Source organism: Hippopotamus amphibius, chromosome 1 (assembly GCF_030028045.1).
Source record: "Hippopotamus amphibius kiboko isolate mHipAmp2 chromosome 1, mHipAmp2.hap2, whole genome shotgun sequence".
Classification (NCBI taxonomy): domain Eukaryota; kingdom Metazoa; phylum Chordata; class Mammalia; order Artiodactyla; family Hippopotamidae; genus Hippopotamus; species Hippopotamus amphibius.
In genome coordinates, this window is record NC_080186.1 from 102,092,969 (window position 1) to 102,381,326 (window position 288,358).

The 288,358-nt window shown below is 46.7% G+C and overlaps 3 protein-coding genes and 1 long non-coding RNA gene across 6 annotated transcripts; 2 read left to right on the forward strand and 2 right to left on the reverse strand.

The window, feature by feature from the left end:
* Positions 1-35,358: 35,358 nt before the first annotated feature.
* Positions 35,359-81,214, reverse strand: CD58 (CD58 molecule). Its single transcript, XM_057720088.1, has 4 exons — positions 81,062-81,214; positions 59,827-60,123; positions 52,514-52,783; positions 35,359-36,784 (listed from the first exon to the last, which is right to left on the reverse strand). Exons 1-4 carry the CDS (start codon positions 81,129-81,131, stop codon positions 36,768-36,770), a joined length of 654 nt encoding a protein of 217 aa, XP_057576071.1. The 5' UTR covers positions 81,132-81,214; the 3' UTR covers positions 35,359-36,767.
* Positions 81,213-84,417, forward strand: LOC130844074 (uncharacterized). Its single transcript, XR_009051169.1, has 4 exons — positions 81,213-82,318; positions 82,754-82,773; positions 82,859-82,991; positions 83,990-84,417. It is a non-coding gene; the product is annotated as an uncharacterized LOC130844074 (long non-coding RNA).
* Positions 84,418-84,622: 205 nt separating this feature from the next.
* IGSF3 (immunoglobulin superfamily member 3) lies at positions 84,623-182,957 on the reverse strand. Of its 3 annotated transcripts, XM_057720119.1 has the most exons (12): positions 182,832-182,957; positions 181,512-182,170; positions 125,130-125,507; positions 122,531-122,941; positions 117,100-117,489; positions 115,672-115,731; positions 112,568-112,969; positions 109,533-109,937; positions 97,546-97,956; positions 93,959-94,366; positions 89,633-90,109; positions 84,623-87,826 (listed from the first exon to the last, which is right to left on the reverse strand). In XM_057720119.1, the coding sequence occupies exons 2-12, from the start codon at positions 181,552-181,554 to the stop codon at positions 87,576-87,578; spliced, it is 3,636 nt and encodes a 1,211-aa protein (XP_057576102.1). In that variant the 5' UTR covers positions 181,555-182,170; positions 182,832-182,957; the 3' UTR covers positions 84,623-87,575. The 3 variants fall into 3 exon arrangements, with proteins under 3 accessions (XP_057576102.1, XP_057576107.1, XP_057576117.1); XM_057720124.1 differs by lacking the exon at positions 182,832-182,957 and having other exon boundaries at positions 115,672-115,728; positions 181,512-182,154; XM_057720134.1 differs by lacking the exons at positions 115,672-115,731; positions 182,832-182,957 and having other exon boundaries at positions 181,512-182,154.
* A 67,527-nt stretch (positions 182,958-250,484) lies between these two features.
* CD2 (CD2 molecule) lies at positions 250,485-263,584 on the forward strand. The gene is given in 7 exon segments (XM_057745891.1): positions 250,485-250,573; positions 250,712-251,023; positions 254,738-254,971; positions 258,442-258,546; positions 258,723-258,845; positions 262,806-263,077; positions 263,079-263,584. Coding segments are annotated over 7 exon segments (1,146 nt in total). The 5' UTR covers positions 250,485-250,512; the 3' UTR covers positions 263,118-263,584.
* The last annotated feature ends 24,774 nt before the right edge of the window (positions 263,585-288,358 follow it).

Below are 288,358 nucleotides of genomic sequence, written 5' to 3' on the forward strand. Positions count from 1 at the left end.
TCCGGGGGCTCACTAAACCCTTAACCTTCATGAAAGGCCAAAACAAAACAGCCCTGCACCTAGCTGATGGCGTTTCAGCCGCGGGGATGGTCACATCTCTTAGCACCCCTCTGCAATGGGGGGGCCTTCTGGAAACAGGTTTGGGAAGGTGACAGCAGCATCAGTCGTGTGCTTTCTTTCTGCCAAGCCTCTGCCTTGCCCTACAAGAGCACGACTCCCTCCTCCCACCCTTCAGCCCACTGCTGATGCAAACCCCCAGGGGGCCGTACTCGCTGGGTCCCCTCGCCCACTCCAGGCTGTCCAGATGCCCCCACAGCAAGTGGTGTCCACCCTGTGCATGTCCGTGCGCTCGGTCCCTGAGACCAGCACGCAGATGGGCTGAGGGATGGTGGCCAAACCGCCAATGGGAAAGATATTTGCAACGCAAATAAGTCCTCCAGAGCCAAGCCCTCGCCTCTCCTGCTGATTACTTTTATCAGGATGTATTATAATAATTTCATCTTCTGTATAATCAAGAGCTGGCTCTATGTAAACACCATCGCCTGTATTGAAATCACCTGTCAGTTTCAACCGGTATCTGAATTCTCTTTCCTGTTCCTTAATCTACTCCTATAAATCACATCATGTGGCAGGTGATTCAAGTCTACGGAACCCCATGTTCTGTCCTGTGGACCTGCTTCCCTAAAAGCAGAGGGGAGAAAATAAGGTTCTGGATGCCCCGTAGTGGGTAAATTATCTCTGTGACTGGAAAATGGTACAAAGCTCCACTACAAACACTGGTTTACATACCCAGCAGAGGAAAGAATTAGCTAATTCGCAAATTTTACTTCTGATTATATTTTTACACCTAATATTTTTTTTACACCTAATATTAATTACCTATTCAGTTCTTTGTCCGTATTAAGACCATTGCTAAGTAGACTTGACTCCAACACGGCCATTATAGGAGTGGCCATCCCAGGGGCCCACCAGTGCCTCCTGAGTCCCCACATACCCACCAGCCCAGGGACCATTGTGTGGGCCCCAGACTGTTTCCTTAAAGAAAGAGGTCCTGCAGGGCGAGCTGTCCAGCCTGCCGACCTTCACCTGTGGGTGCCCAAGTGGACAGGCAAGATGATACAACGGGAATACCATCAGTCAACAGAGAAGGCAAGGTCTCAACAACCCCTCTTCCCCATCCCACGTACCTGCGTGGCATCAGGGGAAGAGGCAGAGCTGGGACTCCTCTGAGGAGGAAGGTGACCATTGTTTTAAGATACTCTGTTTCCAGTTCTCAGAAGGGAGTTTTTATGTTTCCACCACCCCTGTGGCACATCCACAACAGCCGTTAGCTGTTTCCTTGACGGCGGACCCCAGTAGAGCACACACTCCCAGTTCCTGTGCCTAGCACAGCGCTTGGCACCCACTGGCCCTCCATAAATGCACTGTAGGTGGTAGTGGTACCCAAGCAGAGGGGACAAGTTGGGGAGTTTACAAAGGATTGCCAAGTGTGGCGAGCAAGGTGTCATTTCATTCAAAAACCCTGTCACCTCAGCTCTTTGACAACAGGTGGGAGCCAGGGTTCATCAGGGAGGAATCAAACAGTCCCTTTCGTTTTCCTCCTCACTTCCAGCTCTGACGGCCCTCCTCCCTCCACGCCCACCAGCTGCCTCCCAAGACTCTGGGACAGAACTCCGTGTTCTGGGCAGGGTGGGGCTTCTTCTTACAGAAAAGCCAGTGGCAGGGGAGGTGAAAAGGGCAGGCTGGGTGGGGTGCTGGTGGAGCTGAGGCCATCCGGGGACTCTTCAGGCACAGACAAGAAGGAGCAGGGTTAAGACTGCCCGAGGGGGTGGGCGGAACTAACACAGGACGGAGGAGTCTTTTCCTCCATTTTCCCCTCCCTGCAGCCATACCTTCACTTTCCAGCCTTTGACTCCCCACCTGGGGCAACCTGGAAAGTCTACACTTTTAGACAATAGATGGAGGCAAAGAGCAGTCATGATCCAACGTCCTTGAAACTGCCTAGAGACCCCAGACATTGGACCTCTTCCCCAAAGCTGAGCTTCCCCCTCTGAGGAGGATAAGGGGAATGTAGCTGGAGCTAGCCTGGAAAAGAAGAAGTTGTAGACACTGGCTCTTTGAAAAGAATAAACGCCATTTAAACCCAAGGGATCAGCCCACCCCCAGGATCCCAAGGGTGACTGCTTCATAGATACACAAGGCGCACCAATTTCCATGGGAATTGTTTTATGGCTCAAAAAAGCATCAGTAAGGAGCTGGCATGGGCATCTCCTCTGTGCCTGCATCCCTTCCAGGTATTCGTCATGTACCTTATATTGGGTTCAGCTGCTATGGCCTCTGTGGAAGAGTTAAGATTGCTGTAGCCCTGGAGATGAAACGGAGGCCCTTCTTTGACACCCATAAAGGCTCCCACTACCCCCTCAAAGCTTTGGAGATTTGGAGACGTCCAGGCCTTAATAACCAGAGTTGCCGTGGGCTGTCTCTAGGATTTGGCTTACCTGGCAAACTCCGTGTCACAAACCTAGCATTTCTTCAATAAACCCCATATTCGTTTACCATTATCTTGTAGCTAAAAATAACTCAAACTCCTGCACTTTGTTCTTTAAAGTGAAAGATTGTGCCTATTAATAGCAACCACCAAGTCCTGAGAGTCCGTCTGGAGACCCTGGGGTTAATTCAGGCTCCAGCAAATCCAAGTATTGGCCAGGAGGCAGGAGGCAGCGGGATTTCACCTGTGTAGCCAATTTTTATCTAGAACAGGGCTATGCCTGCTTTAATTTGTCACTAGTGAAATATAAATATGAACTTACCGAGAACAATAGATTTTGACATGAGGAGTGGTGGGTTATTCAGAAATTTGGAAACAAAAAATCCATGAGAAGTCTGTATTTCTCAGCACCAAGGGGACACAAGAGCTGATACCTGCCACGTTGAACGTGTCCTCACGTCTCTCCCTGTTCTCCACTTTGACAATGTGCTCCCTTTTCATCCTTCTCATCAAAGCTTCAATTTCACCCACTCACAGTGGCTTCTAGGACCACCCCATCTAAGCCAGATCCCACCTGCTATTCTTATCCAGACAGAGGGAACGGCCTGAGTGAAGACTCTGAGGCAGGACAGAGCGGGGCATTTCTAGGGACTGACAGATGGCCAGGGTGACTGCCACTGTGAGTGCTGGGGAAAGCCGCATGAGATAAGGTTGGAGAATTGACAAGGACCAACCTGTGCAGAACTTGGAGGCCACCGTGAGAGTTCGCCCTTTATCTCAAAGTCCAGAGCAAGGAAGAAGAATGTGCACATTTCTTACATTGGTTTAAGCAAAGCTTTCTGCCCTCATTCAAGCCGTAGTGCAGGTGCGTGTGTGTGGAGCCTGACTCCCCTGAGCAAGCCACTTGGAGTAGAAATGAACCATCTAGAGCAGGGGTCCCCAAGCCCCAGGCCTCAAACTGCTAGTGGTCCCAGGTCTGTTAGGAGCCAGGCCGCACAGCAGGAGGTGAGCAAAGCTTCATCTGCGGCTCCCCACGTTCCCCATGGCTCTCATTACCGCCCGAACCATCCCCCCAACCCCGCCCGTGGAAAAATGATCTTCCACCAAACTGGTCCCTGGTGCCAGAAGGGTTGGGGACCACTGATCTAGAGGATTCAGTGGAGACACAGCAGATAAGCCACATCACAACGGGACCAGCCATGGGAGGAGAGAGGAATGTCTATGGCCCTGCCTGGAGTTGAGGGGACCCGCTGAGGGCTCCAGGGAACCTCAGGCTCCTTTGGGCAGGTTTCACCCCTCCCTCCATCTCTAGGGTGGAAGAGCCTCTGCCTGCCCACTTCACCACCCCAGCCGCCTACCCCAGAAGTGACCCCACCCTCCCCTGGAACATGGAGTTCTCTGCTGCGGACTCTGGGAGGGCCCTGGACCAGGTGCAAGATGCAAGATGTGCTGCCGGGGTGGGGAGGGGGAAGGAAGGAAACTGGGAGGGAGGTCAAAGATGGAAGGGGAGAGGGGAGAAGAAAGGGACTGTTCTGGAGTTTCCCCTTCGCACATTCCAGCCCTTTCCCTTGATAAAAAGCAAACAGAGTAGGTTTTTTAAATGAAATGAAATCAAACTCTGTCTGTGGGATTTGGTCGGACCCTGTGATCCCACTGGACTTCTGCTTTGCCCCTCTCTTTCAGGACCACCAGCCACAGTGGCAACCACAACATAAAGTGCCTACTGTGTGCCAGGCAGGCACTCTGCACAGACTGGGCCCAGGAGTTCAGGTGGCCAACCATTGTATTTGCTGGGATGGGGGGGCTTCCCAGGACATGAGATTTTTAGTGCTAAACCCAGGAAAGTTCTAGGCAAACTGGGACAGCTGGTCACCTAAGTAAGATCTGACCATCCTGTAGAGTCAATGATCAAATAGATAATTACACAGCACAGTGACAGGTAGGAATAAAAAGTTTCCCCCTTGGAAGTGGAAACACCTTCTTGGCCCCTAGCTCCCTTCCTGAAAGGACCCCAGTGCCTGTTTCCATGATCCCACCCCAGGCCAAGCCTAGGCCCCTAGGTTGGGCAGGCAGCGGTGGTGGGCTGTGTCTGTCGTTTGCTAAGGTGGCTCTTATATGAAGCTGCGGGAGCCTGTCCACTGGCTCTGTAGGCAAAGGCCAGCTAAGGACGGCAATTAGCTTGCCCCTTTGGGCCTTTGTCTTGGTGACACCGCCTCTGGTTCAGAACAGAGGCTCTGCATTTTGCTCGGGCACCGAGTGTTGGATGTGAGAGTGCTGCCACCTGCTGGCCACAGGGGCTGTTTTCAGGAGGGGAGCGGAAGCCTTCAGAGGAAGGCTGACCCGGGAGCCCAGCAAGGCCTCCCAGAGTGTCCAGGGCCAGACCTCTAGGCAGAAGCAGCAGGGACCCCCTCAGACGTACACCTGGAAGAGCCCTGGAAGCTCCCCCAGTGCCTGCACCCTCTCAGTCCAGCTGTGGATTCTGAGAACTCCCAGCTAGCATGGGTGCTCTTTTAGCTACAACAGAATCGTCTGGGCCCCAGGGGTGTGCTGGAGTGGGCTGCGCCAGAGCCCATGATTAAACAGTCGGGAATTTTACATGCCGCCCTAGGTGGCGGGAACACTTACACCATGCAAATTAGCAAATGCTAAGAATCAGAGCTTTCCCACACCCCCCCTTCCAGGGTATCGGTCCACACGCCACTGCAAAGTGCCTGTCAAGCTTCAAATGGTGTCACCTGGGAGAGGGAACATATCAGCCTGTTAGCAGGAGTTTTCTCAGATAAGTCACCAAATATGGAATCAGGATAGGGAGGTTGTTAGGAAGACATTTTTTTAAAAACTCCCTAAGAACAACTACTTAATAGTTAATGGCCCTGGCATCAGAAACACCAGGATTCAAGTGACAGCTCTTCTACTTGCGAACTGTAGGACAATGAGCAAATGGTTTCACCTCTTTAGCTCCCAGTTTCTCTATCTCAAGTGGGGGTAATTTTAGCAGCTTCCTCAAATGGTACTTGTGAGGTGTTGCAGTTAAATGCTTAGAACATTGCCGGGCACAGAGTAAGTGCTCAATACGTGTCAAATACGATAAGTTATTGATTAGGATCACAATTCAGCAGGCTTGGAACGGATCGTGCCATCTCCCTACTAAAACCGGTTTCACCTCTAGGTGTCCCTCACAGGGTTGGCAGGGGGGAGGTTGGTTCCTCCATCTTCCCCAGCAGCTAAATTTTGACATCAGCCTCCCTTTTGGCTATTTGTTTGTGCGTGTCCTCTGCAGGTAGTACATAGAACACGGTATCCCATAGAGCATAGAAAGGGGTGATAAGGTAGCACCCTGAATGTGAAAGCATTAAAGATGCAAACAGTGGACACACCAGGGGAAGTGCAGAAGATTTTCTGTAAATGGATTCCTGGCCAGTTAAGGTGTCCAGTATGTAAGTTCAGAAAGGGCAGGATTCAAATCTGATTGTAACTACAAGACCCAAATCCCCCTAAATCGCATTGCCTCCTAGCCAGGGGGAAACCAAAAGCCTGACACTTACGATTAGAAATCAACTGGCCAGATGTCGTCATGTGACCACACCTAGATGCGAGAAAGGTGGAAATGGTCTTTGTTCAAAGCTGGGGCAGGAGGCGTGTGTCTAACTAAAAATTAGGGGTCCTGTTTTCAGGAAAGGAAGAACAGATACTGGAGGTGTAACCCACAGGCTCTACCACAGTAGGTCAATTTCTCTAAGCCTGCTCACTTCTTGACCTCAGGGCACTTCTTCAGGACAGCCCCCAGGATCAGCTGCCGTGAGCCCAGACCAGGCAGGTAGCTGGAGTCCCTCTGGAATGTTCTCTCTGCCTCAGTGTGACCACAGCCCCTACATCCCATTAGGCACAGAGCTCCACTCTGCTGCCTCTACAGCTCCTTTCCGAAGTTTTCCTCCTTTCCGGTCCTGGTCTCCCTGCTGACGTTCCGGCCTCCATGACCACCAGTCTGGGCCATTGTAATAATCCCGCATCGTTCTGCGCCTCTTGCTCTCCTTCCAGCCCTGCAGCCGACAGATCACAGTTTCTAAAGTACAAGTCCCACCATGACACATCCCTGCTCAAGAGTGTCCCAGAAGTTTGCCAGTTCCTTCCCCAAAGTCCAAATTCCTCAGAATTCTGAAGACTTTCTATGAATAGGCTTTTGTCTGAATTTCCCTCACACATTTGGAGCTCCAGCAAGAAAGGGCTGCTCACCCCACCCCGGGAAACGACTGTGCCCGTCTGCCCCTCTGCCTGGGCCCCGCTATTCCCCCTGTTGGCATCTCTTCCCTCCTCAGCCTAAATCTTACCTCTCTCTCAAAACTCAGGTCAACGTCTTCTTCTTCCATGAAGCCTTATCCGAGCTAGAGCTACTCCCACCCTCCCAAGCTGTCATAGGGTTTCATGCTTCTATTAGGCTTGGACTGCAGGTATTTCTGCCTTCCCTACCAGAGCGTAAGCTTCCACAGGGCTGGGGCCGTGCTTGCTGGTATCTGCCAACCATGTTGGTGACTCAGAATAAATGTTTGTAGAATGGATTTGCAGAGTAGGGCTAGTGCTCCTTGGAAGTAGGGTGTGAATGTGAACAGCTCACACAATGACCTGTGAGCCTGCTGGAAGCCAGAAAGCCGGTGTGACTATTTACACCACTCGGGGAGCAAACATTTGGCCTCCATCTGAATGTACACATGTAGGTACAGACCTTCCACAAAAGGGGAGCCACTTCCAGGCTTGTGTCTGAGGGGTCGCGTGAGGGAATGGAATGTAACTGGTGAGGATAGCTGTCATCTCTCCCTTTTTTTAAATTTTTTTAAAGGATCAAAGTGTGAGTAGCCGTGAACATCAAAGCTTTTGGCGGGGGGGGGGGGGCGGGGGCAGGGGGCAGGACGAGGCGTTGACAGGAAACTTTAAATTATCTAGACAAACCTTTCATTTCTCAGCGGAGGAACCTCAGGCCCACAGCAGCAAGGTGGCTTGCCCGAGATCACATGGCCAGAGTGTCAGGTGGCACTTAGGCTGTCCCAGTTCCCTGGCTACTATTTTTCTGCTCCAGCACACGAGCTGTCCAGGTTAAAGCACTGCCAATTTCCAAGGAAAATCTCAAGTTTTGGGAAATACAAGGTTGTGGAGGTTACACATAGATTTGTGTGTTTATTTTCAGACTGGCCATCATAAAATTATTTTATGCTTATACAACCAAAGAAGGAAGCCATGCAGTTAATTTTCGAAGCTTAAATTCTATAAATCTTTCCACCTGCTGTTTAGATTTTCCCCTTCTCTGTTTATTGTCACCTTTTTTTCCTTGGGAGAGTATCAAAATGGCTTTTCCTTACAAACTACTATATATAAAATAAACAACAAGGTCCTACTGTAGAGAACAGGGAACTATATTCGATATCCTGTAATAAACCGTAATGGAAAATAATATGAAAATGAATGTATATATGCATATGTAACTGAATCACTTTGCTGTATGGGAGAAACTAATGCAACATTGTAAGTCAACTATACTTCAACTTAGAAAGAAACTTTTTTAATTGGGGCTTTTTCTGTTGGGGCTGAGAAATCTCACTAGGAGCACCCGTTCTCTCTCCGGTTTGTAATTGGCTAGATTTTAGTGCAATAGATAAGACTTGGGACCACTGGCTCCTGAAAGGCCCTTTGTTTGTGGATTACAAGAGGGTCACTCAGTTTATCTCATTCATTATGCGACCGGACTTCTTTGAGTTGCAAGGTTGAGGCCTGGGGCAAAATGTTGATGGAAGGGAACATTAAACACAAATTGTTCTGTGTTTGTGTTCATTGCAACCCACTTTCACCTCCCTTAGCCGGTGAAGGTTATGACTACAGCCCAATTCTCTAGTGACTCACTCCAGGAAAAGGACATGTGACGAGAACCTGCTTCTCATGGGCCTGCTTGTCAGCAGTGCCAAGACAGAGATGGCATTGTTCAGGGAAGCCTCAGGAAGTCACACATCCGGAGACAAGTGTGCATGGTCAACTCACCCTGCAGGCTGCAAGAGAACGTATTTTTCCCCACTGGTAAATCTGTGTATTTACCTCTGCAAGGGCACTCAGAGAACTTCCGGAATGTTTATTCCCTTGGGTCTCAAATGTAGCTTCTCGGTGGGCCAGGAAAGGAAGGGACCAGCGTTCCTGGAGGCTTGCTAACTGCAGGGGGCTTTACCTGTTGTCACATTTAGTTCCATCCCCCAGCAGCCCTTTGAAATAAACGTTATTGCCATGCCCGTTTCACAGATGAGGAAATTTAGGAGCACGGACCATGAGGAGATGGGCCAGGCCCAGCCAGCTTCTAAATGACAGACCCAGGAACTGAACCTGGTTCTAGGTGGACACTCAAGGGTATTTCCTGTGCCAGAACACGGGCTCCTTTCCATGCCGGTGCCCAGCCTTCTGACAGAAGAAATTTTCATATATTGAGATACAGGGAAGTCATTCTGGCTCACACATGAATTAACTTGAACTTGATGCTAACTACAATAGCCCGTTGGTGGTCTACCAAACCTACATTTTGTGTCTGCTTTAATTGCTAAAGAAAAGGGCACACTGACCAGAAGTAAAGAATGTCCATGGTAAAGATTAAATGCCCCTCTTCCTTTGATGATAAGACTCCCTTCCCAAGTACCAAGGCCACGCTGTAGGTGCTGTACATATACGTGGTCTGCTTTTTTTTGAAACCTTGAGGAAATATATCCCTGACTTGTTTAACATTCTTTTGGCTGACAAGATATAAAACTGTGCTGAAAACGCTGCTTCTCTGGAGCAGTTTCTCAGGACAACCTGGAAAACGGGCTCCCGCGCTTGGCCTCAGTTTGGCTCAAATAAAACTTTTCTATTCTTATTATTGATTGTTTACTGATTATTTTCGTCCACACTTCCTCCGAGCCGAGTGGTAGCAGCCACTGACCAGATGCTTCTGGAAGCTTTGTCTCTCCACTGCCTCCCAAACACAGCTTTGTTCTGACTTCTTTCTCTCCATCTCTTCACCCTCCGAGACCCTTGCAAATGCCACTTTCCCCATGCACAGTTCCTGAGCACACAGTTCCAAGAGCTTTCTCCCTCTTTCTCTTGACCCTCTGACCCTTTCTCCCTCTGACCCTCTCAGCCTATGCTCCACACTCAGCCCTCAAAGGAACTATAGCTCAGCTCATTTAAACTCGCACGTGCATTTGAAAACTCCCAGGTGTGCTCTAAACTCCTCAAGGGCATGGATACGGGCCTTGCGGCGCCCTGAGAAGGCTTCCCTTAACAAAAAATAACAGGTACTGAATCATTACCTGGTTAATTTTTATGAGAGAGGATGGGAGTCCCTGTGATTCTTTTAAGTAGTGAAGCACGGAAAACTCAGACAGGTGGTTGCTATCTCTGGTGCTTTAGCCAAGATTCACCTTCACACCAGTCTGTAATCCTCTCCCCAACTTTCTGAAGGTCTCAGAAGAGACGGCCATTGCCCTCCACGAAGGCCATGCCTTCAACCATCTGCCAGTCCTGGGTGGGGGGTACGGGGTGGTGGGGAGCACCCTGCCCCTGGGCCCAGGGGGCTCAGCGGGGCAGCCCAAGCTTTCTGGCAGCCTTGCCTGTTCCTGCAGTCTTTTCCCAAGTCTCGGTGCTCACGCCCAGCCTCTCTCCAGGGACTCTGTGATGATGGCCCAACCACACGGGCTGCCAACAACGCCTCGCATCTCCTCTGGTGACACATCCGCCAGCAAAACCCCCAGATCTCATTTTCTTCCCTGCTGGGATTCTGCCTGTTTTCTTTCCCCTTAACGTTCGCCTTTCCTCTCTGAGCAGCCCGTTTACCTCCAGCTCTGTGAGAAGAAAACTGAGCTCTGGGTACTGACCGATGCCCACCCGGCGTGTCTGCTCCCACCGTCCCCCCTCCCACTGCCCCCAGGTCCCTGGGTCCTTTGGGGTCAGCACCAGCCCTCCACGCAGCTCGCTTCCTCTCCTCCATGCTGCCTCCCGCCTCTCCTTCCAGCCAGGCTTGGGGCAGGGAGAGTACTGCAGCCGCACCCAAAGGTGTCCTACCCTGGGCCCCCATGTGCCCATCCACACGCAGAGGCCAGCCCTGCCCCTGGGTCTGAGCACGCACCTGCCTGTCTCCCCCGCTCAGCTGGGAGGACCCCAAAGGCACCGCCACCTCTTACCTTGGCTCCTGATGCCTGGCCCTGTGACCACCAAAGAGGGTGCTCAATCAATGTTAGCTGAAGGCAGAAATGAACGGCAAATGAATAAATGGTCTCGGTTCTGCTCTATGAGAGCACTCAATGCAGCAGATCAATCTTACATTCACAGTTCGGTCCCTGCCAGGAGGTCCCTGCGCTAGACAGGACTTGGAAGCATGGACTAGCACAAGTCCTGCGTCTGGTTAAGTCTACCAGATGAGAACCCAGAGAGGGAAGTGACTTGCCCGAGGTCATACAGGGAGTCGCAGATCAGACCGGACCAGGCTCTGATTCCATGACAAAGGCACCCCCTCCGTCATGCCTTCAGAGCAGTAATAGACTTGCTTTGCTCCTAAAGGATCTTGTAATTCAGACTTTTCCCCCAGTGATTTCTGATTAGTGAGGTTTGTGCTTGGGCTGCGAACCCTGGCTAACACTGATGAATCCTCCTAAGGAAGAACGCACGCGCGCGGGCAGGCAGGCAGGGGTGCTGGGATCCTGGCAAGTCCTGCTGGATTCACAGCTGCAGCTGTGCTGCTTTCCCAGCAAAAGCACTAGGAATGTGTGCAAGATTGAGACAACAGACCCAAGGCGTTCCCCTCTGCCTCCCAGACCTGGCATTGTGCATCCCTGGCCCTGCAGCCACCCTTAATCTGCAGCTCGATGGAGACTGTTCTGGCTTCCATCCCACCCCACCCCCCACCCCTCACTACCGACATCGTTCTTGTTGAACCTATCAGGTAGTTATTGTTGTTTGCAGCAAACAGCTGATGCCTCCTGGACCACTCAGCATTCGCTCATCCTTATTCCCTTTATCTCGTGGTTTGTATGTTTCCTCTTCTTTATTAGCAGGGGCACTTACTGGAAAACTAGATCTCTGTCACTTAGCGGTTTCATATGTTCCTTCTGTTCCGAATCCACCTGGAGTCAGAATCGTGTCTCTGTGACAGAACAGTTGGTTGCTATGGAAATGTCTGTACCACCCCGGCACAGGGCTGCCTGCAGAGAAGCCGAGCACTGCACACAGGGGGTGGGGGTGGGGGAGGGAGGAAATGTCGCAGGATCCCGGGTGTGACCTGTTAGACCAGTGACCGATTTCTTTGGTGAATGTGGTCCCTCTGCTCCTTTTGCTCCCCAAAACTGTGTGTGTGTGACTTCACTTATCCACATCTGTCCCCTCTCCCACCGCTCCCCCAGCTAACCACTCCACCCCAATATGAAAACCCTCCCCTACCTTCTCTCTTCCACAGCCAAGTCCAGGCTAGAGCTCGCTTCCTCACTCTGTGGTTAACCACACCTGGCCAATCCCTTCTCCAATCAAAACCTCCCAATTCTAATGAATTTGCATTTAATTTACTTGAATGGAATTACTTGCTTGGATTTTCATTATGCTCTTTTTTTTTTCCCCTTCTTATCAAGCTCCTATACTTTCTCTTCCCAATGGTATTTTGGCCCTATGAGAGCACACACGGGCCAGTTGGGTACATCCTTCCACAGATCCCAGGAAGGACTCTGCTGACCACAGGTCCTTGATAGATGCTGCTCCCTGACTCCCACAGAGGTGACAGACTCCACCCCCAAGCCTACCTAATTAAATCTACTCCGTCTTATTTCTTGAGGATCAATAAGCCTGCAGAGATAGGCAAATTGTATAGCTCTGGATATCATTTTGAACATTTGATAACCGAATGAGAGGGGAAAACGTCAGTTGCCTGAAATACTCTCAGCTGATAAAGAATGAAAAAGCAGTGCTTTGTTCTTTAGAAGTGTTTTGTTTTTGTGGGTATTAAACCGGTTTCCTGTTTCAAGTTTTTCTTTAGTCTCATTTGCCTGTCACCTGGGACAAACCTGGGGAAACGTTTATCCCCAAGGCCCCTTAGGTTAATGCAGCCAGAGACCTGCTTCTGCATTTTCACGTGAAAGGCTACACATGACCGCCCAACCTAAAGGCAGCTCCTCGTGCCTGGGAAAGCCTGGAGCTCTTCTAGAGCCCTCTTTAGGGCAAGGTGAAGCTTACAAACATGAGGTGTAGACTTGGGGCCTTCCCTTTGTCAAACGGGCCACGTCCCTCTATCCAGAGCCTGGGCGCGCAAGGTCAGTGACGCCCCCTCTTGCTGTGTGTGGCTGTAGCCAAGCCGAGCTGTGCGGGGGCCACAGGGCAAAGGAGGCAATGTTGGTCTGGAGGCCCCAACCTCCTTTTTCTGGAACCTGCCCTCCGTTCCCCTGAGGTGGAAGTAAACTAGTAGAAGTATCACACTCAGGTAAGAAAGGGGCAGAAGTCAGGGTGCCTCCAGGTATGGATCAACCTTGGAGCTGGACGCCACTTCCTGGGGACCGTCTGGACGAACCCCCGGGCGTGCAGGCTGGAGCTGCCCAGGGAGGGCACCCCGGGCCCAGGAGCAGAGGGCGGCCGCCCCAGCACCCAGTCCGGGGCTGGTCTGCGCAAGGAAAGAGGCCCTGTCCCTGCAAAGCCTGACACACCAGCGAAGCGGTTCTGGTGTGGGGGCAGTGTGGTGGGCCCTGTGTGGGCCCAGCTGGGAGAGAGGACCCAGATGTGCAAGAGGCCTGCCTTTCTTCCACCCTCATGGCTGTTTTCATTTGGGGGGGGGTGCCCTGAGCCCTGAGGGGGTGCTGGCCAGGTGTCCTCACCAGGCAAAAGCCCAAAACAAACACCAAACCTGGATCCCCCTCACGACGGGGCCGTGGAAGAGCTGGCTTTGGTCCCTGGTGGCTGGGAGAAGGGCCTCCGCTGGGGACACCCCCTCGCCCCCGCCTTGGCAGCCCAGGGCCCTGCTGGGATGCTTGCCCTGCCCTTCCCAGAGTGGGTGCGGTGAAGCCGCCTCGCCAGTCTCAGTCCCTGCGCAGCCCCAGCGTGAGGCAAGGCCTCTGTTCCCACGAAATGAGGATTTGGGTAGTGATGTTGAGGTCCCTTCTAGCCCTGCCCTGACTCTAAAAGAGAAGCAGAAGTGCCCCGTGGCATCCCCCAAGAGACAAAAGACCTTCCCCCAGCCCTCACGGCTCACATTTACTGCAATTAGGCAAGGAGTCAAGGGCCCTGTCCACAACGAACCCACTGCTCAAAGGAGAGGCCAGAATTCAAACTCAGGCTGCGTGGCTGGCCACAGAGGGCTACTTTTGCGTTGGCTGCTCCGGAGACAGAACCACAGGCTAGCTTTAGAGCCCGGGGCCCTCACCCCTCACAGGGCACAAGGGGCAACCCGAGACAGCCAGCTCCCAAATGTTCCTCCAGCAGCCAGGTGAGGTGCTTCGTCTTTTCCAAAGAAATAATCTCCATGAGTTCTTCCCAGGAGAGAGGAAAAACACAGCTCAAATACTGGAGCCACAGAAAGAGCCCGAGGCTGATCAGCCCTGACTGGCCGGTAGCTGCGGTCTCCGACTGACAGCCTCGTCTACTCACAGCCTCGTCTACTCACAGCCTCGCCTACTCACAGCCTCGTCTGAAATAATAGAGGAGCCATCACAGGTCCTGCTTGCAAAATATGCTCCTTAATCTCTGTTAGCCCGGAACTAGGAGTCAGACACCACTCCAGATGGCTGCTTCCCCCAAGAGGAAGCGAGGGAGGGAGGGAGGGAGGGAGGAGGAGAGGGAGGAAGGAAGGAAGAAGGGAGGGAAGAAAAGAAGGAAGGAAGGGAGGGAAGGAAGGAAGGAAGGGAAGAGAGCAAGAGAAAGAAAGAGAAAAAGAAGGAAAGAAAGAAGGAGAAAGAGAAGAGAGAAGGAGAGAGAGAGAAGGAGAAAGAAAAAGAAAGAAAGAAGGAAAGAAAGAAAGGAAGGAAGGAAGAAAGGAAGGAAGGAAGAAAGGGCACAGAGGCTGGTGGAAAGGGGGACACACAGGCCAGAGAGGAAAAGGATGGAGCCGACAGCAGCACCTGGACCAGGTCTGGCTGGAGTTGGAGGTAACTGCATTATAGGAAAGATGGAAAGGTGAATACGAAACCAGCCGATGCTAAAAGAGTACAATTAGGAAGGTTAAGGGGCTTAATATTAGATTAATGGCTACTGAAGGATAAAGTTCACAGCTTCCAGGGAAGAAGTTTGACTCAGAGAAAGCTTTTTTTGTCGATGGCTCTTGGTTTGGTTTAGCTGATATATTTTTTTCTTCCCAGTAATCGACAGAGAAGGACCATTCATTCACGTGCAGTTCATTCTCCCCTTCCTTCCCCCACTTTCCCATTTCTTCTCTCCTCCTGTTTGGGAATGTCTGATTTTCCTCAGGTTCTGGAATGCATTTAAGGGTCCCACCTGTTCGACATGCCGTCCGCCACCTGTAAAGGTTCCCCTCAGTAAGATTCGTGTTGCTCTATAAAAATATTGTCTGCAGTGTTGGCTGTATTCTGGGGACATTTCAGGCCAGTGAGTGGTTTCACAGATCAACAGCTCAGCCCAGGAGAGATGTTCTGAGATAAGATAGTAGTTAACCCACGTATGGCTGGGGAGACAGGCGCAGGGGGTTCCCAGGCTTCCCCAGCCCAACAGCAACTTGCTTCACCCCAGGGAGCTTTTAACATACAGACTCCGCCCCCCCATCCCCCCACCCTCGGGAAAAGTGAATTAGAATCCCTGGAGGGGCCCTCTGGGAGTCTGTATAAAGTTCCCCAGGTGAGCTCAAGACCAGCCCAGTTTGGGAACCACTGTCCCATGGGCACAAAGAAGAAAATCAAGGGAAGGGGCCCAGAGACCCTTTACAGTGTGCTTAGGTCATTTGTATGACTTCCTAGCTCCCACCCCAGCTGGTGAGTTTCTTGAAGCAGACACTTTGTTTTACTCTTCTCTATAATCCCTGCACAGGGCTGGCCACATCCAGTTCTCGAGTTCACATTTTCAGAAGCCTGCATGGTAGAGACCCCGCCTGCACAAGGACACAGGAGCCCAGAGACGGAAGGGCCCTTAGAGACTCTCCAGTCCAGTGGTTTGCAAACTGTGCTCCTAGGCACCCTGGGGTTCCACAGGGAAGGGGCTTCAGGGTCCCCTCCACCTCCCCCCTTCACCCAGGGCAGCCCCCTCCACTTGTACAGCTTTGTGTTACCATTAAAGAGGAGCAGAATATATCACCCCCAAATATGCCACCTTGACCTATTGGTCGTTTTGAATTAAAGGGACTTGGGCTTCCCAGGTGGTGCAGTGGTTAAGAATCCACCTGCCAATGTAGGGGACATGGGTTCGAGCCCTGGGAGGGGAAGATCCCACATGCCATGTAGCAACTAAACCCGTGTGCCACAACTACTGAGTCTGCACTCTAGAGTCAGCGAGCCACAACTATTGAGTCCATGTGCCACAACTACTGAAGACTGCGCGCCTAGAGACTGTGCCCCGCAACAAGAGAAACCACTGCAATGAGAAGCCCACGCACCACAACGAAGACCCAATGCAGCAAATTAATTACTTAATTACTTTTAAAAAGGGACTAATGAAATAGCCAGTATAAAAAAGGCACTCTGACCCTCCTTTGTCCTCCTGTAAGCGGGAGATAAATCTCCCACGGAAAGGACCCTGCTTGTACTGGGAGGAAGGAAGGCGGCCTTATCACCAGAGACAGGAAATTCAGGGCCCAGAAGGCAGTGTAAACAAACCCTGTTACCTCTCCACATTTACTCCCTTATCATGTCAATTCTCCACAAATGTACTGTTTCTTTGTCTAAAAGGTATAGAAGCTTCCTGCTCTGGTCACTTTTTCGGGCCTTCATTCTCCTATGAAGACTTCCATGTGCACGTACACAGTCAATGAGATGCATATGCTTTTCTCTCATTGAGCTGTCTTTGTCAGCTTAATTTTCAGACCCAGCCAGGGACCCTACGAGGGTTAAGGAAAACTTTCCCCTCCCGACACCACTGCAATCCCCTAACTGGCTTCCCAGTTTCCACCCTTGCCAAACCCCAGCCCCAGCTCCTGGCTATTTTCCATCCAGTGTCCAGAATGATTATTGCAAAACATAATGCCGGTTGGATGGCTCTTTTATTCAAGAGCCTACGCTGGATTTCCATTTCACTCACCCACAGTCCAAGTCCTTACCATGGTCTGTGCGTCCCCACAAGTCCTTGCCTGGCTGCCCCCTTGCTCATCAGCTCCAGCCACACTTCCTCCTTCACGCCCTGAACACACCAGGCAGGCTCCTGCCACACGTCCGTGGCTTCTGCCTGGCACGCTCTTCCCCAGATGCCCGCCTAGCTGCTTCCTCTTATCCTGACTACCTATCCAAGATGGTACCCCATTCCATCGGCCTCTAGTCCATTCCCCTGCTCTGCTGAGTGTCTCCTCTACTAGAATATACACTCCAGGAGGAAAGGCACTTTCTTTTGCTCACGCAGCACTGAGAACAGCACCTGGCACCTGGTGGGTGCTTCATTAAATAATTGTCTCCTGAATTAATCAGGTTTTCCATCTAAAAGCATTCTGTACCTTTTCTTCTTTACACATGTCTATATTTTCCAAATTTTCTGCAATAACTGTATATCACTTATAGTCACAAAAAACCATAAATGAAGTCTTCTCCAGGACCATTCTCTGGGAGACCCTCTGGGGCTGAGTGGCACCAGGTCTGTCCTGAGCTCTTTGGAACCGTAAGGATACTGGGAGGAGCCAGTGGTTCCTGGTGGTGGATGGGGAATTCAGTGGTACCAAGCAGACCCTGTTGAGCTAACAGCCTCTGGTCCTGGGATCAGTGAGGGGGAGAGCTGAGGAGGGGAGAGAGAAGTGAAAACAGCTGTGACCTACACCCCGCTCTCCTCTGCGCAGTACACACGCAGTACACACCCTTCCAAGGATCCGGACCCCCAGGTCTCCTCCAGAGAAGGCCCTGCTGCTGTGGGCCACGCTTTCCCTGGCACAACCTGCTTTCCTCCCTCAGGTTTTTGCTCTTTTCTTTGGGGACTGTCTCTGGGCCTGGTATCTCCTGCCTCTGCTCAGGTGAGTGACTGAGTCTGAAACAAAGAAGCGGCATCATGGCTTCTGGCGCAGGCCTGACGGAGCCCCTCATCTAGTCTCTGTGTCTGAGCCCCTGTCTCCCCAAGTGGACGGAAATTCCAGGCTCTCCCATGACTCAGAGTTCCTGTTCACAAGAGCTCAATGGTTCTAGGTGACAGCACAGCCTCACACACTAGACGATTCAGGGAACGAAAACCCCTTGTTCTTGATCTTTTCTGAAGGAAACTTTTCTGATCCTCTTTCATAAAAGCCCATCTAAAATAGACATCGGAAAAGAGAACTAGGAGGACTCGTTTCCCCTTCCTCCTCCAGCCCCAGAGCTTCCCTCATGAGGGTGACGTGGAGTCCCAGGCCCTGGCTCCTGCCTGTCTCATTATGACATACCAGCCAGGTCCCACCACCCCCACAGACAGAGCTGCTATCTCCTGGACTAAGACAAGCCTGAGACACTCAAGAGCAGGGGTTGGCTAACTTCTGTAAAGAGCCAGATGGTAAACACTTTTTAGTCTTTCTGAGCCATCTACGGTCTGGTCTCTGTCACCTAGTTTTTGTCTGTTTCCTACAACCTTTTAGAAATGTAAAAACCTTTCTTAGCTCACAGGCCTTACCAAAAACAAACTGTACAGGTGGGCAAGGTACAGCCTGTGGGCCAAATCCAGCCCACTGCCTGTTTTTGTAAAATGAAGTTGTGTGGGAACACAGCCACCCTAGTCTATGTGCTGTCTGTGGCTGCTTTCAGGCTGTAATAGCAGAACTGAGCACTTGCAATGGAGACTACAGGGTTGACAAAGCCTGAAAGAGTTTACTATCTGGACTTTTACAGAAAACATTTGTCAAGCCCTGCTTCAAAGTACTAATATAAATGACTCACAGGCATTCCAGCTTTTAAAGGGCTTCACACACATTCCTATTTCATACTGGAAACAGTTTTGGAGATTAGTATTTGTCCCATTTTACAGATGAGGAAACTGAGGACCAGAAGGTTAAGGCTTACCCAAGGTCACACAGCTAACAGGGACTTTGGACCAGGCAAAGCTGCTCTAGAAAGGGCAGTCCCTGAAGTCTGGAGTCTACCTCTTGTTGAGCCCCTCCAGGGAAGGAGGCAGAAAGCAGGTCCCTTAGTGCAGCATCAGAGAGAGCCACCGGGCATGGAAAGCAACCAGGCTGACCTGTACAGACACTCCTAAGATTCCCATGAAATCCTTGTGTGCAGAGAATGTTTCCAAGGGCTTTCTGTGCACAGGAAAGGCTACTGGCTGCCTGGCTGGCAGGAAAACGGTCCTTTCGGATCCATGTTCAGCTTCTGTAAAGATTGAACAGGTAGTGCCATCACTGTGAAGGGCAGGGAGCCACAGCGGTTCTCCCACGGAGTCCTGGAGGGCCTTGCATCCCGCAGGCTCCCAGGCCTGCCTTTTCCTGTGGAGCTGAGGACGGCAATGCCACCACCACTGGTGTGAGAGAGACCCCCAGTGGACGCTGGTGGTATCACAGCTCCTAAGAGTCATTCCAGAAACACCCTCAGGCGCCCAGGAGCTCACTTCCTGGAACTAGGAGTGCAAAAGGCTGGTGTCATCTTTGAGTAATTGTCCCAGTGCGTGAAACAAAATGAGTGTTGTCCTCCTCAAAACCCTCCCTGAGGGAGCCTGGCGTCTGCGTGCTCTCACAATGCGGCCATTTCACAGAACGTGTTAGAGTGCTTCCTTCGGGCCTGCCTTCGTGGCCTTTCCCATACTTTTGGAGTCTTATCTGTGGGTCACATCTGACTCCTGAGAACAGCTGGCCTTTGTGAAGCTTTGCTTACACTTTCTTCAGTCTAACTTTGCTCCAGGACCTGTTTAGGGTGTCTCATGAGGTTGTTAGTTTTGGATGTTGCTCTTGTTTGTGGGTTTTTTTTTTTTTTTAATTGGAATTAAATACCACAATTATACATTAGGATTCCCAGCATTTCTGGAATGCTGGGAACCCGTCAGACAACACTGGTTCTAAGTGTTGAAGCCAGTGCTTGAAGCCGAGGAGCTGCCGCCCCCTTGGAAAGAGTCTCCAGTTTGCCACAGTCCGCACCACTCCCTATTACCTCTTATTGCCCACCCTGCTGTTGATTACATTGCCTTCCTGGTCTCTGTGGAAGCTTAATAGTTACATCCCATCCATGCAATAACCGCTGTGATCACAATTGCTGCCCCAGGAGCAGACGCCATGCTAAGCGTGGCACACACATTCTCTCACTTAACCCAGTGAACTAGGTATCATATGCTCAACTCACAGAGGCAGAAACTGGGCTTCACCACCTCTAAGTGACTTGCCCAGGATCAAATAGCAAGTATCGTCTGCACGCAATTAACTGCTGTGGTCAGGCAAGCAGGCAGACCTGGATTTGATTCCATGAGATAGTGGAAAGTTAGGTTAAATAGATATAGAATATCTTTATGAGCCAGAGGGTTGAACTGAATTTCAGTTATGGACACACGCATTTTAGCTTGTCAGATAACAGCTCCTCCCATTGGTTTAGGGGGTGTGACTGGCTCAGTAAAGACCCCAAACAATCACTAGGTTTTCCTCTTTCTCTCTCCATAATGTATTCAAGAATGGCTAGCCTTGATTCCAAATATGAAGCAGGCTAAGTATCTCTGGCGTTAAAGACGCTGAACTCTTCCCCCTCTCTGCCTCAGAACACCTGTCTTGCCCCTCTTCTGATGCCATGAGCCCAGTGCCCTGAGCTCCTGACAAAGGGCCTGGGGAGCCTGCTATAACACAGTGTGAGGCCTGTACTCTGAGACATCACCTCACCTTCCAGATTTTCCCTATGTCCTTTGTCTAGCAAAATATCCTCTAACAAAAGGTCCTTCGCTGTGTCCCAAATTTTCAAGCTCTTGCCAAGCGACCAACTCAATCTGATAAACAAATAGGGAGATACGGTGCTAATGGACTTAGTTATTCTTCCAACAACTACTTATCAAGTGTCCATCTCCTCCTTTTAAAACCACCCCAGGGCACCCCATTGCCCTTAGGAGACGGAAGACAAAATGCTCAGCCAGGCCCAAAAGGCCCTTCTGTTCCCCACCCCGCACCTCCCCCACCCCACTCTCTACCAGCATTCCCACTGTTTTCTAGTTCCTCCCCCACTCCTTGTCCCCCACTAATGTTGGGTCTTTACACGGATCCTGTTCTCTGCCTGGAAATCAATTCCAGCCCCTTTGGGCCAGCGGCTGCCTCCTTGTCCTTCAGATCTCCATTCAGCCATGACCTCATCAGAAAGCATCTCCTGACCTCCCCAGCTAGGTCAGTCCCACCATTAGACTCATGCAGGTACCATGACCTTCTCCTGCAGAGCACGCCTTCCTCAGGGACTGAATTCAGCACGTATGGATTTAACATGCGTGTGCCTCATGGCACGATGAGTTCAATGATGCCATCGTGGAGGTATTTTATCTATGTCTATTCATTTTTATATCCCTGGTGCCTAGATACCTAATTCATATTTGTTGAAGGAAAGTGGCGGCCTGGGAAGAGGGAAGGTGTTGGAGGAATCGGTAGAGGGAGGCAGGACAGCGAGGCTTATGATGCAGGAAGCAATGTTTACTGTACCGGTACAGGCCCAGTGGATTCACATCCAAAGACCGAGCCCCGAACCAAAGGAGAGCTTCTCCTTTTATAGACCAGTTCCCGCCCTTTGGGGAGTCTATAGCTATGTTAATCCATGCAGAAGCAACGTACAGAAGCCAGAGTCCATACATTAGTTTTCTCTTATCTCGTTGACCCAGATGTTTGCGCTGCCCCTGGCAGGGTCTTGGGAAAGAGGCCATCAGTTATTATTCCCTGGGGCTTGCATTTTCCTATGTTTGCCTTGTCCTTCCCTGTTTTCGTTATTAACCTGCCTCAAAGGGAAGAATTACTAATGATTTTCTACAGTTGAAACAGAGAGAACTGAAATGACTTACTCAAATTCACAGAGCTAGCTAGTGACGCAGCAGAAAGTTGGACCCAAGTTTCCAAAGCACATTTCTTTTCCACTCTGTCATTCTTTGCTCTGGGGCCTCTGCAGGCCTCTTCGGGCTGTGATGGATAATTACACCCTGAAAATTACGGCTTTGGAGGCATGCCTGGCCTGGCTCCAGACAGAGCTGGTGCAGTAGAATCGGGCTGCAGCTGGGCCCCTTTGTCACGTGCAGGGGCAGAGCAGACCTCTGGGCCTCCTCCAGGTGGGCTCCTGGGGCACTACAGCTGCATTTAGCAGGCAGGTAAGACTCGGGATAATCAACCTGCTGGAAGAAGAAAAGTGACTGTTTAGAATGTGCAAAACCTGGTAAGGGACACTATTTGGTTGATTCTGATATGAGACCGGCCAAAGACATGTTATTCTCTCCATTTACAGATGAAGAAACAGTTCCGGAGACTGAGCTTGCAAAGGTCACACAGCTAGTCAGTGCAAGAATGGTTTTTTAGACTCAACGTGTGAGATTCCCGAGCAAATTCTTACACCACGATGCAGCACAGCCTTGAAGAAGAACAGACCTTATTCGTGTTCAGAATATGAGAAATCGATGTAAGAAGAGTAAGGAGAGAGCAGGGCATAGGACCCTAGGAGGAAGGGCCGGTTGAGGGACAGGAAGCACAGAATGCAGGAGTGGGGGAGGAACTGGGGCTGGGCAGAGAAGGACTGAGACGATGAGCCTGGAGCCCCATGTGCTATCCTACTCCTCCAGGCTGTGCCCTGCCTTTACCCCCCAGACTTCTTAGCAAAATTATTATTATTTTTTTTAATTTCCACTCTCCACTAATTCCCCAGCAATCAGATGTCCTAGATCTGGAAGAAGACAGTGGTCGTCCAGTGGCCTGGCGGTCCAGTTCAAAGGAAAATGCAGTGATGCGTCCCTGTGCTCAGTGTTGAGTCTCTGACCCCTGCTTCAGAGAAAGGGGCACAGGGAGGGGAGGGAGGAGAAGCCCTGTGCACCCCAGGGAGGCGGGGCCCATGGAAGGGCACGGGCCGGCCCTCAGGAGCTCAGGCCTCCCACTGGGTGACTTTGGGCTCTTGTTCTGGAATTCAGTTTCCTCCATCTAGAGGGAGGGACTGGATGGGATGGCCTCTTATACTCTGTGGTTTTATGCTCTTCCAGCCTTGGCCTGGGGCGCAGGTGAGTGAGATAAGAACAAGCACAGTGGTGTCAAGAGTCATCCAAGAGATCATTTAACCGGTGGCCAGCAGAGCCATTGAATAGATGGAGATGGGGTCTGAAACTTATCTCATTGGCCTTTGTTTTGAACCTTGAGATTTTCTCATTGTCAGTGAGAAAAAACGATTGTAGATTTGAATAGATTGTGGGTGCTGTGTTATCTAAATGGCACAGGTTCGGGTGTCAGGCCCAGGTTCAAATGGTGGGGGCTTGGGTAGCCAGCCGACCCTCTCTGAGCCGCAGAGGCCTCGTTTGTGAAAGATGCACACCTCACAGGGTGGCCGAGAGCTTAGTTGAGTTTCCACAGAGAGAGCAACTAGCAGGGGACATGGTAGAATTCCTACACATCATCCGTCCTCCTCCCACTCACCCTTCTCCTCCTCCCACTGCGGATGGAAAAAACCAAAGTGAAGAATGGAGTTAAACTGTGAATTCAGATTCATCAAGTGTTTATTGAGCTCCAAATGTGTTTTGCCTACTCTTCTATACATTCATTAGTATCGTTAGTCCTAGAGTGCTACTCTAATACTGTACAGAAGAAGACACTGATGGCCAGGGAGGGCTTCAGCTCATAAACAGAACTGAGATCTGAATGTTTATCTGCTGGATCCAACCCCAAAGAGTCTTTTCACAGATTCCCAGGGACACCTCCAGGACAGATGCTCTGGGGGACAAGTCCACCGGGAGGGGATTTAGCCGGGGGGTTGCTCTGGGAAGCCCCGCTGTTATCTAGTTGTGTTTAACATCCTCGTACTCTTGGTGGTGGGAGGATGGGCTGGAGCAAGGGCCCGCTCCCCCTTGGTTCTGGAACAGCCTCACGTCCCCCAGGGGCGAGGGGATCTCTCAACTGCTTCCTACAGTTAGTCAAGGCTTTTCGTAAACAATTTTAACATAGTGCCATGATGTTTTACAGTGATTTCACTCACCCGCTGTGACGTGGGGGGAGAGTACTATTAATCCTTATTTTTCAGGTGGGACCAGGCTCAGGATCTTCCCTGACTTGCTGGAGGCCACTCCCCTGCGCCAACCGCTGAGAATCCTTCCCCGCATCTGAGCATTCTGCGTCTTGCTAAGGTGGCTCCTCTGGCCTTCTAGTCTTTTGTCCTAAGGGCTAAGGGGTTCTTGTCACCCAGAGGCAGAGATAAGGGGAGGGCCTACTGTCAAAGCATTTGTGAATTCGGTGGTAACAAGGCCATTCATTCTTTCCAGGGACTGAGTCAGTAATAGTTCCTTAAACGTGCACATCCACTTTGCCAGTAATTACAGTGCCGTGGGTGTGGCATGACACCCCGGGTGGGTGAGTCACTTCATCCGGTTGGTACTGACATCCGGGGCAGTGTTCTGTGGCTCTTGCCAGCCCTGCCTGCCCCAGCTCAGGGCCCCAGTGAGTCTCAAAGGGCTGAAACCTCTCCACAACACTGCTCTGACCACACCAGTTCCTCAGGAAACTACCCCACCAGGCTTCAGCTTTTTGACTTTGCCCCACTTATGGGGCCTGCCTGGCCCAACTCGAAACCCCAGTGTAGGCCCAAACTCCTAGATGCTGGCTTTGTCCGCACTGTTTGCTCCTGGATAATTCTCAGGCCCTGTCATCTATCAGCTAAGGTCTTGGGGTCAGGCAGACCTGGGTTCAAATCCTGGTTCTACCACTTACTAGCAATGCAACCTTGACCATGTTGCTAAACTTCTATAAACCCCTCTTTTTCCATCCGTGTAATGGGAATAATAGTACTACCTACCTCCCAGTAAGGGGTGAGATGCAGCAGGCAATACATTTAGCACAGTGACTGGCTCATAGCAAATGTTCAATGAATGACTGTGTGTGTGTGTGTGTGTGTGTGTGTGTGTGTGTGTGTGAGTGTGTATCTCCCCTGAGCACTCGACTTTTCTTTACTGTGGTTTTTTTTCACCACATACCAATTTGAGCACCACCTGGCTAATCATTTCTATCTTCTCAAGCATCCTCGTATCTTATTTCATCCCTCCTTTTGCCTTTGGTTCTAACCTCTTCTATACCATTTTTTTCTCATAACCTTTTGCAGCTTTCGTATCCTCTGTCCATTTTTAAAGGTTTATAATAGCAACGTATCAACATTTGTAACACTTTTTCACAGTCTTATCCAACAGGACAGGGAATGGAAACTGATGGACTAGCTGCAAAAAATAATTGAAGCAATGAGTTATTTTTTTAAAAAGAAGAATGAAACTTTGCAAAGGTTGCAATAGGCAATTCACAGAAGAACAAGTCTGGATGATCAAAAAACATATGTAAAGGTTTCAGACTCTAGTAAACAGGGAAATGTAAATGTAAGTAGCAGTGAGCTGCTTCTTTACTTCTATCAGAATGATCAAAATTTTTAAAGACTGAAAATACCTGTTGCTGGTGGGAAGGCAGGGGAAAAGTTTACTTTAATCATTGCTCTTGGATTCCATAGCCTTTTGGAAAGCAATCTGGCAACATCTATTAAAATTAAAATTAAAAATACATATACCTTTTGACCTAGCACTTCCACTCCTGAAAACTACCCCATAGAAATAAAAATACCAGAATCTATGGCTCTGTGCACAACAAAATAGAAGGAATTGTTTATGGTGGAAAGCAAACAAAACCTAGAAACAGAGAAAATGTCCTTCAAAAGGGGTATTGTTGAATGTATTACGACGTGCCAGGGAATATTCTGCAGCCATTAAAAAAGAATAAATTGGAGCTAAATCAGGTGACTCAGGGATTGCCATGAATAATTGATGAGAAAAAGCAAAGTGCATGAAATTGCTTATAAAATTTTAAATCATTCCATTTTAAAGAAGAAATAATGCCACCCTCCCCACCTCCCACCCCTCCCCCACCCCCAGTCCCCATTGTGCATGTGAGCCAACGTGCCTGAGCATGGAGAAGAACACGGCAGCCTCCCAACCCCGTGCTCATCATGTGGCAGGAGAGGGGTGGGAGAAAGGGAGGGAGGACCTAATCGGAAGAAAAAGGAAAAGAAAAAAACTGCATTGAAAGGTATGCATATGTATAATATATATACTTATATATTAATATATGTATACTATAATATATAGTTTATATATTATACAGATATATGTATAACATGTGTATATGTATAATATATGTATAATAGATATGTATAGTATATGTTATATATATTATATATAATATATATTTATGTATTAACATGAACGTATCTGTGTAAGTAGATGTAAGAAGAAAATTCTGTTATATATACATATCTTAAACATTTTTGTTAACCTAAAGCATCCAAATGTACATTTCTTCACCAATAGTTCGACAGACAGCCAAGATCTTTTCACTGAGAATAAGTCTGTTTTGGGGGCGGAGGTTCTGCCCCACTCTGCCTTTTATACAGAAATCTCACCCTTAATGCTTTATCTGCAATTTCTAATTTTAGCTTCTGTAGAGTGGAGGGAGAACTTAGACACTTCGAAAACAAGTTGAAACAGGAATCTTTTAGATCTTGTGCTCCCCGCTCAACCCGCCACCCCTCGGCATCTATTCAGTGGTCTTGCCTACACCCAATTCAACAATAATCTTATTTTAGGATCTCTCCTTTACTGTCTTTCCAGAACTGTCAGCTTGGTTCTTACAGAAACAATAATTCTCTGTCTCTTACATTCACATTTCCTCAGTTTATGTGACATCTGCTAAGATACAACTGGCATAAAATAGGCTTGGGAATGAATACATCTCAGTGCGGGTGACATTCATGTCAACAGGTAGATGCCATTGTCTATGGCATCCGGGAAGGTGCAGGCACCCTCTGGAGCCACATTCAGTGCCCCCCACCCCCCGCAAGGGAGCAGCAGTCTGTATGTTTCACAGAGAGAATGCGCGGGGTCATTGATCCTGGCCACTCGGTCACAAGAGGTAGAACTTCATTGAAAACCCTTACGTGCTGTGAATTGGTAACCCCTGTTGGATTACATCTAGCTCGCTGATCATGTGACTCTATTGATTATTCTATGACTGAAATGTCTAAGGTTGCAAGGGTGTGGGAGTCAGGAGGCAGAGGATTACAGCCTTCTTTTTCAATACATCACGTAGCATTTTTGCTAATACGGCGAAAAGTCTGGGGCAAGTGACCTGGCTGAGGAGGGCAGACCTCATGCTTATAATCCTGTCTCAGGACAGGTGATCCAGGGCTGGTTTGGACTCTGGCCCAGCTTCAAATCCCCTAACCTCCTGTGTAACTTTGGGCACATCATCTTACATCACTACATCCGTTCCCTGTCTGCAAAATGGGGTGACACTGTCTAATTCGCAGACTTGTTTTGAAGCTCACATGAGATACATGTTCTTAAAAGTATACTCCACAATGACAGGACCGACAGGTTATTTTCATATGTGTATACCCTATACAACATTTGCAACAATGGGATGGGGTGAGGAATGCCATCTCTACAACAAGCAGCAAGGTTTACAATCTACACTTTGGAGGCAGATTGATGAGATTTGGATGCACTTTCACCAGGAATTCACTGCACATCCTTGGGCAAGTCACTTTATCTCTCTGAACATCAGCTTTGTCATCTGAGAAATGGGGAACAGGAGTGGGAAAACCACATCTAGCTTGAGCAGTTTCAGCGAGAATTAAATAGAGGTTAGAGTCCAAAGACATCTGGAACATAGGAGAGGCCAGGTAGATGTCATTCTCATGGATGCGACTCTTAGTCCACAAGCCAAGATCTGAAAGAAATGTCATGTCCTCTAGTTTCTATAACTCAACTTATTTCTGACTCTGAGTTCTTATTTCTCTTTTTTGGTGGGAAATCTTCAACCCCAGCCCTTCCTGGAGAGCACCCCCACTCTGGCGCTGTGGACTGTAATTTGATGTGAGGGACCTGGGGGTGGAGGGTGCTTGACCTTGATCTTTCACCTACATAGGTTGGGCTGGATGTCCTTTGCCCTGTCCATCTGTCCTGTGGCTGTCTATTGCTTCCAGGACGTAGCTAGAGCACATAATTATCCTTGCGGCTTGGTGCACAGAGCCAGGAAACAAATGAGTGCAAGACAATGGGGAAGAGTAGCGCCTGGGGATAAAGCTATGCTTGTCTAAAAGCATCCAAATCCCAAACAAATGTTTAACACTGTGGAGGCCAAACAAAACACACCTGTGGGCAAATGGACCTCTTTACTGCTCTGTGGCCACAATGGGCATTCCCTCACCTCAGCCTCTGCTGGGACTGCTCACTCCTAGAGACCCATTTTTCACCTTCTCAGGACTCTACCAGCAAGGCCGTTCCTTCCCACTTTGAATGTTCCCTACCCCTTCGTTGTTTTATTCTTCTCTAGAACCCTTAGTGCTGTACTTTCTTTGTTTATCCCGCTTAGTGTCTATTTCCGCCCAGCAGAATGCAGGTCTGTGAAGGCAGGTCTTAATCTGTTTTGTTTATTGTTATATCCCAAGCACCCAGAACAGTGCCTGGCACATAGTAGGCACTCAATAAATGTGTTGAATGAAAAAGTGGATGGGTGGGTGAATGGATGGATGGATGGATGGATGGTTGGATGGATGGATGGATGACTGAGTGACTTCATTGTTGTATGGATGAATTGGTTTCCTTTCTCCTCTAATCCTTGTGCTTTCAGAAGATTCTCATCTGGGCTGCAGCTAGAGTGAGATCAGTGAGGCACTCACCTTGGGTGCAAAATTTAAGGGGGCACCAAGAAAACTCAATAATCAGGATAAAAGGTATGTAAAGCAATAGTTTAAAAAATCAAAATTAATGCCAAAAAAAACTGTGATGAACAAAATCTCAAATTTTTAAATGAAGACATGTTCTGAAAAAAATTATAGTGAGCTAAAGTTAATTGAAAATTCTTTAAGATTGTCACGTGGTCAAGAGAAATTCTCAAACATGGCAATGTTCTGAGTTGAAAATAAGGTAAGCAAAGAAACAGACTTTGAAACTTTATTAATGAGTTTCCTCTCCTATTTGATAGGTTGTTTTTTTATTTTGTTAATGATTTCCTTTGCTGTGCAGAAGCTGTTTAGTTTGATGTAGTCCCGTTTGTTTGTTTGTTTGTTTTTTGGCTGCATTGGGTCTTTGTTGTTGTGTGCGGGCTTTCTCTAGTTGTGGTGAGTTGGGGCTATCCTTGTTGCGCAGTGCATGGGCTTCTCATTGTGGTGGCTTCTCTTGTTGCAGAGCATGGGCTCTAGGCTCACGGGCTTCAGCAGTTGCAGCACATGGGCTCAGTAGTTGTGGCACATGGGCTTAGTTTCTCCTCGGCATGTGGGATCTTCCTCGACTAGGGACTGAACCCAAATCCCTTGCACTGGCAGGTGGATTCTTAACCACTGTGCCACCAGGGAAGTCCCAGTCCCATTCATTTATGATCCAGCTCTCCCACTTCTGGGTATTCATTCAAAGAATCTGAAAACACTAATTTGAAAAGATATATGCACCCTTATATTCATCATAGCATTATTTACAATAGGCAAGATATTAAAAACATCCTAAGTGCCCTTCACTGGATGAATGGACACAGAAGTTATATCAGGTTGAATGAAATTTTTGGCCAACCCAACATATATACAATGGAAAAAGATGAAATCTTGCCATTTGCAACAGCATGGATGGACCGTGGGGTAATTATGTTAAGTGAAAAAAGTCAGACAGAGAAAGAGAATAACATAATTCCACTCCTATGTGGAATATAAAAAACAAAACAAACAAAAAACAAAATAAATGAACAAACCAAACTGAACCAAACACGGAGGTACAGAGAACAGAGCAATGGTTACCAGAGAGGAAAGAGTTGGGGGGAGGGGGAGGAGCAAAACAGGTCAAGGGGATCAACTGTACAGTGACAGGTGGAAATGAAATTTTTGGTGGCGCGCATGCTGTCGGGTTTATAGAAGTAAAAATATAATGTACTCATGAAATTTATATAATATGATAAACTGATGTTACCTCAATAAAAAACATATTTAAAAAAATAAATATGAAAAAGACAAAGGAGTAAGAGGTGAGAGGATTTCAGGAGGCTGGTGAGGGAGGCAGTCTTGATGGGGGCACTTTTCAATGACTCCCAAATCAAGACACACAGGCTTACTACTCTGATCACTAGCTCTCCCTTTGCAGGAAAGGATCTTGAAAAAGGAATCATGAGGAAGAAAAAGAGATCAAGAAGAGGAAGAGCCTGGCAAAAGAGGAAGGGCTTTCTTATTCCCCAGGCCTCAGGCATGAACACAGGCAGCCCCGGCAACCCACACACTTGCTCACTTTGCTTTCACTTCTGCCACCATCCACGCCTTCCATTCTGACCCAGAGGAACGGACACCTCCCGAGATGGCTCGGGCCACAGTGCCTCCCCGGGTGCTGAGCGGAGCCGGGCCTCCCACTGCATAGTCCCAATAGCCAGTGCCTTGCTTCTCGGGCTGGTGTACAAATCTGACACTTGTTGGCGGGTTAGGACCGAAAAGGCTCTATTATTGAAAAGTCCCGAGGTTCTGAATCAAAGTGAGTGTCTTTAATCAACACTCACACACGACGCGCTGTGCTGGTTGAGGCCAAAGGTCAATGTTGCCACACTGTTTCTGAAGGGAGGGGAGTGCCGGCCAGTCCATCCCGGGTTATAAGAAGCCCCTCAGACGCATACATTTCTTAGATGCGCAAAGACAGGCTTTGGTACTGAAACTGAAGACCTCACGTACTCAAGAATCTTTGCAGCTTCTATTGGACATATTTTCTTTTTAGGAATGAAGGAAAATTCTCCCATTTTTGAGTCATTCTTTTAATTCTACAAAATTGCATGTAACTTTATAAATATTTTTAAAAGATATGGTTTTGTAAATATTTAATATTCTGCTAATTTGATATTGAATTATAAATGTCAAGTATTTTGTTTTGGGGGTTTTTATGTTTTATTATACTTTGTTAAAAAGGAAAAAATCGTACATTTTTAGAATGTTCCTATGAGTAAATTTAATGTACTGAAAATAAATATTTTAAAAAAAAACAAAATGGAGGGTGCATGTTGGAGGCACCCTGGTGTCACAGAAAAGCATTGGCGCCAAGGCCAAGATTTTAGGGCTCCTGCTTCTGGCACCTTTACTGGACTAGCTGCAAGTGCTTGGTCCAGGTCCCTTTCCTCTCTAAGCCCCAGTCTCATCATCTGTCTAAGGAGACCTCTGAGGACCCCTCCAGTTTGGAGTCTAGAAGGTAGAACTCAGCATAATATTTGGTGCCTTTGATCCCTGGTCAACACAAGTGGTTAAAAGCAAGTCCCCTCTCTACAGAACACTAAATTTTTTTTTCAGAATACTAGATTAAGGATAAACTTTTCCTTTGAGTAAACATAAAAATAAAACTTGGAAAACTATTTCCGAGGACTCCCAACTCTATGTGGAAAATAGACCACACACATCTATCTTATCACAGTGTGGCTTGGTGGTCGAGAAGCCTCTGCAGTCACACTTACTGGGTTTGAATCTTAGTTCTTCCACTTATAACTGACTGACCTTGGACACGTGCACGTCCTTTTTCTCACCTGTGAAACAAGGAGAGCGATAGTACCTGCTTGTCCCTTGGAGAGGGCTGCCAGTGGAGACAGAGATTTTTCCAGAGAAGGGCCAGGGGATGCAGACATGGGTGTGAGTAAAACACAAGGCTGCAGGCTGAGGCTGTAGGGTAGACTGTTGACAGTGGAAAGGAGGTTCCCATGACTTTGCAGGAGGACACCTCCAGAAAGAGGAGAGGGGCAGGAAGCATGGGGCAGTGTAGAAATGGGAGTGCAGAAGAAGGCAGGTGACCGGGGAACGTGTACATTGGGCAGAGCCTGGCTAAGGGGAGAGGGGGAGAAACAAAATGTAACCATCTGTCTCAAGATTCTAAATTAAACTCTGGTTTAAGGGGCTTCCTAGACTCATTAGCCAGTGTCTGAAGCTAGTTCTTTGCTCAAACTTCCAAACAGAAGGTTGCTTTTTTTTAAAAAAATAAATTTATTTATTTATTTATTTTATTGGCTGTGTTGGGTCTTTTTTGCTGTGTGCGGGCTTTCTCTAGTTGCGGTGAGTGGGGGCTACTCTTCGTTGTGGTGTGCGGGCTCCTTGTTGACGTGGCTTATCTTGTTGCGGAGCATGGGATCTAGGTGCATGGGCTTCAGTCGTTGCAGCACATGGGCTCAATAGTTGTGGCTCACGGGCTCTAAAGCGCAGGCTCAGTTGTTGTGGCGCACGGGCTTAGTTGCTCCACGGCATGTGGGATCTTCCTGGAGCACGGATCCAACCCGTGTTCCCTGCATTGGCAGGCGGATTCTTAACCACTGCGCCACCTAGGAAGCCCCAGCAGGTTGCTTTTTGACCCGGTGACCTTTGGCACTGAGTAGAGTAGAGAAATGGGGTCAGAGTCCTAAGGGGAAGGAAGTTGCATACACAGCTTTTCAGCTTCCAAAGAGCTGAGCCCAGGCTGAGAAGCTGATGGGGAATGCCTGCTTCAGGATGGGAGTCCAGCCCCCTCCTATCATTCAAATACGCCCTTGCGGGATCTTTTTGTTCCCGATGAGGGATTGAATCTGTGCCCCCTGCAGTGGAAGCATGGAGTCTTAACCACTGGACCACCAGGGAAGTCCCAATTCCTTAATTTTTTTTTTAGTAATAACAGTTGTATTAGGACAACCCACATATTATACAATTCACCCATTTAAAGTGTACAATTCAATACTTTTGGTCGATTCAGAGCTGTGCAATCACTGCAATCAATTCTAGAACATTTTCATCATCAGCCCAAAGAAACCTTGTACTCATGAGCAGTCACCTCCTTCCCCACCCAACATCCTCCTCCCAGTCCTATTCTGGAAATTTTGTATAAATAAAATTGTATCATATGTGGTCTTTTTGATTGGCTTCTTTCACTTAGCAAGGTTCATCCATCTAGTAGCATGAGTCAGACCTTCATGACTTTTTTTTTTAGTTTTAAAAAACATTTTTTAATATTATACAAACACACCATAGAGTATGTTCTCTTGTAAACACCGTGTGGGCCAAGAAATAACGTCAACTCCCCTGAAGCTTTCATGCCGCTTCACACTCAGTATTCCCTTCTCGCCCCTCATTTAGAGTAAGAATGACTTTTTCTTCACCATGTATCATCAAACAATATAGTCTGCATCACTGAAGACCTTCATTACTTTCTATACTGAATATTATTCCATCGTATGGATAGACCACATTTTATTGATTTGTTCATCAGTGGATGTGTATTTGGATTATTTTCATTATTTGGCTGTTGTGAATAATGATCTATGAACAACCACATAGAAGTTTCTGTGTGGACATGTGTGTATTTCTCTTAACTATATATCAAAGGGTGGAATTGCTGGGTCATATGGTTACACTTCTTGTTCTTTGCATACATTTCCATTTTAGGATGTGGTATATTCCCCACAAGTACTCACAGGTCTGCTTGCTCTGTCATGCTGTGAGCTTCCTTCATCTCAAATACGCCATGGAAACTAGCACCTGCAAAGCACTAAACAAATATGTGGGGGGCCTCCACTGCTTCAGATGATGCTTACAGGCAGAGTAAGACCAGGCCTGAGAGCTGTCCATCAGATCTTACCACAAGGAGGTCATTGGTAAGCTTGGCAAAGAGTGGGGGCGAAAGCCTGATTGAAGCGTGTTCAAGAAAGAATGGGGGGGGGTCTTCCCTGGTGACCCAGTGGGTAAGACTCCACACTTCCAATGCAGGGGTCCCGGGTTCGATCCTTGGTGGGGGAATTAGATCTCACAATGCATGCCACAACTAAGAGTCCACATGCCACAACTAAGAAGTCCACGTGCTGCAACTAAAGATCCCGCATGCGGCAATGAAGACCTGGCACAGCCTAAATAAATAATAAATATATATATATATTTTAATAGAAAGAAACAATGGGGAGAGAGGAGTCAGAAAAGGAAGTACAGATCATTCTTTTGAGGAACTTCTCATAAAAGAGAGCAGAAAAATGAGACAAGGGCTAGATGGGAAAGTGTGGTTAAGGCTATTTTGGTTTTTGAAGATGTGAGAAATGACAGTATGCTTGTATGATGTTGTAGAAAGGTAAAAGCTGATGATGGAGACAGGTGGATAAAGGCAAGAACGATGCCCTCAAGCAGATGAGGGGAGATGGGATCCTGTGCATAAACAGTGGGAATGATTCCTCCCCTAAAATTCATATGTTGAAACCCTAACCTCCCCTGTGTCTGTATTTGGAGATAAGGCCTGTGAGGAAGTGATAAAGGTTAAATGAGGTCATACGAGGAAGTCCCCAATCCAATAGAGCTGGTGCCCTTCTAAGAGGAAGGGACACCTGAGCCCTTCTCCCTGCCATGTGAGGACACAGCCAGACAGGAGCCCTCACCAGGAACCACCCTGGCTGGCACCTGATCTGGGACTTCCCAGCCTCTAGAGCTGGGACAAATAAATTTCTGTGTTTTAAGCAACCCAGTCTATGGTATTTTGTTCTGGCAACCCGAGCAGACTAAGACAAGTAGAGAGACTGGTTTTAGGAGCGAGGAGATTTCATCCACAGTAACAGGAGGCAAAACACATGGGTACCCATGCAGCTGGGTGAGATGTATGGTGGGAGGGTGGGAGGTGGGAGAAGGGTTCTCCTCAATGTTTTTGTTTTCAGTGATACGGGAAGCAAAGTGAGCAGTTGAGAGTTACAGGGTTGTGGGTCTAAGAAGAGTGATGAGGAGGCAGTGAAAGGACTCAGCAACGCAATGAGGACATCTGAGAAACACTGTGAATCCCTTTGACATTTGCGGTCATTGAAGTGAAACTCATCAGCTGGGTGGTGTGTTTCTCTCCAGGATGTTCGGCGGTTTGGACGCAGGGAGGGAACTAGTAGAGGTGACTATAGCCACAGCTGGGATTTGGCCCAAGGAGGGGGTAAAGAGTGATGGTAGAGGAGCGATTACACTGAGGAACACTGGAGACCCCAAACAGTGAGGAGAATGGGGACTCAGAGCAGCTGAGGGCCAGGGAAGAGGCAGGATGGCTAGCTTGTGGGTCCCGGTGGGGCTGCGGGAGTTTTGGACTCAGGGTCCTGAAGGGCGTGGTATGGAAGACGGCAAGCAGAGACGTAGCTGGGATGGCGAGGAGCTGTGGGCATCACTAATGAAGAGGTCAGGAGCAGGGCCAGGGCGGTGCTGGGGAAGGAAGACGAGACCCCTGGGGGAGACCACGGCAGGGAATTGGACCTGTAGGTTTTGAAGACACTCAGCTTCTGAAAGGAGCAGCATCAAGCGGGAATGGTTTCCACCTGGTGCTCTTCACAGCACAAGGGATAACAAGGATAACACAGAAGAGGGCTCCCAGGTGGTGGTGACCTGCTGGTGGGAGCACCCAAGCTGGGAAGGAGCGATGGTCCGAAGGCCAGGAGGAGGACCCCTCCCTCTGGGCCCAGCGTACAAGGCCCACATGAGAGGAGAGCTTCCCCTTGAGAGGACTCCGGGAAGCAGCAACCTCCGGAAGAGCCAGGGCTCATGAGAACAGAAAGGGGACACGAACATTCTTCGTTAGAGGACACTAGGAATTTTACTGTGGACGGATGGGGTCCGAAAGGGCCAGAGACAGCATGTGGAGATAAAAGTCAGAAGATAAAGGATGTTCTGAGAGTCCTGGGCTCCCTGCAAGGGCCTGGAATAAAGGTTTTGACGAGATCAGTTGAAGACACACTTTGTTAGGAAGCTAAGCCACCTAGAGGTGGAGGAGCAGTCTTCCACGAGTCTGCAGGGCTCCCAGGTCCCTGCCTCCCTCTGCTGAGAGCTGTGGGGAGCAGGATTGAGCTGTGTCACTGGGCCCCTTTTCCAACACCCACCTTGGAAGGAAGAAACATCTCCTCTTTTGGGCTGAAGACTCTCACGTGACGGGAATTCCAGGGAGAGTGCAGGCTCAGGAGTGAAGGCCTTTGCACATTGACTCTGGGATCTCGGGTTTCTACAGTGGCTGCCCAGGAGAGAGCTGGGGCAAGTCACCTCTTTATCCAGGAGAGGCTGCTGTTCTGTATATACCTTTACAGTTTCTTTTTTTTCCTTTTGATCATAAAATTTACTGATCAGGATACAGATTTTAACCCCCCAAAGTATTTTATAACTTTTCGCTCTTTTGCCACTTTAAGGTATTGATTTCTCACTTAAAACTGATTATAGATAGGAAAGAAGAAAAAAAATAGATGAATTTTTTCAGGTTAGTATTTTCTATTGAGAGGTGACATTGCAATTACTATTGAAGAGTTATTTCAAACATATACAATAGTACATATAGTGGTTTCTTAAAATTTAGGCATTTGGGAAAAACATGAAATTGTTACTTATATTCTCATATTTTACAAATAATGCACATTTTACAACAGAAATGTGTTTTTCTAATGATAAACTTATGCTTCTGAAACAAATTCTCTAAATATACAATTAAATGTTTAATTTTCTTTTTTTAAATTAACTTTTATTGGAATATAGTTGCTTTAAGAGTTCTCTGCTGTTTACCTGCCAACGTGACAGCCAACTAACATGATAAACTACTGTTACTGACCCTTCAATGAACTGTTTTTCCTTTAAAACAAAAGAGAAGTGGATTATAGATTGCAGTAAATCTTCACCTCCTGACGCATTTTGTTTTTCTACCCTAACAAGAAAAAAGGGAATCACTTAGTCACATATATACATACTTACATTATTTACAATTTACATTTCTCCAAAAACACAACTTATAATAAACAACTCAGCGCCATGATAGTATCTGGTGATATTCAGTGTTGGTGACAGAGGAGAAACTAATGCCTGTTGTTTATTAGTCCTGTTTCTTCTACAAAACATTGCTTCTTATAAAATGTCCATTCAGGTTAGGCTTCCAACGTTTCCTTAAGGATGAGGTAATAGTCAAATGGTAAATACTATCCCTTCTCAAGGCCTTTGAAATCACTTAATTACCGTGCGTTTTGTTTCATCTTCTGTTACCAAACAACAGGTGCTATAAAAGAAATGTCTCATATTAGTATAAAATGCAGTCAATCTGTATTGCAGTCTATGAGTCTAAATTACCCTCCTATTCTAATGCAGGTAGCCCTTTTGTAATAAACCCATCAAAAGCAAGGTTGCTAGGCAGCAGAAATGGAGGGAGATTGGTCTCGGGCCCTCATGGGATGGTAGCTAGAGATCCACCGAAGTGCTACCCTCAGTGCACAGCTCTAATTGACAGTCCCATCTTCTGAAACCAGCTCAGCCTCTGAGCATAACTGAAAGTCTCCAATAACAGGGCTGAGCCCATAAGACCCATATGTAAATTGTCACCCCTCCTAACAGTCATCTCCTTCTTTGCCACAGGAAGCTCCTGGGCGTGGTTTTCCTCTTTCAGCTTTTCTTCCTGATTATTCACCTCCATGGTGACGACAGAATACCCCTGGGTAACTCGGAGGAAATCAGCCCAAACACCCAGCTACAGCCTTGCCTGAGCAAGTCCCTTCGAACTGAGATTCTATTTCATGGCCATTTTTGTCTTCCCCACAGTCTGTATTTCCATAGACCAGGTCAGACCAGAGTTCCCAAAATATCTGCATTCCTTTGGTAACAGGAGTTGGTAAAAAAAAATGAGTGCTGGGGTCGCAGGGGTTAGGTAAAGGTAATAGGAGTTTTCCTTACTAAGAACCTTGTAGAACGTGATCTGAAATTTTGAGGAGGATAAAGTGCGTAGCACTTCTCCATCTAGTCCCGGCAGACATGGGCTCCCCTGCAGGGATCTGCACCCCTCTCTCCCCTCCCTGTCCGCAGGGGTCTCTCACCCACCACAGCCAGCTTCATCAACTGCCCAAGAACCTGGCCTGCATCTCCAGCTCCGCTGCAGGCTGAGATACCACCTGCAAATCTTTCTTCCCAGAGAAACGGGGGACTCTGCTCCCTTTTTAACTTGGTTGACTCTGATATCTGTTTTCCGGACATTTACCAAAAATGAAGCATACCAGCCCTCCCAGAAACTGTCTACATTGAACCGTCTTGGTGAGAAGTGTAACATCACACCCATCTTTCCTCCGATATCGGATCGTACTTGGTTGCCCTCCGATATTTCTAATTGGGTTTCGCTCTTCCTGACACTGTTCTCACAGGGATGTGACAATTTTGCCTTTCCTCCTGGTTATGCTTGCCCCTCTCCCCAACTCCTCCCCCTCCATCACATCTGTAACCCTTTAACAACTGAGTTCAGGGAACTTCCCCTCTGCAGCCACAGTGGGCTCTTTGAATCTAAAAGGTATTATTAAATGGGCAGGAAACATACAAAGTATGGTACAAAATTTGAATAGCAAACAAAAATACACTGAGGCAAGTAAGCCCCTTGCCCACACCCAGACCCACCCTACCCAGGTTTCTCCTTGGGATGTTACCCTAAGATGTCAGTTTTACCTTCCCAGCTCATCGTTCCAAAGCAACGTTTTTCATGCAAAACTCTCCTTGTCCAGAACCTACACGGACCCCCTATTCTCATATCACTCGATTTTAATGCCCTCGACTTCCAAAAACTTTCTTGCAAATATTGTCTCTTTTGCCATCTCTTCAACTTAATGTTAAGCAGGTTGACATCTTTGTCAAATAACCATGACTGGTTTCGCTCCCCTGCAGGTCTCTGCTGCTTCTCTCAGCTGGAACACCTTTTCCACTCTGCTTTTGCTTTGCAGCTCTAGCTCACATGGTACTCCTTTCAAAGTCTTCACAATTATTCTGGACTCTTCACCTCCCCCTTGCTTCTTGCCCAGCCCTGACCATCCATTTCCACCCATCGCCATGTGCTTCTCGCCTAAGTCTTTCCAATTCTTACATACTCGTCCATCTCCCCAGCATGACCATTAGCCTCTCAGGGGTAGGAACCTTAATATACGCTTCCTCTGAATCCCACACAACATCTAGCCTCACTGGGTATGTATATTGATCTCAAGCCATCAGATAACACAATGCCGGACATCTAGTCATCTCCATAAAGGTTTGTTGAATGAATAAAGGAGCAGGTGAAGGAATGAATTCTGGGATACCCCATCACATTTCCTGGTGGCCCTGCATGACAGCCCTCTCCTGAACAACATTCCCCATCACTATTTGTGATGGCCACGCCTCCACTGTGACTAACTGGATATCAGCAGAGGCCCTCCTCGGATCTCGCCCTCACCTGCCCTCACGCACGTTGCTTCAAGCCTGAAACGCCCCATCTCTGACCACAGCCCCTGAGTCTTCTACCTCTCCCCCCACACTGCTAGCATGCCTACCCCTCACCTCATCCACGGCTGCCCGACTCCTCTCCACCTCCCTGTCCACGGGGCCTCCTGGCCCGCCAACCCCTCGCGGACTCACTACCCCTGCCCAGCCCGCACCCCGCAGCTGGCTGAGCTAACCCCTAGAATCCCTTGCCCCAGGCCTTCGGCTGCAGCTGATGCCTCCGGTGACCTGGTCACTGTCCTGGCCAGCAGCTGGGGAGAAAGGAAGCCCCCAGCCCATCCGTTGGTCCCACTGCTCCCAGGCCCTTGCTACCGTGAGCCATCTTTCCACTCCAACCACTCACACAGTGGCTTTCATGAAAGTCGGCAAATCGCTCAACCAAGCCAAAGGCCTTGACCACCGCCCTCTTCTTTTGCCTCCCAGCAGCTCTAACACATGACCTCCTCCCTCGGATCCCTAACGGGGTGCCACCTGGCTCTCCTCTTGGACTCCTCCCCTCCTGGCTCCTTCGCCTCACCCACCACTCGAGGGCCTCCAGCTCCTCTTTTGTGGTGACCTCAGATGCTCAAGGCATCCATTAACTGTCTTGGCGAAGATGCTCCCCAACCTGTAACCCCAGCCCCAGCCCCTAAAACCGCTTCTCCAATTATATGCTGGATGTCCCTACCCACGGGACGTGCCCGCACCCAAACTCAGCCTGTCAGAGCACAAATTCTCCTTCCCAAACAAGGGCCCCATCTGGCTCCTCCGTTATGCCTGGCAGGGCCACCAAGGGTCAGAACTCCTGTTGCTTTTGGCTCCTTTTTTGAAGAAGAATCACAACCATAACAGCTCACATTTATTGAGCACTGTTATGTACCAGTCACTCTTCTAAGCTTTTCGCTTATACTAACTTGTACCTCAATGTTATTATTTCTATGCTATTATTACCTACACTATCATTGTTATTTCTATACTATTGTTATGCCCACCTTCCACAGAAGAAAACTGAGGTGCAGAGAGTTTCTTTGACTTGTCCGAGGCCTGTGAGAGGTGGAGCTGCCACTGAACCCCAGGAAGTCTGGCACCAGGCTGCACTCTCCACTGAGACGTTGTTTGTACAATATCCATACTTTCTCTGAAACCTAGCCCTCTTTTACTTCTGCCACAATCACCCTGATGCAGCCTCTGCTCTGCTTGGCTCGATTATGTTATTTATCCACCAACCAGTGTCCCCATCTCCGGCCTCTTGTCTATGAATTCACCCTATGCTTTACCAGCAGAGCGATCTTCCCAAAGCATAGCTCTGCTCAAAAATCTTCAGTGGTTTCCCAGATAAAAATCACCCAACCTCTTGGCAACTCTCTCTCAATATTTTGGCCTGGCTCAACCTCTAACCCACCAACATATGCTGCCCCAAAAGCGATGACTTGCCACCCCTACCCTGCCCTTTACAGCCCTGGGCCTTCACCCTTCCCCTCATCCTTCAAAGCCCAGCTCACGGGCCCCTGCCTCCTGACCACGGGGACTCTGCCAGGACGGGGCCTTCTGGAGCCTCCTTAGGGCGACTTACTTCACCCACAGCCGCCGTTCATTGTGTTTGGATCCTACCTTTTGCTCATCACACGGGCCCAGCTCTGACCCTGGCTCCTGAAATGAACCCTACCCTTGGCTCAGTCTTCCCGGGATGGGAGAAGGAGGGAGTAGACTGTGCTGGTTAACAGGATAACCCGTGGAGTCTGAAGACCTAGATCTGAATCCCAGCTCTACCATTTACGAGCGATGTGACTTGACGTCTCCGAGTCTCACATTTGCTGTCTCTAAACAAGCTGTAAAGATACCCCCGTGCAAGGCTCACTGAGAGGGTTCGCTGAGATGTTATGTGGAAAGTGGCTAGTTGGTGTTTAATGAACTGTGGTGAGTATATCTGCTGATGTTACTTGTTACTGTTCAAGGCAACTAACTGACAGATAAGCAGAACCTGGCTTCCCAAGGAATAGGCCCTCGATCGCAGGGCTGCTCTGCTTCTAGTACACGATACACAATGTACCCACTGAGCAGTCTACAGAATACTCACTTAGTTCCCTGTGTGACGACGTGCCAGAAAACCTACAAAAGAAGACAGTTTCATCTCAATTAAAGATCTGAAAAGAAAAGCTGAAATCTGGAGGTGCTGGCTAGAGGCCTGAACTGGGAAAACTCTAAATAAAGCAGAGCCCTGTTGAACCGGTATTTCCTACTCTCCTAAATGCTTACATCAAATTGGCTACAGAGTTGGGCCAAAGAGTTGTTCAAAAATTGTTCATCAGATGACAGAGAAACAAAAACTGTTGACAAACGTTCTTTTCTACAGCAGCTTGTGCAGGAAGGAGGAAAGGCTGGAATGTCCTGGACCAGTGCTGCCTGATAGGGATAGAATGTGAGACACGTAAGTAATTTAAAGTGCTCAGTAGCCACATGACACGGTGAAAAGAAATGGATGAAATTAATTTTCACGATATAGTTTATTGACTAGCCCAACATATCAAAAATATTATTTTAATGTGTAATCAGTAGAAATACTATTAATGAGATATTTGACATTCCTTTTTTTATAAGAAGTCTTACAAATTTGGTATCTGTTTTAGACTGATGGCACATCTCAATTTAGGCTCTCATGTTTCAAGGGCTCATCAGCTACACGTGGCTCATGCTACCATCTTGGACAGCACTGGTTTGGACGTTAAGATATGGTCCCACATGTATGCATCAGTTTCCTCCCCATCAAAGGCATCAGCTAGCCTGGAGCCATGCTAATGGTCCAGCAGCCAAGTCCACAGGCTTGACTGAGCTTGTGTAAGTGTCAACTGCACCTAGCCGATGGAGCTGTTTATGTTCAACTCTCTCCCCTCTGAAGGCTCCATGCCAAATGCCTCACCTTCCCAATTTTTGGCTTTAGGGTTGGGATGCTTGGTGAAGTAATTATATTTTAGGACAAATTTTTTTGAGGTTATATGGTGCTATCAGTACTGACCACTGGAGTAAGTTTCCCTCCACTGGATAAACTTAAAAAAAAAACAACTTAAATCAGCCAGGTGTTTTGGGGTTATACAGGTACTCAGTGCTACTTTTCTTTGGTTCAGGAGTTCTGGTGATAGACTCCCCGAAGAAAAACACCTGAGTGGGAAATTATTTTGGTTTCTGGGGACCCATCTGTTAAGGAGATGATTAACTATACTACTGCTATTTGGGGATTAAAAATAACTTTTTAAAAAGAACACGTGAGCTCCCCAGATGTTTTACTTATTGGGTAATGATGACTTAAAACTTTCTTCAGCTGATTTTTTTGTAACTTGTTTGGAGGAGATTCAGTTGACCAATAATTTATCACATTGGGAGTTTTGTGGTATTTGAGACCTATAATATAGAAATGGTATCTTTGGGAAATAATATCCTAATGCCAAAATCCCAAAACAGTCTAGGTCAGCACTGACCAATAGAATTTTCTGTAATGATGGAATTGTTCTCTATTTGGTGTAACATGGTAGCTGCTAGGTATCTGTGGTACCGAGCACTTAAAATGTGGCTAGTACAACTGAGGAACTAAATTTTAAATTTTACTTAACCTTCATTAATTAAATTTATATTTAAATCACCGCACATGGCTAGTACCCACTGTATGGAACAGTGCAGATGTAGGGAAACTGAAATCTAGTTTGTGAACTTAATTCAAGACAGGAGTGTGAAATGACATGAACCCCAGATGCCATCACCTTGTAGAAGGCTTATTCTTCAACATTCCCCATGCGAATGACAAATCAGTCTTGTAAATTTCCTTTTGGTGAAGGCTGAGATGGAAAATGTTAGGGCTTCAAGAACCACTACTCTGAAATTTATAGCGTGGTCAACATCCTCTGAGACTTAAGGATGGGTTTCTTATCACCAGGAAAGAACAGGCTGGGACCAGGCTACCAGGTCTCCAGGGGATACAGGTTGCTTTCTGGGTTGGCCCAAGATCTCAGGAGACGGAGGAAGGCTCAGGAAGGCAATACAGGTGATACCAGGGATTTTTACCCACTGCATGTCACCTGACTCAACAAAAGTTCCTTCCTACCCGGACCTCCTTCTGGGCTATAAGTCATGAAAACTATTACCATGGCAGCCAAGAGTAAGAGGACTTATGCAAAATCTGGCTTGGAGACCAGAAATACATGTTGAGGTGGACCACAGATAGGAGGCTGTGGAACAATCCCAAGTATGTTTGACTGTGTTCCCACTCCTGTAAAGCTCTCTATGGCCCAAGGATTCATTCTACCCCAAGATAATGTAGAATCTTGGAGAACCCAACACAGTCAGTAACTCCAGACAAGTACAATAAAAAAAGTTTTGTTTCTTTTGAAACAGCTAAAATGTCAAACTGTTTTCATCTTCAAATTAATCATTTTCTGGTCTTTGAAAAACCAATTCCAGTTTGAAAACTTTTTTTTTTTTTTTAAAAAGAAAGCATACATACATTTCAAAAACACCAAACCACATATTATTGCTGGTAGTATGGCGAAAAGTGCAAATCTGTGCCTTGTAATGTCTGAAAAAAAGAAAGAAATACAATTAGCTGAACTGACGAAAACAGAGATACAGTGGCTCCTCTTCATTTGTATATTCTGTATTTGCAATGTATCTACTTGCTAAAATTTCTTTGCATTCCCCAAACCAATACCTGCAGCATTTTCACGGTCATGCGCTGACATGAGCGGAAGAACGGTGAAAACTGTGTTGCCTGATGTACACATTCCCACGCTCAGGTTCAAGGCAATGCTCTGCCCTTGTGTTTTGGCTCTTCTACTGTAGACATGGGCCCTATCTGTAGTCTATTTAGTGCCATGTGTTGCACATTTTTGTGCTTTCGTGTTGGCTGTTTCACTGTCTGCAATAGCCCCCAAGCACAGTGTTGAAATGCTGTCTCGTGTTCCCAAGCATAGGAAGGCTGCATGTGCCTTACGGAGAAGATACACGTGTTAGATGAGCTTCGTTTAGGCATCAGTTATGGTGCTGCTGGCTGTGAATTCACTGCTCATGCACCAACCACATGTATCCAATAAGGTGTCTTTAAACAGAAACACACAAAAAGCAAGGTTACGTATTGATTCTTTGCCAAAAATGTTGTGACCAGAGGCTTACAGGAACCTCACCCTGTATTTCCCCGGGACCGATGGTTCAATATTCACTAATTCTGTGTTTACAGTGACTTAATAAAACACAACTCCTGTGAATAAAGAGAATCAGCTGTGTTTCTGAATAAACTTATATGCACAAGGCTGATGCATATCAGGCCCAGTGCTTTTTATTAAAAGCAGTAAATATGCCACTTTTCAGCCATCCCGTCCTGCCCGTGGAAGCACAACTTGGCGTCGTCTGCTCGGCAGGGCAGTGTGGCAGCCATGCACAGCAAGTCTCAGAAATGTGCAGCATACGGCAGCTGACACTGTGCTGAATGATGTGCCTACAGTCTCACTGAATTGTTGTGGCAACACTGGATTCGTGCTCTAACCTCTCAGTGCTTCAGTTTCACTATAAATGGAACTCATAAATATGCCTCCTGGGGCTATTGTGCGCATTAGCTGAGTCAGTACACTTAAGATCCGCTATTAGCTATTACCATTATCCTAGAGAGTAGATGCTATTGGAATCTCTACTAATGTCCTTTGATCCTGCAATTGCATTTCTAAGACGTTAACCTACAGAAACGATCAGTTATGTGCCCCCTTCTCCTTCCAAAAAAAGCACAAAGATATCTACCACAATCTTATAATATCAAAAAGCTAAAACAACCGAAGGGTTCGCGACAGAAAAGAATGATGGGGGCTTCCCTGGTGGCGCAGCAGTTAAGAATCCGCCTGCCAATGCAGGGAACACGGGTTCAATCCCTGGGCCGGGAAGATCCCACATGCCGTGGAACAGCTAAGCCTGTGTGCCACCATACTGAGCCCACACTCTAGAGTCCACGAGCCACAACTACTGAGCCCATGCGCCGCAACTACTGAAGCCTGCGTGCCTAGAGCCCATGCTCCGCACCAAGAGAAACCACCACAATGAGAAACCCACGTACCACAACAAAGAGTAGCCCCCACTCTCCGCAACTAGAGAAAGCTCGCACACAGCAATGAAGACTCAATGTGGCCAAAAATAAAACAAACAAATAAATAATAAAACAAATCTTGAAAGAAAAGAATGATATGTTCATGAGGTGGACTCCATCCACCTACTAAAAATCTAAGGGCAGAACACTGAGGATATGGTAAAATGATCACCACACACTGCTAAGGCAGAGGGTGGGGTCACCCACAGCAAGTACAACATGGATAAGACAGGGGGGAGAGGAGGAGAGCAGAGGGGAGGGGAGGAGAGGGAAGGGGAGAGAGAACACGAATGAATGAATGAGAATATGAACACACACCCTTTCCTCTTAGTAGGAACACAGGTGGGTTAGAGAAAGTTGGCAGTAATCCACCGGTATGATGTGAGAGGTCTTGGGCCAGAAACTGCTAGTTGCTCCCCCGCACCTATTCTCCCCTCTTTAGTAAAAGAATTCAGATTTTCAGCTGAGCATACCACCACTCCCCTAAAAGATTCGTTTCTCAGCCTTTCTTGCAGCAAGGTGTAACCATGTGATAAGTTTTGGGCTGTGAGATGCCAGAAAGGTTGTGTGATATTTCTCAAAAGTCTTCCTGAAAGGGGTAAGACACACCATTTCCCCCTCCCTGGGTCCTGCTGTCTGAGTCTGAGATAGCGGGGAGGTGGCAGGAGGTGAATCACACCTGAGGCTCTGACAGCTGCATAAAGCAGCAATGTGCCCAAGGCTGCCTACCTCCAATTATTATTAATTTTTTTTTAGTTGAGGAAAGTTAATCATTTATCTTTTTTTTAAATTAAAGCATAGTTGATTTACAATGTTGTGTTAGTTTCAGGTGTATAGCACAGTGATTCAGGTGTGTATATACATGTGTGTGTGTACATATATATTCTTGTATATATATATTATTTTTCAGATTCTTTTCCATTATAGGTTATTATAAGATATTGACTATAGTTCCTGTGCTATACAGTAGGTCCTTGTTAATCTACTTTATATATAGTAGTGTATATATGTCAATCCCAAACTCCTAACGTATCCCTTCCTCCCCAATATTTTTTTCTTACCATGAAAGAAGTAATCTACATTTTTAAGTCACTGATAATTTTTTTTAAATTTTAAACAGCTGAATCTAATGCTACTTGATACAGGCCCCTGTAAAATCCTTTCTCTCACGGGATGATGCCAGAAGCTGTCATCACTTTGGGACAGCAGATAAGGGAGATGAAACAACAATGATGCAAGTTCTTAATTATGTTCTTCCTTCTTGACCTGGCCATTGCATTGACAGTTGCTCACTCCCTCTTCACTTCGTTTTGGAGATACCATGTTCTTGGGGTTTTCTGCCTGTCTCCCTAGTGATTCTGTTCAGTCTCCTTTGCTGGATCCTCTGCCCTTAACAGCCCCTAGATGCTGGAGTCAGGACTCAGTCCCAGAGCCCCTCTCTCTGACAACTGCTCCCTCCACATGATCTCTTCTAGTCCCAAGGCTTTAAACGCCTCCTTTACTCTGATTATGCCCAAATCTCTATCTCCAGCCCTAACCATTCACAAGACACCTAGACTCATAAATCAAAGCACCTTATTTGACGTCTCCATTTGAAATCTAACAGGAATCTCAAACAACACCTCCCAACCCAAATGCTATAAGCATTTCAGTATGTATTTCCAAAAGATAAGGATCCTTTGTAACACATAACCATGCCATTATCAGACTCTATTTCCTCCACACATCTGCCTTTCCCCTGCTTTCCAGTCTCAACAAATAGCAACACGATTCATTCTGTTGCTTGGGCCAGAAATCTAGGGGTCATTTGAGTATTTCTTATTAGACACCCTTTTTCCCCACTCAAACCATTAGAAAATCCTCGTTTCTATTTTCAAAAGATATCCTAACTGGAACCACTTCTCCCAACTCTACTGCCCTTGCACTAGTCCATGACACCATCCTCTCTCGCTTAGACCAAGAGTTTCCAAATTAGGCACATACGCCCCAGGGAGCACATAAGATGACCAATGAGGTGCAAAAAAGTTAGAACCTCTATTTACTTTTACTACTTACGTCATTCTTTAAGTTTTTTAGATTTTGTATATGTTTTAAAATTGTACAAGTTTTACTTATTTTGTAGTACATTGTGGTAGAAGCATCTGTTGTTCCCCAATAACCAATCTCTCCTTTTCACTCTGGTAACGGAGCCCCTGTTTTAACTGGGGACGTGGCCAGCCAGCTAAAGATGGCACTTCCCAGCCCGCCTCACCCAGATGTGGCCATGAACTCAGGCTGGTCAAGGGGGTGTGAATGGAAGTTACGCATGCCATACTTGATCTTTAAAGGGGAGGACCAGGCTCTATCCCTCTCCTATGAAGCAGAGATGCAAGCCCCTGTTTGACTCCAGAGAGCACCATTTTTAAGCTATAAGCATTTCAGTATGTATTTCCAAAAGATAAGGATTCTTTGTAACACATAACCATGCCATTATCATTCTTAAAAAATTGTGTTCAACATCATCAAACATGCAGTTGCTGTTTAAATTGCTCCTATTTTTCACTCTCTTCTGTTTGAATCAGGACCAAATAAGGTCCATACATTGCAATTAATTGATATGTTTCTTAAATTTCTTTAAACTGTAAGTCCCCCATCACCTCTCTTTTTCTTCCCCTTAAAATTTACTTATTGAAGAAACTTCAGTCCTATAAAATCTTCCAGTCTGTACTATCATTTAACATGGTATGGTTCTCACTAGCCAATTCCTATGAATCAGCCCCCCAATTTTTTAAAATTTGATTTATTTTGAGATATATACTATAAAGAGTCAGGATGGTGTCATGGAAAAAAACTCTGGAAATTGGAAGACTTAAATTTCAATTTTATTTCCATTACTTAAGTGACCTTGGAGAAGTCACCCCACCTGGCTGAACCTGTCTCCCCAGTCTTAAAAAGTAAACAACTCCTATCCAGCCAGTCTACAATGGTGGCAGTGAGGAACAAATGAGACGGTTATTTGGAAGGGTTGCCAAAGCACAGCAAGCTAGTCAATGGAGTTACTATGTTTCACTGATAAAGCGTTAGCAAGTCTGGAAAAAAATCAACACTTGAAATAAGAGGCAGTATTTACCTGTTACTCCTTCATGGATTTATATCTGTTAGGAGGCATGCAGCGGAAAAGCAGTCAAAAGTCAACACGGGAAAAAAAGAGGCCCTAGACTTAATTAGTGAAAAAAAATTAAGATTATTAAATTCAGGCTCAAGATTTACATAAAAGAAAAAAGTACTCTCACATTTGGTTAGTGGAGACCAAGGACAGGACCCCAGATTCATGTTTCATGTGTCCACATGACACCAGGATTTACATGACTTAAGAACTATCTAAGAAATATTTCTCAAACTTTCAAAATCTACAATGTAATGTAAACTATCAATTTGGGGAAAAATGTTAAAGACAGATGAATCATAATTATTTAATAAGAAAAAGGGTCTGTCGGACTTCCCTGGTGGCGCAGTGGTTAAGAATCCGCCTGCCAGTGCAGAGGACACGGGTTCGAGCCCTGCTCTGGGAAGATTCTACATGCTGCAGAGCAACTAAGCCCATGCGCAAAAACTATTGAGCCTGTGTTCTAGAGTTCATGAGCCACGACTATTGAGCCCATGTGCCGCAACTATTGAAGCTCAAGCACCTAGAGCCAGTGTTCTGCAACAAGAGAAGCCACTACAAAGAGGAGCCTGCGCACCACAATAAAGAGTAGTCCCGCTTGCAGCAACTAGAGAAAGCCTGTATGTAGTAATGAAGACCCAACGCAGCCAATAAATTTAATTAATTAATTAATTAATTAATTAAAAAAAAAGTATCCACCTGCCAATGCAGCCGACATGGGTTTGAGCCCTGGTCCAGGAAGATCCCACATGCCCCGGAGCAACTAAGCCCATGCGCCACAACTACTGAGCCCATGTGCTGCAATTACTGAGCACACATGCTGCAACTACTTTAGTAGTTGCCTGAGCACCTAGAGCCCATGCTCTGCAACAAAAGAAGCTACCACAATGAGAAGCCCATGCACCACAACAAAGAGTAATGCCCCCCACTCGCCACAACTAGAGAAAGTCTGAGCACAGCAACGAAGACCCAACACAGCCAAAAAAAAAAAGTTTGTCTTCAAATTACTAATACTTATTTCATATCAATGAAGGGATGCTATCATGGCAATCGTTTCTCAAGGTATCAACAGGAAAAAGCATCTTACTTGAGCATTCAATTCTAAGGGCAAAAGTTAAATGAAAACTGTGCGAGGGCAAAATGCTTGAAAATCTTAAAATATTCCACATAATCCTATGGAGGATCTTATTGAGAAATTATTTCCTTCAAGTATGTTGACTCTTTGAACACCTGAAGCTTCTCAAGATTTCAACTTGCTTGTTTGTTTTATAGACAGTCAACTTCTTTCTCCTTGTCGGTTATATGCACTGCGCACATGTCAAAGCTAAAAGCACATGGTTTTGTTTCTTGTTCTCACTGTAAAGCATACAAATTGCATTTCCACACTGTATACCCTGGGTATTATACAAAACCCAGTAAGTGGAATTATGAAGGAATGTTTGCTCCAAGCATAATAACTGCCATAATCCCTGCAGCCGGTTTTTTATCCTCTTGGCAATTTTGTGACTTGTGCAAATTCTCTGAGTGACACCTCTGTAGGCCTGGTCTTTTCTCTGTTTTTAGGGATCCAATCTATTAGTTATGAATTGGAAGCCATTTTGTACTTTTTCTGGAAATATTTGTTTGTTTTACCCAAGAAGTCACGTGCTTTGTCTGTAAATGATATCATAACCTTAATGGCTTTATGTCATTATTTGAAAAGTTTTTAAAAGTATAATACATGGGAGACTTAGGGAAAATGGATCAGGAATCAAATAAAATTCAAGTTTTTTAATATTTATTTGTTGAAAAAGATCATTAAAAGGATGTGACTGTAAGCGGACTAGAGAACTGGACGCAGGTGATCGCTCCTCACTGCTTCTTGTGCTTAAAATGTATGTGCTCCAAGCCGGTCCCACCGTGGGAAATGTTTTCAAGGATGCAGCCTGGAGAGAACTTCAAGGATTGAGACCATCCAGATGGTCCATGTGACTGAACCCATGAAGATCTCTACATAAATTCTAAGATTTGGCGAGCAGACACAGAGATCTACTCCTCTTGCAGTCACCCGAGACAAGCCTCCTATGTAAGCTTCCTTGCTTATTAAACCTGCCACCTACTAATCTGGAGTGGCTGCCTCCTTCTTCAGTCTCTCCTTGCCCCCCAGATACAGGGGCCAATTTACAAACCAACATCATTATGTCTACTAATTGCCCTTTTCTGTTTCAGTTGTTCAGAAAAAAATTTATTTGGGACTTCCCTGGTGGTCCAGTGGTTAAGGCTCCACCTTCTCAATGCAGACGGTCTGGGTTTGATCCCTGGTCAGGGAACTAGATACTGCATGCATGCTGCAACTAAAGATCCCACATGCCTGCAACTAAAGGTCCCGCGTGCTGCAACTAAAAAGATCCCACATGCTCCAATGAAGATCCCGCATGTGGCAACAAAGACTCGGTGCAGCCAAATAAATAAATAAATATTAAAAAAAAGAAAAAAAGAAAAAAAATTTATTGACAGAATCACCCTATCCCAGCCCAAGGAGACTCACATTCTCCATCTACCCTAGAATCCTGTTCACACTTCACAATTGTGATATTATCCTGAAATATAGTACTTACTATTTTCATCTCTTATGCTTTAATGAACCACTTTTAAATTACTGATTCTTCTGTTTATATACGGGGGATATAATGTATAAAGCAGATAAGAAGAATTGTAAATTACAAACATACATGATGGGACTTCCCTAGTGGCACAGTGGTTAAGAATCACCTGCCAATGCAAGGGACATGGGTTCAAGCCCTGGTCCAGGAAGATCTCACATGACTCAGAGTGACTAAGCCCATGTGTCACAACTACTGAGCCTGTGTGCTGTAACTACTGAAACCCATGGGCCTAGAACCTGTGCTCTGCAACAAGAGAAGCCACTGCAATGAGAAGCCCTCTCAGCAAAACCAAGAGTAGCCCCCGCTCACTGCCACTAAAGAAAAGCCTGCACAGGAATGAAGACCCGACACGGCCAAAAAAAAAAAAAAAAAAAACATAAAAGCAAACAAACAAACAAACAAATACACTTAAGCAACATAAAAAGACCATAGCCGAGACACATTGTTACGCTATTAACCAAGTGTTAGCCTAGACAAATGTACTCGATGCACTTTAAAAAAAAAAATTATTTGTTTGGCTGTACTGGGTCTTAGTTGTGGCACATGGGGTCTTCGTTGCCACATGCGGGATGTTTAGTTGCAGCATGAGGGATCTTTAGTTGCGGCATGCAGGATCTAGTTCCCTGACAAGGGATTGAACCTGGACTCCCTGCACTAGGAGCCCAGAGGCTTAACAACGGGGCAACCAGGGAAGTCCCTGAACGCCCTTTCTTGTGGCACGTGTGCAACTCTGAAGAACACAATGGTAGTGAAGCATATTAGGAAGCAGTATTGTAAATAATTAAGCGCACGAGCTCTGAAGCTAGATGGCCTGTTTCAAAACCGGGCTCTACCACTTACTGGCTGTTAACCTTGCACAAGCAAATTAAACTCCCAACTGTGTCTTGGTTTCTCCTCATAAAATAATGACAAGTACTAAATTGCATGGGGAAGACTCCAAGTTAGATCTGTTGGTTTTACATTAACCTTTGTATTCTATTGCTTTTGCTACAAGTTTAGAATGTTGCTTTATAGCCTGAAATGTACAGGAGAGCCCATTCTGGAACCTCTGACCTTTAAAGGTATAACACTTTTCCATTCATTAAAGTTGTAGAACAGAGAATCACATTTGCCTTGTTGGAGGTTTACAGGAACGTCGTGACCTGACCTACGTGGACAGCTGCAAAGAATAAAGGATTCTGGCACCAGGAAGTCTACAACAACCAACACCACCCCCTTCCCTTTTCAGTATAAAAGCAGCCTGAATCCTAACTCAGGCAAGAAGGTTTTTTGACAGACACGAGTCTGCCATCTTCTCGGTCTGCAGGCTTTCCGAATAACGTCGTATTCCTTGCCTCAACACCTCCTCTCGGATTCAGTGGCCTGTCATGTGGAGAGCAGAGTGAGCTTGGACTCGGTAACAGAAGTAATTAACATGTGTATGAGAATGGTGCTTGACACAGAAAGCACTAAAAAATATTAGCTTTATACCTATAATAAAGCGTCTGTGAAAACTGTAACTCAGTTTATGTTTCCAATTTGTGACGTGTATGTTAGCCACTGCATCTGTGGTGTGAGGTGCATGAACCACCAGCGTATACAGGATCTCCACCGTGACACATGCAGTCACTTACTCACCTTGTGGGACACAGGTTGACAAAGTGACTGATGCTATTCTTTTGAATAACGGATTGCTAACGGTACAATGCACTTCCTGTGAAAGATCACTTTCCCTCGAAACGTACACTTCGGATGATACTGAGCCACCCTGACACTGTATTGTTGGAGGACAGTCCCAGGAGTACTGTACGAGGTCCTCGTGTCTGTCGGGATCCTCCATGAGCGTGCATGACATCGTAATGTTCCCTCCATTCAATGTGCAAGATAACACCAGCTCCTTAAGAGGCTCTTGGGGAAAAAAGAAAGTAATGTTTAGTCCAGAAAAGAGTAATATTTCGACTCCCCATCTGCAGATTCAGAAAGAGCTCCCATCTTCCTCATGAGCTTGAAAAGAGGAGCCGACCACGCCCTTGAGCACCAAGGGGAGAGAATTTTCTTCTGGGTCAGATCTATCTGCTCAAATTCAGCATAGATACAGGCCCCAAAACCTTTATCCTCAACTCTGAAATCCAAAGAGTTCTGAAAGCCAAAAGGTTTTTCACCAGTATTTATTATCTTGTTTTACTAAAACTATTTACATGCTTGAGTAAGCTGCTCTCCATAACTAAGTGAAGTGCTTCTTCACACACACAGAGGAAATAGTTTATATCGCCTTTCTAAAAACCTGAAAAAGACTGAATTCCAAAAGACACCTGACTCAAAGGATCTTGTAAAAGGTTCGGAGGAGCTGCACTGAGGGCTGGCCCTGCTCAGAGGTAGAAGTGTGGCACATGTTACACCCCGGTCAGCCTAGAGGCCTGACCCCCAGATGTCTTCTAGAAGCACCTCCTACTGGCTAAGGCAGCCGGACCTGCGAGGATGGGTATGACATGCCATTACTGCCCTCTAAAACCTCAAAGCGAATCAGCTCATCCCATTAGTCAGGGTTTATTTATTAATTCATATGCCTTCTTGCATCTCTCCTTTCCACCAAAAACTAATCATAAGAGATTTGAGAAGACATGTAAAACATACTGAATATACAAAAATTGGTCACGGTACCCTTTGTATAATAAAATTTCAATACCTTGTCAACATCTACTAAGAAGCGAATTGATGTAAATTAAAGTTCATCAAGATGATGTGATACGATGCTGTCATTTAAAATATTTCCTGGTGGGATGAATTGGGAGATTGGGATTGCCATATATATATCACTAATAAGAACAAAAAAATCAAATTGTACACTTTAAATACAAGCAAAAAAAAAAAAACCCACAGGAAATTCTTCCTAAAATTGAGGTTTAGTTTTAATTCCTATGATATTTAAACATGTGTGTTCAATAAAATTATTAACCAGAAAAAATAAAATAAAATAAAGTAAAATGTTTCCTAAGACTAAAGAACACAAGCTCCAATTAATAATCTAAAAAATTAACAGGTTCAACTCATCTTGCTCCCCTCTTCTCTTCCTGAATTCTTCCTGGCTCAGTTACATAACACATTCAGCCTGTCTTGTTAGACCTGAGACACACAAGACTTCCCTTTCTGTTGGGGTTTCCTCAAGTTTTAGGTTTAATTTAGCTCATGTAATTCATCACATGCTGCCTTAAAGTTTTTTTCTTCAGTTAAAAGAATTCTTAGACACATACACACACACACATGTGTATTCATTGCAGATCACCTGCTATTAGTAAGCAGGGTGATGAGTGGGGAGTCATGGCAGAGACAATACCAATAAAGCTTGTGTTCAAGGGAAAAGGGATGACAAAGGTGAGGGGGCGCTTGGAAGGCCCAGAAGCCATGCTTCATGATTTGGCCAAGAACAGGTCCTGACCAGAAATGACAGCGGAACCCCGTGCTCAAGTAGCAACTTGGAGCCTCTTCTAGTAATCACTTTGGATTCCCATGGTCTACTGGAAAACCACAGATCACCCTAACTGTGATCATTCACTATCACTCAGCCTTAAAAGAAAGGAGATTCAGACACATGCTGCAACATGGATGAACCCTGAAGACGTTATGCTAAGTGGAATAAGCCAGTTATGAAATAAATCTTGTACGATTCCACTGACAGAGGGTTCTTAGAGCAGCCAGATTCTTAGAGCCAGAAAATAGAATGGTTGTTGCCAGGGAACTGGGGGCGGTGGGGATGGGGAGTTAGTGTTTAATGGGTACAGAGTTTCAGTTTGGAAGATGAAAAATTCACCACTTCTATTACAGATTCTAGTTTTTTGATCTAGTTCAGCCAATGTCCCATTGGACTTACCGCAGCTATAATCTAAGTACTAGCTACATCTGTGCCTTAAGCAACTGACAAGAAATGTGCCTATCGCATCCCTAAGACAACTTGGTCAATTTATAATTAATGAATTCAGCTCACTGCTCTGTAAGAAATGAGAATGTCTTATACATATCTGATGACATTTGTATATTTCCATAAACTTTAATAAAAAGCCATATGTCAGACCTTTTAAGGATAAAGCAGTTAATTCTACTTACATGAACATCACCAGCTCCCATGCAATAAAAGTTGTAAGAAGGTGGGGAAGAACTATTAAATGTTGATGGTGGAAATTTTAAGGGGACTTTGAGGGAAGGAGGAAAGCCAGATGTTCACCTATACAGAAGGACAGAGATGCCCTGAACTTAGGAGGTGCCAGGAAATCCCCCTGTCTAAAATATCTTTCTGAAAGGGTCTGGTGTCTCTGGATTATTGAGTCGTATTATTTTAGTCTTAACACACCCTCATGGAAGTATGACTTCCTCATTTCTAAAAAAAAAAAAAAGGATGACTAATTGCTTTGACATTCAAACATGTATTTTTATAACCAAAATCTCAACCTTATTAACTCCTTCTTGGAAGTGTCTTCTGATTTTGTCTTTTCCAAACATCTATTACCAACACCTCTGTCCACCTGGATGATCACAATAGCTTCTCACCTGGCATCTCCTCTTTCTAATCCACCGTAAATACCTACCATCTGATTAACCTTCCAAAAATATATTTCATCAAGGTACGTCTCTGCTCCAGTATCAGATACAGTGGCTCTCCACTCCCACAGGCTAAAACCCAGAATCCCAAACCCGAACTTGAAGTCAACACATTAATAGCCAATATCACTCGTGGCCTCCTGACGGGAACTCACCTCCCCTGCACCTCGCTCCTCTGCAGGCCTTTGCTGAGCTTCCTGAGGAGTATCCAGTTGGTCTAACTACCAAAATCAAGCACCTTTGTTGAGTTACCATGGCATTGTTAAAATTAAACTATTTTAAAATTATTATTTTTAAACTTTTCATCAAGTTTTAAAAAGAGAAGTTTTAAATGTTTTGAACTCAGTTTTGCAAACTCTACAAAGGGCCTCGTAAAATGTATTCTATTGTAATTTAAATTTTGAGTCAATCTTTTTGTTTGCTTGTCCTATAAAGTGCCAGATCCCCAGCTTGCAGGTTTTAAAGATTCTGTGTTTTCAAAGGCATCGATTGGTTCTTCTAAAGCCTGCACACCTTAACAAGCTTCACTTACCTAAAAGGAATTCATAATCTCCTGGACAAAGCAGTCACCCAATGTGAGAACCCCATTACTGTCAATTGTGCATCCCATCTCCCAATCACCCAGATCAATTGCTTCCATATCTGTTGAGGGCCCATTACCTATTCAAGTCCTTTGCTAGGCTCTGGGGCTACAATGATGAACAAGAGAGAAATTCTCTCTTCCTCTCAATGTCTCCAATACTGGGTAGTTGAACTGGTGAGTGACAGCTATTCATCCAGCTATATCCTGTTCCACTGAGACCACTTCAAACAGTTCAGACTTGAACTGCTATACTGCACTTTCTCTGCCTCTTCTCCAACCCCTAGAAACCAACTTACACACTTTGTCACCAGCTGGATCTTCCTAAAACACCCTTTAACATAGAGGAAGGAGGCCTAGGACTATATCCACATCTTGGAAAAAACAAGTGAAACTGTGACGCAGCAGAGGTGGGTACAGGTTGAGTTGTGCTGCGTGACAGCACAGAAAAGGCAGCTATGAGACAAAAGCATTACTAGGACACCTGAGAACAGCAAGGGGAGGTCACAGGGGCCAGATCTCACAGCCTTGTAGGCCACTGGAAAGATTTTAGCTTTAACTCAGAGTCAGATGGGGCCACTAGAAAGTTCTAAGCAGTTGAGTGACGTGATCTGACTTCTGTTTAAGAAGACCACTCTGGCTTCTGTGTTTAAAGTTAAACTGTAGGGGTGCAAGGGTGGAAGCTGGGAGACCAATTAGGAGGTGAGTGCAATCTTCCAGATGAGAAGGAAGCAGTCCTGGAGCAGACCAGAGGACGTGATGAGAGGTGGTCAGATTCTGGTTATATTTTGAAGGCAGAACCAACAAACTTTTCTGGTGGAGTGAATACTGTGTTCAAGAGAAAGAGAGGTGTCAAGGATGACATCAAGGTTTCCGCTTGAGCAACTGCAGGGATGGAGCTGCCGTTAACCAAGAGGGGGAGGATTTGGGGAGGAACAGGTTTTGAGGGAAAGATCATGAACTCACTCGTGAGATTTGAGAGGCCAATTAGATATCTGATGGGAGACAGAGTAGACAGTCAGTTAAACACATAAGGAGTTCAGTGTAGCTAGAGCTCTAAATCTGTACACTATCAGCATTGAATGCTATTTGAAGGCTTGACATGTGATAAGCCCACCCACTTGGGTGTGAATGCAGGCAGAGGAGGGAGGAGGTCCAAGGCTTAAGCCTTGAAGTCACCAATGTTAAGAGGTTGGGGGAGGCAAGAGGATGAGGGAACAAGCAAAGGAAACTGAGAAGGAACGGTTGGTGAGTTAAAAGGAAACTAGAATTGGGTGGTGTCTGGATGCTAGGTAAAGGAGATCCTTCACAAAGGAGGGAGTGATTAGCTGTTCTGAAAGCTGCTAAGAGAAAGATGTGGATGGAGAACGAGTCACTGGATTTATTGATGGAGGTCATGAGGAGTTTGGGTATAGTACTGGGATGAAAGCGTGCCAGGAATGGGTTAAAAGTGGATAGGAGAAAAGGGGTTATAAAGAGCAAATATACACAGCTCTTCAAGGAGATTCTCTATAAACTGAAGGCAGAAAGTGAGTGGTAGATGGAGGAGTAGAGGGGCCAGGAGAGGGCTTGCAATGATGGAACAGATCATCGCTTATTTGTATGCTGATGGAAATGAGCCGTCAGCTCGTGGAGGAAATTACTGTAAGGAGAGAGCGGGTAGAATTATAGAAGTGACATCCCTGAGTATAATGAGAGGAGGTGGGGTCCAGGGCACAAGGAGAGGGTCTGGCTCCAGGTGAGAACTCAGCAAGGTGAAAATAAGAACTGCCAAACATGAATGGAAGAGAACAGGATACATAGGGTCAGGCACAGGTAAGCAGACAGGCTGGGGGTGAGAGCTTGTAGAATTTCTCTTCTGGTTGCTTGTTTTCCTCAGTGAAACAAGAACCAAAGCCTTCAGCTGAGGCGTGGGTCTGGAGAAGGAGGTATTCAAGGTTTTAGGAGAGGATAGGTAACTGCTGGGACTGGGTGAGTGAAGACACTAGGAACATACTGGGTTTAGTTGCAGTAAATGATCAGAAATTTAAAGTGTGGGACTCTGCAAGGTGATGTGCTTTTCTGCAGCTACAAGGTGTGAGCATAGAACACTGGATTGAATCTGGTTGGACGGGGCTCCTCCAATCAGAGTTCAATCATTGAGCGTAACCAATCAGAAAAGAAGCAAAGCAGCCATGTGTGTCTGCAACAGAGCCCAGGGAGTGAGCACGGCACTGGGGCTGCAGAAGGAGGGAAGGGAGGACATGGGTGGGGGAAGGACGGTCAGAGTCGGCAGAGCAGAGGAAGTGAGCTTCCAGTAGACGAAGTGGAATGCCTGATGCTGAGATGATGGAGGGAATGGAATCACTGGAAATGACAAGTTCTAGATCATATCCATGGGGAGAGGTAAGAGAGAGTGAAGGAGAATATCATTACAGGAGAGGAGAGCAAGGGCTAAGAAGTCAGGACATTAGAAAGAACTTTTATTTAAATATTGCAAGCACCAAGAATTATGAGAGCAGAAACATCACAAACAGTGAAAAGGAACCAGGCACTAAAATAAACAGGAAATACTGGAGTGATGTTCTCAGCAGCACTATTTACAACAGCCAAGACACGGAAACAATCTAAGTGTCCATCAACAGATGAAAGGATAAAGAAGAGGTGGTACATATAAATGGACTATTATTTAGCCATAAAAAAAATGAGAAAATCCTACCATTCGTGACAACGCAGACAGACCGTGAAGGCATTTTGCTAAGTGAAATAAATCAGACTGAGAATGACAAATACTGTATGATCTCCCTTATATGTGGAATCTAAAAAGAAAAAAAAAAACAAACTCATAGAAAAAGAGATCAGATGTGTGGTTACCAGAGGCGGAGGGTGGGAAGAAGGGGATTTGGAGGAAAGTGGTTAAAAGGTATAAACTTCCAGTTATAAAATGTGTAAAAACCAGGGATACACTGTACCACATGAAGAGTACAGCTAACACTGCTGTATGGTATGTAGGAAAGCTGTTAAGAGAGAAGGTACTAAGAGTTCTCATCGCAGGAAAAACACTTTTTTCCTTTTTTTTTTCTTTTTTTCTTTCTTTTCTTTTTATGGCATCTATATGAGAAGATGGATGTTAGCTGAACCTATTGTGGTAACCATTTCACAATGCATGTAAATCAAACCATCATGCTGTTTGCCTTAAACTTGCAGTGATGGATGCCAATTATTTCTCAATAAAACTGGGGGAAGAAAGGAACACTAAGGTGTACCCATCAGCCTCTGGATGACTGCAACAAGGAAAGCACTTCAGAGATGAGGGAAGGAGAATAACCTGGATGCATCAGTGAGAAGCACAGAGAAACCTGTATCCTAACCAGTTCCAGTTTAAAGTGATGAAGGAGGGGGAAAGAAATCCCACCTCCTGTGTGGGCTGCATGGGGAAGCAGGAACTCTAATTTATAGAGCACCAACTATCCATGGAGTTCAAAGAGTTCTGAGTTCATTGCTGCCACTACATGCCTTTCCAGAACATTCCCAGCAAGACAAGTGATGCTGTGGCCAGCAGCTCGGCCCAACGTGTGCTGTTCTGCCAACCTCTGTCACATCCTCTCCTCACTGAGAGGATGACAAGGGAGCTGAAAGTGGCTCCTGTGTACCAGAAAGAGAGGAAAACCCTGACAACAGATGATAACTAATTTTTTATTTATTTACCTCATAAACCATAGATTAGTATTAGTCTCTTAAAATAGTTGGAAGAGTTGGAAATTTGCCATTTGAACAAACCAGTTTACGGAATACTCACCAATCACTTTGAGGGTGAACATGCTATTATTTCTCACACTTGGGGATTCAATGCTGTACATATCTTCGTCTGATGCTGTTAAGTGGAAGATGGTGAGGTTACCAGAATCCGTGTCTAAATGAACTCTATCTTTGAAAGATAGAAAAGCTTTGACATCAGATTTGTCATCCCACTCCACAACTTTATCCTTTCCTCTTTTCCACACGATCTCCTTAAAGGGTTTTTCTTTTAATACATGTAAAGTTACATTATTGCCCACAGCGCCATAGATTACTTGGGGATCACAGCTAATGAAATCTAGGAGAAAAAAAGAAATGGGTTAGGAAAAATAACACAACTTGATCAAAAACAAAACATTATCTTCCAAGATACCTTGTGGGGGAAAATGATTAAATTTAGTGGTAAAAATTGTTCATCAGCTACTTTTTGGGCTAAGTTGATAAATGGAAGGTAAAAAGTAGAGGAAGTAGAACGTGCTTGACCCTGTAGCGTTTATTCTTTAATAGAGGACTGGGGCCCACATAAGTCCATGCATCCAACACTTATGGAGCATCAACTATGTGCCAGGTAAGTGGGCAATGCTGGGAATGTGGCGGCAAGCAAGACGGGTACCACTCCAGGCCCTCAAGGGAGGAGACCCTGAGCAGGCAAGGAGAGCCACCCTGTCAAGGGCCCTTCCGAGGAAATCACGCTGAAACTGACTCAGGACAACAAGTCACTGGAAGACAAGAGGGGTCCGCGAGCTGACGGCTGGGTAAGGAGGCGGAGGAGAGATGGTCGCACAGGGGAAACAGCATCTCTGAGGAGGCAGGCCCTGAATCAGGACGGCGCTCGGGGTGTTTGAGGAAATAAAAGCAATTCCAAATGGCTAGAAGGAAGAGAGCAAGGGCGGAATGGGTGGGGAGTGAAGCTGGAGAGGCAGGGAGGGGCCAGACAGCCGTGTCTGTGAGTGGGGGGCTGGGCGGAGTCAGGTAAGATATGCTCAGGGTTTGGAATTTATCCTAATGGCAAGGGAAAGTCAGGGAAAGGTTTTAAACAGAAGACCAGCATGACATAACTTGTTTCAGTAGGTTGACTATGTCTGCAGGGTGGACGCTGGTCGATGGGGCAAGTAAGGAGGCAGAAAACCCAGAACAGGGGTCCGTGCGGTAGCAATGAAAGAAGGGTGGACCGGGGGACCAGACCAGGGTGCCGGCGATGAGGACGGACAAGTGGGGATGGACAGACTCGACAACTGAGAGAGCAATGAACAGGATTTAGTGACTGGATGAGAGGAGTTCATGGTGACTGTCAGGCCTCTTTCTGGACGGACTGAGAGGTACCATGAATTGAAATCAGAATGACCAAGAAGGGAGCCGGGGTCGTGATGAAGATTAAGGTCTCAAGGACTGGGTGCAGTGCCGTGTTGGAGCCAATTGTTAGCTGGACTCTGCTGGACTCCACTGAAGCCGGGTTGATAGCTGGAAATCACCACAGTGGGAGTATCTATAGCAAAGAAACTTCCGTGTGCTTCCCATCAGAGCCTCCCACCTCCTCCACACCAATCCAGCTGTTAAACATTTACCATCACTGCTAGATTGGGATGCTCTTGACACCCCCAAGTGGGCTTCACTGCACCTTGCTCCCGACTTGACTTTCTTGTCCAGACAGAAGAGCAGTTGTTAAGGGGAAAATATTAAAGAGAAATTAAAATGAAGTTTTTGCCTCATAGCAATCAGGGTAATTGAAAGAGCACAGGAAAAATAAAAAATTTTAAATAGACCAATTGCAGACAATTGTGTCCAGTAATTTCAAATAAGAAGCAAATACGCCCCATGTATCTATGCGCAAGGATTTTTAGAACCCACCTCCCTTAATTAAGGAAGACTGTCCACAACACACCAGCCTCCCTCCGCGGCCTTCCTGATCACGCACTATTTCTCCCACTCACCAGAGCCCATAAAAAGGAGCAAGATTTGAGGGGTGAGAGTCTATCCACACACAATAGTGGCGGCTCGAAATGTCTTGTAAATGAATAAATGAATGAACGGATGAGAGTAAGCACGGTGGTGGAGGAAGAGAAGAGGTCTGAGTTGAACTGCCCCTCCCTGGCTGCATAAAGCTGGCTTCCGTCTTTCCCAGGGGGAGGTGATGTTTCCTGGGCTTGAGAACAGGAGGAAGAAAAGTCAGGAATGGAGCTAATGGTGGAAGAGGGAGGAGACAAGCTTGGAAAAAATCATAGTCATTTTGAGCTGGAAGAAATTCCAACAACTAGTCAAATTACCCCCATTTCACAGGCGAAATGACAGAGCGCCAAGAAAAATGAAAGGAGATGTTACCGAATGCTTACCCTCTGCCAGTTATGTGTTCATGTACTCTTGTGTCCCTTTTGAATCCTCTCCACATCCCTGTGCGGTGGTGTTGCTAATTCCATTCCACAGATGAGGAAACAGGCCCAGGGAGATGGATCAATTGCTCAATGTCACTCAGCGAGTTTACAGTAGCTGAGGGACCAGAACAGACCTGACATGGCCCAGCCCCTCACTCACAGACGCTGCGATCTGGCCCTTGCCTGCCTCTCCAGCCTCATCCCCACCCATTCCCCCTCACTCTCTTCCTTCAGGCCATTTGAAACTGCTTTTATTTCCTCAAACATGCCAAGTGTCTTCCTGATTCAGGGCCTGCCTTCTTGGAGGTGCTGCTTGCTCTACCTGCTTGACCCTCTCTCCTCCCCTCCTTACCCAGCCGTCAGCTGACTGATGGATGCTAAGTACAAGTGGCCTGTAAGACATCCATGTGGAGCTGTCCAGGAGGCTGCTGGGTCCACAGGTCTGGGGTCCTCAGGGGAAGATACAGATTTGGGATTCATCACATTTGCGGAGGCGATGTCTACCATTTCCGTCCTACAGTAAAGTCTTTTCTGTCGCACCTCCAAGACTGAGCCTAAAGTAAGTTACTAATATGACTGTTTCCAATGAAAAAGAATAGGAGAAAGGAGAGTGAGTTCTTTCTCAAGGTCACACACCTTAAACGAACAAATGAATGAATGAATGAGTGAGCAAACAAATAGCAGCTAAGGAAAGGAGTCATCTGTGAGTTGGTTGCTTTGCTGATAACAGTGAGTGGTCAGAAAAGGGACCACAGGGATGCTACCTTACCACACTGGAGGGCAGAATGAAAAGTGCCCCAACTTTCAAGACAGATGGGCCCAGGGTGAACATTCAAAAGTTCCCACCACACTAGGTTTCCTCAGCCTAAAATACAAATCATAATGCCTACCACAAAAGATTGTCTTGAGGTCTGAATAAGACTGAGAGTCTTTACACAATGGCTGAAATGCAGTAGGCTTTCAACAGGATTTTCCCTCTTTTTCTTTCAATGATTCAGGCCACCATCAATGCATTCACTGTAGGTGACCCTGACTGTGTGAGAACTGGGCACAGGGTGAGTTTTTGCTGTTTCAAAGTAGAGAGAAATAAAGGGAGGTGAAAAGTGTATCAGTGACTGCCTAAACAGATATTCTATGCTAGACAGAATTTTTTTTTAACTGTTGGAGGTTTATTCATTTTGAAGAATATTGAATGATCTCTTCTTTTTAAAGATATGAGGGTAACTAATATCTATATGTACAGTGATCATTTCCAATTTCAAAGACTCTTGCAGTCTTACAAAACATCATCATTATACCCAGTTTTGATAGTTCTCATAGGGCTTGAAGTCCAAAGTAGAACTCAAATATTTTGCAAAGTGACCTGAATTTTTAAATTAATTAATTAATTAATTAATTTTATTGGCTGTTGTTGGGTCTTTTTTGTTGTGCACAGGCTTTTTTAGTTGTGGTGAGTGGGGGCTACTCTTCGTTGTGGTGCGCGGGCTCCTCACTGCCGTGGCTTCTCATTGAGGAGCACGGCTCTAGGCGCGTAGGCTTCAGCAGTTGCAGCACATGGGCTCAATAGTTGTGGCTCACAGGCTCTAAAGCACAGGCTCAGTAGTTGTGGTGCATGGGCTTAGTTGCTCCGCGGCATGTGGAATCTTCCTGGAGCAGGGATCGAACCTGTGTCCCCTGCATTGGCAGGTGCATTCTCAACCACTGTGCCACCTAGGAAGCCTGACCTGATTTTTGATTTAGAAAATATGGTCACCATAACTATTGGGTTAATGAAATGCCCCCCCCCACCAAACAAAAATTCCTCTGCACACTTTTACTTGGGTCCTGGGATTATTATTATTTTTTTTTTAGTATTTATTTATTTATTTGGCTGCACTGGGTCTTAGTTGCAGCATGTGGGTCTTTTGTTGCAGTGCGTGGGCTCAGTAGTTGTGGCGCATGGGCTCTAGAGCATGCGGGCTTACTTGCCCCAAAGCATGTGGGATCTTAGTTCCCTGACCAGGGATAGAACCCACGTGCCCTGCATTGGAAAGCAGATTCTTAACCACTGGACCACCAGGGAAGTCCTGGGTCCTGAGATTTAGATTGACTGCTATTTTTAGTGTATTTAATCAAACACTTATATAGCACTTACTATCTGCCAGGCAGTTGGAAGAGCTCTACAAATATGTATTCAGTGAATCCTCTTAAAAACCACATCAAGTAGGTGTTGTTTTTAACCCTCTTTGGCTGATGAGGAAACTGAGACACACAAAGGTTAACTGGCTAGCTAATTAAGTAGTGAAACTGGATTTGAACCCAGACAGTCTGACTCTTAACCATTGCTTCTTACTTGGCTAGCTATGTGGTATGTGGCTTTTAAAGACAGTGACATGATACAGGCTGTCTCAGAATGACATTTCTAGAATGTATTGGAATAGCAGATGTTGGGAATGAGAAAATCAAACCATTCTAGTTGGGAGTCAAACACACCTCTGAAACCTACAGGTAAGGCATAAGCTCAGTGGTCCCTAAATCACTGAATGTCAGGGCTGGACAAGTCCTCAGAAGACCATGCCTCACCCCACACCCATCCTCATATACATGAGGAAATTGAGAAGGTTTGGTTGAGCAAGATAGTGATAAACCCAAATCTCCGAAACGTGACATGGGAACCCAAATTCAAACCAAAGTTTCGTAATGCTGTTGTTTTTTTAAATAATTTTAGATGTTCAATGGGAAATAAGACAGGGTTTCATAATTGAAGACCAAGAGAAACTAAGTTGAAAGTAAGGTCTAAGAGTTTGCACTTCTCATGTGTGATGGCAAGTAATATGTGACATGTGAAAACATAAGAGGGGAAAGGGGACAAGAGAGACTCGAATTCAGGAAAGAATAAAGGCTGGAGGTGGGTGTGTGGGGAGAAAACAAGGGGCAAACAAAGCAGCTATAAGGACACAAAATCAGAGGAACCACCGAGAAGCCTAGGAGAACTAGCAAATGAAGCCCTGAAATAGAGATCAGCAATTCAACCAACAGACAAGCCACAGACGGGCCAGGTGTGACACAAAAGGGAGTGGTGGAGACTGCAGCCCAGTGAGCCTGGCTCATCTAGAGAGAGGCTCCTCAACTCCTACCCACATGGACATAGGAAACTGCCAGATCTTCTAAGTTTCCAAGAAATGCTGGATGCTCCAATTTTTCGTGAACATAAAAATCAACTTTTATGGAATTAGTTGGCAACTAATTCCAATCTGAGTGGAGGGGTATCGCCCCGCCAGGCTAGCTCCATGAGGACAAAGACAGGGTCATTCTCTATCTTTGTTGCATCCCCACTGCCTGGCACATGAAGGACATTCAATAAATATGTGTCGAGTGAATGAACTAAACTAATTTAAATACAACTTAAATGTAGCCCCAAAGGCAGGGCTTCCTGACACAATTGCAATATGTGATAGTCACCCCAAACCCTGAGCTTTGCAAAACCCCAAATTGCTGTGGAAACTGGTCAAAGAACCATGACTCAGCAAGGAAAGGTGGAGACGTTTAACTGAAGCTGCAGAATAAATGGCCTGGGACCCCTCATATGCAGTCAGAAGAGACCTCTTTCCTCCCCACTGCCTGCCTCCAGCACCAAAACAAGACTGGAGGGTCTGCCAGCTCCCCACTCCCCATCCCCTTCAAGTTTAGCTGGGTTTCACCTTCCATATGTTGTGGGCTTCAGGGTACTGCACCAGATAAGCTTAAACCCACTCAGGATATCAGCCCTTAATCAACGTTCATACCCTGTTTGAGGTTTGAGGAGATGCAATTTTTTCACTGATGCTATTCCTTAGAGACGAGCTAACCACTCTTCTGGGATTTGGAGGAAAGGTTTTTCTGGAGTTTTTTCTTAGAAACGAACAATGTGATTTTAAAACACTTCCTCCTCTTCTAAAGTTTCTTCAACGTTCCACATGGCTGCAGTTTTAACAGTTAAGGCAAAAATTCATTTGATGAAAAGAAAAAAAAAAATCCCCTGAAAGTTTTCAGTACTCAAACACATAAATCTTAGTAATTCCCCTGTGTGTATGACATCATAATGATAATTCGGTTAAAGACTCATTCAAGCTGGGAGATAGGAGGGCCTTGGGTATTTCTGTACCCAAGAGAGCAGCTGGATTTCTTCTGCAGACAGGGGCTTGTAACCGTGACCTTGCTCCTCTCACTTCAGCATCACAGCACACTTTCAGTTGACACCCACTTGGGGTACTGGAGCAGTGGCAGTCTGGGAAACTAAGTCTCTGGAGACACAAGCACACATGCTCACAGTACAGAGAGTGGCCACTGTCCTCAAATGTCTAGGTCAATGCTGACGTTGAATAATCTGTCCTATTAAGTCCACAAACATTCTCTTTGTCAGCCCCCATGTTCCAATTTTGGCATACGAAATATGCTCACTAGGTACATGGATAATCAAAAGAAGGACACAGTCTTTTTACTCAAGGAAGTTTAGTGCAGCTCATTTCTTTAACTTAGCTCTTAATAAATCTAATCCAAATGAGCCCTAGGCCAGCTCAGCCTCAATAATAATATTTAACCACAGCAACAGCAGCAGCACATTTACTGAAGGCTCACTATGTACCAGGCACTTGTTCAAGAGACAGATAGATGAAAGGATACACAGAAGGATGGATAGGCTCATTTAATCCTCAACTTGACTCTGTGCGGTAGGTCTTATTATTCATTTACTCACTCACCAGATATTCAGTGAGTCCCTCCAATGTCCCAGGCAGTGTACTAAGCAGTTAAGATACAACACTTAACAAATCAGATAGAATCCTACCTTCTTGGAGTTTATGTTATTGGCAGGGGACGGTGGTAAGGGGGAGAGGGAAGGAACACATTAAATGGAAAAGTAAGTCTCATAGGTGATGTTAAGTGCTATTGAGAAAAATGAAGCAAGTGTATGGGGGAGGATGATTAATAATGAGAAGGGAGATTGCTGTTATATGTGAGGGTATCACAGCTGGCATGTGAGCAGTGCCCAGAAAAGCGACGAGTGAGCTTGAGCATATGGGGAAGCACATTCAAATAGTGAGAACCACTAAGCTACAGTTGGGGAAACCTGGGCTCAGAGAGGTTCAGAAGCTGACTGTGGTCACCCAGCTGTCCAGGACAGAACTGGTGTCCAGACAAAAAAAAAAAAAAAAAAAAAAGGCGGCCAGTTCCAGAGCCTGCACTGTTAGCTACAATGTGAGATGCCTTGGTCTTTCCTTGTGAATTCCACCTGCATCCAGTCTCAGTCAGTGATGTCTCTGCATCCATGAGTGCTAAAGGCAGAAATCTATTGGTCTCAGCTATACCACCATGGCTTCCCTGTCTTCATCTATTTCAGACTGAAACTGCAGCCCCCTGACTCCCAACAGACAATAAACCCCCTGGTTCCCCCAGTCCCAGAAACTCCACAGAACTCGTCTCACATATGCTCTCAGTTGTCAAGCTATTCCTTGTCTCCCAGATGAGCTCATCCAGAATTAAGATATTTGTTCTTTAAAGCAACTTCCTTTTCAGCTTTCCTGTCTCCTGTCTTGCTAAAATACTCTTTTTATTCCTAATTCTTGCACTTAAAAATCCTTCTTTCCCAAGATGTTTCCCTCTCAATCTGTGCAGTCTGAATCAGTAGCCACTAGCCAATGTGGCTTGTGAGCCCATGATATGTGGTTAGTCCAAATTGAGATGTCATGAGTATAAGATACACACCAGACTTTAAAGAGTAAGTATGAAAAGAGGAATGTAAAATCTCTCATTAACATGTTTTATATCAACTACATGTTGAAATGAAAATACTGTGGGTATATTAGGTTAAATAAAATATGTTATGAAAATTAATTTTACCTCTTTCATATTATATTTCTATTGAACAGCACTACTCTGGCCTGTTCTTTCAAGATACCCACATCATATCATGCTCAAAAGCTGCATTTGCCTTTGACTGTTTTTGTCTTAGATAGGATATACCTGAGACTTACAGCATGCTTTGGAGAATAAGGTTTTTTCTAGAGCTATTTAAGAGTCTGCGAGTCTTTTTAAATTTATTCTCCAAAGTCTGATTAAAGGTATTTCAATATGCTATTGATCATTTCATTAAAAATTTCTTTATAATCCCTATTATTTTCCAGTTACTCAGTTCACAGTAGAGAAACTCTATTACAACTAATTTATGATGACACAGCCTTACTTATTAATATGAATTTCTTATTATTTTCTGAATGTATATATTAAACTTCATTTTTTTCCCTAGTTTTTAATTGTTACATGGGAAAAACATTCAGAAACCACAGACCAGAGAGGCTGATGGAAATTCAGACACTGATCTCAACAGACATTCAGGGGAACATTATGAAAAGTGAAGGTCACTAGGAATCAAAATGGGTTCGTTTCCTCAGCACAAGCCTATCAAAATAATTCGGTACTCTGAGAGATACTTGCTTAATAGAATAGATCAAAGTCACAAAGGGTAGAACTCTGAACTAACAGCTTCCAACTGGGGGCAGAGAGCAGACATGACAGTGATTCTGGGCAAGAGGTCCCCTCACTTTTACTGGTTTCATTTTGAGCCCCAGAGTCCTTGGGCTAAGAGCTCATCAGCACAGGCCTGAGCAGCATTGAGAAGGAGGAAGCCAGTGAGCACAAGGAAAAGGGATTGAAAACAAAGAGGCCAAAGGAGAGAATCCCATGCCCATAAAGTGGCTAAAAGACATTTTCCTTTGAGGCTGGTAGATGGACACTGAAAGCTATCTCCAAAGAGGAACTGCTAAAATGTTTTCCAGCACTTTTCCGGGGACAGTATCACTATTTTAGTCACCCTTCATATTCAAACTTATCTGTACAAATGGAAGAGGCTGCATCCTGGTTTCACCTCAATCCTGAGATGGAAGCTTTTACCTGTGACTTCAGAATCTAAGGTGCTGTGTGGCCTTGAGTAAAAACTTCAAAAAGCCTTCTGTAGTCAAGAGAAAACAACATGAGAAGAAATCAAAAGAGAGAAAACTCAGGCAAACAAGGACAGATGTATGCAGGCAAACTTTCTGCTTTTAAACAGAGAGAGCAATACCTACCCTTAAAGCCTGTATTAATTGAAATACATTAGAGTCAGACATGCTGGGACCCAGCCCCACCCCCCAACAGGCCAGCAGCTTCCACACCAGGCAGGGCCTAGTAGCCAATGGAGTCAGGGGAGTCAGTGGAGTCAGCTGCCCACAGGACTTGGCTCTGCCACAGCGGAAAGGTGCACACAGCCCAGACAGAGGGCACCCCTATAGCATATAGCTCTAGTTACCAAAGGGGAAGGGGAGAGTGCTGCTGGGCCCCACAGGACATCTCCTACATAAGGCCACTTCTACAAGACCAGGGAACATAACCGACCTACCTCCTACATAGAAATAAAAATAGAGAATTAGGCAAAATGAGGAGACAGAAATATATAACAAACAAAGGAACAAGACAAACCCCCAAAGAATAACTAAGTGAGTGGAGATAAGCAATCTACCTGAAAAAGATTTCAAGGTAATGATCAAAAAAGATGTTCAATGAACTCAAGAGAAGAATGAATGAACACTGAGAAGTTCAACAAAGAGTTAGAAAATACAAAGAAGACTCAAACAGAGCTGAAGAAAATGATAACTGAAATTTTAAAAATACACCAGAAGAAATCAACAGTAGATTAGATGACGCAGAGGAACGCATCAGCGAACTGGAAGACTGAGTAGTGAAATTCACTCAAGCTGAACCGCAAAAAAAAAAAAAAAAAAAGAACTTTAAAAGTGAGGATAGTTTAAGATATCTCTGAGACAACAACAGGAATACTAACATCCACATTATAGTGGTCCCAGAAGGCGAAGAGAGAGAGAAAAGGACAGAAAACTTATTGGAAGTGATAACAGCTAAAAACTTCCCTACCCTGAGAAAGGAAACAGACATCCAAGTTTAGGCAGCACAGAAAGTCCCAAACAAGATGAACCCAAAGAGGTCACACCAAGACACACTGCAATTAAAACAGCAAAAATTAAAGATAAAAAGAGACTCAAAAACAGTAAGGGAAAAGCAACCAGTGCATACAAAGGAACGCACATAAGACTTTCAGCTGACTTTTCAGCAGAATCTTTGCAGGCCAGAGGGGAGTATCATAACATACTTAAAGTGATGAAAGGAAAAAACTTACGACCAAGAATATTCTACCCAGAAAGGCTACCATTCAGATATGAAGGAGACAAGAAAAAGTTAAGAGTTCAGTATCACTAAACCAGCTTTACAAGGAACGTTAAAGGGACTTCTCTAAGCAGAAAAGAAAAGACCACAACTAGAACTATGAAAACTAAAAAAGGAAAAATTTCACTGGTAAAGGCAAACATACAGTAAAGGTCAACCACATATAAAGCTAGTAGGAAGGTTAAAAGACAAAAGTGATAAAATCATCTATATCTATAATAAATAAGGAATACACAAAACAAAAAGATGTAAAATATAATATCAGAAACATTAAATGTGGGGATGGGAGTAGGGAGCAAAAATGCAGGGTTGTTATAATGTGTTCAAAGTTAAGAGATCATCAGCTTAAAAGAATCTCATAAACTGACTCAATATAGAGTTGTATATGAACCTCATGGGAACCAAAAACCTATAATAGATACATAGACAAAAAAGAAAAGAATTCAAACATAACCCTAAAGATAGTCATCAAATCACAAGAAAAGAAAGCAAAAGAAGAAAAAAGGAACAAAAAAGAATCATAAAGACAACCAGAAAGCAATTAACAAAATGGCAATAAGTACACACCTATCAACAATTACTTTAAATGTAAATGGACTAAATATTCCAACCAAAAGACATAGAGTGGTTGAATGGATTTTAAAAAAAAGATCCATCTATATGCTGCCTATAAGAGACTCACTTCATATCTAAAGACATAAATGGACTAAAAGTGAGTGGATGGAAAAAAGTATTCATGCAAATAGAAATAAAAAGAAAGGACTTCCCAGATGGCACAGTGGTTAAGAATCCACCTGCCAAGGCAGAGGACATGGGTTCGATCCCTGCTCCAGGAAGATTCCACATGCTGTGAAGCAAATCAGCCCATGTGCCACAACTATTGAGCCTGCACTCTAGAGCCCACGAGTCACAACTATTGAGCCTGTGTGCTGCAACTACTGAAGCCCACGTGCCTAGAGCCTGTGCTCCACAACAAGAGAAGCCACTGCAGTGAGGAGCCTGCACACCACAATGAAGAGTAGCTCTCGCTCACCACAACTAGAGAAAGTCCATGTGCAGCACTGAACACCCAATGCAGCCAATAAATAAATAAATAAATAAATTTTAAAAAAAGAAATAAAAAGAAAGCTGGGGTAGCAATACTTAGACAAAATAGACTATGAACAAAGACTGTAACAAGAGACAAAGAAAGAAATTACATAATGATAAAGGGATCAATCCAACAAGAAGATAAAACAATTGTAAATCTATATACACCCAACAGAGGAGCACTTAAATACATAATGCAAATTTTAACAAACATAATGGGAGAAATTGACAGTAACACAATAATATTAGGGGACTTTAATGCCCCACTTACATCAATGGACAGATCATGCAGAAAGAAAAGCAGTAAGGAAACATTGGCCTTAAATGATACATGAGACCCGATGACCTTAATAGATATATATAGAACATTCCATCCAAAAGCAGTAGAATGCACATTCTTTTCAAGCACACATAGAACATTCTCTGGGACAGATAACATGCTAGGCCACAAAACAAGTCTCAATAAATTTAAGAAGACAAAATCATAGCATGCATCTTTTCCAACCACAGCATCTTAGTAATATTTTTTTGGATGTGCCTCCTTAGGCAAGGGAAACAAAAGCAAAAATAAACAAATGGGACTACATCAAACTAAAAAGCTTTTGCACAGGGAAGGAAACTGTCAACAAAATGAAACAGCAGTCTACCGAATGTGAGAAGATATTTGCAAATGATATATCTGATAAGGGGTTAACATCCAAAATATACAAAGAACTCATACAACTCAACAGCAAAAACAACAACAACAAAAACCTAATTGGAAAATAGGCAGGAGACGTGAAACATATTGTCCAAAGAAGACATATAGATGGTCAACAGACACATGAAAAGATGCTCAGCATTACTAATTATCAAGGAAATGCAAATCAAAACCATAATGAAATGCTGCCTCACACTTGTCAGAATGGCTATCATCAAAAAAGACAACAAATAACAAGTGTTGACGAGGATGTGGAGAAAAGGGAACCTTCATGCATTGTTGCTGGGAACATAAATTGTTGCAGCCACTATGGAAAACAGTATGGCAGTTCCTCAAAAAATTAATAGAAATTGCCATATGATCCAGCAGTTTCACTTCTGTGTATTTACCTGAAGAAAATAAAAATACTAATTGGGAAAAACATATGCACACCAATATTCATTGCAGCATTATTTATAATAGCCAAGATATGGAAGCAATCTATGTGTCTATTGATAGATGAATGAATAAAGAAGATGTGGTATTTATATACAATGGAATATTACTCATCCATGAAGAATGAATCTTGCCTTTTACGACCACATGGATTGATATAGAAGGTATTGTACTAAGTAAAATCAGTGAGACAGAGAAAGACCAATACCATGTGGTTTTGGGACTTCCCTGGTGGCACAGTGGTTAAGAATCTGCCTGCCAATGCAGGGTACATGGGTTCGATCCCTGGTCCAGGAAGATCTCACATGCTGCGGAGCAACTAAGCCCGTCCACCGCAACTACTGAAGCCCATGCGCCTACAGCCCATGCTCCGCAACAAGAGAAGCCACTGCAATGAGAAGTCCGCACACCGCAACAAAGAGTAGCCCCTACTCACTGCAACTAGAGAAAGCCTGCACACAGCAAAAGACCCAATGCAGCCAATAAATAAATAAATAAATTTATTTTTAAAAAATACGATATGATTTCACTTATATTATATGTGGAAACCAAAAAACTAAACAAGCAAACGAACAAACATTCAAAACAGAAACAGACTCATCGATACAGAGAATAAACTGGTGGTTACCAGAGGGAAGGTGGGTACGGGGTGAGTGAAATAGGTGAGGGAGATTAAGAGGTACAAACTTCCAGTTACAAAATAAATGAGTCATGGGGATGTAATGTATAGCATAGGGACTACAGTCAGCAATATTGTAATAACTTTCTATGGTGACAGGTGGTAACTAGACTTACTGTGATCATTTTGCAATGTAAAAAAATATTGAATCACTATGTTTACACCTGAAACGAATGTATTGATGACATTGTTCATCAATGAAGAAAGGGAAAAAACAAATAACAACAATAAAGTATACAATTCAATTTTTAAAAGTTACAGTAAAAAGAGAGCAATAAAACACATTCCTAGAGCTAGTTGTTTAAAAGTAATTGTAAGTCTTTTTCAAAATTCCTGAGAGAGACCTGTCAAAAATAACAAAAACAGCAACAAATGCGAAAATGTGAAATTTCATCAGATGCTGGTATTTTAAAAAAGAAATTCTTGTGACAATTGGAGGAATCTGAATAAGAGCAGAAGTTAAGTGATATGATGAGATTACTGTAAATTTTTGTAAATATGTGTGGGAAGACATTCAGGAGCCTTTCTGAAACCTTGAAAATGTTAAAGTATGTGGGCCGAGTGATGGGATTCAGAATGTCCTGCTTGAGCAGTGGAGGAGCTAAGGGTGCGGGGCACGGAGACTAATATCACCCTGTTTGGCCCTGAAGGATGGCTGGTTAGCCAAAGACGGGTAAGATTCCTCAGAGGAGGAACAACCTAAGACAGGCACAGCCGCAGAGGGGCCAACAGGGGTGGTGCATAGAGCCTTCCTTATATCACCCTGTTTGGCCCTGGAGGATGACTGGTTAGCCAGAGACAGATAAGATTCCTCAAGGGAGGAACAACCTAAGACAGGCACAGTGGCAGAGGGGCCAACAGGGGTGGGGCACAGACCCCTAATATCTGAGAGAGGTCTCCTGCCCCCAGGGCTGTTTTGCTCTCCAGGCCCAGGTCAAATCCACACCTGCTCAACTCCGACCCAGGAAGCAAACAAAGATAATTGCCTCAGTCATGTGAGGCCTTTGATTGTTTATGAGTGTAACCTGAGAATGTTAGCTGACGAACTCAATAAAAGCAACCTGGGATGAGTCAGCAGGGCTCTTGATCCGAGAGGTCTTGAGCCCCCCGGTCCCACTTTTCTCTTCAGTCTGTGTCTGTGTCTTCTTCAAGCTTGCGGCACCCGTCACTCACCTCGAGTTGCTGAGCTGGTCTCGGCAAATATGTTATTGGGATTATGCCAAAGCATTTAGAAGTGAAGTGTGGGTATGTAAAGAGAATATAATCATGACTAAATGTTAATAAATGAATATATAAATAAACCCCCAACCTGAATTCTATGCCCCAAGGAAAGTTCCCCTACCCCTCAATATTGTAGTTTACAATATTGAATATAATCTACATGATTGGTAATTTGCTATCTCATACAATTTCACATGCTTTGCAAAATTACATTGGACGATACATACGTGTTAGATACAAGAAATTAACTATGGCTGTACCAATTGTCAAAGAGTAGCTTATCTATTCTTTGGCTGGGAATACCTGGACTTTGAGTCACATAGACCTAAGTGCTAGCAGGTTCTACCACTCATTTGCTGTGTGAACTTGGACAAGGTACTTAACTTACCTAAACTTTGTTCTCCTCCTTACCAGTCTCTACCTCATAAAATTGGCATGACAATTAAGTGGAAACAAAAATCTAAAACTCTAAGCACAGCACTTGGCACACAGCATGTGCTTCATTCATGGCAACTATCATATACACCCCATTATAATACTGGATCTAGTTTTTTGATACGTAAACACAACACTATGTTGATTTGGAATTTCTTTCCTGAATAAAAGCACACAGACGCTCTGAATCTTAACTCAAGCAAAGCATATGAGAGAGCATATTAATATGAGATAACACAATAATTTAAAATGGAGAAATGTCTGACCAATACTTTATCATCTAACGTCCAGATTTAACAATACGTATTGTTAGAAGTATTAAAATAAATCAATGAAAGAAACTTTTTATGAAGTAGTACATGACTTGTTTCCTGCGTTCAAGGATCTAAAATCTAGTTGGAGAGACAACTGGCAAGATAAAGGATTCATAAAAGGTCAACAGCAGCACAATAAGGCAGGCTCTGTTACTGAGTGCTCACTAATACAATAGTTCCTATTTCTGAACTTTCTACTTGCCTAGCACTGCCTAGGTCAAGTCCACATGTTACCCCACTGATGCAATCCAGGGCTGAATCCTGCCCGCCCTCCCTTCAAAACACACCCTGCTATCTCCATTCCTCACCCCACCCCCAGTCATTGTTCCCGCAGCCTGCTAACGGGTTTCCCTGCTTCCCCTTTTTCATCAGCAAGGACTATTCTCCACCCAGCATCCAGAGTAATTCACTGAAACACTAAAGTCATCACAATTTCACTCCTGTTCAAAACTCTCTGAGACTTCCTCTTTCACTGGGAATACAAAACGTTAGTCTTTAAAAGGGCCCACAAAACTTTATCTCTAGGATCCAGCCGTGACGACTTGTAAAACTTCAGTTCCTATTCATTCTCCAGCACAGTGGTCTCCTCAAAGTTCCTTAAATGCTTGAAGCCTACCTCAGCGTTTTTGCTGCTGTCCTCTCTGTCTGGAATACTACTCTCCCAGACAGTCACCTGGCCTGCTCCATCACTTCCTTTTAAGCCTACACTCAACTGTTTCCCTTTTAAAGAGACCTTTCCCCGGCCACACTACATAAAATACTAACCACCAGAGAGTGAGTGAATGAAAGATCATACCTCCACCCGAGGGAGCACTATGAAGCTGTTTAAAAAAAAAAGAGGATGATCTCTATGAACTGATATGGAATGATTTTCCAGACATATGGTTAATTGACAAAAACAAGATACAAAAGAGTACATAGAGTCTGTTACCTATTGTTTAAAAAAGGGAGTTAGAAATAAACATATGTATCTGTTTATATCTGCAAAAAGAAACAGGAAAGATAAAACTGAAACAGATTATATGTTATGGGGGAAGGGGAAGGGAGGGAATAGAATTTCTGAGTATATTCTTTTATGGTCATCCCTCAGTATCCACAGGGAACTGGTTCTAGGACCCCAGTGGATACCAAAATCCAAGGATGCTTAAGTCCTTTATATAAAATGACAGTATTTGCACATAACCTATGCACATGCTCTCATATATTTTAAATCATCTCCAGATTACTTATAATACCTAATACAATTTAAATGTTATTTAAATAGCTGTAAATGCTACTTAAATAATTGTCAGTATGGCAAATTCAAGTTTTGCTTTCTGGGACTTTCTGGAATTTTTTTTTTCTGAATATTTTTAATTTGTGGTTGGCTGAATCTGCAAATATGGAAGGCCAGCTGTATATGCTTTTGATTTGAACCATGTTAATAGTTTACATATTTAAAAATTAAATCAAGGTGGGGGATACCCTAAAATTGAATAGAAACAGAAACAAATTAATGCAACTATGTATCAATTTGATAACATAACTGCAGAAGAAAAATTAAGAATTCAAGCAACTTGAAAATACAGTGTTCTGTACATATTTAGTGAGAGATATGAAAAAATAAAAAGAACTTCCATGAAATGAACTATATTTAGTGAAGTTTGTGCTTGGGAGTAGTACTGGCATAGCAACTATGGAACTAGTTTGTGTTTAATGTAGATTAGGAAAATATACTAATGCTACTAAGAATAGAATTCTCGCCATGGGGAAGGGAGATACTAATAGGGAATGGAGAGAAAGGAAGAACTGAATTGCTGGATTAGCCTTTGCAGTAACAAGATGAATGCATGACTTTGTGAAAACTGTTTCCTAGCTCTGAAAATTGACAGGGCCCAGAAGCTATGACTCCAGGAGCCTTGAGCATACCTAGCACCCAGATCTTAATTTCTAAATACCATCCCCCACTAATAGGAAAAGGGAATCTAATGATTTCAAGGCTGAGGCAGGAAAGGTACAAAATGAGTCCAGAACACCTTTCTATGCCAGAAAGTAAGGAAGTGCTCAGAACTAAGGGAAACATGGCAAAAGGACACGGATGCTGGGAGGGGTTCCCACTTGCCAAATTCAGAATCACTGAGCATCAAAACGGATAATGACAGGAATGCCATCTTAAATAATACACAAGTCCTTACTACTACTTAAAAAAAAATTTTAAAGGGAGGTGCAAAAGCTCTTTGTTACTGAAGGATGTCAGTAAAGTATGAAGAAAAATAGGGATAGAAGATGTCTGCACATATACAAACATTTTAGTGATAATGGACTCGGGGAAGAATCGCCACTGAGTGCTAAAACATTGGGTGAAAGATCATTGGAAAACATGATACTCACACAACCTCAAAGTGTTAATGAATCATGTATTACAGACATACCTCCTTTTACTGTGCTTTGCTTTATTGCGCTTCATAGATACTGTGATTGTTGCAAATTGAAGTTTTGTGACAACTCTGCCTTGTCAGATGGTAGTCAGCATTTTTTTAGCAATTATAAGGTACTTTTTAATTAAGGTATGTACCTTTTTTTAGACATAATGCTGTGGTACACTTAATAGATTACATTGTAGTGTAAACATCACTGTTAAATGCACTAGGAAATCAAAAACCTTGTATGACTGGCTTTATTGCAATATTTGTTTTATCACAGTGGTTAGGAACCAAGCCCACAAAATCTCATCTATCTTACATGCTTGCATTTTCTCCTCTACAATGGAGAAAGCTGGTGGACCTCACCTTAACCAAACAATGGACAATAATGTCTCCAATAACAAGACAAATGGACTGCATCTGCACCCTGATGAGATGCACACCTGTGAGAATTCCTACCCAGGAACGTTTACACCAGAATCTAAGCATGCACTTCAACATCGAGGGACGTTTTTATAAAACAACTAGTCCAGACCCCTTCAAAAATGGCAATGTCATAAAGTAGAAAAGAGAGAGGGAGAGAGAGAGAGAAGCTGGCAGCAGCTTAGATTTTTAGTATTAAAGAGGATTAAAGAGGAATGACTACCAAATCGGGTGTGCCATCCAAGTTTGGCTTCTGGGCCCTATTTGAAAACAGTATTGTATCAATGCTATATTTCCTGACTGTGATAATGGTGTCAGGGTTTAACTGGAGACATTATTTTTAGAAGACGTGTTGAAATATTTAGGGTTAAGGTGTCATAAGAACTGCAGTTCTCAAATGATTTAGCACAAAAGAAGAAGCAGGAGGAGGAGGAGAAGGAGGAGGAGAAGGAAAAGGAGAAGAGGAAGAGGAAGAGGAAGAGGAAGAGGAAGAGGAAGAGGAAGAAGAAGAAGAAGTTAACTGGGTGGGTGTGGGTATGTGTATATAGAGATGTACACCAAATGTGATAAAATGTTAATAAGTGGTGATTCGAGGAGAAAGGTGTGTAAGCGTTCACTGTACTATTTTTGCAACTATCCTAAAGATTTAGTGTTCCAGAATTTTAAAAAATTAAAAAGAACTATTAACCACTTCCATTTCCCTTGCCTCTGTACTAATAACCTCTATGTTAGTAAGTGTTCACTACCGCCCAACAACTGCATATTGAATGCTTTATTTCCTTACTGTTTCTCCCCCACTACAACCTAAGCTTCCCTGTGCTGACACAGCTGACAGTCAATAAGTTCGCGTTGAATGACTGCTGCTCACAACCATTCTATGAAGCAGATATCATCATTATCCTTCCATGTGAGTGGCGCTCTCTCTTCAAAGGCAAAGATGGGGAGGCACACAGAAGTGGGGTAACTTACAGAAGTTTTAACTGTGAGGGGTGAGGCCAGGTCCATCTTACCGCAGAGCTAAGGGATACTGTTAATCACGGTTAGGCAGCTTTCCCTAGTGAGGTGGGCTTGGGCCCCAAAGGGTTCACTGCAGAGCCTATTCAGAGAAGACGATGCTCATGCTTGTGGAACGAAATGACCTCTGAATAAATAAATGAATTAGGTGGGAAAAACCACCTAGTTCAGAGAATCTTGCTAGAGGAGGTGTGGCTTGACGGGTAAACTGGGTTTTCAGTTGAAGAGAGAGCATAGTACAGGCAGTGATGACCAAAGGTGCATTCTGGGTCCAGGGAGACCCGCCCCTCTGGAGGAGTTATCTCATCCATTCAGCCTCTGCATACGCCTCCCCTTCCTGCCCATGCCACCAGCATACGAAACCCTCACAGCTCTTTGGGGCCTGAGATGGTAGCTACCCTGGCCCCCCTACCTCCAATTCCTCTCAACTACAATCCTTTCTCTTTACTGCCGCCAGATTAGCCTTCCTAAGTGGATGGCTCTGACCCTGTCAGGCCCAGAAAGAGGTCTCCTTTGCCTGCACAAGAGGATCCCAACTCCCAAAGAGACATCCAAGGCTCCCCCATGGGGCCTCGAGCTCCGGAGGGCACACCAACTCTCCCGTGACACTGATGACACCCTACTGCCCAAGTTCATCCTCCACACCTGCTCTCCTGTCTTTCTTTCCTGGTCTCCTCCCCTGGGAATCTTTTCCCACATCGTGGCATGTTCACATACCACCTGTCCTCAGAGGCCAGGTTCAAACACCCTCCCTTCCAGAAAGTTTTTGCTTCACAAAAGATACCTGATTTCACAGAAGATGTTGCTGTCTTCCCTCCGCACGCCCACGCACCTTCCTTTTACCTCTCTTACAACATTTCTGTGCCTTACACTGCAGGTAGTTTTGCATATATCTCAACCCCGCATTCGCCAGGCTGTACTCCGTAGATGCACGCACCCACAGACACTCAATAAACGCTGAACGCAGGGTGGAGAGGGAAGGCGAATCAGGCGTGTGTGCGCTACGAGGCCGGCAGTGGACAATCCCAAGGAAAGAAGTACTAGTTAAACGGGTTGTTACTATGCTTCAGGGGTTTGGTTATGACTTAACTAGGGGCCTATGTGGGGAGCGGTTGATAAGGGTGGGGAGGTAAAGATGGAGACAAAGATACTTATTTCATGGCGCTGTCGGGACGATTTAGCTGAAGAAGTGTGAAAGGGATGAACACAGTCCTAGACACTCACGCGTTAGTCCTTTTATGTTCCGGAAGGCAGGGAGAAGGGGCACCGGCCGCCACTACTTAGGAATTCCCAACTGAGGCCCTTGCCTTCCCGCTGCAGGGCAATTCTGAACCGCCGCCCTCCGCCGGGGCGCGGGCGCGAGCGCTGGTGGACTTGGCTTTGGCCGCAGCGCGCCCGCCGCAGCCGGGAGGCCGACAGGAGCGCACACCGCGCGGTCTGTGGCGAGCGGAGGCCCGGCCCGGACGAGCCCGCGGGCTGCGGAAGCGGTGTAAAAAGTCCCGCCCAAGTTCTGGGCGACGGCGTCTCGGGCGGGAAGTAGTAACTTAGGCACTTGAGTCGCACAGAAAACGCACCCCTTCCGGAGGAACGCGGGGTGGAAGACGAGCGGAGATCGGGGGTCGTGGGGGTTAAGAAGGATCCCCAGCGGGAGGCGAGCGCGCAGGGGATGCGAACGAGACGGAGTCCCGTCCCTCTTCTAACCAAACAAGCCTCGGAGCCTGCGGGCCAAGTTTCTTGCGGACCGCCCTAGGGAGACTTGTGGATGACACGACCAGGTCCCGCGCGCGGGCCGCCCCCCGGCCACCCCCATCACCCCAACTTGCAGCCGCCTCGGGCCGCGCCCGTCGACCCGGCCCCGGAGCCCTGGGGCCACTGACACCCCGCGCTGCCGGTCTCCGCGGGCTGCCGCGGGAGGCCTCCACTCACCAGACAGGAGCAGCAGGCAGACGACGCCGAGGGCCCCCACGGCCCACCCCGGGGCGCTCCCCGCGGCCATGGCGGACGGGCCAGTTTCTGCGAGAGGGACCCAGAGGGCGTCGCCTAGGCCTGCCCGGGAGAGCCCGCCCCGCGGTGCGCCCCGCCCCGCGCGCCCCGCCCCGCGCGTCCAGCTCGCAGGATGACGTCTGGGAGCGCGTCCTTTCGCCCTTCCCGAAATCGCGGTCTGGGCCCAAGTCCTGCCATTCCGTCGCCTCCCGCTATAATCTGTGGAAAGCTCTCCCCCCAAAGTGGCTTGCATTTTTACAACCCGGTTTATCCCCGTTCCTCCCGCACCTCCCGCACTTTTCCTTGGCACTTGGAACGTGATGGAGGCGCCCCCCATAGCTGGGGGTATCGGACTGTCGCTCCCCGAAAATCACGCCCCACTAGGCTGGAGGTGACAGCGAAACTCTGCTGGGACAGGGGAGGTTCTGAAGCGCTTTATGCCTTTAGCGCTTTCCAGCAGCTGTAGCAGCGCAGAGTCTTGCTTTTCCTGCCAGTTACTTTGCTATTAAGACGCTGGACGGGACGGCTCCCCTGAACCACTCTTTCCTCAAATATTAAAACAAAAGGAAACGGGGCAGCATTCTGGACAACTGCTAGAACTTGTGGGGTTCCCTGGTGCGGTCCCAACACTACCCCCCCACCACCCCCCTTAAGTGCCTGTCTCTCCTCATTCTCCTTTTCCTTAAGACTGGCCCCCACCCCAACACTTCCTTACCTGGAGCCGGGATTTCCAGCCTTGGGTTTTTCCATTCTCCGTTTCCTCTTTGTTTCACTCTTCCTCCTACTCTACCATGGACTTGCCCTCAGGCTGGGGAGTCAGGCTGTTTACTCCTTCACTGCTTGACCTCCCCAAATCTCTCTCCTTCAAGCTGCGGCGGGCACTTGGAACTCCCCATCTTATTGGCTAGTCCCCCTCAAATCCATCTGATCCCAGACTCAATTACTACTGTATTCCCAGAACCAGCTCCTGGCGTCAGCCTCCCCATCAGCCCCCTTTCTTTCAGTCAGAAGCACCAGAATGACCACTGCTCAGCCATTGCAGTCCAGGGAATTCTTCCTTACCCTGTGAGCAGGAAACTCCTCCCATGAACTGGACCCGTAAGCGGGACTCTCTGTTGTCCTAACAAACACCAACATATCTGCCAGTTGTGAAGCGGTGGAAGGGTACTTGACTGTTGCTGTCATCACCATCATGCTCAGGTGGGGACCCCCAAATCACTCAAGACCCTTGAACTACACTAAGAATTCATAAATTAATTCTTAAGTTAGCCATGGGACTGTAAAAGGTGTCTATATCCCGTGAAATTTCTGGGACTGCTGTTCTATACCACAAAGCCAGCTACCCTTAGACATCCTCCATCACCTGAAGATATTAGATACATAAGGCAGGTAGAGTATATAGCACAAAATGTGAGAAGATCAAGTTTCTCCTCTGCTCTGGGCTGGTAAGAACTCGGGCTAACTTGGAAATATAAGACGGGATCAGACCTTGAAACACTGGAGAGCCCCTTAAAGTTTTTGAGCTGGGAAGTGATATGACAGCAAACATCTGTTGAGCACTTACTATGAGCCAAGCCCTGTGTTAAGTGCATTACCTGCATTAATTTCATCTTATTGCTGTCCTCCTTTTTACAGATTACTGAGGCTCAGAGAAGGTAAGTGACTTGCACACAGTAAGGCACAGAACTGGAAGTCCAACGAAGACTAAGTCCAAAGTACCACTCTTACCCTTTCTTACAGGATGGGCAGCCATACTACTGCTTGGACTGGCCAGCAAAATCTGTCAACCCCCTCAAGAGCAGGGCCGAGGAAAGGACTGCCCAGTTACCTGGGGCTGGGAAGTATTCCTCAGGTCATGGTCACCAGGTATCAGGTAAGGAATGGTTCATTAGGTCTTCCTTAGTTGGCCGCTTCTCTGGCCAATGAAGGGTGCCAGCTCTTTCATTAAGAGAAATGCTGTGCTTCCAACATACGTTGTTAGAAGCACTTATATGCCTGGTCAGACTTCATTAATCAAAAGTGGCTCAGAAAGGCTGGACCTGCAATGCATTAGGCAGATAGCCAAAAAGGCCCTATCCATATACTGAGGACTGGCCACCAAAAGGAGGGCTGGATGTATTTTACATCCTGTGACCAGTGTTGAGAGGTGAACTTTATCTGCTCGTCCGCTGTAAAGAATCATGGACTAGAAGGGAAGAAAGGAGTGCTCGTTCAGCCCGCTCATGTGGCATGGATGGGCTGCCGCTCTTCCCAGCATGTCACTCTGATTCTCTGGCTCTAGTTCTTGCCAAGCTTGGAACGACACCCAGGAAGCTTAGGAATCCTAGAAAGACGGAGCAAATCACTGCTTCTAATCCTGAATACGTGAAAATCGCCCTTGCCCCGTGCGGAAGTGTATATTCACTTCATTTATACAAACACTGGGCAGATTTGCACCAAGGGCGTGGAGGGGTGGTGGTGGTAATCTTTAGTCCATAATGCTGTTTCCCTTTTTAAATTGTTCCCTGGAAGAAAGAGAGCATTTGGAAAAAAATCAGGCAAAAATAATACACAAGACTTAACATGGAACCATTCTGGGGACCCAAGAGATAAATCGTCACATTTCAACTCCTGACCAAGCCAGCAGCTGCAAGAAGTTGATAAGGATGCAGCAGATGGGGCTGGGGAGCAGAGGAAGGCACGTATTAAAGCCTTTGAAAGGCTTGAGTTTTAAAAAGAAGAAAAAGAAAAGGAAGTACCTCCTTCTGCCTTTTACCTCCATCTAGTTCCTTTCACGTATTCTGTGAATTTTAAAGAATTACAGATGGGTTCTGACTAATTACGTGGCGCTGCTGTAGCTTTAATCATTGTACCATTCTTCTCAATTTGCAGATGTGGTGAACTTCCCCCAAAACCTCCCAGCGCCTGAGTTATACAGGGAACAGAAATGGGTGTGCTGTGTGGGCTCACTGCACAGGAATGAGCAGCTCCTGCGCTCTCCTCCATCCTGGAAAAGCCTTGCTGAGCGGTTCACGGTCAGGACGATACTACAGAGTTTGAGGAAGATGGTGTGGTCTTGCTGCCAAGACCAGGGAGAACGCTGTTCCATGTTCCTGCTCTCCTGCTCTATCGGTCTCCTCTTACTACATCCTATCTCCCCACCCCCACCCAAAAAAAAGCTAGATTCTGAACTGGCCTATCAGGCCTCCAGGCCTGTGTGTTGAGCAGTGCAAAACTCTGGCCTTGACAGTCAGGGTAGATGTGTATGTATGTATGCATATGTGATATATATACATTTGCAGCAGCTGATAGTAAAGTGTCTTGAGAAAGGAGTGTTTTTTGTTACTTGTACAAAGGCGCCACTTGGTGGGGGGGGGGGGGGGGGGGGTGATAATAAAGGCCGAAACTCACAAATCCCGAGCTTAGGAAGCCAAAATCAGGGGCAGAACTCCAGGCCCCCAGGGCACAGTTCTGTAGACAAGAGTAGCTGAGTAAGTGACGAGAAAGAAGCACAGTGGACTGCAGTCAGTGTAAACAGCCATATTTTCAACATAATTTACTACAAGTCTCTGAAGTGTATATAAAACATTTTAGTGCAACATCTTACAAATAGTTTTCCTTTAAAAAAAAACAAAAACAAATCAACAGCTCTCTACATCATGCATGGGTAGTTTGCCTACCCTACCGCTTTTTTTTTTTTTTTCTTCAACAGTTAATGCAGAGAAACCATTGTTTGCAAAGAATATGAAAACTTGCTACAGAAACGCCCTGGGGAAAGAGGGTGTGGTCATATCCACGTCCCGGAATGGGCCTAGCACACTGTTGTTTTTCATTAATGCTACAACTACAACGTAGATGTTGGTAAGTCGAGAGAGCAGTTGGCAGTTTTCCTCTCCAGGTCTCTCCTGCAGGTAACTTGCAATGAAGTCTCCCAGCCACTGGAGGCCACCATTACCACTCATGTGACACCACATTTCCATAGAAATGGCCAAAGAAAGAAGGTCCTGGGGATTTTCACAGAAAGCTGAAAAGCTCACCCTTTGACAGCATCCCCCAGCCCAACAGAAAATACACAGAAAAAAACAAACAAACCAAAAAAACAGTTATTAAAATACTGGCTTCGGTTTCTTTTTTTCCTTTCAAATCTCCTGCAAGTGCATCACTTATTTCTGTGCAGCACTGGCTTCTCTTCTTTCTGTGAACCAAACTCAAATCTTCATTATGCATCCCAGTTCCAGCCAACCCTCAGGCATCTTCGCGTTCACACAAGGGGAAAGGACATCATCTTCCTGCACTGACCCAGTCTATGAATTAGGGCCAGCAATTTCCCTTTGAAAGCCCACACCCTGAAATGAAGAAACAGGGCCAAAGACCACCTTATTTCCTCATCACTGTGCCCGTTCTGTACCACTACAGCGATGCAGCACAAGAAATGGGGATGACCACATGAGGCCTTGGTGGGATTCAGGTGGCGGTGCCTACACAGTCTCACAGGAGAGGACTGGTGTATCTGGGAGGCAGAGAAGGCAGCCTGCGTAAGCCCCTCAGAAAATGGTTGGGCAACCGTCTTGCTTCCCCTTGGCTGTGACAACATCAAAGCACCTGCGGAGCACCAAGGCCCCCTGCACGTGCCCAGACCCCAGTAAGGATCAGCACCCACGTGGCCTGGGAATCCTACAGCCTCCCCTGGAGCCTGTTCAGTCTCAGAACAGGGTTTCACACTAATCTCTCTGGTTAGACTTAGTTCCAGAATCCCTGGAGGCTTTTTTTTCCAAAGTGGGAACTCCCTTGGGATTCAAGCTGTACGTTCATAAGGAAGGGAGATGGCACTTTGGGCCAGTAAAATATGAGAGAGCCAGGGCAGAAAAACATCTTCGTGGAACGAGCAAAAGGAAACACCTGGAACCGATGATGCCCTGGAGCCCAGCATCCTGCCCAACAAGTGTAAAATACCAGGTGACAATGGCCTTCACTGGGCTTTAAGGGGCATTCAAATAAAAAGGTGCCATGACAATGAACAACCAAATCACCTAAAGCCACAAACAAGATCTAAGAAAGGGAAGGGTGAAAAATCCACAAAGGCATGTGATCACTTTCTGCTGAGATGAGGTAATCCGCAAGGATTACAAAGGGCTGCGGCCGGGTCTCCCCTGGGCACGTGTTCTTATGGCAGTGAGGTGCAGGTCAAATGGCCCAGAAGAAAGACATCAACATCTTTGAGAAAAACCTAATTGGAAGGAAGAAGGAAAATCTAGTATTCATACCTCTGGGGAGGCAGTTATTCCTCCCTGTTCTCCAACGCCAGGCTCTGGAAAGCCCCCTCCCACTGCTGGCTGACTGTCCCCGTGTCCGTGAACCTTAGTTGTCAGCCGGCCCCAGTGCCCCCCAACAGTGCATGTGGGGGCTGCTTGGGCCCTGTGTGTTCAGCTCAGCCCTGGCCCCTTTCCAGGCTCACTGGCCACTTTCCCTTAAGGGATTGGCAAAGCACCTGAAAACAGAAGCCCACCTGCTCACAGTTATCAGTTGGAAACTGCCCTTGCAGAACAGACCATGCCGACAACCAGACTTATTTCCTTCTTTCACTAACCGCCGACTTTGAGCAATCTGAAAGTCAGTAGCTGCTAAAAGCAGCCCTCTGCCCACATTAGCTTGCAAAGTGTGTGCTGTCTGGAGCGTCTCACTTGTTCTCCAACAAAGTCTGCTTACTTTTTGGCAAGGCTGGGGTGAAGCCTACTGCCTCCCCGACAGAGAGGCTAGGCTGGGCGCTATCTACTCCTAGTGGGGTTATGCAGGGTTTATCTTGTACATACAGTTCTTTGAAGCAAAATTCAATGCTTTCATCTTGACTGCAAAGTGGTTCCAACAACTCCAGCTGAGGGAAAAGATAACATACAAATTGGGCCCACACTACACAGAATTTTCAAGTCTCATTAAGGAAGTAAAAAGTGTTTGGGTATATTTTGATCCATGGGTGGCATTTTCAAGTGTGCAAAAACAAAAAAACGTCTTGGAAAAGATTCCTTTGCGCTATAAAGTTCATCCTTCCTTTCGCCATCAGCTGTATTTAAGAATAATTCGTCCACAACATTACAGAATCCAAAAAGGGTAAACCAAAGGGATTGAAAAAAGAGTCCCTTACAAAGAATAAGAACCCCCTGTAACATCTATATTTGAGAATACTATATAAATCAGCGAGTAGACGTGGCACCGGGAGCTACTCACCACATTACCAAAAACAAAAAACAAGAAACCTAATTCGGCAGGATGGTGCCTCTGCTTGAAAATAGCTAACCAACCAACACTGCCACCTAGAGGCAGTCCGCCTCTGACTGATCGGCGACCCGGAACACTTCTCAAGTCCGACCGTGTTCTGTGAGAGCACCCCAGAGGCCGGGTGCTGTCCGCTGTCTGACTGTGGACCAAGAGGCAGCGGGGAGAGCCTCAGCTCCTCCATGGCTCATGACCATCAGGGGTCCCCTTAGTCTATGGCTCCTGGGTGGATACTGAGCACAGGGGGCTCCAGGCAAGTGGGGGAGTAGTTGAGGTGTGGTTCCTTGATCCACAACAGGGGCACCCCATTCTTCCCGTCGGAGTTCTTGCTGGAGTTCCGGCTCTTGAAGCGCACCAGCAGGATGGTAATGATAAGGATGCCAAAGATGGGGAAAGGGTAGAAGAAGACGAAGTAGAAGAGTGCATCGTTGGAGCAGATGATGGACTGCAGGCTGGAACCTGAAAAGGACCAAGAGGGAGACAAGACAATGAGGGCTGAGAATCTGGACTATCGCTCGCTCCCAAACACCCCACCCAACTCCACGGAAGCACTCACCCTGTCTTTCCGCTCCTGCTACTAATGGAGGGCAGACAACCCTTGTATTCTTGTTCTCACAATCGCATCTCTTCCAATTCACAGCTGGAAGTTCAAACAATGCCATACCTCCATTTCCCACTGTGAGTCAGTATTATTGCTTGGAAAGCCACATAAGAAAGTGTAATTTATTGATTGTGAACTCAACTGTATCTGGGATGGTGACGACACTGGCTCCACTTCAGCCTGAACCTCCTTCCTGATTGTACTTTACCTGTCCCTTTGCACTTAGTTCTGCTGCCAATGTCCTTCTTTGGGATAGAACACAGTCTCTACCCTCCAGCTTCTGAGAGCAGTTTTACCAGAAATGATGCCCATTTGATTAATGTTATCAATTAAAAAGTCATTATGGACCACTTACAAATGTCTGCAGTGTACTGTGGTTGCACAGAACGCAGTGTTAGTGATTCCTGGATACAGAGGGGAATGAAACCTCGCACCCCTGACCTCATCGAGGACTGCTCTGTGACAGAAGCCTGGGCTCTGGGAGGCTGCATTTTCTCTGTAAAATAAGGCTGCTGGAAGATCTCTGTATTCTATGAAGTTTACTATGTTTGGACAGCTACAATGGGCAGGTAAAATGTGGTCTAAACACCTTCCCTTGTACTTTATGACAGTGGGTTATTCAGCAGATTGTTACGGGGTCTAAGCACAATTTAGGGTTTTTGTTTTTTTGTTTGTTTTCCTTTCTATTGCATAGCTGTTGCTCATCAGTATTATTAAGAAAATTTAACACACACACTTATTACACATATACCTAGATTTCCAAAGTGTATGAGATTGGTGATATCAACCACTTTCGACCAACAAAACCTCAATTTCATAAGGTTCTTGCTAATAAACAGGAGTTATCAAAGAACAAGCTGACCAAAACTCAGAATTATCTGATAAAATGTCATGATTGAAAAGAAGTTGAAATTTTTCAGTCAGTTTTTAATTTCTGCATCATAGGCTAATTCGACTATAACAAACACACCACTTTCCGTCTGATAAATTCCACATTTTGACAGAAGGCCAACCAAAAGAGTTCCTTGTTAGAACTAATAATTGAGGTCAGCAAGTATTTACTCCAGTCTCCGTTCATGAGTGCCTCGGTATGATGAAAACACTGGGTTCTGGACCATTCTGTAGCAACAGCTGCTGGCTACGTAGAGCTGCTGCTAAGCTCTTTCCTGATGCCCTGTAACGTCATTGCCCTTCTAGGCTGGTCCTCCCAACTGACCATGCAAGATCCACCTAGTCCTGCAAGCTACCCTCCAAAATAAAAATGACCCAGGAACTTGAGAAAAAGCGAGAATGACAGTGAGGTACTCAGACTTCATGTTTTCTCCCTCTTATGTTGCTGATGTGCTAAAAAGAGACTAAGTTATTCTAACGAGTAACAAGGTAACATCTAACAATATACTTCTATAATGAAATCTAACTAAAATTGAATCTGCTGGAGCATCAAGCTTACTATAAAGATTAGAGGGTATATTATCACTTTAATTCCCATCCCTATTTCTCACAAGGGCAATCAAGGGTCAGTTATATGAACGGGTATGCCAAATCCTAAATGCCCGTAACAGGCAAGAAAACTGCTTAGCGGCCCACCATCAAGCTCTGATTTTATCTTCCTGATAGTTGGAATCAACAGTGACATCCTTCCCCTGAAAACTGGAAAAACTCACTTGTGTCCAGAACACGGATGCCAATGGGGGCTGACTCCTCCTCCGTCAGCCTGTACCATTCCTTCTGAGGGCTGGGCAGCCACTCCTCTACACGGCAGGAGTAGTTGCCCGTGTCCTCGGGGCTTGCCTGCAGCACTGTGAGCCGGTAGAGTAGTGGGGAGAGCCTCTGGAAGCGAAGCCTGCCCTCCCAGGGGCTGCCCTCTGGGCCAAAGACAGCATCTGGGCCCACGCTTAGCAGGGCCATCCGCTCTGTGGGGTCCTCTTCCTCTTCCTCCTCCACTTCCTCCTCCTCCTCCTCCCCATCTTCCAAGCCAGGGCTGTCCCTTTTCCCTCCAGCTTTAGTCCTCAGGGAGTACCAGGCCACAGCAAAGCGGGAGTCCTGGCTGGAGCGAGACACGATGCTACAGTCCAGCTGGAAAGCTGCCTTCTCGGACACCGTGGCGTTGGGGACCACCGTGTCCACCTGCAGGGCGGCATCTGGGGGGAGATGAGGCTGTTTTAATTTCTGCTCAAAACAACCTAAATGTCCACCACGAAATACGTTTTAGTAATATAGTAATATACAAGAGAATTCTATGCATCTATTGAAAGGAACGAGGGGGCGTTGTGTGCAGAGAGGCGGAAGGAGATTCAAGAAAAACTGCTATACTACAGCACACCGTGTACTCTACATATCATCGAGCAGAAGAAAATAAAAAATAAGTTTTCTGACATATGATCTGTTTACATTTGCGTGAATATCTGTGAAGAATGCACGAGGAGCTGGTAACACAGATGCTAGCTTGGGGAGGGAGGGACACTTATTTTCACTGTAACCCCTTGTAGTGGTTGAACAGTGTCCCCCCAGATTCATGTCCACCTGGACCCTCTGAATTTCCTTAATTGGTAATAGGGTCTTTGCAGATGTAATTAATTAAGATGCGCTTATACTTCTGGGCAGGTCAAAATATAAGAAAAGAAGAGGGCACAGAGAGACACAGGAAGGCAGAGGCAGGGAATGGAGTGATGCAGCCACAAGCCAGGATACACGGGGCCAGAAGAAGCTGGAAGAGGCAAGGAAGGACTCCCCCCTAGAACCTTCGGGGGAGCAGGACCCTGATGACACCTTGATTTCACACTTCTGGCCTCCAGAACTGTAAGAGAACAGATTTCTGTTGTTTGAAGTTAGTTACAAAATTTGTGCTAATCTGTTATGGCAGCCCTTGGAAACGAATTCACCCCATCAGCAGCTTTTGAAGTTAAACCGTGTGCATGTAGATTGTTGCCTACACCATAGGGAACCCAAGGGGGTAAATATTCTCCAAGGATTGAAGCCAAACAACAGACTATAAATCTGAAAGGGCCCCTCACCCTGAGCACAGACCCCCAGGAGGATAACACGGACAGTGTCTTCCTGACAGAGGTGGGAGATGCAGACGGGCCACAGAGAGATAGATACCTGAGCAGGTAAATCATATCCCAGACACCACCAGACGGTGTATCTGTTTCTTTCTTTTGCGGGTTTTGGCTCACTGGGGTAGGTTCTAAATAAGTAATTCACTCCCTGCCTCCTTTTAGGCCTCCCTTTGGCTCTGTTTATGAAATGCTCATGAAAGATGCCAATGTAGCATCAACAAGAGTAGAGAGACCAAATCGGATTCTACTTGGATGATGACCAAATAGGAGCATTTCCCAAGTATTGTCCTGGGCTTTCAATGAATTGGCCGAATTGGCTTGCAGGTGAACGCAAAGCTGTTTCCCACCGCTTCCGTGGGGTTTTCCCAAGCCCCTCCACACACCCCCGGCACACCTGAAACCTCACGTGCACGGCTGGACACGCAAGCTGAGGCAGCAGCTATAGGTGGCGGGGCGGTACATCAGCCCAGCTATCACCGGGGGTGGGATAAGGGGGTGAGGGGAGATGCTGGAGGGTGGAACTCAGCAGGACAGGAAATCAGTTCACAGGCAATTCAAGCTCCCTCGCTCATCGGCTTATCCCTCCGGGCAGCATGGCTACTGTGCCAACAGAAAGAAAGGCTGCAGCGGCCAGAGTGAGGCAATGGACCCCTCATGGCAAGGTGGTCACGGACCGTGGGACATGCAGTACCCCAGAGGGGCCTCTTCCTACCTACTCTCCCTTTGCTGTCTTCTCGTCTAAAGCTCATAATTTTTCAGGGCCCCTTCACGTGCCCTGTCTCTGTTACTGACTCAGTTTTTTGCATAAAGTTAATTTCCACCTTCCTACAAGCCCCCTCCCCTTAACACACCTCTCTACCAACTTGGTTTCCCGTGTCTGTTCCCTTCTAGAAGAGGCCGAACCATCTCCCTGGTCAGCCTTTAACACTCTTCCCTTCCTTTTCTATGGGTACGCCACAAGAAAAAAGCCCATCCCTGTGCCTCCCAGAGGTCACACTGATGCTCCCATACTGTGACCCTGACCAGCGACTCTGGCCTGTGGGTGAGGAATGCGGTTCTCTCTCTTCCCCAGTGAGCCAAACACAACTACTAATCTACTCAGCTACAATCTCACCCAGGATAGTCCTTCACTTCGTATATTTCATGCTATGGTCTCCCCTAAGCAATGCAAGGTGATTCTTAACCCAACTTTTAGAGCTCTTCTATTTCAAGTCTTCTATATGTTCAACTTCAATCTCAGTAAAAAAGCTCTGAGGTACATCTACATAATGAATGTTATGCTATCAGTAAAAACGGTGGACATGAAATGCTTTCAGTGACATGGGGAAAGGCTCATGGAAGAATGCTGGGGAAAAAAAAATCACATAAAACAGTAAGATCCTGACCTCGTTTAGAGAGAGAGAGACAGAGGGAACCTGAAGATATGCAGGTAGTGAGATTACAGAGAACTTTTCTTTTCAAAACTATATGTTTCTGTTTTCCAAATGCTTGATTATTAGCATGATCACCTTATATAATCAGGAAAGGAAAGGAGGAAGGGAGGGAGAGAGGGAGGAGGGCTGGTTGATTCAGGCTGCTGGACTGGCTGATCCAGGTGGACCAGAGGTTACAGATTTAGCGCCACGTTGTAAGCACACAGTGTGGTAGGAGGGAAACCTGGGCAACCACCCAGTCTGCTTGACGCACTGGCTGTGCAGCACGCTTCTCTTCAGGCTTCAGTTCCCTCGAAAGTAAAACCTACGCCTCGGGGTTGCTGTGAAGACTGAACATAAACTGCCTCAGTGGGGCTGGGATGCAGCTGGCTGCCTCCTCCCACACTGCCTGGGGCCTCAGTGTGGGGATCTGCAAAATGGGTGGGAGGTGGAGGAGGAGGAAGTTCAGCTGCAGTATCTACCGTTTACCTTTGGAAAAAGACACGCGGTAGCGTGTAATCAAGGGCGAAAGCAGAAGAAAGCTCAAATTTCCCCTCCAGCTTAGGCAAGACAAGGAAGAGAGAGATAATGTCCCTCGCCTGTAACAAAGGCCGCATACACTCCCCAAAGTGTGTTCTGTGACATGTGGGGCGGGGATAACCATGAAGCTCCAGGATTCCACCAACAGAAAGAGCTACTCTACTTAGATGTGAAAACATTATGAAAGCTTCCAACGACCACAAACAGAACCCCTCCTCCCCACCACCGCGGGATGCTTGGAACACAAGACAAAGCATTCCCCTGGATGGAGGTCACAGTGCATTTCCGCTGCATGTCCTTCAGGGGAATCACTGACTTCGTGCTCTGATTTGAATGAATGAAGATGTGATGTTTCGGAGGACACAGGAATCCTGAACATCTCTGCTTTAATTATGTGTTTGAATGTGGAACACTTCTACCCAGTAATTATGTGCATTTGGGTACTTTAGAAGCAACAATAAAGAAAAGCATAAGGCCACACAGAATAGTCATTAGTACCAATAAAATTATTAGGAAGTGAGAGTCTAAAGGCTGCAGCTACTTCATTTTCTATTTAGACCATGTGAATCAATTCTTTTCCACTACAAATCCACAAGCTGAGTTTTCTGAGCCACATGGCTACCGTTTCAAGATGTTTTTCCCCCTGTCTGAATCTGAATGTATTCTTTAAAAAGAAAATATTCTAGGCTCTGTAATAAGTAACTGACAGATGCTATTCCGGTTAAGAAATAGAACCACCTTAGGCCAAAGCCAGATGTGCAACTTTCCATTCACAAGGGGAAAAAAATCTCAGACAATTGTGAATACAAGTGTAAAACGTAAATGCTCATATACTTAACTGCAAGTAACTAATTAACTGTATTAATTTAATTAACAATTAGTTCATTTTGAAATGAACTAATTTTATGCAGCACATAAAATATCATACTTAGAAGGGAACCACCGAAGGGAGCAGAGGCCTGGGACCATTAACTCTCACCTGGTCGCATGACTCGAACAGCCATCTGGCCAGCGGTGTCTTCTGCTCGTTTGTACCACGTGCCGCCAGGGCTGGGCAGCCACTCCTCGACGCGGCAGCTGTAGGTCCCGCTGTCCTGCACTGCCACGTTCTGGATGAAGAGCCGGTACACGCCCAGGGAAGGGCTCTCCAAGTGCAGCCGGCCCTTCAGGTTGTTCTTGGCCGCCTGCTCTCCGTAGTGGAAGGTTGCATCGCGACTCAGGCGGGCCACGGTCTCCTGCTCCGGGTGGTTGGGCTTCCACACGAACCATTCCACCAGCAGCTGTGAGGCCGCGCTCGTGCGGTTCAGGACCACACACTCCAGCTGCACCTGCCGCGTCTCCAGAACCGACAGGTTGCCCTGCGCCTGGCTGAGCTTCAGGCGGCTGTCTGCAAAGGCAAGAAAAGAGATGTCACTGACAAGAAAACAGCGAGCCGCTTGCACGCGCCCTTTCCCAGTGGACGTGAGTGGGTGCCTTCCAAACGCAGGAGGACGGCGCATCCTGAACATGCCGAGTTCTTGATTGTTGAGTCTGAGTGCCTGAATTTCGAGGAGTTCGATGTTACGGTAACAGCTGCCCCCTAACTTATAACTGTCATCAGTTCAGATGCTTAGGAGAGGACAAGCAGGCACAGATGACTCCACGTCCAAGTGACAGCAGACCACAGGGTATGGCCAAGGGGAGGGGGTGGCTGGGAAGGGCATGGTGAGAACCCTGCTGGAAGAGCAAAGTTTTAAAACTGACTACATGATGACTTGAATATGCTAGGCTGTCAACCTCAAAAGAACTGCAGGGGAAAGCCAGTTTAATATGTTCACCAGTTGGCCCTAAGAATTGTGTTTTTTACTTTACCAAAAAAAAACCTCACACGGTTCCCTCTCAAGGTGGGAACAGAACTGATCTGACATCAGTAAAGAAAAGACTGGTATTGATGGTGGTTTGAAATCTCAGCCAATCAGATTCTCCTCCAGAGAAAAAGTGTCATTAAACATGGTACACTCTGATCACATACTCGCAATTTCATAAAGGGCCCAAAAAAGCCTCTCTGGACCAGAGGGGTTAAAAAGCTATGAAACTGTAAACGCACAGCAGCCCCTAAGAAGGACACCTCCTGAGTGATATCTGAGGAGGAGGAGGAGGAGGTACTTTCACTTTTCCAATCCAATACTGTCAGAATGTTTTATAATGCACGTTTATTTCACTTTTGTCATAAGAGGTCAAAAAAATTAAAAAACAACAGAGAATATATTTTAAATAACCAGTCTCCGAAAACATATACTTGGGAAGATATCAACTCTGGTTGTCTCTGGGTTGAAACGTTATTTTTTTCCTTTATGCTTTTTTATTATTTTCCAAAAGCTCTACAAGTGTATGCTTTCTTATTAAAAATAAGGGGGGGTGCTGCTAGAAGAAGCGGGGTGGTGGGGGGAGAAAAATACACAAACTAAAAATCTCAGCTGAAACGGGGGAATGCGTTCTTTTAAATGTGTCCTGTGAATTTTCTGTTGACAGTGTTAATATTCCCCATAAAGAGAGACTTTGCTGACTGTTTTGACAAGGACCCTTAGAGCCCTGTGCACTGCCCCCGTTACCTCACTATGAGTCTGTAATCTCCAACAGGGAAATTCCCTTGATAAATTTAGGATCTACCAAGAACCTCTTAGTTTCAGCACAAATGAGAAAAGGGAAAGGCAGAATGATGACTAAGAGGAAACAGGGTGGGGGAGGGGTGACCATGAGCTCCCAATGGGGAAAACGGTCAGAATTGAAAACACATAGGAAGAACAGAAACCTGAGAGAACATCTGTGGGCCTAATGGCAACCTTCAGTTCTCAAAATCCCCAGGGACTGGCTTGAAGGCAGGACATAGGTCACTGGAAATACCAACAGGAATCACTTAGACCAGAGCTTCCTATTTTTTCCACTAGAAGGGCCAGCACGAAATGTCACCATGAGGCTGACCTGAATCCATGGATTGGGGCAGCATGAGAAACACAATATCTTGAGGAAAGGACATGGGCCAGGCCGCATCTGGACTTCTGCATCTGGTTCCATTTGCTTACAGAATAAACTTTTATTGAGGCCTCCTTGGAGACAAGCCGTGAAAATAGTGTAGTGAAGAAAACAGGACCTGTGCTCATTCATGGGGCTTCCTGTCTAGTGAATCTAAATATATAATGACTAAGTAACACACAATAAGTGATGATAAATGAATTGCCACAAGTATGCAGGTAGTTCATAATTACTTATATATGAATAGGTACCCCAGGTGGTAACATGTGCTGTGAAGGGGCTGGGGAAAGGCGATACAGAGTGACTAGGGTGCCATTTTAGTTAAAATGAGCTAGGAATGCCTCTCTGAGGAAGAATGAGATAGATGGACATCTGTGGTCAACACGTTCCAGGCTAAGAGAACACCAAGTACAAAGGCCCTGGGGTGTCAAGGAAAGCAACCATCCATTCCTTATTCAACCAATATTTATTAAGGATGGAGAAAACAAAGACACAGCACCGTCCTCAAAGCACTTACAGTATAGTGGAGAAGAAACAAAAACAATTATTACAGTATGTGTTTTATATGGAACCCCTGGTGATATAGGAGAAATCAGGGAAGGCTTCTTGGAGGTGGTGCTGAGTAAAGTCAGGAATGGGGTGAAGACAGGGGAGAAGCAGCAGGAGAGGTGCACTCCAGGAGGAGAGGATAGCATAAGCAAAGGCATGGATATGGGACTCAGGGTGGCAACACAGCATCCCACAGCCCATCAGGAAGCACAGGCAGTGATAACAACAAACTTTAGGGCACACAGGAATGAGGGATGGAGAGAAGAACTAGCTTTTAAACAAGGATAAGGGGAGACGAACAGGTACTCCCTTCACATATTTGACAGGATATGACTCAGACTAATCTTGAGTTGTGCTGGGGCAGACCTAAAACCCGAGAGGGAAATTACAGAGAGGGGGAACTTTTCAACAACTGGGACTGCCCAAAAGTGGAACTGTGGCCTGCGGAGGCAGTCAGCTCTCCATCGCGAGCGGTGCTCTGGCAGAGGTCAGATGCCATCTGTCAGGGAGCTGAATATAAATGGAATAAAGGCTCCACTCACAGGGTCTAAGAGGGGGCCAAGGGGTGGTTCAGTTCAGAGACAGGAAGGGCTCATCCCTGGGCTGGAGTTGGGTGGTAAGCAAGAAGGGGGAAGCAGAAAATGCCTTCCAGACAGGAATCTTGGGTATGGAGCTGGTACCAGCCTGAGATCCAAGGTGCAAAATGCAAACCCAGAAATAGATCAAGGTGCTGCCAGCGATCCTGCCTTGCCGCACCCTGTGACCCCCCAGCTGCCCCTTGGGCTTCTCGCTGGTGAAGATGCTGTGTGTAACAGCAGCATCGAGGATGCTGAGTTCGCCATCAGCACCAGGACCCACTGGGTAAAGTGGGTGGACGCCTGGTGCACTAGGACGACGCTCTGTACCACACCCACATCCAGCGTGGACCCCGCAGAGCTCTGCCACCGCCAGGCAGTCTCTGCCCTCAGCCCACCGGCCTGGGCTGGCTGCACCCCCTGTCCTTACCTGGCTGCTTCACGGTGACTTCCGTGCGTCCCGAAACCTCTTCTGCCAGCTTGTACCAGGCATAGTTGGGACTTAGCAGCCACTCTTCCACGTGGCAGTAGTAGCTGCCGCTGTCGCGGACCTCGGCTCTCTGGACAGTGAGGCTGAACAGACCCCCAGACACGTGCCTCTCAAACTGCAGCCTGGCTCTCAGGCCTTCCTCCTCGGCATAGGTGCCATACTCAAAGGCGGAGTTGTGGGTGGTTTTGAGGATGAGCTTGCCGTCGGCATCCGAGGGCTTGTGGACGTACCAGAGCACGGCAAAGTGGGAGTTCTGGCTGGTCTGGGACTTGACTGAGCAGTTCAGCTGGATGGGCCTGTTTTCCACCAGGGTGAGGGTTCTCTTTGATTTGCTTACCTGCAGCTTTGTCACTGCAAAGGAAAAGGGGGCATTTCAGCAGAATCACCACACACTCCGGGAAGTGTGGCCCATCCCAAGGCCCACCTCCAGGCTCCCCACCTGGTTTTGTCCAGTGCGGCTCCTAGGGGACCAGACACTGATTGACTTCCCCCAAAGCGCCTCGGTGTGAGGACAGCAGCGCGGAGCCAATCTCGCCCCAAACAGCTCCCCCCCCCCCGCCCCCCCAGCCGGCTCAGGTCTTCACCCTCTCTCCTGGTCTCCTGCCGGCTCTCCCTGCCATCACACGGCTGCCATGGTGATCTGGCAAAAGCACATACCTGCCCATATCATTTCCCCGCTTAAGAAGTTTAATGGCTCCCAACTGCTTACAGACTGTAAAGAAAAAAATTCCTTTCACAGTACAAAGTCCCTCCAGGATCTGGCCCTCACCCAACTGTCCTCACTCACCTCCACGGCTCCCCCATCACACCCACACCACACCTCCCCGTGCTGCTTCTCCCTGAGCTCGGTCTCTGCTCAGCTGTCCTCTCTGCCCGTTTCCTACCATCTCCCCTCTGACCCTTCTCTCTGAGTATTGTCTAGTCCTCCTCTCCCTCACTCCCATCCCTCTGGATTAGATGCCCCTCCTCTGTGCTTTCATCAGCACCCTTACGCTTCCTCAGGTTGTTTTTCCTCACATCTCTCTCCCACTCTAGTCTGTGAGCTCCCCAAGAGCAGAGATCAAGCTTTCTCCACTAATTCTGCAAATACTTAGAGTGTGCCCCTCATGAGGCTAAGTGCTGAGGGTGCTCTGAAGAATAAGACGGTCATGCCTGGAGATGTTCTCATCACTGCACCCCCAGATTCAGGCTTTGGAAAGCACTCACTCACTCAGTGTTCGCTAGGCTACGTGAATTAGTGAGTGAGTGGGTGGGTGAGTGAACGAGAGTGAGCTGGAAAAATACAGTACAGCCGGCGGTGGGAGGATGCTGGGGTGCTCTTCCTGGGGGAGAGGGAGGGAGAAGGCGGAGAAGAAAATGACAAACAATGGGACAGAACAGAGCCAACTTCGGCCGCCCCTTCTGCTCACTCTCCTGCTCCAAAACCAGAAGGGAGGGCAGACTCCAGAGGGCCACCCTACCCGCTAACTAATGACCATGCTCTCCTCTAAGGTGGCAAGAAGCCACGGTCTAATGAAATATATCTCATGAAGGTAACCTGAGATCTTACCCACTCCATTATTATTATACTTGGCTCTGCTTCCCCTACCCACCACCCTCCCCCTACTGAAAAAGAGAAAAAAGGAAAAAAAATCACAATTCCAAGTTCCTCTTAGGGAGCTAACAGTAAAAGCATCATTCCACCCTCACCCTTCTCTTTACACTTTGCTTGTCGAGGACCAAATCACTCATCGGCTGAGAAAGAAAGGCACAGACCCCGACAGGGAGAGCGAGCTGGGCTCCCTCCAATGAACCTGCCCTGAGGGGTGGCCAGGGCAGGTTGGCCTGGGCCCACCTCCAGCACCCCTGCCGGTCAGTCTCTTGCTCCAGACACAGGAGTGAGCCCACTGGTTGTGCCTGGGTCTCTTCTGCCAGCTCTGGCTGACTGGATCACTTACAGCTTAGTGTGCAAAGACAGGATTAAGGTCTGAGTTCCATGTACCAAGGCCATTGGAACTCCTGAAAGCCCCAGACTGTCACCTGGACACTGGGGTAACCCACGGACAAAGGTTTTGACCGAGTGGCTGAGAGGATGCAGTGAGTTAAGAACGGCAGAATCCGATACCCAATACCATGACTACAAAAACAACTCTGAGCCTGCATTTCCCGGTGCTAAATCAGGTGACATTCTTCACAAAGGGAGCTGAATTCATGTACATACAGACCTTCTCAAGCCATCAAGAACACACATGGCACCCATCTGAGAGAAATCCCCTGGCCCAGGACCCTGCCCTTCCGGTTTCATCTTTTTTGGGGAACAAGCCCAGTCTCCTGCCTTCTCCCTTCTTCAAACCCACAAAGTCCTCCAGGGCACGGGAATCCAGGGCAGGCTTTACCAGCAAGCACCCGAGCTCTGGAAACTAGATTCACATTAGCTTGCCAGTCGACTTTTCAGATCCAATGCCGCTAATACTTGAAACAACCAGCTCCCTTTTCATTCTTTTCCAACCCGATTCACCGCATGCAAATTATATCTATATCAGAGCAAATGACACCACCTGAATTATCTGGTTCTCAGCCAAAAAAAACTGGGTTGTTCAGTGTAGAGCAGAAAGAGCTTTAAAATGTATTATTAATTGGGGCCAGATTATTTTTGCAACTGTTACTAAGGAAACCTTCATTGCTATAGTAACTGCATATGTTAAACTGGATTCCTATGACTAAACTTCAACTTAGTCACATGGTCTGAGAACAAGAATCCAAAGGAAGAGAAATGTTTCAAAGCATTTCCATGTTTTTTTTCTCCTTCCCACGTCAAAATATTGTGAAGTGTTGAAAAGCTTGAAAGAGAGACATTTTTGAAATCTGGCATATGTCTGACAGGTGGACAAGGGGTCAGTTCCTCGTCTACGCTCTGAAATTCCTCCCGCATCTCAAGGACAGGGAGGACCTTTCCTAAAGCTCAGGGGAGACAGAAGCGTGTACGACTAACTAGGAAGCAGTCACGCATCCTGCCCGGCAGTGCCCTGGACGGTGTGCAGCCTGCCAGCACCACGTTCCTCCGTGGGGTTAGGAGAGCCCAGCCCCCTTAAGAACCATAGGCATTTTCATCTGCAAGATGAGAACAATCACAGCATTGCCCTCAGAGGAGTGTTGCGCACCTTAAAAGCAATATTCTACAAAAAGAGTTTAGCACAGAGCTTGGTATATAACAGACACGCAGTACATTTTCACGATGCCCCTTTCTTTTTGGTTTCTGGGCTCCGTCCCATATTCAAAGCCCCATGCGAGATCAAGAGCTGCCAAATATAAGTGGCAAACGTGCTACTGAAAGTATGAAGTATTGTCCACGAACTGGCAGCATCTGTGTCGCCTGGGAGCTTGTTAGCAATGCAGACGCTTGGGCCCCACCCAGACCTTCTGAACCAGATTCTGCCTTTCAACAAGATCCCCAAGTGACTCAAATGCCCCTGAAAGCCTGAGAAACCTTGGACTTGGCTGTGTGAGTGAACGGACTCAGGCCATAAACACAAAGCTGAAAGAAAAGATGCTGAGGACTTGGTTCATCCCCAACAGTGAGTCAGCAGGAGGAAGAGGCAGGGAGAAGGGTGAGAGGCTGTGGGCCAGGCCCCACCTTCCAGCGCTCCACCTGAGAGTGCAGACTCCAGCGCAGCCGGCAGCTGCCTTCCCAGACACCTCACGGCTCCCGGAGCTGGGCTGCACCCTGCTGGAGGGAAGGGCCCTTTCCTCCTGTATCTCGAGAGTTTCCTCCTGAGGCCTCTGATCACCGGTGGACCTGCAGCCTCAGCAGGCGGAGACAGGGACTCACAAACGCCGTGGGCGGGGCCCAGCGACCTGCGGGTGCATGGGCCCTCCAGGTGATCCTGGTGCGCTAAGTCTGAGAAGCCGCAGGTGTGGCAGTGACGTGGCCGGAGGTAACTCTGGAGATCGCAGTTTCTGTGCAGCGGTGCGAGCAGCAGCCAGAGGATAGCATACGGGCAGTGAGGGAGCAGAGGGAGAGAAGCGAAACTCTGCTCTTTATTACAGACCCGTGACCGTAATCAGTCGTGTTAGCAGCAGAGGGGGCCAGAGGCTGGACAGCAGAGATTTTTCAAATCGAGGGACGCAAGGCAGCCAACAGACTGTGAGAGAATGAAGGAAGGACTCTGGGGGAAGAGCGTGTGTGTGTACCCGTACACGCATTCGTGTGTCGCATCTGTCTTCAGAGAAGGAGGGGCAAAGGCACCCGCCAGCCGAGCAGTTACGACACCTTGGAGACCCTACAGCCGTCACACCGCCCTTAGCCCCCCGTTCCCCCTCCCCGTGCTCCTGCCCTATTTGAGCCCCTAATCATCTCTTTCTCAGACCTCACGCTTTCAGTCTTCCTGCCTCCGGCCTCAGCCCCACCAGGGAGAGCTTCCTGGGCTGCAGGCAGGAGCTCGCTGCTCCCAGCTTGGAGCCTGCCTTCGGCTTCCCACAGAGCAGTTCTCAACGGGGCAGCCACGTCCCCAGGGACACCACGGACAGCGGCGGGGCTGGGGGTGGGGAGGGGGAGGTATGTACAGGACTAGAGCCAGCGATAACGCAAACCCAACCTGGGATGACTCCGTGCCGCAGCTCTCTGCCTTGCGTCCCACGTGACTCTCAAATGGCATTCACAGAAGTGAACTCCGTCTCTGCACCTAGAACCTACTTTCCAATTTTATTATCGACACACGACTTCTCGTTTTTTTGCACAGTTGAAACATATGCCAGGGAAATCAAGGGAGGGGGTTCCTCTGCTTCGTTCAGCACTGTCGCAAGCGTTGCTCCGCATCTTGGAAACCGGTCCAGACAGCGGCGCTGCTCGGGCTGGCGGGGCTGACCCACGCGGGCGGAGCTGCAGGCGCGGGGTAGCGGGGCCTCTGCCCAGCGGCCGCAGCACCGAGGCACTGGGCCTCCCACAGGAGCCGCCCCTGAGCCCTGGCATGTAAGGACTCACTATTGTATTACAAACTGCTTCTCAAAAACGTTCTCCTTTTCCGCCACAATTACGGCATTTTAACAATTTTTAAAGACTGCGTGAGTAGGAATGTCATATGGTCTACGTATTTATTGAAGAGTCGTAAAGGGACTACTACAAATTGGGATAAAAAAGGGAGAACATAGTCTGTGTGATCTCAAGTCCTAACTGCTCAGCTTAGAATATTCTCACTTCACACACGTACGCAATCCTCTCTATGTGCGGAGCACTATTCTAAGCCCTTTATAAATATGAACTATCTGGTCCTCCCCAGACCTATGTGATAAATATCATCATCCCCAATTCTATAAACACACTTACCCAAGGTCACACGGCCAGTAGGCGGCAGAGCCAGGATTCACACCCAGGCTGTCCGGTCTGTCCTTGCTTCTGACCTTCAGGAGCGGGGGCCCTCCATGCCGCCGTGCAGAAGCGGGGCTCCCCTGGCGCTTGCCAACCCATGCGGGGACCAACCTCCCCCCAATCCCACGCCGCAGTCATCTCAAAACAAGCCCGCTGCTGCCTCCCTCGTGATGTTCTTTCTTCACACTGAGCCTGAATGTCCCACTGCTCCTTCCTGCCCCCCACCCCATGCAAACCGATTCCCTGCTCAGGCCTGTGGCCCATACCCTGGACTGGCCTCCGGACAGCCTGAGGGGCAGGAGCTGTGACACACCCATTGCTGCAGCCACCCACCTTGGAAACTGGCACCCAGCAGGTGCTCAGCCATGCTTGCAGGAGGCATTGGGAGGGAGAAGCAAGGAGAAAGCCGCAAAAGTTAGGAGGCGGAAACAGCTAATTAAGAGTAACCCAGACAGGCCCTGTCTGCCTTACCTGTCTGCAGACAGAGCAGTGGCCCTTGCTCATGGACTCCAAACAGGTGCACCTGGTGTCACCATGACAACGAGGCCTGAGGCGCGGGGGGAGGGCTGGGCACTCCTCTAGGGCTCTTGCTCTCACGCTCACTCTATCTTTGAATACCCAGTAGGCAGAAGCCACATGCACGCAGGATGGAAGGAGAACCCCAGGTTCTCCTGTAAGAAAGGAGGGGCCAAATCCCTCTGAAGGACAGGGCAGCCTGTCACCTACTAGACTGTGACAAGGAGAGCCACTGTCACAAGCCGCGGACTCATGGAAGTCAAAGAAAAAGCCCTCAGCTTTGCCAATCTGCCAGGTCAGCAGTAAGAAACTGGAGAAAACGGATTTGGCAGCATCCAGAGGGTATTAAATATTCATCCTGACTGCCCATCAGTAAAATCCCAGCAGAATACACCCACCGACAAGTCGGCTTTCTACATTGGAGGCTGTCCTCCTGCAAGCTTGTTTATTGCTTTGTCAATTTTCATGTGCAATATTTAATAGCCAGACCAAGATATGGTTGTAAATATTTAGAAAGCGAGTGCTGACATTTCCCTTATTGCTTCTGTATATTTAGGGAGATGTAATTGGAGGGTGTTTCGGGTGCTAAAGCAAATCAGAAGGAAGCAAAGCAATGCTTCAACATTAAAAAAGAAAAGAATTGATTAAGAGCTAAGAATCGAATATGTTGAACTGGCTTAAAGGCTTGCCTAAATGCCCCTTGTGGGGTCACACGCTGTCATCAACGGTAGTAAGGCTAAGCTATATCAACAACAAAACAGGAGGGCTGGCATTCCTTCAAGATTACCTTAGGGATGTGCATTTGGAACAGGAAGTCTAGAATGGTCAATAATAGATCCACAACACGTTCATCAGGCCATCCGGCCAGAGATTTTAAAGAAACAAATACACGTGATGTGGTCAGGTCAGCAGGTGGCTCTGGCAAGGACTGGTCTGGGGCACAGACCACACAGCCTTCTTGGGAGCTGATGACATCAGCTGCGTAGGGGTGAAAAATGAACTGGCATGAGAGAGCAAATAGTCCCTGGGTTTCTACTTCATGCTCTTGGAATAAGAATATTCGACAAAATCTGCTAAAAGAGCAGGGGGCGGGGCCATGATGTTCCTATGGAAAACACCAGAGCAGGGAAAAGAGTCCACGCTTTGAGAGGCAAGATATGGAAGGAGAGGAGAAAGAAGAGAAGCCAGCACTGGGCTGAGCTCCGATGTCCCCAAGCCTTAGAGCCATCTGGTGGCAGAAGTTAGAAGAAACAGAGACACAACTTAAACTCCTACACCATTAGCAAACTGTGTCCTGAGGAACCTCTACAGGCACATTGTGACCCCAACTTAAAAAAAACACATTTAAGTATTTGCTAAAGGGGCTCAGGGATGATAAATCAGAGAGAGGGAGGATTAAATCAAAGTATATGGTACCAAAGAGAATTCCTAAGGGGGAAAGAAAAGCAACCATAATAAAATAAAAATTAAGAGCCTGGACTCTGGAGCCAGACTGCCTGTCTGGACTTGAACATTGCCCCTGCCACTTATTACAAATCACTGGATAATTTATCCTCTGTGTCAATGTCATCACCTATGAAACGGGTGAAACTAGCACCCCCTCATGGCACTGCATGGGTTCAGAGCCAGGAAAGTTACTGCATATAAAGCATTCAGGGTGGTGATGGGCACACTAGAGAAGACGCTCGATAAAGATTAGCTGCTGCCGTTGCTGTTGTTACCTCTGCCGCCACCAGCGCTGAGACGCCTCCGCACAGCACTCTACAAAGGGAAGCTGCTTCTGTAAATGAGACTATTAACTGAACGCAGAAAGGATAATTTCTTCCTTTTTTTTTTTTCTTTCTTTTTTTGGCTGCACCGTGCAGCAGGCAGGATCTTAGCTCCCCAACCAGGGATCGAACCCGTGCCCCTTGCAATGGAAGTGTGGAGTCTTAACCACTGGACCACCAGGGAAGTCCTGGAAAGAATAATTTTTGATTATATGGCCTTACTAAAGGCCAAAGTCTCCCTTTCATCCACCCCAATTGCTTTTTAATAAAGTTCATACCTCGGTTCACATCCCCACTTCTCACTCTCTATTTCTTGACTCCAGCAAGTCCCCACCTCTCTGAGCCTCGGTTACTCCATTTATAAAATGGGAAAGCAGTACCTCCTTCCCAGGGCTGCAGCGAAGGGGACTGAGGTCATGTGCACCAAGTGTCCAGTATACTCTCCGGCACACGGTCAGCCCTCTGGTATTTTTCCACTTCTACTTCCCCCAAATAAAAGCACCAGTACCAATCAGGGTGTGCGGGGGAAAGAGTAAAAATGAACACGAAGCCTTTTGGAAAATATTAAGTGCTAAATGCATAAATATTTAATAAGGAGAGATCGTAACACTTAAGGGGGATGCACTCTCCCTGGTGCCGCAGCCCCTCCCAGGAGCTGCGTGCTCGCAGCCTCAGCGCCCACCTTACTCTCTGCGGCCCCCAGAGGGCCAGCCAAGTGCATTACGTGCACCTCTGAGTAGAGGCCAAGCACCCTGGTGCTCGAACTGGCTCCCATCTCCCATGCCAGCCACGGCTCGTTCTCACTTCACAGGGACATCACAGACCGACTCAGTGTAAGCCACGTGAGACAAGAAGACAGTCCTCAGAGCAGATCCTGGGCCCCCTAACTCTCCAGGGGGCAATAAAGTGATGTGACGGAAAATGGAGACATATGGACATCAGAGCAACCTAGGCTCCGATCTCGCTCCAATCTGTTTTCCATTTGACGAGCTGGTTTGCCTCCATCGAGGCTCCTAAACACTAGGAGTCTGCATTTCCTCATTAGCAAAATGGGCATAAAAACATCTATATTATTTCATCGTTGGATGAGTTTAAAAAGAAAACAGAAGAATGAAATTAGAACACTCCTTAACACCATACACAAAAATAAACTCAAAATGGATTAAGACCTAAATGTAAGGCTAGACATTAAAACTCCTAGAGGAAAACAGAGGAAGAACACTCTTCGACATAAATCACAGCAAGATTTTTTTTGATCCACCCCCTAGAGTAATGGAAATAAAAACAAAAATAAATAAGTGGGACCTAATGAAACTGCAAAGCTTCTGCACAGCAAAGGAAACTATAAGCAAGACGAAAAGACAGCCCTCAGAATGGGAGAAAATATTTGCAAACGAATCAACAGACAAAGGATTAATCTCCAAAATATATAAACAGTTCATCCAGCTTGATATCAAAAAAACAAACAACCCAATCAAAAAATGGGCAGAAAACCTAAATAGGCATTTCTCCAAAGAAGACATACAGATGGCCAAGAGGCACATGAAAAGCTGCTCAACGTCACTAATTATTAGAGAAATGCAAATAAAAACTACAATGAGGTATCACCTCACACCGGTTAGAATGGGCATCATCAGAAAATCTACAAACAGTAAATGCTGGAGAGGGTGTGGAGAAAAGGGAACGCTCTTGCACTGTTGGTGGGAATGTAAATTGATACAGCCACTATGGAGAACAGTATGGTAGTTCCTTGGAAAACTAAAAATAGAGTTACCATATGACCCAGCAATCCCACTGCTGGGCATATACCCAGAGAACACCATAATTCAAAAAGACACATGCACTCCAATGTTCACTGCAGCACTATTTACAATAGCCAGGACATGAAAGCAACCTAAATGTCCATCAACAGATGAATGGATAAAAAAGATGTGGTACATATGTACAATGGAATATTACTCAGCTGTAAAAAGGAATGAAAATGGGACATTTGTAGAGACACGGATGGACCTAGAGATGGTCATACAGAGTGAAGTGAGTTAGAAAGAGAAAAACAAATATCATATATTAACACATATATGTGGAATACAGAAAAATGGTACAAATCAACCAGTTTGCAAGACAGAAATAGAGACACAGATGTAGAGAACAGACATATGGACACCAAGTGGGGAAAGCAGGGAAGGTTGGGGGGGAATGAATTGGGAGACGGATACCAAATTGTACACTCTAAATATATGCAGTTTATTGTATGTTAACTGTATCTCAATAAAAGTTGTTTAAAAAAAAGGAAAGAAAGAAAACAGAGGTACTAAGCACAGAGTCTGGCACCCAAGAGGTATTTAATACATTTTTGTCCCTTTTCCCCTTTAGCAGCACCATGAATTAATCCGAATCTAAATAACTAGAACCTTCAATGAACTCATTTCTTTTTCTTCCCTTAGGCACTCCAGTCTTAGATTCTATTCAGTGAGACAAACAGCCAAATATTAGGGATTTATTCAAAAAGGCAAGGCCAGGAAAGGTCCTGGGGTCCGCACTTCCTCTACTTCTGCAGCTGGAACCATGTGACAGGCACCGAGGCGGCTCACAGCCCGACCGTGATGCCAGTGGAGACCACAGAGGGTGCGATTACTCACCCTCTTGTGTGCGAGGCACGCAAGCGGGTCCCTCGGCATTTTCCACAACAAGTGTTCACACAAGATGGGGTCTCTGCTTAACCTTCCATTAACCTGAGAATCCACTTCAGCAGAACAGCCTCTTCCCTGGCATCTTGTTGTCCAAGTTTAGGCTTTAATTGGCCAAGGAACCATCCCATCATTTATACAATTCGCTTGTTCCAAACTGGTTCAATACAGGACTCTGCTATAGGGTTAGAAGAGGCAAGGATGAGCCCGGACACTGCCATTATGTAACCTCACGCTGCTGAAAATAACAAGCCTTGTGACCATCTGCGGTGGTGGAGCAGGCTGGGTTGGGCACACACCATGACTCTGAGCAGGCAGAAAAATCCTTGCGAGGTGTGCAAACCATCTTTGCAAAGTGGGTGGGGCAGAAAGTCAGAAAAAAGCCTTTGCAAAGTCACCTCCCGTCCAGCCCCCAGCCCCAGCTTCGTTGCATGGGTGCCTGCGCTCTCCTGCTCCGGGCCAGGGCAACGGAGAGAAGCAGGGGCCAGGGTCGGGCTCCACCCTCCATCTGCTTGCACCCTAACTGGAGACGGGTACAGACATGAAGGAAACCGTAAGAGCAGCAGGAACTTACACTCTTCCCCATGTTAGGAGAAGGGCCTGATGAAGGTGAGTGTTTGCAGAATGCCCCCTGACTAAGGCTCCCCGAGCGAGTGTGTCCTTATCACCTGCTGTGAGAGATACTCCGCCTGCCCGGGAGAGGGGTGCTCTCGTGGACTCAAATCCAGGGCACAAGGACAGGGTCTGGGTCAAGGAAACAGTGTGGGGGGAAAGACGGACAAGGATTCAAACCTTGGCTCCATCCACTGGCTACGTGACTCTGGGCTGTCAGTTAATCTTTCCTGTGGCTGTTGTGCAATTCTCATAAGATAACCAACCCTAAACACCTAGCACAAAGCAAACACTCAGTAAGGACCTGTTAATTCCCCCTTCTCCTCCAATGTTCCTTGTCTGCAAACAGGGGACAATGGTACCTGTTCACATCATTACTGCAAGGATTATAGGAGATGACATTAAGAGACGGAGCTTTCTGCAAAACAGTCAGGTTGGCCTGCACACTTCACAAATATCAGCGTCTTCCCACAGACACATACATGCGTGCACATGTGTGCATGCACACCCACACACATGGCTAGGGAACTGTTCTGGATTAAAGGAGTCTAACGATGTGTGACATCTGACTGGATCTTGGTTTGGAAAAAAAAAACCACTATAAGGGGCATTTTTGGGACAACTGGGGAAATGCTAGTACCATCCTCTAACCATGTTAAATTCCCAGAGTCTGATAATGCTGTGTGGTCGGTTGGGACAAAGTCCTGATCGTCAGAGATACACACTGAAGCACGGAGGAGGACGTGTTTTGACACTGGCAACTCACCTTCAAATGGTCCAAAAACGTACACACAGAGGGAGAAACAAACGTGGTAAGATAACAACTGGTCATCATGAAAATGGAATACGTATCTCACCACTTCCTTCACATCTGAAATTTCTCAAACTAGAAAGTTGGGAAATAAGAGCAGCGAGGCGGAGGGCTCGGCGTGCGACACTTCCCGCCTCCCCACGTGTCGCATCAGCCGGAGCCGGCACACAGGAGCCCGGGACCCTCACCTGGCTGCAGCACCCTGATCTCCAGCAGGTTGGATGTCCGCTCAGCCAGCCGCGTCCAGCTGTTGTCGTAGTTCCTCCGCCACAGCTCCGCCACACACTGGTACTTGCCCGCCTCCGTGTCGCTGGCCCGGCTGATGCTCAGCCGGACGTTGTTGCTGGACTCAGCCTTCTCGATGGCCGTTCGAGTCCGGAAGCTGGAGGACCTGTCCCCCCACTGCACTCCTCCATCCCGGGTGAAGGTCACCAGGTCGTGGAACTCGACGGTGCCCACCGGCTGGAACCGCCACGTCACTGACACGGGGACCCGGGCGGGGTAATGGGGTTTGATGATGCACTGCAGGTCAAAGGAGTCACTGTAGGTCACACCTGGCGTGCGGGAGATGGCAGTGACCGCGAAGCCCGTTTCTGGAGAGAGAGCAGAGAGACTCAGGCCAGGAGTCACTTGGTTTTCTCAGGGCAGTGTGACGCAGTGACAGGGCTCCCGGCAAAAGCTAGCAGAAGAGAGCAAAGGCTCACACAGCGGTCTCTTGTAATGCCCGGGCAGTATTACTTTTGCTAGTGTGTTGACACACAAACCCAGCAGTTCGCAGGACCCCATGGAAAGAGGCAATTCTCCTTAAGCAGCACTAGCAAACCCTTCCCAATGAAACCCTCACGTGGATTTGCACTGCATCAGTCCCACTCACAGGGACTGAGTACGTGTAGGCAGGACCATCCCTAGATATCTTGGGATCATGCACTGAAACAGGAGAAAAGAGCCCCAGTGCCAATTTCCTTCATCACACTCAGGTGGATGCACCCCTGCTCCCACCCTCGATGGCTGCTGTGCCGGCCCACCAGTGCCACGGTGTTGGAGCAGGGGGAGGCAGGAGGAGCAGGTGCCCGTGCACCCCGGGCTGGGCAGCATGGGCTTGCTCTCTAGTCCCTCTTTCACCTCCTCATGGAATCCAGGGAAAAGAGGCAGTGAGGAGCCCACAGCAGCAGGCATTCATCTCCAGCAAGTGGGACCCAGGGTGAGGTGGGGCCCTACAGGTCAGTCTCTCCATATCCCAGCATCACTCATCCCCAGCAGTGACTCCTCAGGAGGCGTGATCAGAGTCACTTCAGCCTTGAAATAGACTAATTGTCAGCACATTGGTTACGATCATAAAACTGAGAGTAGCCAGTGTTTCCTGAGGACTAATCTATGTGCCATGCTCTACTTTCACTACATTTCACTGAATCCACCACCCCTTTCTTACAGATGAGGAAACAGGCCCAGAGAGGGTAAATAAATTGCCTACTATCAAGCTGCAGGTAAACGGCAGTCAGGCTATAAACGTGTGTCGCTGATTAGGTTGCTTCAGTCCTGAGAAGCATAAAGCAGTGGTTAAAGGCACAGACCCTGGCGCCTGACACTTTCTAGCTGTGTGATGTTGACACTTAACTTCTCTCTGCCTCTATTTCCCCACCTGTAAAATGGGTCTTTGTGAAGATTAGGTGAATTAGCATTTGTAAAATACTTGGAACCATACCTGGCACACAGTATACACTGTATTTTGTTAAATATGTAGTTTGTTTAAAAAAAAAAAAGACATAAAGGAAAGTAATTTAAACTCCACAGGTAACAGACAAGGCACAAAATGAATCTTTGGCAGAGCCAGGCCAGAGCCCCTTTGGTAAGCCCTGGCTCTGGGAACCACAGACATATGGTGAATATGAAAAAATTCAGAGGACAACCTGATGCTGTGAAGTTACTTCTAACTCTAACCACCCCTCACACATTCCTAGCCTCACAGGATGAGAAAGACTCCCTCTGCTGGACACCCAGGACTTTCCTCTCAGGTCCAATTTCCACACAGCCACAGAGGGTGCTGAGCAGATACAAAGGATTGAGCTGACCAGGAAACTCCACCACTGGATGAGATTTCCAGAGACAGAAATCTGAGCTGCATGATGAGTGCAGAAAGCAGGTCAACCTTTGGGATTAAGCTTTCAGAAAGTAAAAGAAATTCTAATCTGGGGCAAGTGATGATAAAGGACTTTGACGAGGGCAAAACCACTTGATGCTGCCATCTTTACTGGGGTGTGTCCAAAGCATTTCCAGCCCTACCTATCAGGAAGGGGGCAGCATGGTCCCAGGGGTGGGATGCAAAGTCGCTGAGGATAACTGATGTCATAGCCTCTCAACAAACAGAAACACCTAACATGACAAGTTACCTTCCCAACAAAGTAGCAGACTGGTCTTTTAAAATGTAATATCCTGATTCTATTAGGCAGATAAATGTTGATAGAAGCCTCTTTACCCCATGAGAAGCAAATTTAATATTCTTTGGTTTTAGCAAATCTCAAGGTATCTTTTAATTTCATGCTAATCAGGAAATGGCTTTCTTTAGGAAGAGCCTTAAAGAGGAAAAGATAAAAACACAGGCTTTGAAAAAAAAATTAAGACAGATTGTTGGTTTCCTGGGTTCAGATTGTGGGTCTGTCATTTAAAAGCTATAGCCTTGGGCAAATTAGCCAACCTGTCTCACTAGTCTCCTCGTAAAATCAGTGTCTACCTGTAGGCTAGGTGAGGATTCCAAGGGACAATTAAGCTTAAGTGCTTATACTCAGCTAGGAAGGGTAGTAAGTGCTAAATAAATGGGGAAGGGTGATTTTCTTCCCTTCTCTGCCCTGCTCTGAATTTTCAGGGGGGTTAAGCCCTTGGACATGAGGTCCTGGGGTACAGGAGGGAGAGGATTCGCTCCCACTCTTCCAGGTTAATTTTGGCAGTGGAATATATTCCTCTACCTGGGGCCATCACTCCCCTGGCCAGAATCCTTACAATTTCATTCCTACCACCCCAGATCCAGGAACAGTAACAGCACCCAGCTGTCGCCCATCCCCAGGGCCTACCACCGTGGACCACTGTTGGTTCCTTGAACCCTACTCACACTTCCGTATATATGTTCTTCAATCAAACCCTTTGAGAGGTGCCGTCTGTTTCTGACAAGGGTCTTGACGTGGGAGCATCTCCCCAACGGTCCCACCAAAAGACTGCCCAGCTTACTTACCGAGAGCCGTGATGGAGACGAGGGTGCTGGCCCGGCGCTCCCCCACGACCTGCCACTCGCCGTCCACTGCCCGCACCCATTCAGTCACGTGGCATTCGTACTGGCCCTCGTCCTCCTTCCTGCTGTTGAAGATGCCCAGGCTGAAGGAGTTGGGCTGCACCTGCTCCATCTGGACGCCCCCGAAGCTGCTGCGCTCCCAGTAGGATGCGCCAGGCTGCACGGTGCCGTCCCGGTCCAGCCACATGATGTTGCTGCGGCGGTTCTGCCTGTCCACCAGCTGCCAGATGACGGAGAAGCGGCCCAGCGGCCGGCCCGCCGTGCGGATGCTGCAGGAGAGGTGCAGAGTCTCACCCTCCAGAACGACGCTGGCATTGCTGGCCACCTCCACCGAGATGCTGCTCTCTGGGGAGAAGGAGAGAGTGCCACACTGGGGCTTTCTGGGCTCCAAGGTGCCCTCCCCACTGACGTCAAAGGAGGAGGGGTACAAATGTCACTCTATTCAGGTACAGGGGACCCTGGAGGATGCAAGCACTCTGACGCTTGCTGCTGCAAGCCCTGGCTGGTTCTGGGCTTTGCTCCTTGTGATTTTAGATCTGATAACCTAGGAGGCCCTTTATTGGGTGCAAAGATAATGTGTGGGATAATGAGCGTCTAAGACCTGAGACTGAATCAGAACCTAAGAAATACAACACAAAGACATGATCCTTAAGGCATAAAACAATTCATCAGGTACAGCGAGCCCTCCATATCTACTGGTTCTACATCCATGGATTCAACCAACCATGGATAGAAAATATTCCAAAAAAAAAAAAATTCCAAAAAGCAAAACTTGAATTTGCTGTGCACTGGCAACTCTTTACATAGCATTTACATTGGATTAGGTATAAGTAATCTAGAGATGATGTGTGTAGGTTATGTGCAAATCCAATGCCATTTTATACAAGGGACTTGCGCATCCGCAGATCGGGGGCGGTCCTGGCACCCATGCCCCTTGGAGTCTGAGGGATGACTGTCATGGTTCAGCAGGGCTCGAGAATCTTTGACTTGGATTTTCAGAAAGGTGAATAATGTGGAAATTCTGCTTCACCTAATCTTCCCATCATTTAGGGCTACAGCAGTCAAATAAAAGCTGAACATCCACGCATGCCATTTGAGTCCTTCGAGGCAATATTAGGAAGTAGAAAAAAAAAAAGTGACAGGAAGCATTTGGAGGACAACGTGTGCTTGCTTGGGTGTGGGCAACAATGGAGCACAGATGGCCTCGTTTCACAGAGTGCGCGGGGAGTAAGCTTTCATACTTCCATTAACACAGAGGAATAGGCCAAAGCTGGTGGCTCACCTTTCCGCTGCTATCCACCTTCAGCCCTGGGGTTCTGCTGCTCTTGACCTTGACTTTCTGCCAATCAAACTCTGGGATAAGGATTCCTCTCTCCTTTATTCCTCTGCTACTCACTTAGCTATATGAACTCCCTCAATGGAATTATTTAAAGCTCTACATGCCTTCTTCTATGAGATAGGGAGAGTGTTACTTACACCATACAGTTTTTTAAAGATTAAAAAGTGAATGAGACAATGTCTATAACTACCCTAATACACAGGTTTTCAAAAATTGGTCACCATGATCATAATTAATTTTACTATTCTCATTAACTCTTTGTTTTTAAAAGAGTGTGGATATTTTAATCCATCTTAATTATGCACAGATTATTTGGTATAATTATCTATAGAGCTCCAAAAGCCCTTAAATATTAAAAAGCAAAAAACCAGACTAATTTGGCTCCAGTTTTCTGGGCACCATCCACATGAAACACATACAACAATTTTTAATCAATCAGTAAATCAAATCCCAGATTAAGAGGCATACCCAAGTACTGAGGGGAAAAGCATACCCATGACCATGCATTTGAATCAATCTTTTCTCCCCTGTGCTTCCCCCACAGGCAGAAACAGGCAAAGATGAGCACTGAGCCTGGGTGTGGAGCTCTTGCTACGGTGAACACATCTGCCACCCCTTCTGGATTGGCTTGTTTCATGTGAAAAAAGGTCTGGACGGACAGGGTGGGGAATAGGAATTTTCCCAGGAGCCATACCAAGATGATTCATGGAGATGACGGGGCTCCTGAGTAGCTACATCTTCAGCATGAGTGGCTAAAAACAGGGATTTGGAGGCAGGCAGACCAGGCTCCAGGCCCAGGTCTACTGCTCCCTAACTCTGCAATCTTGGGGCTCTTACTTAACCTACCCAAGCTTGCATTTCTTATGTGCAAAATGAAGATACCAATAGTCCTACTTCTTAGGGTCATGATGCTGAGAGTATTAGAAGGGTAATTATTTTTCATCATCATCATTAATAATAACAACATTCATCTTTAAAGACTCATTAATGACTCACTTCCAGTGTTACCAATTCAAAGAAGGGTAACTTCAGCATCAGTGGAAAAGAAAATCCCTTTGCTTGCCTTAAGCAGAAGAATAACTTGCAGGGCATCACTCTCACCCTCTACTGTCATAAGCCCTGGCTTGTTTGTCATTAGGGCTGCTGTCTGGGGCTCTGTTGCTTTAGCATGCCTGGAGAAACCATGCAGTTAGATGTGAACTACAAGAAGAAAAACCATTCCGCAGCCCAGGCAAAGGCAAATACAGATACAGTGCTGACTGCCCATTAAGACTATTTACAGCTTCTCAGGCCTGAGAAAAGGCAGCCAACAATGCAAAACTTTCTGGATTAAATGAAAACTAGGACAGACCTAATGAGAATCTAAGTGCGTGTTCACAAACGAAATTTTAAATCAGGAGGCTGATGAGGGAGCACAGGCTAAGCGCAGAGCAGTGGATCTGGAGTTAGAAGCAAATGTTTCTAATGCGATGCAAGCTCGACCACTACGGGAACCGGCTCAGCCACTTCCCAGTACGCTGCTCTGGCCTCTTCATTCATAGGATGGACAGAATACTGGCCTCTCCAGGGACTGGAGGGGTGGGAGCAGAGAAGGAGATGATATACGCAGAAGCACTTTGGGCTCTTGGGAGGAAAAGCGCCATTAAAATCCAAGTTTTTATTATCACCATTACCGATGTGATCACTGTTGTTCTTTGGTTAGACTTACCCAAGTGGCCTTGGGGCAGGATCTGGTGGTGCTGGGGGACTTTAACTACCCAGTTATCTGCTGGAAAAGCAATATAGCAGGCCACAGATCATCAAACAAGTTCTTGGAAGGGGATGGGGAAATCTCTTGGTACAAAAAATAGGGAAGTACACAGCGTGGCTGCCCTTCACTGGATCCTTACAGAACAACGAGGAATTAGTTGCAGATTTTAAAGTAGAGAGCCCGTGGTTACGGCAAGCACAGACCGACAGGAAAATACTAGAGAGAGGGGGCATCCACTTAAATTCCATCCTACAAATATTCAGCAAGCACCTATCCTATGCAAAGCACCATGCTAGGCACTGCAGGGGGAAAAGTCTAAGAAAGAAAAGAATTTCAAGATAGTAAGATGTATGTGAGAGAGAGAATTTTTTTTTTTAAAGTAAGCATGAAAGAAAGTCATCCTGTTGGTGAGAAAAGAAAAGAGTGGCAAGACCCCCGTTGTCTGTTTTTTTTTCCTTCACATTTGAAACTATATTAAAAATGTAAAAGTGTAAATTAAAATGTAAAGGAAATCATTACAGGGCTAAGAGAAAGAACAGCTTGAGCAGTGGAGGAAAAGGTTAAAGGTTAGTTTAAAAACTTCACCATCTTGTTTAAAATCAGGGCATTCTAAGCTTTCTCATTTTACTAAAAACAAAACTATGAGAGAAATGAGGTATTAATGAGAACATCCTGATACTACGTATAATCAAACCCAACATAAAAGCAAACCCCCAAGTCCCCCAGTCCTGACTGATACCCACTCAGACAACGCCAGCCACGAGGAGGCAGGGAATCTGCCTAAGCAGCCTTGGAAATAAGCTAAGCTTTAAAAGCCTATGCTGCAGGACGATGTGAAAGGTCCCATCCACTGACTTTCAAAAACTCAATTCTAATAGAGGAGAGACATTTAGGGAAATGCCAATCCCTATACCCCCCAAAACCCAGAGAGCAAATCTCTCTTCATAATGCACTTTATAGGATTTAAAATCCTCCCATAAAAGACCAACCGTCTGAAAGTGAGATTTCAAGACAGGCCTCCACCCACTTCTTCTGGGACTTGATTCCCACACAGGAGCAAACAGCTGTCCCGCATTCCTGGTTGGCCTCCAAGCTGAGCTGGCACTGCTAGCGCGTACACAGAGCCGTGAGCGCTGGGATCTGCCAGGCCCCCTGCAGCCTGCACACACACACCTGGCGCTCTGCCTACCAGGAGGGGGTGGCGGTTGTTGCTAAGTGTGGGCAGGTGAGCTGGAGAAAGGAGAGGGCGTGACCAGTTTTCCCTGCCAGCTCTGCCTGAGCCTAGCCCGCCCCGCCCTGCCCTGCCCACAGCTCTCTCAGGTGATGCTAGAGACCGGACCAGCCCAGCGGGAGGAGGGGAAGGAAGCGGCACACCCCTCCACTTACTGATGGGGAGGACCATGATGGGGATGTTCTTGGGACGCTTGCTCTCCTTGTCGATGAATTCCCCGGTGACTGTTTTCTCTCTCTCTGTCACACGACAGTTGTATTTCCCGCTGTCCTCCTGGCGGAGGTGGTAGATCTTCAGCACAAAGATGCTGTCGCTCTCCTTGGCCACTTTGAGCTGGCCCCTGGCCTCCCGATGGGTGAACTCACTGTTGAGGACTGGCACGGCGTTCGGCCCCACGCTGGCAATGAGCGAGCTGTTGAAGGCCCAGGAGACGGCAAAGTAACGGTCGGGAATGTTCTGCGCCTCCAGGATGCATCTGAACTCCACGGGCTCGCCCACCGTGTACAGCCGCTTCTCCGTCTCCAGCCGAACGCTGAACTCTTTGTCTGAGAGGACAGATAACAAAACGGATGCATCCTGCGTGACCGAGGGCCTTAGCTCTCCAAACTGCACCAGCAAACTCCCATCACCCACGCCTTCTCACCAAGCTGACTGCTGGGAAGGCACCTCCACACTTGTCTTGAGAGAAAAACTCTCGCGTATCACAGAGGGAACTCAAAGGTAGCCAGACCCGGAGAATCTAAAGCGCTTGTTATCCCAGTCAAGATGACAGGGTTCTGTCTGCAGCGTCTAATGCCCTAGATTAGGCTCCAAAATCAGCGAGGAATGTCACTCCTAATTTCACTTGCACGGCAGACTGCAAAGGTCCCGCCTTGATCTATACGCCCAGAACTCCATTAAAGCATCAGGATTACAAGTATTTTCAGTAGATATTGTAGACATCACCCTGTGGAGACTTGTGAGAAAAAATTACCCAGTGGCCCAGGTGTTGACCCCAATCCTAATAAATATTCTATCTCTATCTATCTATCTACCTATCTACCTACCTACCTACAAGGGTGAGTCAAAAATTATCCACACTCCAGTTATATTAAAACTTCTGTATATTCTACAGCCAGCATGCAGATAATTTTTGACTCACCCTCGTATCTAGCTGGAGAGAGAAAGAGAGAGAAAGATGTCCTCAGCCCACATGTGAATACTGGAAATAAGACACAGGTAAGACAATCCCTAACAAAACTGCATAGGAAGACTAATGTCTTTTGACTCATCTATCACCCGTCAGATCAAATCTCTAGAGAGATGGAGTGAGAAAATACCTACTTCCACTGACAGCCAGATGACCTCTGAAATGGTCAATGAACCCAAGCACCCTTCAAAGAGCCGGGAGTTGAACCAGGCATGGGACAGAGGATCAAAGAAGGGCTCATCGCCACTAGCTGTCCCACACACCACGTAACATGTACCGGTGCACGGTGACTGCCAATGCCATGAGACAATGATCATATCTCACAGGCACCCGTGGCAGAAGACAAAGGAGTGAAGGGTTGGAGAAGCTTTTCTTCCGGAAAGCAGTGTCACAGAGCCTTGAGTGCGGGAGGCTGCAGCTGTAACTACTGCCCAAGTCCTTCTGCTCCCAGTTCCAGCTCTGCTCCTCTAAAGAGTACATTGAAGGGAGGATGGCATTAAAGGGAAATTCGAATCCCTTGTAGATCCATTAACTCCAATCTCAACTGTCTTCCTCACACCGGCATTCCCAAGCCTTTACCACTATCTTTAAGCCCCTTGCCCCATTCTCATCCCCTATCCCATGCATTCTTCAAGCAGACGAGAATCTTATTTCCCTAAAAACGCAGCAGCAATCACAGGAGCGCTGCTTCCACATTCCTCTTCTCCAGCCCAAGTTTGGCTTTGCACCCACCTGGTCCTCAGGCTCTCCATCTCCATCTCCTCCCCTCCCACATGAGCCAGGGTCTTGCCCCAAATACCCCTTTTCTCCAGTGAATCAGCTTCTCCCTTTATTACCCAAAGCAAATTACACTCAACGACTCCAGGGGCTCACTTCTAAAGTAACAGTAGCTTCCCTTCCCAAAGACCAACCTGAGAGACAGGGGTTTCACTCTGCCAGCCTCTGCCTCGATGCATACACCCACGTGGGATGGAGCCCATGTCATCTGCCAGAGAGTGGCTTAGTGGTCAAGCAGATTATAGTAATTTACACATCAAGGTCGGGGATTTAAAAAAAAAATTTAAAAATTAAAAAAAAAAGCATCCCTTCCACAGAAATGCCACTGAAGACCTGCAAACAGGTGCCCTAGACCTCAGGCTTCCCGCTTCCTCAGAGCTAGGCTGGCTGCAGCTGTGGCTGTCTTCTGATCTCATGGGAATCCCCCCATGGCGTGGTGATGCCTTCACATTCCCAGGCTGAAGACGAGGTTCAGCCACCCTCCTTTCTGCAGAGCAGTTTGCCCTTCTCACACCCAGTCAATGAAACCTCCAGAAATTGATTCACGCTTTCTCCAATACCCCCTCGCTCCTCAGCTCACTGAAATGTGGCTCCTGGCCTTCTGCGCACTTCACCAACCCAGCAAGTGTCCCCAGTGACACCCCCACCCCCCATCACAATCCAAGGTTTTCCTCAAGTGCACTTTAGCCTCTGGACCAGCTCTCCCCCCTTGGGTCCATGACACCACCCCTCCCGCTGGCCTGGTCACCCTGCTTCTCTCTCTGCCACTGGGACCGGCTCCCCTGACCACCTCTTACTGCTGCAATTCTCCTGGGCCCCTTCGCATTGTCACCCCACGGGCTGCTCCTAGGCCCTCATCACTCCCAAGTTCAACCTCTAGCTGAGCTCCGTGTCTGGCGACATGCGGGGTGCTTCACAGGCTGAGCGGCTCTACGAGAGTCTGCGTGCAGGGTGCACTCCTTGACCAAAATTTACAAGAACAAAAGCAAAGAGAACCACGAAAGGGGAAGCAGAGGCTTTCAAGCAGGACTCGGCACATGACCGCATCCTTCCTTATCACAGTTCAAGGAACCACCCTGAGCCCCAGCCTCCATTCCTCCTTCCTCAGTGCTCTCCATTCTGTTGCCTCGAGCACCCACTCCCCTCCTCTGAGGTCACTGCCACTGACCTAGCCCTGGCCTTGTTAGCCCTTCCCTACCTGGTCGGTCTCCTGACGTCAGACCCACCCTGCGCAGTCAACACCAGGTGGCTGCCATGGTCTCCCCTTCTAAAACCCAGGTCTGTCTGTGTCACTCTCTGCCTAAAAATCTCTATTCCCTCCTCCACGTGTCTGCAGCAGTGGTTTCAAACGATGCTCAGGTGGGGTGGGAAGGGGAGGGGGACCTTCCTTTCCTCATACAACGTCATTTGCTGCCCAACGCAGAAAACATTTGGTTGAGGCAAGGGGGGGAAGACTGTGGCCCCCAAAAGCCTTCCTTAAGCACCCCATGGCATGCACTCAAACACATGGACATGTACGTGTGCCCACCCACAAGCGACCACTCAGGCACCTCTACGGGGCTCCTAAGATTCCGAAGAGAGCAGCCTGAAGAGCTCGGACCACAGAATCAAAGCCAAGCTCACATTCCAGCATGTGGGGCTTCAGCCTACCTTTCCCATCTCCTCCCACCGCTCACATCCGGAACTCAACATCTCCTCACCCTTGACGTCTCTGTGCTCGCCAAACACGTCAAACAATTCTGCTTTTCCTCCTGATGTCTGCTCAAGCTTTAAGACTCACCTCAAGTCACCACATGTGCTGGTTTTCCTGAATGTGCCTTAACACCCACCCCACCATCGGGAAAAATATTGCTACAAGAATACTTTACATTCAGAGGACAGACATATGGACATCAAGTGGGGAAAGCGGGGAGGGTTGGGGGGGAATGAATTGGGAGATTGGGATACCAAATAGTACACACTCTAAATATATGCAGTTTATTGTATGTTAACTGTATCTCAATAAAAGTTCTTAAAAAAAAAAGAATTAAAAGCAGGGACTCAAACGAATATTTGAATATTTGTACACCCATATCTACTGCAGTATTATTCGTTAACAGCCAAAAGGTGGAAACAACCCAAGTGTCCACTGACAGATGAATGGATAAGCAAAATGTAGTATACACAATGAAATATTATTCAGCCCTAAAAAAGAAAGTTCTGAGAAATGCAACAACATGGATGACCCTCAAGGATTTAATTCTAAGTCAGTCACAAAGGATAACTGTATAATCCACCTATATGAGATATTGTTTTATTGTGATTTATATTTTATATATATATATATAAAAAAGAATACTTTACATTCACCACGTTCCCAGAGCACCCTCCACTCAGCCACCGGCTTTCGTATCTGCAGTTCCCTGAGTGCAGGGACTAACAAGCATTTTTCATCTCTGAATCCCGGATGCCTATCGCCACACCTGCAGTGTTGCCGGGACTTACTAAATGCTGACTGAAATGAACTAAGAGAGGGACAAAACCAGGGCTACAACCACTGAACAGGAACAGCACAGACACAGAGTGAAGTCATCGACTTTTTTTTCCACCTAGTTTTCCCTTTGCTGGTTTAGTCTGGATCCCTTTGTGGGGCAAATTCAAAAAAAGCCTCATTCCAATTGGTAAGATTAAAATAAAGACGATTAACTGATGCAACCTAATTTAAGAGCATCAAGTCTCAAAATTTGGCCCAGACTTTTGAAGCTGCTCTTAAAACCATCCAGGAAGGGAAGGGATAAACATGAAATAAAGTGCCTTCTGCAGATCTCTTAGTACCGGAAGTTCCAGAAGCTGCTAAATGCTCTGGGTCCTACAGAGCAGATAAAGTGCTCCCAGTCCAGGAGTCCAACCCTTCTCATAAAAGCCCTCACACCCATGAGATGTCCAGAAAATCGCTTCTGCCCTTTGACCTCCAGAGCTGTGCTTGACAAAGCGTAGACAGTGGAGGTGTACTGAAAATCCAGCTTTCCAGGTCCCACCCCAGAAGCCTGATTCAGGAACCCGTACTGCCCGAGCCCGGGAACCTGTGCTATTAGGTAAGTCTGAGGCACAGCCCTAGAATGGCAGAAGAACAAGCGGCAGGACAGCTATGCAAAGGCCAAGACCACCACCACCCTCCGACTGGAGCAAATGGGCCGGGCGCGGGGGTGGGGGCCAAGACACAGGTCCTGAAGAGGGGCGCCCTACCTGTAGCGCAGACACCCCAGCTCATCTCCCACAAACCACACCTCTGCTCCTCAAGACAACGGCGGCCCCTCATTCACGGCCAGCAGCAACCCAAGGAAAGGCCCTCGGGCACTTACGGCACCTCCGTGACGGCCACCACCCTCCAACCAAAACCAGGGGGCTGAAGGCCCCTGGAAAACCTGCCCCCAGCCCAGCCGAGGCAGCCAAGCAATGGTTTCTGGCTCTGGCTGGAGCCCGGCTGGACTCAGGGGCCGGGAAGGCCCTGTCTGAGAAGGTCAGGGCTTGGGATGCCCGGGCCCTATGCACCCCGAGTACTTAAAGAGTGGCCAGCGGAGTCTGCACAGCCTGTCTGACCACCCTCCCCGCCACACAGGGAGTGGGGACGAGAGACTGACCGGTGGGCTGCACGTTGACCACAGTCCCCTCCGAACGCTTTCGGGTCATGGGGTACCACGAGCCGTCCGGGTCCTGGATCCACTCGCTGGCCTCGCAGTAGAACTCGCCCTGGTCGGAGGGCTGCAGGTGGAAGATGGTGAGGCGGAAGGTGCTGCTCCCCAGCTTGTCCAGGCGCACCTCCCCCAGGCTCTGCCTCTGCGCGTAGTCGCTGCTCGACTGCAGCACGAAATCCCGGCTCAGGGCAATGACCTCCACCGGCGTCTCGCCGCCCCGCTGCCGGAGCCAGGCCACGGACAGGTGGCTGTGCTGCAGCGTCTCCGTGGCCACCTCACACGTGAGCTCCAGGGGGTCCTGCTCCACCTTGTGCAGCGTCTGGGGCGCGGCCGTGGCCTGCAGGGAGTCCGGGATCACTGCAACACAGGAGCGGCCACGGGGCACGGTCACAAAGCCGCAGATCTGACACGCGTGGGGCTGAGCTCCCACCCACCCAGCCCTGACAGTCCCTGTGGGGCCATGGAGGACCCCAGATGGCACGGAAACAGAACGGGTTTCCTGTCTGGATCTGGACTGCAGTCTTTGGGCACTTACACTTACTTGTTTGATATTTCAATAACACTCAGATGAAAAATGGGTTGGGGGCAGAGGCATAAATTGGGAATTTGGGATTAACAGATACACACTACTATACGTAAAACAGAAAACAACAAGGACTTATATAGCACAGAGAACTATATTCAACATCTTGTAATAATCTAGAATGGAAAGCAATCTGAAAAAGAATACATATGTGTATAACTGAATCACTCTGGTATATACCTGAAACATTGTAAATCAACTATACTTCAATAAAAAAATAAATAAAATGTTTGTAGACTTAAGAAAAAAAATGGGTCGTATTTCATTTTACATAATAAATGAACTCCCTGAAAATAACATGTAAAAGGAATTTTGTATCAGGTCAAATAAGATTTTATTGTTTGCGGTGGGTATTGTTTCCAGACACTTTAACTTGGCTTCTGACTGATCTTCAAAGAAAAAGAGTTCCTGGAACTTGCAGTTTCACATTTTCTATACAACTTGCTCATTTTCTCCCTTCTAGCCACCCCTCCCCCATGTCTCCCCAACTTGCGTCAGCAATGCAGGGCTATAAGAAGGCTATTTCTTATCTTGAAAAACAAAAAGAAACAGGTTGTGGTAGAGAGAAACAGCAGCATCCTCAATTTTTTAGTAGGTTTAATTTTCATCAAATTCATGTGTCGTGTCTGTGGGCTGGAAGGAAGCCACGGTATGGGCATGAGTCAGGCAAGCAATGAGGTTCCCCCACGGTCACCTGGTCAGCATTTTCCTCTGGAGACTAAACACCCTTCTCTGATGTCAAGGGTTGAAATCCTAATTTCCAGTGTTTATTATCACAATTAAGCCTGGAAGTTATGACTTGGACAGAAAAACAGAACAGCCTTGATATCTCTGACCCTTCACATGGGCAAACATTGTGGCCCAGAGCCGTCCACACTGAAATCCCTCTCCCTCCTCCCCCAGCTCCCTCTGTCATCCAGGGAGCACAGGGGCCAAGGGAGATGGCTGGTGCACCATTCCCTACTCTGGAGCCGAAGGACACACAGACCCACCCCAGGTCTGAGCAAGGTCCTGCAGCTGCATTTGCTTCCTGACTCAGCAGCGCCCCAGGAGGCTCAGAGCCACTCTCTAAAGCCCATCATTTCCTTGATGTTGGGCCTCTCTTTCAGCTGATGTCACCTGCTCCATCTTCCTCGTCAGTTCTTCAGCTTGTCAACCACAAACATCCTTGCCTTATATTTTTATATCCCCTTTCACCAGCTAGAGGGTCAGTTAACCTTCTCTGAAATTTTTAACATCTGCATTAGATCTCTAAGTTTCAGCTTCAACCTTCTACTATTTACAAGGGAACACACAAACCTGGTTCACTTATGCTACCTACTGACCTCTAAAATACTTGGGGAGCTTTGGATTCTTATTTTAAAGTCAAAGAAACCTGAACTATAAAAGAGCTGACCCAATGTTATGGACTGCACGTTTATGTCCCCCCCAAAAAACTCCTAATCCCCAGTGTGATGGTATCTGGAGATGAGGCTTTAGGGAGGTGATTAGGTCATGAGGGTGGAGCCCTCATGAATGGGATTAGTGCCCTTTCTTCCTTTTTTTTTTTGGCCATGCCATGCGGCATGTGGGATCCTAATTCCCAGACCAGGGATTTAACCCATGCCAGCTATAGTGGAAGCGTGCAGTCTTAACCACTGGACCGCCAGGGAAATCCCAGGGATTAGTGCCCTTATAAGTGGATCCCAGACAGCTCTCTTGTTCCCTACCTGCCATGTAAGGAGACAACCAGAAGTCAGTACTCTGCAACCCTGAAGAGGGCTCTCACCAGTACCAACCACACCAGCACCCTGATCTCGGACTTCCCGCCTCCAGAACTGGGAAATAAATGCTTGTTGTTTAAGCACTCAGTGCTTGCTCTTTACGCACTCAGTTCAGTCTATGGTAATTTATTATAGCAGCCCAACCTGACTATGACACTCAGGCAGGACGCCGGCCATGTGAACACAGTTATCTCCTTACCCACGAGGTTCATCTTGGCACTGTAACTCCCAAAGTACTGTGTTTCCGTGTTGGGCGTGTGGCATTCGTACTCCCCGGCATCCCGGGCCTGGAGATCGGTGATGTGCAGTAAGGCCGCGTTCCCCAGGACCCTCTCCACATAGATCTTCCCGCTGCGGACACGCTGGGTGTAGATGGCGTAAGGGAAGGACGAGTCCGTGGTGCTGACGATCTGGACCTCGCGCTCAGGGGCGGAGGGCAGGTAAATGGACCACTGGAAATTCTGCTCGGAAGTCTCCCCGTAGCCACTCACGTTGCACCAGATGGTGATATGGGAGCCCTCTGTGCGGTACAAGGGTCCTTCCTGGACGGCGACTTGCCGCTGTGCTGACACTACACCTGCGGGGGAGATACACACAACAGGCTCACTTACTTCTCAGAGCAAAATGCAAAGCAGGCAGCAGTCTTCAAAGGGTTTGTTACTTGTGTGACATGATAATAATATAAATAGCTTACTGGCCCTTTCTGAGGCACTGTGTGATTTATAAATATTAATTAAAACACTCTGTGGTAAAGCACCGTCCCTAATTTGCATATATGGGAGTTTGATCACGCAAGGACATGGTTCTGTTACTTATTCAATGGCTGACCCTTGGGAATTTCATTTAGTCCCTCTGTCATTTATGCAGTTTTATATCTATTTATTAATGCTCTTTATAAAGTTTTTAATAAAATGAGCAGGAAAAGTTGAATCCTTGGCACAAATTCAGAGGAAAACAAAAGCAACCGCCTTGCAATCTGGCTGAAATTAAACACTCCCTTCCGGATTAGAGGGCTGGTAGGAGGGAGTCCTGGGGCCTCTTCTTTGGTGTTGCACCCTTATTTGCAAAAGTAGCTACTCCCAGGCCACCATGCAGAGCATTCCTTACACCCTCTTCCCTCCACGCGCGCGGAGGCAGAGCTGAGCCCCTGCAGGCTGCTGTGCGTACACAGGAATGGGAAGGGCTGACGCACATCCCTGCCGCCCAGATGCCCACACACCGCCGATGGGAGCGACTGCCAGTGCCGCCCCGTAACGAGGAAGTCAGGCTGCCCTGGAGACTGTGCTCTGATGCACCACCGGCCGGCCCGCCTTCTGGCTGGGATACGCTCCTCCGTGTGGCCTCTGCCTGCCTCCTCCATGTTTCCAAAATGGTCTCCCCCCACAGACCCGGGGGCAGTAAAGATAGTGAGTTTGCTTTCTCATTCCACGCCAGCGCAAGGGATTCTGCCTGAGCTCCGGAGAAGGTGGGAGACGGCACACCCCTGTGGCCTTCCCCTCCGCAGCTGCGGGGCACCGCACTGTGGCCGGAGGAGCAGGGGAGGGCTAGTCACAGCTCTGCCAGGAATTGGAGCAGGCTGTGCCACCCTGGACAAGCTCCTTTTCCTCTCTGGACCTTGATCTCTTCATCCACAGAATGATTTCTAAGCAGGCTTTGGCGTGGACTAGCATGTGTGCCAATGCTGGCTTTGTCACTTACTAACTGTGACCTTGCGTTTTACCTCTCCAAGCCAGTTTCCTAAGAAAGATGGGGATAATCATGTATGCCTCACAGAAAGACTGAATAAGATAAGATCTGTAAAGCCCCCAGCATAGGGCTTAGCCCATGAGTCCTTAAGAAAGAGCTGCTAGCTAGGGCCTCTCCTGGCTGGAACATTCTGCAACTCTGGATCCACCGGGGACAGGGTTTTGGCCAGTGATCCCTCAAGGACACGCCAATGGCCTCTTGCTGATGACACCAACTCTGGGCCACCCACCTCCATCCACAGCTGCAGCCCACTCTCACTCCCATGAAAGCTTCTCCCACTCCCCCTCCGAAATGCAGGCACAGTTGCTCCAGTGTAAGCTTATCTCAAGTGGATCCAGCTGAGGAACAGCTGGGACAGCTCAAAGCCTAGTGAGATGCAGCTCTAAGCCCGGCCTGGGGGATGCTTGAGCCTCAAAGCAAGCTGATCTAACCTGAAACAGACCCTGTAAGGAAAGGCCTGTGGCTTATAAACTTTCATTCACGCAGAATCTTTTCTCCCAAACAAAATCTTACACAGAACCCCGTGTCGGCTTAAGCCACAGAAGCAAGGAAAGTGATAAGAGGGGTGGGGGGAGGTGGCGAGTCAACACATCCAAGGATTTACTTGACATATTCTGGTTGACAGCATTCACGACTATACTGAAGGTCCCTTGAGAAGACAGTTCATTAGTTATCTTCGGTATGCTAAAATTTAGTGCATAACATTTTACTATGTGTACTCTTTCTATGACAATTAAAAAAAAAATATATATATATATAGTGACACCTGAACCAAATGTTTGCCGTACTCCAGAAATGCAGAACTTTAAAATCAATATAACTATATTCATAACATTTAGGTCTCCCTGCATTTCAATGGTCTGTGACAAAACAGCCACAACCACTGCCCACCCGCTGCAAAGAAGGCTGGAGGCAGGTCAGGAAGAGCCCGCATCTTTCTTTAGGGCACTGCTTCTCAACCTTAGACCCACACTGGAATCACCTGGAGAGCTTTAAAAACTAACAGGGCCTGGACCCCACCCCACGGAACTGGTCTGCTGTGCAGAAGCCTGGGCGGTAGGAGTTTTTAAAAACTCTAATGCAGAGCAGTGTCAAGATGTCTTTATCTCCAGCGTGCCAGCCAGCTGCCCAAATTAAAGACCAGGTCCTGACTTAAGGCTCTCAATAGCTTTGAGCTCTTCCCTTTGAGGATTTGGGTCAAGAAAGTTTTATTCTCCTCTAGTGAATGGGCAGAAGACGGCAGCTGAGGCCCATCAGATACTGGCTATGATGACGCAATACTGAGCTCATCCAGAGTGGGTTCTATTTACAGGCCTTACAGAAGCACTAGATCAGGGGATCATATACAATAGTCCCCTGAAAGGTAAACAGTGTTAAGTGGCCTGAACGAGCCAGGGCATCAGGGTCAAAACAACTTGTCCAAGTCGGAAGCCGATTATAAACAGTCCTGACAAATAAATAAACAGATACTAGAGTGTACTCTCACCACACACATTCAGCTGCACTTGCTTATTAAATATCTTCTGAATTTCCTTCCCACTCCATAAAGAGCCTTTGACCCCTGAGAATAATGCTGTTCTTAGGAAGTGGATCTTAACATAGAAATAGAAATTAACTTTTTCTTCTCAGAAGTTTGATTCCCCTTCCATACCCCACCTTCCCCATTTCCTTCTCCTGGCACTGCGCTTGCTGTCCAACCTCATTTTCGTAGATGCTGCTACCTTCAAAAAGACCCAGGTCCCCAGCCCTGGCCAAGGTATCCCCTGACCCCACTGCCCCTTCCATCTTCCCTCTCAGCCTACAACAGAAGGTCCATCTTCCCTCTCAGCCTACAACAGAGCCAGAATCAGAAATAACATTTTTTACTTTAGACATTTCTGTACTCTTTGAATTACTTTACCATAAGCAAGTATCGCTTCTACAAATTGAAACGATCCAAGTATTATATATAACTGTATAAAAAGGACTAGACACAAACGACAAAAAAAAAAGAGTGGAAGACAAAAATAGGAACAAAAAACTAGGGCAACAAAAAATAATAATGATTATGGTAGATATTAATCCAACTCTATCAATAATCACTTTGAATGTCAATGGTCTGAAGGTACCAATTAAAAGACAGAGATTGTCAGAGTGGATTAAAAACATGACCCAACTATATACTGTCTACAATAAACCCACTTTAAGCCTAAAGACAAACAGATTAAAAGTAAATGGATGGAGGGGCTTCCTAGGTGGCCCAGTGATTGAGAATCCATCTGCCAATGCAGGGGACAGATCCCTGTTCCAGGAAGATCCCACATGCCGCGGAGCAACGAAGCCCATGCGCCACAACTACTGAGCCTGAGCTTTAGAGCCTGTGAGCCACAACTATTGAGCCCATGTGCCGCAACTACTGAAGCCCACACGCCTAGAGCCCGTACTCCGCAATAAGAGAAGCCACGGCAATGAGGAGCCCGCGCACCACAACGAAGAGTAGCCCCCGCTCGCCGCAACTAAAAAGAAAGCCCGCGCACAGCAAAAAAGGCCCAACACAGCCAATAAAATAAATAAATAAATTTATTTAAAAAAAAAAAAGTAAACGGAGAAAAATATACCATATTAACACCGGTCAAAAAAGTGGCTATATTAATTTTAGACAGACTTCAAAGTAAGGAAAATAATCAGGAATGAAGAAGGACATTACATAATGATGAAAGGAGTCAATTCTGCAAGAAGACATAACTCACTGTGTATGCATACAACAGCAGAGCATCAAACTACATGAGGCAAACTGACAGAGCTACAAGGAGAAACAGATGAATCCGCTATCATAGGTGATGACTGCAACACTCCTCTCTCAGAAGTGGACAGAACCAGCAAGCAGAAAATCCATAAGGACTGGGGACTTCCCTGGTGGCGCAGTGGTTAAGAAACCCCCTGTCAATGCAGGGGACAGAGGATCCATCCCTGGTCCGGGAGGATCCCACATGCCACAGAGTGATTAAGCCCGCATGACATAACTACTGAGCCTGCACTCTAGAGCCCGCAGGCCACAACTACTGAGCCCATGCGCCAAAACTACCAAAGCCCGCGTGCCTAGCGCCCATGCCCCACAACAAGAGAAGCCACCGCAATGAGAAGCCCATGCACCATAACAAAGAGTAGCCATAACTAGAGAAAGCCCGTGCGTAGCAATGAAGACCCAATGCAGCCATAAATAAATAAATAAACAAACAAACAAACAAATAAATAAATAAAATGGTTGAAAAAATTTTTAAAAAAGCAAGCAAGAAAGAAAATCCATAAGGACATAGCTGAACTCAACAACACCATCAATCAACTGGATACAATAGACATCTACAGACCACTTCACCCAGCAACAGCAGAACACACATTCTTCTCATGCTCACATGGAACATTCATCAACACAGACTACATTCTGGGCCATAAAACACCCCTTAACAAATTTTAAAAAATAGAAATCACATAATATCTGCTGGCAGACCAAAATAAACTAGAAATCAATAATAGAAAGATAACTGGAAAATACCAAAATATGTGGAGATTAAATAACACACCTCTAAATAACACAGGGGTCACAGGAAAAATTCTCAAGAGAAATAAAAAAAAGTTTTAAACTATCAATAAATGAAAATTAAAATATGACATCAAAAGCTATGATATGCAGGGAAAGCAGTGCTTAGAGGAAAATTTACAGCACTGAATTAGAAAAGAAGAAAAATCTTAAGTCAGTAATCTACATTTCCACCTTAGGAAACTAGGAAAGGAAGAGTAAAGTAAATCCAAAGTAAGCAGAAGCAGCAAGAATTAGGGTAGAAATCAATGAAATTAAAAAAAGAAAATCAATAGAGAAAGTCAATGAAACCAAAAGCTGGTTTTTTTTTTTGAAAAGATCAATAAAATCAATAAGCCTCCAGCCACGTTAACAAATTTAAAAAGAGGATACAGGTTATTAATACCCAAAATGAAAGAGAGGAAATTAAAAGATTCCCTGGAATTTAAAAGAATAATAAAGAAATCCTATGAACAACTCTATGACCACAAATTTGATAACCTAGGTGAACTGGACCAATTCCTTGAAATATACAATCTGCCAAAACTCACACAAGAAACAAAGATGATCTGAATAGGTCTATATCTATTAAAGACACTGAATCAATATAACCTTCCAAAACAGAGAGCACCAGGCCCAGATGAGGTCACTGGCGATTTCTACCAAACATTTCAGGAAGAAATTATACCAATTCTCTACAATCTCTTTCATAGGATACAAACAGAGGGAATACCCCCACTTAACTCATTCTATCAGGCCAGCATTACCCTAATACCAAAACCAGCAAAGGCGTTATAAAAAAACTACAGACCAATATTTCTCATGAACATACGTGCAAAAATTCTCAACAAAATATTAGCAAATTAAATCCAAAACATATAAAAAGAATTATATACCAGAATCAAATGAGATTCAGGTATACTTGTTCAATATTCAAAAATCAATTAATGTATTATATCACATCAAAACTAAAAAAGAAAAACCACATGATCATATCAACAAATGCAGAAAAAACATTTGACAAATTCAACACCCACTCATTATGAAAACTCACAAGAAATTAGAAATAGAGGAGAACTTTCTCAACTTGATAAAGACTGTCTACAAAAATCTATAGCTAACAGCACACTTAACGGTGTGAAACTCAAAGCTTTCCCACTAAGATCAGGAACAATGCAACGATGTCCTTTCTCACCATTCCTTTTCAATAAGGCAAGACAAAGAATTAAAAGGTATACATATTGGGAAGGAAGACATAAAACTATCTTTGTGTGCAGGTGACATGACTGCCTATGTAAAAATAAAAAAGTTTTTATTGACAAAAAACTCTTGAACTAATAAGCGATTATAGCAAGATTACAGGATACTAGAGTCAACTGCTTTCCTATATACCAATAATGAACAAATGGAATTTCAAATTAAAAGTACAATACCATTTACATTAGTACCATAAATATAGTCAACTGATCTCTAACACAGGGCAAAGGAAAAACAATGGAGTAAAGATAGTCTCTCCAACAAATGGTGTTCAAACAACTAGACACATACAAAGAAAAAAAAAAGGATCTAGATACAGATCTTACACCTTTCACAAAAATTAACTCAAAATAGATCACAAGGGGCTTCCCTGGTGGCACAGTGGTTAAGAATCTGCCTGCCAATGCAGGGGACATGGGTTCGATCCCTGGCCCGGGAAGATCCCACACGCCGCAGAGCAACTAAGCCCATGAGCCACAACTACTGAGCCCACACACTGCAACTACTGAAGCCCGCACACCTATAGCCCGTGCTCCACAACAAGAGAAGCCACTGCACTGAGAAGCCTGCGCACCACAACAAAGAAGAGTAGCCCCAGCTTGCCACAACTAGAGAAAGCCTACATGCAGCAACGAAGACCCAACACAGACAAAAAAATAAATAAATAAAATTAAAAAAAAAAATAGATCACAAACCTAACTGTAAAGTGCAAAACTATAAAACTCCTAGAAGATAACCTAAGAGAATACCCAGGTGACCTTGGGTCTGGTGATGTCTTTTTAGCCACAACACCAAAGGCATGATGCATGAAAGAAATAATTGATAAGCTGGCCTTCATTAAAACTTAAAACTTCTCTGTGAAAGCCAACGTCAAGAGAATTAGAAGACAAGCCACAGACTGGGAGAAAATACCTGTAAAAGACACATCTGATAAAGAACTGTTATGCAGAATATAAAATGAACTCTTAAAACAGTAAGAGAAAAAAAAAAAAACCTTATTAAAACATGGGCCAGAGACCTTAACAGACACCTCACCAAAAAAGATATACAGATGGCAAGTAAGCATATGAAAGGATGCTCCACATCACACGTCAACAGGGAAATACAAATCAAAACAAAAATGAGATATGATGACACACCGATTAGAATGGCCAAAATTCTGAACACTGACAACACCAAATGCTGGTGAGGATGTGGAGCAAGAGGGCTGCTCATTCATTGCTAGTGGAAATACAAAATGGTTCTGATGCTCTGGAAGACAGTTTTGTGGTATCTTGTAAAACTGACTAAATTCTTACAATTCAGCAATTGCACTCCTTGGTAGTTACACAAAGAAACTGAAAACTTCTGTCTACACAAATGCCTACACTTGGATATTTACAGCAGCTCTCTTCATATTTGCCAAAACTTGGAAACAAATGAGATGTCCTTCTGTAGGAGAATGGGTAAATAAACTGTGATACATCCAGACAATGGAACATTATTCAGCAATAAAAAGAATTGGGCTAGCAAGCCATGAAAAGACACAGAGGAACTTGAAAATACATACTGTTATGTGAAAGAAGCCAATCAGAAAATGCTACACACTGTCTGAGTCTAAGGAAATGACATTCTGAAAAAAGCAGAACCATGGAGGCAGATGAGCCTCCATAAAGATGGGTGACTGTGGAGGGCAGGGACATGAACAGGCAGAGCACAAAGCATCTTTAGGGCAGTGAAAATTCTCTGTGTGGTACTATCAACACAACGATGGATACATGTCGTTATACATTTATCCAAACCCACAGAATGTATAACACCAACAGTGAACCCTGAAGTAAACAATGGACTTTGGTGACTATGATGTTTTAATATAGGTTCATTCTTGGTTAAAAAATGTACCACTCTCATGAGTGATGCGGGTAATGGGGCAAGTTATGCAAGTGTGGGGACTAAGGGTATACAGAAAATCTCTGTATCTTCCTCTCAATCTTACTGTAAAGCCAAAACTGCTCTAAAGAAAATAAAGTCCTTATAAAGAACTCATATAACTCAATAGCAAAGAAACAATCTGATTAAAAAATGGGCAGAAGATCTGAATAGACGTTTTTTTTCCAAAGACACACAGATGGCCAATAGACACATGAAAAGATGCTCGACATCACTAATTATCAGGGAAATGCAAATTAAAATCACAGTGAGGCATCATCTCACATCTATTAGAATGATAACTATCAAAAAGACAAGAAATAACAAGTGTTGGCGAGGATGTGGAGCAAAGGGAATCTTTGTGCACTGTTGGTGGGAATATAAATTTATGCAGCCACTAATGGAAAATAATATGGAAGTTTCTCAAAAAAATCAAAAACAGTGCTACCATATGACCCAGCAATTCCACTTCCGGGTAGGAAACAAAAATACTAACTCAAAAACATACACGCACATCCACGTTTACTGCAGCATTACTTCTAATAGCCAAACCATGGAAGTAACCTAAGTGTCCATCAATTGATGAAGGAATAAAGAAAATATGGTGTATATGTACAATGGAATATGATTCAATCCTAAAAAAGGAGGAACTCCTCCCATTTTCAACAACATGGATAGACTCTGGAGGCACTATGCTAAGGCAGGGGGTGGAGAAGTGGGACATGGGTGAAGGTGGGCAAAAGGTATCAACTTTCAGTTATAAAATAAACTAGTCCTGGGGATATCATATATAGCACAGTGACTATAGTTAACAATACTGTGTTGTATATTTGACAGTTGCTCGAAGAATAAATCTTTAAAGTTCTCATCCTAAGAAAAATAAACCGTAACTAAGTGTGGCGATGGATGTTAACTAGACTGGTGGCGGTAAGCATTGTGAAGTTGAGCAAGTTCCTGTGGGGCCTTCCCGGGTACACAAGTCCCTCTGTGCCCCCTGTTTCTTGATTATAGGAAGAGGCTTTAGTCTCCTAAGGTCTTCCCCCAAGTTCCAAAGAGCAGACTCAAGCAGGAACTAATCAGAGAAGTGAGGGAATGCGGAAACAAAGGGAAAGCAGTTGAGCAAGAGAAGTGAGGAGAGTTTAAACAACCGTTCAGAGATAAGGCAGAGACCACTGGACTCCTATTTTCTCCTCAAGGGATACACACAGGAATCTGACGCATATCTCTGAGTTGTTCTGCAGGGACTAAGACCCCCACCCAGGTGGAGGAAGGTGACCACCGACACTAGACCCCACACTGGCTGGAACCAGAAGGCTGATGATTTATGAGGTTCCCCAAACATCACCCTGTTACCTTACCACCAACCGGTCAGAAGAAAGTCCATGAGCTGATTACACACCCTGCAACCCTCAGCCCTAAGGTTGCCTTTAAAACCTCTTCCCTGAAAGCCATCGGGAAGTTGGGGTCTTTTGAGCATCAGCGGCCTTGCTTGGTGCCTGCAATAAACGCTGCACTTCCCTTCACCACAACCCAGTGTCAGGAGATTGGCTTTGCTGCGTGCCTCAGGCAAAGCAGACTTTGGTTCGGTAACAATTTCACAATATATACAACATCGAATCATTATGCTGTCCATTTGAAACTAATATAATGTTATATGTCAATTATATCGCAATGAAAAATAAATTTGCTTTAAAAAGAAAAGAAACTTAAAAAAACAAAGAAAGAAAAGGACTAGAAAGAGAGTACTGGGTGATAGAATGGCAAGCAATTTTTTTCTTTATTTTCACTCCTTCCCTCAGTCCTCTGCAAAGAGTATAATCAGGAAAAAACATTCAACCAAAAATAAGAATAATGCATGATTGCTGTATAAAATTTCTTCTGTATTGACTAATGTGGTATAATAACGAAAGAGAGCAGGACCCTATGGGGCCCACCTGGATACAAATCCTTTCCGTATGTCCTGTTTCTTGTGCATAAGAAATAGGTTTCATTCAGCCTCCTTGACCTTCCCCGAATTCCCAAGGTCAAATTCAAAGAGTTGCTAATCAGGGAAAGGAAGGAATGCAGAAACTGAGGAGGAGCAGCGACGGGGCAGGGTCCTAGTTCCTCCTTAAGGAATGTACATGAACAATACCTGTGAGTTCTTCTGCAGGTACTAAGGCCCCAACCCAGGTGGAGGCTGGTAACTTCAGGCTGAGCACAAGGTTCCTGGAGCACCGCCCTATTACCTCACCACCAGCCAATCAGAAGAAAGTCTGCACACAGTGAAAGATAAAGAAGACTCTGATCTCCACCCCCACCCCTGCCACAAATGATTCTCCCTTTCATGGTCCAGCAGCATCTTTGGAGTTGGGTTTTGTGCATGAGTGTGTCATCTCCCCAGGTTGCTGGCCTCCTGAATAGAGCAACCTTTGCTTTCCAACCAACACTTGCCTCTTGTATTGCCTTTTAAGCAGCAAGCAGCCAAACCTGAGTTCGGTAAGAAGAAAAACTATAAACCTGGTCTTTGTCCCTGGTTCCTGGCCCAGAGCTCCTACAATTCTTGGAATTTTCTTAGTTATAGAGTCTTCTGTCACTCACAAGGAGCCTCTTTGGCCACACAGAAGTTGATGCTGATGAGGTAATTGAAGGTGGGCCCTTAGAGAGTTTCAAGAGGGACTGGTCTTGCTTCAAGGGTTGGAATGTTCAGCCCCACCCCATGAAGTCCAGGGAGGAGAAAGGGGTTGGAAGTTGAGTTTAATCACCAATGGCCAATGATTTAATCAATCATGCCTAAGTAATAACCCCACCCCTCCCACCCCCCTCCCTCCTGCCAAGATAAAAACCCTAAATGACAGGATTAGGAGAACTTCCAGGTCAATGTGCTGGGATGGTGGCACACCTGGAGAGGGCCTGGAAGCTACTCCCCCATAGCTTGCCCTGTGCACTGAATAGAGCTGACCTGTGTGACTAGCAAATGCAGAAATGATGTGAGTATGAGCTCCAAAGCTAGGTCATAAACAGACATGGGGGTTTCCGCCTTGCTCTCTGGGATCACATACCCTGAGGAAAACAAAATGCCATGTCATGAGGACATCAAAGCAGCCCTATGACCAGGTCCACATGAAGCCTAGCGCCAATGACCAGCATGTAACTAAGCCACTGTGGCCAAGCCTTCAAATGACTGTAGCCCCAGATGACATCTTGATTGTACCCCTCTGGGAGCCCCAGAGTCGGAGCTTCACAGTGATTTCCTGACCCACAGACACTGTGTGAGATAATAAATGTTTATTGTTTTTTTAGTTTGGGTGTTTTTTTTTGTTTGTTTTGTTTATTGTCTTTTTATGCTTTATGAATTGTATTCACAATTGCAGTAACTATTGGTTTAGCAGGACACAGTTTCTCCAATCAAGATTTTTATTTTAGGATGAATTTTTAGAGGAGTTTTATGTTTACAATAAAATTGATAAGAATTTACTGTTCTTTTAAGTCTTAAGTTTTGGAGTAATTTGTTTTGTACCAATATATGACTCATATAGACACCTGGGGTCCTGAGATTGAATGAAAAATTATATTGCATGCACTTGTGTGTGTTCTTCTAGAAAAAGCCTCCAAAAACTTCAAAAGATTCTCAAAGAGATTCAAGACCCAGAAAAAAAAAGATTAAGAATCATTTCTTTAGGGACTTCCCCGGTGGCGCAGTGATTAAGAATCCGCCTGCTAATGCAGGGACACAGGTTCAATCCCTGGTCCGGGAAGATCCCACATGCTGCGGAGCAACTAAGCCCATGTGCCACAACTTCTCAGCCTGCACTCTAGAGCCCGTGAGCCACGACTAATGAGCCCACATGCTGCGACTACTGAAGCCCATGGGCCTAGAGCCCGTGCTCCACAACAAGAGAAGCCACCCCAATAAGCCAGCATACCACAATAAAGAGTAGCCCCCACTTGCCACAACTAGAGAAAGCCCGCATGCAGCAATGAAGACCCAACACAGCCAAAAATAATTATTTAATTAATTAAAAAGAAGAATCATTGCTTTAGACAATAAATGGTGAGTGGGAAAGGTTATGCCCTTTCAGATTCATTCGGATGGTCTCTAGTCACATAAACCAGCGGCTCATAGCTCAGGCCTGGAGTCATGAAGGCTCGTCCCCGCACTTGGCTGGCTGGTGGGGATCGTGAGCTCTTCTAGGGCTCTGGACTGGAGCGCCCTCCCCATGACTCTCCACGTGTCTTGGACTCCCTCACAGCATGGCAGCCTCAGGACTTCTTCCATGGTGGCATCAAGTTGCAGAGCGGAAGCTGCATTGCTTTCCATGGCCTAGCCTTGAAAGTCACCCCGTGTCATAAACCTGCCCAGAGTCAGAGGGAAGGGTATAAACTCCATTTCTCCGTCACAATGCAAAAGAGCACGTGGGACAGGAGATGTTGTTACTGCCATGCTTGGAAAATACAACCTGCCGTGGTTGGTGTGTGGGAGAGATTAGTTCTACAGCTAGAGCCAATATCACTTACTACTACTGCTTCAACTACAGTTTCTGGCTTACTGCATATTGAGCACTCATGGTGGGCCAGGTCCTAATAAGGGTTTTAAGTGTAGTAACTCATTTAATCCTTCAGCAGTGCTATGAAGATTATATTACTTTACAGATAAGGATGCTGAGACACAGAGAGGTTAAGTAACCAGCCAGGTCTCACAGCTACTGCCTGTGCTGTGAGAAGTCAGAAAGGGAGAAGAGTCCAGAATTAGCTCCATCCTTCAGGCCTGCTGCTGTGTTGTGCCACTGCACCTATCACCTGGGTGTTGATGGCTGTCTCCAGGGATGCTTTTGATGGAAGTAAGGACCTGGATGCAGGTCTTTGTGCTGGTGGTCTGGGGAAGCTGAGTGTGAGCTGTCCTGGTTCTGTGGCTCCCCTGTGTGTGTGGACCTTGGTCAGGCTGCCTCTGGAGGGCAGTGACTTTGACCTAATGGGGCCTTCCTTGTTAAGGTGTTTTCCATAGTGTGGGTGTCTCCAGCCTGGCTTCATTGACCACTCCACACACACAGACACACACACACACACACACACACACACACACACACACACACGCACACTCTCCTTGCCGCAGGTTCTCATTCTGTACAGTGAGTCACTAGGAGTATGTACCTCATAGGGTTGCTGTGAGCATTAAAATCAGTGAATACACATAACTTACTGTCCCTGATTAGGGCCCAGCAAGTGTTGGCTGTTGTTGGTAAGGGCCAAGCTCTGTGTCTTTCTGTCCCCTGACCCAGAAAGGGATCAAATGAGGGTTCTTTTTAACTCATGCCCCTTCTGGTCCTCCCTTGGCTGAAGGCTAAAACATGAAAATCCCCAACCTTGTCACTGGAGTGGCCTTCCTGACTGCTCTCTTGGGAGCCTTTTCCGGTCCGTGAGGCCCTGGGGTGGCCTGATTTCCACCCCATGGCAGATCTGTTTAGCATTTTTTTCTTTTTAAATAAATAAATATATTTATTTTTTTGCTGGCTGCATTGGGTCTTCGTTGCTGTGCACGGGCTTTCTCTAGTTGCAGCAAGTGGGGGCTACTCTTCATTGCGGTGCGTGGGCTTCTCATTGTGGTGCGTGGGCTTCTCATTGTGGTGGCTTCTCTTGCTGCCAGAGCACAGGCTCCCGGCACGTGGGCTTCAGTAGTTGTGGCACGTGGGCTCGCAGGCTCTAGAGCGCAGGCTCAATAGTTGTGGTGCACGGGCTTAGTTGCTCCGCGGCATGTGGGATCTTCCCGGGCCAGGGATCGAACCCGTGTCCCCTGCATTGGCAGGTGGATTCTAAACCACTGCACCACCGGGGAAGCCCCCTGTTTGGCATTTTTAACATGAGATCTTGCAGATTCCCCATCATAGTCTTTAGGACCAAGTTGGCAAGGAAACCCAGTGGGTGGTTGGTCATCACTTATCACTGCTATTCACTGGGCACATTCAGTATGAGCCACAGACTAAGAAAACGATTAGCCATGTTCTTTGTTAGGGAGAAGGAGACTTAACCTGAAAGACCATTTCCTCATCTGGTAAATGTGGCCCTAATGAAATCAACCTCATTTAGTTATAAGGATGAAATGAGATGATGTGTGCAGAGCAGTTAGGATGCTGCCTGACACACTAACGTGCTCATCATTATCCTCATTTACCTTCATTTAAAAACACACTTGCTGGGGCTTCCCTGGCGGTGCAGTGGTTAAGAATCCGCCTGCCAATGCAGGGGACACGGGTTCCATCCCTGCTCCAGGAGGATCCCAGATGCCACAGGGCAACTAAGCCCGTATGCCACAATTATTGAGCCCATGTGCCGCAACTACTGAAGCTCACGCGCCTAGAGCCCGTGCTCCGCAACAAGAGAAGACATGACAATGGCAACAAGAGAAGACATGACAATGGGGAGCCCGTGCACCACAACAAAGAGTGGTGGCCCCCGCTCGCCGCAACTAGAGAAAGCCCGCGTGCAGCAACGAAGACCCAACACAGCCAATAAAAATAAATAAATAAAATAAAAATAAAATAAATTTATAAAAAAACAAAAAAACACATACTTGCTTATTTTCTTAAATGGTAAAACAGAGGAAAGGAAAAGAGAGGCGGGAAAATCATTCACCGGTCAGATTCAGCCCAGTATCATTAATGTTTTGTTTGGTTATTTTTAACATAAATTTACTGTGTGTGCAGTTTTGCATTTTTAACGGAAATTCGAACATTAATCCTCTCTCTAATGCTTTTATGCTTACAAAGATTTGTCCTGTTTTTGAATTAGTATCTCACGTTGGTAGAAACAAGATGAAATTTTACAGTTTTCATTTGGTGACTTGCACAGTATTATTTGATCTCCAGGATTACCTCTGAGATTAATACATGGTGCATTACATTATTCCCATTTTACAAATAAAGAGATATACTAATGTGGCCAAGTCACATGCAGAATTTGTAACCACTGTATGCTGATTGAGCTCTGGGGATTGTAGAGGCCCCAACTGGAACAGGAGATATGGAATGGTGAGCTAGATCCTTCTGACACTTTGACATGCTCACTTATGCATCTTGAACTTAGAAATTGGATCCTGTGCTTAGAGAGATGTGTCTCTGAGCCCAGGCATGTTCCAGAAATGCATGGGAAGCTGCCTTTCACAGGCGCAGCCACCCCTCCCTGCTCACTAACTCCTGAATCATATTGCCCCGAGCCAGGTTGTCTAGGACTCAGCACAAAGCAAAAAGGGGAGCACACTTGGACAAGCAATATCTTGAAAAACTAGTTAAGCTATGAGCCACCTCCCAGCCTTGGGATCCTCTCAGGCAAGGCCCCCAACATTGTAGAGCAGAGAGAAGCCGCCCCTGCTGTGCCTGCCCAAATTTCCAACCCACAGCTTCTGTGAGCCTAATAAAATGGTTAAGTCATGGAGTCTGTTTTTTGTTTCAATAAATCTATTTCTTTATTTGTTGGCTGTGTTGGGTCTTCACTGCTGTGTGCGGGCTTTCTCTAGCTGCAAAGAGCAGGGGCTACTCTTCGTTGTGGTGTGCAGGTTTCTCATTGTGGTGGCTTCTCTTGTTGCAGAGCATGGGCTCTAAGGCTTGTGGGCTTCAGCAGTTGTGGCACATGGGCTCAACCGTTGTGTCTTGCAGGTTCTAGAGCACAGGCTCAATAGTTGTGGTGCACAGGCTTAATTGCTCTGCGGCATGTGGGATCTTCCTGGCCTAGGGATGGAAGCCGTGTCCCCTGCATTGGCAGGTGGATTCTTAACTACTCTGCCACCAGGGAAGCCCCAGTCACTGAGTTTTGAAACAATTTGTTACATAGCAAAGGTAACTAGAGCATGTGCTAAACTTTCAGTCAACATTTTTGGAATATCTATTATATGAAAGGGACCAGCACAGAAACCAGGAAGGAGAGATGAATAAGACATAGTTTTATTCTAAGTTAACAATCCCAAAAGAAATACACGTAACTAATTAACACTATACAACAGGACAAGGTGGCAGTGAGGTGCAAAGTGCAAGGTTAAATAAGATCTCTCAAAAGGAGAAAGTAAGGCCAAATAGGCTTCACAGAAGTAGTAACATCTGAACTGGGTCTTGAAGGAAGCAAAGTGAGGTACATGCCATGTGAAAACATTGTAATATGTCCCAGGATTAGCACGAAGTTTGCCAAGGTCTCTTTGTCACGTGACTGGAGGGCACATCAGTGCCAGGTGGGAAAGGGCACTGAAAGACACGCTAATAAAGTCAAACCCTTCCTCTGGGACCAGGGAAGCTGAGAAGAGGCAAGCAGGAGACAGATCAGATTTGTGTTTCTGAATCATCACTCGAGTGGCAGGTGGAGGACAGAGCAGAGGGCAGGACTGGAAGCAGGGAGACCAAATGAACAGTCAGGTGAGACGAGATGAGGGCCTGACCTGGTTTTAAGTTCAAGGACAAAAACATCACTCATTTTTTCCTTCATTCTTTTTTTAGTTTAAATCCCCCGTGGTACCTAAAAGAGATGTTCTGCAGACAATGATGAATGAATGTTACATTATTGATGCCACTTCTAAAGTGTGACTACCGGCTCCAGAACCAGCAAAGAGGGCGGCAGACACAATGAACCCTTCATCCCAAATGATTTTGATCCCTGTGACATCCACACACCTGAGTCACTAGGCGCCTCACTGTCCCAGGACATGTAGCTACCGAGCCTCTCGGCTGGGTCCCTGCTTCTGAGCTGTTGTCTGATTCACTCATTACTAAATGCTGAAGCGGCCACCTTGGAGGACTGCTAAACTATGACTTCAAAAGTTTTTTAAACATTCTAATACTTACTTGATTTAGACAAAATTTTTAAATTTTTTAGTTAAAATATTACAAGCCTTTAATCTCCTCTGACTACCAGCTCTAATCCTGCTTCCCCTTCCTTTCCCCAGAGACTGGTAGTGCTAAGACTTAGAGATGAATCACTCCTGACTTAAAAAAAGAAAAAAAAAAAAAATACATGGCCTTGAAAATATAAGACTACTATTGATCAGCATTTTTCTTACATAAACATCATCATTCCATACAGAAATGTTCCTTAGTTTTCCTCCTCAACATTTTTGAGACTGAATATAATTCTAGGTCTTTCCTTTTATACAGCTGTATGGTATTCCATAATACTAGGGACTACCCCACATTTTATTTATTCCCATCTTGGTGGATATTTAGGTTTCCTTTTTGTCTCATTTGGGGGTGGGGTGGCTATAAGCAACAAGCCCTTCTTCTTTCACGTGCCTTCAATTTCTTGTCCTTTCCTCACCTGAATTTATGACATCCTCCAGCTCCTCTTTCCTTGACTATTTAAACCACAGGGAAGACCTGGGCACTTCCAGGATGTTCATGGCTCTTTCATCCCATGACATGCTTGCCACGAGGACCAGCCCAAAGACCACACCTCCCTGCTCTTCCACCTCAGCCCATCCTCTCCTGTCACTCACCTCTTGCCACTACCCTCCAACTCCTTTCCCTGAAAAGGCAGTGATAACACTCCAGGATCCTACCCACCCCATAATATTCCTCACCTGTATCCCCCTCACCCCCAACCTAAGGATGGCACAGAAGCAACATCCGGAAGGACAGGCAGCCAAGAGGGAGCTCTGCAGCCCTGCCAACCACGCCCATGACTACGAGACAGACCCTTCTCCCAGCTCCACCAGGACTCAAGGCAGCAAATCCAATGGAAAATGGCTATGACTGAATATAAGCACCAGTATTTGCCTTCTGTTTTCCGGAGGGGAAAAAAATTAAAAGATGGAATCATATTACTTGCCTGTAAATGCTCTCCCTGTAATTACCCTAGATCTACTGACCACTTTGTCCTTCCATCCGGTCTCAAAGATAACAGAAATGGACTGAGTGTCAGGCTGATTCTTTTTAATAAGAGGGCAGCCTCATGGCACAGCAGTCCCTGTCAAGTCCAGGGGCCTAGGAACCACAAGCGTATAGTGAGTTCTAATAACAGGACCATCACTCAGAGCTAGCAAATGACTTGGTCCTTCTCACAAACATATATTTCAGGACTGTTGCCACTGCGGCCAGTTTAGGCTGCATTTCTGGACCTAGGATGTTTCAGTTGCTCCAGATTCTGAGTCAGACCAAGAGGGGTCTGCTGGGCTTTACAACAGTCTCTTTACCATCGGCCGCACCCTCCCCACACATGGGGCAGAACAACACCTCCTCAGCTGCCTTCACACTCAGTCCTCCTGTTCTTCTTCCTGGAAGCTGGCTGGTCCCATTAGGAAGAGAACCACCAAGCCCAGGTCCTTCCTGAACAATCTCAAAGGGCTTCTCTGGGCAGCACCAGGATGCCAGCTCGCCAGGGCAGCAGAGGGAAGCAGAAGATCTTCTGGGGCGTCCCCAGTGGTAACAGGAACAAGACCTGATGTGAAGGGGTGGTCAATGTGCCATGTTCCTTGACATAAGCCCATCCTTCTGCCTCCCAGTGCCCAGGCTGTGGAGATACAGAGCTAGAAAGTGGGGGCTGCCTTGCTGCCAAGGGGTGCGCAGGTCTGGACAGGTGGTCTGCAGGGGGCCTCAGAGCGGTTTCCCACTCCGGGTGCAGCCCCTCCAGCTCCACCCCAGGAAGCCTCCTCATGCAAAGCACGAATGCTTTTCTCAACTCCACCCAAGGCCGCTGCCCAGAGCCTTCTCCTCCGGCAGGTCCCCTGGCCATACTGCAACTCTCGGGGCTGGAGTCACTAAACAATGAGCGACTCTATCACTCTCTGTGCGGCCCTGGGTAGAGCTCAGCACGGGGCTCATGAGAGACTTCAGCAAACATCACTGATGGATGAGGCAGTGAGTCGATGACTCCAGCAGGGCACTGGCTCCACGTGTCCACTTCTCCGAGGTTAAAAAAAGCTCTCAATGCTCGCATTTGGTTCCAGAGGTTCAGAGCCAGCTTCCTGTGGGAGAGGGCCAGTGGCTCAGGGAGCTGGACCTGGCTGTGCAGGAAGGTAAGGGCTGCAGCTGGGCAGGCAGCAGAGATGGCCATCCTCCTGGACTACAATCATCTCCAACACACACGGGCCAGCCTGTTAGGATAATCACAGGAAGCTGAGCCCATTCAACTAGCTCAAGTGTGAGGGGGGAGGAGACTGGGGGAGGCGGGGCAATGCAGAGTGGAGGTTCAGAGCAACCTGAGAGTACCATCACAGCCCAGCTAAGCCTTGGAAGGCCCAGAACTGGAAAACTTGCGTGCCCTAGGGTCCCTCCTCCGGACAGCTCCCCTCCACTCTTCAGGGATGTGCTTCCTATCCGTGGCCTCAGTTTCTGGCTCCAAAAACGCAGCCTCCACATGCCTACTGTTGCCTCTGCACTCACCTGCTACCCCCTACTATGCCTCTCCGTGCAAATTCCCCACACAGCAAGCTCAATGGCTGAGCAGCTCTTAACCAGCCCTCCCAAGTTGTAGACTTGGGGCCAATCAGAAGGCACACTTCCATCCCACCCAGCTCCAGCCAGACTTGACCAGATGGGCATCTGTACGCCATGACCTGGCACACAACCACTTAGGGCAGCAGGGACCATGCAGCGAGGGGGCCACCCTTTGCTTTGAGTGTAAGCAGTCAGGCATCCTGAACTGTGTCTAGCGCAGTAATAAAGCACCAATGTTTACACTCAACTAAAACTTCATAGTCAAGCGCACTGGGACGTCACTGATGGCGTGGTGGTTAAGAATCCCCACGGGTTCGATCCCTGGCCCGGGAAGATCCCACACGCCGTGGAGCAACTAAGCCTGTGCGCCACAACTACTGAGCCTGCGCTCTAGAGCCTGTGAGCCACAACTACTGAGCCCATGTGCTGCAACTATTGAAGCTCGCGCCTAGAGCCCTTGTTCCTCAACAAGAGAAGCCACTGCAATGAGGAGCCCGCGCACCACAACAAAGAGCAGCCCCCTCTCGCTGCAACTAGAGAAAGCCCGCGTGCAGCAACGAAGACCCAACGCAGCCAATAAAATTAACTAATTAATTTTAAAAAACAGTCAAGCGCATGGACACAGCCGGGGATTTTGACATTGACCTGGGGATTTTCCCAGGCACCTGTGACTCAGAACAACAATCCATGGCCCTTCCTCCTCTCTCAGCTCTGACTCTCCTTGTTGGTGGTTCAGTCTCTTGCTCTTTGCCCTCCTCTGTGGGCAGCCCTGAGGCTGCATCTTTTCCCCCATTCAATTAGAGGAACGTGCTTCGAGCATGACTGTGAACAGGTGGTGGGCAGCCGGCCCTGCTTGTTCTCACGGGGGGGCACAGGCACATAAGACAGAACCACGGCGGCAGAGATTAGCTCTGCAGCAACTCTGAGCAGAGACCTGAGGAAGAGGAGTCTGCACACAGTACTGGAAGGAGGAGGGCTGTGCTCTCACAGAGCGGAGGAGCCTTGCGGAGGGAGGTAGGAGAAGCAGCAACACACTCTTGGGGCATTCCCAGAAGCAAGGAGAGGGCCAGGCAGAGACTCGCTTATGTAAATTACAGTGCTTCCCCGGGTGGTGAAATATTATGCAGCCGTTAAAAAAAATCACAGAGAAAAATATTGATGAACACCAACACTGCTGAAAGCTCATTACTAAGCTAAAGGAGGTAAAGGCTCTAAAAGGGCTTGAAAGTGTTTTTGTAAGGGAAACCCCCCCACACACACCCACACACGCGGGTGGGGAAAGTTCTGAGCTAACTGCACAGAAAAACCTTAAAAGGCAACAGGGTAAGAAGTGACTGTTTTCTCTGCACTTCGTATTTTCCAACCGCGCTGCACTCTGCCTGGGTAACGCCTGTCACGAGGACAGACCGGCCTAAGTTATTTCTCAGACCACCTTCCCCTCACCTCCCAAAAAAAGGAGTCCAGAGGGGTGACCATTTTGGTGCAGATGAGTCAGAGGTTGCGTAAGTGGCGCAGGGGGGTGATGTGAAATAGAGAAGGGGCTGAGAGAGAAACTGATGCCAAAATGAGCTGCGGCCACACTGGCCACGTGGCCCGGTAAGTGTGTGACGAGTCACGTGGTTCATCAGGTGCCTTCTGTTTGGGCTCCATCCTGCTCAAGGGCCTGGCTGAACAGGTTTGACCTCACCTCCCTTCTTTTAAAGCTGTTTAGTCACGTCCCTAAAACTCCTTATCTTCCAAGTTATTACACTTTCAATTCCAGGTTGATCTCTCTAACGCATCTCTTCTGCTTCTTCCAACAGGATGCCTCTGCACGGCATTAACAGACACCATGAGCCTCGATGAAAATCATCCTTCCAGGGTGCAGCAAAGAAGGCACCTGAGTGACAGATGGTTGGCGAAATCCTGAGAAAGCATAAGTTCAGGTATTAACATGCAGGCTGCCGCTGACTTGCTCAGGGCCAAGGACACGACACCCCGCGCAGGGCTAAATCCCTCCTGAGAGCCAGGCGGGTGTGCCGTCCAAGGCCCTGGAGAAACTTGGACAAACAGGATTTGGATTCTGAACGTTTGCCGAGGCCCCCACAAAGCTGGGAGGGTTCACATGCCTCTGCCCCCTGGTGGCAAGCCCAGCCCTCCTTCTGTAAGGCACCCTCCAGGCACACCTTCTGAAATAGGGGCGAGATGAGAAGCCCTCTCTGAGAGGAGTCAGAAGCACAGGCAGTGATAGGACTTATCATCCTGAAATTGAGGCTTCCTCCCCGGCTGTCAGCTGAAGTGGGAAATAAGGACCAAGCTCCAGACACTAGCCAAATCTGCACCATACCCACCTTTTCCCAGGTGTCTTTTCATTTTAGTTTTATAGCCATCTCGTAAGAAAAGGGTACTGTCCCCATTTCACAGATGAGCAAACTGAGGCTCAGAGTAATTCAGTGTCCCCATAGATGCGGAGCCAGCACCACAACACACAATTTCTAACCCGAAGCTCCTTTCTCATTCATTCCACAAATACCGATGGTGCTCTTCTTTGTCAGGCACTGTGCAGACCCAAAGCCCCACAGTCTAGGAGGGAGAGACAGATGTGTAAACAGAGGCTTCAACGTGCTCGCAGCGCTGTCAAGGAGGCTTGGAGGACATGGGGCAAGGGTCCCTTCTAACCAAGGGAAGTCAGGACAGGCTTCAGAGAAGGAGCTTCCTTGAGCCAGGTTTTAATTAAGAGGAGTGAGCATCCCTGCCGGGTGAGGGCAGGAGGACATATCGCACACTCTCAGCACAGAGCAGCCCACGTGTGTGCTGAGCTACAGGAGAGAGCCAGAGGGGCCAGAGCGCTGTAGCAGTTTTGCCATTGACAGGTGAGGGGAAAACCGAGGGGTAAAGGAAGACCAAGAGGAAGCAGAAGGGGTAGGTCAGCGTATGGCTTGGATGCCATGCTAAAGAGGTTTTGGCCCATGGACCACAGGCGATGGGGAGCCACCGAGGGGTGTAAATAAGGGAAAATGAATCTATCTATCAATCTGTCTTCTGAATCATGTCTTGGGAGGATGGTTTAGCCAGGAATGATGGGAAGGTTCCTGCAGTGATTCAGATGAGAGCTGCTGAGGCCCCAACTAGAGCAGAGCCCAGGGAGTGGAGGCGGGTGGTCTGGCAGGAGAGATACTACGGAAATGACAACAGGAGTCAAGAGCGCACGGGGTGGGGGTGTTTAGGGAGTTGTCTAGAACAATCCCCAAGTCTTAGGCGACTGGGTGGGCGTGCAGAACGGAGAGAGAGGAGGGGTAGGCTTGGGGGGGAAGATGATGTCATCTTTGGATTGAGAATTTATTCCCTGGGCCTATCCAGCCCTCTAGACCAGCCCATCACGGGCAGCTAGAGAGCATCTCCTCCAGCCAGCCCTTGGCAGGACAGAAGGAGCACAGAACAGTCACCCAGCTGATGGATGGCAAGCATTCAGACGGGAGGGGCCTCAAAGGTCATAATAAACCATCGATCTATTTGAGAAAGTTGCCAGAAGACAGTTAATTCCAGGCTGCTCCCAAATACTTGGCATTTGGTCCTCAAAGTCTCCATCAGCTGCAGATCCCGCAGTTCCCAAATGGGTATCGTCACCACAAAAGTCAAGACATAGCACAAGTCCATAAGGGCAGAGCCCATCCCTGGAAAGCAGTCAAGGACTCCACGCTCGCGCAACCTGACCAAGGAAGGCTTGACTGAGGAAAGAGAGGAAAGACAAGCGAGACATTCGAAATAGAAAATGATCCCAGGAATGAGGCCTCTGATGATACAGCTGTGAAGGTTATCACTTGGCTAGAGCGGCACATTGAAAATACCAGAAAACGCTGACCATCCCCAAAGCTCTCCAGCCCACCGACGGCCGATCATTGGAGTTATCAGTTGCCTTTCGTGTTGGCCACATGAGATGCGGATCCGGTGTGGCGGTGGGCAGGGGCTGTCAGCATCTCTCAGCACAGCAGACTGTCAGCGCATGGGGACATATCCTCCGGGATGGAAACAGCATCTCAGGAACCACTTTCAAGATCACTGCGGAATAACTCCCCACACAACACGCTGAGTGAAGAGCCCTTGGAGGCTGGAAGGAAAGCAAACCTGGAAGGTAACAAATGGGCACATGGATGCTGAAGGATCCGTTTTTAATCCTGCCCGGCAATCCTTTTTTCGGCCATATATTTCTGTCTCCCCAAAGTTAGGAAGGACTTTAAAGAAATCCATGCTCCAGGGTGGGTAAAGAGAGATTGTACTCAACTCAAAGCTGCCCCTGTCTGACAGGATTAACTCACCAGACCTGTAGGGCCAAGAGAACAGGCCTCAGTGCATGGGCGGGAGGCGGGGGGAGATTTTCGGGGGCAAAAGCTGCTGTTTAAATCCCTTTTATAGAACCTCCAGCCAAATCCAGAAAAATAAAGAGCTGCAGTGAGGAACTGGTGAGGCAACAGATAGAAAGGGGCTTTGAAAAAGTTCTAATTCCCCTTGGGTAGGGACCGTGACATTAGTGTGTTTACAGACTACTTGATTCACTTGCTAAGGCAAAATTTCAGAAGTATGAGGCCCTGGGACTGGAGTGGAGTATTTTTTCACTGCAGCTATCCCTGACAGGCTCATTGTAGAGTAATGAATTTTGTGGACACTCAGAGAGAAAAAACAGCCTCAAACGCTACGGATCGATGCTGCGCACTGCAGAGACACAGCCTTGGGTTTCTGCGAGCTGCATTTGGGCCTTGCGCAGAATTCAGCTGCAATCTGTCCCTCTGAAAGCCAGCTAAGGAGAAGTCAGCCCCAGGCCTGGACACGGCACCAAACATCCCCACCCTCGAATCATCTAGATTATCCCAAGTTCAAGCATTCCTGTCCAGAGCTGGGCCAGGTACTTTCCACCACCTGCTCCAGGGAACTGGGAGGTCTCAGCAGGTCACCGTCCACCCCAGGAAGGACAGTAGAGCTGGTTTGGGATTTTGGGTTTTTTTTTTTAAAGTTTTAAACCAAAACCAAAAAAAAAAAAAAACAAAAAACAAAAAACCACAAAAGGGAAAACACTTAGGCAAGCCTTAAAGTCCCTTTTCAAATTGTGTGATTTTGTGATACCAAAATTCAGAGCCCCAGGACTCCCCTAATTATACATATTTTCCTCTTGCAAGAAATTTTACATGTAAATGATAGCACGAAACCAAATATCAGAATCACAATCCTGGGAGCAAAATAACACTTAGAAACCATACAAAGCAGAAAGGAAGAACCGCCATGGAAGGAATCTGGCTTGAATTAAGAAGCAACATTTAAAATTACAGGTTCAGGAAAGCTAGCAGGGCCGAGGTTAGCCCTGAGTCCACAGGCCCTGCCTTCTCTGAGGTGGGTGGATTGGGCTGGAGAGAAGTGCCGGCTAGGGAAACGCCACCCCACCCCACCCCTCCACCCCTGGAGTGGGGTGGAGACGGAAACGCAGGCCAGAGAACAGGAGCCCACAGGCAGCACCACAGCAGCACCACAGAGAGAGAATACTTTCTGGAGGATACGTGTGAAACCGGGAACGTGGGTGACCTCTGGGGGGTACGGGGTGAGAAGCAGACAATTTTCACCGTCTACCTCCCAAGCTGTCCTTTTTAATTAAACAGGTGCATGCGTTACCTATTCAAAATTAAATGAATAAAAACACACGCCACGCCAAAATGAAATAGGAAAACAAAACAAAAGACAAAGATAGTTTAAAACGTCTCCTAGTGAATGTCATTTCAAAATCTAAGGGGAAAATGGGGTGAGGCGAGGGCATGCAGAGGGCTCAAGCTAGTGAAGAAAACAACTTGATAAACAAAGAGCCATGCATCCTGGCCAAACCCACCGCTCTCCTGTCCTCACTGTTCACGTCTGCCTCGGAGCTCCCACAGCAAGCCCAGCTCAGTGCCCAGAACATCTGGTTCTCCTCCTCCATCCCCGCCCACATCTCTTCAGTCACTGGCTGCATCCCCTCCTGCCTCCTGCCCAGAGACTCAGGTTGCCCACCGAACCACAGGAGGTGCCCTCCACTCTCCTCCGCTGTACTCATACTAGGAGGGAGTTCATCTGTTCATGTGAGGTCCCCCCCCCCGAGCCCAGGTGTAGTTCCCAAAGTTGCTGGCAACACGATCTCCCATCCCACCAGCTCTGCCTACGTGACTTTGACACTGTTCCCATCAAAAGATGGGATCTGTGTTTCTTCCCCTTGAATCTGGGTGGGCTTATGCCTGTGGCAGCAGTGACCCCCTGTGACTTCGGTTGGCACTCTGAGAGCCACGTGAGCAGCCTGACTGCTCTGAGCGCCCCATACGGAGGAACCCAAACCAGCGCCCAGGAGTGACCCCGTGAAGGCCATGAGATGGCGGCCCCACTGTTCCAGTTCGCGAGTGGTCCAGCCCCAGCCACCAGCGGACTGCCACCTCGTGAAAGACACTGAGACACAGCCACCAGCCAAACCCTTCCTGGAGTCCCGAGCTCCAGGGAATTCCTGAAAGACAATAAAATAATTTTTAAGACACTGAGATTTGGGATGATTGCTCACAAAGCACTAGATAACTGACAACCTGCCTCTAAACAGCAGAAGCCCACAGCTCCATCTCAAACCCACGTTAGGTTCCCACTTCTTACTGGTTGTAAGGCACTGTGCTTGACCAAGCCCTCGAGCTACCAGTTCCAGAAAGTTGTTTACATAAATTCACTGTGTCTGCCCATAATGCCTATTCCTCCAAAACTGTCCCACTGGTGTCTGCCTTCCTCAGTTCTCTTCCTGGCATAGGGGAGCCCGCTCTCCTCCTCTCCTTGCTTAATCTCACCCCCACTCATGGAACTGTCCCTAAACTCTGCGTCTTCATAGGAACTCTCAGCCCCAATCTTTTCTCACCTTCCTGCACTCACATCTCCAGCCATTTCCCCAGGCCTCTGCACCTGGGGCTGTATCAGCCACCCCCCTGCCCCTCATCCTTTCCAACTCCCCACACACAGAGCAGGAAGGACCACTTCATTTGTTTGTTTTACACCCATGATCTTCCCGAAAAGACTTGAGGCAGCTTAAGCACCAAGAATTCTAATCCTCAGACTTCCGAGGTGCAGTGGCACAGTGGATAAGAATCCACCTGCCAATGCAGGGGACACGGGTTCGATCCCTGCCCCAGGAAGATACCACACGCCGCAGAGCAACTAAGCCTGTGCGCCACAACTATTGAGCCTGCGCTCTAGAGCCCGTGAGCCACAACTATTGAGCCCATGTACCGCAACTACCGAAGCCTACACGCCTAGAGCCCATGCTCTGCAGCAAGAGAGGCCACCGCAATGAGAAGCCCGCGCACAACAAAAGAGTAGCCCCTGCTTGCTGCAACTAGAGAAAGCCCGTGTGCAGCAATGAAGACCCAACACAGCCAATAAAATAAATAAATAAATTTATTAAAAAAAAAAATTCTAATCCTCAAACATGGTGATGACCCGCCCCTTTTGGGGGCCTGAAGTAGTATACCCCCCCGCGTTCCAAGAATCAAATAAACAACATGTGGTTATGAGGTCTCTGGCCTCCACCCACAACACGAAGGTAAACTCGGAGAGATTCCAGGGCTCCTCCCTGGAAGGGCCTTTTCTCTACCCCACACCCAACCAACTCCTGGTCGTACTCTGAGGCCCGCTCATTTGTCATCTCTGCTGGGAAGCCTTCCTTGCCCTGCTGGGCTGTCAGTCACTCTCTCCCTGTGCGCTGGGCCTGCCCGGCACTGCCATTTTTCTCACCCACCTCGCAGACTCGGGGCACCTTCAGTCAGAGCCTCACCTTAATTCACCTCTGTGCGCCCTCCGCACTTCGGACGGTAGGTGACCAGTGAGCGCTCCTGGGTTGAATCAATAGGTTCCTCTCCAGAAACCCCCTTTCCGTGCACCTCCCCTCCTCACAGGGGCTAATATCACCCCCCCCAACCCCACTTTAAGGCCTCCCGCAGCCTCTCCTTGAACAAAGCGGGACTCCTCGTCCTACTGAGAGCTCCACTCCACAGCCATCTTTCCTGGGAAGAACGCCCCACCCCAGGTTTACAATTCCTTCCGTGCTCAAAGGTGCCTCTAGAAGCATCTGTTCAGCTATTCAAGCCTTCATGGCTTGATCGTCATGTACTTCTGAGTCAGCCCTAGCTCCCCTTTAGGCTTCAAGCACTTCAGCAGGAAGGCTGGTGACAGCTCTCCCCAGCTCTGAACAGCTTTCCCGCATACGGCTCTTACGCCTGGAGGAAACGCTGCACTCCAGTAGCATTAGCGAAATAAATGGAGGTGCGCTTAGTATCCTAGGTCTTAGACTAGAAAAAGCATTAGTACTGCTGAATTCCCAGCTTGGAGAATGGTGCCTGGCACTTAATAGCAGCTCAAAAATACTAGCTGAATTAATGAAAGAATGAACAGTCATCTGGTTCAGCAGAAGCTGAGGTCTGCCGGGCCCCTTCACACCGGGTGCCGAAGCCTGAGAGGTTCTGCGATGCCCCCAAGGTCACGAGCAAGGCAGCGAGGGAAACTGGAACCCCCGTCTCTTGCCTCCCAGCGCATGGCCCTCCTCCTGCCCAAGCGGGTAGCCTTCTCACCACCCACCCCTTCCACATTCCAGAGACAGCATCTCCATGAGACGTTCTGGACAGCATCCAGGAGTATTTTTCTTCCTGGCTTTAAAACAAATTGTGACAAATGGCTCTGCAGATCTACTGGGCCATGAAGCTGAGCAGATGGGACTGCAATTCACACTATTAACTTAAATTCTACTCCACGCTATTTCAAATTAGGGCATTTTATCTAGAAATTATAAAAAGCGCTGTTTGGAGGTGCGGGTGTGCACTTGTAAGTAAATTTGTCAGCAGATTCATTTACAAATCTACTTGCTCCTGGCCACGCTCAGTGATCACAGATTTTTTATTCACTCCCCCTTCCTTTCCTCCACCAGAAAGTCCTGACTCATGTAAACCATGATAGATTCTTGGGGCCCACTGGTCTAACCACCACCTAAACCTGACTCCTTGGGCCTGTCGACATTCTCCCGGGAGAGGCACATCGCCCGCTAATGGCAGCCCAGGCGGGGAAGCTCTAGAGGAAATTCTTCACTTTGCACTGAAATTGGGCTCCAGGGTCCTGGACAAGCCCAGTCTCTCATTGATCCATTCAACGGGCAATAACTGAGCACATTCTAGGCACCGGACAACGAAGCAGACACGGAGGCTACAAAGAGACGCACAGGACAATCCTGACCCTCAAGGAGCTGGCCATCCAGACGCTCTGAAGCTCCTCGGCCCCAGGCTGAACAGCTGGAGACCTTTCATGGCTGTGCATGACGTGGATTCAGTCGCTTTCCCTGTTTTTTTTACAAACAGGCTCCAGTTTGCCTCTGTCCCACCAAGCGTGCTGCCCAGAACTTTGGGCTATTCCCCACGCGTGGTCCGGCCAACACGGAGCAAGCAGACCACCACCCCCTGGTCCTAGACACCACATTTCCTTCAGTGCGGACAAGACAGCTTTGTTTGGTGGTCACATCACATGGTTGATGCCTACCAGCTTAAACCTTCCATCCTTCCCGCAGCCTCCCCCTCCCACACGTCGCAGCTGGATTCAGAACCCTGCACTTATCCCGGTCCATCCGACAGGATCCAGACCGTCAGCCCATCTCTCTCCCTTATCAAGCCACATACTTGTGGCCGCTTCTTGTTTCAGTCATGTAAATAACTTTAAATGATTATGACCTCTACCTTTAACTAAACAGACTAGAAGAATGCAGAAGGGTCGAGGACTGAGGTCGAGGACTGAATCCTACAACACCTGACCCAGCCAGAGAACTCTGATGACAATGATGCTTGGGCGCCTTATTTCCCTGCTCTTGTCCTGCCCGTAAGTGTATGAGATTGTGGTGCCTCTTGCAGGCATCCACAGCAGGTATGCTCAATAAATACACCAATTTGATGCCAAATCCTAAGCCATTCCACACATATTAAAAATAAAATTAAAAAAAAAAGTTATCTCTGCTATCTTCCCTCTTTCTGTGGCTTCTGCAGCCTAACTGGTGAGAAATCTCGTGCCAGGCTGCATGCACTATGCCTCCTCTACTGCTTCACCCGGGCCTGCTCCTTCCTCACCAGAACCTCTCCTCTTCCTCCGCCACCACCACCAGCCCTATCCAGCTGTCTTCTCTTTGATCTTAAAGGTCTTTAGGATGTTTGTTTGTTTTTTTTTATCTTTAGCGTATTTTAAAACTTGTCTCCTTACTGCCACTCTCTCCTTCCACCCCAGCCAGTCCACCCACTAAGTTACTGCCACCTATGTCCCCCATGGCAGTTTCCTGCCACACGTACGATGGCCCAGGGACTCCACTTTGACAATCCCTTCAAGTTCAAACTCCTCCACTTGGTATTCGAGGCTCCCAAATTCTGGCCTCACCCCGCCTTCCATCTAATCTGACTCCCACCCGTCCTTCCACAATTTGCCTTTTCCCCTCAAGCCCGCCATTGGTCATTCATACCTATAGGTTTTGCTTCCACTGTCTTCCACCTTCCAGTGTTGAAGAGCTAAATAAGAAGGAAAAAAGAAAGAAGAAGGAGAGAAGGAAGAAGAGAAAGAGTGGAAAGAAAGAGAGGAAGGGAAGAAAACGGAAAAATGATGATAGCAGAACCACTCTCACAGCACAATTCTGCCAGGCCCTGCTCTAAATGCCTTAGAGACATGACAACATCTAACCCTGACAACAACAGGAGGCAGGTGCCATCCTTATCCTCATTTGCAGATGAGAGCAGCACCGAGAGGTTAAGTCATCTGCCCAGGGCACACTTGGTGTCTGTGCTCTGAACCACTCCACTTGCGTGACAGGTAGGGAGATGAGAGTGGCACTAAGCACCACCCACACACAAGCAGCCCACCGTACAGGTACAGGGGGAGGCGGAGTCAGCCTGGGGAGTCAGGGAGGGCATCACAAGGAGGGCACCTTGATCTGAGTCTTAGAAGCAGGAGTCGGGCAGGCAGCCCAGGAGCAGGCACTCATGCCACGTGAGAAGACTGGGCACATGCAGAGCCAGAGGGCAGAGGACAGAGGGTGAGTTCACTCACAGGGCTGGTGTGGGCTCTGGCTGGAAGCGGGGCGTGAATGGAGGTGAGCAGCGAGCAGAGGTGAAGATGGGGCGCAGGGACCGGGTTTTGAGGGGTTTGTCACTATAGATGGGGCCTGAATCCTATGACACCTCAGGTCAATCACTTCTCTTAATCTAAACCCTCCCTTTTCTAAGGCCCTTCCACCCTACGCCAGGACAAACCTCAGGTGTGGAGACAGGTGTTAATCAACTGCAGATGAAAGGGGAGAAGCTGTATCTGTGACCAAACCACATACAGGCAAGGCAGGGTGCCCTCCTCAGCCTCCCCCATTCACACTGTCCTCACCTTCCCCAACGGGAAAAAGAAAATACCATGCAATGGCTTCTTCTGCAAGCTTGTTAAGTCAAATCCTTAGGGCTTCATTACTCGGCTTTTTCTAACTATCAACATAAGGGTCTGGAAAAATAGGTGGAGTCATGGAATCCATTAAATTTAGGGGGAACCTGAGATCTAATGTCCTTAGATGACAAAGAAAAGAAGCATTTTCTCAGGACTGGACAAGTTTTTTAGCTTCGATTTAGATGCTGACAACATCACGCGACACAGTGATGATCTCAAGCTCATCAGAAGACGAAGAACAATTATACATTTCTTAAATTTAATTCTTGAACGAGGAAGTATTTAAAACATACAGAAAAGTACAGAGAATAATAAATACCCGTACACATCCAAGACTGTCAAATCCTGAAATTCTGCCACATTTACTTTAGATTTTTTTTTTTTTTCAAGAAAGAAAACATTTGAGACCCGGATCAAGTCCCTATTTCACTTCCTCCCTATTTATTACCCCACCCACCTCGGGAATAACTTCCTGAACTTGGTAATTATCACTCCCATGCATTTTTACGCTTTTATGCACGTATGTATCCAAAACCATAGTTCTGGCATGGATTTAAAACTTTTTAAAATGGCTTCACACCGTATGCACTCTTCTGCATTTCCTTACTTGAGAAAACATTTTTGAGAGTAATCCTTGTTGACATATGTCACTCTAGCGAATTCATGCTGATTGCTGCATGTGACAGTTCATTGTAGGAATAGTCACCATACAGATCACAAAGTTTAAATTCACTTTCCTGTCGATGAACTTTTCAGGGGTTTCCAACATTTCACTGCAATAAATATTCTTGTAAATGTCTGTCTATAGGGGTATCACATGAGACTTCGCCCAAGTGGCTATGTGACACTGATGCACCACTTTTACATTCCCAAGGTCAGTGTTTAAGCCGTCTTTATCTTCCTCAGCTCCTGGTATTGTTCGAACTATTACACTGTCACCAATCTGACGGGGATGAAACGTTATCTCCCTGTTATTCTGAAAATTATTTTTAAATGAGAAAATACATTACTAGCAAATGCAAGAGTTAGTGGGCAAGAGTTCTCAACCACACGTGGGAATAGAAGAAGTGTTTCTTGGATCTTCTGGAAAATAATACAGGAAGGACAGGGAAGTGAGCGAGGGTGCCGATAACACAAGACTGGCCATGAGCTGATAATTGTTAGAACAGGGTGACGGGTGCGTGAGGGTTCATTATCCTATTTTCTCCACTTTAGTCTATATTTGAAATTTTCCACAATAAAAAAATTAAAATCAGGAGAAGCAGTAGCAGCATCCAGAGCAAAGAACATTCGACGAAGAGGAGCCCCTGTAACAGTGGGAGGAAGGCAGCCCTCAGAAAGGGCACAGCCTGGAGCCGCAGGCAGCAGAGGACAAAAGGAAGCTGGCGGGGACTTTCAAATGGTGTTGTGATGTAAGTCAGGAGAGTTAGGAACATTAGCTATCAAATCAGTGTTTCTGATGACCCTTTACAACACTGCAGCACCTAATAAAACGTTTTCAGATTTTAAACATACGATGGATAGAATGATCACCATTCAAACTCACTCAGGGTTTGTTCCATGAAATTTTACTGCGGATTTTAGAACATTTGTTTTCATACTCCCAAAGTTGTTGTTTAATACGTACAAGAATTACCTGTTACATCATTTTAAAAAAAAAAAAACACCTTTTTAGTGAAAAAAAAATTAGTCTTTAGGCTTTTAAGTCTGGAATGATTTCAGTAAGGGTAAGAGGTCACACTGCATGCTTCTGAGTGAAACCGTGATCATGAAGAACCATCTCAGAACTGTGGATGCCTCCAAGCAGGGAGGACCCGAGTCCCCGTGCTTAACGGGCAGGGGTCCAGGCAATGGAGTTGGTCAGGATGCCAGGGATGCAAAAGATAAGCCCCAAAGAAACACAGAGTGGGATTCTAGATGGAGCATAATTTGACCTGAGAGAGAGAGAGAGCTACAAATTCCTGTCACACAGCTAGGAGGAGGCAGATTAGCTCAACTGGATTAAGAAAATGTGGAAAAGGAAAACCTCAACCAGAATTACAGCAAGTGATTGAGAACTGGGACTCAGGGGGTCTGAAGCATCCTGAATGGCAGGGCGTGGCAGCGGCAGGCGCAGGGCAGAAGCTCCGCCACAGTGTCATCAATCACCGCTCCGACCGGGCCTTGGGAGCTCAGGGTGGCAGATGTCAGCAGGGGGCCACCAGAGCCACCTGCCAGCCAGCCCGCCGGCAAAAACCGCTTGGCTAGTCTTTTCAAGTTCCTCCGCCTATTGTTGCCTGAAATCATCTCACCTGGGTGGAACCTGTGTGTTCCACACATCGTCACTCTCCCACCCCTGCCCCTGAAGCAATTATTCATTAACCACAGGCATTTACCAGCCAGTAACAAAGGCTGCAGGTCTGGAAAGCATGCTGTGCACAGTGAGAGGGGCTGGGGCTGCGGCGCCAGCTCCTCTGAGGAGGCAATACACTCCGGAGTCCATCATCCGGTCCCATCCCCTCATTTATAGAAGAGGAAGCTGAGGTCAACCTGTCCAAGGTTACACGACCAGTTCCTGACAAAGGGGCTTAGAGAGGCCAGGTCTCCAGCTTCCTAGGTCAGTGCTCTCGTCCCACCCACAGCACCATGCGGGATCTTGGTTCCCCGACCAGGGATCGAACCCGTGCCCCCTGCAGTGGAAGCATGGAGTCTTAACCACTGGACCGCCAGGGAAGTCCCACACCTCCTTCCTCTAAAGCATCCTCCTTGTGCTGGAATCCTGGTGATGGTTCTGTTCATGCTCCTGGGTCACTGAGATCTCATTTGGATGGACACTCGTGGCAGGACCTTCAGGGGCCTTGACTCGTTCCTCTGTAGTCCTTTGTGTCCTAGGCTCTGGGCCACTCATCAGCAGCTCTATCCTCTTTTGTGCATTTATTCCTGCCAGTCTACGGGAGCAAGCAGGAAGTTTCCAGGCTGGGTGCTCGGAGGCTGACCAGTCTTAGCAGATGTCGCCTGGTGCTGGCCTGCCCCAGGGGCATCCATCCATGCTTGGCCCTCCTGGGGGCGCCGGGCAGTGATCAGATCTGGGGGAGAGGAAGGGGAAGGGAGCCCAGGCCAGGTCACAGTTGTAAGAAGGGCCTTCACGCACTCAGGAGGCTTCCCCATGGGCATGGCGGCTGGTGTCCAAATCCCTGGGCAATGGGGATGTTGTTCCCACTCCACAGTGAGGAAGCTAAGGGCCAGGGGCTCAGTGATTCACCCAAGGTCATCAAGACAGTAGGAATCAGGGAAAGAGCAGCAGTCAGGGCATCCCACTCCGAGAGCAGGGCTCCTTCTGGCCCCACAGGCCAGTTCACCAGTGTGCTCTGACCTCCCCAAACCCGTGGCCCAGATTTAGAGAGGCCCCTCCACGGTCCACGCGCTACAGGACAAACAGCTGCTCGCCCTCCCTCCGGACATCACTCCTTTAGAAAGGACGACCCGTGCTTCCTTCCATCTGGACCCGTACTAAGAACATCACTCAGGAAGTGTTGCCACAAATAAAGATAAAAGTACACCCAACCACAGGTCCTCAAACTCCTCCTCTCTATTTCCCCCGGAGGCCACACCAGGGCAGACTGCACCCGCCTCTACCATGTATGGGCTCTGTCAAAACCTTCACACAAAACAGGAAAACAATCCAGGACGCTGCAGCCGTCAGCGCCTCTGCAGGGGCCTCCTGAGGGAGCTCCAGCCCTGAGATGCCAGTGGAACCACGGCCGCCACACGGCCGCCCGGGGCCCCAGCAAACCGCCCACCAGCGCCCGGCCTGCCCACGGCTCCCCGTGGCTCCTGGTCCTGTGTCGCTGGGGAGAGCGCGTCTCCAACTCCAGCTCCGGCCTGGAGCCATCCTCACGGGGCAGTGACGGCCGGGGAAGGGAGCATCACCGGTGGGTGTGGAATGTTTCAGTGTCCACACTGCAAGAGGGCCCCGGTTACAGCAGCACAAGTCCATAGGGGACTGAACTGTGAACCACAGTGATGGCCGAGGGGAAAGCCAGGAAAGGAGGAGGTCCATGGAGCACGTGGCCGTCGGAGGAGAAGGCTACCCTGACTGGCTGGAGGGCACCTCAAGAGAACCTCCCCAGCATCAACGGGCTCCTAACACGGGAACTTCTCCAAAAACACCCCCTCTTAGAAGGGCAGGCTTGGGACTTGCTAACGTAACTATCAGCCACTAAAGCCTCACCAGGGAGTGACACGACAGTAGGACCAGAAAGGCCTGAGATCAGAAGTCAAACGTACCAGGTCCTTTTCATACTCTGCGGGTGGGAAGGTGGGATGTGCATCACTTTGGAAAACAACCTGGCAGTTTCTTATAAAGTTAAACACACACTAAGCACATGGCCCAGCAATCCCACTGCTGGTGTTTACCCAAGAGCAGTGAACACCTATGTCCACACAGAGACTCACACGCAGAAGAGCAGCTGTATTCATAACAGCCCCAAACTAGAAACAGACCAAATGTCCATCAGCTGGCGAGTGGAGAAACAAGTGGTGATACATCCATACAATGGAATACTGCTCAGCAATAAAAAGGAATGAACCATGGGACGTCCCTGGTGGCGTAGTGGTTAAGAATCCTCCTGCCAATGCAGGGGACAGGGGTTCAATCCCTGCTCCAGGAAGATCCTACATGCCGCAGAGCAACTAAGCCCATGTGCCACAATTACTGAGTCTGTGCTCTAGAGCCCGCAAGCACAACTACTGAGCCCGTGTGCCACAACTACTGAAGCCCACATGCCTAGAGCCCTGCTCCACAACAAGAGAAGCCACCACAATGAGAAGCCTGAGCACCACAATGAAGAGTAGCCCCCGCTTGCCATGACTACAGAAAGCCTGTGTACAGCAATGAAGACCCAATGCAGCCAATTAATTAATTAATTTTAGAAAAGAAAAGGAATGAATCAGGCACATACAAGCAATACAACACTGGTTATATGAACCAGATTTATACAACCGATAATGAATCTCAAAAGCATTTTTGAGATGCGTGAGAGAAGCCAGATTGAAAAGGCTTCAGACTGCAGGATTCCATGTGGATGACATTCCGGACAGGGCAGAACTGTAGTTACAGAAATCAGATCAGTGGTCGCTGGACCTGGAGGTGTGGGGAGGGAACTTCTGGGCTTGATGCGAGCCTTCTATACTTGACTGTGACGCTGGTTTCCACGACTGTTTACCCTTGGCAAGCACTCAACGAATTACACACTTAAAATTGGTGAATTTTGTTGTATGTAAATTACACCACAATAAAGCGAATTAAAACAATACTAGGTTCCTTTTCCTTAACTAGAGTTCAAAGAAGTGGCCCGTGATGGCTGTGACTTGGAGAAATCTCATAACCTTGCTGTGCCTCAACTGTGCCACCTGTACCGGGGCTGCGTCACGGTCCCCTGGCTCGAAACTATAAGGATGACGTCAGAGGACGTGAGTGATTGCACAGACCTGCTCCCCGCCGCACCCCCCGCTCGTGTAAGTGAGCGACTCTACTGACCCGTAAGCTTTCAACCAGCCCAGGTCAGGGATGAGCCCGAGGACCCGGCGAGGAACTGAAACACTGAGGAGGGTGAGGGACAAAGGCCGCGGCCTGGGTGGGGTGCAGGGGGTGCGGGGAGCTCCTGGATGGGGCTGCTGGGGGCCGGGCCCAGGCTGGGGACAGCACAGAGGCGGGTGGAAAAGCCCAGCGCTTGACCATTTTGCTCAAGTGGCCAGCCTGGCTGTGGCCTCCAGGCCTCTCATTTCCTCTACTTTAACGAGGGGTCACAGAAGCACTTTCCCACAACTGCATCATCTTCCTATTCAGTCGTCCGCTTAAACACAGAGCCGAGCTGGGGCAGGACAAAGTCTCCTTTATGACACACTGTGGTTCGTTCCCACCCGTTTGAACCCTTGGGCTCTGCGACACGGAACACAAGCGCCAGCCGCTCCCTGTCACTTCCCACAGGCGCCAGGACACAGCATTCCTTTGCTGGGCTTCTGGTTAAATACCATGGTCATTATCTTTAGAAGGGAGCAAGGGACTTGGGGGTGGAGGCGGGGTGGGAGGGTGTCAAAAAGAGAGAATGGGTCCAAAGGACTTCTAGGAACTTTAAAAGGCTTGGAAATTCATGGTGCCAGTTCTTTACTATGTCTAATTTTACTTCAAAAGTTCCTCTTAGCACAATACACTTTCCAGCCAAGACAGGGTTAGTTTTGGCTCATAAATAACAAAGGCAAGAATTTCCTCAATTCTCTGAAGAGAGCTGCAATGAGGCAGAAAGTGGCCGCAGAAGAGCATCCACAGGAAACTAAGATAGCCAGAGGCAGAATCAAGTGAGCTGTCGGCGTGAAACAGAGAGAGGGTAGACAGCTAAGCTGGGCAACAAAGGAAACTGGGAACGAGACTATGGGTCCCTCGGGAAAGCCTGGTAGATGCCTCTGTTTCAGGTGACACCACGTCAGGTAAGGCCGCTATCTCCCCAAACCCTCCCTTTCTCCACCCAGTGATAAACCACTCCCTTTCCCTGAGTGCTCTCCAGGACACTCTAATTACATCCTCTTTGCCTGACACCCACAGGGCCAGCGCAGGTTCTCTAGAGTAAAGCTCAGCACAGTACACAGAGGACGTCAACACTGCTCCCTAAAGCACCAGGAGAGAACGCAAAACGAAGGAGACGCTGCAGAACAGGCAAGAGACAGCAGTGCCGGCAGGAACAGGTGCCAGAGGCGATGGGGAAGACCAGAGAGAACAATGGTTGACACGCTGGGGGACAGGGACATCGGAGGTGGAGGCGTGGCAGGTGGCAAAAGAGGTAACTGCTGCAGGGCCGGGGAGACCCAGGCAGCACCGCCCAGACAATGAGGGGAGGACCCTCGGGGAGCCACCGGATGCTCTCCACAGGAGAGCACACCAAAGCTGGGGACGCCTGGGGGCATCTGGTCAAAGGCTCGGAGATTTCCGCTCCAATGGCCTCGCCAAGACTGAAACAAGAACAGCAAGGTATCCCGAGGGAGGTGACAACGTGGTCCAAAGGCCGTGCCTTTATGGCCCAGCACTGTGTACTGTGGCCTAAATCCAACCTCCAAATGTGTCTAACTCAGGCAACCCGCAGCTGTCAGCTGACAAGGGCGGCACCCTGGTTCTGGACGACGACAACGGCCACTTACGGAGCATTTCCTACGCTAAGACTCTCCCCGATAGTTCCATCTAATTCGCACGATAACTCAAATGAGTAGCTCCTGCTATTTTCAGTTAAGGAAATGGGTGCTAAGCAGAGTTAAGTAACTTGCTCCAAATCATACTGCTGGCTAAATAACCAATGCTTGGACTTCCCAGGTGGTCCAGTGGTTAAGAATCCTCCTGCCAATGCAGGAGACATGGGTTTGAGCCATGGTCTGGGAGGATCCCACATGCTGTGGAGCAACTAAGCCTGCGTGCCACAACTACTGAGCCCATGTGCCACAACTACTGAAGCCTGAGGGCTCCAAGGGCCCAAGCTCAGCAACAAGAGAAGCCACCGCGCTGAGAAGCCCGCGCATCTCAACAAAGAGTAGCCCGTGCTCAACGCAACTAGAGAAAGCCCGTTTGCAGCAACAAAGACCCAACACAGCCAATAAATCAATAAATAAAAGAAACTGTCAATAAATAACCAATGCTTATCAAATGGTGGTCAGGTGGACAGATGGATGGATGACTGAATGGCCAGATGCACAAAGGAAAGGCCAAGCTGACAGACAGCTCCTCCTGTAGCTAGACTTGGTCCTTCTGGGCCCATCAGAGGAAACAGGGAGAGCGGTGGGTACACAGAGCCTGTGAACAGGATGGCATCCAAAAACACGTCTGACAGCCCTATTTTAATGAAAGTAGAGGAAAAATAAAAACACCAACTCTCTATGTGACAGAGAAAGAGTCCCTCCCTGTCGTTAAAATTTCAAATCATCAAGAAAAGCTCCAGTGCCCCTGCCGCCCATCCCCGGGTCTGAAGGGTTTTCTTCTGAGTATTTGTAGAGTCAAAGTTTTCAGTGAGAGGAGACACAGGACACAGCAGAGATCACATCGGAGCAGGAGAGGTGCCGCACAAAGGCCCTTCCTTTGTGTCTAACTCTGCTTTGTTTAAAGCAAGATCAGATTCAGCATCTGCACTTTTACTCGCTGCCTGACAAAAACCAGATGCCAAATGCCTGCCAGCACTGTGTCGGGGCCCTTGCCCTTAGGAAAACAACTTGAGTCAGCCAGGCCAAATGCACATGGCACTGAACAAAGCGCACCCGTGCTCCAAGGGCTGGGCTCTGCACTCTTGAGCCTTTAAGAAAAGGCACATTTGGAATCTTTTCAGACTAGGAAGGGTGAAAGAGATGGGCTTCATACCTCATTCTTAGTCTAGTCTGGAGGTCTGGAAGTTCCACCTTTAGCCAGATGACTGAGATACTCAAGCTGGTCACCAGCGGATACCAGTTACCAAAACATCCCCCTCTGTAAGCTACTGACATTCTGGTGACTGGGAGAGAGCAGCCATCTCGCTGGCTTGGCTCACGGACAAGGATCCCCCTCCCTGGAAAGCCAAAGGGCCCTGGCGGTGGGGAAAGGGGGGAGAAGTAAACTCACTCTCCAAAAATACCAAGCCCGGAGAGAGAATAAAAGTCAGCCAGCAAGCTCCAGCCCCTTCAACACAGATCTCTGAGCAAAGCAAGCCAGAAGTAGGCGGAAAAGTGTAACCCGAAGACGACTTATCACCTGGATCACACAAAGAGCAGTCAGCAGTGCCACCCTGTTCCAGCTCCAGACCTGGCTTCCACAAGGATTCCGCGGCTACAGGTGGAGCAATGCAAGTCTGGAGCTGGAAGCACAGCCCTCCTCCCCTTGTGGCCACACCCCCAGCCCCTGGCCCCTGGCCGCAAGGATGCTGTGGCATGGGAGGGAAAAATGAAGGAATATAGGCTCTTAGCTGCCTCAGCCAGGAAAGGTCACCTGCCACTTCTTCACACATTTCATTGGCCCACATCAGTCGCACAGCCTCAACAGATCTGCAAAAATTTGGAAGAGTGGGTGCATATCTGGTGAGCTGCTGTCTCTGCCACATCATCTCACATCCCGACCTCTCATTCCCAAGGTCAAACCCCTATCTTCAAATGAATTTAAGCTCTAATTCATTACTCAGAGCTTGCATCATTACCTCAAAACCCCAGTGGCAAAAAACAGACAGCATCTTCCTAAATGCGGTCCCCTCTTCCACATTTCCATGTTATGTCAAGTCATCACACTCCACCTCTTACAGTCATCTTCTACATGCAAGATTCAATCATCCCTTCATTCAATCCTGCCTTCTTTTAACAGTTATTTTCCTTCACAATTTTCTTTTGATTTTCCCCCATTTCCTACTGCTTTCAACTCAGATCTCACCACCAACTGAATTATCCCAGGAGCTTAAACTGGTCACTCAACTTTTATTTTCTTTCCTTCCCATCGACCTGGTACACGGCTGCCTAATCCTCCCTTCCAAGGTCCACTTTCTTACTTTCTCCCCTGCTCAGGGCCCACAATCCTCCCCACTGTATAAATCAAGGGTCACCTTCTAAGCCTACAATTTGCAGTGCTCTAGAATCTGCCTGTGGAATTAGGCAGGACATAATCTCCCTGTTCCCTGCCACAGCCATATCCACTCCCATCTCCACAGGTCTGTTCATGCCACCCGCTCCCGCTCTTCCTACGCAAATCCTGATCCTACCTCAGGATCCACTCCAAATACGATCTCCTCACCAACAGATTTAACCTCTCTCCCTTCTGGTTTACCACTGGGCTAAGCACTGGCTCTAAACAGTGTGCCTTCTGATGAGAATCTACATTGTACTGTTTTATAAGAATAAATCCTATTTCTTGCACCCTTGAGGGAGTGCCTCGTATAGATTGCCCTTCAACTGTAAGTAGTGGAAAACATCAATTCTGTTACCCGAAAAACTGGGTTTGCCTCTTGGTGGGCATTGAGCCAAGAAAGACACAATCAAGCCAAAGATCAGAAGGAAAGATTTATTACTTGCAGCAACTAAAGAGAACACTGGGGGACTTTCCCAAAGCAGTGTCACCCCAAACAGCAAAATTAGGATAGTTTTAAGCTCAGGGTACATGCATATTCGTGGGCTTGGGTGGTTGTGAGTCTAAGCTTTCGTTGACTGAAGTCAGGAGGGTCAGAAAAGGTCAACATTATCATCCCTTAGGTTCCAGTTGATCTGGTGGTTGAGCACTTCAGGCTAATCTTTACCACTGAAAGAGAACTGGGAATCTTTACAACTGATATACTATCTTTGCTACTTCTCTTGCCTGGTAACAGTTCTTGCATTCTTTTGTTCCCTTAATATCATTCACTACTGAGACCTGTTCAAGGACAAGCACTGTGCTCCGATCCCAAAGTAACTTAGGCCCCAAATGGCTTCTCTTATGTCAAGAAAGCCATGCCTGCTTCTCTTTCTCTGGAGACCCCCTACTCTATGGGCTTACCGTTCCTCTGGCCGAAACAGCGACGACAGAAAGTATGAAGTCAGCCTGTTCAGTCTTCAGCGCCTCTGTCAACAAGGACCCTGGTTCTTCCCATCTTTTCCCCTCTGGCAACCTCAACAGATTTGCTTTCCCCATGGTGACAAAACGGCTGCCTCATGTCCAAGAATCTAGTAGAAAGAGCTGTCCCTTCTGTCTCCTTTCAAGAGAGATGATGTCTTTCCCAGAATCTACTCCCCGCCCTCGCCAGCGTACTTCTCTTATCTCACTGGCCAAAACGACGTCCCACACCCATACCTAGACTATGGGCCTCCACGACTGGCCTCAATCAATCAGCTTTTACCCTGGAGCTGGAAGCAGAGTCACCTTTCCTTGGGCGGTGGGGGTAGGTGTGACATTCAAACCAAATCAGGGCTCTGCCAACAAGAAATGAAAAAAAAAATAGCTGTTGCGTAGGTTACCAACAGTGTCTGCCACAGGCAGGGCCCGGCGTCACGCATCTTTGTGTTTTCCCTCCCTCACCACCCCCATCCTGTGCTGGCACACACGGATGCTCAACAAATAGTGGTGGGACGGAGCCGAACTAGGAATTATCCTGGGGGTGTGAGAAAACAGTGAGCATTACGACAGAGCGGCACAATTGGACATTTGTGGATAGAAACTGGAAAGAGCTCCATGAAATCCAAACAGATGCAAAAAAAAGTACTTAGCAGAGGAGGCTGGGAAGCTCTGGTCCAAACCCTAGGTTGGGCCTGACTCCCAGTTCCACAGCCAGGGAGTGGGCCCCAGGCCAGAGTGCTGGGCCTCTCCCAGCAGGGCCCAGCTGGGCCTTCTCCTCAGTTCAACCCTTGCCTCCGCTGGGCCAGGGGTCTTCCATCCAGCCCACAGCCGGTCAGACACAAAGGAGGCTCCCAGTGAGGCCTGCCAGCTCCTAGCCGGTCCCTGCACATCGTGGCACCACAAATTTGTGGACCGTGAATGCCTGAGCACAGGCGGTCTGGGCCGTGAAAACAAGTGCTCCCTTCACTCAGGATCAGAGACGGCTCCTTCGGCCGGGCTCATACGTCTCTCCACCCTCTTTCCTCTTCAGGCCACCCTGCTCCTATCCCTGCCTTCCAGCTCGGCTTTCCAGCCCACTCTCCCAGATTCTTCGGGCTAGGACAGCACTCCAGACCCCGAGGCACGTGCATCCACCCTTGGCTGGAAAATGCACCAAGAACTGCATAGAAAACATACTCAACACAAGGCTCTGAGGTCTCATAGATGCCCTACATCTATATCACAGGTCCATGAGTTTCCAGCTATTGGAAGTTTTGGAGCTCCTTTTCAAATACTGTAGCTGGGATTTCACTGGCTAAAGAACACTGTGTTAAAGCCACTCTAGGAACTCATCAATTATGACACGTATTCAACATTCAATACACACAGACGGAGCAATATGAGGTTGAACTGCATGACGCTGCTGATACCTGACCATTCTGACTTACAAACTGTGGGACAGCAACGTCACACAGTTCAACCTCATAGGTACTCTATGCCAGGCGATGGGCTTGGGACACCGTGACCAACCACACAGCCATACTCCCTGTCCTGATGGAACTGACAGTCTCGTGCATTAAACCATTAACTAAAACGTCACCTCGGTTTTTATACAAAAGAAAAAAAAAGGGAATACACAGTTTGGCTGCACTATGATAATTAATTGTAGTGTTTTTATGTGTTTACTGCTTGACTTCTCTGCTCGCCTATAAACCACACGAGGAGGGCTGTGTCTCCCCATGTAACACACAGCCACACATGTAGCAGAACGCGCTGGGTGTCTGCTAAACGTATTAATCCACGTTACAGCAGACAAGTGCAGGTACTGTGGAAGCACTTGGCAAAGGGACCTAACTCATTTGGGGACGTAAGTGTCAGGGACTTCACCAACTTGGAATTTCTGATATTGTTGACAAGGCTGAATTAGGTCCTCGAAAAAGAGGTCCACACATAAACTGCCAGGAGCATGTGTACCTGGGGTTTCATGGGGACGATTTAAAATACTTAAGAGAGCAAATTGTTTACAAGCACAATCTAGCATTTCGGAAACGCCATTTACATAAACAATTGGTACTTAATTGCAAATCATTCTTATTTCTCTCCTAAAGCAGGATCCCCCAAGGATCTTTATTAGGTGTTCTATCAGCCTAGTTTGAGTTACAGTATTTACTTAAAAGTACTAACAGTGAAGTCCTTGAGAAATATTTGGTACCTCAGACATTTTTCTAATTCAAACTAATCTTCCTCATTCGTCTGTGTTGTTAGGGGTTTTACCATCCTATTAAGAGAAAGTATCAAAGGCTGCCCTTAAGAGTAATATTCACCAAATTCTTTTGCAGGACACTTCTGGTAGTGAGAACCACAGCTAACATCAGAAAGTGGATGGGGGAAAAAAACGACAATTTGAAGAACAGCTGTAATCCAATTCAGTCTAATACGTGACACCTATATGAAGTCACATTCGAATTCTAAGCACAGCACATGAAAACTTTAGACCTCGCAGCCCTGACTTTTTGATCGACCTGATGTAATTTAATAAAAAATGTCGGTGAACACCACTAACCAGCAGCCATTCTATCTATTTTGCAGCATTTCCATGAGAGCCAGCCCTGGACATGCTGCATAGCCATCAATGAGCTTGGGCAGTATCTTCACGTGGGTCCAGCCTGTCATTGTTCGCTGTACCAGCACAGAGATTTGGTAAAACACTGGTTACATTCATGGAATGTCTTGAACTCTCTTGACACAGCAAACAATCAGCAGGCCTTGTCCCCATGCCAAAGGCAAACAAAAACCTGTCGCCAGCAGGGAGGACACCCGGTCTCTCTGAAGGATGCCAAAGTGCCTGTCCTGCCTCCTTTGCAGAACCTCGCCAATCTCTGGGATGCAGGCAGGATGATCGGGGCTAGCGTAGATTATGCTCTGAATGTCTTAAGAGATTAGTTACTTAAAATCCTCCACATGACTTCAGTCACTCCCCGTTACAGATGACAGAGGAAAAGCCTACTTGATTAAAGCTGAAAGTCTACACATTTGAAAAAGGGAAAATATGCAGAAGAAAACAAGCGTCAGGTCACCGATGGGCAGAACACCAGCTCCAGGACATCAGGGGCTGCTGAATAAATTATGACAAGGAAGCACATACATTAACCATAGATTCGCCATAAATACCTCACCCTCCCGGCTCTCACAGTTACTTACTTTCCCCCAAAGCATAGATTGAATCTGGCCTTGTCCTCAAATGTGGCCTGGCTCTCCCTAGATTCCAAACATGGGAAATTACAGCTCTTCTGTGGTGGGGCAAGAGTGGGAAGGCAAATGTTTGTGTTGTGTAACGTCTTAACTAAAACAAAGACGACGTACCCAGAGCCTCCTTCTCTTCTGCTGGGAGAGTTTTCCAGGCCTCCTTCCACTCTCTCCCAGGCAATCGCATCAGTCTTTTCCTCACCTCCAGAATAATTCCCCTTTTTAAAATAAGGGGATTATGCATAAAATCTGCAAAGTCTTCTAAAATAAATTCAAATCTAGAGACACATTTGTTTTTGATCTGCTTTCAACCTTCTTAGAAATCCATCCTTGAGGGGGGCATGGATGGACCTGGATTCGGGTAAGAGTGTGAGAGAGAAGGGGGCTATGGATGCTGCTCTTCCCAGAGGCGCAGGGACATCCAGCTGAAAGTCATCCCCATCCTGAAGGAGGGAAGGAGAAAGGCCTGGGCTGGTGCTCTGAATGCAAGCTTGCTTTTTTGTAATGCAATACCAGCAGACAGATTGCAAAACTCTTCAGCAAGCTATCCTACTGTACTGAAACATCAGAAGACATTAAGAAGCTGCTCAGCAAATCATCTCTAAACAGTGTCACGGAGGGCTGTCTAGCTTGGGGGCGAGCCAAGAACAAATCTATCTGCACAATCACTCCCCTAATGAACTAACAGACGTGTCCATCTGTGAAGCAGAATCCCCAACAGACCATCCACCTCCAAACCAACACAAAACCACCGCGGAACAAAACCACTGAGGAAAACCAGAAAGGCCTCTGAGAAGGGCTGCTCGTGGAGAGAAGGCTGGCCCTGCGCACAGACACCCAGGAGCAGCACTGCCTGCTCTGGGACTCAAGCCATCGCCACCAGGCACAGCTCACAACCTGCCTGGGACCTGCAGACTTAGGGCATGCGGGGGAGCGAGGAGAAACGCCAGGGACAAGGGAGAGAAGCGCAGATCAGTGCTTCTCAGGGTTCACCCCAGGTCAAGGGAGGGCCCCTGGGAAGGTGCAGACCTGGAAGAGTCCGTCCGTCCCCTCCCCCCACCTCCCCCACTAAGCTGACCCAGCAGCTTCCGGAAAACAGCAGTGGTGAGAGGCCGGGGCTCCAGAAAGGAGTCAGGGGAGGCCCCAGGTAAGGGCAACCAAGCTTACTGACCACCACATGTCCAACACCAGGGTCCTCAGGAGAAAGCTTGGTATGGATACTGTCTCCTATCTGATGGGAAAGTATGTGACTGTGCTAGTTCTTTTGTTCTGACTTCCTAGAAACTCAGAGCTAAGTATGCAATTCCCAATTCCAATATAATATCCCAGGCAGTCAATAAGGCACTCCACATATCCACGACTCAGGATATTTGCGTATCTTCAAAGCAGAGAATGTGCCCTTAACTCTCCCCACCCCCAATCTCCCGCCATCATTGGTACGCATCTCTTACTCCTAAAGGGCCCTTCACCGGGCCTGCCCAGGGCATGTGTAATTAATTCACGGCTGCTCAAGAAGAGCGGAGAACAAAACGAGAAGAAAAGATTTAAGAACTAGTAAGCAAAAAAGACAACCTTAAGGATAGAGTGTTTTAATCAATCTTTCTATTTATTAAAGATTAAAAATACATATCAGGTGACTACTTAAAATGTTCATCATGATTTTAGCTTTCAGTTCTTGGTATTTGAGATAACAGAACAATGAGCACTTGTAGCAGGTACTCAAATATTTGTTGAAGGAACAGATGAAAGTCTTTTCAGGAAAGCACTGTAAGGCGATTCAAACGCAACTGTGGTCTCTGGATGGGCGGTAGCAGGTCAAACCCTGACGTTTAAGAAGGGCTGGCTGGGATATGTGAATCCAACAACCATCCCTCCAAAATAGCGGCTATTTTAAAAATCAGGTCTAAAGGTGAACCATCCAAGAAACCTGCTTTTGCTCCCGGGATTTTAAAGAAAGTCATACCAGTGAACCTGAGAAGTAACCCAACACTTTGAAATGATAATCTTTTTTACAGCAATAGCTGCTCCTGCAGGGCTAAAGAAAAATTTCTCTTCCTTTGGGTTAAGGTCTTGAATGTCTGGTAGCCAGCAACCTTAAAGGTGACTCCAGTCCAGTTCACTCTAAATGGAAGAATCATTTGGGAGTTGAAAATGCAGGAAAACGTCTCCATTGTTTACTAGTCTCTGAACAAATAAGAACAGTTGACTGAATTGGACACAAAATCCAGTACTTACAATTGTCCTCTTAACAAGTTTTAAATAGGCTTTTGTGAATTCAAGATTATAACTAAGACAGTCAATAAAATACATGTGCTTAATTTGTTAAATGTATGTGTTTCTAGAGGAAATATTCGGAATAAATAATTATTTCTCTTAAGTACATTAAAACTTAAGGGTAGTGTTTTTATTATGACTTTTGCTCTTGATACAGCAAGGCAAAATGATTCCGTTACATAGCTATTGAATAAGGCTCACTACTCCCCAATGATTTCAGCAATTACAGCTTCTACTAGCTATAAAATAACCAAATCAGTTCTGACATGGCCATAAAATTAAGACTGAAAAAATAGTGGAATTAATCACCTCTTTAAAATCAAGTTGTTGAACAATATGTTCTGTATGAGTCCATTTATGTCAAAACAATCTACATTTGTGTGGGTATATGAATAGAAATTATACAAAAAAATCCTGGGAGAAAATAGTGTATCGAACTGTAAAGAATATATTTCAGACTCAACAAGGGGCACAGGGCAGAGATAGGAACTTTCACTTTTTACTTTCTGTCTGTACTATTTGGACTTTAACAACAGAATTATATTCACATGTCACTCTATCCAAAAATTAAAAGTCAAAGAAATAAAGCAAGCAAATATAAGCTGTCTTATGAAACTGCAACCAAGAGCTCATCACCTTTCTTTTATATAACATTTTACCCTGAAGCACTTTGTTGTTTTAAATTACGACTTAAACCTTCCGTGAAAATCAAGATTTCCTTCCTGATGGGGATGTTATGTTGTGAAATTTCATTCTCTGAAAGTCCTTAGAAGAAGGGGGTGGAGTGGGGGGGCGGGGGGGGAGGCTGCACCTGGCCAGGACAGGGAAGGTGTCGTTTGCCCTGCAGCAACGGATAGTTACTCACACACAGGTCTCCTGTTCCTCCTCCTCCTAAAAGCTCTTCCTAGCAAAGTCAAATCAAGGTTGCCAATGCAACCAATTGATGGGCAAACACCTCCTAGCTACGTTACCCAAGCTCCTTACCACTCTCAAAGTAACACTTGGGGCAGAGAAGCTGGCCACCTTACGGGTTTCAAAAACACCTAACCATGATACCACTTCCTCTAAGCTGCAGACACAGGGCTAAGGTACCGAACGGGTCCAGGCTATATGTGTCCTTCGGTCACCAGCAACCCAGAGCACCAGACTAATGTTGCTTTAAAACTGGACTACTGGGACTTCCCTGGTGGTGCACTGGTTAAGAATCCACCTGCCAATGCAGGGGACACAGGTTCAAGCCCTGGTCTGGGAAGATCCCACATGCCGTGGAGCAACTAAGCCCATGCGCCACAACTACTGAGCCTGCTCTCCACAACTACTGAAGCCCAAGCACCTAGAGCCCATGCTCTGCAACAAGAGAAGCCACCGCAATGAGAAGCCCTCGCTCGCCACAAGTAGAGAAAGCCCACGCATAGCAACGAAGACCCAATGTGGCCAAAAATAATTTAAAAATTAAAAGAAACAAAAAACTGGACTACTGTACCAAATGTGAGGGATCACACTGGTTATCATGCAGAAAAAAAGATTAATACTACTTAAAAAATGCTGCCTGTCTGGGAAACATAAGATTTCATATTTATGGGGCTCTTGGGGGAAGGGGAGTTAATAACAGGGGTCCCTGAGAAGGAAGTAGGCAGCCCATCTCATGACATGGCTCCGTTACCAACATAACACAAGCAGGATCCAGTGCCCAGCTGAGAGCTGAGAAGGTGTTTGCAGAGGTCGCCACGGAAAAGGAGGAACAGACCGTACCCCAGGGTAGCGGGAAATGGGTGTTACAAACAAAAACAGAATCAAATACATGAAATACCAACTTAAGGCAATCCTGAACATACTCCACTATATCAAAGAATCATAATGGGAAAGAACACAAAGCTGGTATCAGATTTCTTCCCTCTATTTTAATAAAGGGAAGGTCTGGGGACCTGTAAGTTGATGGGAAGAGGTCCCCACGAGAAGACTGGACGTCAGTCTCTTTGAGTTCACAGTGTTGTTAGAATGTCTTTGCTCTGATGATGTTCTGATGGACACACAAAAGCTCTTCCTTCGGTACAGAAACAGGTCCCCTTAACTTACTCTGGACCCTCCACCTCCCGTAATGCTCCCTAACCTCCCTGCCACTTCTCCCAGTGTTCCTCCAGGACAACCACCTCCAGCTCTCTGGTAACTGCCATCTGTCTGTGACCCAAATATCTAGACCTCACACCAACCAATTGCTCCAGTTCTTCCCACCAGCACCTTTAGGGTCCAGGCTCACTCATGCTCAGGCTTCTCCACCCCTTTAGAAGTTTTCTTAAAGCAGCCCCTTGTGTCCTGGTGTCCTCCATCCTACAATTCTGCCAGGACCTCACTCTCCTATTACTTAAAAAAAGGCCTACAATTCCAGCCCATCCAGAAAGCCCTTCCAGATCAACCACTCGAGAGCTACTCTAGCTGCATCCCTTTCCTGGACAAAGCATTCCCTTCACTCCTTCTGCTAAGCTGAAAGCAAGAACAAACTTGCCTCACCGCTCCGTCCCCAACAGACAACCATCCTTGGAGAGCACGTGGTATATCACTGTCTCCTTGTCCACTTGCAAAGTGATTTTACCACTCATTTTACCCCGGGCTTTAGATTATCATCTCCTAGAGGGCAGGAACATGGCTGTGTTGCAGTAAAGCCTGGATCACCTGGACGAAGGGAAATAGGGTATTCGGGTGAATTTCATTAGAGGTTTAATAAAGAGTTGGGCAGAAACTTTGCTTCAACTCGCATTACCATAAAGCCTATTATGAAGCTTTTTAAGGTACATCTGACCACTTCCCAGCCTAAGTAGAGTTAATATAATTTAATCTTTGAGTCAGAATCTTTCAGTGCCCCCGGGCTCATCATTCTCTTCTGTACTATAATTATAGATGCGGAAGATGTAGACACTGGGCTGACAGGGGCCTGGAAGCCAATTTCTAGAATCAATCCCTGCTACTATATCCTGTGATTTTTCACCTTCCTGAAAGTGGAGCTAAAAAAATAAAAACAAAATCCCACTTCCCTGGGATTCCAGTTAAGGGAGGTCCACTGCCATGGTCTTTGTTAAGTGCCTGCCACTGTGGCCCACAATTAGTCACTTAATAAAAGGGTCTTGATGAGGGAATTTGGCAACATGTGATTTCCTACAAATATAAGCTTGATTTTGATGCAACCACTCATTTCTTTGAAAATCAGGGGCATTCACACACAGGTGTCCTAAATTTCCTTAAATTAAAATCCAACCCTTAACAAGGAAGAGCTGTGCTCACGTTGAAGCAGCAAAGAAGCAGGTGTCCAATCACGGTGAATGAGGAACTCCTAAAGGAACCTACAAATGATAATCAAGGAGCCATAATTCAGGATGCACAAGGCCAGGGACCATAGGAGGCCAGTAACTGGAGCCACTTCATCCAGCTACCAGGCCAGGGCTCAGTGGAAGTGGTCTGCCTGGGCTCCAGCAACCCAGTCTAAGCCCAAATCCCAAACTCATTACAATGCGAACTAATTCTCTACGTCTGGCATTACCCGACATGAACTGGTCCCTAAAACCACTGACAGTCATTTCTTCAATCCCTAAAGGGCCACTCGGCCATCACTGTCACTGCTGACTCCTCTGCATTAGCAGGACTCTACTGGGAAGAGAATGCCCTCCCCATTCAAAGCCCACCCATATATGAAAGCCCAGCCTGAGTCCTCTTCCATGGGGTCTTTCCCAACAACCACTGACTACACTGACCTTTACTTTGAACTTCACAAGGGTCTGTGGACAGAACTCAGGAGGTATGTGAACTTGAATGGGAAAAAAAATTACATCCTTATTTTCACTAACCTCTAAGTGAATGTTAACTGTTCCTTAATTATGAATGTAGGCAAGCATCACGGTAACGTTTCCAGGACCTGTGACTGTCACAATACAAATCACACATACTTTTCATATCACATCACAGTGGATGTAGATACCTCAAAATATCATTGTCACCCTTCACTACACCAAAATTACATAATTGTCAGGTCTGCTGTTAGATCTTGTTATTTAATGTGTTATTAAAGATTCATACTGCTATATAGTAAAATTTTTTACATATTTTGATGCTGGTATTTCAATATAATTGATTTTCTCTGTTTTCCTCTGCTTTTATTTACTCATTTGAGAATGTTATCCTAGGAAGGGGTCCATAGGCTTCACCAGACAGCCAAAAGGATCCATGGCACATAAAAGGCTAAGAACCCCTTGTTTGGTGGAGTAAAAGCACAAGCTCTATAACCATCCAAAGCTGGATTCGAATCTAAGCTCTGCCAATGTCCAGCTCTTTCCCTTTGAGCAAAATGATTTAAACTCTCTGAGCCTTGAATTTCCTCATCTTGATCGAGGGAGCCAATATGGAAACAACGCCTACCCTATGAAACCATTCATTCACCAAAAAATCAAGTGAACACCTACTTTGTGCCAGGCACACGGTTGAGTTCCGGGGCTACAGTAATGAACATGGCAGAGACGGTCCCTAAGCTCTTCATACAGAAGGTCATGCTATATAAAGTGTTCGGCAGTGACCGGCACATAAGCATTCTATAAACACTACAGTACTGCAGCTGAAACCACAACATCGAGTGTCCAATTACATGCTGATTTGTGTTGCTTCCTTTGTAACAACTGCAGGTTCACCTAGCTCATGTCTTCCCAATAAGGCTTCTTAGAGGCCAGGGTCGGGGCCTCATACTCAGAGGGACAACTTGTTAGATGAAAGAACACAGGATTTGAACCAAATGCTCCTGGTTTCAAAACCCTGTTCTGCCACTTCCTAGCTTTGTAACTGTGCCAGAGACCAGCAGCTGTCCCCTCAAAATCTGCTCTCTCCTTCCCCTACAATAAAAAAAAAAAAAAAACCCAGCTTTTGGCTGGACATTTAGAATTAAGGATATTTCCCAGCCTCCCTTGCAGGAAAGTATGGTTATGTGATCAAGTTCTAATCAATGGGGATATAAGCAGAAATGATGGGTACACTTCCAGGAAGTGCCCTTAAATTAAGAGGGCGTGCCCTTCACCAACCCTTTTCCTCCTTCCTGATGTTGGGGCTAGCACAGCCATCTTGGACCATGAGATGATCTTGGGAATGGAGGCATGCACTTGGAACAAGATAGAAAGGTCCCTACCCTTGTGGAGCACCATTTCAAGCTGGTACAATTATCTACCTCAGGCAAGTTCCTTAACCTCCCTGGACCTCAATATCACCACCTACAAAAGGATGATAATATAAGGTATTTACCTGGCAAGATTGTTTGAGGACTTAAAGACACAGGACTTGCTTCACTGTAAGGTCTAGGGTTAGGAGAGTTCTCTTTTTGTTTATTTTTTATTTCTACCACTTTATTATTTTTTTTAAGTGTACAATTTGGTTTTTTTTTTTCTTATTAGTAATGTATATATGGAAATCCCAATCTCCCAATTCATCACCCCCCTCTTCCCCACTTGGTGTCCATATGTTTGTCCTAGGAGAGTTCTCTTGCTGCAGTGACAAATGTAGGGGATTGGGACATCTTAACACAGCTCTGGGTGCCCGGGGGGGAGCTCAATGATTCACACCGTTGCAAGTCACCTTAGCTAGCCTAGTCCTGACAAGAAGTCCCTTCTCTGGCCCCCTCATCAAATGGTCCCCAGAAAAGGAAAGGGCACCGCCTCTGGGACAATTGTTGGGACAGTGGTGTTTGTTCTTCCTTTAATCACGATCCCCACCCACTTTCTGCAGAACCCTTCCCCCGACTGCCCCAAGCCATGTGGCTGCTCTCCACTGCCTCCCCCTTCTCTGCTTTTGATCACCCCAGTCCTGCCTTTGAGCTCACTCCCACCAGAACATCAAAGTTCCTTTCAATCTCTTTTGGAAGCACCCTCTGGCCTCTCCCCTAAGAAGCCTTCCTAACTAACTGGGAAGGTAGTGATCACTTCCTCAGTCCCCTCCTATTCAAACAAGAGGCTTTTCAAACTTGACGAATGAAACTCTCTCCCACTGGAGAAGAACACAAATGACCATCAGCCAGCTACAAGGTCTCTGTGTTGATCCAGGGACGCCCCAATCCCTTACATTTTTCATTGCTAACACTTTCAAAGCTATTTCCTCCTGTTTGCGACATCAGCACTGGTCTGGAAGGCATAACTCTTCATGGTTATGCAAAATCGAAATTTGCTTTCTGTGCCTAAAGCTTATAGCCATCTTTCCTGATTAGTCCCATCCTGCTCTTGCAGACACAAATCCTATTCTGTCTCCCCCACACTGTTGTCACCTTTCCATGTCTCTGTCACTCACACAGGCTGCCCCCAGGCACAGGCACAGCCACAACCACCCACTCCTTTCCTCATTCCCACTTTCACACTCAAGCCACATCCCTACCAGCCCCTATTCTCTCTCACCTTCTGACCCCTGGCTCCATCCGTTCTGGGTAGTGGAGACTTTTCTATCCTCATGGCTCAACCAGGCCCATGGTTAAGATGGCTTTAGAACTGGAGTATGGGTGGCCATGGCAGCCAATGGTTCCCTAGTCGAGTAGGACACCCAGCGCAGCAACAGGAAGAAACAAGACACAGTGGTCAAGAGGGCAGGAATCGGTACCCAGGCAGGCAGAAAAGGAGGAACCTGATCCAAATCCTAGACATCGGCAAAGGAAGGGAGCGGAACCCATGGCTCTGATGACGTCGAGGGAGTCACAGACATCTCAGATTTACTCCGTGTACCCCTCACATATTGCCACAGGGTTTTCTAGCTCAAATTGCCACTCTGGGGGGTGGCAGCACCTGAATCAGTCTCACTTTGCAGAGCACTTAACCTCATCCTACTTTTTACAAACAAAATTTTATTCCGAGTGTGTGACCTACCTGGACACAACACCTTGAGAGTCTTTGCTATTTTCAATTCACGTTACACATGAATTTTCATGACACAGCAAGAATGCTGACACATGAATCAGACCACGCCAGATGGCAAGCGGGAAATAAGACCCCAACCTGGGTTTTGTTCCCTCCACAAAGACCTCCTGGTCTCCAAGGTTATCAAAGTCCTCCTCCCTGCCATGCTGCCAGTCATTGAGCAATGAGAAAAAGTGAGATTTCACCAGAGCGGATCAAGAAACCAGGTATGTCCACAGTTCTAAACCTCCCCTCTCTCACCCAGGTGTGGTCTTCTGTCACCGTTCCCCTTCAACACCACCCTGACACTCATTTTCCTCCATGGCACCTGTTTACACTTGAGGCTGGGAGTGGAGGAAAGATATTAGCACCCAGTGCCAGGGCTCCACTCCACAGAGTGGCCCAGAGGGGGAACAGCAGGGGCACCAGCCGGGCAAGACTTATATTTCTGGAGCAGCCAGGAGAACAACAAAAGGCACAAATGTCACATTTCCTTGTTTTCCCATCGGTGGTTCCTCTCCTGCCCTGGGCCCCACCCTTCCACTCAGCCCTCTTTCCTGCCTTAGCTACACCATCCACCCCACGCCCAAGCCTCCTGAAAGGCTTTCCCTGTTTGTCCTCTTGAATCCACATGAATCACTAATTACTGATTTAAACCCAGACACGAAGTGAATGAGAAATACCAGTGCAATATTTAGGATTGGTGAACAGAGAGCTACCTGTCTTCCTGACTCTGCCTGAGCATACAGGAGACAAGGAGACACTGTAACCTGACCCACAATCTGAGCAGAAGGCTGACAAAACTAGCCGCCAGACTAGATGTCCGTGTGAGTGTTGGGGAGGGGAGGGCAGAGCTGAATTCACACGCTGGTTCTCTAACTCTGAAATTGTCTAGGAGAGCTAAAACACTCATGCCTGGGTCACCTTTCCAGAGAATCTGGTTTAATTGGTCTGGGGTTGCTGCCTGGACATCAGGATTTTTTTTAAATTCCCCCAGTGATTCTAACGGGCCCCCAAGTTTGAGAACCTCTGATTGAACATACTTATGTGCTCCAGACATTTTTCAAAGCAGTCAGGACCTTTAGAACACCTTCTAGCCTTTAACTGTCAAGACAGCCCTCGGCAGTATCACCCATTTTACTGAGATTGAGATGTCAGTCTGGGTCGGGCTGAGATCTGAACTCAGGTTCTCCAACTCCAAAGTCCACCCTCTTTCCATTTTCTGTGAACTCTTGCAAAGGTGTACACAATGCATGAAAGCCATCTCCACTGCAAGCAGGTCACAAATAAGTCCCATAAATGCAAGACACTTAAGATGTGGAGAGGCAAACACCACAAGCAGCAGTGAAGACCTCTTCTGAATGCAGGGGACTGAGCTGCACCCAGCGGGCAGGGGGTGTGCTCAGGTGTGAGGTCTAAGGTGATGCAAGGAGAGAATGCAACAGATCCCGGCCAGAGAGCTTATCCTAGACCCCAGGTGTGTCCTAAGATACCGCACTTAAGATTAAGACAGCATTCAATGGCATGGAAAGCACTGTTGAATCATGCCAGGCAAAGGTGGGGGGAGGGGTGAGCTTTTCAATGGGAGGGAATCCTTAAGAGAGGTGTAAAGGGTTTGCCTCTCAGGCCAGTTTCTCCATCTTGATCTAAGCATCCTGACCTTCTGTAGGGGCACAAAACCCAATCCTAGCAGAGCACCTACCAGACACCATTCCTCCAGTCTCTCTTCCTCCCAGAACTTCCTTGGTGAGGGGACATATGACTAGACCCTCAGAACATTTTTTAGTCTACAGATCACTTAGGTAGGGAAAAGCATCCCTTCAACCCCTCTTCCTACCCATGCTTACTTCCCCCTGAAAAAAAAAAAAACCACCATCATGATCACCAAACCAACTTTCCTGAGAGTGGGAATAATGTTTCCACTTCAGATTAGGAACTGATGTATTGATGTAGACTGACAGAGACCTGAAGAGGCTGAAGCACCATGTTTATAAAATATACGAAACCAATCCACGATCCACATGTAGTCCCTAAAGCACTGGCATAGATGGGGGACCCCATCGTGAGGCCCCGGACAGACACTAAGGACAGCAAATGTTCCTTCTTAAAGACAACAAACAATGTGCCAACATTCCTCCTGGGTCAGAAATGGGGCTCTGGGTACTCCATTCCAACCTGGGACACACCGCGCTGCCTCCTGGGGTCCCCCAAAGCCGAGTGTTGATGGGAAAGAACCACAAGGAATTACAGGAACTAAGGGCAGGTTAAACTTTCACATCCATCACGCTGACAGGCAGCAGCCACTTACCCAGCACAGCCAGACAGTTCAGCACTGGGAAAAAGCACTTCATGTTGGCAGCCGAGAGGAGACACGACCCAGGGCACTTCCTCTTCTCCCAGCACTTAATCTCTCATTTCTGGCAATCCACTTATAGCTCCAGAAGACAGTCTGGGAAGCAGAACTTAACTCAGGGAATGAGCACAGGTTAAAGAGCTCAGCAGGAGGGAGTGGGGGGAGGGGGGGCGGGTGGCAAATGTTCAACTCCCCTATGCTACAGGAAGGGTCCAGAACAATTCGGAAGATGCTCCAGGCTCCTGTCACATCCTGTGTCTTGTGGTTTCCACTGGAATTGTAGACTGCGGTGAATTAATCCTCAAGGAAACAAAAAAAAAAGAGTCTGAAAAATCCTTTCATCCACTGATTATACAGAAATGTCCTTGGCTTCCCAGTGAAGGTGTCTGTAATCTCCCTCATTCGGATTCCCCAAAGGGAACAGGGCAGGTTTTGTCAAAACCTCTGACAGCCAAATCGCCCTGGCTGGCATCGACTGCTCTGGGTTTCTTCATCAGAAAGTCCGTCCCCGTGCATGATCATGGGGCTGCCACCTGCCCCAGACCTGCCTGCCATACACGAAGCAAGTTGGCGTCCGTCCAGCCCTGAAGGGATCCCACAGTGCCAGCAGATTTCTAAAACAAACATAACAGAGATTTATCAAAGGCAAGCACGGCCACCGCAACACCGAGAGGGGCTGAGCGTCGATCTGGTCCGAACACCTGGGTCCCGGTCCCGGACCAGGACGGTCAACCTTCGCGGTCTGACCTTGGCCAAGTCGCTACCTTACCCTCCGCCTCAGTTTCCCCGCCCAGAGCAGGGCAATTGTGGGAAGCCCGATTGTGCCTGCAATACTTTCACCAAATGCTTCACTCCAGGGAATTTCCTCCGCCTCCCACCGAGCCCCGGCGCCGCGGGTAGCCCCACCCTCCTCGGGGGCAAATCGGGAAGGGGCTCCGAGGCCGGGCCGCCACTCCCGGTTCCACCCCCGGCCCCCGCCCCAAACCTGGGAGCTCGGCGCGCGTCGCGTCCCAGGTGGCCCCGCTATTGTTTTACCTTCCCGGGTGCTTATTTTTCGCTGATTGGAAAAGAAAAGAGAGGGAGGGAGAAGGGAGCCCGGGGCTCCGCTTTCGCTGCCGGGGCGCGCCCGACCAGCCCGGGGAGGGGTCGCCGGCCGACCCCCGAGCCGAGCCGCCGCCGGGCCCGCCGCCGCCCCTCCCGCCGCCCTCCTGCAGGCGCCCGCTCCCCTCGCTGCCGCCCCTCCCCGCGCCGCCTGCGCGCCCACCGGATACCCACCCCGCCGCCGGCCCTCTCCCTCCGCGCGTCGGTCCGTCCGTCCGTCCGTCCCGGCGCAAGCCTCTGGGGACGCGCCGCCTCCTCCCTCGGCTCCCGCAGCGGCAGCAGCAGCCGCGCTCCGGCCCCTCCCCAGTCTCCGCCTCCTCCACCCGGCCCGCTGCACCCGGGCCCGCCGAGCGCGGGGCGAGGGCGGCGGCCTCGGCGAGAGGCACCGCCCCCGGGCCCGCCCCTTCCCCCACCCCCGGCGCCGGGCGGGGGCTCCGGGTGCGGCGGGTGGCGCCCCGCCCGCACCTGCGGGTGGCAAGGGCCACCGGAGGACCTGGGCGCAGCTGGCGTTGGGGGCCGGGCAGCGCCGAAAGTTAATCAGGGGGCTTACGCGCAGACTACCCGGCCACCGGCGGGATGCGCAGGCCCTTCCCAAAGCCCAGCGAGGACCCCGGAGCCTGGAAGAGGGCGGCCCGGGAGCGCGTCCCCTCCCTGGGAAACAAAAACAAAGCCCTTTGCAGGAGGCTTGAATCTCTTCACACAGTAGAACCCCACATTGCACTTCACTCTGAGATAGAATTTCCTAGACGTTAAGACCGAAGTGGGCTCTGGAAACAGTCTGGGTTCTAACCCCAGCTCCTCCACTTACACTCTGCGGACCTTGGCTGAGTTACTTAATAGCCCTGTGCCTCAGTTTCCCCACCTGTCATGTGAGGAAATGGCCTATGCTTAAAAGGGTTATATGAGATGTCCATGACACACTTGTAAAACACTTAGGATGGTGCCTGCTACATTTTAAGTACTCAGTAAATGTAAGCTATAATTATTTTATGAGGAACATTCATATCCAAGCAAGTGTGTTTTCATTCATTCAGTACTAGTCCAACACACACATGTACTGGGTAAGCATAGACTCAAGGTAACCAAGGTAGAATAGGACAGTCCTGCCCTCCTGGAGCTTGCAGTCTAGCAAAGAAACCATAAAACAAGTATGGCAAGGAAAGAACAGTGGGTTTTTGTTTTGTTTTAGTATTCATTATTTATTTATTTATTTATTTATTTATTTATTTATTTATTTATTTATTTATTATGTTTTGGATGCATTGGGTCTTTGTTGCTGTGCAAGGGCTTTTCTCTCTAGTTGTGGCGAGCAGGGGCTACTCTTTGTTGTGGTGTGCCCGCTTCTCAGTGCAGTGGCTTCTCTTGTTACAGAGCTCGGGCTCTATGCAGTGGCCTCAGTAGTTGTGGTGCACGGGCTTTGTTGCTCCGCGGCATGTGGAATCTTCCGGGACCAGGGATCAAACCCCTGTCCCCTGCTTTGGCAGGCGGATTCTTAACCACTGCGCTGCCAGGGAAGTCCCAAAAGAACAGTGTTGAGGAAGCACGTGGAAGGCCTCCAACCGTGTGTTGAGGGGTCAGGGCATAAGGATGAGGAGGATTTGATCAGGTCAAGTCAGGTGTCAGGAAGGCTTCTCAGAGGAAATGAAAACTAGGTAGAATCCAAAGGAGCAGAAGGAGGCACCAGGGGAAGAGAGAGGAGGGAGGGGAGGACCCGCAGGCCCTGGAATCAGCATCTTTCAAGGCCTGGAGGGGAGAGAGAGAGAGTGGCCCAGTTAGGGGATCAGAAATCTCTGCTGGGCCCAGACTAGTCTGTAAGAAAGAAGCAGCAAGAAACGAGCAGAGAAGAAGTCAGGTGTCAGAACCTGAAGGGCTGTGTATGATGTGTTAAGGGGTTTGGATTTTAGCCCAGAGCCATAGCAAAGCCCCTGCAGATTTTGAATAAGGCAGTATTGTTATCAGATGTACATTCTAGAAAGACCACTCTGGCCTAGGTGCGGAGGATGGATGGGAGGGGCGTTCTACAGGAGGCTAGACATCTCCAGACGAGAGATGATGGTGACCAGGACCACCGAAGTAGCAACAGGGAGGGAGAGGAATGAGCGGGTCAGGAGCTAGGCTCTGTGGAGTGCCAGGATGAGGGTGAGGAATGGGGCGGAAAAACCAGTGCAACCTCAGCAACTGTGATCAGAATATACAGGATCAGGTTGGTTGTACTGAGTCTGAGATGCTCCAGAGGCATGCAAATGAAGATGTCCAAAAAGTAACTGGGGTGGGCGTGAGGGTAGAATGGAGTTCAGAAGTCAGAAAGGGGCTATGGGGACTTCCTAGGTGGCGCAGTGGGTAAGAATCTGCCTGCCAATGCAGGGGACACAGGTTCAATCCCTGCCCCAGGAAGATATCACATGCCGCGGAGCAACTAAGCCCGTGCGCCACAACTATTGAGCCTGCACTCTAGAGCCCCTGAGCCACAACTATTGAGCCCATGTGCTGCAACTACTGAAGCCCACACGCCTAGAGCCTGTGCTCTGCAACAAAAGAGTCCACCGTGGCCTTCCTAGGTGGCGCAGTGGTTAGGAGTCTGCCTGCCAATGCAGGGGACACGGGTTCGATCCCTGCTCCAGGAAGATCCCACATGCCGCAGAGCAACTAAGCCCGTGCGCCACAACAACAACAACAACAACAACAACAACAAAAAAAAAAGAGTCCACCGCAATGAGAAGCCCTCACACCACAACGAAGAGTAGTCCCCACTCACCACAACTAGAGAAAGCCCGTGTGCAGCAACGAAGACACAACACAGCCAATAAAATAAGTAAATAAATAAATAAAGGGGCTATGGGTTTGTAAGGTGTTTTTCAACCCATTGGACAGTATGACAGTGAAAGTATTTAGTGAAGAAATATTCTGATAATTCACTGATACAAAAAAATAAATTACCCCCTCCCCTCACCAGGGTGCAGGGCAATGAAGGACATGCTATGGGGATGCAAAAATAGCTAAGGGGTCTTATTTGCCCCCACCCCTCTCTGTTGGCTGTAAATTTCTTGTGGGCAGGATCTGCCCTTTAATTATCATTTATCGCAAACAACTCTTGGCATTGTGATCTGCATACAATAATTACACTATAAATACTTCAACTGAATTGAATTAAACTAAATATTTATCACATCTGCCAAGTATTGTATTGAAAATCTCTTCTTGTGTTAAATATTACCTCTTTCCCCCAAGACAACCCTGACTCCTGCATCTCTCACTTCTCCTTATCTGCTAGACACCTCCCTTTATTTATTGAGCATCTGTTATGTGCCAAGAAAACTATCTGCTCTCATGGTGCTTCCATTCTCAGGGGAAACACAGATAATGAGACAAATAAACATATGGCATGATGTGATGTGTTCTGAGGAAAAGTGGGATACGGGAATTATGCATGTGTGGGGTAAAGAGAAAGATTCTGTTCTAAGTAGGTGGTCAGGGGAGGCCTCACAAAGGGAGTGATATTTGAGCTGAGATCGAATTAGAAGGAGTGAGTGAGCCTTGGAGATTTCTAGAGGAAGAGCATTCCAAGCTTAGGGAACAGCAAGCACAAAGCCACTAAAAATGCTCTGATAGTAGAAAGTGTGTTAGTGTGCTTGAAATGGCCTGCGAGAGAAGGAGAAGGAGAAATGTGACCAGGGCAGTTGCAGAGGCCACATCCTATAGGACTTGCAGGCTTGGGGGCAGTCTGGGGGAAACTACAGCATTGGGAGGTAGGAGTGGAGGAAGGCCACTGAAAAGGTGAGAGAGGACCATGGCTCAGGCTAGGGTGGTAGAGATACAGGTTGTGAGAAATGGGTGGCGTCTGGAAGCATTTTGAAAGTAGATTCAAGGGAATTTTCTGCAGAACTGGATACGGAAGGGGCAAGAAAGAGGAGAGTCAAGGAATCTTCCAGAAGATCCACTTCAGCCTGCGATGCAGCTCTCCGTCCCCATCGGGCTGCCCAACCCCTTCTCCAAGACTACACTTGCCAAGCATTCACTCCCCAGTCCTCTCCCCAGGCCACTTCCTCCATCTTTGAACCCTGTACTCAATTATCCCTTCTCGGTTCTTTCCTTCTCAACCCACCCCACCTCCTACCACCTAGACCCCTGGCAACCGTCTGTCAACCCTGGACTTCCATCACTATCCCAGATACGCGATGGCCCAGTTCCCAGCCTAGTATCTTTCCTGTTTCCGCACTGATGGACCATCTGAGATATTCAAAGAACCGTGCTGTCAGGCGGGGAGAGTAAAGTACAGTTAAGAGAATGCCTCTGACCTTTGGACAGAGGAACAAGTACATGAAGTAAGTGCCATACAGTGGCCCTTTCAGGAGATCACCCACAGGCAGAGAAAGACTCAAGTCATAGGGAGGGAGAAGCAGCCAAGGAGAAGAGGGGCCAGGAGACCCCAGTCGGCAAATCTGTCTGGTACCCAGGCTGAACATTAGCAGCTGGCTTCCAAACATCTTACCTTGGACTGTTGAAGCCTCTCCCGGACTGGCCTGGAATTGGGTGGATATTTTGAGCGTTTTGGAAGACTCCTCAATCTTCTCCTCCAGGGAGTCAAATGCAGAGACCCACAGACGCACAGCTCCAGCAACGTGCTGCACTTGAGAACAAAGGTCCACTGTTGCCTGATTTTCCTACTTTTCAGGAAAAGCAGGAAATCCAGACGTTCACTGAAGTCTTCCTAATTTTATTTGTTGGAAGATAGTGTTTAAAAATAAACACTCTTGGGGAACTGCAGCACAAAATCTGTTTGCGGGTAAGACATGACCAAGTGGTTCTGTCTGTTTTGACGTCTCCAGACCTGTTGTGGCTGCAATCAGGACTAATATAAAACCACAACTGACAGAAAGTTCTATTTTTTAAAAAAAGAAAAAACGGAAGTGGGCATTAACTTAGGTCTCTTTTGTCAACTAAAAGAAAGTTGAGGGCAAGGCATTTTGCCTAAAGATAGCCTGACTGTGTGCTCACAAGCACTGATGTTAATTGCTCCTAATGCATCTTGAAATGCCGGGTGGAAAGAGCAATGCCTTCACTAAACAGCCAAGTCAGAGCTCAAAGTGCCACTAAACAATCCTCCTGGTAGAAGCTTCCTTCTCGGTGATTACCCTCCTACGCAGGCAAGGATCCCCAGAGCTGAAGACTAGGAATAGCTTACACAGGATACCATCTGTCTTTAAAAAAATACAGTGTTGACTCTTGTATCATGAGATCAGAGTGGCAAAGGGGTAAGGTCCCCAAAGCTTTCCGCACAGGTGGGTGCGCAGAACCCGAGGGGTGCCATCTAGTGTTAGAGAAGGGGCTGGATTTGCCCCCCCAGCATCCCCCACCCCCAGAACTCTGAAGACTGGTTTATCCCAGAGGCGAAAGTAAGATGCTATTCAGTGAACATTCTCCTGCCTCCATGAAACCCCACAGCTGCGCTGGCTTATTCTCCAGCTGACAGAGAACAGTGGATGTGGAGAAGAATGCCTGGGTTTGTGTGATCTGCACTTACTGACACTCAACTCTGGTCAAGTTACTTCACCTCCCTCGCCCTAGGTTCCTGGTTTGTAAGAAGGGATCACAATAGCACCTGCCCTTACAAGGAGCTTATAAGGGTTAAATGAGCTGATATATAGAAAGAACTTAGGAAAATGCCTGGTACTTAGTTCTCAGTACTCATTAGCTATTCTCTTCCCTCATCATGAACCTCACACAGTCCAAGGAGCTGGGAACCAGCAGCCGGAAATTCTAGCTTTCAGTCCAGACTCTGCTGCGTATGCTGTCTTTTGACCTCTCTGGACCCGAGTGTCTACTTCTGTAAAATGGAGTTGGGCAGATTAGTCAGAAGGTCCCAAACTGCCGTGCATGAATTATTCCAGAAGCCTTAAAATACAGATTCCCAAGCCCCATTCAGAAGATTCAGTTTCCAAGCATCAGCATGAGACTGGACTAGATGAGGGTTAAGGGCTCCTTCCAGCTCAAAATTTTGTGACGAATTTTCATAAATTCAAGACCCATGTCCTCGTCCAAGTCCATTTCTGGTTTTGATGGGGAGGACACTCAACCGCAATAGCATGTCACCCAGATCAAAAGAATTAGAAGAGCCCCTCATTTCCACCACTGTTCCATTCTAAACCTAGTCCTGACCATATCAAGAGGTTCCCCATCCTTCCCAGCCCCTCCTTTCCAAAATCTCAGCAAATGCTGACTTTTTTTAAAACCCAACAACAGCCTTAGATGGGCTTCTTATACCCTTCTCTAGCTTACTGCCTGTGCTCTTCTCTCTCTGCATTCCCTCCCTTTGCTAAAGAATGGAAATAACCCAGAGCCTGCGGGTAGGCAAGGATTTTGAGTTCAGGCTGAATGCCATGGCGCTTGTCATGTTGGAGTGATTCCTCTGAGTTAGGCTGGCTGACCCCAATCTCTCTCTCACTCTCTCAGGTCCCAGGGCAGCCAGGCTGGCTGCCAGGGCTGGCTGCCACTTTCAACCACGCTGTTGCCCAGGTGGAGGACTCTTAAGAATTTGGCTTGGCCTCTCTGGTGAAAAAAAAAAAATGTTAGTTTGATCATAGAGCCTCTGTCCACCTCCAGGGGAAGGTATGTCACCATAGATCTAAGATTCTGAGAATTAAACAACCATGAGCTTAGCACAGAACAGAGCCTTCTGGATGTGGGGGTGCTCTTTCTGAGACATCTGTTACCCCACTGATCGCCCAGGCTGTCTGGCCTGATCTGGCTGGCATGTTGCCTGTTTCTATAAAAGAGTGCAAAGACATTGGCAAATCTCACCCAAATATATATGAGCCTGGCTAACAGTTTCCAAAAGTTCACTTGGAAGTTAATTATTTGGAACTCAGAACATATTTCCCCATAAGAGTAAAATAATAAATGGTGATCATATTTCCAGGCTGACACACAAGCCTATTTAACCCTTTATATGCTGAAAATGCTACAATTTAAGAGGAAAAAGGCAGTCAACCAACAATGCAGTTGAAACACCAGTGATTAAATAATACTACTGAAAAATAACATTGGGGCAGGATTTTTTTTTAACATAGCAAATATTCAGTTAACATAAAGCACTGCTCTATGCCCTAAAGTGCTGGAGAAAGCAGGCATGCTTCCTATCCTCGCAGAATTTACACTGTGTTGATTTTTCTGCTCACTGTCTGTCTTCTCCTGAGAATGTAAGCTCCCTGTGGGTTGGCATCTGGTCTGCCTGGTCCTCTAGTGATGCTTGATGCCTATCATAATGCCTGGCACAAAGAGTGTGCTCAATAAATATCTGTTGAATGAATGAGTAAAAAAATTCTAGTAGGAGAGACAGACAATAAACAAGAAAGCAAATAAATACACAACCTATGTCAGATGATGATAAGTGCTATGAAGAAAAATAAAGCAGAGAATGCAAAGATGGAGGTGGCTATTTTCCATGGGGTGGTCGTAAACGGCTTCTCTGAAGAAACGATATTTGCACGTAGATCTGAATGAAGAATTGGGTCAGGGAAGAGGTTGGGGAAGAAAGACTCCTGCTTTTGGTGTCAGACCAGGAAATTTGTTTTTTGTTTGTTTGTTTTTTGTTTTTGTTTTGTTTTGTTTTGTTTTGTTTAGAGCAGGAAATTTGGACCAATGTTCCCACTGTCAACTAAAGCGCCTGGACAAAATTTAAATAGCACTAAAAATAGAGTTATTAAAGTTGCAAGAAGGGACTTCCTAGGTGGTGCAGTGGTTAAGAATCTGCCTGCCGATGCAGGGGACATGGGTTCCATCCCTGCTCCAGGGAGATCCCACATGCCACGAGGCAACTAAGCCTGTGTGCCACAACTATTGAGCCTGTGCTCTAGAGTCCATGAGCCACAACTACTGCAGCCCACGTACTAGAGCCGGTGCTCTGCAGCAAAAGAATCCACCGCAATGAGGAGCCCACACACTGCAACGAAGAGTAGCCCCTGCTCGCCACAACTAGAGAAAGCCCGTGTGCAGCAATGAAGACACAATGCAGCCAATAAATAAATTAATTAATTAAAAAAATAAAAATAAAGTGGTGAGGAATTACTAGGCAAAATTAGGAGAAAAGGAGGACCATGACTCAGAGCACTTGTTGCTCTGAGGACAAAACTGAGCTGAGCTTTAGGTGGCCTCATAAGCCAAGGGGGTCAAACAGCAAAGCCCCAGAAGAAGGTGAGGGCTTTGAACTTGAAGCTGGTATCCTCCAAGAGCTACATGCTCAGCATGACTGAACCAGAATCGGCCCTTATTCAGACTTGCAACCTGGCTTCAAGTCATTTGGAACAACAGGAGACCTTGAGCCTAGAACTTCCATTAAAGGAGCTCCAGACCAGGACAGCACCAGGTACCTTCTAGAAGATAATGAAAATCCTTTCTCCCTATCACCCTCGGCCTCAAATTATTCTAAAATGATGTTTCCAGCATATAATCAGATATAACCAGGAAATAAGTCAGTATGAATGAGAATCAGCAGGAAACTAAAACAGACCCGCAAATCCTGAAGATGCTGGAGTTATCTGACACAGCCAATAGAATAACTATGCTTACTATGTTCAAAGAAATACAACTGAAACTTGAAAATTTTGTCAGAGAACTGGAAATAGTAGAAAGATCTAGAGGAAGAGCCTTCCAAGCTGAGAGGAAAACAAGTGCAAAGGCCCTGAGGCACATTTGAGAGAGAGAAAGTGTGGCAGAAGCAGAGTGAACAGGAGAGAGAGGTGGAAGGTGAGTTCAAGAAAGAAAGCCCAGGCAGATCGTGTGGGGATGGGAATTTCAGTTTTATTCCATGTGTCAAAAGAAACCATTGGATGGTTAAAGTGACATGACTTAATTTACATTTTTAAAAGGCCAATCTGTCTGTTGTATAGGAAATAAACTATAGGGAAGCAAAAGTAGAAGCAAGGAGACCAATTAGTAGATTATTGCAAGGTCCAGGGGAGAGATGATTGAGGCTTAGACTATGGTGGTGGTGATGGAGGTGGGGAGAAGTGAATTTGGGATATACATTGAAGGGAGAGCTGCCAGCTCTTCCTGATGGATTGGACATGGGGTATGAGAAAAAGGTCAGAATAGCTCCCCATCCTGGTGTACTCTCTGTATGACCCTGTTCTCCCCAAATCCCCACATGGTTTCTACTTCTCTCTCAATAGATAATTTCTTAATTGTAACTTTCAACCCAGTCTTTTTCTCTGAGCTTTACGCCTGTGGAGCCAACTGGCTTTTGAAATGTCCTACCTGGATGTCATCAGACCTTAGACTGAACATGCGCAAAACTTAGCTCGTTATTTTTCCCTTTAAACTATTATTTTCCTCCTCAATTTCCTATCTCGGTTAATGATACCACTTTTCACTTGGTCATATAAGTCAACCTTGGGACTGTTTTTAGACTTCTCACTTCCCAGGTCCAAGCGGTAACAGGGACTGCTGATTCCACCTCCTTAACATCTTTCAAAGCTGGATGTTCCTTTCTCTTTTCATAGCGTCTGCCCATGCTCAGGCTTCATCACCTCTTTCTAGACTCTTGTCATGGTTTCCCACCTGGTCTCACTCTCTGCCCATTCATCCCTCTAAACTAAGCATCTTTCTAAAGTGCAGATGGGACCCTTCTGGAGCTGCCAATTGCTTATGGAAGATTCAAACTTCTAAGGATGGGTTACAGGCACCTCCCCAACAGCCCTCTTCCCTCCACCCCACCCCCTCCTCTGCCCCAGCCTCTGCCCTTGAGTTTTCTTCAACTTTTCTATGCCCTTGATTCTTCTCACTATGATCTGATCTCACCTGGTCACCTATGTTTCCTGGACACACCTTTATATATGCTGTCATCTGCCAGGTACGCCCTTTCTCCTTCCAGTACCATCAACTTGGCAAACAGTCACTCTTCTTGTAGGAACAATTGAAGCCTCAGCTTCCCTATGAAGCAGCCTTCCTCCTCTCTCCCAGCTTGCCTCCTCCCAGCATTGAGTTCATCATCTAAGAAAGCTCTGTGTAGACCTCTAGACTAGTGCTTTTCCATTAATTAAGGTTATGTGTTTACTTGTGTATTTTATCTAACGAGTTTCTTGAGATCAGAGACTGTCTGATATAACTGTGTCTTCTGCTCCCTGCACTGAGCCTGGCACCTAGCTGGTGCTCAACTAAAGCCCTATGGGCTGGATGAAGAACTGGTTACGTGAATACCCTGGACTGTACACTCAAGCCCACAGAGTGCACCCCCAGGCCCTGGGCTCCAGGAAACCACAGCAGCCAGGGGTGCGGGCATTTCATGAGTTTTCCTCTGGGTGACTTTATCCACGGCATCCACTGCTCTGCCCAGCTGCTTTGGGTGGATGGTTCATGCAAACAAGAAGGCGGTCAAATGTTTTATTCCTACTTGTGCCCAAGAGTGTTCCTTTTTAGTTCCATCCACAAAGTCCTCTGACAAGGACATATGCCCTCTACCACCCCTGCCCATCTCCCTGGGATCCCCAAGTTCCACCCCAGCCCAGACCTCATGGCCCTTGGGACCTAATCAGGGACAGCATCTGCACTGAGGCTTTGGGTGAAGCGGACAGTGTTTAGGAGCCCACATATCTGCCGTCAGTTCTCAGCACAAATTACCACACATGGGTGTTAACAAGCTTCTCTCACAGTCCCTTGTGATTTCTGCAACACTTCGGTGACCCCCTGATGTCTTTCCCTTCTTTTCCTCACTTATAATTTCCTATTTATGGACAAGGGGGTAGGGAGCAGCAGAAAGGGAAGAAAAGAGCTTGGAAAAGAGAGGATGAACCAAAGAAGAAAAATTGGGAAGGGGGAGGAGTGAAGGAAGGAGCAGAGGCAAAGAAAAGAAAGAAGGAAGAGAGAGGAAGAGGGGGACAGAGAGAGACTGAGAGAGAAAAAGGAAAGAAAGAGAGAAAGAAAGAGAGAAAACGAAAGAAAGAAAGAAAGAAAGAAAGAAAGAAAGAAAGAAAGAAAGAAAGAAAGAAGGAAGGAAGGAAGGAAGGAAGGAAGGAAGGAAGGAAGGAAGGAAAAGAAAGAAAAGAAAGAAAGAAAGAAAGAAAGAAAGAAAGAAAGAAAGAAAGAAAGAAAGAAAGAAAGAAAAATAAAAAGAAAGAAAGAAATCCTTAAATTAAGTAACCACACACGTGTCTGAGAAATATACCTGAAGTATCTCTACTTAAACAGCAGGGACCTCATGACAGATATTACACATTTAATTGACTAGAGAAACCAATCGTAGAACAAAGCCCCTTTCTTTGTGAGCTGTCATATGATAACCCAAACACAGTAGTTGCTATTTTCTCCAGACACTATCAACTGCAGCCGTCTGTCTTGGTCCTAGACTGTTTTAAAAAAAAATTGTATTTTCTTTTTTAATATGTGCATGTGTGTATCAGTCACAAGACCAAAGCAGCCTCCGCTGCAACAATGGCTGCCCTGTGGAATTCAGCTGGGCCCTCCCAGCCCACAGCCCACTCCTGGCCGCCAGATGTCAGCCCGCCAGAGGTCCCCTTTCATCCTCACCCACCGCAGAGCCATTCTGGTCTGTGCAGTGGTGGGGGTTGACAACACTTTCTGAGCTCCACCCCAGATCTGAGGGAGGCCTAATCTTGCCTGAGGCCAGCTGGGGGAGGGGGTGGGGGTGGGGTGGGGGGAGGGTGATGAGAGCAAAGTCTCCTGGGAACGGAGATGGGGTGGGTTAGGTTGTTCTCAAAGTTCAGCAACTGCTGCCTATTAAAAGACTTGTTTTCAACCTAGGAATCCTGTCATTACCATGAGGGAAAACCAGGACAGACCTCATGGCCAGGGTTTGAAAGAAGCACCATGAGCTGGGGGATGAAGAGGGGAGCGTGCACGAGTCCTCCTCCCATGGGTGCTCCCTGGGTGGTCCTATGTCCTGTGTCCTACTGTCGAGGCAGGAGGCAGTTGGATGGCTCTGGACCCCACCACTTCCACCACCTCCTCCATCCCTTTCTCTCCCAACACTTTCTTCTTCTCTTCTTCCTCCTCTTCCTTCCTCTTCCTTCTTTTTGTCTTTCACACTGCAGATTTGGAACAGCAATGGAACTCTAGCAAGGCAGTCGGAAGGCTCACCACACAAAGATGTTGCCCAGAGGACCGCAGAACTGCCAGCCCTACCTCTGGGCTGTGAGAGAACATGGGAAGACAGTTCAGCTCTCTGGGGAAGAGCTTCTTCCTTCACTGGCTACATGACCTTGGATAATTTATTTTGCCTACCAGCCTCAGTTTCCTCATCTGCAAAATGGAGATAATAGCACCTGGTTCATGTGAGGAGATATTGTAGTGCTTCATTCAGAGGGCTAGCATGGGGAGCTCAGGGGTAATATGCTGGGTGAAATCTGCAGCACATAGTAAATGCTCAATGAATTCAATCATTTAACAAATATGATTAAATACCTCCTAAATGCCAGGCTCTATTCCGGGTGCTGGGGGAACGAAACAGGCAAAAAGAAAATCCCGGTCTCATGGAGTTAACATTCAAGGAGGGGGAGACAGACAAGAAACAAGTAAATAAGTAAAATAGGTAGGATGTCAGATAATGAAAAGGGTTGCGGAAAGAATAAAACCAGGGAGGGGATAGGTTGTGCTGGGGGGAGGGGGGGGAGGCGGGTTTGCAATTTTAAATCAAGCAGCCAACACTCCCTGGAAAGTGACATTTGAATAAAGAGCTGAAGGAGGTAAAAGAGCCCAGCCTGCAGATGTCTGAAGGAAGAACCTTCTGGGCAGGGGGGACAGCAAGTGCAAAGGCCCTGAGGCAGGAGTGCACCAGGTGAGGCTGAGAAGCATCTAGGAGGCTGGTGAGGCTGCAGCTAAGTGGGGGCAGGAGAATAGTTGGAAATGAGGTCAGAGAGGTAATGGTACGTGTGTGCAGGAGGGGAGGGTGGTAGCAGGGAGCTCAATCATGTAGGGACTTGTTGACCACTGTAAAAACTTGGGAGAGTTTTAAGAAGATGAGTGATATAATCTAATTAGGATTTTAACAGGAGTGCTTAGGCTGATGAGTTGAAAATAGACCATAAGTGTCAGAGTGGCAGCAGGGAAACCAGTTAAAGGCCAGTGTAATAGTTCAGGTGACAGATGGTGGTGGCCTCAATCAGGTGGGAGAAAGCAGGTGATGAGAAGTGGGTTGGATTCAGGATATGTTTTTTAAGGAGGAGCTGACAGAATTTGATGATGAATTCCATGAGCAGTATGAAAACAAGAGAGGAGTTCTAGAACGTCTATGAGATTTTTAGCCGGAATGAAATGGCCATTTAGAGTAAATGCTGTGAGTTCTGTTTTGGACATTGTGAGATAGTATTACCTCAGTAGCCCCCAGTGAGTCATGCACTGGGGCTTGTACCCTGGGGCTTGCCGTCTTAGAAGGCTGCCTCAGCCATGTGAGAAACCCAGGCTGTCCTGCTGGAGAGGCACATGGAGGACACCCAAGAGCTCCAGCTATGGCCTGACATGTAAATGAGAGCTCTTCAACCATCTGTCTCCAGAGCACTTCAGTCTCGTGAGTGATCCAGCTGGTCCAGCCCAAACTGCAAGTAAGCTTTCGGGTTTCTGATGAGCAATGGATAACTGGCACAATTGTGTGAAATTTGAGATGTCTTATGGACATTCAAATTGGGGTGTCAAGTAGGCAAGTGGATGTCTGAGTCTAGAATCCAGGCGACGTCCAGGCTGCAAACAATTCTTGGGAGTCACCAGCATATCAATGATAGTTAAAGCCATGAGACTGCTAAAGCACCAAGAGTGTGAGTATAGGTACAGAAAAGAAGTCCAAGGACTGAGCCCTGGGACACCATAACATCCAGAAAGGAAGAGGGATTGCAAATGTGACAGAGAAGGACCAGCCAGTGCAAAAGGAGAAGAACCAGGTGTGTGTGGTGTCCTGGAACCAAGTGACAGACTGTGTTACTGGTAGAAAGAAAGAATCAATTGTGTCAAATACTGCTAACTGATTCAATAAGATGAGGACTGAGAATCGATCGCTGCATTTAGTCAATGAACATTTTTAGTTACCTTGAGAGGAACAGTTTTAGTGGAGTGATGTGTGCAAGCTTGCTTACAAGGAATTGATGAGTGAATGGGAGGAGAGGAATTGGAGCCATGGCCATAGATATCCCCTTTGAGGGATTCTAATATAAAGAAAAATAGGGAAATGCATCCATAGTGGTAGAAGGATGTGAGTCAAGGAGGGTGTCTTAAGGTTGGGGGCATGTTGTTTACGGATGGGAATGATTTAGTAGAGAGAGGAAAATCAAGAGATACAGGAGACAGGAGGGAGCTTCACTGATTGATGTCCTTGAGTTGAGTGGAAATGAGATGCAGGGTATAAGTGAAGGCACTGGCCCTAACTGGGAACAGGAAGGGACCACACAGAATGTAGGAGGAAAGGCACAATACATGGGCACTGATGTGAGCTGGTGGGTAGATGTCGGTAGAAGTATATGGAATTTCACTGCTTATATTTTCTTGGCAAGGTCATTGTCTGAACTTGAGGATAAGGGAAGGGGTGTTGGAAGGTCAAGGAGGAATAGTGTAGAAAGGAATGGTAGCCAGACTTCCTGGGTGGCGCAGTGGTTAAGAATCCGCCTGCCAATGCAGGGGACACGGGTTCGATCCCTGCTCCAGGAAGATCCCACATGCCATGGAGCAACTAAGTCCGTGCATCACAACTATTGAGCCTGAGCTCTAGAGCCCATGAGCCACAACTATTGAGCCCATGTGCCACAACTACTGAAGCCCACATGCCTAGAGCCCATGTTCTGCAACAAGAGAAGCCATGGCAATGAGAAGCCCATGCACCACAATGAACAGTAGCCCCTGCTCGCGCAACTAGAGAAAGCCCGTGTGCAGCAACGAAGACCCAGCATAGCCGATACATAAATAAATTAATTTATTTAAAAAAAAAAAGAAGTGAATGGTAGCCATTGTATGATCTCCCTATAGGAGGTGAGGATTTCCATTCTACCCGTTACTCTCCAGGACTAGCCCAGGACTCTGGTAGATCCAGGCTTTATAGAGCCTGTAATGTCAAGTGACTTTGGCAGGCACTATTGTGCCTACACAAAGCCATTTCTTACTTCCTCCTTGACACAGAACCCAGTTTTGTTCAGATACGTGGTGGCCATGTGCTTAGGGGAGTGTGGGTCTTTTCCCCAACCAAGGCTATGAATCTTGATTAGTCTAAGCTGATCAAAATAATTCTGTTCCCTCTGCCAACAATTGTTTTAGGCCTGGACATGTGTTGCCATTCTGATCAATAACAGGTGAGGGGAGATCTGCTGGCAGTCTCTTAGAAAAGATGTTCCCTTATGATAAAAAGAGAAGCTTAGAAAGGATGATTTCCTTTCTTAGCCCCCTAGTGTTATCTGTGTGTAGAACCTGGGCCTGCAGCAGCCAGGTCTAAGGTCTAAGGTCTAAGGGGGGAGTCCACGTGGAAGAAGGGAGGTCTTTCATGACATCACTGAGCCACTGAATTCAACCTGGGAGGCTCCCTACCTTCCAACATCTTAGTATGTGAGATACTGTTATCTATTTGCCTTATTTTTTTAAGATTTATTTATTATTTTATTATTTATTTATTTTATTTTTGACTGCATTGGTTCTTCCTTGCTGCGTGAGGGCTTTCTCTAGTTAACGACGATTGGGGGCAACTCTTCATTGCAGCGAGCGGGTTTCTCGCTGCGGTGACTTCTTTTGTTGCGGAGTACGGGCTCTAGGTGCACAGGCTTCAGTAGTTGTGGTGCGTGGGTTCAGTAGTTGTGGTGTGTGGGCTCAGTAGTTGTGGCTCAGGCTGTAGAGTGCAGGCTCAGTAGTTGTGGCGCACAGGCTTAGTTGCTTCGAGGCACGTGGGATCTTCCTGGCCCAGGGATCAAACCTGTGTTCCCTGCATTGGCAGGCAGATTGTTAACTACTGTGCCACCAGGGAAGCCCTATTTGCCTTACTGATGCTGCCCTTTTGTGTTGGTTCATCTGTGTTTTGCAACTGGAAGAATTCTGATACCCAGAATTATCAGCAAAATACATGCAGAATTCAGCTTGGCCTTACTGACGACACCAATTCAATTTGATACAACATAGATAAAATGGGAACAATGTGCTAGGCATGGTATTAGACACAGATGAATAAAACTCCCTTACCATGAATTTCTTATAACAAATCTATGTGTGTGTGTTGGGGGATGGGAATAATAAAATATAGAAATTATTATTCTAGAAAGCAGAATATGTTAAGTGTCTTGAAAGAGATATAGGAGATCAAAGAAGATAGTGATAACATCCTTTGGGGAAACTGGGCTAGTCTCTATGAGCAAAGAAGAGAAGCTGGGTCTTGAAAAGTAGATAGAATTTTTGGAGATGGAGTGAAGGGTTTCCCAGGTCTAGAAAATAGGAAATTGTACTAGGAAAGGCAGAATCCAGAAAGTGGACTGGTCTGGAAAGCCAGTGGAAGATTCAGTTCAGCTGGCTTGTGGAGTGTGTGTAGAGGAGGAGTGGAAATAATGTTGAAAATTTACACTGGCTCAGGATTTGAGACACCTTAACTACCAGGCCAAGAAATAGGGGTCTGCTTAGGCAGCCCCTGGGGATTTTCTTAAGAGACAGGTAACAGGATCAGAGCTGAGGGTGGGAAGATCTGTCTTTAATAGAAGGACGGACGCCTGTTCTTTTTTACCAAATAATAACTAATTGTTTTAATTATTTGCCATATCCTCAGTACACACAGACATTCATATAGATGCACCTAAAGCCTCAGCAGAGAGAATTACATGCTCAGACCCCAGCCATGGGAGGGAGGAACAGGGACAGATCATTTGCCTTGGCCTTGTACAGACCTCTCCAACCCTTCTTCTGGATACCGTACCCACTCCCCTTCTTTTAGGCTTCCTGTAACAGAACAGAATCCCCATTCTGTTTAAAATCTGCCCCCAGAGCCCACATTTGCACCAGGACAGTGGTTCTCTATCTTCCAGTCTCTAATGCTTTATACAGTGGAGCTCCTATCAGTCATGGTACCCTTTGCAGAACACCATGAAATATTGATATAGTTAAATCCAAAATGCAGCCTATGATTTAGCACAAAATTAGATATTTAGCTACTGTATACTTAAGTTGCTTAGAAATGTTAAATTTATTTAAATATACAGACACTAACACACAATATAAAACCACAACCATAAGCCCAAACACCTGTCCATAGAAAAAACAAGCTGTCAAACTAAGCACCGGCGCTATGTCTGGGTCCATTAATATTCATTTGTGACTTGCTAATTCTCTCTGTCATCTGCTAGCACTGGCCAGTGGACAAGAAATAACAGGTGCCAAAGATTTAATAAAAATGTAGAGAGAAAAAACGAAAAGCTGGAGCAATTCTATCCATTAACTTAATTTTTCTGGGAATTAGCCTATTTCTTCATTCATTCCACAAAGATTGATTGAGCAGTTACTGTGTGCCAGGCACCGTGCCAAGTGAAGGAGACACGCAGAAGTAAGGTGCAGGTCTGCCTTCCAGAGGATGCTACGGTCACATGAGAAAATACTACCAGTACGAGAGGAAGTGTACGCTATGGTGGAAACAGTGCAGGGACCTACAGAGCCTAGAGACCAGGGCCAGGGAGGGCGTCTTGGAGGTTGAGCCTTGAAGTCTCGAAAATAAGCTCCCGTTATCTCAGCCAGTGCTGGTCAGAGACCAGTGCAATGTTCATGGAATCGTGGAGGGGCAGGGCCGTTGCTGGGTTATCAGCTTTTACATTTTGTGAGATAATGACCATTCAAAATATCATCTGCTATTACCATAATTTTATAGATGAAAAGACCTTTTAGTACCCGAAATTTAAAAAAAATAAAAAGAAAAGAAAGAAAAAGAAACCAAAAGTGCCTAACTTCAGAGAAAAGGACTGTCCTGTACTTGGTATAATTTTAACTTTGTAAAGAACTCATCACATTGTTCTTATTTGTCTCATTTTGCTGCAGATTCATGAAAACATGCATCCTAGAGCTGCCGTGGGGAGAAAAGCTGAGGAAGATGCTGCAGCAGAGGAAAGGAACGTGGACAGAGGTTCTGTGGCATCTGGGACTTCATCTTGCCCTGGGTTTGGGGGAGGGAGGGGAGTAAAGCCAACCAGTCCTCAGGGTCCGGGCTGCGTCATGACCTTCCAGGGCCCTGGGCATGCTTTCCGTGGGGGGGGTGTGGGGGGTGCAGGTGGGGAGGAGGGCTTCATCTATAAAAATATTACAAATTACATTTCATGACTGTATTGGTATAAAGAATATAAACTTCGACCCTAACAGCTCATTTTTCCCCTCTGGTGTTAAAAGAAATTAAAACATTTTTGTGGGCCCCTAAAAGTATTGTGGGCCTAAGGTGCTTTGTCCACTACGCCTAATGGATAAATTAGGCCCGACGGTCCTAAAATTGGGGGTAGCATCCAGGGAGGTGGGGTGTCAGAGGGCCTCTGTGTCACCATCAGGCCCTCACTGGTTCTTCCTATGGAAAAGTCTGGCCTGCCTGGGGAGCGGGAGTGTACCAGAGGAAAGCTGAGGAATGAAGTCACAAGACCACCAAATACCATAGAAGTGTGTGGATCTGGTAAATAAGCACAGTCAAGACTAGACACCCCAGAGGGCACAGGGACGCTTGCCAATGGCCGGTAGGACAAGCTGGCCTCTTCCGGCTTCGGGGACAAGACGCAGCAGGGACCAGCCCTTCCTAGAAATTCTGCCAGATGGTCTAGCATCCTGGGCTTGGGCTGATCTACATTTTATCAGCCGGGGCCAGACGAAGCCTTTCAATACAGAGCCCCTCCCTCTACCACGATCCTTCTCCAAATACCACCTCTATCGTGCACTGAATAAACTGAGGCTAAATTTTAGTCCCGCTGACTTTTTTTGTCCAAGTCTCAGGTGTGTGTTTATGGGAGGTAGGCGTTAGACCTGTGACTGATGCTATTTCCCTTGCTTCTGCTCAAAGGAAGTCTTAGGTAGGGTACGCAGGGCTGGAGGGCAGGGACCAAGGTCATTTAAATGCACAGGGCATTTGAGGTCACCGATGGGAAGACATGAAAGGGTAGAAAGAGAGAGAGAGAGAGAAGAGGCGCAGCAGGAGCCCACTTGATGTTTCTGAAAGAACGATGCATCCTTACAAATATGTGTGCTCTGATACATTACCCTGATTTTTCTCATTTAGCCTAGGTAAAAGGATTCTGAAGACAAAGTATAATAATAAAAATTGAGAGAATCAAAATGGACAAAATGTAAATGTCTAACTAGAATAGTGTCTAAATAAGTAAATAGGATTTTCATGCTCTCTGCTAATGTCTTTCTGCCCAATATTTTATGGCGAAAAAGTTCAAAGCTACAGAAAACTCGGAAGAAGAGTGCAGTGAGTACTTTTGTACGCTTCCCGCAGATCCACTAGTTAGCATTTTGGCCCATTTGCTTTCTCTGTGTATGTGTGTACCTGACTGTTGTGACTGTCAGGTGTATTTTAATGTGTATTTGTGTCTGCGTGTGGGGTTTTTTGGTAAACTGTTTCAAAGTAAGTTATGGATATCATGACACTTCACTGTGTAACTAGTAAGAATAATGACACTCTCCTAAAATACCACCATCACACTGAAGACATTTGACATTAATGCAATAGTATCCAACATACAGTCCAACGATCTAAAAAATACATTTCATAGCATTTTTTATAATCCAGGATCCAATCAAGTTCACTCATTGCAGCTTGGTTGTTGTGTCTTCTTAGTCTCCTTCAATCTGAAAGACACCCCTGCCTTCTGACTTCTTTGTCTTAAGGACACGGATATTATTCAAGCATTCAGCTGGTTGTCCTACTGAATATTCCATGATCTGGGTTTTGTTAATTGTTTCCTCCTGATTATATTCAGGCTGAGTGTTTGAGCCAAGAATACTACACAGGTGAAGCTGTGTGCACCCACTGACCACATCAGGAGGCCATAGGGTCAGTCACCCTCATTGTTTGTGATGCCAAGTTTAATAATTTGGCTAAGGGAATATCTATCAGCTCTCTCCATTGTAAAGATAACTTTTGACCTTTTTAATTAATGATTACACTGTGGGTGTTGTCTTTTTTTTTTTTTTTAGGGGTCAAATTCATCTACTTTTCCTGGAAAAAAAACCCTTCCCTCCATTGTTCCATCAAAAACCTTGCTGACAGTATGGTGTGTCCAAGAGGCTGCTCCTATAGCAGGAAGCTTCATGATTGTAATAACGAATACTCATAACATTTCCTAAAGGTTTTGTAGCATCTTACAGTTTACAGAGCATTTTCACACTTATTACAGCTTTTTATTTTCCTCCAATTTCCTTTTCTTTCTATAAGAAGGTAGACTCTTTAGAATCACTCACTTATTTACTTACCCACCCATCTCTTCATCCCCACCACATCCAGGCACTGAGCTAGAGGCAGGGTGCTTTTGGAGATGAGTGAGGAGATCAGGTCTAGGTGAAGAGATGAACATGCAAACTGCCGTAGAGAGACACACTCTGGTGAGGAGAATGGGGGGAGGAAAGGAACCCACCAGGAGAGAATCACAGGGAAATAGAAGGGGAGCCTCCAGCCTGTCCTAACCATTGCCATGTGAGAAAATATGTTTCCTCCTTTTTAAGGTGTTGTCAGTTGAGAGTCTGTGCACTGCAACTACTGAAGCCCACGTGCCTAAAGCTTGTGCTCCGCAACAACAAGAGAAGCCACCTCAATGAGAAGCCTGCACACCACAAAGAGGAGTAGCCCCCACTCGCCACAACTAGAGAAAGCCTGGGCAGCAACAAAGACCCAATACAGCTATAAATACATACATACATACATAAATACATAAATAAATAAATACATAAAGTATTTTTTTTAAACTTAAAAAAAAGTAGTGATGTCAGTTGAGTTTTCCGTTACTGCAGCCAAACGTGTGCTAACCGATACAGGGGTGACAAAGCGCCCCATGTAAATACAAACCCAATGCCTGCGTTTCAGAGAGACTAACTGGGTGTGTGAAAGACTGAATGGCTCCAGGAACAGGAGTCAGTGGGTGGGGGGAATCTACTGGACTTGGGGCTGGAGAGCAGGCACATTGTAGCAAAGAGTGAGACAGCAGCCAGCTGTGAGTTTGAAGTATGGGCGCAATTAGGCTTGAGCTATGTGCAGACGGGGAGAGAAAAGAGGTGAGCTAAGCCGCTCAGTTCCAGGTGCAGCCTTGACACTGAGAACTGTCACCCTCAATAGAGGCTGCGAAATGATGCCCGGGGTTATCCTTGTACAGGGCAGGGTCCGGAGTCGGAAACATTTAAAATACATCTTCTGAGCTTTCAAAGAGGCACCATGTATATAAACATGAAGGTCAAGAATTATAAACCCTTACTTCAAGTAATTTCGCTAGAGTATGCTGATGTAGCCTGTATTTGTAGTAGGCTGTGTGTGTGTGTGTGTGTGTGTGTGTGTGTGTGTGTGTGTAGGGGAGGCAGTGAGAGGGGGGACAATATAGCGTTTTTGCCAGCATTTGCCTTTTTTTTTTTTTTTTTGGTCTTTTTTTTTTTTTTTCCTGCTGTTCTCCACCCCTACAATAAGCTGAGGCAGTGTAAGTTACAATTTATTAGCTGGTTGCCATGGGTTACACCAGTGCTCCACAGATATTCCCTTCAGAAATAGTAACATTTAATGTAAAATGTAAAACAGAACTACTGTATCACCACTTGGTTGGCTTCTGCTGGCTTGCAATATTATATCCTTCCCTGCTGAGACTGAAGCCTCGGGAAATTAGCTGGTGCCTTTATTTTATTATGATGATGGGTGTCTGCCATACCCCTGGTTTGGTGAAAAAGAGAGCTTGCAAACCCAGAGTGTCTGCAGGATCTCGGGGGCTAACTTGCAGGGCCACACAGTGCCTGGAGACGGAGTGTTTGTTTCATCTTCCTGTTCATTATTTAAGGCAGTCTTCCCGAAGCCGAGTCCCCGCGAGCCCGAGGTCGCTTACCATTTCAGGGAGGCTAGTCATAACGACTGATGGGTTTTATTTATTTTGTCATCTGTATAATATCTGTAGCAGGCTGGTTAACAAAAATTTGTGGGCTGCTAAATTTTTAGGATACTATTTAGCTGTCAGGGTGATTTAAAAGGAAATGGTTAGGAGATGGCAACCCTGACTATAGTCATGCAACTGAAAAGAAACCCAGTATAAGAGAGAGAGGTATTTCCAGGTCACCTATATTCTCTTTTCTGCCCACTGTCTGTGTCAACCACCCACCTCACCACTACCCCACCCAGAGCACACCTTCTGCCAACTGCCTCTCACTCACTTCTCTCTCCTGCTCACGGAGCTGTGTCGCTTTCACATGTGGGTCACTGGGTCAGACTACAAAGGTGTGCTTATTGGGTCCACTTCTGTAGGAAGAGTACTGGGGTAGTAGAAAGAATATGGATCTGGAGCCAGACCATCCATGTTCAAAGCCTGACCCTGCCACTTTCTGGCTGCATGACCTTGGGTAAGTCACAACTATTTGGAGCCTCGGTTTCCATATTGTAAAATGGGTTAACAGTATTTGTCTTGAAATGCATATCCTTAGGATGAGAGGGGAAACGTGTGTTAAATCACTTAGCATGGTGCCTGGCTCATGATAAGTGTTTAAAAAGTGGTCCCTCTCACTCTTTTGCTTTTCTAGAAAAGGGGATATTATTGTTCCTTCTGCCAGCTTGTCCATCCGGGCAACTCCTGCTTTTTGTTCAAGACTCAGCTCACATACAACCTCTTTTGTAGTCACCCTTCCACCTCCTGCTTTCAGACGGTTGTTCTGTTCTCGGCGTCGCGTGGCACCCCATGAGCCCCTGTTGTGGCAGGCGCCCTCCGGTTTGCCAGTCCGTTCACAAGCCTTTCTCCCATGGGATCCTTCAGTCCAGGACATTGCCCCATCAGTCTCTCTTTCTAGCACAGTGCCCGGTAGGCAGACGTTTCCAATGAAGTGTGTTGGATGTACGGCTCAGGTAAGGGAGGAACTAGTTCATGAACTCATGTTCACTTGACACTACACCCAGGGGGTGAAAGCTGAGGCTCCAGTAGGCCAGTGGCAGCCACTAGGGCTAAGGGACAGCATGTGCTCTGGTCTCTATGGTTCAAAAGCCTTTGGCAGCAAGTAACAAAAGATGCCACTTGCAATGGCTTAAAAATGAGAACATTAATTATGCTTCAGAACAGGAAGTACTGTTCTGCAGTAATGCCATGGAGGACCAGGGTCTTCAGCTTTACTAGGCGTGGTATCCAGATCAGATGGCAGTATCTGCTGCTTTTTTTTATGAAGGGAAACCTCTTTCAAAACCTCCAACCCTCGCCTAGCAGACTTCTGCTCATGGTTTTGGCCAGAATTCTGCTACTTGTCCTTTCTGTTGCCAGGAACTAGCACAGGGAAAGGAACACCATAACAGCTTGTAACTCACGGTAATGAGGAGAATAGGATGCCAAACAACACTGAGGTTCTGTGAAGAAGGGAGAAGCGTGGGGGTAAGTATATCGTGAATAAGCAACCACAGAGCTGGCCTCAGTGGCATTCATTCATTCAACAGAGACGTGTTAAGTACCTACCATGCGCCAGGCATGGTGCTAGAAGCAGTGGACAGTAGTGAACAAGAAACAAAAGACCCCTCTCCCAAAGAGCTAATATTCCAGTGGGAAACAGGACAGTGACTGTGTCAGCAGATGAACAGAATTACAGATTGTTGGGAGTGTCAAAAAAGGAGACAAACAGGGCAGTAGAGCAGAGAGAGAACAGGGGCTACACTAGCCTGTGTAGTCAGGGAAGGTCTCCCTGAGAAGGTGACATCTGATGGAACAGAGAGCACAGGTCAGGTGAGGATCAGGAGGAGAAGTACTGCAGGTAGAGGGACCACAAGTGCAAAGGCCCTGAGGCAGGAATGAGGTGGCTGTGTGGCTAGAGCAAAGTCTGTGCCTCATGACTGATCCAGTGTTGCTCCTGGAACCCAGCCCGGCTCCCAGCCCAGGCTGGAAACAGATCACTGGCAGCAACTCTGGCTTCCCAAAGCCTCTCCTGCCCAGACTTGCAGCCCCACCCAGGTCAGAGGCGCAGCTGCCGCCGAGGCCACAGGACACCAGGCGCAGCTGCAGCATCAGCCTGAGAAGAGAGGGACAGCCGCCACGATTCTGACAAAGGACCCACACGTTTGTGTGGCCGAGGGTTCCTTGGCCACATCTACCGGGGGCGTGAATAGACAGGGGCAAGGTGGCCATGGAACTGCTTTCTGTGTGTGCCTTCCTGTGCCCCCCACGGGCTCACAGCCTCCCCCGTCGTGGCAGGGCGGGTCCTGCGGCTCCTCCTGTGTATGGAGGCAGGGCAAGGCCGCAGCTGGGTGTGACGGCCCTGCAGGAGGAGGAGGCCAAGCCTGGAATTCTGGGCTGCTGGTATAGGAGTCCCTCCCAACTTTCTGTGGCCCAGTTTCTAGGCAGGCATGAGGATGGACTCATAGACGGGATCCCCAAGTCTCATTCCATTTCAGAGACTGGTTATTCTTCTTCCTTCCTCTTCTTGCCTGCGGTGAAAACCTCTCCGGGGATTTTCACCTTTTTCTGCCAGGTTTGAGCCAGTCATGCCCCTCACAGCCCTGCCAGGCCAGAGCAGTGGGTCCCCCTCCTCCTCCCTCTGTCAGCCGTGACAGCACGCATGCTCACTGGGCTTCCTCTGGAGGCTGGCTCTGCCTCCCTCTTCCAGGCAGCCACCTCCCCAGACCCATTCTAAGTCTTGCTTTCCTTGTAAACTCGTGTAGGCTTGTGGAGGGTCCCAATGAGGCCACATTAACATCCGTACTCTGTCCCTGCTGGACACCCACCTGCCTGGTGTGTCTCATACCCACAGCTTTTCTAGAAGTCCCTGGGGTTGTCTCACCCAGGTCTGCAAATCGCTTTGCCTTCCTGGACCTTCGGGTCTTGGCAGTCAGCTTGGGAGTATAAGAGGGAGAACACCTCCCTGCCCCCCACTGTGACAATACACCAGGGCCGTAGAACAGGGATGCTCGGTGTCCGGGGGGCTGGGAGGCAGGTGAAATGCCCCAGCTGTCTGCTTGCCTCCAGGGTGGCTGGTTGCAGTAGAGACCACCGCACTGGCCCCAGGGACCACTGCCTCCTCCTGACTTGGCCTGTGCTGCCGAATTTGCCAGGCTCTGTTCTCCTTGAGGTTAAACCATCTCCCAGGAGCTCCACATTTGACTTTTGTCACCAATTTCCCCCCCACCTTCCCCTCCTTGTCCCAAGTCTGCAGGCAACCCCAGTTGGGCTTCTTGCTCTGGAGTTCCAGAAATCCAGGTAGGAAGATGTCACTCCATCATCCAGACATATCTGAATCTTGGCTCTAGCCCAGCCCACTATAGAATAGTAACAGCAAAGCGGTTTGGGAGTGGGGGCGGGGCTGGTCCCTAAAATCAACTGCCTTATTCTGCAGATGCGCCAGCAGAGGTCTAGAGAGGGGAAGTGGTTGAACTCAGGACATGGACCACAGCAGGATGGGGCTAACCACGTCTCCTGACTTTCAGTCTGGGTCTCTGTTTACTGGATCTTCTGCCCTCTCCCATTCAGAGTTTCACAAAAGCCTTTCTAGCTTGGAGCACCTCCTCCGTAGCCCCTCCACCAGCCTTGTATGATATCTGATAAGGTGCCTAGCCACGAGGGGCACTGCTGGTCTGTCTTGAGGATGAGGACCGCCTTTGACAGTCCTTCACCCAGGACGAGTAGGAGAATCAACACATATTTATTGAATCAGATTAAGGCATACATTACTATTTTACTTATTCTATAGAATATTAATAGGACTCCTGTGAAAATGAAAATGCATATATTCTGCTCAAACAATTAGGTTAAACAAATTTTGATTGTTATTACTGCAGGACTTAGAGCTTCTGACTATGGTCATCTAATTGGAATGTATAACAACTCCAGGAACTGTGCTCTGTACCGCATTTTGGGAAATGCTGCATGGGGGAAGAGACATGGCAAACCTGAAGCTTCCCAACTCCCCAAACAGGGTCCTCTGATTCCCTAGGACAGCCAAAGTCCTAATTACTCTCAGGGAAAAAGTGTTCCTACTCCCTGGTGAAGCCGCCTCTCCATGGCCTCAGGGCTGCTTCAGGGCAGGGTGGAACTCAGATCACCCCATTTGCACAGTGGGACTTCTGGAGTGGCTGAGATGCTTCTCCTCCTTGTCCCCTGTTTCTTGGAGCAGAGTTTAAGGCAGCCAAACAGGCTTTTGGCCCAAGAGACCAGACATGAAATGAAACCTGTTTTCCAATGGGCATTCTTCAGGCTTTTCCTTCAAGTGGCATTTTGGACTGTAGGACTGGGTTTAAACATTGAATTTCAATTTTTGTATACACACACCAAGAGGCCCTCGGGCAATGGGGGCGCTTGAAATGAACACCAGTCCAAGTCCTCTACCTGCCAAGCGTTCGATTAAGCTGCTGAGGTCTGTTTCCACCATCCTGTCTTTCAAATATTTATGTGGCAGATTATAGGCAAGCTTCAAAGGCAAGGAAATGCAAATCTGTTCTATAAATCATAGAATAACACAGCTGCTGTCTTCCTCAGAGTGACAGCTTACGAATGCCAGCATTTCTGCCTGCGGAAGGGGTGGTGGGAGGTGGGCTTCTTGCCCTTAGCCAAGCCTGGTGTGTGTGTGTGTGTGTGTGTGTGTGTGTGTGTATTGGAGGTGGGGGAGGAAGTGGGAAGTACTTTGCCTTTTTGTAGAACAGCAGGTTTTATTTTTTTGTTTTTTAAATTTCCCAACAGTGAGGGAGTTAACTTATTCCACGAACCATAACAAACTGCCAAGGGATAGAACCTCTCCAGGGATCTGAGGCGCCCAGGAAACTAGAGGTGGGAGTGACTTTCAGCTTGGAAGGAAATGTACCTAGAATGTGAAGTAAGGGTGGGGAGAGAAATCAACGAGCAATAACTCTGAGAATTCCAAAACGAATTTAATTTAGTCGAAATGAGTGGAAAGGAAATTGTGCATTGCAAATAGTCTTGCACATTAAGCTCTGCCCCTAAGGTCTTAACAATCTGCCAGGAGAGGCCCAGTGTGCTCAAGATGAGACTTTTGTGGGCTCTCTTCGGCTGTTGCCATGAACATGTGGATTTGGTACACTGGTGTTCAGTGACACATTCACATCCACCAGGACCAACGCTAGGGTTTATGGTCCTTGTCCAGCAGCTGATTCTGGCCTGGTGTCACCCTACGGAAGCACCTGGGGAAAGCTTCAGTCAACAGGGTGCTGAGGCCCCAGGGAAGTGGTGTATACGAAGAAACATGTTGGGAAAAGGTTTGCTGGATGTTAGTCAGAATTCTGTTGAAGTGACTCAGACTCACTTAGGCAAGAGGGGAATTTTCACGGTCACAGAAGGGAGTGTTGAACAACCAAATCATGGGGAAGAAAAGGGGATGTGGCTGGGCTTGGAAATAGCTGGAACAGCAGGAACACTGCCAGGGCTCTCTTCTCTCACCTGTCTTTAACCTTCCTCTGTGCTGGTTCTAACATGGCTGGCAACAACTAACAGATTCTACACCTAACACCTTCACCACCATAGAAACTATTCTGTACTGAGCAACTGTTGTCACGATCAAGTCCTATTTCAAGTTATCCCAGGGAAGAACTATGATTGGTCTAACTGGGGTCAGGTGTTCATGCCTGGACCAGTCAACTGTAGGGAGGGGGCATGGGGTCCTATAAAAACATGGCAGTTCTTATGGACCTCATACTGATAAGGAGAGGGCTTTTTAGCAAAAGGAGTGGGTAAGCTTTGGACAGACAATCCATTAACATCTACTACAGCCAAGAGAGGACTGGAAAAGGGACTAGGGAAGATAATGTGATGAATGAATTATATACTGGAATTCCCCTGACCTCCTCCTTGAAATGCAAGTATTCTACAGGATTCCTTAATGCTACTAAATACTCCTGGTTCTTCCTCTTTTTTTCCTCCTTCTTCTCCTCCTCCCTCTCCTCCCCCTCCTCCTTCTCCTCCTCCTCCTTCTTCTTCTTTCCTGACAGCTCTTATTCTTTCTCCTTGATTGCCCTGGATTCCTTCTCTTCTCTGCATTAAGGATCTCTTCAAGATTGCAGGCCTTTACAATCTTGCCTCTAGAGGAGACCAACAGACTCCTTCCTTCCATGCATAAAAATCACTCCCTGTCACAAGCTTCCCCTTGTCTTCCAGAAGAAATCTACACTTGAATTTCTAGTAGCTACTCAAAGTGTGCTCCTTGAATCAGCCATATCAGAATCACCTGGACACTTCTTGGAACTGCAGAAACTTGGGACTTGTCCCAAAACTACTGAATCCATTCCAGCAGGATAACTTGGCAAGTTCATTACTTTGAAACTCATTGCTTTATGCAGGTGCAAATGGAACTCACAGCCTTTCTGCTCTCGACCGCTAAATAAACATTTCTTCACAATCTTCCCATAAGGTCAAAAGCAACTACATCTAAAAACTCAGACTCACAATAACCCTCAGAATTCCTTTTTTCAATACTTGTCTTCACTATCTATATCCAACCCGTCACCAATTTGTACCTATTCATCCCACTGTCCCATTGGTCTGCTTTTCCTAATCACCTATAGCAGGCTCTAACAGATGCATTTGCCACTCGTTTATAAAAAGGGCCTAATATTACTAGGCCTAATTTACATATTTACATACTATACAAATTTAATGTGCAATTATTTTCATCCTGCTAGGAGTAGTTTTCAACCATGGCTTTGTGAGCAGTTGTAAGGGATATTGCAAACAATATATTCTTAATTATAAGGTATTATAATTTATGAACTATTTATATCTTAAATATATTAGATGGGAGTAAAGACTATTTCCAAAATTATATTCACTAACCTACATTCTAGTACGCTATAATGAGTAGCAGAGAAAGTGGTGGAATAATACTTACTGGGCTAGGAATTGTGCATAAGAGTATGTCTTATACATAAACATCACCTATCACAGGGATCAGAAAACTCTGTAAAAGGCTAGATAGTAAATATTTTAGGATTTGTGGACCATATGGTCCCTGTCACAGCTATTCAACTTTGCCATTATAGTGAGAAAGTTGCCACAGACAATATATCTTGATTACAGGAGCTTCAAGACAAGCCTTGAACTCAGATAAAGTCTTCCAATTTTGAATTTTTTTTTCAAAACTGTTTTGCTTAATATTCGTTCTTTGCAACTGCATATGAATTTTAGGTTCAGCATGACAATTGCTTTAAAAAATCTGCTCAGACTTTGCTTGGGATTCTATTGAATTGGTTTACAGAAAATTGACAGCTTAACAATACCGAGTCTTCCAAGTAGTAAACACGATATATCTTTCCTTTTTTTCAATTTTCAGTAAATTTTTTTATTCACAAATAGCTTCCAACACGAAAATAGGTTTACTGAAAAATGTCCCTCACTGGAGAGGGGGGAACAGCCCTTGCTCCTGGGCCACCAGGATGGGAAAACCTTGGGACCCTTCCCTGCTTTCTAAGGGAGGGGAATGTCCCATGGCCTGGGTCCTCCCCTCAATCTTCCAGGGCAGGGTCCTCACCTGAGCAGAAGGACCAACATGCCAGGGAGAGGGTTGGGGTGGAGGGAGGGACTGGTGAAGGCTTCCTTCTTCTGTGGTCCTCACTTCTCCTAGTTAAAATAGATGTAGGTGCCCTGCCTGAACTCAACAGTGATGGCCTCGGGCTCCTCGTGCCTCTGGAACTGTATCATGCATTTGCATTTAGTGTGGAACTTCCACGACTGCTTTTTTAAGGCTTTGGCTGCCGGGTACTGCGACTTCGTGCCCTCTGGATAGAAGAAGATGAAGCAGAGTGTCTCCATCCACGGGGGCTGGGAGGACTGTGCAGTGCTCAAGTGCCTGGGCAGCATCAGCAGGTACTGAGGATTCAGACAGAGGCTCCAGGGGAGGAACTGCCGGATGTGCTCCGAACCTGAGGGGTGGGTCGTGTGGTGCCAGGCGGCTCCTTCCGTGGCCTGCTGGTCCAGCTCTCCTTGGTGAGGGCCCCAGACCCCAGTGGACACATACCTAGAGACAGCGGTGGAACTGCCGTGGAGCTGCTCAGGATGATGTCTTGCTCAGTCAGGTGCAGCACAGGCAAGGGGTCCTCAGTGCGGGAGTTGAAGGCTGCAGGCTCTTCCATGGGCTTCAAGGAGCTCAGACACGAGGGACCTTGATCTCCAGGGTGGTGCTGAACTGCGTTGACCTGTCGAGCAGGGCACCAGCTGCCTTGGCGTTGCTGAAGCTAGGCTTTGAGGAGCTGGGAGGATTCACAGGTAGTAACACTAGGAGCTACCCCCCATCCCTCGAGCTGCTCCCTGATCCTGGGATCACACAGCACTGGGTTCCTCTGAGGTGCTGGGAGGTAGGTTGTGGGGGCCAGATGGGGGACCCAGAGCCTGGCTATTGGTGTTTTTGCCCCCACTGCTGCTAAAAGCAGGGTTTTTTTTCTTTTTTTCTTTTTCTTTTTGTAGTTTTTAGTGTACAGGTCATGTACATATTTGGTTACATTCATTCTTAAGTATTTTGGTGCTGTTGCAAATTCCATTTAAAATTTTATTTTCCACGTTTGTTGCTAGTATACAGAAATATGTTCAATTTATTTTGGATACTGATCTTGTTTTCTGCAACCTTACTAAACTTACTTATTAATGTAGGAGATATTTTGTAAATTTGTATTTTTTAGGTACACAATTATGTGCTCTGTGAATAAAAAAGTTTAGCTTTTGTTTTCTCAATCTGTAAGGCTTTGTTTATTGTTTCATGTCTTGTTTGTTTATTTTTTTATGTATTCTTTCACTGGCCGGGACATCAAGACGATGTTGAATAGAAGGGAAGAGAGTAAACATTCTGCTTTGATTTCATTATTAGTGGGAAAGTAGTGAGTCTTTCAATATTAAATTGTAGTGTTTTCTCAGGTTTTTCGTAGATTCTTTTTTTTCTAACTACTTTTTAAAAATAAATTTATTCATTTATTGGCTGTGTTGGGTCTTTGTTTCTGCACGTGGGCTCTTGCTAGGCCACTCTTCATTGTCGTGCGTGGGCTTCTCATTGCAGTGGCTTCTCTTGTGGCTGAGCACGGGCTCTAGGTGCGTGGGCTTCAGTACTTGCGGCATACAGGCTCAATAGTTGTGGCACATGGGCTTAGTTGCTCCGAGGCATGTGGGATCTTCCTGGAGCAGGGATGGAACCTGTGTCCCCTGCATTGGCAGGCGGATTTTTAACCACTGCGCCACCTAGGAAGTCCTCATAGAGTCTTTTATTAGGCTAAGGTAGTTTTTTTTATTCCTAGTTTGCTGAAGGTTTTTCTTTTTTTAATTTTTTAAATTTTTGGACTGCATTGTGTCTTCATTGCTGCATGCGGGCATTCTTTAGTTGTGGCGAGCGGGGCCTAGAGAGCACGGGCTTCAGTAGTTTCGGTGCGTGGGCTCAGTAGTTGTGGCTCACAGGCTCTAGAACACAGGCTCAGTAGTTGTGGAGCACGGGCTTAGTTGCTCTGGCACATGTGGGATATTCCTGGAGCAGGGATTGAACCCATGTCCCCTGCATTGGCAGGCGGATTCTTAACCACTGCACCACCAGGGAAGTCCCTGCTGAGGTTTTTTGGTTTTTTTTTTTTTAATTGCCACTGGACATTGAGTTTCATCACATGATTTTTCTACATTGATTTAAATGATAATATTATTTTTCACCTTTATTCTGCTAAGGTAGTAAATTATGTTGATTGATTTTCAAATGTTAAATTAACCCATTCAGTCATAATGTGTTATCATTTAAATTACATTCCTGTACTCTATTTGCTAATATTTTAAAGATTTTTAAATCTGTGCTCATGAAGCATGTTGGTCTGTAATTTTCTTTTATTGTCTTTGTTCAGTTTTGATATCAGAGTAACGGAGACCTCATAAAATGAGTTGGGAAATGTTTCCTCTTCCTTTATTTTCTGAAAGATTTTGTTTGAGTGGTACTATTTCTTCCTTTGGTATTTGATAGAATTCACTATTTAATCCATCTAGGCCTGGAGTTTGCTTTATCAGAAGATTTTAAATTATGAATCCAATATCTTTAATATATGTAGGACCATTTGGATTTCCTATTTTTTCTTGTGTCAGTTTTAGTTATTTGTGTTTTTGAAGAAATCCATTTCAACCAGTTTATTGAATTTACTGGCATGAAGTTGTTCATGATATTCTCTTGTTACTTTTTAAATGTCTGTAAGATTTGTAGTGATGTCCTCTCTTTCATTACTGATACTTGTTTTTGCTTTTTTCCCGCCTTGATCAGTCTTGCTAAAAGTTTAGTTATTTTATTGATTTTTTTCAATGGATGAAATTTTGGGTTTTTCAGCTTTCTTTATTGTTTGCCTATTTTCTATTGCATCTATTTCCTAAAATAAATAAATTCTATTTTTACTCTATTCTAATTTCATAAGGTAGAAGCTTAGAGCATTGATTTTTAAACCTTTCTTTACTTTCTAATGTAGGTATTAAAGTTACAGATTTTCACAAAGGGAGTCCAACTCGAGGATGGAAGATGCCTTAGAGGACTGGGGCAGGGAGGGTGGGGGGGACTCGAGGCGGGGGGAGTCAAGGAAGGGAGGGAATATGGGGATATGTGTATAAAAACAGATGATTGAACCTGGTGTACCCCCCCCAAAAAAAAATAAAAAATAAAAATAAAAATAAAAAAAATAAAGTTACAGCTTTTCTTTTAAGAACTTCTTTAGCTACATCCCACGTATTTTGATATCTGTAGCTATATATCTATTAAACATAATTATCATTTTCTAATTTCCCAAAATACCTTCTAATTTGATTCATAGGTTATTTAGAAGTGTGTTGTTTCAGCTGCAATATTTGTGGATTTTACAGACTTTTGTTGCTGTTTTTATTGATTTCTAATTTAATTCCAATGCGGTCTGGCCAGAGAATATACTCTGTAATGATGTGGATATTTTTAAACTTACTGAAACATGTTTTATGGCCTAGTATATGCTATTTTGTGAACTCCAAGATAAATATACTATGTGTATTTGTAAAGAATGTGTATTTTGCAGTTAGTGTAAAAATACCAATTAGCTTCAAGAAATTGATAATGTTGTTCAGGTCCTTTATATCTGAACTGCTTTTCTGTTTCTTTGTTGTATAAATTACTAAGAGGGAGTTCCCTGGTGGTGCAGTGGTTAGGACTCCAGGCTTTCACTGTCGAGGGCTATGGTTCAATCCCCGGTTGGGGAACTAAGATCCTGCAAGCCATGCAGTTAGACCAAATTAAAAAAAAAAAAAAATTTACTGAGAAAGGAGCGTTGAAATCTCCAAATATATTTTTGTATTTGTGTATTTTTCTTTTTAGTCCTGTCAGTATTTTCATACTGTATTTGTAAGATTTTGTTTCATACATATTGAATATTATATATCTTCTTGATGAGTTGACCCTTTTATCATGATGAAATATTTCTCTATCTCTGGAAATATTTTTTGGCATGAAAGATACTTTGTGATATTGAAGTAGCTACTCCAACTTTCTTAAAATTAGTATTTGTCTGATATATCATTTTCTATCCTTTAACTATATGTATCTTTATAGTAAAAGAAAAAGGCTTTTAAAAAGCATATATTTGGGTCTTGCTTCCCTACACAGTATGACAGTATTCACCTTCTAATAGATTATTTTAGTGCATTTATATTTAAAGTAATTATGGATATGGCTGTTGTCAGTTTATTTGTCCATCCCAATACTTTATTTTTTTCCTTCTATTTCTTTTTCTTTTGGATTGAAAACTTTTTTTAAAATTTTATTTATTCATTTATTATTTTTTGGGGGGGTACACCCAGTTCAATCATCTGTTTTTATACACATATCCCCGTATTCCCTCCCTCCCTTGACTCCCCCCCCACCCTCCCTCGAGTTCCCCCCCTCCCCACCCCAGTCCTCTAAGGCATCTTCCATCCTCAAGTTGAACTCCCTTTGTTATACAACAACTTCCCATTGGCTTTTTAATATTTCAGTTTATTGTCACTGTGTTATTAGCTGTAACTTTTTTTTTTTTAGTTTGCTCTAGGATTTACAGATTAGATCTTTTACATATACTTTACCTTTAAATACTGTATCACTTTACATATAATGTAGAAACCTGCCTACTTTCTTTTTCCCTTTCCTATGTGGTTTTCACTGAGTTTATTCTGTCCAGGGTTCATTGTCCATCTTAGATCTGTAAGTTTATATTTTTTATTAAATTTGGAAGATCAGAGTCTTTCTTTCTTAAAATATTTTTCTTTTCTCCACTACCACTTCTCTTTTCCTTCTGGGAATTTTGTCTTATAGGTTACTGAGGGTCTGTTCATTTGTTTTTTTGTTTTTGTTTTTTTTCTGTTTTTCCCCCCATGTATTTTATTTTATTTATTTTTATTTTTTTATAAATTTATTTTATTTATTTATTGGCTGCGTTGGGTCTTCATTATTGCACATGGGCTTTCTCTAGTTGCTGAGAGCTGGGGCTACTCTTCATTGTGGTGCATGGGCTCCTCATTGCAGTGGCTTCTTTTGCTGTGGAGCATGGGCTCTAGAGTGCAGGCTCAATACTTGTGGCGCATGGGCTTAGTTGCTCCGTGGCATGTGGTATCTTCCCGGAGCAGGGCTTGAACCCGTGTCCCCTGCATTGGCAGGCAGGTCCTTAACCACTACACCACCTAGGAAGTCCCCCCCCATATATTTTAATTTCGATATTTTTTATTTCTTTCTTCAAGTTCACTGATCTTTTCTTCTGTAATGTGCAATCTCATATTAAGCCTGTCTAGTGTGTTTTTTCTTTCAGGTATTGGGTTTTTGTTTTTTAAGCTTTAGAAGATTTACTTATTTATTTATATTTTATAATTTCCAGCTACCTCTTCATTATGTTCATGTTCTCCCTTTATTCCCTAAACATATTTATAGTGATTGTTTTAAAATTCTTATTTACTAATTCCATATTTGTCATTTCTAAATCTGCTTCTATTAACCCATTTTTCCCTTCATTGTAGGTTACATTTCTTGTTTTGGGCACTTCTAGCAATTTTGATTGGATACTGACTATTGGGAATGTTACATTGTTACATCTTCTTTTGTTCTTTTTTTAAAATATTTATTAATTTGGCTGGATTGGGTCTTCATTGCTGCGCATGGGGCCTTCTCTAGTTGCGGTGAGTGGGCTTCTCATTGTGGGGGCTTCTCTTGTTGCAAAGCACGGGCTCCAGGCACACAGGCTTCGGTAGTTGTAACACATAGACTCAGTAGTTGTGGCACACGGGCTTAGTTGCTCCACGGCAAATGGGATCTTCCTGGACCAGGGCTCAAACCCGTGTCCCCTGCATTGGCAGGTGGATTCTTAACCACTGTGCCACCAGGGAAGTTCCTAGCCGTAGAGTTTTGCAAAATTTTTTGGCAGTTATTTTATATGTGACTGTTGTGCTGATGATTATAAGCAAGAGCTTATAAATGGAAAAAGCCTGTATTCCATTTATTCTCTTTGTTGCAAACCCACCTAAGCCCATTAGGCTGTTCTAATTAGGTGATTATTGGTTGCCCTCAATAGTTTGGTACAGAGGCAATTTGCTATGAAACAAATGAAGCTAAATATGGGCACTCTCATTTGATGGGCCTCTTCCAAGGCCCTGAGAAGGTCCCTAGCAATCTGTTTACTTGATAGATGTTTTAATAAATTTTGCAAAAGACAGATATTTGAAGCACAATTAGTTAAGACACTCTCTGTTTCCTTTACAGATTTCTTTCAGCCAATCTCTGGTTTTGTCAGGTGGTGTTCAGTGGCACTGGGGAGATGTAGCTAAGGAAAGTTGAGTTGGTTTATTTTGGGTTTAGTGGGCTGTATTTGTGGGGTTTGCAAACATTTCCTTGTATAGTTAGCTTATTCCTATCTGTCCTGTGCAGGAATAGTCTTACCACCTCCTGGGCAGGCTTACCCATTGACATCATGGGGAACTGCAGGACAAGAAAGCCCACTGCAACAGAACAAGTTCTGTGGAGCCCAGCACTGGATGTGGGAGAGGAAAAGACACAAGGTTTCAATTGTGTAAAACCAAAAGCTAATCTGTGGAAAATTCTTCCAATCATGACATACAAGGTTGTGATTGGAGCATTCAGTTCTCATCAATAGTAAAAGAAATTCTGTCCAGAATATACTCTAGAGGCTTCCCTGGTGGTCTACTGGTTAGGAGTCCATGCTTCCACTGCCGGGGGCCGAGGTTCAATCCCTTAGTTAGGGAACTAAGATCCCACAAGCCATGTGGTGTGGCCAAAGAAACAAAAAACAAAACAAAAAAAACAACAAAAAAGAATATACTCTGTATACAGTATATACCAATTATAAACATTCCATGCATTTTTTTTTCTGTTTTGAAGAGATTATGCAAAATCAAACTGATCAGAATTCCTTATTTATACAGCACAAGTCCTGTGGAAGAACCATAGTGAACATACCCACTAAAGTTGCATAATCGATGAATTTTAAAAATTAAAAACAAAACATTTTTGATCAACCAAGTTAGAGGAAGGACTGAGTTATTTTATTCTGTCTATAGAAAACATTACAGAATAGTTGTCACATGAAGAGGCTATCAAAGAATATATAGCTCCAAAATGTAGGGATATAGTCTTGAACTGTTATCAGTCATTATTTAATAAAATCATCTTGTTATATTTTGGATTCTTGTAACCCTTGTTAACTTTTTACAATTCAAAATGCATTGTAATTTCCTTTCCCATTCTGCATACCTATTTACTTTTGTATCTAATTTTGTGTTTGTAATTTTTAATGCTTTTTCTCAAAAAAAGACCCTCAAAATGTATGTCTCAGACCTCACAAAAGTTGTACTCAACCTTAGAGGGGCGAAGATATTTGTTTTCCCCCTTCATAATCTTACTACCAGATTACAACAAAGACAACGGTCAGGTTAAATTCTGTTTCATATAACAAGCGTGTATTATCAAGCCGGCAGAGGGACACAAAATCTGTTCTGTAATCTTAGTGGGGACCCAAGTCTATGTCCTTTTAGGTACTCTGACAGGACGTTTCATGGAAAGCTTGTATGAAGCAAACAATAATATTCTTTAAGAAAAATTTTTTTTAATTAATTAATTATTTTCTTTATTTAATGGCTGCGTTTTGTTGCTGCGCATGGGCTTTCCGTAGTTTCTCCGCTTTCTGTAGCGGAGAACGGGGGCTACTCTTTGTTGCAGTGTGGGCTTCTTATTGCGGTGGCTTCTCTTGCTGTGGAGCATGGGCTCTAGGCAGGTGGGCTTCAGTAGTTGTGTCTCGTGGACTCAGTAGATGTGGCACACGGGCTTAGCTGCTCCACAGCATGTGGGATCTTCCCGGCCCAGGGATGCAACCCGTGTCCCCTGGACTGGCAGGCAGATTCTTAACCACTGTGCCACCAGGGAAGCCCTGCAAACAATAATATTATAAAGGCTGAATTCTGCTCACCATCTAGTTGGAGTCAGGCAAACAGGAATCCTCTGAATCAGCATCTTCACCCAGGATTGTTTAGGAATGGAGCCTGGGTGAAAAGTAAGCATGTGCTGGATTCTTATATCCTGTTCTTACAATGGGGGAGCCCCTGTAATATTTTACCTAATTCTCTTCTCTTGACCATCACATGTCAGCAACAAAAAGCATTTCTATTATCCATAATGCTGATCAGCACGCTTCTGGTGATTACCGGAGTTGATAATAGCTGAATAGAACAAAAAGAAGGAGGAAGCGGGAATTCTCTGTCTGCCCAACTGTTGAACTGGATAGCAGTGTTCTCCTGCCCTTGGAATCAACTCTCCTGGTTCTTAGGCCTTCAGGCTCAGACTCAGACTACATCACCAGGTCTCCTGGGGCTCCAGCTCGCAGACCACAGATTGTGGGATTTTTCGGCCTCCATGATTGTGTAAGCCAATTCCTTGCAGTAAATATCTTTACATATGTATCTAAGTATATGTATATATACACATATACATAAAATAAATCTCTCTCTCCCTTTCCCCCACCCCTCTCTCCCTCTTACTGGTTCTCTGCAGAATCCTGACTAATACACCTAGGTAGAATTACCTCTGGTCTTCTGGATTAGAAGACCAACACTGGGGAGACAGCTCAGAGGGGAAGCGGTATGGGATGGTCAGAGCCAGGATGTATTTAACCTTGGTCTGTAGTGGACCTCTATGGTTTGTCTGCTATTACCCGGTCCTTTCTCTGGGACCAGTCATCTGTTATTTAGGACTGCCCCCCAAAGAAAAGGTTCTGTAAATGCTTTTCCAGTTTTGTTCTTGGTCTCAGGGATGACCCAGTCACCCAAGACACCAACCTGGTGCTTCCATAGATTTTTTTTTTTTTTTTAACTGAGAAGAAAGCCCTGCCCTGTCCAACGGCAGAGCTGGGAACACGTGAGCCTGGGGCTGCTGAAAGGAAACCCCCTTAACGAGCACAGCACTGCCCTGCAGCACACAGGAGAGAGGAAGGAAGAGTGTCCCGAGAGCCAGGGGGCCCTGTTCTCGTCATCGCTGATGCTCAGCACTGTTCCTGCCTCTCCCACTGGGTTACATGAGTACACAAATTTTCTCCACGCTGGAGCTTATTGGAGTTGAATTTCTGTCTTTTTTTTTTTTTTTTTAAACAAAAATGTTCTAAACAAAGCACCAGCTAAGGCAGCAAAACCATAGAACTTGATAAAATAAAAGACATGGAAACAACAAGAAAAATGAAAGAAATGTCTGGTAATTCCCAAGAACAAAATAACCAGGGAGAATAAAATTTGCAGTCTTGGAAGTCTATCTCAGGGTAGAGAGAATGGGTACTGAAAAAGATGACCTTGAGATTTTAGCCCGGGAAGACAGATGTGATTGCACTGGTTTCATTAGCCTTGGAGGATGGGATGGGATGGGATGGGATGGCAGCGATGGGAGAGTTCCGTTTTCAAAAGCGCTGGTAGGAAGAGGAGTAAAAGATGACCATGTGTCTCACAGGTGCGAGCACACCTGTATGGAAATTCACAAACCACAAGGATAGAGAAAATGATGGAGAAGAGAGGAGAGGAAGGGAATGGGATGGTGGTATGTACTCTGGGTTGTGCAACCAGATAGAAGAAACGAAGGACTCGCTCCGGAGAAGCTTCACAGTCCGTGTGCTGGGCTGGCGTGGGGGGCACGGCTAGCTCCCTGGAAGCAAGGATCAAGGCTTGAAAGTACAGCCAGCCAGGCCAGGAAGCAGCCAGGCGTGGGCACCCCCGGAGCAGACGCTACACTAGATGTAAAATGGATGGACTCAAGGGCAGACACATACAGGCTCAAGGTTGAGCCAGGGGCAGAAGCCAGGTGACACGAGTGAGTCAAATCTAGAGAGTAAGACATAGGTAGAGGGAGGAACCCAGGAGCTGATGCCAGAAACCAGAAGTGGATCAGCTGGGTGGGGTGTGGACAAGGTGAGCTATTGCCTGGCCGCAGACACGAAGGCTCATGTGGAATTCCCCCAGGTGGCCGTCTGCTGCTGAACTGTCACTTTCACGTCTGTGTATCCAAATGCAGGGGCGCTGTCCTCAGGGCTCCAGGGCCTAAGCAGGCCTTCTGACGGCAGGCAGCAAGAGAGGGTGGGGACAGCGAGGTATCTGGCTCTGCAAGACACAGGGTGTCTGATACATTCTCCGCGAGCTGCTGACAGTTTCATCTTTCCTAATTTAAAGAAAGGAGTGAGAAGAAGGGATCCCCTGCACCTGACCCTGGGCACCCTGCTCTGCAGAAGTGGAAGTGACAGGGTCCCCGAGAGGAGCCAGCCTTCACAAAGCCGGTGACGTCCAGGGCCCGGCCAGGTGAGGGCCTTGAACCTGTCGGGAAAGCAGATTTTAGAAATGTCCAGTGGAGGGTTGGGTTGGTCTCTGTGCGCAGAGGCTCTCAAAGGAGCAGACAGCTCAAGAGGAAAAGGAGGCTAATTGCGACTAATTGTATTTTGTTAGCAGATGATAGCAAGAAAGCAGGACTCCTCAACTTGTACGTTACTTTCAAATTCTCAGCCAAGAAGACCGATGTCCAGACTGGAAAAGGCAGAATTAATGCCGGTTGGAGGGGATGAAGCCACACAGAATTTGATGAGCAGACTTCACGTGCCCATTAAAAACCTCAGTGCCCCAGCAGGATTTCGCCCCCTCAGAGTGTTCCTCAGATATTTCTGAGATGCCCAGAGTGCCAGGATATAAATGTTTGTCCACTACCCCAGATCTCTGCCTGCTGCTAATGATACTCAAGAGAATGGCCACCTGCAGACCACAGCGAGTTCATTCTACTGCTGCTACCATCGGGCAAGCCTCAGGTGAGGGGTGCCGGCTCCCCTCTGCCCTTCCATCAAAGCACAGGACGCAGCATCCCCTAAACGCCCTAGAGCACACCTGAGACCCATCAACCCTCCCTCTGGAACACAAGCTGCACACCGGCAGGGAGTTTTGTCTGTTCTGTTTTCCCCACTCACGCATCCCCAGGGTCTAGAACAGTTCCTGACATAGAGCTGGAGCTCATTAAATCTCTAACTCCCAGCAAGTCTTTACTACACACTCCAAAATAAAAGAAGAACAAGGCGGAGAAAAACTAACAACAATTAAACGATGTTGCTAATTTCACAGTTCTCAGGCCCAGGTTTAGGAATGCGTTTGTATAAATTACAAATAAAAAAATACCCCTTTGGAGCAGGCCATGGCTTTGCATGTAGAAGATGCTTTCGTGGGAAGTAAAGGGTTCACCAGACCGATGAAACAGAAAAAAAGCACGCCCTCTACCCTCCCCAGGGTGGGCAGATACGTTAGAATGAGACCGCAATAGGCGGGCACAGCCCGTGGGCCCACTGGTCAGTGGGTGGTACCTTTGTGTGTAGAGAAAGGCATATCCTTCTCCCAGCGGGGGCAGCCACACATCGTGGTGGACGTGGCCCTGTTCTTGGACGTGGCTCGGTGTTACCCCTTGGCCAGGCTCTTTGTTCCACGGACACGTTGCTCTGTCTCCCTGCGGGGCTCCCATCCTGCTGCCTGGCAGGAGCCAGGGCAACTGCCCATTTACCAGGGCCCTGGAGTCAGTCCTGCCCTGCCTGGACTCTGGCCCCACACCACTCAAGGCCCAGGAAGGGCCAGCCTCCCCGTGCTCGTGCTCTGTCCCAGCACCTGCTCTCCTCTGCGCCTGGTGATGGTGCATCCCTCCCCCTGGAAAACCCACAGTCACGCCAGGCCCACGATCCCGCCCCGCAGTGACCTGTAGATCGGTCCCATCAGAACACAATAGTCCAAGGGGCTTTAGGGTCATCAGTCTCCAATAATGTCACGTGAAGGACGGGAATGGTCCACCCCAGGTACACTGCTCTGAGCATTCTTTGTTCTCTTTAAAGTCTCTTCCAGCAAGAGGAGACTAGTGTGCCTGAATGCCCCTTGCAGTCCTCTGGGCCTCAGGCCCCACGAACAATTGCTCAGGGAGAACATCCTCTCAACTCTGTAAGAAGAAGCAACTACTGTAATTCACTACATTCATACAGAGTTAAGAAATATTTCTCCCCTTCTCTGAAAGCAAGGTCATAGCGACTTAGCTCAGGCTTGATCATGTACCAAAACATACACGACCAAGTAAAACATTAATCATCCAAAGCTAGAATCACATCCAGATTAATGATGACTTTATAATTATTCCAAAGAGCATGCACTGGGGACTCGCTTATGTGTGTTCATAACAAAATGACCCACAAAGTGTGACCAGAATGGATTCCAGCCACCATCTGACTCTGGACAAAGATGGATGCAGGTTTGAATGGCCGTTTCCTCATATTCTACCCATATGGTTCTCTAAGAAGATGGTAGGTTCCAGATTCAGCCAGGACCCACCCATTACAAAGAAACAACTAAGGGAATGTAAAGGACCTTCTTACTGTTGGAAACAGTGTCAAGTTTCTTGGCCTGAAACCATTTAAGCTTTGAATGCTAAGAGATCTTGCACATGTCATTGCTGAGTTCTGTGGAGAACAAAACTGGTGCCCTAACAGTGGACCCAGGCAAATGTCCTGAACGCAAAAAATAGAAGGTGAATTCTGAAAACCACCAATGGTAAGCAACCTGGATCCTGGGGAGTATTTGTGAAAGAATTGTTTAAAGGGAATTTATGAGCACCTGTAAAACGGAGTAGGGGTTACTAGGAGCCAGTATAGATTCACCCATAATGTTAAGGCGTTAGTGACCACTTTTCTCTTTTTGAGAGGACCAGTAGTGGGATTCTGAGCCAGGGTCTGTGTTTTAGGAAGAGAGCGAGACTGTACACTCCATCTCTGACCCTATAAATTAGAAGTTACAAATTAAAGGCCTGTTGTTCCCTGTGTGTGTTTGGCTCTGCCCAGCTTTCACGACGCTTTTGATGCAGTTGCCAACGTTTCAAAAGAGAGAGTGTCGCAGATCATATTCTTGCCCCAGTGACCCTCTGCCCTCCCAGCAGTGGCTGCGGGAACAGCTGTGTCTCCCGCGGGTGGTGGGGGTGGGCGGGCGCTCACACGTCTCCCCAGTCCCTCAGGCTTGGCCAGGGCACTTGCTTTGGAGGGTGAAGGAGGAGCAGAAGTTCCCTCTGCCGCCTGGGAGCACGTCCAGGATGGCGTCTGCTCTTCAGCCAGGGTCCTGGAATGAGGGGAACCACAGAGGAGAACCATCGCTGCTGATGTGGAGCAGGAACAGAAAAGAAGCTTTACTGGGACAAGCCACTGAGCCTTTGAGGACCGCTGGGTACCGCAGCCTAACCTAGACAAAGTGGCTGAGAGAGGAGATGCCCCTTGAGAATCTGGATCTTGCACGTCTCTTAAAGGCTCAGAAGATCTGATGACTCTGGCCTCCAGGGCCCCATGGCAACAAATAGCTGGAGATGAAGGGCAGCTGCCCCTTTGGATGGAAACCAGTCACCACCTGCCCACTTCACTCATCTGCATGGCTCGCGGGCCCTTCTAAACGTCTGACTCAAACTCTCATGCTGCCCATGTATAACACGAGCCACAGAGAGCTGTAAAAGCCAGTCCTGGGCAATAATGCCCTGTTTCAGGCACTGGTCACATGTTCCACACGGCTTCCTCCACTTCCAACCTCACTCACACCCTCATCGCCTGTACTCCTCACTTCAGCCTGGCAGCTTCTCCAAGCTCCTCGAGCACAGAAGGCTCGCTCACAGCACAAACCATGTGAGAGGCAAGGGCGGACTTGACCCTCCCCCAGCTTTCATGAGTCATTGCTGGAAGCCGTGACCCCTGCCGTTCACCCACTGCTCAGCTCCACCTCTGGGAGACCCCATCCACCCTCCTCCCGTTCCTGGCATCCTCAGCAATTGCTCCATGGGGGGTGGGGGGGGGTGGGGGCAGTGAGCTTAGGAGATGATGGAAATGGATGTATCCAGAGTTCTACTGCTGTGTGGATGCTGCCGTGTGGAAGCCACCAAGTGGCTAGGAGCAAACCAAGAGGCTCGAAGGGTTACTGCTGACATTTGGGTGGTTGCAGCTACCCCCTGCTGACATCTCCCTGTCTTCCTTGGCCTCTTCTAACTGGAGAATGCTGACCCCATTCATCTGAAATGTAGTTGTATCCTCCAAATATCTCCTCTCTGGACACGCCTCTGGTGCCGAGACCCCAAACACTTAGGTTACAACATGGCAGACCTCAGCGCCCAGGGCCTCCCCGATACCCTCGTTCAGCTGGACCCCAATGCTCTCAGCACAGTCAGAGGCACTGGGTTGTGGCAGTGATGCTTCGGGGTGCCCTATCCCTGCGGGGTCCCTGCTGGATAGGGAGGGAAGGTAGAGTGCTGAGCTCAGTAAGGATTCAGAGATGCCATTGCTTGAAGCCGCTGCCTTTTCCTGGAGTCCATGATTTTATGAAACTAGACCCAGATGGTACCCACCCCCTCAGCTGGCACAGGGAGGAAGAAAGTGGAAGCAGCTTCCCAGGCTCCTGTTGGCTGGAGGTAGGCCACATGGTTTGCGTTTCTTCCAGCAGAGAGGTGCTGGGGCCCTGGGCCACCCCAGGGCATCTCCGTATATTTGTCTCACCTGGCCTCTAATCTCACACCCTTGCCAATCCTGTTTACAGGCTGCTGCCAGAAAGGGCCTCGTAAAATGCACCTCTGATTATGCCGTTCTCCGGCTTCGCCTTCTCCTGCCTGGTTCCCGTTGCTTTCAGGATATAGTTCAAGCTTCTTGGCACAACAAGCAAGTCTGTTCAGGATCTGGCCCCACAGGCCCTTCTGCCCTCCCCTCCCCCCACTCCGCACCTGCCCCTGAGTTCACGCCACATCAGACTGTTCAGGGCTCTTCAAACCCACCAGGCTGTGGCACATCTCCTGGTCTCCCGTATACCAGAATCTCCTCTCCTGGCTTCTCACACCGCTTCCTCCTACGTGTTGCCCCCTTTGGCAAGCTTCCCTTGACCCCGCAGGCTAATTTTGATGCCCATTCCCTGAGATGCTGAGCGTCCTGGGCTCCCAGCGACAGAGCAGCCCTTACGGTATGCCGTCACCTGTGCCACACCCCCATGAGAGCAGGGGCTCCACACACCTGGTGTCTGCATTGTCTTTGACAGCAAATAACGCTTAATGTTAAAAATCTCAAAAGGAATCATCCCATATCCTTTCTTCTCCCCACGCCACCATCCACTCTAAATATTATTTTCCCCTTTAATACTTGAGATTGCTGGTCTCTTCATTCATTGATTCATTGATTCACTCGTTCATCAGGCATTCATTGAAGCTCTACGCTGTGGCAGGCACTGTGCTAAGCCCCGGGGACACGTAGGTGCTTACATTCTGGTGAAGTGAGAAAGATGGCACACAGCTTAGGCACTGAGCAATCAGCTGGTAAATAGAGACTACGTCAGGTGATGGCGTGTGCTATGAAGAAAGATAAAACAGTGCAGGGCGGATAGCACTGGGGTGGCAGGTGAAGCCTCTCTGATAAGATGGCATTTGAACAGAGACCCGGAGGAAGTGAAAAGCCACACAGATATCTGGGGAATACAGACATTTCCCTTCCAGGCAGAGGGAAGAGCAAGTGCAAAGGCCCTGTGTTAGTCCAGGTAATGGTGTCATGACAAACAAAAACGAAAAAGTCACAATAAAAGGATGGCACAATGAACGTTTATTTCCCGCTCATGTTCCAGTCCAATGTTAAGCTGCTGGTTATGGGCCGTCTTCATCTGGGTCCAGAGACTCAAATGCCTTCTGTCCTGTGGCTCTCCTGTTCCCGAGGGCCTCGAAGACCTCCCCGTTAAGGGGCAGATGGGGAGTGGCAGAGGCACAGATGGTTCTTAAGACCTGCACCCCTAGTGGAAGTGGTTATGTTTCATCTGTAAGAACCGGTCACAAGGCCACCCCTGAATGCCAGAGGTCTGCCTGGGCCGCTGCCTCCCGGCCACAAGGCACACTGTGGACAGGCGTTCTGGGGGCCAGCTGGCTACCTCTGCCTGTGAGCTGAGACGGGGCCTGGCAGTTCAAGGCTAAGTAAGGAGGCTGCTGTGGCTGGGGCGGAGGGAGCCAGGTGGGGCAAGGTGGGTGGTGGGGAGATGGAGGGTCCCGCAGGTCACCCTAAGGACTTTGGACTTTGCTTTCTATGAAATGGAGGCCCTTGGAGGGCTTCGAGCAAGGCGGTGACATGAAATGGCTTAGGTTTCAAAGGGGCACTCTGGCTGCAGTGCAGGGGACAAGGAGGACACAGGTGGACAGGAAACAGTCCAGGACGGTCACGCAGGGGCAAGGTGATGGTGCCCTGGACCAGGTGGGAGGGCAGGGTCAGTGCAAACCCTCCCAGAGAGATACCCAAACAGGACAGGACAGAGATCTACCCCAAATGATCGACCCCAGCTCCTGCCTTCTAAGCCAGGGGCTGGTGAAGGGGCAGAGAAGCTACTTTAGGCTTTACAGCTGGTGTCTGCGGCAGCTACTCAGCTGTGTTGCTGTAGCGTGGAAACCGCCGTAAACAATGTGTAAACCATAAGCATCTGTGTTCAATAAAGCTTTATTTGCAAAAACAGGCCGTCAGCCCACAGAGCTTCATGACCCTGAAAAACCAGTCACAAATGGCACTGGTCTTCTCCTGTCACACCTTTCCAGTCCAGGCATTGGTGGTGGTTGCAGAACATGGCTGAGAACTCTGTCACTGCTTAAAGTTTGTGCCATAGCCACTCCCAATGAACCGAATTTCTTATGGTAACACTGTGGCAGAAGAGTGAATCACAGCTTCCCACTGTCTTTGAGCAAGTTCTCTCTTGACAAAGGAAATGGCTTTTGGCAAGACCTTTTTATGATAGTGCAGGCTCATCAGCTATTCTTCTATAACTAAATACCTTTATTATGTGTAATTAAGGCAGCAACTGAGAAAAGATGCAAATGTGTTCTGAAAAATCTGACTTCACAGCAGCTGGGTGTTTGCAACCTTTTAAAAAAGCAGGTTTACATGGAAGCACATTTGGCATGTGCCAAAATGGGACAAGGAGGGAAGAGGAGCTAAAGAAAGGAGGGAAAAGACAAGGGGACTGCAGCTTAGTGTTCAGGAATTCAGGCCAGTCTAGTGGCTGCCCTGTAAGCCGAGCTGACCGTGAACCGCAGGGAACATTCTCCACCCCAGCCCGGCTCTGCCCTCCACAGAGGCTCCCCTGCCCCAAAGTTAAGTACTACAGCAGCACAAATATCACACGCCGCCACTCTTTCAACTTTCACGGGTATTTTCTTTTTTGGAATTTCATCTCTTTGGGGTTTTTTTGTTTGTTTTTTTAGTTTTTGTTTTGGCTGCGTTAGGTCTTCATTGCTGTGCATGGGCTTTCTCTAGTTGTGGCGAGCAGGGCTACTCTTCATTGTGGTGCACAGGCTTCTCAGTGCAGTGGCTTCTCTTGTTGTGGAGCATGGGCTCTAGGTGCACCAGCCTCAGCAGTTGTGGCGTGCGGGCTCAGTAGTTGTAATATACAGGCTTAGTTGCTTTGTGGCATGTGGGATCTTCCCGGATCAGGGATTGAACCCCTGTTCCCTGCATTGGCAGGCGGATTCTTAACCACTGCACCACCAGGTAAGTCCCGGAATTTCATCTCTTTGCATGGCAGCAGTAACAGGAAAGGGAGCCAGAGAAAGGAAGAGCATATCTCATCACCTCATTTATGATGAGAGCTGGAATCCAGGAATGATCCATCCCTGTAGCACAGGCTGGGCCAATAGAACCGTCTGTGATGTTGAAAATGCTCTGTATATTTGCTATCCAATACGGTAGCCACTAGCCACATGTGGCTACTGAGCCCTTGAAATGTGGCTAGTGGGACTGAGGAGCTGCATTTTAGATTTAATTCCATTTAATTAATTTAAATCTAAGTGTGCTTGTGGCCAGTGACCACCACATGGGACAGCACAACTGCCGTGTGTGTGTATTAAGCTCCAAAGTCAGACAGACCCCAGTTTTGACCCTACCTTCCCATGTAGTAACTGGTCAGGCAAGACGCTTATTACCACTAATCCTTGCTTTGCTCATCTGTAGGCTGGGCACAATTGTGCCAACCTCGTGGAGTAGCTGTGAGAATGAAGTGAGAGAGTGGAGATAAAGCACTTCACACAGCATCTGGCAGAAGGTAAACACTCAACAAATACTCACTATTTTTGTTATTCTCTAGGAAGCTCCTCACAGGACCCACAACCACCTTCCAGGCATTTCAGAAAGGTATCTCCTAAGGCATCTGTGCTGGTCTTCCCCACTGAGGCTTCCTTGGTCTTAAGTGGTAACCGCAAACTTGACTGCAGAGTGCCAATGGCCACCAAATGAGACCTCTGACTACCTCTGATCACCTTGAGAGTTCCCTGCGGAGGAAAAGACTGCCAGTTCCCCACTCAATATTTGGGTGGCAATGTGCCCAGTTAAAAGACCATATAATTCCCAGACTGTTCTGAAATTAGAGGTTGTCGATAAGACATAAGCAGACATTGTTAAGTGCAACTTTCAGGAAGTCTTAAGAGGGCAGTTTGTATGTCTCCTTTTGCCATTTGTCCCTTCACTATTCCTCCTACTTCCTGTCTGGAATGCAGACATGATGGCTGGAGCTCCAGCAGCCTTGAGGAGGTGTCCATGTGGATAAAAGCCTGAACTACTAAGGATGGCAGAGCAAAAAATAGAAGAGGCCTGGGTTCGTGAACATTATGGAACTACCATACCAGCCTGGGACTGTCCACTTCCAGATTTCTTTTATGTAAAAGAAAACTCCATATCATGTTTATGCCATCATTCCTTTTGTTTTCTCTTATATGTAGAAGAACCTGATATCAGCTATGGCTAATTATTCCTGAGCAGTGATTAATTCTATAAGTCCAGGTTTTTATGGCATATACAGCTCTTGCAAGGCAAATTCCACAGCCACAGGTTCTGCATCTGTGTGTTCGACCAACCATGGATCAAAAATATTAAAAAAAAAAAAAATCCAGAAAGTTCCAAAAAGCAAAACTTGAATTTGCCTTGCACTGGCAACTACTTATATAGCATCTGCACTGAATTTACAACTATTTACATAGCATTTACATTATATTAGGATTCATAAATAATCTAGAGATGATTTAAAGTATATGGAAGGGAGGTTATATGCATAGGTTATATGCAAATACTACACCACTTTATACAAGGGACTAGAGCCTCTGCAGAGTTTGGTATCCACAGGGGGTCCTGGAACCAATCCCCCTTGCAGACCAAGGGACAACTGTATTTGATGAAACAAAGAGCTTGAGAAAAATCAGTTCAGTTCTTATTCCTCTATCTTGCCTGCAGGGGGCACCTAAGCCTGGGAGTGACATTAGAAATCAACTATTCTGGTCCTTTTTTTTTTTTTTTTTTTTTTAAATCATCAAGCCTGTTCATTATTTTTTTCTTCTATGGATCCTGTGTTTCAAAATAAATTGCCCCCCATCGATTAAGTTCTAATTGGTTTACTCATCTCGACAAACATTTAACACCATAGTGGACATTTGCCTTTTGGGGGGCTTTCCAACAGCTGATTCTCTTTCTATATTTGGGAAATTTTCCTAGTAACAATAGAGTCTCTGAAGACCTGATACTAGCGAGTATCTAGTAAGTATCTCTGTTCTCCAGAGGCTGGACACAAGCACAGAAAGTTTAAGATTAGCCCACTGGCTGATCTCACCCGAGACTCTGCATCTGGAGGGAGGGACACAAAGCAGCCACCATGGTTTGGAATTCATCTCACTGGGCAACAGCATCCTATACCCCAGAGAAGAGGTTCCAGCGGGTCACTGCCTGGTGTCCCATGGCACCACCACCAGGCCACTCCTTTGATGGGACCTCAGCTGAGTACCTCATTGCTCTGCTTTCTCTGGTTACTGCCCGTTTCCAGAGCCTGGTCCTCCTGCTTTTCCACCTCTTCTGGAGCTAGCTGACATCTTTCCAATGCACTTATTTTTTTGCTTTAGTCAATCCACCTTGGTTTCGATGTTTCACAACCAAGAACCCTAACTGATGCACGTGCTGAGCAACATGACTGTACCTGTGACACCGCACAGAACTGACATCGTTCCAACTAGATCGAGAGACTGTTTACATGAACCAGTGCAGCCTTCACTAGGTAAATGCACACTTTCTTTTGAACTCTTAAAAACATTGAGTCGTTTTCTCCTTTTCTTCATTTCTCCCACTGTAGATCCCTAGGAAATAGGAACTCCAGCCTGGAAAGCACTAATAGCATTGTATTTCCTCATTTTACAGATAGAGAATTGAAGTGACTTGCTCCATATGGCAGGCTGTGGATGAACTTCCCCGGGAGGGTCACTAGCCCTTCATTCATGCATTGTGCTTGGCCTGTGGGCTTGGCCTCTCAAGGAACTCAGAACCAGGTAGGAGAGATGGGTGATTTGAGCGAATGCAAAATCCCACCCTTCTGGGGAAGAACCTTGGGAAAACCAAAATGACTCACATAAGACAAAAAAGGGCAGGTAAAGATATTCAGATGATAGTGAGAACAGAGGAATGTGACTTAAGCTTCCAGAATTCAAGCCTGGGACTTCCCTGGTGGCGCAGTGGTTAAGAATCCGCCTGCCAATGCAGGGGACACAGGTTCAAGTCCTGGTTCGGGAAGATCTCACATGCCGCGGAGCAACGAAGCCCAAGAGCCACAACTGCTGAAGCCCTCGTGCCACAACTGCTGAAGTCCAAGCGCCTAGAGCCCTGTGCTTAGCAATAAGAGAAGCCACGGCAATGAGAAGCCCGAGAACCACAAAGAGGAGTAGCTCCCGCTGGTGGCAACTAGAGGAAGCCCACGTGCAGCAACAAAGACCCAACACAGCCAAAAATAAATAAATAAATGAATAAATAAATATTAAAAAAAAAAAAGAACTCAAGCAAGCCTGCTGGGTAGAAGCAGACTTGGCAAAGCAGCAGCTAGCACTGCAGGTGTTAACTCTGTCATGGACCAGGAGACAAGGTCAGAACAAGGTGGGGTCCAGCGGGGCAGAAGACAAGGTTTGGTAGATGCTTCCTAAGTCAGAGAGTGAAGTCAATATATGCTGTGTCCTGCTTTAAGAATGTATAATAAGAGCAATGTCACCGAGGTGAATAAATTGATACCAGATGCTTAAAAAAAGAAAAGAATGTATGATCAGGGACCTTCCCAAAGCAGGGGGCCCGGAACTGATTCCTGGTTCGGGAACTAGATCCCATATGCGTGCCACAGCTAAACAGTCGGCATGCCACAACTGAAAAGGCAGCATGCCGCAGCTAAGAAGGGTGCATGCTGCAACTAAAAGATCCCACGTGCTGGAGCTAAGACCTGGCGCAGCCTAAATAAATAAATAAATAAATAAATAAATAAATATTTTTAACGAAGGGATGTATGATCAAAAACGTCTGAACTTGCAAAATAGGTTTTTGAGGAGATTATTCACTTTAAAAAATGGTTCTCCACTTTAGGGAGATGAAGATGTATCTGTTTCCTGGGTTGCAGGGATTTTGCTTTTCTTGGTTATTTTTTCCAACAACACTTTGAGGCAGTGTTATTATCTCCATTTCATGGATTAGAAACCAAGGCCCATATAGATGAAGTAACCAGTCAAGATTACACAGCTTGTAAGACGCAGACCCTGATCTGGGTGGTTTCGTTTTCTGGCTCCAAAAGCCCAGTGTTTCCCATTCTACCAGGCCGCCTCCCACAGAGCACCTCAAAATAATGACACTCGAAATGCATTTGGAAGGCACTTCTAATTGAAGAGACTCAATTTACAAAGATTAGACTTGCACACAATTTTGAGATCACATCCATCATACAAAGCATTATGCAACAATATAAGGATAAATAGCATGGATCCCATACAAAAAAAGAGGAAAATAATAGAGGAAGTGTGGTTAATTAATGCAGTAGGAACTGAAACAGAAGCAGAAGGAGCAGAAGAACATGCACTCCCGGAAAATGATACAATAAGCGGCTTCATTAGGAAGACAATTTATGTGGTAGGAGAGATAATAGCAGGAGAGGAAAATGTAAAAACAAATTAGTCTACTAGAAAGCACTGATTTGAAAATATTTTACACTGATTGATTCGTAAGAAGCCTCTCTGCAATAAACAGCCGTGGAGCCCTTGCTTTCAGAGATGTTAAAAAATAGGTCAGCTTCTCCGGGTTGGGCAGGTTTAGGTGTGATCTCTTCAGGGAAAGGGACCAGCTGGGTATTTTCAAAGGCTCCCCTTTAGTTTATGATTCTAAGGTTCTGCTTATGGGCGCTTTCTATGACTGTCATTTTTTAAAGCTGGTTAACTCAGAGGCTTTATTTTTTTCCCCTCTAAATTCCCCACAGGGCTTTAACGAAATCAGACCACACTTGGAGTCTTGTGTCGCCTTCTGGGCACCACATTTTAAAAGGGACATTGACCTGCTCTACCTCCAGAGAATGGAACCAAGACAAATGGGTGGAGGTTGCTCAGAGATAAATTCCGACTGAATACGAGAAAACCCTGTCTCCTGCTATCAGAGCCCTCTGACAGTGGAGCTGGCTGCTTGTTCAGACAGTTTGCTCCCAGCAATTGGAAATGCTGAAGCAGGGGGTGTTTTAACAGCTGTCAAAGTTGTTCTGGAAAAGTTTTTTTTTTTTTTAAGTAGGTTTCTTTTCAATTCCAACACCGTATGACTGATTGATCATGTAACTCTTCGGTATGCTTTGCCAAGTCAATAGCTCCTTTCAAAGTTCTTGTCTTGATTATTAGACTCTTGTCTTCCCACCAGAGGGGGAGAAAGGTTGGCAAAAACAATACATAGACAGTAACAGCCACAACTTCAAGGTCTTATTGTTGTCCAAATGTGCCTCTCTCCCTCCACTGGGAAAGCAGGACACCTTTTGGCCTGTTGATGATCCAAGTAGAGGTCTGGAGGCCAATCAGGGTGATGGGGACAGTGCTGGCACCTCCAAATGGTCCTTGGCAAGGTCCACGGACAAGAACGAGGGGCACGGAGGCTGAGTAAGGCCACAGTCCTGTTCTAGGGTCCCCATCTTGGTTGATGGCACCTCGGACCACCCAGGTACGTGATACCTCCCACTCCCTACTCCCACCCCACCCCGCCACATGCAGTCTATCACCACCTCCTGCCCACCTCCCACCCATCTTCTGTCGTCTGAACCTGAACCCCCGCCACATGGCTCCCTCTGATTACACAAATCAGAACTCGGCCGGTCACCAGCTGCTTTCACTATTCAGTGGCTTCCCCTTGCTTCTGGGATAAAGAATCTCAGCCTTGGGACTTCCCTGGTGGTCCATGGCTAAGACTCCATGCTCCCAGTGCAGGGGGCCCAGCTTCGATCCCTGGTCAGGGAACTAGATCCCACATGCCACAACCAAGTGTTCACATGCCACAACTAAAGAGCTCGCATGCTGCAACTAAGACCCAGTGAAGCCAAATAAATAAATAAATATTGGGAAAAAAAAAAAAAAAAGACTCAGCCTCATTCCTGCCTGTTTCGGCACTGGTGGACTTCTCCAGCTCAGTCTTACTTCAAGCCTTCCCCCAGCCCCTGCTCTCTCAGTTCCAGGCACAAGATCTTCCTTTCACCCACGTGTCCTCCCACCATGGGCCTCTGCCCTGCTCTTCTCTCTGCCTTGGGGACTGTTCTTCACACCCCTCTCGGCCTAGGTAAGGCACCTGTCCTACCCATCCCAGGTCAGTGGAGCTTTCTCAGGGAGGCCTCCCCTGATCTTCCTGGCCAGATCACACACTCACCGTGGTCCACGGTCACAACAGCCATGCCTCCTTCCCAGCACTTCTCCCGCTGGCAGCTGTCCACTCATTTCTGTGATGATTTGAGCCCCCTGCTAGCTTCCAGTCTCTGGGAAGGCAGGAGTCACGTCTGTGTGCTCAGCATGGCGCCCCTTGAACAAAAGAATGAGGAGAAGAAAGTGTGCGACGTGCTGTGTGCTTCCAGTGGCTTCCAGTGGCCTAGGGGCCATCTAGAATACAGTGCTCTCCAGCCCCGAGTCCCCTCCCCACTCCCTCCAAACCTCTGTAATCACAAAGTCAGGAGGTCTATTGCTTGTAAGCACTGTCCTTATATTTCAGTCTTTTTTGTAATGCAGTTAAGGGAGGAGAGGGTCCTAACACTCGACTTTGGCCAAAAGTTTAATCTATTCCTAAAACACTCTCTCTAGCAAGAAATATTTGAGTTACAAGAGAATATTCGGCAGCTGAAGGATGAAGACTTTGGAAAGATTTAGAAACGAAAGGGAACGACCTATGTCCTGGAGGTCATGTACTGTTGGTGCCTCTTGTCCTTGGCACTCCGGGTTCCTGCTGTCTGAAAAGCGCTCCTTTGCTACATGTCAAAAATCCCAGTCTTTCATCGGAAGCAAGTAGAGGAGACCTTTAGAAGCCTTCACTGGTCCACCTGAGCAGAGTCGCTTCCTCCTCCGAGCTGTTGGGGCACCTGGTCCAGACGTCCACCACGACTGCATCCATCGCGCCGTATTGCAAAGATTTGTGTCTGTGTGATGTCTCTCCTACGGGGCTGTGAGCTCTTGGAGAGCAGTGGCCTTCTCTTCATACCCTTGTATCTCCAGTGCCTGTCATAGAACCTCGCCGGGTAAGTCAAGACTGGGTTGCCAGTTATAGAAGTCAACTTGATCTCACTTAAGCAAAAAAAGGACAAGCCACTCTTGCTTGGTCAGCATGCCTCAGCCTCTCCGTACTTCCTCCCATTTGTCAGAAACAGGACAGTCTTATGGGTGGACTCTTCACAGGGAAAACGCCAAGAAACATGCACTAAACATTTGATAGTCAGCCCTGGAGGATGGAGGGCCCGAGGTAGGGCGGGAAGAATGGGAGGGGAGTGGCCACGCTGATGTTCAGCTGAACTTAGTTTGGGGCCATTACAGTGGTTCCAAACTCACCATAGTGTAGGAGTCTCTCCTTCCCCCTCTCACTCTACTCTCTTTCCTCCACTCCATCAGTTCATTAGACTCAGGAAAATGAGGGTGCCACGCTCACTAGCCCAGTGCACGTGCCGGGCTGGGGCTGACACGTGAGCCCTATGTGTTGCGTCCCAAGAAATTGCCTGTAAAGTTTGAGGACCCTGGGGGTAGACACCTCCTCCCTGCCAGCAGCTACATCACTCTTTCTCAAGTTGTCCTTGCTTTTTAAATATTCACTTTCTTTTCTTTGTTTTCCTAGTTAAAGGCTAACAAAGAATGAATTGGGTATTTCGGCCATTTGCGGTCATCATTAATTTCATGGTCCTCTGCATTTATTAAGTCTGATTTCCTCTTCATAATCTCCTTTCCCCTGATATTTGTAAAAGCACATCTTATTCTCCTTAATTGCTCTGGCTGGTGTGATCTAATTCTGATTTTTCGCCCCTCTTATCTTTTCCCGGGAAGCTTTAACTGATGTAGCATATTCCCGGTTAATTCTCTCCCTGTTCCTCCACAGACAGGAGTAGCTTTCTCTGTAGCTCTCTCATCAGTCTCTGGAGGGAGTTGCACTGATTGTATTTTGCTTCCCCTTTAGAAGAAGGGCTGGGCTGGGCTGGGCTGGGCTTTAATTATGGCTGGGCCCCCTCCTTTGCCACCTGTTTCTCCCCTGAAAACCACCCAGGTTTCTCCAGTTTCCCATCTGCAGCCAAGCAGAGTGCTCTCTGCCCCTCCGCTGCAGGTGATTCTTCCTGTGGCTGTTTCACGGCTGGTACAGAAGGCTGTGCCTGGGGCAAGAAGGGAGGGGGAGGCTGTGCAGTCAGATGGGCTGCCTATTAGCAGCTCGGGGCACAGGCTGCTGGAGAAGCTAACACCTGAGGAGCTGCTGCACACCTAGCGGGCCAGTGGCCGTGGATAATTAAGTGCTCGTTACTAGTGGCAGGGAAACGCCACTCCTGGTCTGTTGAGAGCCAGATCTAAAGGTCTCCCTGGCTGTTGTCCGTCTCTCCATTTCTGACCTGCAGGCGCCACAGTTAAAGCTTCCCAGGTGTATTTTGCTTACGCCTCTCATTGGGTATCTGTCTTGCTCTGCCTTGACGCGTGATTAGTCATTTACGTGTCTCTCACGTGTCCAAAATCTAACTCATCATCTTTGCAACGTCAACATACTTTGGATCCCACGGTCCTCATTTCTGTTAACGTATTGCCTAAATTACTCTAGAATTATCTCTGACTTCCCTTCTCCCTCAGCCTCCACACGTCGTAGGGCCCCAATCTGCACCTTTGATGTAAACCTCCCGTTGGCCCCGGCTGCGCTTGCTGGAGTTCCCCTGGTGGCAGTGCACAGGGTGGTGGCCACGCCACACCCAGCCCTTCTCTCAGCAGCCCCTCTTGCTTTTCTTTCCTTTACCTTCATCACCCCCTGAGCCAAGGGGAAGCCAACTCCACCCACTGCCCTGGGAAGGGGTGGCTTAGCCTACCCCAGTCAACGTGAGCCAGTCAACGCAAGTCCATCCCCTGGCCATTCTCGTTGGTTCAGTGGGAGACAAGACCCTGTTCAAACCAATGAGACTAGAGAGGACATCTGTTGAAGACTTTTAGAACAAATGCTTCCTTGCCCTTCTGAGAGGGCTTCCTGAAGTGGGTCATAGGGGCTGGTGGCCATCTCTACCACCACGTGGAAGAGCCCACCTGAAAGTGAAGCCAACACAGAAGAAAGCAGAGCCAAGAGATACAGAAAGGCTAAGAGTCTTGATTTTAATATCTGAGCTATGGATCAGCTGTGCCGAAACCACCCTAGACCTTTATGGTAACCCACGCCCTACATCCAAGCCGCAAACGCATCCCACAGCACTGCCTCTGAGATATGTCCATCATCCGGCCCCTCCCTGTGTGTCTGCTGCCACCTTCCTTATCCTCGGGCTCAGGCCACTGCAACACCGTCAGGCTGGTCTCCCTGCCTCCGCTCCCTCCCTCCGCTCCCTCCCTTATGCACTGTTCTCCACAGGGTAGCCCTTGAGATCCTGTTAAAACCGTAAGTCAGATAATACCGCCACTCTGCTTAGAACCCGCTGAAAGCTCTCTGTTCAACTCCAGGATCCTTCCCTCGACTCACAGGCCCTGGGTGACCTGCCTGCTCCCCTCTGACTTCATCGCTCACCACTCTCACCCTAGCTCAGCCCACTCCATCCTCACCGGCCTTTGCCTCCCATCTCAGGGCCTTTGCATTTGCTGTTCCCACGCCCTGGAATGCTCTTCCATCAGACCAGTGCACGGTTTGCTCCCTTTTTCCCTCAGGGCTCTCCTCATCTGCTGCCTTTTCAGTTAGGCCATCCCCGGCCAGTCCTCCCTAAAGTAGCACTTCCTTGTCACTCTGTGTCCCCTTGCCTTGCTTAATTTTTCTTTACATCGATCATCGCTACCTGAAAAATTACATATGTATATGGGGCTATTATTATCTGTATCTCCTCATTAGCAGGTACATCCTGTGAGAAATTTGGGCTGTTTAGTTTGCTGCTGTATGTGACTACCCTATTTTGAGTAAGGTATTTTCACTTGGTTTTATGCCACGTGCGGACAGAGAATACTAATAGCGCATACAAGTAATAGCTGCTTAAAAAGTGGACAAACGAATACCTTAGCTTTGGTCAGACTGTAAGTACCATCTTCACAGAATAACAATAACTGGTCTGTGACCACCCCTTTCGAGTCCCAGGTCAGTGTTACATATGGTGCCCCTTATACTCACATTTGGTTTTGCAAAATAAACTGGGCAAATCTTGCCCTCCCCCCACATCACAGGCAAAGCGTGGTTCGGGGGAGGTAAGCGACAGAGCAGAGGCCAGAGCCCACATTTCCTTGCTCCCAGCCCCAGCTCTTCTCAGCTTTGCATTTCTGTCCGCGGATCTGCAGCTTCGTAGCACGACACTCATCTACAGCCCTGGGGGAGCGCTGTGAGATTCTGGTCCATGTGGTCTCTATTTAGCTAACATTTCCAATTCCCTCTTCTCCGAAAGCCAATAAAACTTTGAATTTTTCCCACATGAGATGGTGGGCTCTTTGGGGAAAAGGCAAGCAAGCATATGGTCTCAGGAAATCAAATCTGCCCTGTGAGATAAAAATTTTTCTCCCTGTAAGTCAGTCCACGTGTAACATTCTGTGCTGCTGCCTTTTACACGTTGGGGGCGCGGACAGCAGACGTGGGCTCCTGCTTGAGTGGCCTGAACACGTGGCAAAAAATCCTTCGGCAGCCCTTCTCCTCCAGAGCGGTTTTCTACTCCCCACGGACGACATTAGCTCCCTTTTTAATTCCTTTCCCCTCGCTGCACACTCTGCTGTTACTTCCCAAATCCCAGTGGACGTGTGGAGACTTATTCGGTTTCACGTGTAATAGATGAAACAGCAGGGGCTTCTAATCAGAAAATGTTTTCCAGGCTGCAAACGGCTGCAGAAAACCACGAAGCTGCCAATAGGGTTCAGAGTTTATGAATACATGCTTGGCACAAAGTTGGCACCCGACGCTGCCCCGTCCCTTGTGGGGAGGGAGGAGGGATCAGCTGTATGTTAACAGACACAGCCCAGAGCTGGAGAAAGCTTGGAGGCAGCCCCCTTTCCAGGGCCCTTCTGGAGAACTGTTCCTTTTTTTAAAAAACAGTGTTATTGATGTGTAATTGATATGCAGAGAACTGCACATATTAAATGTACACTATTTGATGAGTTTGGACATATGCACAGATCCGTGATACCACAGTCATGTAACAGATACCGCAGTTCAGGTGACAGACATATCCAACATTTTCCAAGGTTCCCTTGTGTCCCTTTGTTTATTTGTTTGTCATAACAACACTTAACATGATGATACAGCCATTGTGGAAAACAGTATAGAGGTTCCTCAAAAAATAAAAATAGAACTACCATGTGATCCAGCAACTCCACTTCTGGGTTTATTTCCAAAGGAAACAAAAGCACTAACTCAAAGAGATATCTGCACGCTGTGTACACGGCAGCATTATTCACAATAGCCAAGACACGGAAACAACCTCAATGTCCCTCAGTGGTGAACAGTTAAAGAAAATATACAATTCAGCCATAAAAAGGGAGGAAATCCTGCTATTGGTGGCAACATGGACAGACCTGCAGGGTATTATGCTAAGTGAAATAATTCAGAGAAAGACAAACACTGTATGGTCTCATTTATAGGTGGAATCTAAAAAAGCCAGACTCACAGAAACAGAGAGTAGAATGTTGGTTGCCGGGGACTGGGAGTGGGGGAAATGGGGAGATGTGAGCCTACAAACTTCCAGTCATCAAAGGAATGCGTCCTGGGGATCTAATGTACAGCAGGGTGACTATAGTTAACAATGCTGAATTATGTACTTGAAAGTTGCTGATTAGGTCTTAACTGTTCTTAATACACACACAAACACACACACACAAAGATAATTATGTGAATTGATGGAGCTATTAACTAACTTTATTAGGATAATCATTTTGCAACATACACTCCCTTAAACATATACAATGTTACACTTCAAGTATAGCTCAGTAAAGCTAGGGGGAAGACAACACAACCTGAGATCTACCCTCTTAACAAATTTTGAGGTGCACAATACTGCATTGTGAACTACAGGCACTGTGTCATAGAGCAGAGCTCTAGAACTTATTCATCTGATGTAACTGAATCTTTGTATCCACCGAGCAACAACTCCCCATCACCCCTTCCCTCAGCCCCTGGCAACCACATTGTATTCTCTGCTTCCATGAGTCTATTTTTTTTTAAGCTCTTTATTGGAATATAATTGCTTTACACTCTTGTTTCAGTTTTTGAGGTACACCAAAGTGAATCAGCTGTATTTATGCGTATATCCCCATATCCCCTCCCTCCTGCAACTCCCTCGCACCCTCCCTGTCCTGGCCCTCTAAAGCATCACCCATCATGGAGTTGATCTCCCTTTGTTATAGAGCAACTTCCCACTAGCTATCTATTTTACATTTGGTAGTGCATCTATGTCTATGCTGCTCTCTCACTTTGGAGTTTGACTATTTTAGTTACCTCATATAAGTGGAATCATGCAGTCTTTGTCCTGTGATGTAGCATAATGTTCACCATTATCTGTGTTGTCAAAATAGCAGAGTCTCCTTCTTTTTAAAGGATGAAAAATATTCCACGGTATGCACATACCACGCTTTCTTTACCCATTCATCTGTTGATGGACACTTGGCTTGTTTCCATATACTGGCTGTTGTGAATCACGCATTCCCTTGTGCATCAGAGCTTGTTCTTTTAAAGGCCCAGAGACACACAGGCAGCAGACCTCTTCCTGTGAGCACCGTGTTAAAGGTAGTTGGGGTCTTCTTTCTAATTAAAAACTCATGTCTAGGGTAACCCTGCTCTGACCTGCCTCAAGGTTCACTGCGGTGTTGTTTTAAAGAGGCTGCTGTTATTTTGAGACACTTCCCATCAAGACACAGGGCCTAGTGCCCTCCCCTGAAATCTGAGCTCTGTGACTCCTTCAGCCAGCTGAGTGAGTGGAAGTGATGTTCTGGGGACTCCTGAGGCTAGCTCCTAGAAGGCCAGGCCCTTGTGCCTGCTCGTCTTGGAAGGCGGGCTCTCCGGTGGCCAGAAGGAAGCCCCCCACAGTGCTGCACGAAGGGCCATGTGGGGTCCTCCGGCCGACAGTGCTGCGGCCGCCCCAGTGCAGGCACCAGGGCTCCAAACGAAGTCAGTGTTGGACGTGCCTCCTCCGGGCCCAGCATCCCCCCAGCCACTTAAGGCTTACCCAGCGGAGGTTCTGGACGCGGCAGGCCAGGGAAGAGCCGTGCCCACAGGTTCTGTGAGCATAGTAGCATGCTGGTTGTTTTACACCACTAGGTGTGTGGTGGCTTGCTGTGAGTCCCGGGGGGGCCCCTTGGCCTCACCTCCCCACACCCCAATCAAATCTATAGAGTCAGGCTGTAGAAAAGGCTCCTTTCACATGGCTTTAATCTCTGTAGAAAGAAGGAGACTTCAAGGCAGGCAGCACGGAGCTGCTCCGGCTCTGAACAAAGCCTCCTAGGACTTCCTACCGCCTGTCCCTCCTCTGCCTCTCTACCTCTTCTCCTTCCACCCACCCCCGCCCCGCCCCGACAAGTCCCCATTCGCACCCCCCTCCCAAACATTCTGCAGTTCCACCTCAGGGCCTCTGCGTGCTCGGTTCCCCTGCCTGGAGTGCCCCTCCCCCACACCCCCCCCACCCCAACTCCCTCAGGCCTTTACTCAGAGCCACTTCCTCCGTGAGACCTTTGCGGTCACACTCTCTAAAAGTGTTAACCCTCCACCCCAGCTTGCACCCCCACTTTATCCCTCATTTTCTCCCTCATTTTCACCATCTAAATGCTGATAGGTTACTTATTTATGTTGTGTATCATCTGTGTCTCCACTAGAATGCAGGTTCCTTTGAGGGGAGGGGGACACATCCCAGGGCCCCCGAGAGCATCTGGCACAGGGAAATAGGCAGTCAATGAATATTCATTGAAGAAATAAATGAATACTATGTGACAAAGGGTTGGTTTTGCTATCATCCTTGGAAACAAACTGAATATGTGCCTGTCACAATAAATATTTGTTAAAAGGGTAAGTGGAAAGCGTGCAGAATGGATGGTCCTTAGAAAGGAGTATGGATTTCATCCTGCCCCCAGCCTCCATGTCCAGAGTCACTGCCCGCTTCTCTCGTCTGCCAAACAGGAGCGCTGCTTCCCCTCGCACCGAAGCTTGTCTGCATCCATGCTTCGTTCCATCCCGGGCCCTCAGCCTGGGATGTCCTTCATCATCAACCACTTTATGAACTTGCCTCCGCTTAGTCTTTTAAGGACCAGCTCAGGCACCACCTCTCCCAGCTGGAGCTGCTTTGCTTTCCCATGAACTCCACCTGAGCCTGTCTGTGGCCCTTCTCATGGGTCCCGGGGTCCCTGGATGCCTGTCTCACCTCCCTCATCAACCTGAGATCCCTGGGAGCACAGGGGCTGCACGGGCCTTGCTCATGTTTGCAGCCCCCCCACCCCTGCCCAGGGGCAGCCTCAGATACAGATGGGGTATCCAGAGTTTGGGACAGTGGCAGAGGGGCAGGGTAGGAGAAGAGGTCAGGAGAACCCCATGCTCAGATTCTGAGACTTACTATAGTAGTGGCAGAACTAACAGACACACCCCTGCTTTAGTAGTGGCAGAAAGAACACAGTTCTTGGATCAAAGAATCTGGGTCATCTCCTGGCTAAGTCTCCACCGAAATTCCTTTGACTTCCTCAGGCTTTGGTTTCTTCACCTACAAAAATGCTTATACTACAAGGATACTGTGTGGGTGAAAGAATATCATTTTTTGGGGGGGGGAAGTGTAAACAAAAACACTGCACATACACAGTTTGTATGCAAAGATGAAGTGGTCTAACCACCTACAGTGAAATTAGCAAGGGTGCAGTTCAGGTTGTGACCAGAGGGTGGCAGCAGCAGGCAGACGCTTTGCCCCACGGTCCTTTGAAATAAAGCCGCCCCAGGAGATGCTGGCTTGCTCAGCAGTGATCGGTGATGGTTTTCTTTCCTGCCCAGATCACCTAACTCTGAGGAGACTGCCCTCTCTCCTAGAGTGGCATCTGGCTGTGCCTGAACTGAGCCCAGAAACCTCCCTTGATGACTTCCCCATACGTTTTTGACGGCCACACTCACCGTCACGTGTAAGTTTTTCATCCGTTACCTTATCTAGCGCTCATCACAACCTTTTGCGCTCAATTGAGCAAGCAGAATTACAGCCCCTCCCCCACACTGCCATTTCAGACTCGACGAAACTGAGGCTCTAGAGGGACGTTGAGGTGCTCACAGCTCACAAGTGGGAAAAAGTAGAACTCACTCTGAACGTGGGTCTTCCAGCTGGAATTCCAGCACACCACCACATCTTTCACCTTCTCTGTTCAGTTGTTCATGCAACTGTGTTCTTGCAGTATATGTGTTGGACAGTTGCATGGACTTCCAGCCACTGTGGACGCTTCTCAGGGCCTAGGCCAGCTGGTGTCTCCATCCTGCTCCCCTCGGGTGCTGGCCCTCAGTCTCTTTACTCTGCAGCCAGCACCATCTTGTCCTGAGCTCCTGTCCTCAAGCCTAGCAGCTGAGAAGCGCTCTGTTTCACTGCTTCTTAGGTCACAAACTCACAGGTCCTGCTGGCATTCTAGCTAAGCAACCCTGAGAAATAAATATGGGGAAGAAGGCTACAAAAATAAAAAGCAGAGAAAAGCAACACGTGCCCTAAGAAATCTTATAGTTTCCTAGTTCTTGTTGGTCTTAAGTCCCCAACTTTCTCGCTGGAAAGTATTCAGATGCCCTGAGAGTCTCCAGCTTTCCTGGCTTATTTCTGAAGGCAGCTTCTCAATTCTGTTCCCTCCCTTACTCTCTAAAGTAGGCCCCTTTATCAGGAATATAGTGGCAAACAGGAAAGAAAGCTGATGTTTATCAAGGGTGTCCTCGGGGCCACGCACTGCCCTAGATGCTGGACACGCATCACTTCATCTGACTCACAACAAGCTTGAGAATGAAGTGGCTGTCCACCTTCACAAACGTGGAAACTGAGGCTCCCAAGCAGGAACTGCGTGCCTAGATCTGTGTAACTAGTATGCGTGGGCTGGCTCTGTTTCGTTCAAAGCTCTCTTCTCTGTAATCACATGATTATATGGCTAGTGACTTAAGATAGTGCATCCCTTCTTCTCTCAGAGGCATTTACCCCCCTGGGGGACTTCCAGGCTGAATGAGTCTCATTTCAGGTATCCAGACTTCGCACAGAAACTGTTTCTGTGGGTTGATTCTCTCCTGCCTGCTGTGTGGGTGGGGAACACCAGAAGAAAAAAAAAAAAAGGAAAACAGCTTTTGCCCCAGAGGAGGTAACACCTGGCAGAGGACTTGGTGCTCAGAGACCGAGGTCTCCCACTGTGGAATATGTAGCAACAGCTGATTGCATGAGGCCGCCTTTGAGCCAACACCCCCTTGTAACTGGCAATGAAAATGGCTGCGGACTGATGCTGATACGATTCTGAGGTGACCCCCCTCAGATACACAACCAAGCTGAGTACCAACAGGACCAGGCTGCAAACACACACATGGTGTGGCCTTTCTGATCCTCACTGAAGCCACAGCATACTCAGATTTTAGTATAAAATGCTATCTGCTTGCCTCCTTTTTCATGTTTCTCACCTGAGCTTGTGGGAAGGTATAACAAGGGCACAAGCAGAGGTACCAAAGAGAGCAGATGGATGTCAAGTAGGAAGGCCAGGCTGGACGTAGTGATTCCTAAGTCGAGGGAGCACATGAGGGGTGGGAGGCAAAGATGAGCCTGAGGTCTCAGCAGGAAGCAGATAGTGTCCCAAAAGCTGGGGATTAGGCTGCCAACTTGGACAAGGGGGACGGGCACATCCCAGAGCCTCCCTGGGCTCAAGACCCTCAACTGAAATGCAGAGAGGAGACCAGATCTCTTCCTGAATTTCCTGCTGCTCTAAAATCTGACAATTCAGGACACTTGGTTGGGTGTGAACTACTGCAGTGTTAACACAACCTGATTCTCTCTCGAGGGATTTACCTTGACACAGTCAGAGGGAGGCAGGAGTGAGGACCAAAGGTATTTCACTAGCCAGGGATAGGAATTGGTCCTACAGTGAGATCTCTGAAAATGTGTTCTTCCTCCCCCTTCTCCTCTGCTTCTTACTCCCTTTCGTCTAGTCTATGTCCCCAGGAGTATTGGTTTAGGTAAGAAGAAGTCAGTGGAGATAGAGCAAGAGACAGCCACAAAGGGCAGTGAGGATGGAGAGGGAAAATTTGGAATGAGTCATCATGGATTTTCCCAGGAAGCTCACACTCACAGGGGCGGGAACTGCACCTACCCTCAGTACTGGGAGCTTTTACCTAAGTGGGAGGCCCACTTAGAATTAAAAAGAAATCAATTAAAAAGCAATACGTGTTCAATTTAGAAATGTTAGAATAGCAACAACCACCGAGGACAACAGAACAATAGCCATTATCCCACCACGCAGAGACCGGGCACCCTGTTGCACATCCTTCCAGAAGATACACACCCAACACACACTTTTTTTTTTTTTCCAACACACACTTCTTAAGGAACAAAAATGGGACCTTTTTTGTACTGTGACCTTTTTTTGTTTTTTCATTTTCAGTTTTTGTCCATCTCCTGATTTATTTAACAGACTGTACTGTGACCTTTTTTTCTTTCTTCATTTTCAGTTTTTGTCCATCTCATGATTTATTTAACAAATTTCCTCCTTTCAAATATTTAAATCGTCTCAATTTTGACTTATAAAAAGTGCTACAAGGTGTAAACTTTTAGCCAAGTCTTGTAAGTCTTTCATTATTTCCTTAAGATAAAATCATTCTTGTGGACTTGGTGGATCAAAATATGAGTACTGTTGATGCTTCCGATTCACGCTGACAAACTGTCCACTGGAAACTCTACACCTGTTTGCATTTCTACTGTCCATATTCAAGAATGTCTGTTTTTACCATCATTAACACTGTATCTTTTGTTTTAAAAAAAAAAGATGAAAAATGCATCTGTGTTAAAATTTACGTTGCTTTATTAATAAATTGACTGCATTTTCATAGGCTTATTCGGTTGTATTTCTTTTTTTGTGAGTTGTCCCTTTGATGACCTTGGCCCAGTTTATCAAGGTGTCTATCTTTTCTTTCTACATGTACATGAAAAATTTAATTTTAAGGATATTAACCTTTGTTATATATCTTGCAAATAATTTGCCTCTTTTAGTACTTTGTCTTTTAATGTTTCTTAGGGCTTTTTACGTACAGAGGTTTTAAATTTTACATAGATTTATTGATCCCCTTCTTTTTTGGTTTCTGCCCTTGAAGTCATGCTCGTTCATCACTCAGAATTAAATAAGAGGTGAGAGGAGCAGGATTAACGTTTCAAAAAGAACAGAAAGCTGCTCTCCACTTGCTTCAGGAGAGCTTAGGAAAACCATCAGGAAAGTTGAGGCAGGTAGCACTGTGGCGGTCCCCACATCTTCTGGACCAGGTCTTGAGAGGCTGGGGTTGGCAGCTGGCTAGTGGGTGAGCCACTTACAAGCAAGAAAGCTAGATGCTAATTGCTTCTCAGGATCTGCATATACTTTAGAAAAAACTTGTGTCTTAAGCACTCTTTATTTAAAAAAAACTTTTTTATTACAAAATTAATGTGTTCATTATCAAAATTTCTAACTTCACAGACGCTGATAAAGTAAAAAGTGAAAGCTTCCTTTCTGCCTCCTCCAAATCTAAGTCCTGAAAGGGGAAGCATGAATCCTTAGCAACTTTTCCCTATGCGTACACTGTTGTAATATGATATGATATGATGTGATGTAATATATTCTAACTTTTAGGGCTACTTCATTCTGTTATTCAATATTTCATAATATGAATATACCATAATTTTAGTTATTGAAAATTTTTATTACAAAAGAACGCTGTAACAAACATCCTTGAACAGGATTTTTGCACATTTATGCAAGTATTTGTGAAGGATAGATTCTTCAGATTAAAATTACTAGGTGAAAAAACATATATATATATAAAGTTTAGTGGAAATTGCCAAATTCCACCCCATGGGAGGTATGGCGTTATACTCCCTCCAATATTATATGAAGGTGCCTGTTTCTCCCTACATTCGTGCCAGTAATGTAAATCACTATCTTTTCTAACTTTACCAGTCTTGATTGTGAAAATGATGTTTTATAGCTATAAAATATATATATGTAACATTAGATGTCTTCTCATACACTTATTGATACTTTTTCTATAAAGTATCTCTCCTATAAATTACTCATTTATGTCCTTTGCTCATTTTAAAAACTGAATTTCATTTGTCTTATGGATCGATAGGAATAATTTATATATTTCGGACATTAATAATTTTTCACGTGTATCACACATTTTTCTGTGGTGTCTTTTCATTCTGTTTGTCATCTCTTTGCCTATGCATCAGTGTTACATTTTTACATCGTTAATTGTGTCCATCTTTTCTTTATTACTTTTGGGGCTTATAGTATACGTAGGTCGGCCTTCCATACTCAAAGGTATGAAAATATCTTTCCATACTGTTTTTTTTTTAGCACTGTGTAATACTTTTAACATTTAAAAATGTAATCCCACTGCGTTCTATTTTTGTGGGTGATGTGAGTTAGGGATTTGCAGCATGCTCGTGTGGTAAATATGCTATTCAGGCTTCCTTTTGCCCAGCAGCTGAGATCCATCATTTTGACTTACTTTCATTGCCTGGGCAACTTTCTGAGAGAGGCCATCCACATTTGCACCTGAAGTTGAAACAGAAAATAAGCACCATTTTTTAAGATTTTTGCTCACTCTGTCCTAAAGAACCGTAAGGCTGGAAGTTTACATTGGAAATCTGTCACTGGGTGTCCCTCTCTCTATGGCTGGGTCCCTCTGTGCCTCTTTCTCTGTTTGTGTCCATCCATGCATCTCTGTTTCTCTCCCGCACACATTTCTTTCCTCTTTCTTTCTCCCAGTCCTCTCTCACTTCTCTTTTTCTCCTTATCTCTTCGTTTCCTTAACCATCTACAGTGTGAACCATCTTAAATGTTTCTGGAAAGATTTGTTCTGGTTGTTTAATACCATTTCACAGTCTCAATGCATTTTTGTTTGTTTTGGAGGAAGTTTTTATTTACCTAACTGTGAATTTCAGTATAGTTGTAAAATGTATGCTAAACGTAAGATTTGGGGATTTCAAACAGTTACAGCTGAGACTTTATATTTGTTTCCTTTTATCACATAAACCATCTTAGAACATTTAAAATGTCTTTTGAGAAAGAGAAAAAAATGCACTTTCATAGTTATTTAGTATGCGTACATTTTCCAGTATTTGTAATCTTGGAATAAATGATTGTATTCTGCTAACTATTCAGTTATAAACATTTACCCATATTTTTACGTGGTCCTGTTAGGGGCTTGACAACAGAAAGGATAGAAGACGGGCCTTATGGTTGCATTCGGCTCCTTGTTAACTAAAGGTTGATCCTGAGTGATTTACTTGGCATCTAAGTTCCTTTTCTCTTCGACGGGAATAATAAAATCCTCCCCAGGCTTGTTGTGAGGATTAAAATGTCATAAGAAGACACACACTCATAATATACCTGCTTTGGCAAAGGAGCACATCAGCCAGGTTGTGTATGCGTGTGTATGTGTGAGTGTATGTCTGTTTTCTGTGTCAGCATAAAGAAGGAAAAGAGAGAGGCACGTGGTTAAGCTCTCAGGGGGTGGATTCCATTGGTGCTATTTTAGTTCCTTTTGTAAGAAGAGCTCAGAGTCACCAGAAGGAATCTAACCCCAAAGATGAGCCTCGCATGTGAAATCTTAGCCAGCTTCCTTCTGATTTTCACTATTTCCACTGAAGGTAAGTTGGTGTGTGGGTCTCCACTGTCACTATTAGTAGCTTCTTTGGCGACCCTGAAGTGAGTATAAGAGTCAAAGAGTTCACAGCCCAGCTTTCCTTGTCGGTGAGTTACCTCAGAAACTGTCTTTCTTTTTGTAGGTGCAGGACAAAATTCTGAAAATACTAAGGTCATCTGGGGTCCCCTGGATCATGACATCAACCTGGAGATTCCTGATTTTCAAATGAATGAGATGATAGCAGATATACGGTGGGATAGAAATGAAACCAAGGTTGCACAATTCAAAAAAGACAAGCCACCTTACCAGGATACAGACACATATGTGATGCTCAAAAACGGAACTCTGAAAATTAGAGCTCTGAAGAGAAATGATAGCGCTCTCTACAAGGTATCTGTATATGATTTGGATGGAAAAAACACGCTGGAGAAACTATTTCATTTGAAGATTCAAGGTAAGTCTTTTGTCCCCTAAATCCCTCCATCTCAGGACGGGTGCTATTTAGCAAGTTGAGGAATAGCATTTATGAAATGTCCCTGTCCCTGACCTTGGCCTTGGAGGAACCCTAAAGGAATGAAATGCATCCTTTCTGCCTCGGTGCAGGCTACAGTCCTGTGGGAGGAATGGAATCCACAGCTAACAGACCCTCAAATCTACACATCTCAAACTCTCCCTTGAGAGGTTGTGGGGATGCAGATTGAGTGAAGGATCTGGATTAAGATGGAGTTAATCAAATGGAGGGGAGCAGGTGAGCAGAAGAAAAAGGCGGCCGTTCCAGGTGGATTATGAAGAGCAAACTCGGTATGAGGCTGGGGAGGGGGGCTGACAGGACGGCAGCGGGTCTTCCATCCAGAGAGACGGTTTCAAGCCAGGATGTCCTGGAGGAGTCGTCGTAAGGCAGAAATAATGAACTGAAGGGTGAACAGCCCTCATTTCTGATCTGCTCAACATCAGCGTGACCGAAGGTGGACGTTGATGTTTGCTGATGCCTGTAGAAAATACGCACGGTGTGGCTTTGTATGTCTATGCATGTCCTGGGAGGGCGGTGGTAGCTACTGAAGATGGAAGCTTGAAGCCTAGCTAGGAAGCTGCTGCTTTAATCCAGGTGAAGTAGGAAGGAGCTGCTTGGTGAGTCTCAATTCAGGTTTCACGTTGGAATCAGCTGAGGTGCTGTGCGAAGTTACCAGTGCGAAGCCCCACCCCAGACCAATTAAATCAGAGTTTCTTGGTGCAGGGCCTGGGCATGGTAGGCGCTCCACTCCCTAGGTGACTTAAATGAGCAGCCAGAGCTGATAACTAGTGGCCTGGACCAAAGGGTGCCCCTAAAACACCTGAAGAATGATAAGACTGAGGATCATGTGTGGAGACAGGATGAACAAAGTGGCTTAAGGAGAGAGGGAAGAGAAAGTACAGTAGAATTGAAATGACATTGGAGTTGAAAGCCCAGGGGTCACTTGGCCAGGTGAGGATAAAGGTGAGAAGAAGAAGCTGTACTTAGCGTGGAGAGGAAGATAGGAACCCCAGCATGAGCACAAGCCAGAGATTCAGTGAGCACATACGCATTTCTGGGTTCTGCACAGGAAATGCTGCCAAAGGAAGGGGCCCTTCCTCCTCCCTAGAGGCAGCCTCCAGCCTTCTCTTGAGCATGTGGACTGGGTAGCAGCCCCCCTGCAACAGTCACAGGCATTGTCCGCTCCCCTGCGAGTGACAACGTCCCATACCTAGACCTGCACCTGCATGGAGAGTACATTCCAGAAACGGAGCGAGACAGAATGGAGCCAGGAGGGGCCTCTGTCTGTGGGCTCCGGGGACCACAGATGCCATGACTCCTGCCAGCATGTGCTCGAGGGTCCTATTTTGAACGTGACCTTCGCGTTTGCGTTTCGTTTAGTGTTGCAGTGGTGATAATGGCTACCAGAGTGGTGTCTCATGCTTTGCTACACGATCTTACTTAAGATTCCCAGCAATCCTGAGAGGTAGCTGTTATGACGGCCTTACTATCTATAAGGAAACAGAAGTGGCTTGACAGGAGCAGTCAGGATCCAAACCCCAGGCTAGTTTTAGCAAGGATGGTGACATCCCCCCACCCGCCACCCACCTCCCCAAACAGCTTTATTGAGATAGAATTCACATACCATAGAATTCACCCATGTAAAGTGTATGATTCCATGGCCTGTAGTATATTTACAGAGTTGTACAACCATTACCACAATCAATTTTAGAATGTTTTCATGACCTCAAAAATAAACCCTCACTCCTTTGCCAAAAGACAAAGATCTTTCTTTCCATGACACAACAGCCATCTCATTGTGTGTGTGTGTGTGTGTGTGTGTGTGTGTGAGACTGTCACGCAACATGTCAATCTGTGGTCCAGTCACCATTTCTTGCCACATGGCCTTGGGCAAATTCTCTCTCTGCTCTGAGTCTGATTTTCATAATAATAACTCCATGGGCTATTCAGTGGGACAAGGCTTCAGGGAGACACCTAAGCAGAGGTGCCTTGGGCGCCTGGGACACAGTACCTGCTTCCTCAGTGCTAATGCTTTCCCTGTCTCTTTGTTCCTCCATGCTTCTCAGTCTCCAACCTTGGTACCCACATCTCCTTAATGAGGGGGCTGCTGCTGCCAGCTGAGGAGGCAGCGGAAGTCCCCTTAAAAGCAGATGTTAGTTTCATATGATCGAGTTTTAGTTTTTAGAACGTTATATGTGGTATGCATGGCATAGAAAACATTTGTTCAAGAGATGTATCAAAAAGTAATAATTATTGACTCTGAGTAGTAGAATTGCAAGTGATTTTTAATCTTCTCGAAACTTTTTTGGTATTTTGTCAGTTTTTACAGTGATGCAATTTACTCTTATAAATAGAAAAAAAAGAGTAGTTCCATTTTGAAAACATGAGCAAACTCCTTGACTCAACCCCTAGAGTGTGCACCGTCCCTGTCTTGTCATATGGGGAAGTTTTTCCATCTTCATTCTGGGGCACTCCGAATCCCTGGAATGGAAAAAACATTTTCTGCATGCCTATATTTTGGGACAGAAATGAAATTTGGTGAGAAAGTTTATGGAGAAGATATTATTCTCTGGGAGTTGGGGAGGGAGGAAATCTTTTTTTTTTTTTTTAAGCTATCTATCTGCATAATGAGTGGAAAGATGCTGGGAAAGGTGGCAACTCTGGGGAAAGAGAGGGAAGGATGAGGAAAAGGGCAGAAGCTGGTCACATGGCTCGCAAGTGGTGGTGTAGGATTTAGAGCCAGCCTGGCTAATGCCAAGGTCAGGGCTTTTTCTTTCACGATGCAGCCTTCGAATGTTACCACGTCAGAAAAGGAGAGGCAGGGCATGTATGCTTATGCTTGTAACAGCTACCACCAGCATTGTCAGTACCTATCAATGTGCCAGGGCTCTGTCACATGTCATCCCTGCTGTGACAGGTGGCGAATGTCTTTCTTTTCCTTCTCTTACGGATGAGGTCCAGCGAGTGGCCCGGCAGCTCTGGGAGGCTGAAGGGGCTCTCTCCCTCCAGAGCTTGAACGGCACACCTGGCCTCCTGCTCCCAGGACCTGCTGGGGGAAGGGGAAGGGGGTTTCCATTTGTGACCGAGGCCCCAGGCTACACGTGTACCAGTCCCTCCAGGGCCAAGTTCCCAGCTGCTCTGAAAGCATTGCCCACACCACCCCGTATCTCCCACTGGCTCCTGAGCACATGCGGATGAGGACATGGTAAACCTCTTACCCGTACTACTGAACCTGGATTTAGAAGGGTGAGCTCCTCTCCTGATTTGCCATTTATTAGTGGGTACCTGTGGACCGTTCATTTAACCTCTCAGAGCCTTGGGCACTTGGTCTATAAACAAGAACAAAAACATCCACCTCTCTGTTTGTTAGGATGAAATGATATCCTATATGTGAAAACATATTAAGGTATAAAACAGCACATAAACATTTGATATGATGTATTCTTTACTGATATAACATACCTAAATATCAGAAATAAATTTGGTCTGAATGTGCTATATAAATAAAATAAAATGGAAATGATTTTTGAAAATTGCTAAGGGTCTTTGAAATTGTTTCCTGGTCCCAAACTAACTCAGTTTCCCATCTATACATAGGTATATCTTTTATAATCAGTAAATTGCCTAATATGGGTTGGATCTTTCTTTTCTTTTCAGAGATGGTCTCAGACCTTGAAATTACCTGGAATTGTACCAACAGAACCGCGACCTGCAAGGTAGCAAAAGGAAGTGACCTCAGTTTAAAACTGACTCTAAATGGGACCCGTAAGCAAGAAAGTGGTACGTTTGTCCAACACAAGTGGAACAGCAAATGGACTGTAATATCGGCGAAGTGCGAGGCGAGTAACAACGTCGGTCATAAAGTGAAAGAGATGAACTTCAGCTGCTCAGGTGCGTGGTAGGCACTGGTCAGACACCCGCAGTTCACTCCACAAACACAGCCTTCAAGGCCCACGGCAGAAGACCGCTCCAGGGCCTGGGTGCTTGGGCTGGGAGGCAGCCTTTGCTCAGGATGAGGACTGAAAACATACCTCTTTCCCCTGGAAATCTTCAAGGGAAGTCTCAGAGGAGAGAGAGGGGAGTGTTCTATGGTTTCCCATCTTGGGGGTCTTCTCAAAGAACATGGTGTAACCTCGGGCAATTAAAAAGATTCTCTTCTAGGAGAAAGATCTGCTGAGTTGAAGAGATGAAAGGAGCTGTAGAGGTTATCTCACACAGTCCGCCTCTTCCCAGCCAGTCAGTGACTATGACTTTAGCTCCTGGGGCAATAATGGAGAAGGAAGCAAAAAAGATTCCTTTCCGGAGGGAAGATGTCCAGCACCTCCTGTCAGAGGCAGGGGCAGAAGGGCTGTAGAAACCCCGGGAGTTAGGGGCCTGGGGGTGGGGAAGAGCTTGAGGCCAGGGAGATGCGTGAACACAGGTGGGCAGTGCTCTCACTGCCCCGGATCAGACAGCCCAGCATCAGAAAGCTCTGAAACTTCAAGAGTCTACGTTCTTCCCTGGACCCCCCAGTGATACTCCGTCATTATCTTTCCACTGTTGTCTGGTCAACCCCCTGACAAGAAACTGAACACAAAAAATAGTTATTTGGCCAGAGACCCTGAGTTTCTATAGCAACCATGGCTGATCAGTGACCCTAGGAAGCAGCCCTGAGCTGGTGTGAAATCCGAAGTGAGACTTTGTAATGGATGCTTTGAATTAGTTATCGGTTGCTGCATAACATACGACCCCATCGTTAGTGGCTCAGAACAATAAGCAGTTATTATCTCACAGTTTCTGTGAGACGTGCATCTGGGAGTGACCTAGCTAGATGGTTCTGGCTCAGAGTCTTTCATGAAGCTGTACTCAAGACATTGGCAGGGGCTACAGTCCCGTCAGTCAGGGGCAAGCGCTGCTGGGGGAGGATCCATGTCCACGTTCACTCACAGGGGTGGGGGTGGGGGGCCCATTGGGCTGCCTCACAGCACGGCAGCTGCTTCCTCCACAGCCGCCTAAGAAAGAGCAACAACAAGCTCCCAGGACCAAAGCTGCGGTCTTTTCGTACTTGACCTCAGGAGTGATAGATGTCCCATCACTGCTGCTGTGTTCTATGCATTAGGAGGCACTCAGCAAGTCCAGCCCACATTTTTTCAGAGGGGGTCCGCACACAGGTGGGAACCAGGAGGCAGGGCTCAATGGGGGCCGTCCTTGAGTCTGCCAGTCGCACGCTCAGACCAGCGTTGCCTCACCTCCTATGAAGTCTATGTCTGTCCACCAGCCATCCCTCCGTGGCCCCATCACTAAGGCACCGTGAGGGAAATTGCCCCTCCTCCACTTCACAAGCTCTTATCCCCTTTCAGGGGGCTGTCGATTAGAGTTGCCAGACTTAGCAAATAAAAAGACAGTATAAATGTGTTCCAAGTGTTACGTGGGACCTGCTTATACTGAAAATTATTCATTGTTTATTTCAGATTTAACTGGGCATCCTGTATGTTATCTGCCAACCCTGTTCCATGTTTATTTTAACTAGATCCCACCAGTATAAACATGCGTGTGCGTTAGGGATGGAGGACGGAGGAGCAGCTTTGGGGGATGTTGAGGTTTGAAGACAGGAACATTCCTGTCCTCTGCTCTACAGTGCAGAGTGGGAGTCAGGCTGGGAGAGGGCCGCTAGAGGGATGGGTGGAATACCTAGGGGGAGACTGGGGAGGACAGGCGGCTCTTGAAGACCCTAAAATGGATCTGGATGTTTCGTCCTAAAGGGCCAAGGCAGAGAGGAGCAAGGATAAGATGAATCATTAGGCTCAGAAAAGATGAGCTAGTACTTAAAACCAAAACAGTGGGAGGAAGGAGCAGGTTTGGACACTCAAGAAGGACTTCACCACGGAAACTTGCGGGCACGTTATCTCCAACAGGGAGTGCAGGAAGGAGTGTGGCTGGATTTAGTGACTCTGAGGACATAGCTTTGAATGACAGAGCCACAGATGCCTTGGAGACACGCTGGGACATTCCCGCAGAAAACCCCCAGAGGCTATGCTGGGTAAATGTGCGAACAGACTGTGTAAGGCACCCTACATTTCCAAGTGCGCCCAGATAAGGGTGTGGGTGCCCTGTCTGAGGACTCTGAGAAGACAAGCCAGTGACTGCTCCTCAACTGGTCCTAGGCCTGCCCCGCCCAGCCCCTCCCCCCCACTCCCACCCTCCCCGCCCCCCACCCCCCCCCCACCCCAGGTCAGACCCTGGGAAGTCCTTGGCTCAGCCCAAGGTGTACTCCAATAGCCCTGGCCCTTCCTCCAAGCAGGCAGAGCCTAAAGGACCCCCTAACTTTCCCAGTCCGGTTTCATAGCAGGTTAGGATTATGCCTGCTTTTCTAACGGAAGCCCCTTCATCCACAGAGCGTAGAGAGGCTGCATAACTGGCAGAGAGAGACTTAGGAAAGAAACCAAGGGTAACAAACCACTGCAGTCTGAAACCCTGTTTAGTTTCGTTTCTGAGCCTCTGACTTGCTCCTGGGGCCCATCCTGGGCTTCATGTATGATAGTATCTTCCCAGGAATGTTTGGCTTGGAGAAGGGTTTCCTTGTGATGCTGGGCTGAGCTCTGTTTGTTCTCCAGATGTGTGAGTCCCCTGACCCCTGGCCACAGCTGCTGCCTCTGTGACTGCTGTTGACTCACCAAAGGGCAGATGGCCCAGCATCCTTCCTGGGAAACAGCTCCCAGAAGCACCAGTGCACAGAGCTGTAGTCAGAGCAGGCCCTCATCTTTGTGTGTAGTTTTACAGTTTACAAAGCACTTTCACATCCATTATCTGATTGACTTCCAACAGCCGCCTGCGATGTGAATTCATGAACTCCATTTTTCAAAGACAGGAACAGGCTCAGAGAGGTGGAGTAACTCGCCAAAGGTCACACAGCTCTTGCCTAGAAGAGCCTGCACTCAAACCCATTTCTCTTAAAACAGCCATTGTTATCCTCATTGCATCACAGCAAGTGAAGGTCTGTGAGCTGAAGATCAAGTCCATTGCTGCTGCTAACTCACTGTTTCTGTCACAGGCCAGGGAAACTCTGGGAGGGGGGTGCTAGCTCTGAGGTCAGAGAGCTGGGCTGGACGCGTGAAATATGTATCCTGTCTTTGGAAACTTTCTGGTCAAGAGGGTGAGAAAAAAATCACGATGTAGGAGGGCAGCGAGAGATGAAGTTGGATAAACAGTGCAGAAACATGGAGATAAGGCGCTGCTTAAAAGAATCACTCAGGAATAGATACTGTGTGGCCTCAGGCAACTCATCCTCCTTCTCCAGGCCTTGTCTGTGAAACTACAGATTGTGCTAAATTTTCTCTAAACTCTTTCTCAGACCTAAACTTCTGTGGTGTTCTCCTTGATAGGGGACAGTACCTTGGCACACGAAGAATCAGGCATTTGTGGTCCAGGAGAGCAGTTCTCCAAGGAGCCTTCTGAGAGGACTTATCCTGGACTCTGGACCCCTTCAGGTTTTGACCTAATTCACCAGCCTCCATGAGGTTGGCCTCCATGGGGTTGAAAAGTCCCATTAAGATCTTTTATCTATAAGATGGGAGGCAGGAGTCCCCGAGTCCTTGGCCAAAGCAGCGAAGTGGCTCCTCCTCCCAGGACCCTCCCATCCATGCCATGTCTGTTCCTCTTGCAGGGAGAGGGCTGGATATGTACCTCATCGTCGGCATTTGTGGAGGAGGCATTTTCTTCCTTGTCCTCGTGGCACTACTCATTTTCTACATCAGCAAGAGGAAAAAACAGAGCAGTAGGATAGATGGTAAGCTCCCCCTCTTCTTTCCCACCACAGGCCCAGGTGAAATCCCCGTGGAAACAACTCATGGGGCTGGCACTTTGAGTCTGGAAAGAAAATAATGGAGATGGGTAGTTTCAGAATGTCAGGGCTGTACCCGGCGGTTACAGTTTGTTCCATTTTGTGGTTAGCTTGATTTTTGAAAAACAAATTCTCAGTGGTGACAATGTAGGAGCTTTGAGAAGCTCAATCCAGGTTGGCCTCATTGGAATCCACCATCTGAGGCTGACTCGGTGTGAAGCTGTGTGGACAGATTTTGAATGAGCCACATATGTGGGTAGAAAGATTAGTTTCAAAACACCATTTTTATGAACAAACATCTTGTTTTCTCCTGAGGGGGTGGCCAAGGTGGGTTCAGGACCAAGTTCCTGGAAACACAGGTAAACTTTCAGGACCCTGAGGACCCACAGGAACATCCTTGTTCTCAGCCTGGATGTTTATATCCCCTTTCCTTTCACTGTTCCGAGGGGAGGAGTGAGGACTTTGAGTGTTTCCTCCTTGAATCAGGCCTGTCTGATAACCCACCAAGAATGAAAAAGTTATGCTCGTAAGTGAGGAACTGGTTCAAGGAGCGTACAGGCCACCCAGAGCAGTGTGTTCAGATAATGATGTCTCTGTGGACACGGGGATGAGGGTGTTAGAATGCCAGGCTACAGGTGAGTCCAGCAGGGGGTGTCCAGCCATCAACAGGACATATGGCCAGGTGGGCAGGTCCCTTAGGTTCTGCACAAGCTCACAATCACAGCAGGACTGGGTCCCCCCATGTGGGGTCTTCCCCTGGAGTGGGCCTGGCACTCCCAGGCCAGCTGCCTTCTGGAACCCCTCAAACAAAGACCTGGTCAGAACCTCCCTGGGCAGTGGTAACCTTGAGCCACCTTTGGATTTTTTTAATTAATTAATTAATTAGGTGCGTTGCTACCTGAGGGCTTTCTCTAGTTGCAGCGAGTGGGGGCTGCTCTTTGTTGTGGTACACAGACTTCTCATTGTGGTGGCTTCTTTTGTTGCGGAGCACAGGCTCTAGGCACTTGGGATTCAGTAGTTGTGGCACTCAGGCTCACTAGTTGTAGCACTCAGGCTCAGTAGTTGTGGCTCGTGGGCTCTAGATCTCAGGCTCAGTAGTTGTGGCTCATGGGCTTAGTTCCTCCACTGCATGTGGGATCTTCTTGGACCAGGGCTCGAACCCATGTCCCCTGCAATGGCAGGAGGACTCTTAACCACTGCGCCACCAGGGAAGTCCCCACCTTTAGATTTAACTCCCTTACTTTAGACTTCTTCCCTCAGGTCTCCTTCAGGCTACTGCCCCAGCATGGCCCCATGCTTCCAACCACCATCTCTCCTGCACCCTCCACCCCAGTGGAACAGAGATGTTTGTTGAGTCCCATAGACACACATGGCTTCCTCACTCCTCAGCCCTGCTCAGGCAGTTTTCCATCCGCATTCCGCCTGCAAGGCTCTTTCCCCACTGCCTAATAGTCAAAGGTCACATGTTCTTCCAAGGTGGACCTCACGTGGCAACGCAACCACCCTTTCACCAGGCTGAAATGACCAACATGGTGACCAGCTCACGCTGACAAAGCAGTTGGCTGTGCCAGGCACGAATCTGTAATATGACGTTTTGTACACATGATCTCATCCAACTTTCTGCATGATCTTATGAAATAGATAATATTTATTCGGATGAGGTTTAAGTTCAGAGAAGTTAAATGACTTGCCCCAAATCCTATGACCCGTAGGCTGAGTTAGGACAAGGGTAAGGCAAACACGGATCCCAGGGTGCCAAACCTGAGGAGCCCCTGCCCTTGCACAGCCCCGGGAGTCAGGGCCTCCTTCGGTCTTGTGCCCTGGGCGCCTGCTTGCTCCATCCTCGTGCCGGCCGAGGGTTGAGTAGCCAGGAGATGCGGTGAGGGAGGAGGACGCGGGGGCTGGAGGAATTCCATGGAGCAGCCGTGTGGGCTGTGGCTGAAGTGGCCGGCGGGGGCATGCTGGAGCCCACAGTCCCGTTCTGACTGGGGGGCTGCACAGAGCCATAGCTAGCCTTGTCTGTCCAAATCAGCCTGAGGTCTCAGCCCTGGGCCACACCCCACTCATCCTCCCAGAATTCATGGGGCTCTGTGTCTGTACCTCTCTGGTGGCTCTCGGCCCTTACCAGAGACTGATGTTGTGATGTGCAGCCCCGATTCTTGCCACTTACTTGATTTTAGGCTTTCTGAGGACAGTGCTTGTGTCTGAGCCATCTCTGATACTTAGGAATGGCCCCTAAGACCTAGAAGCTGGGGAATAAATGTTCAAAACACAAATGTACAAAACGGTGTGTGAGCAGACTAGTAAGCAAATAGCCAGCCCACGCTTGCCATACAAGGGTGGAAAAGGACTCCCCATGGTCCCACAACTGGGAACTGGGACTGGGGGCTCCAGGTCCTCTCCTTGGCCTCATGGCATGACCTCTGCTACCTCGAGGCACCAAAGATGGCACAGAAGATGTTTTTTTCCCTTTCTGTGCATTTTACTTTTTGTGTTTAGAGCACACCAGCATCTCCACATCAAAACCACGTCATTTGGCTTTGAGTCTTCAAAGCCACCTGAGGCCTGGATTTCCAGCAGTTGGAGAGGCTGTTTATTTATTTATTTATTTAGGCTGTGTTGGGGCTTCATTGCTGCATGCAGCTTTCTTTAGTTGTGGGAGGCAGGGGCTACTCTTTGCTGCAGTGCGCGGGCTTCTCATTGCTTTGGCTTCTCTTGTTGCAGAGCATAGGCTCTAGGCACATGGGCTTCAGTAGTTGCCGGGTGCGTGGGCTCAGCAGTTGTGGCTCGTGGACTCTAAAGCGCAGGCTCAGTAGTTGTGGCACATGGGCTTAGTTGCTCCGTGGCATGTGGAATCTTCCCAGCCCAGGGATGGAACCCATGTCCTCTGCATTGGCAGGTGGATTCTTAACCACAGTGCCACCAGGGGAGTCCCAAGGAGGCTGTTGAGACTCACATCATCACTTGAAGTTACAGAGTTGTGCTCAGAGAGCCCGTGTGCTTCCTAAGCCATACAGCCCTGTACTGATGAGAGCAGGCATTCACCCCAGGGAAAGAATCCTCTTCCTAGCTTTCTCAAGAGCACTGCAAGGATGGCTTTTGGTGCAGGGACTGGAATACCTAACGTGTAGCCCAAAAGAGGCCAGAAGGGCTGCCCAGGCCCTCCAGGCCTATGGCATCTGAGCCTCCTCAAAGATTTCCTGTGGGATTTTAAAACAGCAAAGGAAAAATTACATTACTGTGAGTCGTGGGCCTGTCTTCATGGACTGCCGTTCCAGAAAGCAGAAAATCCCAGAGGGGTGACCAGAGGAGGAATTCTCTTCCTTCCAAGCTCAAGAGGATGGGGCTTGCTTATGAATTTCTGAGAAACTGATATGATTCTAAGGACTAAAAAGCCCTTTGCACTTATCCCAACCCCTCATCAGAATGTGGGTGAATTACAGCAGAACTGGGTGAAGGGCAGCTCTAACAGAGAGACCCATCCGAAGGCGGGTGGCGACTAATGTCCTCTCCGACTACTCAGATCCTATTACAAGGGCTCTAACCCTGGGCAGCTCTAGGGCGTGATCCCTGGGATGACTCAGAGGCAGCGCTGGGGTCTGAGTGGCCTCTCTGCTCCCTGGAGACCCAGGCACAGAGCCTCTCCCGGTTTCCTTGCCTTTGGCCCCCTGAGTTCTCTAAAGCCTTGGGCTCTCCCTCTATCTTGTTGGTGGACATTTCTGTCTCCTGCCCCCCGCCCTCTCTACCAAGACCTGGGAATCTCTAGAGGGTAGAGGCAGCTTCTGCTTGCTCATCCTATCCCCCAGAGCAGCTAGCGCGTCTTGTACACAGGAGGTGCACTCAGTAGTTACATTGATCTTGATTGTATCTTGCCAAGAGAACTCTTCAGAGGTTTTTTTGTTGCAGATGAGGAGCTGGAGATAAGAGGGAAGCCAGTGACCCCTGAGGAAAGGGGCCGGAGCCCCTACCAAATTCCAGGCTCAACTCCTCAAAATCCAGCCATGTCCCAAGCTCCTCCGGTACCCGGTCATCGTCCTCAGGCACCCACTCATCGTCCCAGGCCTCCTGGCCCCCGTGTCCAGCACCAGCAGAAGAAGAGGGCTCCTCCTACGCCGGGCACACAAGTTCACCAGCAAAAAGGCCCTCCCCTCCCCAAGCCTCGAGTTCAGACAAAGCCTCCCCATGAGGCTGAAGAAAACTCATAACTCTGTCTTCTGACACAGCTGTCCCCTTCCTTAATTAAAAGAGATTAAAAACTGTCCTTTCCTGTCAAAGGCACTGCGGAATTTCTCCGCTCCAGGTGTGCAGGCCCACATTTCCATCAAGTGTGCTCTACAAGCAGACCGTGATCTCCTCCCCAGCCCGTGAACCGCAGCCATGTCTGCACCGTCTAACGCGGCCAGGTGGTCTAACGTGGCCAGGTGGTCTAACGTCTGGAGTCTCTGGCCTCCTCACAAACCTCCACCTCACCAGGAAGGGAAAAACAATAAAAGTGCACACATTAGGATGACTGATGATCCAGCACAGAATCCCAGCCTCCTTCTCAGAGCACGTGCAGGTGTCAGATGTCAAGCAGCTGCTGTAGCCATGTCTCACAGCAAGCAGCTTCCTGCTTGAGATACTCTTGGTTTTCTCATATGCCCGGTGGACACTTGCTCACCATGTCGGGAGTAGAAGTGAAATAAAAGCTTTGACTTGACCCTAGCGTCTACTCGTTATAGAAGAGAGCCCAGCATCCAGCTGCTGAATGAGAAAGAGGATAGTTGGTGGGGTGTGACAGCAGGACCAAATCTGGTCATCCCGATTCAACTGGGCCACCTTAACCCCCTCCAAAACAACCAGAATCCACTCCCCAGGTCTCAGCTGCAAAGCTAGGCCCACAGCCTATTGGTAGATTTGTATAATGAATTGAAATCTCTATGCACAAGCTTCAACAAGAGGCACCAGAAAACATAATCTTATTTTGGGTGTCACTTCCTTGACTGTTCAGACACGGTCACGATGATCTGTAGAGCCATCCTTGAAAAGAGGGGAATCCATGAATACTGGAGGCGCCATGAGCCTGCCAGACAACATGCAAAAGGGTAGGCTAAGAGACAACTCGCTTGAAGCACATCCCAAGTCTTAAGGGACCATTATTAAAAGTTCAGGCCGCACCCCAGCCAGCAGTCATGCTCGCTGTACTTTGAGGGAAGTGGGGGAGATAAAAAACAGTTTACAGTTAAGGTTCTAAAACAATAGGTGGTGAGAAGGCACCTGCTTTGAAATGTTGGTACCATGTTGTTTGTGGTCCCATCCGCCCGCCTTCTCCTGGCTTCTTAGACTTGCTAAGCCTTGTCTAGCTCTGGCAGGAAGCTCTGAGGTCTAAACCACAAAGTCTATGTATATTCAGGACTTCCTGTGAGAGCTCACAGAGCGTTGAACTGTTCTTTTCTCTGAACCTGAGCATCTATTGTTTTAGCACCCAGAGTTAATTATGAAAAATAATGATGAATGAAAGGCCATAGGCTCCTGAAATCGCACATGAAATCCAGTCAAGTAATAGTCATCACAGGATCTACCTAGGAAGAGACGTGAATGTTTTAGCGCTGCTGCCTTTCTCCTCCCTCATTGCAGTCCTGAGCAATTCCATCAGCCATTCTGTCAGAATGACTCCTATCCCATTCCCTTCCTGAAGCCCTCCCTGGCCTTTCCAGCCCTGTGCTGTCTTTCTCCTGAAATCTTGTGGTATTGCAAATGGTACAGAACATATATTGCCTGTAACTATTCGATCCTTCACCATTTACTCATTCAGCAAACATTTACTGAATTTCTACTACATACCAGGCTCTGTGCTGGGTGGAACACAGAGGTGTACATGACATCTTTGCTTTCAAGGTGCTCACTGTCTAGTTGGGGGAGGGGTGGACTAATTACAGGATAAATGTAACCATGTGTTAAGTGTAGGTCAGAGGCCAATACAGGAGCTCAGAGGAAGGACTTGGAATCCAGATTGGGCAGTGGGACTGAGGTGACACAGAAGGCTTCCCAGAGGATGTGACCTTTGAATTGAGTTGTAATAGATTAGTAGAACTGGTGAAGCAGAGGTGCAGAATTACCTGTGTAAAGGGAGCAGCAAGAGTGAACCTTGTGCCGGCTACCTGTTTATATACATATGTTATTCCTTTTTCAACTACCGTGTTTCATCAATTTGAAGATACCATTGATTTTAACTGGCACTATTATTTGCATACCATAAGTAAGAAAAAACACCCTCAATCACACTGTAACAAATGCTAAGATATAATCAACTTTAGGCCCAACCCCATTGCTGAGGTGTTAAAATGTGGAAAAAAAGGTGCATTTTAGAATGAATGAGATGCATAGTTATAAGCCTCTTGAGGACGTTGACCATTTCTCAGCATTGCTCGTACCAGTTTACTGAAAACTTCACTAGCCAGTTGACTCAGTAGGTGAGCACAGTCTTGGTGAAAGGAAGGGAAGTGAACATTCGTGGCATCTGCACACGTAAGATACACCCCTGGCCTGCTGGAATCTCCACCGTGTGGCAGAAAACACGGGCCTTGCCTGAGATGTGTGCTGCAGTCACCGCTGACGATGCTGTGTGACCTCCCACTGATCCTGTCCTAGTCTGTGGACTTTCTGAGAAGTGGTCAGGCCAGCTGCAGAATAGCTTGCTGAGCTTGTGAAAAAAAAAAATGATGATTCAGGTTGTGGGCCAAGCCTCTGTTATTTTTAACAGTAACAATTCTGAGGGGTTTTCAAGTGGGGAACCACAGGTCTGCTGGTCCTCAGATTATACATTGTCGGTGCCTAGTCAAACCGGAGGACTTTGTAGATAATGCAGCATTGTAAGCAAAACAGCCCAGTTAAATAATCCTCTGCGGGTAATGCCCGCTGCAAGGAACGCAGCCTGGTTGGGAGATATGTTTAGGTAATTTGAGACACTGGACCACCCTAGAGTGTCACAGGAAGGTGGAAAATATCCTCCCTGCTCTCCCTAAAAGTAGTCTGACCCTAGCAGGTGGGTCAGCCTAGCTCCCGGGGGACCTTGACTGTGGACTGGCAATTTCACCTCAGTTTTCCTTATGCGGTCTCTAGTGTGAGCTCACCTGTGCTGGCTGGGTTGCAGCCATGTGGTTCCTCAAGCTCACCTGTGTGTTCCCCCCCGCAGGGCCATTGCACATGCTGATTCTCATCTGGCCCTTCACCTGTCCACACTCTTCTTTCAGGACTCAGATTGAGGGTCTTGAAAGAGTCCTTTCCTGACCCCTGAACTCTGCTGTGACATGAACCTTGCGAGACCATCTCATCTCTGAGTCTCACTCTGTGGTCCTTTAGTCCAAAGGAGGAGGAGGCCCACAGGTACTGCAGCCAGAAGGTTCTGACTCTCTCTCACTGGCTTTGCAAGCTTGAATAATTTACTCAGCCTCTTTGAACATTGGTTTCCTCACCTGTAATGGGGATAACACCTCACAGGGTTATAGTGAGGGTTAACTAAAAATATTGCCTGTAAATATAACTGGGATGTCCTGGTGTGCAGCAGAAATCTGATAACTCGGAGCTTTCTTTCTGGCTTGATACCTGTGAATGAATACCCTGGATAGCAGATATAAATGGCCCAGTTATTGGAAAGCAACACGGCCCATTTTAAGTTAATAAATAAGCACTCTGTAAGGTGGCTTTGTGTGCTGTTAGTTTGATTTACCTGAGTTAATTTCCTAATATCTGGCCACATGGGACAAATGGACAAAATCTTATACCAGATATATTAAAAGCAAAAGAACAGACCTGTGAAACTGCCCCCGAAAGCCTAGATTGAGCCACCAGCCTGATGTCACCTCCCTGGCCCCATAAGCAGGGCCACCCTGATGACCATCTGGACATCACTCCACAAGATGGAGGTTTAAAACCACAAGAAGGTAGTTTATTCACAGCAACACAGAGCAGGGGAGGGGGAGGCAGGGGAAGTTCTGGTCTTTCTAGCACCCTAGAAATAGAGATAGCATACCTCTGGTAGGGTGCGAGATCTACCCACTGGTCAGGGCCAGCATCAGCAATGTGCTCACAGCAAATGCTGCGAGAGTACAATTAATTTCACGGATTTAAGCAAACAGCCAAGCAGTCCCCCAGGTCCCAAATGAACTGGTGCAGCGGAGCCCAGCCACATAGATGGGGAAGCAAAACCTGGACTGCAGGGAGCTGTCTTCAGGGAGAGAACAGGGCCAGGGTCACAGTAAGGGAGGGGAGTTTCTAGTTAAGGATAGTAGCTTAACTCATGTGTCAGCCTTTATGCCCTTCTGAAACCCAACACAAATAACATTGAACTTAACAAAAGTAGAAGACATGAGTCACAAGGACAAAGAGAACAGAGGGAAGGAAAAAAAATAGCAAAATTAAAAACAGAGGGATTAAATACAAGTTTTCTACTGAATGTTGGCACTGAGCTCTTACCCCACCCAGCTTGCAGAACTCAGGCAGCGTAATCATGGTATTTTCAGGCAGGATATTGGGAGTTATAAAGATCAGAAAAAATCTTACCAAAAATCTTATCGAAAAAGACCTAATGACCCGGGCATCCAGGGTTTCCCAATGAAACCACCCAGCTAGGTGACCATAGAGTAAAGTCTGTGGTCATTAAGCCCCTCCTACTCACAGAAATTTTGCTCTTGACTCTTCCTCCATCTCCAGATATAGTCACATTGGGGATTAGGGCTTCAACATACAAATTTTGGCGGACATAATTTAGTCCATAACAGTGCTGAAGTGCTGTCTAGTGTTCCTAAGGGCAAGAAGGCTCTCCGTGTCCTATGGAGAAAACCCATGTGTCAGATAAGCTTCATTGAGGCATGAGTTGCAGCGCTGTTGACCATGAGTTCAATGTGAATACATCAGCAGTGTATCCTAAATCAGGTGTCTTTAAACAGAAACACACGTAAAACACGGTTCGAGGTTCTGTATTGATCAGTTGATAAAAATGTGTGCCCAGAGGCTTCCAGAAACCTAACCCTGTGTTTCCCCTGGGAGTATCATTCAGTACTTGTTAAGTCAGTGTTTGTGGTGGCTTTATAGAACCCAACACTATGAATAATGAGAACTGACTGCATATATGTTTCGTATTTCTTCTTGCTCTGCCTTCAGATTAGCTCCTCTCTCTCTCTCTGCCACCACCAAGCTGACGGCACTGCTGCCCACGGCTGCTGTGGCGATGAGGTCGCCCAGGCAGGGAGGGGAGAGCAGGGATGGTTCACAAGCTCTCCCTTGACCTACCCTCTTCTACCCCAGGTTGTGGACCTCCGTCCCCTAGGGTCCCCTTGCTCACACTCCCGTCCACAAAGAGCCTTCTGTCTTCTCAGAGGTTCTCCGTTTTATGTTAGTTTTGACGTATCCATGCTTTTTTCCCTTCGGTGGGTCTGTAGTTTGCCAAGAGTTAATTTTGGAGGAAAGGACTAGCAGCACAAGCTGGTTCATTGGCTCGTGAGAAACTCCATCAGGGAGGACATTAGTAATACGACGCAAGAACGAGCCAGCGGAAATATCCAATATGAAAAATGTAGCAGTTAAAAGAAAAGCATAAGAGCTGGGAGAGGAGCAAGAGAGATACAGTGAGAGAATGAATTACGGAGCTGTAAAATAATTCTGAAGACTTATTCCAGAAGGCAGGGGAGAATATAAAGAGATTTTTTAAAGTGAAAGACATACGAAGAGATATGAGGGTTAAAAACACCAGCATGCAGGTAACTGGGATCTCACAGGAGGAAAAAGAAAAAAAACACAGGGGAGAAAAGGAAGGCTATGAGGTGGAGCCACACAGAAGAGACAGAAACCTCCCAAATCAGACGCATTTCTATGAATTCAAATCACGGAAGACTAAGAAAATTCTGAAATGTTTTCAGAGAGAGAAAGAAGTTCACGTACAAAAAAAAAAAAAAGCATCGGACTTACATTCTACTTCTCAGTAGCAACACTGGATGCAAGAAGATAAAAAAGCAATACTATTTTTAAATTGTTGTACATAGAATTTTATATTCAGCCACACTGACATTGAACTGTGAGGATATAATAGAAAATATTCTGGATATAACAAATATATTTTCTGACATACAAAACCTCAGAAACTATGCTATACATAGACTTATTTTGAAAAACTCTTGGAAGAAATATTCAAAAAAGAGGAAAATGAATCCAACAGATGCTGTAGAGAAATGTGGAGTTAGGGTGATCAAATAACCTAGCAAAACTGTTGTGTAAGAAAAAATGCGACCGCTAAAGAAAAAAAGTGAAGGAAAAACTGTATTCATAAGAATCCAGAACTAAAATTTGATCCAGGCTATATCAGTGAGTGTGTATGTGTGTGTGTTGTTTTTGCTGTTGTTGTGTGTATCATGGGTGGGACAGGGGAAGCAGAGTCTAAACAGGTGAGGGGACATGCTTAATCACTGGCCCGGTTGGAGAGAAGAAATAGGTATTAATATGTTTGATAAGTCACAAAGAATAAATAAACAAATATGTATCTTAAGGTAGGGGCAACCACTATAAGAACAAAAATTAAATATGTTCTTTTAAGTCAGCAGAAGAAAATCACATCTACTCAATGAAGAGTAGGAAGGTTAAAACAGAAAGAAAAAAAAAGATATCAGTAATGGAAACTACAAAATAAGATGGCAGAAACAAGTCCTAACATAGAGAGATTATAATAAATACACAAATCAAGAGACAGAGCATCTCAAAGTGGACATTTCAAAAGATACAACAATATATTGTTTACAGAGGACACATTGGCAACAAAAGAATATAGAAAGGCTGAAAATAAAAAGATATCAAGCAAAAATAAATAAAAAGATAAATATCAAGCAAAAAAGATGAGACAGCAGTCTTAATATCCGACAAAAGAAAATTCCAGGGGCAAGAAAGGAAAGCATATACTGGTAGAAACAATAGTAGAGCAAACACATATGCACCTAAGAATATTACCTCAAAAAATATAAAATGACAGCTGATAGACCTTGATAAGAAGTAGCCAAATTAATAATTTCATTTGGAAGTTTTAACATAAAAAATTATATAGGAGAGGACTTCCTAGGTGGCGCAGTGGTTAAGAATCCACCTGCCAATGCAGGGGACACGGGTTGAAGCCCTGCTCTGGGAAGATTCCACATGCAGTGGAGCAACTAAGCCCATGCGCCACAACTGTTGAGCCTGTGCCCTAGAGCCCGTGAGCCACAACTATTGAGCCCACGTGCCGCAGCTATTGAAGCCCTAGCACCTAGAGCCCACACTCCGCAACAAGAGAAGACACCCACTACAATGAGGAGCCAGTGCACCACAATGAAGAGTAGCCCCCGCTTGCATCAACTAGTGAAAGCCCGTGTGCAGCAATGAAGACCCAAGGCAGCCAATAAATTATATAAATAAATAAATAAATTTATTTTAAAAAATTCAAAAAAAATTATATAGGAGAAAACTGAGCCTTCAGAAATTAATAGGTTAAACAGAGGGGGGAAGAAAGCAGTTATGTAGAAAATCTGAATATTTCAATCAATAAGCTCAGTTTATTTACACCCAATAGAGTCTTTTTGAGTACATACAAAAGTGTTTAAAAAATTAATCACATACAAGGCCACAAAGGAAATTACAAGAAAATCTAAAGAATGGCTGTTATTCAGATTACATTTTTTAATCATAATGAATTAAGCTGGAAGATATTTTTTAAAGAGAGTGAAAAGAAATCTATGTCAGGTTACTAGAAAGCATTACTTTTCTGGAAATGCATTATTTCTAGAAAAATAGAAAACATATTATTAAGTAATTCTTGGGTTAATAATAAAAATCACCGAGGAAGTAAATATGTAAAACCAAATGACAGTGAAAGTACTACATGTTAAAATTTGAAGACCACATCCACCACAGTACGTATTGAGAAACAAATATGTAATTTTAAATACATTTATCAAGATACAAGACAGGTTGAAAGCAAACAAAGGATAATATTCAGGAAGGGGGGAAAAGATTAAGCAAAGAAAGAAAGAAAAGAATAGTAATACAGGTGGAACAGAAATCAATGAAATAGCAAATCACAACAACAAAACTAGAGAATATTAATAAAATCATAAACCAGTGTTTTAGAAAGACTAATAAGGGGCTTCCCTGGTGGCGCAGTGGTTAAGGATCCACCTGCCAATGCAGGGGACACGGGTTCAAGCCCTGGTCCAGGAAGATCCCACGTGCCGCGGAGCAACTAAGCCTGTGTGCCACAACTACTGAGCCTGTGCAGCAGCCCTCATGCCTAGAGCCTGTGCTCCGCAGCAGGAGAAGCCACCGCCATGAGAAGCCTGAGCACCACAATGAAGAGTAGCTCCCCCAGCTCTCAGCAACTACAGAAATCCCATGCGCAGCAATAAATAAATAAATAAATAAATAAAATTACTTAAAAAAGAAAGACTAATAAGATAGACCTGTGGTGAGACTACTTAAGGAAAAAGAGAGGTTGAGGATTCAAATAAGAAAAGAAATACAGAGTGTAAATGAGGGAATAACTACGGATGCAACAGAGATTTAAAAATTAGTAGAAGAGTATTATGCATAACTAGCTAAACACTAATATATATGTATTTTTAATAAATTTATTTATTTATTGGCTGCATTGGGTCTTCGTTGCTGCACGGGCTTTCTCTAGTTGTGGAGAGCGGGGGCTACTCTTCATTGTGGTGTGCAGGCTCCACATTGCAGTGGCTTCACCTGTTGTGGAGCACAGGCTCTAGGTGCGTGGGCTTCAATAGTTGCAGCACACAGGCTCAATAGTTGTGACACACAGGCTTAGCTGTTCCGCGGCATGTGGGATCTTTCTGGAGCAGGGATCGAACCCGTGTCCCCCACATTGGCAGGCAGATTCTTAACCATTGCGCCACCTAGGAAGCCCACACTAGTATATTTTTACCACTAAGGAAATTTATTATATTTCTTGAAAAATATAAAAAGCAAAATTGGCACAAAAAGAGGCACAAAACTGGAATAAACTATGAGGTGTTAAAGAAATTGATATATTATTAGAGCACTACCTTTAAAAAAACCTCAAGTGCATCTTACAGGTGACTTTTATGAAATGTCCATGGAACACTAATTTCTATCTTATACAAATAATTTCAGAAAATAGAAAAAGAATGAGAACGGACCAGTTCAATTTATGAGGTTAATATAATCCTGATTCTAAAACTGAATAAGAATGATGTAAAAAGGAAAGTATGAGTTCATTTCACTTATGAATGTAGATTTTTAAAACCTTAGATAAAATATGAACAAACAAAGCCAATGTTACATTTCTTAAAATACATCAGGATCAAGTAGTGTTTATCCAACAAATTCAGGGAAACATCAACATAAAAATAATCTATCAATAAAATTACAAAATAGCTGAAAGGAGAAAAACCATGGCTATATTGGTGTATAAAACAACAACATTTGATTAAAAGCCTTAGCCTGGTAATAATAAAAGATCCGGCCATGGTTGCTAATTGGTCCCCTTCTAATGATAAAAGTTGACCTGGATGCATGGTTGCCAAGGTAAAGACTACATTTCCCATCCACCCTTGCCGTGTGGCCAAGTAGTTAGGCTGCAGTCAAAAGGATGTGTTTTGAGCCATTCAGCAGTGCAGAGTCAGATCAAGAATTCATACAGCATTTGACCTGACAAATCTACCCCTGGGTATATGTATCTTAGAGAAATACTTCTACAAGCCCGTTATATCTGTTCCTACAAAAAATTATAGGTGTTCTAAAAGGTGAGCAAGAGAATGGGTAAGCATATTATGGTGCTTGTGTAGAATTTTCTGCAATTAGGAAACAACAAATTGAATGAGTACACAGCAACAAGGAGATATCTTAAAAAGAGTACTGCTAAAGAATCCGTGTTTGCCAGGGGAGAGCGATTATAAAGGGATAGAGGAGAGAGTCCTTCATGGTGATGGAACAGTTCAGTGTTTACAGATTCATTACATAAATCTGTACATGGGACCCAACTGCATAGAGCTACACGTACATATATACACACATACACATACATACATACACACATACACACACACACCGAGAGTTCACGTGAAAACGACATAAAATCTATGATTTAATCAACAGGATTGTACCAATATCTATTTCCTGGTTTTGATATTGTAATGCTGTTTTATATGATGTCACCATTGAAGAAATCTGGGTGAAGAGTTTACTGGACTCTAGGTACTATTTTTGCAACTTTGTATGAATCTATTATTATTTTACCATAAAAAGAAAAAAAAACTAGAAGAAAAGTTGGGTGGGTAAGTGTATTGATTATTCCAGAGCAATGAGACATTTTTGCAGATAATTACAAGACTGAAGGAGAAATAAGGCAGGTCAGCAAAAACCATCCACACACATATTGTGCAATCAGAGTCCGGAAGCAATTGCAGAACTAAAGGCAAAGATGCTTGCTCTTCTGCTATAATTTCATTTCCTGACCAAGAATATTACCATATACTTGTGTGGTAGAAGGTTGTTATTTGGCTCGTAGGTATGAGACTGTGAAGAACTTGGTGCTCAGGCATGAATGCTCTACTCTCTTTATTACTGTAGTGAATACATCCTAATCGTAAAAGAACATTATAAAATACCAGTGCTGCTTAAGAGCCCTCTTATTTCCTTTTCCAAGAAAAGGCCCAACCCTTTACTGCCGGTTTTTGAAGCTCCTCCCAGCCTGTCTTCAGCTGGCCTCTCAAGCATCTTCTCACATCTACCCCCATCACTAAATTCCAGGCATGTGAATTTTATTCAGTTCTTTAAATATATTTGAATTCCAGACCTTTGCATATGCCAGTCCTGCCATCTTATTCACCTAACTGCTATTTGTCCTTCAGGTCCCAGATTAAATATCATTCTTCTTCCCTAAGACCCCAACCACATTCCCTAATGGACTAGTGTACGAGGCCCCCACCCCGAATTCCTCACAACACCACGACCAGCCCCTTCCACAACCTTCCTAATGTTTTAGATCAGTCACTTGCTTAATGCTGCCTTTTGTGCTGGTCTACGTGTCCTGGGTTTGTCTTGTTTGCCTTGGAGTCACCAGTACTTAATATGGTGCCTGAAACATAGTAGGTGCTCAATAAGTAGTCTTAAACAAATTCACTCATTTAATTATTAAAATATATATGCACAGGCATGACTGGTTCAGGAGCCAGAGGCCTGCCTCAGGAACCACATCCCTGACCAGATTACAGTGTAATCAGCGTGTAGGTTTTTCCCACAACAAGAACAGGATGGGGCTGGTCAGGGCTCATCTGAGAAGTGGGACAGGGGTGTGTCTACAGATGAGAAGGCACCCAGGACCATCTGTGAGAAGTGGGCCGGTGGCAGCCTGGGAGGAGCCCAGGGACCTGAGGCAGGCTCCCCATTCGTGCTACCTAGTCCCCAGTGGAGTGAGCTTAAGAAAACAGGGAAGCAATTTCCAGAAAACAAAAACACCGGTGTGGATATTTTTGTCTTTTTCACCTTCACCATCACCAGACTGAAAACGGACCCTCAGGAGGCTCTGGGAGAAGACAGGTGGTCTGAAGAGGCGGGTTTCCTGCTGGAAAGCGGCCCACAGAGACTCTAGCTGCTTCCTTTTGCTCCTGCCTCAAGGTCAGGCCACTGAGGTTGACTTTATAAGATGCTGTTGGGGCAAAGCTGGCTGCATGTGCCCTATGATGCAGCCTGACGAGAGCAGAGCCACCTGAGGTAAGAAGGCTGGGTAACCAGTGTTTGAATGAATAGGTCCCACATCAGCGTGTCCATGGCGGGAGGCAAAACCTGACGGGAAAAAGCAAGGCATCGGTGACCTAGATGGGTCACTGCATCAACACCTGCCCTCACAGAGCTGATAAAGAGATTCCGTGTGACTATTGGTTACACCATAGAAACACGTTTCCCTAAGAACATGAGGGAAACAAGTAGCAGAAATTCCTGCTTTGGGAGCAGGCCTGTCCTCAGTGTGTCCTACCACGCGCCTCCCTGGGGCAGGGGCCTTCTTGTGAAGCTGTAAGAAGGCAGAGGAAAGTCCGTTCCGTACTTCAGCAATCTATGCCACAGGGTCAGGCCCAAGGAGAGCCCGCTGGTGTGATTTCTGAGGGGCTGGGAAGCCCCGCGGCTCCCTGCCCCCCAGGATGCTCTCATAACTGCAATCCCACTATGAAAGCTTCGAGTGTTTCCGTGTGGAGCAGCGACGGGCAACCTGAGGGCTCAGGGCTGTGTGTGCGACCATCGCACTGGCCAGTGATCTCAGGGTGAACTTCCTAACCTCCCAGTGCGTGAGGAGCCCTGTCAGTTCCCTCCCAGACATGCTTCTATTCAGTCCAGTAGGTTTCCAGGTCCTAAGGTTATACGTTTTGTTTGTCATACTCACTTCAATGTGAAGCAGACCAGGCCTGCGTGCATTTTATTTTTTCTGAGCGTGGGAAAGGCCACCCACCTCTGGCGTAAGGGTTTGAGCCCTACTAGAATGCAAGTTCTCTCAGAAGAGTGCAGCCTTTTTGTGTGGAAAAAAGGGCAGGTTGGCACCGGGTGCTGAAGGTGAGGAAATGGTAGAATGAGGTTGGGGGTACTGAGTGTGTCGTTTAGGGCTAGGAGAGTGATGTGGGGAGGGGGTTGGGGCAACGTCTACCCCCTCAGGGCTGCCTGAGGCCAGCCCTGCTCAGGGCACACTGGGCCTTGGAGCCCTAGAGCAGAGGGACGCCCCTGGGCAGGGAGGGCAGCTGTCCCAGGCTCTCCCGAGCAGCTGTCAGGCCCCTGGAGACCCACCTGCACCCCTCCCCCCACACGGGTAGCCTCCAAGAGCTGCCTGCAGGGTAGAGAAATCCATCCTCTTCTAAGGAGGGAAGCCCCCTGTTCTAGGGGAGAGAGTGTTTCCTTAACCCAGAGCCCAGGGGAGAACCTATTGGGAAGAGGCCAGAGGAGCCTTGCTCAGTGGAAGCCATCCTCAGGGGAGCTCTCCTCAGGGAGATTCCTCAGGGGAGCGCCTCTCAGGGGCAGCGGTCCTGAGGGGTTGCTCTCCTCGGGGAGAATGTTCCCTTCCACCCTTCCCCGTCCTGTGATTCTGGCAGTCTCAGAGCCACATCTGTTTCTGCTTCCTCACAGGGCAGGATCCCACTCCATCACTCATACCCTCACTGAAAATGCAGCCACACACATTCACAACAAGGCTTCCCCTCAGCAGGCCATGTGCCATTCATGGAGCAACCTGGCGCCCTCTAGGAGTTTCAGCAAGCGTGCGAGGAACATGGCAAGGACTGCCTGAGAGCCCTTCTTCTACCTCCAACCATACTATGCTTGTGGCTGGTCCTGGAGTGTAGCATCTCTCTAAGGCTCCTGGAGAGGCTGGAGACAGATAATCAACCCTCTCTTCCACCTGCTGCCGTGGGATGTGGGAGAACCTGGCTTGGAGCTCTGTACAACAAACTATCGTGACTTCGGCCCAGGGACCTGTACCCTCTCAAGGGCACCCACCATAAGATTGTGCGATGCAGCGGAGGTGTGGAGGGACAGCCCTAGGACCACACGAGTGTGACCAGACCTTGCCAAGTGGGCACAGAGGGCAACATGAAGCAATTCTGAATTTTCACTGGCGTTAATGAGCGTGTGAAATTGCCTAGAATGTTCAGGAAATTGCTCACGCCCCTGCAGAAGCTACTATGCCTCCTTCCTCTTCAACTTTATTTTTTGTTTGTTTGTTTGATTGTTTGATTTTTGGTTCGGAGAACTGGGAAAATGTAAGATGTGCTCCTCATTTAGTCATTCATTCAGCCTTCCATTTCTTCAGTAATTTTCTAAGTGAACACCTATCAGGACAGGCACAGTATTAGGCACCGGGACTAGAAGGATGAAAAATATTATCGCTGGCCTAGAAAACTCACCATTCAGTTGAGGTATACACGCCTTTATTACCCAAGTCTCATCAGCCTTGGGAATAAAGGAGGGCGGATGACAGTACAGTGGTATTTGATCTGGACCACCCACAAGCAGTTGTTAAACTCCAAGCCCCACTCTGCATCTAGGAGGCAAACCCCACTGGAGGTACAGTTGTTTCCCAACTTGCCTCATTTGTTACCTCCCTTCCTCCCTCACCTCCACGTCTCAGACAGAGCCCTGCCGCCCTGCTTCCACTTGCTGCATGGGGAGCTTTGGAGCTTTAAGCAGTTTCTGTTGAACCTTTCTGCTGTGTCCTTCGAGATTTCCAGGCTCTCAGACAAATTCCTGCTGCTCTGGAATCGCTTTTTATCTGGGCTGTCACACTTCCATGGTATCTCAAAGACAGCATCTACAATTTTTCTGAATATCTCGTTATCTCACCTGAAGCAATTTCAGTCAAAATACACACGCTATCAAACCTTTTCCTGTTTTGCAAGCAAGTTGAGAGCAAGAAAGCACTGACTGGGGTAGAAGAGGAGGGGAGACTCCTGGGGGTTAGGGGACAAAAAGAAGAGCAGGAGAGCCAAGGTCAGACTCCCTCTCTTCACACCCTGCCCAGGGCTAGCCCTGCTGGGCTGCAGCAGGCAAATAAAGGGTGCGGGCATCCACATCTTGTGACACCTTGGAGAGCGCCTTGGGTGGGTGTAAAGTTCTTGACGGTTTAGGTCATCCCAAACTTGCCTCGCCATAAACAAAAAAGAACCAGTCACCTGAAGACATAATATATACCATCAAACATCAGAACATGACATTTTCTCGGCTAGATTAGCTCTACAGTCCATCCATCCATTAAACAAATATTTGTTGATCTATCTGTACAAGGACTGACGAAGGTGTAAGAGAACAGCTCATTCTCTCGAAATGCTTAATTTCTAGCCAGAGAGGTAATTGGAAGGATGGGATTTATTTTTCCTCACCAACCCCACCCCTTCCCAGAGAATAAACCTCCCAAGGTTACAATAATAAAGGAGGTTGTTTTATGGTTATGAAATTCAGGTCTTGGAAAGAGACAGTCTTTTCATACGATAAGATACAGGAGATATGCAGATAGGAGGTTAACATTTGCCTTCTGAGAGATCTTACATTAATTTTAAATATTCCATCTGATGGACAGCCTCCCATGAGGGCTCCTTCCTCAATTTTCTTCTACTCTAGCATTCAAAGTTCCCCTTCTCCCCGATTCAGGAGCAGAAGGAGATGAAGCAGAGAGTAACTGACAAGGCATCGGAAGCTTAGACACACGAGAGGTGGGACCTGGGATAGTGCTTTGGAAGGAAAGGATTAAAATAACTGCCTGGGAGGGGGAAAGCGGGCAGCAGAAGGAAGATCTGGGGAATGGACCCTGCCAACCAGAGCAGTTGCTCTGTGTGGACCCCAAGGTTGAACAGGGAGCTCTGTGCCCGCGAACAGAGGTGGGAACAAATTAATAGATGAGGTAAATTAACCATTGGGACCCTGAATGATTTGGATTTTGAGGCTGGAGACAGAAATAAAGAGCTGGTTTCACATTCTCTGTGATTCCATTTATGTGTTTGACTCCATGAGACGTGAATGAGGTCACCTTTCCCATTCTCACCCATCTCCCGCCCTTCCTTCACCAGCATGCCCCTGGGCCACAGAAGGTGGGGAAGTGCAGATGGCCACTTCTAGAACTGACTGACCAACCACTGAAAGATCATTCTTGTTTGACTCTACCACCTTCCACGGAAGGGATGCTGCCAGGTTACAGACATATACACAAATATTAAGTAGAATTCACAAAGTGCTTTGTGAGCCCAGAGAAGGGAGATATTAATTCCTTCGGTTGTGATGAAAGGAAGGCTTGATGGAGGAAGCAGCATGAAAAGGGAGCTTTAAAGGACAACTTTAATCTAGGTCTTCAGAGACAGAGGGGAGGAAATTCCAAGCAGAGAGAGCAGAGGTGAAATGGGAATGGAAATGAGATGCGTAGTCTTTATTTATCAGGGGTGTCATGGGATATCATGTGGAAAATCATTGTGATTATTTATCTCCATGATGCTGACCTCTTTGCATCTTTGTAATAATAACCTTGGCAGGAACTTACATAAAACCCCAACTGGAACTGAATATTCATTTTTTTATTTTTAACTAAACAGATCAAACCAAACTTGAAACACACACACACACACACACACACACACACACACACACACACACCACTATACTCCTAAATTTGAACCAGAAAATAAAATTCTGCATAACTTAAAAAACCATTGAAACAAAATTGTTGATAAGAAAGGTATATTTTTAAATTCTAAATTATTTCTCTCTTCTAAATACAATATCACATTTATTTTGGTACTCTGAGTTTGTAAGCCTTCTTTTTATTAGCACACAGAATTCAATGAGGCGGCACTATATGTAATGATATTGATTTCTGCATGTAGCTTGCAGAATTAGTCTTCATAATTAAACCTCTTTGCTACATCCACAGGCTATCAGTCAGAGTCCTTAATTGAAAACACCATCACCTGCTTAGCTAGTTTAAGCAAAAAGGGAATTTATTATAGGCTATCAGGTATCACACAGATTGTCTGAGAGGGCCAGTCAGGCTTGGAAGCTGCACATCCAAGTGTATAACTCGTCACAGGATTGTATGCCCTGGGCAGCACCATAGTACCCACCACTGATGCCAGGCACTGCACATCAGAAGCTCTGCCGCTGTTCCCCGCAAAAGCAGCCATTCTGCTGCTCTCTGGCCAAAAGACATCCCCATGTGTTCCTACTCTCCATGTTGCTCTTTTCCAAATCTAATTCGTATACTGGGCATCATATAGGCGAGTCCAGATAGCATGCCTGTCCCCTACACCCACGTGGGAAGACAGGGAACCGAGTGCTGACTTCCACCTTAGGAAGTGCAAGTCCACACTTGCTCTCAGTAATGTGGAAAGTTCCCCAAACATAGGAAGCGGTTCAAATAACATGAGGTGGTGACGGAGCATGGCCAAAGTCCACTACACCTAGATATAGTGTCATGTGCCACGGTGCTATGTCAATCCATTTTATTGACATACAATTCTTTGTGTTCAATTTGTTTAGCATTCTGGAAATTCCTGTTTCTGGCAACATCGTGAATGAAATAGCTGGAGAAAATATCCCACCACAAGACATCTAGAAATTCTGGACAAAATATATCACATCTCCTCCGAAAGCCATTCCTGATCTTGACAAAAAAGGTAGTGAAATATGTACCCAAATGAAGCTGAAGCTGGAAAACTTAGCAATGAGCTGACGCTGAAGCTGCAGCTGCCCTTTGGAGAGCTGCTGATTCCCATAAGCCAGAGTTATGAGTTTAATGGTTGTGCAAGGACTGAAGTTAAAGCCTCGCGCCCATCGCAAGGTGAGAGTTGGAACAGAGAACCCCATATAATGTTGACATTGTCAAAAAGCCTCAGTGAGAAGGTGTCTACAGAAAAGCTGTTAAAAAGCAAAGGGAGTCACTGAGGGAATTTTTTCAGCCTGTGCTGCAGTTGGCCGTGGAAAAAGTCTCTCCTAAAACTTTGAGTTTAAGACTTGACTCTGCACTACTGATGTAGCCCAAGAAGACACAAGCTGAGAAATTAAGTGAAGTGCCTCCTGGTTTATAGTGTACATGGTGACAGGAAAAAGCAAGCACTAATTGCCCCTAGAAGGCATAGCCTCAATCCAGGGCTCTCAGGACCCCCACAAACACAGTTCAGCCAAACACAAGATCACATCATGAAATTATGAAAGACATAAGGAAACAAGCTACCATAAGCAAGAGTCAGCAAAAATAGCACAGGCAAATTAGATCATCTAGGACCTCAAATACTAGAATTGTGGTACCATTTAAAATGCTGAAAGAAAGGGAGAAAAAGGAATTGGAAACATGAGCAAGGAAAAAGGTATCATCAAAAAGGGATGGGTCACACAACAGATTGTACACAGCTGAAGAGAGAATTTGTGAACGGAAAGAAATACAAATGTAAATTCTACTCAGAATGCAGAAAGAGTAAGACAGAAAGATGTGAAATATGAAAGGCAAGTTAAGAGAGATGGGAAATAGGATGAGGTCTAACATGTGATTAACTAGAATTCCAGAATAAGAAAACAGAAGGGCTCAGGGATATTGGAGTTTAAAGGGAAGACCAATAAAGTATGCTCTATTCTCCATTGTGTTTGGAACCAATTGAAAAACGTAAGTTGGATTCAGGTACATGAAGATAAAAATGCCACATTTATTACTGATGAACTGTTGAATAAATATGTATTAATAATAGCCTTCCTGATGCTGCATCTCAGAATTAAGCAAACTTACCCATCCCATCATAGGCAGTGCTGAAACAGCTGAAGCCCTGTCCCCTTTCTCCCATTCTTTCCAGTACTTGCCCTGGAAAACTTTAGCACAGAGAAAGAGAGAAGAATGTGTTCTAAGCCAGTTTCAACTCTACTGACTGTCAAAATGTTCTCTAAGAAAAATCAAATATGGGACTTATCCTTAGGATAATTCTGGAAATGATGGAATCATCAAAGAAAATCAATTTACATCTTCTTGAAATTTATGCTTAAGCTATACAGAGTTTAGGTGTACAGAACAGGGCTATGAGGGAGATGATATTTTAGTGATTAAAATGATCTTCTTGGTATAAATCCTCTATTTAAAAACGTTTGTGGTACACATTACTGTGTTCTCTGAGGGCTCTCCTCCTCTTCCAGAAAGTGCGAGCCCAGGGTGATAAGGGTGAGGAAAAGGGAGATAGGGCAAGGACGAATGTGGAGCGTGGTGACGTGTGATACAATGCATCGCCAAGGTGGCCGTCTTCACAAGGGGCCAGGAAGAAACCACATTCTCAGGTGGAATTTCCTCTAGAAACGTTGCAAGAAAAATCCATGCCTCCATGTTGTTGTATGGAAGGGAGAAAGGAGGAGAAAACATCTACTAGGTCTCACCATCTCCTGCTTCCCATTGGCCAAGGTTTACCCCACGTCTGAATTCACTTCCCTGTGCTTTTGGGTGCCATCACTCAGCTGCTCAGAAAGCCAGATCCTATGCTTCATGGTACACCATTTCTTTCAAGTTCCAGAAGTGGACATGTGACGTGGAGCAAATAAGGCTTGGTGTTTCAGACGTGCGAACTGTGCTGGTCTTAACCTAGTCTCCAGTTCAGAAATCTTGGTAGGGGACCAGCAGATTGGTGATGGTTGTGGTGGAAGTGGAAACATAAGCAATGCCTTTGGAAAAAAGGAGGCAATCAAGGGAATCTGAGAAGACGCACAAAGTTTGAGTCCCATGGACTCCTAAAACAGTTTCTCTCTCCATGAACTTAACAATCTGCATGGAGATTAAATCTGTGTTGTTGGCCTTCTTAGAACTATTCTCTAACTAAGCCAGGTTTTAAAGATATTTGGGTGAAAATTAAAGGAAAAAGTCAAACATGGTACCAGTCAGGATAAGACAGGTTGTGCTGTGATAACAAATAGTCTGAAGCCACTGGGCATAGCAGAACAAAGGTTTACTCCTCACTCATGCAGCATCCATTAAGGTCCCAGGTGACTCTTCAGGGCAACCATCCTCCATGAGAGGCCTCAGGGATCCAGGCTGAGAGAGGCTTCTCCACACTTCGCCGCTCCATCTGTGATCTCCTCCTGAGATAGCAGAAAAGGAGCGAGGACAGTCATGCACCTGCTCTTAAAAGCTTCCTCCTGGAAGTGATACACATCACACTGGCTGACAGCATCCTTTGAAGTTAGTCATGTGACTCTGCCTAACTTGCAAGGAGTGGGAGAGTGCAATTTCCCTGTGCCTGGAAGGGGAGGAGAGTCCTCGGAGAACACAGCAATGTGTACCGCAAACCTTTTTAAAAATAGGATTTATGTTGAGAATGTCATTTTAATCGCTAAAATGTCATCTCCTCATTCTTCTTATTCTCCCTCATAGTTCTGTTCTATACACCTAAACTCTATTTAGCTTAAGCACAAATTTCAGGAAGATGTAAATTGATTTTCTCTGATCATTCCATCATTTCTAGAACTATCCTAATGACAAGTCCTATATTTGATTTTTCTTAGAGAATGTTTTGATAGTAGAGTTGAAATTGGCTTAGAACAAATAGATTGCTTTGGAACTGAAAAGGACTTTAGAATGTTACAAAAACATATTTTTAGGAGGATCAGAAGAAATCTACATTGTCAAAATTAGATTTTGATTTTAATGTCAATCAATATTCCCTCCAGCACTTCTGTCAGAATCACCGTTTTGTCCTTTTCCACTGTCTTCCCCTAATGTAGACTCATCATCTCTCCCTGGACCAGTTAATTGCCACTTGACAGTCTCCTTGCCTCCCCAGTCCCCATCCAACCCATGTCCCAAGATGAGGTCTGATCTTGACACTCATTTGCATTCATGTATGGTTTTAAATATTAGACACTGTCTCTTGGATTTTCTCATTATTTCCTAAGTGTGTTCTGTCTCTCTGTCAATACTGAAAGCTCCAGAGGATTAGAAACATTTCATATATTGTGGCATATTCTCTCCCATCCTTGTTTCCTGCGTTTTCCAGCACCTGGCCCTGAACACTGTGTGTTCACAGTGCACTCAATAAATACCAGATGAATTGAATTCTCTAAACCATACTAATTATTCATTCCGCTCAAGTCCCTGTGTCTATGTAGAATGATGGATTTCCAGACACCAGGACTGAGGGTCAATTCAAATCTCTTGAGAGCCTATTGGATTTACAGTTCCATAGCACCTTCCCCTTTCCCCACTGGTAAATAGGGGGCACAGGATGATGCCGCCCAGGATTTCTAGGCAGCTGCCCTGCATTTTATGCCATCTCTAGAATTAGTCCTCATGGCAGCATGACAATAAGCCCACTTTTTTTCTACATTCTGTCAACAAAAGGGCCAATGAATGTCAAATTAATGACTCATTGAAAGTCCACTGCATCCTGTGTTTGACTTCTTGGAGGAAGTAGACCCCAAGATTTCCGAGAACACTCTTAGCAATTTCACCACTAAGCACTCCTTTCAGATGTCTGCAAAAGTGACAAAGTCTCCATTATTATAAGTCTAAGACTCTTGAAGGCATTCTGGTATGTGATATTTAAATATTATCATTGTTTCTTTCTAGTTTGAATTGAAAAGGGGTGAGTGGATGAGAGGAATGCTGTGGCTCTCACCCTTCTGCTTGTTCTTTTGTAATGTGATCACACAGGTACAAACAAGAGAGACTTATTTCACAGCAGGAGAAGACGCTGCTAATTGTTGGGATCGGTTTTAATACTCCATCAAATAAACTGGCAAAAGAGCAGTGCCATAGAAAGCAAAAAGTAGTAGAAAAACTGCACAAGCCACAATACACACGTGTTACCTCTGAAATGTGTTTGATGACTCACTGTGTGCTACGGGGAGGTGCAGAAACTTCTACGAAGATGCCAGAATCTTCCCAGCATTGGGTAATTCCACGCAAATAGTCTGACCTGATTAAGGTATATTATTTAAACTGTGGCCTTTTCAGCATTGTCTGTAATGCTGTGGATGATAAGTACCAGGTTTTCATTTTTCGCAGTGACATTCAAGACAGGATGTTTGTACAAATAATTCAAATGAGACAAGAAATTATTCTGGGGAGGTTGCTAAAGAGATTCCACTCGCTAAATATGTCTGCAATATAACGTGGTTGTACAAGCCTGTACCTCTTACTGATTTTTAGTAAATTCAATAAAATCATGTGGCTGTCTACACTAACAATGTCACTGGGCTTATACTCAGGCAGTGTCAGAGATGAAACTGAAACAAGTGTGGAATCAATATGAAAAATAAGTTAGATTCACCATTTTGAAGTGGAATGCACCTCTGTTAAAGGCAAGAACTCAGTTATATGAAACTTTGTAAAAGGTCAAAGATTAAAATATCCTGGTATCAAAAGTTACCATGCAATTAAAATGTATTTTCTTCCAAATAGTGGAGACATATTATCTGAAGAATACATTTATCCATGCTCTCCACATAGACTAATAACCAATTAAAGAATGACAAGAACTTATTAGATATTGGTAATGATTCAGCTCTGAAACAGTCACAAGACACTATTCCCTTTTCAAGCTTCTACTACAGTTATTTAAGGAGTATTGTTAGATATAAAGCAAGTTATTTTTTTAAAACGTAAGTTTTGTGATTTCTCTTCTGTGTAATTAGGGTTTTCTCAATGTTACACCTTCAGAACAAAACACAGAGATCAATTGGCTAACATGAGATTCAAGCTGTTATCCATAACTTCTGATTTAAAGTTAATTTTTTCATCAAAACAGCCTCATTTTTGCCTGATTTAACAACAAGTAAATGGTATAAATTTGAAGTTTTAAAAAAACTTAAACTAGTAAAGGATTCGGAATTCTGACCAAGAATTTACACTTGATAAAAATATTTATTGCTAATAAAAATATTTTTTAAAAAGTGAAACCAACATTAGTTGTGAAGTCTTTGGGGTACTGAGACCATAATTATATCATACTGGGGCACTTTATGTGTAAATAATAACCATGTGTAACTAATTATGTGTAATTACATGTAGATAATTATTTTTTAACAGGTAGATCTGCAGAATTCTGAAACTGCGTGATAAAACAATACCCATGAGTCACACATCATTTTACATTTGCCAGAACACTTTCATATTTGTTAGCTCACGTAATCTTCAGAACAATCCGAGGACATAGGAAACAGCCTTTCAGGGCTAGGTGGACAGTAGGCAGTGTGCCACAGGACCCAGGATTTGTGTTGGATCACTTCAGAGCAGATGGTCCGAAACCAGCGGGTTTGGGGCGGCAAGACAGGCCAAATGGAGAGTGAACAATAATAACGAGGTCAATGGGTTCCTTGACTTTCGTACAGAATCATTCCTTGAGGGGTGTCATGTGGGCACAGTAAGGAAAGGTGAAACCAGGGGAGTCCTTCTTCATTCTTCAACCCTGGGAGAGTCACTGTGAATGAAAGCAAACCAGAGACACATGGAGGAAAGCCACTGGGAGTGACCCACTTGGGAACCCACTCAAAGCTGGTTACACTGATGTGGTTTCTCTTCGTAAAGGACCCATCAAAGTGTTTTACCCAGAGCTGGGGAAGCTGCACAGCCTCTTGCTGATAAGTACACGTGAAGAGTAGCAGGAATTTCTATGTAGCTAAGACAAACTATGTGAAGGAAATGTTTAAAAAACTCCTTGGAATAGAACACATTTATTTTAATGCAAAAACAGGACAGAGGAGGCTGAGTGAGAAGTAAATGCTGAAGTCTAAAAAGGAGAAAAGAGTAGCTAAGAATCACAAAATTGTAGAAATCAACATTTTCTGAACACTTGTTTTTTTGTCTAATATCCTTCTAACTTTCCATTAGCCTTATGGAAAAAGCAAGTCTCAAGTAGTCTCAGTTTCTATCCCAACATCACATGATCAATAAAGTGGCCTGTGTGAGACTTGAACTCAACTCTTATGACTGGCTGGGGGCAGGGGTCTTTCCAGTTCTCTCAGCTCTTTTCCTCCATGTTGTAAGAAAAACTGTAAAAACTTTTAATGCCAGTGCAGAAAAAAGAATTAACGTAGCAGCCCAAGACGGCTCTCCTCGGAAAGACCTACTTTGAAGGCTGGCCATTGGCTGGCACCTGGGAATTTGAATGATAAATAGTTCCCTAGACTGATATAAAGCTTTCCCTAAATGGTAGTGGCCCGCTGTGCCTAAACTCTGTGTAAACAATGTGGCTGGTGCTGATCACCTACTTTCCTTCCGGGAGTCTGGAGTTTCACCACGTGCTAGGCAGAGGGTATCGGAGTAGCCAGGCCCCAGTAAACGCTTTGAACGCTGAGATTCTAATGAGCTGCCCTGGTAGAGGACATTTCACATGTGTTGTTTCAAGTCACTGCTGAAAGATTTAAACGTATTTTGTGTGAATGCACAAGGAGAGGACTCTCAGAAGCTGTGCCTGGTCTTCTCTGGAGTTTGCCCCAAGCTCCTTTTCCTTTTGCCAATTTTATCTTGCATCCTTTGGCTGTAATAAAGCGTGAGTACAACTGCATGCTGAGTCCTATGAGTCCTCCTAGCAAATCACCAAACCTAGTGGTGGTCTTGGAGTTAGGACGCCTCAAAAATAGCAAAAATAATAGATAGACTTCAAGTCATTGAAATTCTATGTTTTCATATTTAGTGATTGATGCACATAATACTTGCACAGAGTGTTAAAATTCAGCAAGTATTACAAAGCTTACAGTAAGAGAAAGGTAGTTTCTTGCTTACGTCTTCCTTATACCCTCAGTTTTACTCCTTACAGGGAACTATTTCCCACTCTTTCAGATATTTCTTCTGCTATTCATATCCATATTGGTATATGTGCTTATATTTAATAGTTCTTGATTTTTCAAGTTTAGGTATTATCTACTGCTTTTTTTTTTTTTTGGCACCCGGGCTTAGTTGCTCCATGTGGGATCTTCCTGGAGCAGGGATCGAACCTGTGTCCCCTGCATTGGCAGGCAGATTCTTAACCACTGCGCCACCTAGGAAGCCCTCTACTGCTTTCCTGCTATGGATAACAGGGATTTAACTATCTTACAGCCACCTCCCCCTCCAACACACTCACACAAACTTTTCTCTTTCTCCATCCTCGTAGTATAGTTTTTTTCCCAAGCATGATTTTTGGTTAAAAAATCAATATTCAGTGTTAACATTACTATGACTAGCTGTTATTCACAGCTGAGCCACAAACTGTACTATGATTAACTTCCTCTCTCACACAACTTTTTTAAAAAATGGCCTGGAGATGATTATGTTTTATTTTCATTTGCTCAATCACTAACTCTTCTTCTAAACTCTCTGTCAAAGTTTTAAAACTCCTCTTAGCAAGCCAAACAAGTAAGGGAATCTATTATTTTCTTTTTCGGAGATATCCCTTCAGGGTTCTCTGTCCTCCTCTCCTGCTATAGATGTGTCACGTGGGAGTTCTGTTGGCTTCTCTCCTCTGTTGGATGCCCTGTTTCACAGCTCTCGTAGTATCCCCCTTCTTGGTCTGATGAAGCACATTCCCCAGTAGCCTCCCAGAAATGGCGTAAGGGAGTGAAATGTTTGAGACTTGCACTCTGGAACTGTGTTTATCCTACTCTCACACTTGGTTGATAGCTTGGCTGAGTATAGAATTCTCAGTTGGTAATCATTTCTCCTCTGAATCGGGCAGGCATTCCTTCACTGTATTCTAGTTTCTAGTGGCTGATTAGAATCTAGAGATTTTCTGGTTTTAGGTCTTCTACGCAATTGTCTAAAATTTTATAGTAATGTGTTTCTGTGTCATTGTTCTGGGAACTCAGCAGGCCTTTTACAGTAGCGAAACTCATATCCTTCAGGCCCAAAAGATTTTCTTGTATTATTTCATTGAAAAATTTCTTACTTAATTTTCTCAGTTGTCTCTTTCTAGAATGTCTCTTAGTATAATGATACTTCTGGATTGATGCTCTAATTTTTG

Bases quoted from the DNA above. Each gene is read 5' to 3' on its own strand.
- CD58 (XM_057720088.1), bottom strand. From the start codon at position 81,131: ATGGCCGCGGGGAGCGCCCCGGGGTGGGCCGTGGGGGCCCTCGGCGTC. The intron at 60,124-81,061 runs GTGAGTGGAGGC...TTTTTCTCCTAG, and splicing joins CTGCCTGCTGCTCCTGTCTG to ATTTCATTAGCTGTGATCCC. The intron at 52,784-59,826 runs GTGAGTATTCCG...TTTTTCCCCAAG, and splicing joins GTTCACCCTCAAAGTGATTG to AGCCTCTTAAGGAGCTGGTG.
- IGSF3 (XM_057720119.1), bottom strand. From the start codon at position 181,554: ATGAAGTGCTTTTTCCCAGTGCTGAACTGTCTGGCTGTGCTGG. The intron at 122,942-125,129 runs GTAAGGAGATAA...CCTGTGTTGCAG, and splicing joins TGCCAAGATGAACCTCGTGG to TGATCCCGGACTCCCTGCAG. The intron at 87,827-89,632 runs GTGAGTTTTTCC...GGTCCTTTTCAG, and splicing joins CATCCGTGTTCTGGACACAA to GTTCCAGCCTGCAGTCCATC.